At 45.5% G+C, this 202,727-nt stretch overlaps 3 protein-coding genes and 1 non-coding gene across 4 annotated transcripts; 3 read left to right on the forward strand and 1 right to left on the reverse strand.

Moving 5' to 3' along the window:
* Positions 1-480: 480 nt before the first annotated feature.
* On the forward strand, positions 481-13,726 carry LOC136591288 (polyadenylate-binding protein 1-A-like). Its single transcript, XM_066588507.1, has 16 exons — positions 481-695; positions 2,353-2,546; positions 2,622-2,737; positions 5,166-5,302; positions 5,405-5,499; positions 7,982-8,119; positions 8,195-8,290; positions 9,827-10,096; positions 10,383-10,462; positions 10,827-10,838; positions 11,432-11,556; positions 12,023-12,195; positions 12,348-12,357; positions 13,261-13,317; positions 13,400-13,530; positions 13,634-13,726. The coding sequence occupies exons 1-16, from the start codon at positions 503-505 to the stop codon at positions 13,724-13,726; spliced, it is 1,920 nt and encodes a 639-aa protein (XP_066444604.1). The 5' UTR covers positions 481-502.
* A 4,830-nt stretch (positions 13,727-18,556) lies between these two features.
* Positions 18,557-24,964, forward strand: LOC136591279 (large ribosomal subunit protein eL30). Its single transcript, XM_066588494.1, has 5 exons — positions 18,557-18,648; positions 18,775-18,819; positions 21,359-21,504; positions 22,586-22,716; positions 24,869-24,964. The coding sequence occupies exons 2-5, from the start codon at positions 18,799-18,801 to the stop codon at positions 24,919-24,921; spliced, it is 351 nt and encodes a 116-aa protein (XP_066444591.1). The 5' UTR covers positions 18,557-18,648; positions 18,775-18,798; the 3' UTR covers positions 24,922-24,964.
* Positions 22,746-22,878, forward strand: LOC136591289 (small nucleolar RNA SNORA72). Its single transcript, XR_010787954.1, has one exon. It is a non-coding gene; the product is annotated as a small nucleolar RNA SNORA72 (small nucleolar RNA).
* A 1,947-nt stretch (positions 24,965-26,911) lies between the features above and the next one.
* On the reverse strand, positions 26,912-128,345 carry LOC136591287 (matrilin-2-like). Its single transcript, XM_066588506.1, has 17 exons — positions 128,110-128,345; positions 110,208-110,324; positions 100,400-100,969; positions 94,458-94,580; positions 92,540-92,662; positions 89,314-89,436; positions 88,868-88,990; positions 86,097-86,219; positions 67,802-67,924; positions 55,189-55,311; positions 50,251-50,373; positions 43,382-43,795; positions 39,985-40,137; positions 34,645-34,686; positions 33,215-33,298; positions 30,574-30,663; positions 26,912-27,758 (listed from the first exon to the last, which is right to left on the reverse strand). The coding sequence occupies exons 2-17, from the start codon at positions 110,320-110,322 to the stop codon at positions 27,703-27,705; spliced, it is 2,508 nt and encodes an 835-aa protein (XP_066444603.1). The 5' UTR covers positions 110,323-110,324; positions 128,110-128,345; the 3' UTR covers positions 26,912-27,702.
* Between the last annotated feature and the right edge of the window lie 74,382 nt (positions 128,346-202,727).

A 202,727-nucleotide genomic window follows, 5' to 3' on the forward strand; every position in this document is an offset into this window, starting at 1 on the left:
GGGTAATAGCCGTGTGCCCCAGAAAAGCAACAGCCATGTTTCATGTGCTCAGACCAGTAGTAACTGCCATTGCGTCGCATGGGCATCAGTTGGCAGACTCACACAGGCCTGTGGCAACTGACAGTTTACCAGAGTTACCAGACGTGGTCTTCAATAGACTCCCCCAGCAACACAGAGACAAGGTAACTACAAACAAAATAATGACATTTCTTTCTTCTACAACCAGCGCCACTCCCTGGACTATGTACGGTATTGCAGCTTAGTCCCATCCAAGTGCACTGCAATACTGTACAACAGTGGTGCTGTTTCTAGAAGAAGGCAGCCATGTTTTTCTAATCTCATTTTACTTCTCACTCAGTACTTTTGTGGAGGTGATAAAAAGCCCCCATTGCTACAATCTACCAGATCTTAGAGTGTGAGTCCCACAGTGTTTAAAATGTTGGGAAGATGTACTTTTCAATGTGTTTTCTCTACAGCCTCCTTTATTTTAGCGACATCAATAATGCCTGAAAGCACTCTCGGCTGCAAAACAGCGTCTCTATACATCGGCGACCTTCAGTATGACGTCACTGAGGCAATGCTGTACGAAAAGTTCAACCCTGTCGGTAGCATATTGTCCATCAGAGTATGCAGAGATAGGATCACCCATCAATCCCTTGGCTATGGATACATTAACTTCCAGGAGCTGGTGGATGGTAAGAGCAGCTACATGTATGTTTAAGACCAGGTGAATAGGAAATCGTATGGCGCACTTTCTTTTAATACACTAGTTAGAATTCATAATATATAATAAATTAGTTTTACTTTACCATTAAATATATCTATATAAATCATAACGAATTCTAAATGAATAATGACATTTGCTAAATTACTATAGATGGAAGCAGAATTACCAGCATGTCATTCCTATTGCGTCCCCCTCGGTTACTTGTGATACATTGTATATAATTTGTGTTTTCTGCTAGTTTTCTGTTTCATGTTTTCAATGGGCACACAAGTTGTATCACGTTCAAAATGATCACCACTGTTGCTGCAGGCAGCCGTTTACACTGAGGGGCAATGGCGACTGGCCCCCATTCCCCATCAGGTCCTCCTTACATGTTAGCAGAGCACATGCATCTCCAGGCACTGCTGCATAAGGAGCAGCCATTAAAATAAATATGTATCCAACGCCGCCACTGAAATCTTCTAGTCCTCTAGGGCAAGGACATGGATCTTGGCTTTATCTAATGAATAGGGTTCCAAGGAGAATGCCATCTTTTAGGCCAGATTCATGCATTGCATCTCACAGCTTACGGACACTCATCATATGGTCTGATCTCCATGGACCTTCCATGCACATGTCTTATTTTCACCTGTGAAAATGAATGAAAATAGGAAATGCAGTCATTTTTTTTTCATGTGGACCCCATATTTTGGGGCCGGGTGCTGCATGTCCATTCCACATAGGGGTCACGGCCCAAAAATAACAGGCACTAAAGTGGGTGTTCACCCTTGAATATTATGTTGCTTTTTATAATATATCTAGCTCTGTCACGTAAAGTGCTATTGTCATTTATTATTATTTTTTTAATGCAATTTAGGCATTTTTAAGACCTTTTCCAAATATTTCATTACCAGATTTAGGATGCTTTTATTTGAAATTCCCTCTTGAAGGCCACCTCTATCCTCCTGAGTAATACAACTGCTGAACATTGCTACGTGAAATCCGGCTTCAGCTGCATAGACGTTAATTACAGCAGCTTGCTATGGCAGACCCTTGGCTTCGAGTGTTCTTAGATTCCAACACTATTACTGGCACGCATCTGGAGATACTACGTTTTGCCTTTGTTTCAGTAGCGAATTCATCCACCATAGCATGTAGCGTTCCTTCACAGTGAGCCCGCTCCTTGAGACCTAGTACATTAGGTTTTAGCTGGGTGCGCTGAAAAGAAGTTAAATGCAGCTAATTGCTAAAGGTACCCTTACATGGGACAACTGTTAGATGCATAAACGCCTAACAGTTGTCCCGATGACTATTGCTCATGTACATCGCCTTCCGCCTTCATTCACTGCAAACAGGCAATTGTTCATAGACTCAACTGATTCCTTTGCGCGTGCGCCGGAGCTTGGCTGCAAAAGATTTGGACTTGTCAATGGATGGGGCAGTACATTGGATCAGTGCTTAGTTCCATTGTCTTGCAGTGCTGGGGTCCTGGGTTCAAGTCCCACCAAGGACAACATCTGTAAGGAGTTTGTATGTTCTCCCTGTGTTTGTATGAGTTTCTTCTGGGTACTCTAGTTTCCTCCAGACAGACCCTTCTATTACATCTTACCAACTCTTTAAAAACCACACTTTTCCTTTTCCACCAGCTGAACGTGCTCTGGATACAATGAACTTTGAAGACATGAATGGCAAGCAGATGCGCATTATGTGGTGTCAGCGCGACCCATCCTTACGAAAGAGCGGGGTTGGAAATATATTTATCAAAAACCTGGATAAATGTATTGATAGTAAATTGCTGTATGACACATTCTCAGCCTTCGGCAATATCCTGTCTTGTAAGGTGAGGCCACCTAAATGTACACATCTACGCAGTCTGTATGGTGATAAGGCAATGTATTAATATGAGGTCTTACAGGTCGCTTGCGATGATAATGGATCGAAGGGATATGGGTTTGTACACTTTGAGACCCAAGAGTCTGCCCAGAAGGCCATTGATTCGTTGAATGGTATGATCCTAAATAACCAGAAGGTGTAAGTATAATTTCATCTAAGAATTCCCCTTGATGTCAACAATATAGCTACACAACTAGTTACTCAGTCACAGGATATGCCATCTGCGACCCCCACCTATCGGGATAACATGGGTCCTCTGAGCCCCGTTTTGACCAACACCTCTAGGGCTCCGGCTATCAGACATTTGTGACATATCCAGTGATAATCTCAGCCATATAACGGGCCAAAATTAAATCATTTTGTGTATCTGCAGCATTTTTTAACCAAAATCTACAACAAAAACACGTTTTTACCAATACTGACTGAGGGCTTAAACACTTAAACAGATGGGCACATGCGCTAATATGCTCGCCGCTACGGAGCGTATTAGTGCATGACCCTGTCAAAAATCTTTTATTTTTTTTGACAATTCAAACTCAGTGATATTGCGCCCGTGAGTTTAAAAAAAAAAACGGGAAGATAGACCTGCCCTCTCTTTCTTGTATGTAGAGATACTATAGGCGAGAAAGATAGGGCAACTCCCATCTTTTCTTGCATGTAGTATTAACGTGTGAGAATCCCGATAGTGAAAACAAAACCGTTGAAATCAGTGCTTGCGCTTCGTCCCGTTTTGTGACTGTGATGTTCTTGGACGCAAAATGGGACAAAAATACACCCATTTGTTTAAGCCCTTCCATCTTTTTGCAGATTTTTTGTCTTGTATGGCCGTATCCTTAGGCTGCATCCGCACGCGCTATAACATCATCGCTACGATGTGAAACCCATGGTTTCCAATGGGTTCTTTCACATGAGCGTCGTTCTGTAGCCATTATTTTGTAGCCCGTTTGAAAGAGTTTCATGCACTTTTTACAAGCTTTTTGGGAGCTTTTATTTCTTGTCATGCATTTTTTTCCTATATAAATAAATGCACCAAAATTGAGGAAAGACGCCACAAGAAAATGCACTCTTTGTAGTGCATTCCGTAACTCCCCACTAACCTACAGCTAACATCTGGCTGCGGCGCTTTTTGCCAAACAGAAAACATGGTAAAAATGCCAGGAAATACTGTTCCCCCCCCCCTTCCCCGCATAACGTTATGTGTAAGACCACCCTGGGGGCTTAAACAGATGGGCGTGTTTTATTCCAGTTATGCGGCCATGATACCTGAAAGAAAGCCATTGATTTCAATGGTTTAGTTTCCACTATTGGGATTCTCGCACGTTATTACTACGCACGAGTAAAGATAACGCAGAACCTATCTTCACACTTTTTATTTTAACCCTTTCAAATCCACTGTCTGACGTCTGAAGACATTCTGATTGAAGGCTGTACAGCTCCAAAGTCAGAAAACGTCCGGCAGGATATTCTTACTATATATTACTGGCCGCTCTGTTGTCAGGGGGCCTCTCCAGCATGTCCCATATCTCAGTACTGGCTCTAGCCAGCAGATGGTGCCATTGTATAAATACAGAAAGAGAAAACCCCCTAGGAAACCCTGAATTCAAAATTGGATTGCAAAGGGTTAAACTCACACACAGTAAAGCGGAGCTTGAATAGTCAAAAAAACCCAAAACGCAAAACCCAATTTATGCGCTAATACACTCCGTAACAGCAAGTGTGTTAGCACACGCTGCATGCGTTTTTGCCCTAAGGTCTCCTGCCCACTTGCGTTTTTCTTGCGCGTTTTTTTTTTCCACGCGATATCGCTGCATTTTTTTCACTCAATTGTCATTGGGACTTTCTAATGTTAAAAAAGCGCATCGCAAAGCACCAACTTGTGATGTGTTTTTTTTAACATTAGAAAGTCCCATTGACAATTGCGTGAAAAAACGCAGCGATATCGCGTGAAAAAATGTGCAAGAAAAATGCACGTGTGCAGGAGCCCTTAGGCTGAAATCCCAAATGCAGTACTCTGTTGATGTGTATGATGCCACTCCAACATCCATGGTCCAATACATTTTTTTTTCTTCTTGGGCCTATTGTCCAGGGGCAAATTTGAATTCCGGAATCTGGGTGGGGCACCCGCGCGGGCGATGCGCAGTTCAAGCTTCCCATAGGAAGACATGGGCGTCCGCAGCTGAATTAAAGCGTGTGGATTTGTTTTGCGGACCTTTTGGTCAGAAAAACAAATCGCAGCATGCTTCATTTTGCTGCGGTTCCCGCATGGACGTCTTCCCTTGAGGTCAAGGGAAGCCGTCCGACCTACGGCACATCCGCAATTGAATTGCGGATTCCGCAGGAAAGCAGAAGGTTAAAAAAGAAAAGATCTTTACTGCGCATGTGCGCTGGCCGTCACTTTCGCACACATACGCAGTGAAGACCCCGACAGGTATGGACGGTCCTCGGCCGTCAGCATTGTCAGATTCCGCTGCGGGCTACCGCATGCGGAATCTGATCCGCCCATGGACATGAGGCCTTAGTCTTCCTGTCCTTAATAGATAGACTATTTTTTGTATTTTCTGTAAAGGTTCATCGGACATTTCAAGTCCCGCACGGAACGAGAACCTGAACGTGTTGCCAGAGCTTTGTTCACTAATCTTTACATCAAGAACTTTGGGAAAAATATGGATGATGAACAGCTCAAGGAATTGTTCAGCAAATACGGTAAAGACTCTGTGTGTAGCTGCCATCATTATTAGTCTGACATAGTTATGCGGTATGTACTGAACTGACTCGTTCTAAATGTCTGCCATGATCTCACTTTAGGGCCTACACTCAGTGTTAAAGTTATGACTGATGCAATCGGGAAGTCCAAGGGATTCGGCTTTGTCAACTTTGAGAAACATGAGGATGCATTAAGAGTGAGATAGAGACTTACAAACTTATCTGTCAGAACTGTTATCTTTTCTGTTGCAGGTTGCCCAGTTGTAAAACATTTAAAGTTCGGTTATATTCCTCCATTTTTTTGGATTTAATGGGGCATGGGTAGGCACTAGAGATGAGCGAACGTACTCGTTTAGGGCGATTTCGCAATTGAGCACCGCTTTTTTTTGAGTAACTGACTACTCGGCCGAAAAGATTCGGGGGGCGCCGGGGGTGAGCGGGGGGGGTTGCAGAGGGGAGTGGGAGGGGAGAGAGCTCCTCCCTGTTCCCCACCTCTACCCCCCACTCACCCCCGGCGCCCCCTGCATCTTTTCGCCCGAGTAGTCAGTTACTCGAAAAAAGTGGTGCTCGATTGCGAAATCGCCCTAAACGAGTACATTCGCTCATCTGTAGTAGGCACCCATCCACTGGATGAGTGAAAACTGCTATATTAGTAGGGCTCTGGCTGCTGGCACCCTTTTCAATCTCAAGAATGAGAGTCCCATTTGCCCCACTTTTGGTCACAACAGTATCGCTGCTCTGAGCATAGTAAATGGTGAGCTGGCTGCGCATGTGTAGTGCCAACTTATTCATTTCAATGGGGCTGGCAGAAATAGCTTATTTTTATCAGCCCCATTCAAATGGATGGAGGAGCAATGCGCATCCGCGGACAGCTCACCATTCTAAGTTCAGTCACTCATGTCAGCACTGCAATGCAGCTGGGAGTGGGGCAAATGGAACTCCCCCATTCTCGTGATTGGTGGGGGTATCAGTGCTTGGAATACCCACCGATCGGCCAATGACTACTTTTCGTTACAGGAATACCCCTTTAAAGGAGTCTTCCTATTTGGAATATCTTCAGAAATATCTGATAAGTAGGGGTATCACCACTGGAACTCTCGCCTATATGAAGAATAAGGGTTGCAATTCTTTATTCAGCAAGCTGAGATGGTTGGCAGTGTCCATCTAGAGTAGATAACCAGAAGGAGAGGTGACCATGCATGTGAGCAGAGTCATTTATGGACAATCTATGGACAGATGATAAAAGTTGATTTAGGTACAACCCCTTTAAATGGAGTATTTACATTCTACAACCCCAATTCCAAAAAAAGTTGTGACTCCGTGTAAAATGTAAAGAAATGTAAAAAAAAGAGCCGGAGCCGCGGGAGAGGTGAGTGCGAGAATTCTTGCAGCGGGATCTGACCTGGCCGTCTGCAGGCAGCCTTACTTGTATTTGTGGATTGCATTGTTTACTGTGCTCACAGACAATGATTTTTGGAAGTATTCCTGAGCCCATATAGTGATTTACATTACAGAATCATTATTGTGTTTAATGTATTGACTCCTGAGCACTCATAGATCTCAAGCATCCAGTATTGATCGACGGCCTTGTCACTTGTGCACATGAATTTCTCCAGATTCTCTGAATCTTTTGATATTATGTATTGTAAAAGGTGGTATATTAAAAGTCTTCATAATTTTACATTGAAGAACATTTTTCTGAAATTGTTCCATAATTCTGAGATGCAGTTTTTCACAGACTGGTGAACCTCTGGCCTTCTTTGCTTCAGAGAGACTCTGCCTTTTTAACATGCTCTATGTATACAGTCATGTATCCTCATGATAGGTCATCAATAGATGATCGATGGGGGCCCACTGCTCGGGATCCCCTCCAATCAGTTGATCCTCTTGCTCACTATCAGTGCAGCGGAGCCAGGTGTCTGCATTGGAGGTCGAATATGGAACTTTAATAGAAAGGCTTTGCTAGCATGGAAATCAATAGTAAATGCCCAGAATGCCCCTTTAAGGCTACGCGACTTTTGGCCACAACAGAGGTCACGCAACTAAGGATCGTTGTGTAGTCCCGCAATTTCACACTCACATTGAGGTCAATGGGAACATAGTTAAATTTGCAGGTGACCACAATCCTCAGGTTGCAAAAAGTCCACCAAGGTTGGATTTTTTTTTGCAATCTGCGACTTGCTGCATGACTCCATTGGTCTCAATGTGGGTGCGAGGTTGCAGGGCTACATGTCACAGCCAAAGTCGCCGTGTAGCTCTAGCCCAAATTTATAGATTCTTTATAATTCGTTTTCATATAAAATAACCTAAACCTTATAAAATACATTGTGGAATAATATAGGCCAGAATAGGTATACAGGTATAAGAAAGAATACAAGAGTTAGAGCAGTTTAAATCCGGAAGACCTAAATAATCATTGAAATCAATCGTAGTTCCAGGCTTGGATACTGTCGATACCTTTTGCCTGCTTCACTTCAGGAGTTGTTCATCTTTCATTCATTTCTAGTGCAAATTGACTTTATGCACATGGCCCTTTTAAAAGCTCTATGCATGAACCATATATTTAGTACCAAGTATGGGATAGGATCCTCTCCTGATACAGGCTCTAACAAAGGCTGGTCTCCTTGGTAAGAGATCCTGTCCTTGGGAGTAAAATAACTATTCTCCTAATTCCATAAGGCTACAGATGAAATGAACGGTAAGGAGGTGAATGGTAAGCCCCTTTATGTTGGAAGAGCCCAGAAGAAGTCGGAAAGACAAGCTGAACTTAGGAGGAAGTTTGAACAATTAAAGCAAGCACGGATCGCCAGATGTCAGGTGAGCGGCTTCACTTCACTTGTGTAAGTATTTGAGAAAATGTCCAATTTTATAATGAGCATTTCGTTGTTTTAGGGCATCAATCTCTACATTAAAAACCTCGCAGATTGCATTGATGACAAACAACTGAAACAAGCATTTTCCCCCTATGGCACCATCACCAGTGCAAAGGTGAGCTTAGGTGGTATCTGCTCCAATTCTTTCCAAAGTCACATAAAAAAGGAGTCTGTTAGATGATTTACGCCTACCAAATTACATATGATGCTTGGTAAGGGACCTTCCCCAAAGGCCTCCCCCTTTGTGCTGATTGACAGCAATGGCGGTTTGTTATGTCATTGTGTCAGCAAAAAAAGAGAGTAGCAAGTTTGTATATAAAAACCTCCGCGCACCAACGGTAGCCAAAAGGGGGATTTATATACCGAACATTATTAAGCAAATAATATATAGAAACACAAATTCAAAAACAATTAAAAACGTGTTCAGACAACACTGATCAAACTTCAACGCAGCCATTATAAGGAACCTTTCACACGGGACGGAATCATGCCACCGGACACGCCAAATCTGCAGCTGTGGAACTCCACTCCAAAATCTGCAGGTCTAACTGTGGATTTCGGTGCAGAATATTCTGTGGTGCAGCCTATCCATCCCATGTGAAAAGTCCCAAATAAGCGATCTGAGCACCTCCAACAAACATACATACCACAAAACTGACAAGTCAAGAAATGAGAATCCACATATTTGTAAGGTTGGATTCAGACGGGCGTCAGCGTTTTTACGTTCGCCCGCTGGCAATGTAAAAATGTGTGAGCAAGCGCACAACTCTAACATTAATGCGCCTGTTCAGAAGGCCTGAGCCCAGTGCATATACGCCGAGCACGCAATGCCAGGCGGGGGGAGAACTGTGTTCCCCTTCCCTGCCCCTCGCCAGCTCTGAGCAAAGGGAGGAGGCACCTCTCCGCCCCTTGTCTGCAGCCAGCAATGGGAGGGGATTGGACGAGGCGGGACTTAGCAATTAGCTACGCCCCCATCCCTCCCCCTCCCATTGAAAACAACCGGCAAGGGGTGGAGAGGAGAAGAGAAGGGGAAGGAAGTGTAGCAGTCCCTCCCACCTCCCCTCTCCAGCAGCTGTCATAGGCTCCCATAGGAGTCTATGCAGTCGCTGATGTATTCCGGCCAGGACTAGCTTTTCTGGCTGGCATAAAAGCGCCCGGCGCTATATTGGCCGGCTGGGAGCTTTTACGCCCTGGGAATACGTCCATCTGATCAGCCGCTCAGCCAATCACAGCCAGCGCTGGATGCTCCAATCACAGCCATTCATCCATGAATGGCTGTGATTGGAGCAATCCATGAATGGCTGTGATTGCACAGTGAGGTCACGTGGGCCGGCGGCTGCTGGCGAAACTAGTAGCAGCCGACTAAAGTAGAGGAAAAATTCTGCCTGGAAAAATCGGCGAAACTGGAAACCGGCAAAAGAAGAAGGCAACAAAATTAGAGGTATGACTATGAACGACCACAAGGGTATATGTCCATGTGTTTCTAAGTCACCTACAAGCTGCTGTGGGTAGTAGGCATAAATGTTCTGCCAGATTCCCTTTAATGTCATCTACATAACCCAATGTGAATGCCCTTAGGTTGAGGGGATATTTTTTATTTACCTATACTTTGTAAGGATGGCAGAATGTTTACTGTGAACTAATATTTCAGGTCATGATGAATGGAAAACACAGCAAAGGCTTTGGCTTCGTCTGCTTCTCCTCCCCTGATGAAGCAGCCAAGGCCGTCACAGAAATGAATGGTAGGATTGTAGCCTCCAAACCCTTGTATGTGGCTTTGGCACAGCGCAAGAAGCAACGTCTAGCTCTTCTAGCCAACCAATTCACGCAGAGGAGGAATCATACCCAAATGGTACGGGACCCAGTCATCAATACTTACCAGCCATCACCACCCAGCTATTTAATGACACCTGCTCCCCAGGTATGCCCCCAGATCATAATCTGCAGAAACTTTACATGCATGGAAAGATTATTTTGTTAAATAGGTTGCCTAAAATTAGATAAACATGTCTGCTGTCTTCCAGAAATAGCACCACACCAGTCCACAGGTTGTACCTGGTATTGCAGCTCAGATCTATTGAAGAGAATAGGGCTGGATTGCAATACCACACAACACCTGTAGACAGGTGTGGTGCTGTTTCTGGAAGAAAGCAGACGTGTTTTTCTAATTCTATACAACCCCTTTAAATCCTTGTTTTTATTGTTAGGCCCCGAACCAAGCTATATACTACCCTGCTGGACAGATACCACAAGCCATGCCAAATCCTAGCTGGACAACACAAGGTGGGCTCACTGCATAGTGGGGTTAGAGTACGCATTACAGTTTTCATCGCTATTGTGCATAGATGGTCTACTATGTTCCTTGGCATTCTTCAAGATCTGGCCTTGCTGAAGGAATACACAGCTAAAAGCCCTTCAGAGATAATGCTTTCCATGGCTGCTTGCTACAACATACCGCAGACATATGCAAGTAGAATGCCTGTATTATTGCATGCGTCTGTCACTGACTCCCAATCAGGAATCCCCTTGCACTAAAAAGTGCAGTCAGGTTGATTGGGAGGGAATGGGGGGTGCGTGGGGGTAAGGGAATAAGAAACATAACAAGAAAAGTTTACAAATCCTCAATATGGCTGTATTTACACGGCCGATAGCAAGCCACATCCGTGCAAAACTCACTCGGAAATAGGACATGCTACGACTTTTCCATCTCGCAGCATCACCCATGTAACTTGACCCATTGCAAACAATGGGGTTTATTTTCGTGTGAGTTTTCTTTGTCTCGCAACGCACAAAACCTGCATGAGAATATCGGCTGTGTAAATATAGCCATCTGATTGATTTTTTTTTTAATGCTGAAACTTTGAAGAGTTAAAGGAGTTTTCTGGTGATAAACTATTAATGGCCTATTCTCAGATAGCCACTGATCTGCTACTGATGGCCTTTCTGCTATTCAACTTTTGGCTGGGCTCTATCGGTAGCAGACAGCTCCGTTCTTACTGCAGTGGCCCAGCTTGGTATTTCAGGCCAAGATCTTATTTATTTCAGTGGCAGCAGTGCCTGCCATACCATGCTTGGCCACTGCACAATGTATGGAGCTGTCTGCTTCCAATTCCGTATGTGGTGACAACAACCCAACAAACAGCTGATCAGCCAGGATTGTAGGCGGCAGCACAACCCCACCTGTTAGTTATTGATGATCTATTCTGTGGATAGGTCTTTAGTTTTTAAATCTTGTTTAATAAGCTGAATTATCCAGTTGCTTTTCTACAGCATTCCAGAATATGCCAAGAACCATTAGACTTGCTGCTCCCAGACTAGCAACCTACAGCCCAATGAAGCCAGCGGCTTTGGCCCCACAAATTGCATCAGTTCAACGTTTCAGTAAGTGATTGCAGATAATAGTCTAGAACTTTTGTACTTTTCTGATGCCAGGGTCTATATAGTAAAACTGAAATGAATGACACTACTGTATATCTGAAGAGCCGCATCGACTCATCCTAATTTCATTTTGTACTATCTCTTTATGACATATCTAAAGATTTCACCTGGATTCATGGACCTTGTACTTTATTGTACCCAGGTCCCACATCAAGGAGTAAGTCTGTGATAAAATCTGCATGTGGATCTTGTTGCGGCTTTTTAAGCAATGAATGAATTCTGCTGTGAAAATCTGCAAATTTCCATCTTCTGCTGTGGATTTTTTCCACTAAGTGAACAGGGTTTGTTAAAAGCCATTGACTTACATTGTACTGTACAATGCTGTGGATTTACGGCATCATTTTCTCTACTGTGGTATAATCAGTGCCATTGTTTGCATTTTTTGATGTGTTGTAATTTTTCTATGCAGCAAATATTGCACAACCAGCAATTGAATCCCATAGCACCAATGTTGCTGCGGCAGCCGGCTCAGCCCCCTCTGTGTGCTCCATTCCTCAGTATCAGTACTCGGCTCCAGTTCTCAACCAGCAACAGCTCATTATTCAGCCTCAAGTTGCCGTACAGCAGGTAAGCATTTTACTAGTGCTACCCTATGTAAATTATATCTACAGGTTCCTTCTCAACTAAGGTCCTACTGCTTTTTAGAACGACGAGAAGACACAAGGGACGAGAAGACACAAGGAGGGGCGAAAGCGGGCACAAGGAGCTAGGTAGTAGAGTTTGGGAGAGTGGAGTCAGGCAGAGGTAGTTACCTCCTTTCCCTTCTGCCCCTGGGCTGTCTGTTTCCCCTTTTTGCAGGGACACAGAGATAACCAAGATGGCGTAGAAGATGAGCTCACATGGTGGGGGCCAAATTATATAACCTGGAGGCCGGGTAGGGCCCAAGGAAATAAAAGGTAGAAGGTGCAAAAGAGAGCACAGCCCACCAGAGGCAGATAAAAGTATGGGCTAGGCAGGAAGGGGTACAATGGAGCAGAGCCAAGAAACCCACCCTGCCCTCTTGAGGAGCTGCACAAAGGGCATTTTGAAGGAAAGATTGTCTTTCTCGCAAATGTAATGTATAATACATTGTCGATTGTGCAACAAATCACGGCACTGTTCTCTGGTGAAGCTACCAAAAGGTCCCCACTAGGCAGGGCAATACTGCTGTCAGCAGCAGAGCCTGGCGTCAATGGGGGAGGCTGCGAAGATATTTAGGCAGGCCTTGGAGAAGCCAATGTTAAGCCAGGTCAAACTGGCAATGCGGCTGTGGAAGGCTGCGGTTGAGGTTGGTAGAAGCAGGCTAGGTAGCCGAGGGCTCTGCCCATTTGGTAAGGGCTAGGCCAGGATATAGGACAGTCCCAGCAGCCCGTAGGTAAGCCAGCTAACAACTGGTGAGGGCAGTCCCTTTATGACAGTGCATATTAAGTCAGGCGGCAAGCCAAGGCTTGACTCGATTAACCTTAAGATGACTGGGCTCTCCAATTGTAATTGGTTGTAAATAAATAAAAATGTGGTTCTGACCTCGGTCCTTGTTCTTCCAAGTAATGCAGTGGTGTGTTTCCATTCATCAGAGCTGGTTGGTCCTCAAGGGACGATGTGCGTAGCAAGTCCCTGCCTTATGCATTTTCTGTATTTTTTGCCAGCAACCCATTGTCCTTCCAGAAGAACCATCGTCTACTTCTACCCCTCCTCTTCCACCAATCGACCAGAAGCAGATACTGGGTATGTAAAGCTGTATAGTACTTCCATACCATGTGTACTGTGTAAGAACATAAGACATGACATCATGGTTTTTTAATTTTAGGTGAGCATCTCTTCTCTCTTATTCAAGCCATGCACCCAATGCTGGCCGCTAAAATTACAGGGATGTTGTTGGAACTTGATAATTCTGTAGTTCTCCACATGCTTGAGTCACCAGAATTTCTCCGCTCCAAGGTACAACCATACTCCCGTGTGCAGTGTAATGTATAGTTTCTTATACAGACTATCACAACCGTGGCGTAAACGTCTGGTGTTAACATGTGATCTCTTATTTCAGGTTGATGAAGCTTTTGCTGTGCTGCAAGTCCATCAGGCTCAGCAAGTGGTGCACCAAGTCGTAAACAATGCTGTTGTAGTGGCGGCCATGTGATATGCATCTGAGATGTAGCACGATTCTTTCGCGACTTAAAGGGCTTGTGCAGTGGGAAAAAAATTCTAAAAACAAGGACTACTTTTACTGTTTTAAACTAACAATGAGCTATATTTATCTAATAAATGTCCTTGGTGCTCCATTGCCCCGCCACTCCGGTCCCCTTCAGTCCCAATCTACATCCAGGCAGCTTGATCATGGGCTATTAAAGCATGTGACCACAAGCACGTGACTTCTGTGGCCAGTCACAAGCCTCAGCATTGATACTGCACACTGAGGAGGAGATTAAATAGAGTGATGCCGTTCCATTCAGCTTTAATTGAGCTGATGGAGATATAGCAGTCGAGAGCTTGTACTTGGCTTTATCCGCTAGCCCCATTGAAATAAATGGTGCAGTGCTGCGAATGCAAGACTGTCCCTCCATAGAGTATGACGTCAGTGTGGGTGGCTGCAGTGAGCCCCTAGTGACAAGTAGAGGGGGACGTGGGAGCCCCGTTCCCTGGATCGCTGGTGGCCTCAGCGGTGGTATTCCCCCCTTTTTTTTAATCACCTATCATATGTATAGTTGATAAAAGTCTACCTTGGGATAACCCCTTTAATCTTCGTTCTTCCTCTGTGATCCACAAAGAGAAATGTCAGATATTAGAGTGGATTTTCTCAGTGCATCCATTCTAAACTCAGGCGAAAGGGCTATGAACTCAATATATATCTGCTAAAAAACTCTGTGCCATTGATTGGAAGAGAGATGCTGATATACAGGGCTTCCCTCCAACGTCAAATCCCTGACAGTCTTTTCAGGGGGTTGAGCAAGTAGCTTACTACACCCAACTTTGGTTCAGGTGGGCCGTACAGCGGACACTTTGCACCTGTTATTTTAACTCCTCTTGGGGATCTTATATATGCCCGTGTCTAGAAAAAGCGCCACTGTCTCATGATAGTGCCAACTTTAAGGAAGAGTAGAACGGGGACTTCGATTTCAATAAGTTTAAAAAAAATCTACAGGGTGATGATAATTAAATTAGAGGTGTTCACTGTTCAGAGATGTTTGCCCCATAGTTTTTTCACTGGAGACCCCTGAACACCTCTATTTTCATTGTGATCACCTGTCTATAAACTCCTTCAGCTACTGACATCTCTTTGGGTTTGTTCGCATCATGTTTATGCCATATAGTGCAGGGATTAAAAAAGTATACTGCAAAAAAAAGGATGTGTCCATTTGTAGGTATTTACTAGAAATAAACATTTACTATTCTTCTTTTATATATGAACCCAGTTGATATGCTTCGATTATTTTACAGGGCGTGCCCAACGTTGAACACCATTTTACATGTAATCTAGTTGAAAATTTAAAGTTTTTTTGGCGTTTAATATAGGTTGCCTATCCTATGGGCCCATTTACATGGGACGAGTATTGCGTAAACGATGCCTGACACTAGTCCCCGTGTATACTCGCTCCCGTGCTGTTACACAGGAGCGAGTATTGTTGGAACGCTCAGAGCGTAGCCAGTATGGAGGCGGGGCGGTCGGAGAGTGCTAACCCCCACGCCCGCCTCCATTTACTCTACGCAGCAGTCGCTCAGTACTCAACGCAAAAAAATGGAGCATGCTGCAATTTGTTTTCCGGACCAAAAGGTCCGCAAATCAAATCTGCCTGCATCTCCATGGGCAGCTCGATTTGTGGATTTCCCGCACGGGTGCCGTGTGCGGATTCGGCAAATCAAATTTGCCCATGGACATTGGGCGTAAGTGTGAACAAAAAAAAGTAATGCTACAACAGAGTAAATGATGACACAGCTGCAATGCAATACAACTGGCCTGACTGATACAATGACCTCTTTAAAGCAACCCTCTGGCCCTGGACAAAAAAAATGGCCAAACTGCTTCTCTGACTACCTGATGCACACTGTGTATAAATATGCATGATTAGTTTAAGACTACACCCTGCTTTGATTGGCCATTGGCCATGGGCAGTCAGATCAGCATGTAGTGTCTTAGGCTACCGATGCATACCAATATACAATGTGCATTAGGTAATCAGAGAAGCAACTCAGCCAACTTTGTTGGTCCCGGACCAGAGGGTCACTTTAAGTAGTTTTGTAAATACATTGCATGAGCCCTGATACACATGGAAGAAAGGCGATACAACATACTATAGAGCCATGTGCCGTCATACAATGCTGTTGGGCGCTGTATGTTCTCGACTAGAAGTGATGCAAGAGTCCTGTACATACTGCATCTGATGGAGCATGCTACAGTCTATTCTCTGTATGATTTGTACAGAATGTAAAACAAACGAGACGTGTGGCGGTACAATACAGTAAAGCGTCCATCTACATTTACATGTGCCCTACTATGGCACTGAAAGAATGGCTGTGTGCATGAGGCCTAACGTATCTTGTACTCATCCCAACCTACAATACATGGACAATTCTGCTGGTTGCTCTGACAGCCCCTAGGCCTTACACTATCTTCATATCTGCGCTCGAGGCTCAGTTTGCAGATCTAGCAAGAACCTTAGGACCAAATAGCACAACATGATGCACAACTTTGTCCAGGAAATTTCCAAGCAACATGCCGAAAACCAGAGAGACCCCATTATAGTTGCATGGGACTTTGGGCATTTTTTTCTATTGAGGATCTATTGTTGCAGATGGTGGCAGTGTGTATGGCAAGGCGGTGACAGACGGGGGCAGTTTTCCTTTTTTTTTAACCAAACTTTACTAAGTATGGTCAGCCTTTTCTCTCCATAGGAGGGTACGTGTTAACCAATAATATTTGGGTACATAGCATTCTACCCTCGGCAGCAGGAAGTCACCTGACCAGCTGCGAATCTTCACTCAAAGGGCCCGATACTGGTGCTAACTGAACTTCACTATTGGTAGCCTGGCCTTCCGCCGCCTCGGCCTTACACCTGGAATGCACAATGTCGTAGACCTCACTCTTCCCCCAAACTCCAACTCGCTATGCAACCTGCTCTCTAATTCTCTCTCGTTCTGCGTCTGGTAGTTTGCTGCGCCATTCGACACAAATAGAAATATACTTAAATCCCATTAATCGACAGTGCCTAAACACGCTATGCAACACTTGCCCCAACTATTACTAATGAACCTGTGTCCCTCTCGAATTATCGCAGACCTGCGAATACTAAAGTCCTAATGGTGTGCACACCTCATTGAGGCCGGACCTCACTTACGAGTCCTCCTGTAGAGTGGGGTTTCCCCCACCGGCTCACAAAGGTGCGGGCGAACATCCTGCCATTGGGTCCACAGAGATGCTCGTCGTTCCTTCAGTCCCTGGAAATCAGGCCCTTTTGTTGCATGCCATTGGGCCCACTGGCAATCTCTCCACATTTGCCCTGCTGCCCAGTATGGGGACAGAGCTGCACATGCTGCATTCTATATGGTGGCTATCATGCAGATCAGAGCTTTTTATATTGCAGCTTAGATGCCAAAATCTATCTACAGCCTTTGGGCTTGTTCCCGGGCTGGGAACAGGGGCTTAGGCCATCCACGTTCCTCTATCACAGGGCCGAGTCCTCTGGGCAGTGACGTGCTGACCAAATTACTACCCACAACACCTATGGGTGGAGGCCCACTTCAATAGTGTTCCCAGCACTTTAAACATGGCACCCGACGTCTCTCTCTGCCTCCCCTGCCCGGCCATGTCTCTGACCAGCGGAGACAAGCATCACACATCGCTTACAATTCAGACAAGCGCCTTCTATTGCTCCCCATCCTCCCTCTTCCTGTAACATCTTGGGCTGGGAGAGGGTGAAGCTTAACCCGGCTCTCAGGCCGCCACAGCTCTCATTGAATTCAATGCCTGCAATACCAAGCGGGGCCGCTGCACTACAGACATAGGTGAACGGCTGTTTACACGGATCGATGGGCGTTTGATTTTTATGCCTGCATAAAGTGAACGATAAATGATAAGAGAACACATTTTTGTTCGTCGGTCAGTGGCCGGCAGCGTTTACACCTACCGATTATTGGTCAGTTTTGCACAACCCAGCAATAAACTGGATGATAATCATTCCATGTAAAAGGGCCCTCAGACATGAAATTACTGCATAGCTTCTGGTCCAAAAATGACATTTCTCAGAATACAAATCAGAGCAGCAGAAAGTGAAACCAGCAAAAATATGAAGCATTCGGATCTGCGGACCCAAATGTTGTCTTTTAGCTTTTTAATTCTCACAAGATCACTGCCCACAGGTGAAGCATTAAGGCCGGCGTCACACGGGCGGATTTACACATGCAATATGCAGAGAATAAAATCCATCGATTTCAATGGGTTCACTCCCACTTCCGTATTTTATGTGCGCATTCCTGTCGCAGAAAAAAAACACAGCGTGCTCTACTTTTCTGCACACCTGACATCAAAGGTCTCCATAGAAGTCAACGGGGCGTGCGCAAATGTGCATGCAATATGCAAGAGATGCGTAATACGCTGCGTAATTCCGCTGGAAAAGAACACGTCTGTAGCTCGTTAGACAAATTAGGCGTCTTTATTTGCTGCGTACAAATAAACGTACCCTGTGGGCAGAAAAACTCCAGTAAAGACTCCTTCAGTGTACAAATAAATCGCGCTAAGGCACGCAGACATATGCATCGTCACGTGACACTGCCCTAAAAAAGCACTTTTATTGATGTGCAATAAAAAACCCAATTGCTTAAATTATATATATGTAGATGCACAAACTAAACAGTTATTGTAAGCAGAGACATAAACTTATAAAACGCGTCCCGTTCGTTGCCTTTTTGTCCTCTCCTCCGTCCCGTAGCGTTGCGTTCCATCTGCCTCTGAGTCCCATCAGGCCCCGCCCCCTCGCGTGTTCCACGGGCGGTCCTCTCACCAAAAGCGATGCATTGTGGGAGCTCCTTCCTTTCTCGGTCCCCGGCCATCTTGGAGTGAGATCTCTGGTGAGTGGAGCTCCGGATATTTGGGGTTTTTTCTCTCCTTTCGGGCTCCGGGGGAGCTCGGCCTCCTCCGGGGACTGTGGCGCATGCTGCCCGCCGCCTCACTGTGTGTTTTCCTCTCCTCTACAGGTCCGGGATCCCCGCACAGCAATCATGGTGGCCGCCAAGAAGACGGTGAGTGCGGCCTCATGTCTCACGTGGAGCGGCGGCCGGCTTCCCGGCAGCAGCACAGGCCGGGGAGGGGTGACAGACGGGGCGGCGGAGACGACAGGCGTGTGTGGCGCGAGCCGCAGTGCTGGGGTGTCACCGCGAGGGGGCACACTGCTGGGGAGGCAGCAGCTACTGGACACACGTGCAGAGTAATGGAGTGGTTGCTACCCATTGACAGTTGTGGCTCATTGGGAGATGTATAAAGGCCGTCAGTGCGTGTGACCGCGCCGTGTGATCGCTACGGATGACGCTCCCAGCTGTGTACTAACCCGCTGTACTCCATTGTGTGGAGTTTATGCGCATGTTGCTAGGAGACAACATCAAAATCCGCTGCCGTGCGCAGACTTACACAGTTCTGCTAATAGCGGATCCACACGCCAGGGAAACGCTACGTTTCTCCATCCGCTTGTGCGAGCGCGGCCGTAGGAGTCTGTTTACACGCAGCAGAAGCGGCCGGCGGCAGAGCCTGCATCCAAGGGAGTCATTATCCGCGCCATCGGTGCTGATTACAGAAGATCCGGCGCTCACGTCAGAGGTCTTCACACTGCCGTCACCTGACCAACGGAAGTGGCATCAGCTGACCAGCGGCACTGGGTGCGCTTACCGCACTAAGACTTCAGCAGTGAGGGGGGCGCTGTATTTCCTGGAAACCGCAGTGGATTTTGACTCTCGTCACACTTGCGTGCCGTTTATCCAAGTATTAGTATGGGAACAATATGACCCCCCCCCGCTTCGCCCTCACCTGTGTAAATCCGCCCTTCGGCCGCTCTCATTCACAAAATGCTGTTCAGAATAGCTTTTGAACGCCTTGTACGGTGTAAATGCGCCCATCATAAGATTCGCTAACATGGGGCAGAAAGCGCTCGTAAAATCATAGCGTTCGAAACGCCGCGTTCAAGCGCAGGTCTGCGAAGCCCTATTGAAATCACTGGAGGTGTTCAGCGCAGCGTTTGAAATGCCGCCCTAATCGTGGTTAGAAGGCGGGATGTGAGCGTTTTCCACGCCATTTTTTTCTTACTTTTCTCTTAGGCCATGCATAGTTGATCACTGGGTCCGTCGCTCAGCACACGGACCAATACGCTACTCCAGTGCCCACTGTCACTGGCAAAACAAACGGTACAGAAGCAGACATCTGCCACCCCTGTGTAGTGGCCGTCGCTGGTAACTGCAGGCGCTGATTGACTTTAATGGCGGCTGTCCCTACAATTCCCAGCGCTGTGCACTGCCCAGGGGTCGGAGCCGTCTGCTATCGCTACGTACTTGCTGTGTTTTGCCGGTGACGACAGCTGATCAGTCGGGGTGCTGAGCGGCGGGCCCTGCTGATGAACTATGAAGGACTTGCCTTGGGGTAGGTCATCAATAATAGCCTGGAAACCCCCTTTTAAAGATCTGTTCGCATAAACTGCTACCATCGGCATACAACAGACTGTCGGGCGTTAGAGTGCCCCCTAGCTGTCCCAGCGATGATCGCTTTCAGCTGCCTGTCCACGGGCATTGCGTAATCGCGCGGTGGGAGCCGCCGCCTGGTAGCAGGTGCCGGCAGACAGATCTCCGCGGTGAGCCTATCGACAGATAGCTCACCATGGAGAATCGTGGCATGCTGCGGTTTGCTGACCGCGAGCGGAGAATCGCTACGATTCTCCACATGTGGACAGGGGGGGCTGCGCTTTCCATAGCAACTCTATGGGAAGCGTTCACCGCGTTCCCTGCGGCCGGATTATCACTGCAGGAAACTCAATGCAAAAACGCCTGTAGACAGGAGCCTTACTGTTGCAGGAGTGATCATCGCTCTGTGAATGGCGGTGGAGCGCCCTGGAGATCGCCTCCATGCTCTGCAGGTGGTAGGCCGAGGCTCGTAGAAGAGCGACTGCCTGTATAGACTGACCAACGATAATCGGGTCTGCATGGAAGATTGTTCCCTGGCTACATGTGGTTACATCTTAAGGCCCTTTTACACGGGATGATTATGGCTCTGGTTGTTCAGGCTCTCGCGCTTCTGCAGGGTTTTAAACGATAATCGTCCCGTGTAAAAGCCTGCAGAAACTAGATGAGAATCCTAAATGATGATCCTTTGGTGTAAACAGCAGCTGTTCAGTACTGAACGGCCGCTACTTAAAGAGAATGGAGAAGGGCGGGGGAGAGAAAGCTCCTCCAGCTACCTGCCTTCCTGCTGGCCGAGCTGTGAGCGATCCAGCGATACTGGCTCCTGTGTATCAGCATGGGAGCGAGCACACACAGACTAGTGTCCGGCCTCATTTGCCTGACACTCTATCCATGTAAAAGGGCCTTAACACATCCAACAAACTGATGGATCTGATGAGCGGTTTGCTCCATAATTGTGCTGTGTAAAGAGCCCCTCCCCAAGACGTTCCTTATTTTACTAGTAACACACTCGGCTCTGCTACATGGAGTCAGAAAGAATGGAACAGTTTCAGAACGAGGATTTGGCGCCAGTTCTCTGCTTGCGGTGACTTTAGTCTCACATCTTCTATTTCTCTTCTAGAAAAAGTCCCTGGAGTCCATCAACTCCAGGCTGCAACTTGTGATGAAAAGTGGCAAGTACGTCCTCGGGTACAAGCAGACGCTGAAGAGGATCCGCGAGGGCAAGGCCAAACTTGTCATTCTTGCCAACAACTGCCCAGCTCTGAGGTGAGGGGACAAGTGTGCGCACTCTTCTTAAAATTCATCTTAACCCCTTCAAGACCAGAGATCTTCTTCACTCAATGCCTTTTTACACATGACGTTTGTTGTTCTCCGGCTGGGTTTTGAACGGTAATCGTCCCGTCTAACAGCCTGCAGAAACTGAACGGGCATCGTCCATTCGTTCCCTTTTAAGCCGCTTAAAATCCAAGCGACACATCGGTGTAAACGGGAGCCGTTCAGTACTGAGCAGCCGCTGCTTACACTGGATGGAGAGGAGCGGGGAGAGAACTCTCCTCCAGCCGCTCGGTCAGCGATGCTGCTTCACAGCATAAAAAAAAAAGTAATTTTCAAAGTTGCCTGCTAAGCCCTGCTGCAGACAGGATTTAATAGACACCCATCCATCGCAGGCCTGGAAGCCTTCACTAGGCTCCAGGCTGTCATGTGAACCCATCGGCAGCCTGTGACCTGGAGGATGCCTTTTCCCTATGGTTGGCTGACCAGACGTATGGTCAGCTTTGACTCCAAACATCTAAATATCTAACTGATGAAGCAGTTGGCAATGTCCATCAGCTGATGCCTGCCGGCACCCCGCTGCATCAGCTCCAACAAGCTGCGCCGCTCATCAGTGCTGTTAATGCTTTTTAATGCTGCTGTCAGAATTAACGGCATTTGAAGCGTTAACAGCCGCCACCCAAAGTTCAGGGGTCCCATACTGTCTCCCGCAATAAGATCGCAGGATGCTGTGTGGTTGCCATGACAGCTGGGGGCCTTCTGAAAGGCCCCAAGGCTGCCTATGCAGAGTGCCTATGAAGCCTGTCCAATCGCTGCACAGTATGATGCAAGGCTATGGCATCACATCATACTACAGGACAGGCTTGTTCGTATCTAGCGAAGTCAAACATTCGCAAGTAGGAGAGTCTCTATTCTGTGACCTCACAATGAAAACTGATGCAGAAACAAGTCCCCTTTGGAGATTGAGGTCCAATAACAATTGTTGCTAACCACTAATTGTAAACTCTCCGTGTTCTGACGGTGTCGGGCATACAGCAAGACATCCTGGTTTAATCATGTCATATCTGTTCTACAGGAAATCAGAGATTGAATACTATGCAATGTTGGCCAAGACTGGGGTCCATCACTACAGCGGCAACAACATCGAGCTGGGCACAGCCTGCGGTAAATACTACAGGGTCTGCACGCTGGCTATTATTGATCCCGGTAAGTACTCTGATTTTACCTCGCTCTGCGTGCGAATATATTCTCGCCGGATTGATGTATTAATGATCAGTTCCGGGCTAGACGTTCGCTAGATCAACGCTGGTCCGTGTGATTGGTACGAGCGCATTATGCAGTACTGATTATTAAAGGCCAGTCACACTTCTTGCTCTGTGCACACAGTAGAAGCAGTGGGGATGCCGGAGGTTCTCGCTATCAGGTTGTACCTAGCTTCTTCTCTAGTGATCTCCCTGTCAATACTGACAGTGAATAAGGCGAGAAATTGGGCAAGCCGAAATCCTCTTTATAAAGCTTTTGTGTGGATATCGGAGAGGCGGGCCGGTTCTCTGCCGTCACACAGAAGAGTAGGTCTCCCACTACTGAGCTTGGTAGTTTTAAAGACTGCAAATCAAATGTTTTGAATATTAGGATTAATCTAAGGAAATTCCTCCATGTGACCAAAGTGCCAAAATGTAAAAACTTTAACAGTGACGTACCAGTCCAAAGTGAAGAAAAATGTGCCCATCGCCAGTGTGCAGTACACATAACTGGTGCCCTGCCTTTGTAAGCCACTGCTGTCACTCTTTTGTACTGGAGCCCCATTTGCTGCAAAATGGATGTTCCAGTCTTAACCCTTTCCAATCCAATTTGTATCCTGGCTTTCCTAGGAGGCTTACTCTTTTTCTGCTGTTATACAATGGTGCTATCTGCTGGCTAAAGCCAGTACTGCATGAGGTGACATGTTGGATAGGCTCCGACAGCAGAGAGGCTGGCAATATACAGAAAGAGAACCCCGACGCATGTCCCCCAACATCAGAGCTGTACAGTCTCAAATCATAATGTCTTTAGACATCAGACAGTGGATTGGAAAGGGGTTAACGGTCCTAAGCACATTGGGGCATATATACTTAGATTGCCATATGAAACGCTGGTCGACGTAAACAATGTGACCCGCTATGAGTAACAAATATTATGAGACCCAAGCCACCTAATACATTTGTCTCATCTGAGTTTCCCAGATAGACGAATGACCACTATCAGTTTTGCCATTTTTGTGGGGGTTTTAAATGTAAGCCATCCTCTGAAAATAAGCCCTAGCTACACTACATTAAAGGGGAAAAAAATGTAAAAAAATACTCACATCACGGGTGCCGTCCCTCTCACTGCTCCATGCGCAACGGCATTCTTCCTTGTCATCCTCAGCGCTGAAAGAGCATTCTCTTCCTGGTAACGTGAGTTGAATACCCCGCCTCCAGCAAGAGAATGCTATGATTGGCTCAGGCTGCATTCCTAAGACAATCACAGCCGGCCCTCGATGAACCAACCACAGCCATTCAATGTCATTCACTTAATGGCTGACACAGGAGACTGCTGGAGCGCCTGCAGAGCAGTGAGAGGGACTGGGACAGCACCTGCTAGGTAAGTATGACATCCTGTGCCCCACCCCCAATCCACAAAAATAAGACACTTCCTATTTGTGGCAAAAATTAATATAATACAGTGTCTTATTTTGGGGGCAGGGAAACACTAATGCTAAAGCCCATTTACACTTTAATGACCAAGTGATTTATTTTTTCCTCCCATCATCTCATTCCTAGAAACATAATTTCAACTTTCCATCGCCCATACGCATGAGGCTGCTTTTTTTTTTTCTTGTGGCACAAGTTGTTGTGTTTCATTTTTTCTTTATTTTTTAATGGTATAATTGGAACCAAAAGAAAGATGTAGTATAAGGCAAAGTGATGTTTTTGTATCCATCCCTGTGTTGGGATCCCTAACTGCATGTGTCATACCAGCCATCACAGGTCTTGGTGCAAAACGTCTTAAGTGTAACTGTAAATCTTTGTCTTGCAGTTAGGAACTGATGGATGGAAATTATTTTAGTTGTGGGCTCTTGGCCCAACATGTTTGCTTTCTGAGAAAAGTACAAAAATTGTAGTAAAAATTATACCTTTTTGTATCAAAGCTTCATACATAAAGGTTTCTATGGCATGGAGATGTTACAGTATAGATTGTGTGAGGGGGGGGGGGGGGGTTGATTTAAAAAAAAATATATATATAATCTGACTTCTCACTTCTACTAATTTCTGGTTAATGTGTCTTGATTATATGTGGCTTGGTAAGATTTATGATAAGTTGTACTTCTCTCTTGCAGGTGACTCTGATATCATTAGGAGTATGCCAGAACAGCAGCCCAGTGAGAAGTAACTTACTGCACCGCATTGTTAATAAATAACTGGTTTCCCAGGAACGTCTCCTGTCTTCTGATTCACGCAGCATTACACACTTTACAATTCTCTAAGATATTTAGACGTCTGATGGGTGGGGTCCCAGTGTAGAGACCACCACTTGTACTCATGGGGATCATGTGTTGCCCCTTGTGCTTTTGAGACTAAAGGGCCATTTACACATAACCATTGTCGCTTAAAACTTGTTTAAATAAATGAAAATGCGCGATAATCGTTGCATCTAAAGACAAAACCGTCCTGCAATAGTTGTTTACTTGTTTGTTGTTGCTCACTTGTTTGTTGTTGCTCACTTTCAACTAACATAAAAATCGTTGCTGGTTCGCTGATTTCTCGCTGCGTGTAAACGCTCCCCCCTCCGTGTTTCACATAGAAAGAAGTGCAGAACAAGATGCGAGAGATACTCAGTGCTAATCTGCATTTCTGAACGCTCTGCGCGAGCAACTAGGTGGCGTCACCCGCTCGTACAGTCGTTTAGCCAACAGTCAGCCTGTGTAAATGGGACATAAGAGAACTCTGCCATGAAAGAGGGGAGAGCCTGCCATACACGTGTGCAGGGCTCTATTATCGGAGTTGGATATCGCTCACTTTTTAATGAGCAGTTATCAGACTCCTGTTGCACACATGCCAAAATTGTGGCTTGAGGGGCTTTTTGAAAAACTGGACGGAGCCCAATGTTAGGGGGCAGTGCCATGTGCAGCGCCTCTTATTTACTATAATCTACGTCTGAAACTGGCATAGGTTCTAACAACCAACCTACTAGAGCTGATGCAGGTTTTCATCTGGCCTATGGGATGCTGTGAGATGAAGCAAATCTATTACGGGGCTTGCTCTTCTTAATCCATTTGTCACTTGTTGCTGGACATGGGCTTTACTTTGGCTGGCGGTTCACATGCTGGTCGAAGTAAATGAACCCTGGTATGTATGGCCACCTTTTAGCTGGCAGAGTGATAACCACCTGCTGTTGAATGTGGAAGGAGACATCTGCGGTACAGAGGGCAGAGCCTTAGGCCTCATGTCCACGGGCAAAATATGATTTTAAATCCGCATGCGGATCCGCACTCCAGAGGGATGCATTGACCACCCGCAGGTAGATCAATACCCGCGGATGGTCAAAAGTAAAAAAAAAAAAAAAAAAAAAATGGAGCATGAAAAAAAAGTGACATGCTCCATTTTCGTGCGGTTCTACCGCGGGGACGGCTCCCGTAGGCTTCTATGGAAGCCATCTGGATCCGCGGGAGACCTAAAATAAGAATAACTTACCCGCAGCGAACCGGACAGGTCTTCTCTTCTTCACGGCCAGATCTTCCTTCTTCGGCCTGGCAGATGTGCCCGGCGCATGCGCGCGGCACACTGCCGGCGTACTGAGTACATCTGCCAGCCAAAGAAAGAAGATCCGGCCGTGAAGAAAAGACCTGTCCGGTCCGCTGCAGGTAAGCTTATTCTTATTTTCAGCGCTCATGTCCGCGGGGCCCGAGGGACCCGCTACGGATTCTCCATGGAGAATCCGTAGCGGGCCTGATTTTCCCCGTGGACATGAGGCCTTAAAGGGAAAGGCTCAGCAAAGGTCCTGTAGGTGAAGATCTAAGAACGCTGAGGTTATGCTTTAACCAGTCTTGTCAGCCACGTATAGATGTAGCAATTACTCACAAGACTGCTACATTGTCATAACACTTTTCAGCATTGTAGCAGAGTTGAAGCTTTAAATATGAAGTAACATTTGCTACATCTGTATGTTGTCCGGTGTAATGGCAGCTTCTTAATACGCCATCTACTGCAGTGACTGGCTGTTGTGTACACCGAATGTGCATGCATACGTATCCGCTGGTCATTCATTCTGAGAGTGGAGGGGTACGCTCTCATGAATAAAATGAAGTAGCTTTTTCCCTGTATACTTTGCCAACAAAGTAGTGGACCTGAAGACGGACAGATGTAAATAGACACTTGTAACAAATAGTTTACAATTTAATATTTATATTGCATAAAACAATGACGTCATGAGTTCAAAATCCTAAAATTACAAAGTTAGACTTGGTTGGTCCTCTGTGTCTGTTTCCTTTTTGGTTTTGTTTCCAATAGAGGGTCACTCTTACGGCTCTGACATCTGTCAGAGGATCCAATAGGAGTCTCCATCCAGATGCAGCATGCAGCGCTGTTCTGCTGCTGAAGCGCTAGACTCCATGACACTATCCAGATCTGCTGAAATGCATAGGTAATTGGAGCCTAGAGGTCCTCTTTAAATGGGCTGGTAATTGTTCAGATTCCACTGCGAATCTGGATGTTTATGGTTCAGTGTAAAAAGCATGCATCAGCTGAACAACAAATGAGAAGCTGTTTGCTTCTCATTAGTCATTCAGTTTTTGCATGCAGAAAACCAAACTATGAATTGGCCCATGTAAACAGGTAATCGTTCACTTAACTGCCTGCTTACTGTAAATGGAGGCGAAACGATCCCCATCCCGCTCCAATCACTACTGATGCGATATCACAGGGACTACTTGTTGGGCATCTTGTGCCCTGCAGGTCGTCCCATGTAAAAGCACCTTAAAGTAAGAAGATAACTGACACAAGTACTCTATATACTGTGTTCAAACATGCGATTCTAGAACAATATAAATAAAACCCTTTTCTGCACTTTTATACATTTTGCTGATGGCCAGATGGTTGATCGCTTGGAATAGTTTGCGGCTTTCTGAAAAAGAACTAATGCTATATCCACTTTGTACAGTTCAGATCTGGTTTGCTATCGTTGTCCCACTCGATTCTCCAGTTCTTCCATCCGTCGTGTAATCTGCTCCAGTGGGTCTTTGTCAAGGAAACAATACTTACACTTGTTATCTCTAGTATCTTAAAATTGTAAAAGGGGTAGAAACTTCTCATTTGGAATGATACCACGGCTTGAAATACAAGCCCTACCCTGAAAATATACCCTAATTGCAGATAGAAATAAAAGCATACATCACCTAGAAGTGCAGCTACTTCCTGGTCCCCGCCACTTGTTTTCTTCATCTCTTGTGGCTGTGGATTAAAGAACCCCCTCCTTTTGGAAGCGCTGGCTGTGATTAGCTGATGCTTGGCCAATCACAGCCAGCACTCGATGAATGGCTGTGATTGGTTCATCGAGTTCTGGCTGTGATTGGCTAAGCATCAGCCAATTAAAGAAGGTGCTTCCAGGATGTGGGGACTTTTCAATCCCCAGCCAGAAGAGATGAAGGAGAATAGTGCTGAGGACCCAGGGAGAAGATGCGGCTGGGCTGACCACTTCAGAGAGGTGATGTATGGGTTTTGTTTTATGGTTGTTTAATATTTTTTCTTGCAGCCTGGACTTAATTTAGGACTTTGACAGTAGGATTTCCTACTATCACAGGTGCATCGCACGAAAGTCGCGTTTTCATGTGATACAACAGAGAGAGGCTCCATAGGGAAACGTGGGCTACAAAACCTCGCGTGTCGCGGGACCCACAAGATTTTTGTGTCGGGTTGTTGCATGCTCTAAAACATCGCATGTGTGAAGTAACCCTTAGGAAAGCATGGGCTTCACATACATGCGGTCCCAGCCCCCTCCTGTCAGATTCTGTATGTATCCAACCAAAAATAAAGTATGACATACTCCATTAGATTGTGTGCATACAGCCCCGTTCTTAGGGGAGGAAAACTCCATACCGGATAGAGCATTGGATGATGACACAGCTTTCCATATAACTCCATAGTTCATTGTGTATCTTAATCTACTTGGCTATCAATTTCTGGATTAATAAAATTGATTTTAATGGGAAACATTGCATGGCGATGCAATCAGAAGGACGTAAAAAAAAAAATTGCGCATGCGGCGATTTATAACCTTGCAGCATCACTGCTCATGTGTATCACTCCATTGAAGGGAATGGAGTTTGTGCAAAATTAACGTGTGTGCGCATGTAGTAGTAATCTTTATATAGCGCCAACGTGATCATGGAAGGTTACCATGATGAAAGCTGTTGCTGCCCCCTTAAAACTATATTGTGGCCCATTTCACATCTGCCTGAGAGCACCTATGTCTTCCACAATACTGCTGGGAAAATATTCTATGGACAGATGGAACAAAAGTGGATCTTATTTTAGCAGAAAGCTGTGTTTGTAAGAGAAAACAAATATTAGAATCTCATCCAAACTGTGAAGCATGGTAGAGGGAGCTTTATGATTTGAGTCTTGATTTGCTCCTTCAAGGTCTGGACACCGTGCATTCATTGAGGGAGTAATGAATTCTGAGTTGGATCAAGACATTTACTGGGAGAGCGTAAGGGCAGCAGTCTCAAAGCTTTAAGGAAAGCCCAATGCCCACAGGGGGATCTGACATGTGGAATCCGCATGGCTCACCGGCAAATGAAGTTGCCAATAGGGAAGCATGGTCGGCGGACATGAATTAAAAAATACTGATTTGTTTTGCGGACATTTTGGGTCCGTAAAACAAGTCACAGCATGCTCCATTTCAATGCGGTTCCCACAAGGACAGCTTTGAGTGAAGTCAATGGAAGCCGTCCGATCCACAGCCAATTGAATTGTGGATGGGCCATGGATTCCACGGGAAGCAGGAGTTTTATTTAAAAAGAAAAAACAAAAGGGGGGCAAACTCTACTGCACATGTGCAGCGGAGCGCCGGCCAGCGCTTCCGCACACATCCGCAGTGAAGAAAATAAAACACCTGGACAGGGTAAGCAGGGTCCTCAGCCGCGGCTCCCACATGGGGAATCCGATCCGCCCGTAGACAAGAGGCCTTAAATCAACAAAAAAAAAGTGTGGCATGACAAGGCATTCCAGAAATAATGATGAACTGAATAATATTTGGATTGAGAATGGTCTAAAATTCCTTCCCAATGTGCAAATTTTATTTGCAGCCACAAGAAACAATTAGTGGAGGTGATTTCTGCTAAAGGGGAAACTATAGTTTATTAATTTCAAGGGTTCACTTACTTTTACTCCTTGTACTCAATGAGAGACATGGTTTAGTTAGCTTGTGTTTGTCTATGTTTGTGACAAAGATAACAAATCAGACCACATTTTATTAGTAATCAATGTCATAATCCAGGTAATTCCACTGACTTTTTCGTGCAACTGTGCTTCTTAGTTTCTATAGATGTAATGACAGGAACAAGACTGATAAAGGCTGCACAACTCATTTATGACCCAGCTTGATGACCTATCATCAGGCTAGGTAATGAATAGTTGATCGGCTGGGGTCCGTAACTCAGGACGCCACGTGAGTAGCTGATCGCATGGTTGCTGACAGCACCACAATTATACAGGTCGAAGCGGAAGCAGCGGCAGTCTCGGCTCTGACCTCCATGAAGTGGCCGGCGCATGTAACTGCAAGCGCATCATTGAAATCAACACGAGTCGTAACTGCAGTTATAAGCGCCAGCCACTACACAGAGGTCGGAGCAGAGACTTCCGCTCTGACCTGGGTAATTGTGCGTCCGCTGACAGCGCCACAATCAGCTAATCGGTCGGGGTTCCAAGCGCCGGATACGAGCCAGCCAACTATTGACCTATCCTGAGGTCATCAATAGTATTCTTCCTGGGAAACCCCTTTTAATGAAATAGATGAAAAGGTTGAAATATTTACTGTAAAGGATATATTGATGAGTTAGGCGTTTGACTTCTTCATTGGCATTATTTTGAAACTCCATAATATTCTTACACTCGCATTGCTCCTCTTTGATTCTTTCTGGAATATTGAAGACACATTACAACTGTTAGGACCGCTGTTTCCCTTAATGTTGGCAGGTAATTGCATGAAATAAAGTAATAGTGTGACCTATTTGGGGACAATATGGTACCTTAGGCGAGGCGCTGTATGGGGACAGGGCATGCTGGATGCAGAGAGCCTGGCTGCTATGCCATGTACTGCTATATGATGCACCTACAGATCTGTATTCTTTCCTAAAAGCAACACTTCAGGAAGAAGATGGGGGTACATCTGTAGGCCACAGTATGAATACAATAGAATAGCCTGCCATGGGCACCGCATTTGGGAACAGTACAGTGGTTCCAGAAAGACTTCAGACCCCTTTAGGTTGTTTTTTTTACATTTAGTCATGTGGCAAGTTTTTCCCCATCATTCTGCACTCATTAATGACAAACTGAAAATAGATTAGAAATCTTTGTAAAGTTTTAAAAAATAATAAACTAACTTTTTGCACTGACATAAGTATTCAGACCCTGTACTCAGTACTTAGTTGAGCCACCTTTGGTAGCGATTACAGCCTACAGTCATATTAAGGCACATTTACACGGAATGAGTGTTGGGCAAACTATGCCCGACGCTCATCTCTGCACATGCTGACTCCCGTACTACTGCTCACAGCAGGGCGGCAGGAGATTTCTCTCCTCTCGCTCCCCCGCCCCTCTCCATTGACATAACATAACTGCTGTTCAGTGCTGAACGGCTGCTATTTACACCGAGCGATCAGCTCATCGTCCATCGTTTATGCAGCTTAAATGATGGATGATGAGCTCATCGTTCAGTGTAAATAGCAGCTGTTCAGTGCTGAACAGCCGCTATGTTATGTCAATGGAGAGGGGCGGGGGAGCACGAGGAGAGAAACCTCCTGCCGCCCCGCTGTGAATGAGCGACATTAGCTCCTGTGCAGCAGCATGAGAGTGAGTATGTGTGGGGACGAGTGTCGGGCATCGCTTGCCCAACACTCATCGCATCTAAATGGGCCTTAAGCCACTCCTATGTGCTTTTGGCTGTGTGCTTGGGGTCATTGCCTTGTTGGAAAGTAAACCTTCTGCCCAGTCTGATGTCCCTTGGCCTCTGGATCAGGTTTTTATTAAGAACATCTCTGTACTTTGCTCCATTCAACTTTTCATCTCCCTGACCAGTCACCCTATCCTAGCCACTGACCCCCCCCCCCCCTCAGCACGATACTGCCTCCACCATGCTTCCTTGTAGGGATGGTATTGGGCACAGGATGAGTAGTACCTGGTTTCCTCCAGACATAACTCCTAGAATTGAGGCTGAAAAGTTTAATCTTGGTTTCATCAGACCAGAGAATCTTGTTTTTGAGGGTCCTTTAGATGGTTTGTTTAGCAAATTCCAGGTGGGCTTTTATGTGTCATTTACAGAGGAGGCTTCTTTATGACCACTTTGCTATAAAGCCCGGATTAGTGGAATCCTGCAGTGATGGCTGACCTTCTGGAGTTTCTCCCATCAGCACACAGGGTCTTTAGAGCTCAGCCAGAAGCCAGAGTGACCATTGGATTCTCGGTCACCTCTATTGCCAAGGCAAAAAAAAAAAAACCCGTTTCGGCGCGGGACAACCCCTTTAATATTGTGCATGGGACAGGAATCGCAAGTTGCCAGGAGACCAGATAGAAAAGCTAGAATTAAGGCTGGGGAAGGAAGGAAGAAGAGAGAGAAGGAGAGAGAGCTTTCTTCCGTGCAAACGATAGGCTGTCCATAAGCAGAAAACACATATATGCAACAATTCGCAACTCCTTTCCGAGACCACTCGAGATAAACTTTTGGAATGATTGGCTATTGTTCTACTGTAACTATATTTTTCTTTATTCTACTTTGCACTATTACTAAAGATATCACTGAGCTGGTCCCACAGAAAGAGGACAATAGTGATTTCACACCGTTGTCTTTTTTTTCTTTCTCCGATGCTCATTGCTAACTAATTTTGACACATGAGAGGACTCAGATCCTGGTAGCCTTATTGCAGATTCTAAATTTAAAGGAGTACTCCAACAGTCCAATCAACTGTTGGGGTGCTCACAGGTGCCTCCAATGAAGGCGTAGAAACATCTCCAAGATGATCAAGAGAAATGGGAGGCCCCCAGAGCTAAATTCCAAGTGTCATACAAAGGGTCTGAATACTTATGTCAATTCAATGTTTTTCATTTTTTTTTAATTTAAAAGGATTTCAAGCATTTTGTTTTCGCTTGTTATTATGGGGTATTGAGTGCAGAATGATGGGGAAAAAGCTTGATTTTTTTTATTTCCACAAGGCTACAACACAACAAAATATAAAATAAAAGTGAAAGGGTCTGAAGAATTTCTGGACCCATTGTAATTAGGCCAGTCCCAGCAAAAACTGCATAGAGTTGATTGAGGTATAGTTGTTTCACTACTACACAATGTAAGAGGGGAGCACATGGACATCATAGGGTGGTCTTGTATGAGCCAGAACGAGGAGCTCACTCTGGTGGGCCGCTTGTGCATGCATTACATGGTTGGCCTGCATCTAATACTACATTTCAAATCTCACCTTCTGCTTGAGTTGTGAATTTGATAGCAGACATTGAACAAGATACTGTGATTTCACTGTTCTCTCTAAGTTCAGAGGAAAATTCTGAAAGACACAAAGTTTCAGGTAAAGTTAACTACTAGAATGAAGGCATTACTGAGGTTGGGTACTGATGTGGATCTGTACTGGCAATTTATAGGTTTGAAGAGCTAGGGCTCTGGGCAGAACACCAAACTTGGCAAACCATTGTATCAACGTGTCCAAAGGTTGTGATGTTGTACGGGCCTCCACAAATTTGTCACAAAGTTGGAAGTACCTGCATTTTTGTACTTGTGAAGTGGATCCGGTAACAACTAAGCCAATTTGCACAGAGGCTTGGTCTGTTTTACTTACCATCTTGCAACCCCACATTCAGGACTTTAGTGTGTATAGTGAGTGAAATCCAGGTCTGTCATTGGACTCGTATATTAGGCCGCTTTCACATCTGCGTCGGAAAAAGTATGCAGCACTTTTTCTGCAATCCAAAGGCCGGGACGAACTGGACTATAGGCAGTGGGGTCTGTGCAGCGCTGTTTGATTCCATCCAGAGACGGAGCCATTCAAATGGAGTAGGAAGGCGGAATCCCCAACGCAGATGTGAAACCACATTGTCCTATGTAAGGGCAACGAAGTATGAGAACAGCTCCGCTCTCCCACTAGCTAAAACAGCATAAAAAAATGTGTTTTTGGCCAATAGCAATGATCAGAGAAAATACTGCACACCTAGTATATGAATCCGGTGTATTCATGAGCAAAACACCCCCACACCTCTTAGCGGTGATTGACGGCTGAATCTGAATACAAAGCAGCCAGCCATCAATCATGGTGAGGAGGCACGGGTGCTTTCTTTAAAAATACACTGGATTTATAACCTAGATATATTTTCCCACGGCTCCTATTAGCCAAGCGGCACAAGATTGTTTTTGGTGCCATTTTGGCTAATAAGAGAGCTGACGGCTCCACTGCTAAATGCTCATATATTATGCCAGCATGGGACGACTGTTGTGCGCATAAACGCCCGAGAGTCGTTCCAAAGACTACCACTCTGGCGCGTTCACACAGGAACGATAACTGTTCATTGAATGTAGGAGAGTGTATCGAAGGTCTCTTCCGTCCGCCTACATTCACAGTAAACAGGCAGCCGTTCATAGAGGAGTTACTGCCTGTTTACACAGGGTGACTATTGCCAGGCTTTTATACCTACATAAAATGAAGGACAAACGATAAGCGAAGAAACTATTGTTAATCGTTCAATCGTTGACGGCATTTACACTGAGTGATTAATCGTTCATGTAAAAGGGCTTTAGGTACAGACTCATACCAAAGAGAACAAATCTATGCATCAACCCTTATTACTAGTAGTCTTATTTCCAACAATATAAAAGTGCAGTAAGCTATTGTCTACTTCTTACCTTGATTGGACAGGTCAGTAGTGGTTTTCCAATTGCTCCAACCTAAAAAAAAAGAGATTTTTTTTAAACTCTATATGCTTTTATCTCAGACGGTGGCATCCATTAAGATGGATAGAAATGATAAGTTGGCATTGCTTGTTGAAAGGAAGTATATGGACTATCATGTGGGTCTTCCTACCTCAGTATAGCAGTGCCTATCCCTAGTGCAAGCAGACACAGAAAGCTTCAGAACCTCAAAACAGGCCGTTCCGATTTACAGTAGGAAGCAGCTCTGAAGCATTAGCTGCTGCTCAAACAAGTAACATACTGAGCATTCGTGAATATGTGTAAGCAGTGCAGTGTCTGTATTGTCACAGATTAACAATATCAGAAAATGTTTCTTGTCCTGTGATATCATTGATCCTGTGAGTTATCGAACACAAAGGCAGGCGATGCAATTCCTATTCCGACCCATAGCGGACCGTCTGGCAGTGAACTACTTCTCCCGCTTCCACAGTCTTTAAGGGCTTGTCCCAAGTTATAAACATATCCCCTATCCACCGGATAAGGGGTAAGTGTCTGATCGATGGTGACTAGAGATGAGCGAACGTACTCGTCCGAGCTTGATACTCGTTCGAGTATTAGCGTGTTCGAGATGCTCGTTACTCGAGACGAGTACCACGCGATGTTCGGGTTACTTTCACTTTAATCTCTGAGACGTTAGCGCGCTTTTCTGGCCAATAGAAAGACAGGGAAGGCATTACAACTTCCCCCTGCGACGTTCAAGCCCTATACCACCCCCTGCAGTGAATGGCTGGCGAGATCAGGTGTCACCCGAGTATATAAATCGGCCCCTCCCGCGGCTCGCCACAGATGCATTTTGACATAGTTCAGGGACAGTGCTGCTGGTGCCAGAGCTGCTATAGGGAGAGCGTTAGGAGTTATTTTAGGCTTCAAGAACCCCAACGGTCCTTCTTAGGGCCACATCTAACCGTGTGCAGTAGTGTGGAGGCTGCTTTTTGCAGTGTTGCACATTTTTTTTTTTTGTATATCGGCCGTGCAGGGCATTGCATCCTGCAGTAATTTTACATTGTCCAGGGCCAGTAGTGGTGAGGCAGGGACAGAAGACATATTTAGTGTATATAGGCAGTGGGCCTTTCCAAAAACATTTGGGAAAAAAAATCTATTTGGGCTGCCTGTGACCGTCCTCAGTGTACTGGGTCTCTGCTGGGGGTAGTTGTCCTAATTCATACGCAGCCAGCTAAGTGTTACAGCAGGCTTGCGCAAAATTCTTTCCTGCCTCTGTGTTGTCTCTTACATCACCGCTGTATTCCTGTCCACAAGTGTACTGGGTCTCTGCTGGGGGTAGTTGTCCTAATTCATACGCAGCCAGCTAAGTGTTACAGCAGGCTTGCGCAAAATTCTTTCCTGCCTCTGTGTTGCCTCCTACATCACCGCTGTATTCCTGTCCAGAAGTGTACTGGGTCTCTGCTGGGGGTAGTTGTCCTAATTCATACGCAGCCAGCTAAGTGTTACAGCAGGCTTGCGCAAAATTCTTTCCTGCCTCTGTGTTGCCTCTTACATCACCGCTGTATTCCTGTCCACAAGTGTACTGGGTCTCTGCTGAGGGTAGTTGTCCTAATTCATACACAGCCAGCTAAGTGTTACAGCAGGCTTGCGCAAATTCTTTCCTGCCTCTGTGTTGCCTCTTACATCACCGCTGTATTCCTGTCCACAAGTGTACTGGGTCTCTGCTGGGGGTAGTTGTCCTAATTCATACGCAGCCAGCTAAGTGTTACAGCAGGCTTGCGCAAAATTCTTTCCTGCCTCTGTGTTGCCTCTTACATCACCGCTGTATTCCTGTCCAGAAGTGTACTGGGTCTCTGCTGGGGGTAGTTGTCCTAATTCATACACAGCCAGCTAAGTGTTACAGCAAGCTTGCGCAAATTCTTTCCTGCCTCTGTGTTGCCTCTTACATCACCGCTGTATTCCTGTCCAGAAGTGTACTGGGTCTCTGCTGGGGGTAGTTGTCCTATTTCATATGCAGCCAGCTAAGTGTTACAGCAGGCTTGCGCAAAATTCTTTCCTGCCTCTGTGTTGCCTCTTACATCACCGCTGTATTCCTGTCCACCGGCTCTGCGCACATTTCCGCAAGTCCCACACGGATGCTGCCACCCTGCAACATTGGTTTCATCTGCCAGTGCACCGACTGCTGTGCGACGTGCCCACACGGTGGAACTCTACGCTCCCCATGTTGGCCAGGCTCTATGAGCAGCGTAGAGTTATAGTGGAATACCAACTCCAACATGGGCGGCGCAGTGGGAGTCAGCCTCCTCAATTCTTTACAGAAGAGTGGGCCTGGTTGGCAGACATCTGCCAGGTCCTTGGAAACTTTGAGGAGTCTACCCAGATGGTGAGCGTCGATGCTGCAATCATTAGCCTCTTGCCTCTTGAGAAGTTCCCTGCAAAGCATAAAGGCAGACGCTTTGCGCTCGGAAACACAAGCAGGGGAAGACAGTATGTCGCTGGATAGTCAGAGCACCCTCCTGTCTATATCTCAGCGCGTTGAGGAGGAGGAGGAGCATGAGGAGGATGAGGAGGAGGGGGAAGAGACAGCTTGGCCCAATGCTGAGGGTACCCATGCTGCTTGCCTGTCATCCTTTCAGCGTGTATGGCCTGAGGAGGAGGAGGAGGATCCTGAAAGTGATCTTCCTAGTGTGGACAGCCATGTGTTGCGTACAGGTACCCTGGCACACATGGCTGACTTCATGTTAGGATGCCTTTCTCGTGACCCTCGCGTTACACGCATTCTGGCCACTACGGATTACTGGGTGTACACACTGCTCGACCCACGGTATAAGGAGAACCTTTCCACTCTCATACCCGAAGAGGAAAGGGGTTCGAGAGTGATGCTATACCACAGGACCCTGGCGGACAAGCTGATGGTAAAATTCCCATCCGACAGCGCTAGTGGCCGAAGGCGCAGTTCCGAGGGCCAGATAGCAGGGGAGGCGCAGAGATCAGGCAGCATGTACAGCACAGGCAGGGGAACACTCTCTAAGGCCTTTGACAGCTTTCTGGCTCCCCAGCAAGACTGTGTCACCGCTCCCCAGTCAAGGCTGAGTCGGCGGGAGCACTGTAAAAGGATGGTGAGGGAGTACGTAGCCGATCACATGACCGTCCTCCGTGACGCCTTTGCCCCCTACAATTACTGGGTGTCGAAGCTGGACATGTGGCCTGAACTCGCGCTGTATGCCCTGGAGGTGCTTGCTTGTCCTGCGGCTAGCGTCTTGTCAGAGAGGGTGTTTAGTGCGGCTGGGGGAATCATCACGGATAAACGTACCTGCCTGTCAACCGACAGTGCCGACAGGCTTACACTCATCAAGATGAACAAAGCCTGGATTTCCCCAGACTTCTCTTCTCCACCAGCGGACAGCAGCGATACCTAAACAATACGTAGGCTGCACCCGCGGATGGAAGCATTGTTCTCTATCAGCATCAAAAACCTGGACCTTTTAGCTTCATCAATCTGTGTATAATATTCATCCTCCTCCTCCTGCTCCTCCTCCTGAAACCTGACGTAATCACGCCGAACGGGCAATTTTTCTTAGGCCCACAAGGCTCAGTCATATAATTTTTGTAAACAATTTTTATACATTTCAATGCTCATTAAAACGTTGAAACTTTCACCTGAACCAATTTTTATTTTAACTGGGCTGCCTCCAGGCCTAGTTACAAATTAAGCCACATTAACCAAAGCGATTAATGGGTTTCACCTGCCCTCTTGGTTGGGCATGGGCAATTTTTCTGACGTACATTAGTACTGTTGGTACACCAATTTTTTGGGGCCCTCGCCTACAGTGTAATCCAATTAATTTTTTGCCCACCTGCATTACAGCTGACGTTACATCAGCTGTGCTGGGCACTGCAATGGGATATATTTATGTACCGCCGGTGGGTTCCAGGGAGCCACCCATGCTGTGAGTCCACAGGGAGTTGTAACTGCATGTGTCTACTTCTAAAGAACCCCAGTCTGACTGGGGCATGCAGTGTGGGCCGAAGCCCACCTGCATTAAACATGACATTACCTCAGGTGTGATGGGCAATGCAATGGGATATATTTATGTACCGCCGGTGGCTTCCTGGCACCCACCCATGCTGTGGGTCCACAGAGAGTTGTACCTGCCTGTGTCTATGAATTAAAAACACCGGTCAGGTTGGGGCATGCAGTGTGGGCCAAAGCCCACCTGCATTTAATCTGACGTTAGCTCTGCTGTCCAGGGCACTGCAATGGGATACATTTATGTACAGCCGGTGGGTTCCAGGGAGCCACCCATGCTGTGGGTGCACTCGGAATTCCCATTGCGGAGTTAAACCTGCCTGTGACTATTTATAAAAAAACGCGGTCTGACTGGGGCATGCAGACACCTTGACAGAATGAATAGTGTGTGGCACATAGGTTCCCCATTGCTATGCCCACGTGTACAGCTCCTGATGGCGGTGGCACAGGATTATATTTCTCATTGCTTCTGTACAGCATTGTGGGCTATTGCCCCGCCCCTTTTAAAGAGGGTCGCTGCCTAGCCGTGCCAACCCTCTGCAGTGTGTGCCTGCGGTTCCTCCTCATGGCAGACGCACTTATAAATAGACATGAGGGTGGTATGGCATGAGTGCAGCTGAAGGCTGCGCAGGGACACTTTGGTGTGCGCTGTGGACACTGGGTCGTGCGGGGGGGGGGGGGGGATTGGGCAGCATGTAACCCAGGAGAAGTGGCAGCGGAGTGTCATGCAGGCAGTGATTGTGCTTTGTTGGAGGTAGTGTGGTGCTTAGCTAAGGTATGTATTGCTAATGAGGGCTTTTCAGAAGTAAAAGTTGTTGGGAGGGGGGGGGGGCTCACTCTTGCCGCTATTGTGGCTTAATAGTGGGACCTGGGAACTTGAGATGCAGCCCAACATGTAGCCCCTCGCCTGTCCTATCCGTTGCTGTGTCGTTCCCATCACTTTCTTGAATTGCCCAGATTTTCACAAATTAAAACCTTAGCGAGCATCGGCGATATACAAAAATGCTCGGGTCGCCCATTGACTTCAATGGGGTTCGTTACTCGAAACGAACCCTCGAGCATCACGATAATTTCGTCCCGAGTAACGAGCACCCGAGCATTTTGGTGCTCGCTCATCTCTAATGGTGACGTAACTGATGGGCCCCCCAATCGATTGTGAGATTATACATTATTCATATATTACTTGGTTTAATAAGCTAATGGAACTAGAATCAAACAATGAAATAGGCGTGTTTGGTAGAGCGTATGATAGAGCTTTGTAATAGTTGAGCAATAAATCTACAGAATTTTAGACTCCGTACCGTCGCAGATGCTGGATTTTAATTTTTCAGTGATGTATCCCATGGAACTGAAGTCATCAGCATGAATAACGTGTTTCTCTTGTGGCGCTGAAGCAATTTCTTGTAACTCTTCATCAATGGCCTTGCCAACTCCAACAGCATACATGGTGATGCCTGAGAAGGAGACAGAAGGAATACTGCAAAATGACATCATGCCAATTAAATCTACAACAACCTCCAAGTGACCTGAGCTGACCACAACTGTCAATAACGGAAGAGACCTACAAGGTTGAGAAACGCCTACGTCTACGCTGTAGTGTGAGAGCTGGATAATGTGCAACTGCTGTAGAGTACAAGTAACAATACATTCACTGTAGCAACAATAGGATGCAACATAGAATTAGGTCCCACCGGCCGTGTGTCATTTATGAAACCTATGTTATAGCAAATCAACTACAAGCCAATGGTCGAACTTTCATATCCTCAAACCAATGTAAAACAGCGGTGGGTTTGTGACAAGTTGCGTTGTCTTGTTGGAAATACGGCTGACCATTCCCCGAGTATTGAAACATTGTCAGCAGCACATTATTGTCTAGAAGGTCAGGGTACACCTCCGTGTCCATGGTTCTTGCCACTACACCCAACAGACCGAGATCATGCCCTGTAAGACATCTCCAGAGCAAAAGGAACCTCTGGTGTACTTAAATGTTGGCACGACACACTCAGGCAAAAAGCATTCCCTGGGCATCCTCCGTGCCCGGGTACGTCCATCTGATTTGAAAATAGAATAACGTGATTCATCGCTCCATAGAACATTCTTCCATTGCTCAACTGTCCAATGATGAAGCTCCTTGCACCGCTGTAGACAGGCCATTGCATCTTCTTTGAGAGAACTTGCTAGGCAATTCCAGGATGAATGGAGAGAAATAGGAAAGTGTATTTTGTAGTGGGTGTCAATAGTAGATATATGCAGTTGTGAGGGCATACAGTTGCATAAGTTTGGGCAGAATATTTCAAATGGTCTTGTGATACAAAACGCCCGAAGGTCAACCTAGTCTAAAAAAGGCAGTGTTTTGTTTCAAGTCTTTTGGTAAGAAAGAAGTGATGTGTTGTGTTCTTGTGATTTACATGTTCTACTGTGGTTAGATGTATGTTTGAGCATTTAAAGAGGATCTGTTATGGGGTAAAGTCAGTGGGGCTGTATGCTTGGCTCTGCAGCTGCAGCCCTGCAGACTCCTTTTATTCATACTCACCTCCCTTCATCTGGACGGGCCCTTCATAGGTCTGGCCATTCGTAGGTCTGGCCCATAGCATTATCAATTGGAAGGTCCCTACTGCTCATTGTCAATCAAATCCAGCATTCCGTATTAACAGCCAGCAGTGGGGACCGCCCACTTGCCACATTAACAATGCCATAAGCTGAACCTAAGAAGAGCCCCTCCAAGCAAAAGGCGAGTATGAAAAAAAACTGGGATAGAGTCAGGAAGGCTCCGGCTGCAACCAGCCTGATTTCACCCCATAACAAGTCCTTGATAAAATAAAGGGGTTTTCTTGGTTTTAAATAAATAAACCTTAAAAAAGGGTTGTGCATGATTAGAAAAACATGGCTGACTTCTTCCAAAAATAGTGCCACACTTGTCAACAGGCTGTCTGTGGTATTGCAGCCCATTCCCATTCACTTCAATGCGATACCAGACATCCCATAAAAGGTGCTGTTTTTGGAAGACAGTAGCGATGTTTTTCTAATCCCGGACATCTTTAATGACTGTGTAGTGAAAAGTTAGGTGTTTTTTTTTTTTAGATACTTCACATTTTCTATCCGTCACCATGCTGATTTGTGGTGCTGCTTGTGTATGGTATGGGTATTGAATATTTGGGTACTGTATGGGGAGGAGCACCAAAGTGAACTGCAGGCTCGGTCAGCACTGGTGGATTTCTCTGACTCCATCCTTCTGAGTATCTGGGTAAAGCGATGATAAGCCTTATAATAATAGTGGGGAATTATTTTTCATTTTTATAATACACCTCTCACTTTTATGCTTTGGTGTCTTTCTGTATAGTGTGACAGCTGTTTCATTATCCCGGAGACGCGGCGCGCAGTGACTCATACACTTCATTGTCTCCTCCGACCGCTTGCAGCGAGCAAAATTGTGCTGTAAGAAAATCATGATACATTGTCTAGTTTCTGTAAATCTCCATTGCCTCCTGGGCCTCCTCCTTGACAAGGGTGCTTTCACACAGTACAGAATTATTCTGCAAGACGCACCCAAAGACGCAGATAAATCTGCACCAAAATCTGCATGCGTATGTGCGGGTTGTAGAGCAGAAGTCTGCGGGGCTGCGCTGGACTAGATCTGATGTTGCATCCCGTCAGAGCTCATAGATCAGAACGTCTTAAACTGAGCCTTCAGGGAACCCCCATATGTGACAGCAGTGTTCAGAAAATAGCAGGCCAACATCATTAACCTGATAAATAGCTGTTTTTGGCAGAAGTGATATTTCTACATTGCTAGTAATTTACTTGTAGGTGTAGTAGAGTAATAAAAAAAAACAACAGCCCCAACAATTAGGACGTGCCGCTCATTCTGAATAATTGAGTCATTCATTGAAAGGGGAGTTTTTAAAATAAGAGCAGCGAGGAGTTAAATTGGTGACGTCATTAATTCTGCAGAATAACAGGTGTTAATTTGGGCCATTAATTAATGTAGGAGGTTGGCAAATGCTGCACAGGTGGGTTATAGTGCATTCCCTTCTGAAATACTGGTGAAAATGGGTCATTCTGCCCCCTTCCCATTGCAAACAGCCGGAGGGGAGGACAGAGGAGGTGAGCCGGCGACGAGTAGATAGCTTAGTAGAGCATACACCCGACGGCATATACGCTAAGCCCGTGCATCACATGGTAGCGTACATCAGATGGCCGTGAAAACTCTCAACACACCCAGGGATCGTCTTCTTGCACCCTGAGACTCAGAAAAGCTCTTTTCATACATGAGCTCGTGTGAATAAGCTCTAAGGAAAGTGAAATCTTAAAACTTTTTTTTCGTTTATACATTTATGAGTTTTTATAGAAAAATGCTGCACTGGTATTTTTTTTTTGATCAGCCTGAAAAGTCCTTTTTTTTAAGTTCCTGTAGAGGATTAACACTCAGAGTGGATACATTTTGTTATTATTTTGATTTGGGATTGAATGTGTAGTATTTACAGGTATTTATGGAAATAAAAGTTATTATGATTTTGCACTTGATATTTGCCTTTCCAAACTCACTGCTATGTTTTGAACACTACTGTAAGTATTATAGATTCCACTGGCATTGCATAGGTGGTTAAATAAGCACCTAGTACTGGTAATTGGCACAGGTGGTTTCTCTCTGGGAAATCTTCAAATTAGCTGAGCTGAAAAAGAAGAGATCTAAAATACCACTTTGCTTTGCCCGGCTCGCCCAGTCTGAGACTTCATCTTGCGCCCGTCCATCGGTAAACACAATGGCCACTCTCGGCACACCCAGGGATCGTCTTCTTGCACCCTGAGACTCAGAAAAGCTCTTTTCATACATGAGCTTTAGGGCAAGCCCAGTCATGGAGCCTCTGCCCATATATTTCATTTGGGATACTGCTTTCTTCATGTCTTTGGCGGAGCTGTGCTGAGCCATGGTGAACTCTGTGCGGATGTGAGTGGAGTACTGTAGCAGTCCGACTCGTGCAGCTTTCTGTGAGATCTCTAATGAGTCTATGATCCCATTTACAAACTGCTTTACAAGCTCAAAATTCTCTTCTCCAAGACTTTTGGATCCATCAATGACAAACACCAAGTCCACCGGTCCTTCCTCACACTCTGAAAACAAGCACATGCATTAATGATCATTTAGGTAGATTCTAAGGTTATTTGGTTGGTACAATCATTAAAGTGACCCTCCAGGCCCAGACAAACAAGATGGCCGCACTGCTTCTCTGACTACCTGATGCACATGGTACAGTAGTACGCATCATTAGTCTAAGATATTACACCTGCTTTGATTGACCAGTGCTGTCCACATGAGCAGTTCTGGCCGGTCAGAGCAGCATATAGTCTCTTAGACTAATGATGCATACTAATGTACATCAGGTAGTCAGAGAAGTGGTGCAGCCATCTTGCTTGTCCAGGATCAGAGGGTCACTTTAAAGAAAACCTGTCACCACTCTTGACATGTTGGTTTCATATGAGTATTTCCCATGGAATAATACTGGAGCATCTTTTCCCATTACTCTGTGTGGTGCCGTTCTTCTGTTATTCCTTTTGAGTGTTTATGAATAAATTGACAAATGGGTGTTACCCACGTCAAAGGGGATGTGTTTTTACAGAGTCTAGTACTGTGAGCACAGATTGGACAGTGTCACGTTGTGTATGCAGACCTGTATTTGTCACTAGGAACTAGGGGGCCAGTGCCTAGGGCGGCTCATTGACAGGGGCGGACGCAGCACCTGCTAACACAATTTTAGTTTCGAATTTATGGATTCAGTGTGGTTCCCTGCCTCCCACCTGAGCAGCGACTTATTTCAGCAGCATACCCTTCCAGTGTCCCTATGGAGAGAGCAGTGCAGAACAGAGGAAACTATGAAGAGCAGCAGAACATCTTGACTGGAGCACACGCTGTCTGCGAGTGGCTCTCGTAAGTTCTCACAGTTAGGAGAGAGGGAAATGAAGAGGACCTGAGGAGAACACTGCGAGGGGCAGGGGATAACATGGCATGAGGACAGGGATGAGTGCAGGTGAGCATGAGAGAACGCTGCCTGTGATGTGTAGGGTAGGGGGACATGAGAGGACACTATGGTGTGGGTGAAGGGAAGACAATGAGAGGGATGTCTGATGAGCGGGGATGGCAGCAAACATGGAAAGTATATTAGTGGTGTAGGGGCAGAAAATAAGAACACTATGGTGTATATATACACTATGCATTTTCTGCAATGGGGGTTGCATAATTTTCACAGGCGCACGGTGCGCGGAATACATGACCAGGTGAATGCATACAGCTTGTCTCTTGGCCAGCGCTGTAGCTCTGCCCACAGCTCATCGGTCCTAAAACTTACCAGCACCAACCTCCCTCTTACTCAGAGTGCCAGAGAAAGCTGCTAAAGCAGACAGACCGGACCTTCCGGCACTGAACTACATATGAGCAATACAGAGCAGTGCTTCCGCTTCTGTCCTCCCATCATGCACTGCTCACAGGAAGTTGGAAAATATGGACGGGGAGAAAGTAGCAAATGTGGACAAGATGTCAGAGGAAGTGGAGATATTTTTCAGGTGGAGGGTGACATGACAGATAGAAAATGGAGAAAGTAGCCAGACCGGGTACAGTGAGCCTATTACACAATGACTTATTGTGATGATGTACATTAGATTTTAAATTTCAGTCTGTGCCCAGAATACCCCTTTAACCCCTTAGTATCCTGAGATGTATATGTACATCTTGGGTGCAAGGGGTTTGTATGGCATGGGATCAGGAGCGAAGTCCACTCTATACATGGTCAGCTATCTTTCACAGCTGACACCTGGCTGTAACGGCTGCATCCACTGTTAAATGCTTTGATCCGCATTCGGAGGTCCCGAACAGCCTCCTGCAATAAGATAGCACGTTGCCGTCCAGGTGTTACGGTAGCCCAGTGCCTTCTGAAGGCCTCCAGTGCTGCCATGTATTTCTGCCTATTAAAATTGGCCTGTGCATTCAGAAATACCCTATACTGAAATACTGAAGTATTGCAGTATATGGTATAAGTGATCAAATAATCGCAAGTTCATGTCCCCTATGGGAACTAAAAAAAAAGCTAAATTTAAGAATATTAAATGTTTTTAAAAAGTTGTGTGTACTCCAAAATGGTACCAATAGAAACCACCGGTTGTCCTTAAAAAAAAAAAAAGAGCTTTCACATAACCCCATTGAGAGAAAGATAATGGCAGTTATGGCAGTCAGATGATGCTGTCAGAAAGTTTTTTCTTTAAAGATATTTTATTTTTTAAAAGTAGTACAGCAAGAAAAAGCTGTATGAATTTGGTATTGTCGTAATTGTACCGACTCACACAATAAAGTTAACACGACATTTTTGATACACCATCTACATGGCAAAAACTAGACCCCCCCCCAGATGGTGAAATTGCATTATTTCTGAATTTCACTCAATTTTTTAAAAGTTTTTCAATACATTACATGGTATAAGAAGTAGGATCATTGAAAAGTACAACTTGTCCCTCAAAAAACAAGCCCTCAGAGAGCTAAGTGAACAGAAAAATAAAAGGTTATGATTTTTTGAAAGTGAGGAGGAGAAAACAAAAATGGCAAAAAAAGTGTCATCCCCAAGGGGTTATACTTTTATTCAATAGCAACACATTTTGGATGCTAACTGGCCCCTTCATAAACTCATGTGACCTGAGCAGCTAATGAGGTTACAGACATTTTCCCTAGATTGACCTACATGTTTTTTTATAGTGATTTAACACTGAATCGCCAGGTAAAGTTTTTTTCCTTTTCAATATGTTATGAAATGTTTTCTAAATGTCATCCTTGCTGAGGAGTGCAGTAGTCCAGTGCTTACAGTTTATACTGTAGCACCAGCTATTACCACCAGATAGCGCTGCTATGACACCAAAACACAACATTTCCTGTATTTTCTAATACATTTGGATTTGTATAGAATGTTCCACAATTCTGCACTAGGAAACCCTAAAATAGAAAGTATCCATGCAACTAGAACTGATCGAATATTGTAGCGTTTGGGGTTACTTTAGTTTAGTTTACATTAAGATTAATTTTTAGACAACATAAGTGCTATAAGTAGTCAAAAAGCGCTAGAAAGCAACGTGTGCAGCCATCCTCATGTTGTATATTACTTATTATACAATAAAAACAGTGAGATATCTCCATTACTGTGAAAAAACTCATATTGCACAATCGCAATCATGTACCCTCTATATACCACCTGATTGGGTGATTGCCAGAGCGCCATTTGCATTGCACGGATTTGGTAACCAACATTGTAAGGCTGCCCTTAACAAACAAGGCAATTGCAGGCCAAATATAATCCAACAGTCACGTTTACTAAACAGAACTGCAAGTATAAGGGCCTTCAATGTGTTTGGTTGCTGTCACTTGAAAAAGCACAATAAGCTTGGTGGTTTCAGTACACATAAGGTGGTGCTATTACAGCAGCATGTGCATCCTGAATCCTACTCCCCTGGTTTCCTCTACTCAGGAGACAGGGAAGTGTTTTGCAGCACATTAAAGAAGAAAAAGTTTAGTCAGGCTGCAGACCCCTGTTGTTACTTTTTGGAGCTCAGAGAGACCGCTATTGCTTTGGGGGCAACAAAGAGACCAGTTTAACATTGAGGAAGAACTGGGGGCACTATTACCTTTTGGGGGGTACAATGGGAGATTATTATAATGGGGGTGGCATAAAGGGAGTATTAATACTGTGTGGTTGCACAACGGAGGGCACTGTTGCTAGACATTATATTGTCGTGGGCACAATGGGACATTTATTACTGTGTCTGTAACTTAATGGGACACAAAAAGGCGGACTAGAACTGTGTGAGGTACAAAAGGGAACACTTACTGTGCAGTGGGTACTGAGAGGTATATTAGTGTTTGCAGCAGGGTGGGAAATTTGTGTGCTGAGACAAATGCAGTCTGGAAGAAGTTGCCATGGTGATCTGGGCCCAGATCGAGAAGTAAAGGGTAAATGAATGACTCTAAATCAGTGAAGACCTCACCTGTGATTAGCGTTTGTAACTGCACTGTAGTCACTTTTCACTGTGTAGAACCGGTATCTGACGATTATTTGTTAACATACAGATGAGCCGCCGCTGTATCTAAGCTGCCATGTTATAAGTGTTGTCTTTATAGATATGTATGCTCTGAAGTTTTTCTTCTTTTTTGGAGGGGTGGAACAAAATGGGGCATATATATGTGTTGAGGTTTGTGTCACTGATGCCCGTGGTTGCAACTGTGGAGTGAAGTTGTGTGGAAGTGACCACGGCCCTTTAACTGCAGGCGCCTTTAATAAAGCCTTGAAACTATATTTTTGTATTAATGAGCAAAGCAGAACAGATAAGCACATTGTGTCTTGGGATTCTGAGAAGGAGCGTTGCCTTTCCGGAGTATTTGTCCAGTGGGCTCTGTAGGCCGATCTCCTTACAAGTCATGCTCATCGGCGATGTCTATACTGGCAATGCCGGCACAGTTTTATTTAATCATTTCGATGCCTTGATGCTGCAGAGCGTTAAGCTGGACACAAAGACAGATTATGCATCTAACATTTCTCACCAACTGTTCCCGTCTGATTTGTATTCTTCGCTGCAGCAGATTTGCTTGTACAGACAAATCCTATTGTGCAATTTGTGGTTAATCAGTTTTCCTGATTTAACTCCTTCTGTTTTATGGGGAGAGACGCCGATGACACAATATAGCAGGAACCTTAAAAGCAGGAGACTATTTGTTACCCTCCTATGGCGTCTTCTATCTGCAGACTATCTCACCTACACAATAGTATCCCTTCTTACACAGTCGTGTCATAGATTTAAAGGGGCATTCCATCTTTCATAGGGGCCAAAAATCTAAAGTGGAGCTGTCCCCTCTGCTGACATGGTAAATACTTCTATTCTTCATGAACTTACGATGCTAAAGCATCTTTTCCTAGAGCTCAGTGTTGTGATGTTCCTCCGCTATTCCTCCTGGAAAGTTAAGAATAAGTTGACAGCTGGGTGTGACCAGTTTGGGGTGTGTCCTTACACAGTCTGACATGGTCCAATCAGAGCTGACAACAGCACTATATATTCAGGACTAGTGTTGAGCACACTGAAACAGTAGAACCCGGTTTGGGGTCGAACTTTTGTAAAAGTTCAGTTTAGGTTCTTTTAGCAAAGTTCGACCCAAAACAGGGTTCTATTGACTCGGTTCACTGATCACTGGTGTATAACAGTGTCTAAGACCTAGAAAAGTCCCGTATAACTCTGAAAGGGTGTTTATGGCTCTGAGGCTAGTTTCACACAGCCAAGCACGATATTGGGCGTGAAACTTGGCCTGACATTGGACTCGTACACGTGCGATGTCAAAAACGCCTCCCAACCATTCAGTACAGTTGCATCGGCAAGTGTTTCCCATTGTTTTCAATGGGAAACCTCGCATTGCACTCGCATGCACTGTGTTCCAGCCCCATTGAAAACAATGGGTGATGCATTCCAAGGGAACGCCAAAGATAGGTCATGTTACGATTTTTCCGACATTGCTCATGTATTTGACCCCATTCAAAAGGATAGGATTCATATCTGTGCGAGATTTGTGCGACTCGCAAAGCAGAAATCTACCGCGATTTTCTCGGCCGTGTGAAAGCAGCCATAGTGTTATATACTAGTTTCAGGGGTTTCAGTGAACTTCTGGTTTCACTCAAACTAATTTAGGCCTCTTTCACACGGGCGTGGCGATTATCGGCCTGCTCGCATCACGGATGAAAAATGCACAAACGAGAGAAAGCTGCGACCAAGTCACGGATAAATCTTGTGTTTTCTCGCCCATTCAGTCCGCCTGGGGGAAAGAGTGTAGCAATGCTTAACTCCCTCCCCATCACTCCCCCTCCTTTTGCCGGCTGACGGCAGCAATAGAAGCTCCCATAGATAGAGGACAAAAGATAGGGCAAGACCTATCAGCCGCCAGCTCCCCTAGAAGCCTATGGGAGCTGCTGGCAAAGGGAGGGGGAAGGAGGTGGGAGGGAGTTTAGCAGCACGAGGTGCTGCTAAAGTCCTTCCTCCCCCCTCCCTCCCACTCCCCTTGCTGGCAGTTCCCGTAGGCTTCTAGGGGGGCTGCCGGCTGATCGCGGCCAAAAGATAGGGCAGGACCTATCTATACCAGCCGCACGTAAAAGCAGACGGTCGGAATCCGTAGCGTATGTGCTATCTTTTCCCACACTGAGTTTGTGCAACAAGTGAAAAAATATCGTGCGATTTTCTTTCCCGTGTGAAACCACCTTTAACCCCTTTAGTGGCACGCCTGGAATATCTCCAGGACTTGCTCCTCTGACCATGCAATCAAACTCTGGAAGATTTCTGTGGACAGCTCTGCTGCTGAAATGTGCAGAGCACTGAGCTGTCCTCTGAAATCTTACTGCATACTCAGCGCAGCAAGCCCTGGAGATTTCCCTGGCATGACATGGTAATAATAAACCTGCCACTGAAAGGGTTAAGCAGACATGTCATGATCAGTAATAGGTCCTTTTTAAGCATTTTTGCAGTCTGTAAAAACCTAAAACACCACTACTATTACTTACTTTTGCATCTCTTCCCATCATCTGCTAAGATGTAGCCTTCAAAGCATTTGCAAATATAGGACTCCTCATTATTTACACACAGATGCTCACATCCGTGCTCAGTGGATTTGCAGACATCTTTACCTGGGAATGAAAGGATATGTGGTTACCTAAATAGGCAGCGGTAAATAGTACTAGAGGTATTATTTTAGTGAGGACTGTGCAATGCTTCATTTCTCCTGTGGTGGCGCTGTAGGAAAATCGAACAGCTGCTGTCAGGTTACTCCACAAATTCCAGCTACTTACTGGGGCTCACAGCAGTGGAGCAACCTGCCATCAGCCTATCATTAATGACCTTCCAACAAACAAGGATTGTACAAAGTGGAGAGCATCTCAAGTGACACTCCAAGCACATTGTAACTAATAAAGTGAAGCTACTACAGTTATAAGTAAAATACCTGGACTGTTTGTCATGTTACTATAGGTATTTAACCCCTTAGTCAAGAAAGGTGTCATGTCTCCCTAAGGAGAGCACCCAAAAAGTGTGTGGAGACACGCAGGGGGTGAGTGGGTCAGGGGATGGTATAGTTTCTTCCCAAGGAGAGCACCCAAAAGGGGTGTGGGGACACCTAGAAAGTGAGTGAGGAGACTTATAAGCCCATGCTAGCTTCTCTGGGTAATTTATGCAAATAAGGAAGATGGAAAAAAACCTCTGCAGCACCACCTATTGGATGGCAGAATTCCTTTGAATCAGGGTGCGGGCAGACGAGCGCATAAACGGCGCGTTTTTGCGACCAAACGTATATACGTGACCATCTGAGGCAATGGTTTCGAATGTATTCGTTCACATGGGCGATTTTACGGCGCGTAAAAACGGCAACCCGAAAAAAAAACGGAACATATGCGACCGAAATACGCGCCAACGCATATTCGATCGCCGAAAAGACCGTTTGCAAAGTAGGAACAAACGAAAATACGCTTTCTAGCTCTGGTCGTGATCGGTGAAAAACGATCGCTCGGGCGATTATACGTTGCGCTCGTGCGAACGTAAATACACCTACGCTCGTCTGCCCGCACCCTCAATGTGACTTTCTAACAAGTCTTAACAGTGATTGGGAATAGGAAACCAAGCCAGGAAACCATGATTATTGCTCAAAATTCGTTCAAACGACCGGGCACTTTTCATTTGAACGATGATTTTAAGGTAAACTTTAAATCCATTGTTCAGCTACTGGAGATAAAGCAGTTTACAGGCTGTTTTCTCCGCGGGGAGTTGGCAGTTAACATTATATTCCACCGCACCTGCGCCGAGAACAATGCAGCTGTGCGCACAGTTTGGTGTGTGATTACTCACGTGCTGGGCTCTGCAAACAGCATGTTGAGGCCCATTTACATGCAAATGAAGAGCATGAAGTGGCAATGGTCATCAGTGGCCATTAACACTTTATGCAAAAAGATCGCTAAAACTTTCATCCGTTTGAAAGATTAGCTTTGCGTGTAAATGGGCCTTTAGGCAGGTTTGTGGCACAATTTGTGCCAGAAAACCATTGAATGTTGCTGGTAAATCTGCTCTATTCAGTTAAAATGTTGAAACTGAAAGCAAATAATGAATAGACGGAGCATTGATTGCAGCTGGAGGCACATTGGAACTCACTGTTCCCAGATTCTTTGAAACTTATTTATGTCCTTAACCCCGAGCAGGGCTTGGTTGACACTTGATTGAGTGCATCTACCAATTGACACCTATGCAGAGAGAGGTAATTAAGACAAACTGTAAAAGTCCCTTTACACGGGATGACTGCCAGGCACATCAGTGCCCGACAGCCATCCCACGGACCGCCGCCTGATAATTGCTTCTGTGCTTATGCAGCAGCGATAGTTGTTTAAGTGAATAGAAGCAGAGCGGCTGGGGATCATTCCGCTTGGTTGCCCGCCTCCATTCACAGTAAACGGTAGTTGCTCAAACATTACGTTCTGACTAGAGATGAGCGAGTATACTCGCTAAGCACATTACTCGAGCGAGTAGTGCCTTAGCCGAGTATCTCCCCGCTCGTCTCTAAAGATTCGGGGGCCGGCGGGGGGCGGGGAGCGGCAGGGGGGAGGAACGGAGGGGAGATCTCTCTCTCCCTCTCCCCCCCCCCGCTCCTCCCCACTCCCTGCCACAACTCACCTGTCACCCGCGCCGGCCCCCGAATCTTTAGAGATGAGCGGGGAGATACTTGGCTAAGGCACTACTTGCTTGAATAATGTGCCTTAGCGAGTATACTCGCTCATATCTAGTCCCTACAGTTGCTTGGTCTTTAACTTTGCTAAAAACTAAGCAACTCCGACAAGTGAGCGATTTCTCACTCAGTGCCCTGTTGGCGGGCGCTTGTACATTGGACAACTATCGCCCGAATTTGCTGTTTCTAGCGAGAATTCGGCCAATAATCACCTAGTGTAAAGTACCCTTAACAGTGAACACAGCTTTTCCAAAATACACTTCTGCTACACGTACGACCAATGCCTGATGAGCTTTTCTTTAGTGTTTCTTTGTTCTACCGGATGACTAAGCTCCTTGTACACTTTTAATGGGCTTTATACACATCAAAATGCCACTGCCTGCACTGAAGTCCCCTCATTACCATGCACACTCTAAGATACCAGTAATGTTGAACTGAGCTGAAAAATGGAAAAAAAACATACTAATGAATGGGCGTTGAAAGTTCTGCAAATTAAGTTGCACATCAAACTAGAAAGAAAATGTAATGGACCTTGAAATCTGCTTTGTGTGTCTGAAACAGAAGTGATCTCCTAGGCTCGCTCTCTGCAGATTGTAATGGGCTTTCTACATTTCTATAGTTTAACTCTGTATTTAATCAACAGTAATACTAAAATTTAATGATCAGTGGCGAATGAAGAAGAGAGGGACGCCAGAGCAAAGGCAGGTCCACGATTATGCTGCCATATTTTACCACCCATAAGGGTCTAGTGCTTGTTTACCCCCCCCCCCCCCATGCCCGTTCTCTGACACTTGGGGCAATGGGTAGTGGGGGCTACACAAGCACCAGTTTGGAAACTCAGTCTTCTAGGATGGGCAAGAGAGATGACTGGAGTGTCTGAGGTGCTCACCTTGAGTATCTTCATCGTCTGGTGAAAGCATCTCAAGAATTCCTGGTTACACAAGTGCTTAGGCAATAAGGCAATAACCAATGTGCTGGCAAATGAGCGGAGGACAGCCACATGTTTGCAGGAAACTTTAATCAACTCGACAGCCGTCTGTTAGTCACAAATTTTGCGGGTCACATGATACATGGCAGTTAGCAACCGGTGGTGGCGACCAACTCTCACAGAGACGGTTTCTTGAGACTTTCCGTATCTACGCAGGTTCTCCAATGCCAAACCGTGGCCACCCTACATAATGGCTCTAAATCTGTGATATGCCACTCTCTCACTTTCTACGTCGCACTCTACACTTCCGTTCCTACGTGGAGTTTTTATATCCATCTCTGAATGCCCTTTTTAGCAGTAACACCCAATGCTGCACCCTTTTGAGGTGGCATGCCACCACCACCATTAATGTGGCCGTAAATTGTGTCATTACCCATAAAGGCTATAATGCAACATAACTAAGTACTTTTATAATCTAGGGGCTGTTCACACTAGCATTTAGGGCTCCTACTCATGAGCGTATGAGTTTTTGTACACCCCTTAGCGCAACGTATTTGTGCTATGAATGGGAGCTTTTTTTAACGTTTTATAGTACTTTTTCTGCTCGCAGAGCAGGTTTTTTGCACAATCATGCCTCGATTTAAATGACTATTTAGCCTAATGAGTTCCAGATGTGTTCTTCTTCCTGTAGAATAGTGCATATTGTGCATACATCTGCGCACCCCCATAGACTTCTGCGCAAATGTGCACAGAAGTAGAGCATGCTGCATGCAAAAAAGGAACGAACTCATTGAAATCAATGGCTTCTATTTCCTCTGTATTGTGTGCGCAAATTTTGTGCACGTAAATACGCCTTAAGCATCTGTGAATTGCATACGTTTTTATACAAAAAAAGTGGAAAAATGCATAACTTCTTGTACCCACAGGCTAGTTCAAAAATACATACTGTTGACTGTGCTTAACCTCCTATATATTTGCCAACTTTTCTGTGGGATGGAAAAGCATAGTCTACTACACTTTCCTGTAAACACAAATGTGTGTGGAAACATACTTTTTTTTAATATTACAGTCAACGGAAAACGTATGGAAACTCATGGCAGTATGTTTCCATATGTTTAACGAATATGTTTTTTTGATATCAAATGCCTTCAGGAAAAAAAGAATGTTAAACTACAAAACTTTATTAAGAAAAAAGTTTACAGTAAAAAACATAGTTTTTTTTAATGTAGAAATAGACACAAACGTATGGAAATGTATGGCTATCAGTAACCAGTAAATACATTTTAAAACCCTACCGGTGTTTATAAAATGCCATATCCTTGTATACATTTTTTCATGTACGTTTAACATATATATTAAATGTACATGAAAATCCGAATGTGAACAGCCCTAACACAAGTAGCCCTGTATACAGTTCCTGTGGATGGGGGGTCCTGTACAATGTCCAAATAACAGTAGCAAAGGCAATGGGACCACCCAGGCCTGCGCCCACATGGTCTAGCTCTATGGTATGCACGCCTACTACAGCCGCAACACCAGGAATTCTATACTAACCACCATGAAGAACACGGACAAAGGAGCATATCAGTTCTATCATCTAGGATTACGCCACAACTTGCCTCCGTCTACGTGAATACTTGTGGTCCAGTTTTACGCTTCAGAGCCTCCTGCCAAGAGCCTACAAATAATGATGTTAACAGCTCATCTGCTACGAGGGTCCGTGCGTGTAAAGACTCAACGAAGAGCAAACACTTAGTAATTATTTATCGGTCTATGTACTACAGTATGTCAAGAATAGCAGACTCTTACTCTGGCAGGATGTCTTGTCATCCCGAAGAAAATATCCTTCGAAGCACTGACACATGTAAGACCCTTCCGCATTAACACACAAGTGCTCACAGCCATGCTGATTCAAAGCACAGTGGTCCACAGCTGCAATGAGAAAGAACAAGGATAGATTAGACAAACCAAGGCAGAACACAGTTTACTATATAACGTAAGGCAGTGTTCCCAACTCCAAGGCACCCCAACAGATCATGTTTTCAGGATATCCTATAATAACAACACCTGTGACTCAGAGGTGTAACTTAAAGCTTCTGGGCTCCAATGGAAAATCTGTAACAGGGACCCCAACTATAATGCTTTATTACTAGAGATGAGCGAACGTGTTCTTCCGAGCTTGATATTCGTGCGAATATTAGGGTGTTCGGGATGTTCGTTATTCGTAACGAACACCATGCGGTGTTCTGGTTATTTTCACTTCCTTCCCTGAGACGTTAGCGCGCTTTTCTGGCCAATTGAAAGACAGGGAAGGCATTACAACTTCCCCCTGTGACGTTCAAGCCCTATACCACCCCCCTGCTGTGAGTGGCTGGGAAGATCAGGTGTCACCCGAACATAAAAGTCGGCCCCTCCCGCGGTTCGCCTCAGATGCGGTGTGAGTTAGATGAGGGACAGTGCTGTTTGTACCGGAGCTGCTGTAGGGAAAGAATTGGTAGTTAGTGTAGGCTTCAAGACCCCCCAAAGTTCCTTATTAGGGCCACTGATAGCTGTGTGTTGGCTGCTGTTAGCAGTGGCAATTTTTTTTCTTCTCAAAATCGGCTCTGCAGAGCGTTGCACCCGGCATTAGGGACAGAAGTGTTGCATAGGCAGGGAGAGTGTTAGGAGTGAGTGTAGCCTTCAAGAACCTCAACGGTCCTTTCTAGGGCCATATTTATCCGTGTGCAGTACTGTCCAGGCTGCTGTTAGCTGTGCTGCATTTTTTTTTGCTTCTCAAAATCGCCTCTGCAGACCATTGCACCCTCCATTGATACTGCAGGGAAAGAATTGTATAGGCAGGGCGACAACACAGTTGTTATTCATTGAATATACGCAGTGCTGCCTTTTGGTGCCAAAAAACTGAAAACAAATCTATTTGTCCAGCCTCTGTCCGTCCTAAGGGTGGTGGACACGTGTGAGCTGCGTGAACAACATTGCTAAATCAGACGCACCCAGCTACGCTTTACTGCTGGCTTCGCCATTTGCTTTCCTTAATTGGGAAAAAAATACCTGCTCTCCAAGAGTTATAATAACTCTGCTACCCTCACGTTCTGTGACACATAAGCAGGGACACAGCACAGTTATTAAACTTCTCATGTTCATTGAATATACGCAGTGCTGCCTTTTGGTGGAAAAAAACTGAAAACAAATCTATTTGTCCAGCCTCTGTCCGTCCTAAGGGCGGTGGACACGTGTGAGCTGCGTGAACAACATTGCTAAATCAGACGCACCCAGCTACGCTTTACTGCTGGCTTCGCCATTTGCTTTCCTTAATTGGGAAAAAAATACCTGCTCTCCAAGAGTTATAATAACTCTGCTACCCTCACGTTCTGTGACACATAAGCAGGGACACAGCACAGTTATTAAACTTCTCATGTTCATTGAATATACGCAGTGCTGCCTTTTGGTGGAAAAAAAACTGAAAACAAATCTATTTGTCCAGCCTCTGTCCGTCCTAAGGGCGGTGGAGACGTGTGAGCTGCGTGAACAACATTGCTAAATCAGACGCACCCAGCTACGCTTTACTGCTGGCTTCGCCATTTGCTTTCCTTAATTGGGAAAAAAATACCTGCTCTCCAAGAGTTATAATAACTCTGCTACCCTCACGTTCTGTGACACATAAGCAGGGACACAGCACAGTTATTAAACTTCTCATGTTCATTGAATATACGCAGTGCTGCCTTTTGGTGGAAAAAAACTGAAAACAAATCTATTTGTCCAGCCTCTGTCCGTCCTAAGGGCGGTGGACACGTGTGAGCTGCGTGAACAACATTGCTAAATCAGACGCACCCAGCTACGCTTTACTGCTGGCTTCGCCATTTGCTTTCCTTAATTGGGAAAAAAATACCTGCTCTCCAAGGGTTATAATAACTCTGCTACCCTCACGTTCTGTGACACATAAGCAGGGACACAGCACAGTTATTAAACTTCTCATGTTCATTGAATATACGCAGTGCTGCCTTTTGGTGGAAAAAAACTGAAAACAAATCTATTTGTCCAGCCTCTGTCCGTCCTAAGGGCGGTGGACACGTGTGAGCTGCGTGAACAACATTGCTAAATCAGACGCACCCAGCTACGCTTTACTGCTGGCTTCGCCATTTGCTTTCCTTAATTGGGAAAAAAATACCTGCTCTCCAAGAGTTATAATAACTCTGCTACCCTCACGTTCTGTGACACATAAGCAGGGACACAGCACAGTTATTAAACTTCTCATGTTCATTGAATATACGCAGTGCTGCCTTTTGGTGGAAAAAAACTGAAAACAAATCTATTTGTCCAGCCTCTGTCCGTCCTAAGGGCGGTGGAGACGTGTGAGCTGCGTGAACAACATTGCTAAATCAGACGCACCCAGCTACGCTTTACTGCTGGCTTCGCCATTTGCTTTCCTTAATTGGGAAAAAAATACCTGCTCTCCAAGAGTTATAATAACTCTGCTACCTTCACGTTCTGTGACACATTAGCAGGGACACAGCACAGTTATTAAACTTAGATAATTCATTCACTAGAGGCAGTGGGGCCTTTTGTTTTCCAAAAAGGGCAAAAATTATATTTGGCCTGCAGTCTTGCGCCAATTTATTTCCTGCCTGTGAAATCAAATCACTGGTAATACAGCATGCTGAGGGGTAGGGGTAGGCCTAGAGGACGTGGACGCGGCCGAGGACGCGGAGGGCCAAGTCAGGGTGTGGGCACAGCCCGAGCTCCTGATCCCGGTGTGTCGCAGCCGACTGCTGCGCGATTAGGAGAGAGGCACGTTTCTGGCGTCCCCACATTCATCGCCCAATTAATGGGTCCACGCGGGAGACGGTTATTAGAAAATGAGCAGTGTGAGCAGGTCCTGTCCTGGATGGCAGAAAGTGCTTCGAGCAACCTATCGTCTACCCGCAGTTCTGCGCCGTCCACTGCTGCCAATCCGAATCCTCTGTCTGGTGCTCCTCCTTCCTCCCAGCCTCCTCACTCCACTACAATAACACCTGCTCAGGAGCGGGAACACTCCCAGGAACTGTTCTCGGGCCCCTGCTTAGATTGGGCAGCAGCGGTTCCTCTCCCACCAGAGGAGTTTATCGTCACTGATGCCCAACCATTCGAAAGTTCCCGGGGTCCGGGGGAAGAGGCTGGGGACTTCCGCCAACTGTCTCAACAACTTTCTGTGGGTGAGGAGGACGATGACGATCAGACACAGTTGTCTTGCAGTGAGGTAGTAGTAAGGGCAGTAAGTCCGAGGGAGCAGCGCACAGAGGATTCGGAGGAAGAGCAGCAGGACGATGAGGTGACTGACCCCACCTGGTGTGCAACGCTTACTCAGGAGGACAGGTCTTCAGAGGGGGAGTCAAGGGCATCAGCAGGGCAGGTTGCAAGAGGCAGTGCGGTGGCCAGGGGTAGAGGCAGGGCCAGACCGAATAATCCACCAAGTGTTTCCCAAAGCGCCCCCTCGCGCCATGCCACCCTGCAGAGGCCGAGGTGCTCTAAGGTCTGGCAGTTTTTCACAGAGACGCCTGACGACCGACGAACAGTGGTGTGCAACCTTTGTCGCGCAAAGCTCAGCCGGGGAGCCAACACCAACAGCCTCACCACCACCACCATGCGCAGACATATGATGGCCAAGCACCCCGCAAGGTGGGACGAAGGCCGTTCAGCGCCTCCGGTTTGCACCCCTGCCTCTCCCCCTGTGCCCCAACCTGCCACTGAGATGCAACCCCCCTCTCAGGACACAGGCACTACCGTCTCCTGGCCTGCACCCACACCCTCACCTCCGCTGTCCTCGGCCCCATCCAGCAGTGTAGTTCAGCGCACCGTCCAGCCGTCGCTTGCGCAACTGTTGGAGCGCAAGCGCAAGTACGCCGCCACGCACCCGCACGCTCAAACGTTAACCGTCCGCATAGCAAAATTCATCAGCCTTGAGATGCTGCCGTATAGGGTTGTGGAAACGGAGTCCTTCAAAAGTATCATGGAGGCGGCGGCCCCGCGCTACTCAGTTCCCAGTCGCCACTACTTTTCCCGATGTGCCGTCCCAGCCCTGCACGACCACGTCTCCCGCAACATTGTGCGCGCCCTCACCAACGCGGTTACTGCCACGGTCCACTTAACTACGGACACGTGGACAAGCACAGGCGGGCAGGGCCACTACATCTCCCTGACGGCACATTGGGTGAATTTAGTGGAGGCTGGGACAGAGTCAGAGCCTGGGACCGCTCACGTCCTACCCACCCCCAGAATTGCGGGCCCCAGCTCGGTGCTGGTATCTGCGGAGGTGTATGCTTCCTCCACTAAAGCACCCTCCTCCTCCTCCTCCTCCTCTGTCTCGCAATCAAGATGTGTTAGCAGCAGCATGTCGCCAGCAGTCGGTGTCGCGCGGTGTGGCAGCACAGCGGTGGGCAAGCGTCAGCAAGCCGTGCTGAAACTACTCAGCTTAGGCGATAAGAGGCACACGGCCCACGAACTGCTGCAGGGTCTGACACATCAGACCGACCGCTGGCTTGCGCCGCTGAGCCTCCAACCGGGCATGGTCGTGTGTGACAACGGGCGTAACCTGGTGGCGGCTCTGCAGCTCGGCAGCCTCACGCACGTGCCATGCCTGGCCTACGTCTTTAATTTGGTGGTTCAGCGGTTTCTGAAAAGCTACCCACGCTTGTCAGACCTGCTCGTAAAGGCGCGCCGGCTCTGCGCACATTTCCGCAAGTCCCACACGGACGCTGCCACCCTGCGCACCCTGCAACATCACTTTAAGCTGCCAGTGCACCGACTGCTGTGCGACGTGCCCACACGGTGGAACTCTACGCTCCACATGTTGGCCAGGCTCTATGAACAACGTAGAGCTATAGTCGAATACCAACTCCAACATGGGCGGCGCAGTGGGAGTCAGCCTCCTCAATTCCTTTCAGAAGAGTGGGCCTGGTTGGCAGACATCTGCCATGTCCTTGGTAATTTTGAGGAGTCTACCCAGGTGGTGAGCGGCGATGCTACAATCATTAGCGTCACCATTCCTCTGCTATGCATCTTGAGAAATTCCCTGCAAACCATAAAGGCAGCTGCTTTGCGCTCGGAAACGGGGGCGGGGGAAGACAGTATGCCGCTGGATAGTCAGGGCACCCTCCTGTCTATTTCTCAGCGCGTACAGGAGGAGGAGCATGAGGAGGATGAGGAGGAGGGGGAAGAGGCAGCTTGGGCCGCTGCTGACGGTACACCGGCTGATTGCCTGTCATCCTTTCAGCGTGTATGGCCTGAGGAGGAGGAGGAGGAGGAGGGGGAGGATCCTGAAAGTGATCTTCCTAGTGACGACAGCCATGTGTTGCGTACAGGTACCCTGGCACACATGGCTGACTTCATGTTAGGATGCCTTTCTCGTGACCCTCGCGTTGCACGCATTCTGGCCACGACGGATTACTGGGTGTACACACTGCTCGATCCACGGTATAAGGAGAACCTGCCCACTCTGATTCCCGAAGAGGAAAGGGGTTCGAGAGTGTTGCTATACCACAGGACCCTTGCGGACAAGCTGATGGTAAAATTCCCAGCCGACAGCGCTAGTGGCAGAAGGCGCAGTACCGAGGGCAAGGTAGCAGGGGATGTGCGTAGATCGAGCAGCATGTACATCCCAGGCAGTGCAACAGTCTTTAAGGGCCTGGCCAGCTTTATGGCTCCCCACCAAGACTGTGTCACCGCTCCCCAGTCACGGCTGAGTCGGCGGGAGCACTGTAAAAGGATGGTGAGGGAGTACGTAGCGGATCGCACGACCATCCTTGGTGACGCCTCTGCCCCCTACAACTACTGGGTGTCGAAGCTGGACACGTGGCCTGAACTAGCGCTGTATGCCCTGTAGGTGCTTGCTTGTCCTGCGGCTAGCGTCTTGTCGGAGAGGGTGTTTAGTGCCGCTGGGGGAATCATCACAGATAAGCGTAGCCGCTTGTCAACCGACAGTGCCGACAGGCTTACACTCATCAAGATGAACAAAGCCTGGATTTCCCCAGACTTCTGTTCTCCACCAGCGGACAGCAGCGATACGTAAGCAATACGTAGGCTGCACCCGCGGATGGAAGCTACGTTCTCTCTCACCATCCAAAACGGGGACATTTCTGTTTCATCAATCTGTGTCTAATATTCCTCCTCCTCCTCCTCCTGCTCCTCCTCCTGAAACCTCACGTAATCACGCTGAACGGGCAATTTTTCTTAGGGCCACAAGGCTCACTCAAATAATTTTTCAGAACAATTTTTATAAGTTTCAATGCGCTTAAAAGCGTTGGAACTTTAACTTGAACCAATTTTTCGTTACACTGGGCTGCCTCCAGGCCTAGTTACCACTTAAGCCACATTAACCAAAGCGATTCACCTGCCATCTTGGTTGGGCATGGCCAATTTTTACTGAGGTACATTAGTACTGTTGGTACACCAATTTTTTGGGGCCCTCACCTACAGTGTAATCATAGTAATTTCTATGTTCTTCGCCTGCACTCATGGTACAGAAAGGTGTGTGGGGTTGGCCTACAGTTTAGCTACATAAATGTAACTTGTGCCTTGGCTATACTAAGGCTACTGAAATGGAACGAAGACTGCGCTCCCGCTATACTGCTGCTTCAGAATTGTTAATGGGGCCTGTCCTGAGTGCTACTATTGCTTACATGGAACGAAGACTGCGCTCCCGCTATACTGCTGCTTCAGAATTGTTAATGGGGCCTGTCCTGAGTGCTACTATTGCTTACATGGAACGAAGACTGCGCTCCCGCTATACTGCTGCTTCAGAATTGTTAATGGGGCCTGTCCTGAGTGCTACTATTGCTTACATGGAACGAAGACTGCGCTCCCGCTATACTGCTGCTTCAGAATTGTTAATGGGGCCTGTCCTGAGTGCTACTATTGCTGACATGGAACGGACACGTGGAGAGGACACGTAGTGCCTCAAAAACATCCCCCTCCTCCTCCAACAGGGAAAACATTGTTGGCAAATGCCTTTGCATTGGTTCGTCTGGTGGCAGTCCAAGAATTTCACCTTTACCGACACAACAAGAGAGCCCCCACACCATCCCCCCGCCACGGCCCACTTAATCCTGGCCACATTCCGAAAACCAACAAAATACAACCGCGCTACTAGGTCCGCAGTCACCACCACATTACCACCAACGCGGTTACTGTTAAGGTGCATATAACCACGGACACGTGGAGAGGACACGTAGTGCCTCAAAAACATCCCCCTCCAACAGGGAAAACATTGTTGGCAAATGCCTTTGCATTGGTTCGTCTGGTGGCAGTCCAAGAATTTCACCTTTACCGACACAACAAGAGAGCCCCCACACCATCCCCCCGCCACGGCCCACTTAATCCTGGCCACATTCCGAAAACCAACAAAATACAACCGCGCTACTAGGTCCACAGTCACCACCACATTACCACCAACGCGGTTACTGTTAAGGTGCATATAACCAGTCTGACTGGGGCATGCAGACACCTTGACAGAATGAATAGTGTGTGGCACATAGCTTCCCCATTGCTATGCCCACGTGTGCAGCTCCTGATGGCGGTGGCACAGGATTCTATTTCTCATTGCTTCTGTACAGCATTGTGGGCTATCGCCCCGCCCCTATTAAAGAGGGTCGCTGCCTAGCCGTGCCAACCCTCTGCAGTGTGTGCCTGCGGTTTCTCCTCATGGCAGACGCACTTCTAAATAGACATGAGTGTGGCGTGGCATGAGGGCAGCTGAAGGCTGCGCAGGGACACTTTGGTGTGCGCTGTGGGGGGGAGGGGGGGCGGTTGGGCAGCATGTAACCCAGGAGAAGTGGCAGCGGAGTGTCATCCAGGCAGTGATTGTGCTTTGTTGTAGCTAGTGTGGTGCTTAGCAAAGGTATGCCATGCTAATGAGGGCTTTTCAGAAGTAAAAGTTGTTGGGGGGGGGGGGGGGGCACTCTTGCCGGTATTGTGGCTTAATAGTGGGACCTGTGAACTTGAGATGCAGCCCAACATGTAGCCCCTTGCCTGCCCTATCCGTTTCTGTGTCATTCCCATCACTTTGTTGAATTGCCCAGATTTTCACACATGAAAACCTTAGTGAGCATCGGCGAAATACAAAAATGCTCTGGTCACCCATTGACTTCAATGGGGTTCGTTGTTCGAAACGAACCCTCGAGCATCGCGGGAAGTTCGTTCCGAATAACGAACACCCGAACATTTTGGTGTTCGCTCATCTCTATTTATTAATAGTACTGGGCTCCCTATATGGAGAAGACAGGACTAATAAGCCCTATAGGACTCCTGGGCTCGGGTGCAATCCTCTGCATTCCCTATAGTTACACCCCTACCTATGGCAATGTCTGAGGCACTGGCAATAATTACATCACCTGTGTAATACTGAAGAAATCCAGAAAACATGACCTGTTGGGGTGCCTTGAGGACTGGAATTTATTAATAAATGGTTGTTTTCTATTTCATTAATTTTTAACTCTTTGGTGTCCCCTGTCCCCCGCACTAGTGTTCTACTTCTCCACTGGTCTTGGCTGCTCTGTCCCCAGCGGCATGTAGTGGAGGAGAAGCTTGGTGTGTATGTTACCATCCAACGAACACAACTGAGTGCATTGGGTCCGGTGGAGAGTAAACATTTGTGAAGGGGAAAAGCTGTCTGCAACATAAAACAGCTTCTTCTTAATAGCGCCGGGGACAAAGCCACCGAAACTGGCAGAGAAGAATAACACCAGTGCGAGGGGACAAAGCAGGGGGCATGGGAGGTCAAAGGGTTAAAAATGAATAAAATAGAAGACAAAAACTTATTAATAAAGTGTTATAATGAGAACAGCTGTGTCTGCAGCTGCACTATAGGGAACAGTGCAGGCACAGCTGGAGCGCCCTCTACTGCCTCTACTACCAAGCCGGTAGGTAAATATAGATTTCCTTAGCAACGTATTCTCCTAGCTGCATAGCACAAGAAAGGCTTTGAACAAAAAAATGTACTGAAAAGGCTAATAAAACGTACAGAAAAAATGCTTAATTCACCTATTCTGTATATTAATAAAAATGTAAATGACAGTTACACTCTAAGGCAGTGGTGGCGAACCTATGGCAGGCGTGCCAGAGGCGGCACGCAGAGCCCTCCCTACTGGCATGCTTCGCCATCGCCGCTCACCACTAGTGAATACTGGCAGGGGCCACGGCTCCCCTGCTGGTATTCACTCACTGCGCAGCTAGCCGTGCTGATCCCGGCGCACACTGTGATGTCAGTGTGCAGCCGGGATCCTCCTCCCCCTCCCCCGACGTCTCCTCTTAGGTTCCATGAGAGCAGGGGAAGGAAGCGTCCAGCAGCACACTGACGTCACAGTGTGTCCTGGGATCATCGCCGAGCAGCAGAGGAGCTGAGCTTCCAGGAGGAGGGGGTAAGTATGTCGGTCTTGGGGGGGGGGGGGCGCTGTGGGATGTCACTAACATACTGGGGGCCACTTTGGTATCTCACTATTACATTTGGGGGCCGCTGTGGGGTGTCACTATTACATTGGGGGCCGCTGTGGGTTCTCACTATTACACTGGGGGCCACTGTGGGGTCTCACTATTACATTGGGGGCCGCTGTGGGGTCTCACTATTACATTGGGGGCTGCTGTGGGTCTCACTATTACACTGGCGGCCGCTGTGGGGTCTCACTATTATACTGGGGGCTGCTGTGGGTCTCACTATTATACTGGGGGCCGCTGTGGGGTCTCACTAATATACTGAGGGCCACTGTGGGGTCTCACTAATAAACTGGGGGCCGCTGTAGGGGGGGTTTACTCTACTATCGCTGGGGTGGGGGGTCACTATTATCGCTAGGGTATGTTTACATGTGGTGGAAATGGGCAGGGCTGTTTCAAAATAGACAGGGTGCAGATTCTGACTGCTTTTTGGATGCGGAAATGCTGCAGAATTTTCCACATAAATTTCCGCTGAAGACATTCTGCAGTATTTCCACATCCAAACAGCAGTCAAAATCTGCAAGCTGTCTATTTTGAAGCGGCCCTGACCTTTTTAGAACGATGTGGGTAAAATCATCCATCGTGATAAGCCCCACCCTCTGACATCACGTTGTGATATATAATTGGGTTTTGGGTTGCAGTTTGGGCACTCGGTCTCTAAAAGGTTCGCCATCACTGCTCTAAGGAGATATATACCGTAAAGGGAGCAAATGAACTTGTTGTGCACCTACGAGGTTAAAACATTTGTTTCTGAAGACTAAAGACAATGGCGCATCCCGTTGGCCAGTAGAGCAAAGTGTGATTGTTGTCAGTAAGAGAAACCACGTAATCTTGTAGATATGATACCTTTAATGGCTAACAAAAATACATGATGTTACAGCAAGCTTCCGAACCTACGCTATGACATCATGTATTTTTGTTAGCTATTAAAAGGTATCCTAGCTACAAGATGACTTGGTTTCTCTTACTGACAACAATCAGATTGTGATATTGTTTGGAACTGTGGAGACGGGCTCCACTGACCAACATAAAGCTTGAGGCGCACCCCGTTTTGTGACTGGATTTATATGGGTTCTCCCACTTCTAGCTATTGATGACACATTGAGTAGAATGGTTCTATTCCCGGGCATTGCAAATACACACAAAAATACGCCTTTGTAAAACCGCTCCTATGCGAGAGAAATTAAATGCAGCATGTCCTATTTTGGTGCATATTTCATGCGTAATACCCCAATTATGGGCTATGGGGGTATAAATACGCAGCAAATGCGCATGATACATGCATATATAAACTTAGGGCTTCGACAGACAAGTGTGTAACGTAACAGTCCCAAATACATACGTGGTGTAGAGCAGCAACTGAGGTGCAAGTAAAAGAGGATTGGCGGTACTCACATCCAATCCTTCTATTCTCTGCATTATGCGCATTGCGAAGTTTCTGTGCGCGTAATCACGGCGTATCACGCTCATCTGTTTAAGCCCCTATACTGCGTATAAGCGCATAATACGCAGCCGCTATGTGCCTTTATGAGTGAGCTCCAAGGTTTACTACTGGTGGGATGACTGGAGGGCGCAGAAGCAGTTGTCCCAACAACTATCCCTCCTGTTGTTCAGTGACTGCAGGCGGAGCGCGTTAGAGATCTCTTCCAGCCGCCTCCATTCACTGTGGGCAGGCAGTCGCTCATAGGTGAGCAACTGCCTGTTTACACAGAGCAAGAAGTCGCCCGCTAGTCACTTTGTCTCAATGAGTTCAAACAAAGTGACTAATGAGTGATTTCTCGCTCAATATCCTGTCGGGTCGCATGTTTACACAGGACAACTATTGCTGAAAACCACTTGTTTGAGTGATTTTTCGTCCAATACTTGCTGTGTAAAGCCACCATATTGGGCTCGTTCACACAAGCGTAAATACGCGTGCAATTTTTGTGCCCATAACACACAGTGAATAGAACCCATTGATGTCAAGGGGTTCGTTCACTTGAGCGTATATTTTCACGTGATGTGCCATCTCATGAAACAATACAAAGCGTGTCCTATCTTGATGCGAACTGCACACAGTAGAAGCCCATAGAAATTAATAGATATGCGCAAATCCGCACGAAATATGCAGGAAACCTACGTATTCTCTACGTATTTACGTATAAAATCAAAGCGATTTCATGTGTTTGTATTTATATGAGCAAAAGAACTGCCCATGGCAGAAATACGCAAGGCAACTGCGTATTTTGGCTCGTGAATATGCTGCGTATTCGTTCAAACAAGCGAAAGTGAACGATAAACTTCAGTTTACACATGAAGCAACGACTGAACGGCGAATGAGAATCATTCGCTCTTTCTCGTCGCTCAGTTTATGCAGACGTAAAAATCATCATTGGCTCGTTTAGTTATCGTTTCGCTTAAACATCGTCCGTTCAGTCCCTATCATTCACTAATACAGCGAAGGTGAAAGAATGAATGATTCTGGGCAATGTCTCGTTTAAACGTCTTCGAGCGCACAAGCGAACTCTGATGTCATTCACTCATTCAAACGATAAATCAGCTCATCTAAAAAACCTTAAAAAACAATATTAGTGCAGTTATAGGGTGGCAAACTGTATTTTTGGCGCTAGGCCCCATGAGCCTTTTGGTACGCCTCTTCCCGGACTCCTGGAATGGATGGTGCCAGGGGCGTAACTATAGAGGATGCAGGGGATGCAGTTGCACCCGGGCCCAGGAGCCTTAGGGGGCCCATAAGGCCTCTCTTCTCCATATAGGGAGCCCTGTACTATGAATAAAGCATTATAGTTGGGGGCCCTGTTACAGGTTTTGCATTGGGGCCCAGGAGCTTCAAGTTACGCCTCTGGATGGTGCATAAATGCTACCCGAATGTCTCCTTTCCTTCAGCTTGGATTTTCTGCAGTAAATGTCATTGTGTCACAAAAGTAACAGGATAATATGCTTGGAGTATAATAGGAGATTTTCTTACGTCTACAAGTCTTCTTATCTTCACTCAAGACAAACCCTTCATAGCACTGGCACGTATAGGACTCGTCTGTGTTGGTGCAGACATGCTGGCAGCCGTGGTTAGATTCAGAGCAATGATCCACTTCTATAAATACATGAAAGGACCGGCTGTATTATAGCATTTTCACAGTTTGATACTCAGAAATAATTATCATCATTACTTTGACCAAATGATCAATTGATAAAAAACACAAATGGCGAAAACAGCTCCTGTGAGGCTATAGAAATAAACCCCTAATCACTTACAAGCATACTATCAGGGCTGTACATGCCCCCTCACTGTGTGCAGTCTATAGAACACCCATATACATTGCAGGGAGAATGTGTCCGTGCAGCGACTATGTCAATATGTGACATCACCGCAGCTGTGACACCCTTTCTATGCAATTGTATAGACAGCCAGAATAGTGGGCCATGGAAAGAGCAGAGAGCCACTGCAATGTTTACTGGTAATGGAGCTCAGGACAGTAGGCTCCACGTGGAGGGAGGGAATATTTAGACTAGATAAAAAAAATGAAAAAAAAACACGAAAAAACACCTTTAAAAGGAACCTGTGCCCTGTCTAAGGCACAATAAACCAAAGGCCCTTTTATACGCAAAGATAATCTTTCAAACGACTGAAAGATTGAATGATTTAGTGACTTTTTTTTGGATAAAGTGTTAATGGCCATAGAAAAGGGTCTCTAGGAACTGCTTGCAGAGCCCAGCCTGTGATTAATCACACGCCCAGTTGTGCACACAGCTGCATTGTTCTCCTTGTGGCTACCAGTAGGCTACAATGTTATCTGCCGACTCCCTGTGGAAATAACAGCCTCAGATGTTGTTCAAAGTCGCCAGTCCAGCCATTACAAATTATTTGCAGGCCTTAAGCAGCTATCAGTGAGGTGTGGGGATTCCTTCACACTGTGCCAGACAGGGAGTGTGCACAAATATACAAGCTATTCTCTGTGGCTTTCTGTTCTCAAATACCGTGCTTTCCAGGGATTGCAGCCTATTTAATTGATGGTGCTTTTTTGTTAATGTAAGACAAAAAGAAACCCAAACAGGGAAACAGCAAATACACACAGTGCATCTCAGTGAACTCAGATGTCCTTCAAAACCGACCACTACAAATTATTTGCAGTCTTACGCAGCTAGCAGTGGTTTTCTTCAAATTACAAAGTTAGCTGATAAGTTGCATAAAACTACACTAAAAAGTAAACAAAAAAACATAAAATTAAATAAATAAAAAAGGAAACCTGAAGAAAGCAAGGGGTAGGGGACAAGCCAAGTTGGCACTTCAAGTGGCTCCCACTGAAGCAACAGCTTCGTATTCTGCAGAAGCCCAAGTAGTCCTTGGATGTGGTTCTATCTGTGTATTACATCTGCAGAACAGGTCATAGAGAGGATGACATAGCATGCTTCAAGTACCGCCACCTCCTGTTCCTCGCAGTCACAGGCACATAGTAGTCAGTCTGCACCAGTCGGCCATGAGCATTCCCCCTCTACTTCACCCCATGCTAAATCCCCCACATCCTCCAAAGCAGTCCACATGGATCAGTCTGAGGAGCTGTTTGATCATTCCGTGTCATAGATCTCAATGGGACAGTCCAAACAATCAGATGGGGAAGACATTAAACACACTGCTGCCCAACCATTTTTTCTTCCGAGTAGGTCTTCTTGAGGGTGGGTCAGTTCGCGTGGTCCGTCCTCCATAGACAATGTGCATTCAGGGGGATGTGAAAACAGAGGTGCCAGCTCCTGATGCTCACTGTGACATGAAGTTCACTTATGTAATATGCATATTGACTGCGCATTTGTGCAGTCCCATTACTTTTATTGGGCTATTTCAGACATGTAGCGTGTTTTTATATGCATGTAAATATGCACTAAAAAATACAGCTCTGAATGCTCCAGTGCAAATCAATATGGTTTTAGTGCTCCGTATAATGTGCGCAAAAAATATGTGTGACAGAGCCCTTAGTGGCAGCGCTTAAACACGTGAGCGCGTTTTTCTTCCCTTATACAGCTGGGATAATCATGGCCGTATAAGGGGACAAAACCACTGATCTCAGTAGGAGTTCACAGGTTTCGTTTTCACAACTGGGATTTCTCAGCCATGAACACATGGTGCGGGAAAAAACAGGCAGCCACTATCGGTATTATTATATGTTGACGCCACAGAAAGCTAGGGGTTTGACAGGAGGAATGCCCCTCTCACACCCCTAGCTCCCGATTGGCAGAAATATTAAAGGTCCTGGAAGGTGGTAATAGTGTCGGTAGTGATGTAAATCATAAATGCGACACAGGAAAAAGTAGCATAACCCAGCATAGCCCTCCTGGGTAACCTACAGTCAGTACTGACGGTGTCCTCCCACATTATATACTGCTGATAATGAGCGCTGGATGACTGATGGAAGCGGAGATGCTGAGCTCTTCAGCGGGGTGAAGATGAGCTGCTCGGAACCTTGGACCGGAGGACCGCTACAACACATCGCCTATTGCTGAGTGGATGACTGTGAGCAGCAGGGTGAAGTGCAGCAGCCTGCTGGGACCGGAGGAAGGGAGAGAGGGAGATAGGCAGGGCCGTCGGTGCTTACTGTGAGCAGCGGAGGTTGGTGTCAGGAACATCAGCATGCTCCTAGGACCAGAGGAACACTGCAACAGGTGGCCGATTGCTGGGTGGGTGATTGTGATCAGCAGTGTGAACTGCAGCATGCTGCTGGGACTAGAAGGGGGGTTGCCGGGAGATGCTTACTCTGAGCAGCGGAGGTCAGCGTCTGGAATTTCAGCATCCTCCTAGGACAGGAGGAGTGCTGCACACAGAGTGGGGGAATGCTGCAGGAGATGGCCGATTGCTGGGTGGGTGAATGTGAGCAGCACCCTGAACTGCAGCATGCTGCTGGGAGCAGAGGAACGCAGCTACGCTATCCACTCCTAGGACCACGAGCAGGGAGCTTAGATCTGGGACGACAGCATTCTCATGATCTGGCAGGACCTGCAGGGAAGACATGTCTGCAGCCAATCAGATACAGGGGGCGTCACCCCTCCTGTCAGTCTTCACTCCACCAGTACTTCCTAGTGGCGTCAAGATACAATACCGCCACTGTCTTCCTGCCTCTTTTTTCAAACTCCTCTTGTGCAGAGTTTGAACTGCCAGCTGTGGTATAATGATATTGATAAAGTGTCACCCAACTGTCCATAACAACTTCCTGCTCTGGATACTGAGAAAGTTGGGTTCCTTGATATTTGTTAATTCCCCCTTCCTTCCTCACATCTGCAGAGGTCTCTGATTTGCATTTGGCCTCTGGATGTCCTTTGTCTAGATGGCAATAAAATTAGCTAGTGACAGGGGAATGCTAATTACCCCCCTGCGAGCAAGGATTGGCACCTCTGGTATTTCTCACAAACACCCTGACTCCGAGAGTCAAATTAATAGGAAAATCTCTTAATAAAGATTATTGGTCATGTGACGGTCCTAGCCTAATATAAGTTATACTTTTGGAATTGGGCGGGCAGCTGATTAAAACACATCCAAACCTATGGAGTTGCGGGTCACAGAAAATACTCAAATGGCGTATCCACATACCTGGGTATAATCTTGGTATCACTGAGTAGATAAAATCATGACTAAAAATATGCCAGGTATATATTCCTGATCAGAGGATCTCCTGCGGAGATATAACCAAGATGGGGAATTATGGTTTTTCCACAGGTATGAACGCATTCACCCCATCCCTCTCAGAATGACCTCAGAGGGGGATGGGGAGAGGTGTGTTCTGGGGAAACCTTAAAAAATTGGGGTCAGACAGACCCAATTGTCAGACCTTTGGAGATACACTATGGTGTAAGGACTTTCCTGTTTCTTCCCGTGACTCCGCACAATTCAGTACCTTGGGCCAAACATCTTTCTGTTATATTTGTACATATCAATATTTAGCACTGCTAGTCTTTTTTAGAATAAATACGCAATTTATTAGTCAAGCCTCGTCTGTTTTAAAACCAACCATAACTCCGAAAATTGTGTTCATAATTCATAGTTTGGGTTCCAGCTTACCTGTGATATAAAAGCTGGTGGTGGCAGCAAGTATGTGCGGGTATTGTAGAGTGCTGGATGTGTTTAGACCGGGTAAGGGGTGATTTGAGCTTTCATTCTGCATGCGTGCAGAAGCCTGGGAAAGCTGGGTACAAATCCACCTGTATTCTAATGACTCTACGCTTGCAACCCTGCTAGACTGATTGATCGAAACTCCGCCGTGACAAGCGGTCAAAGCGGCAAGGGTGCTCGGAGTACTCAAACTGTGACAAATCAGCCATAGAGGCGGGATCGGTCAGGGTCCCCCCTCTCTCTCCCTGACACTGGCGAGGGAGAAAAAATCTTCCTCATTAAGATACAACTACGCTCCGTACTGCTGAGCGTATTTGCGCATACGGCAGTGTGTTTTCAGCCTCAGATACTACAGGCCACCTTCAGAGGTCATGTGGTTATAATGTTATGACTGGTCAGTGTATATAGAAGAGAGGCCATTTATATCCACTTCTATAGTATTTAGCTTTGTCCATTATATTATTGTGAAGTTATCATAAACTACTATCACACCGCTTACTATTCACCATGTAGCAGAGCGGAGATACAACTTCTACACCCGCTGCCCCACCACCACCTTTGCTTCACCTCTGCGGATATGTATATAGTAAAATATCCGTCCTTGGTCTGCATAACGTCAAGTACCCGTGGAATAACAACCTTTTTCCATGCAGGTTTCCTTTGTTCCTATTCCAAGTGGAAGATCAAACCCAACCGTATGCTTTTCCACATAAATAGTAGCGAGCGCGAACTCTCTGTGGGACGTAACTGCAAAGGTCGCATCTAGTACACTGGGAAGAAGCTGCTACAAAGAAGGCAAGTTACTTATATAGGACATTATTAGGGCGGCTTACACATGCATTATTCAAAGAATCGAACCCATTGATGGTTCCTTCTTATTTTCTCTTTTGCATGCGCAAAAAAATAGGACCTGCTCTATTTTTCAGCGCATTTGCACACCGAGTGTCCCTATGGAAATCTATGGGAGATGCACAAATGCGTGCTCAATGTGCGCACAAATGCGCAATTCCATTGAAAAGATAACACATCTGGACCTCATTTAGCTAAATAGCCTTTTAAATCAGGGCATGTTCATCTGCCGTGCGCAAATATACATGCCCTGCATGCGCAAAATGTACATTAAAATGCGCTAATACACACAGAAATCTACCTTCATAGTGCAAATACGTTGCGCTGAAGTGTGCGTATTTGCACATAGGATCGTGTGAAGCGTCCTTCAGGCTTCCTCACATGTCTGTTTGTGCAGGTGTCTGTGCAGGTAACTATGCGCATGCTAAACAGAGAATAGAACCCATTGTTTTAAACTGGTTCGTTCTGAAAAGCGCATTTTGTGCACGCATTTCTTATGCGCACAGAAAAAAATTGGTCACTTTGCTGCGTTTTGCATATGGTATGTGCGAAAATACGCAAGGGGAAGGGTGTGACACTGTGCAAAACACAGAAAAAAGAACACGTTTGGACCTTATTAGGCTTTAAATAGCCAAGAAATTCACAGAAATCATGTGTCATGCATGCGTGTGACTGCACGTGCACAAAAAGTACCGTAATATGCAGAGACATGCATGCAATGTGCAGATTATTCACCTCAAACCTCGTTCATGTGCAAATACTCTGTGGCATGTGTTTTTGCGCATACACCCGTGTGACTCTGCCCTTAGTGTAGTGTGGGCTGTCCATCACTGTTGTGTAAGGGCTCATTCACATCAGCTTTAGGGGAACCGAATGGCGCCAAACGGCCCCCATGGACCATAATGGGGGTCTATCTGATTTCTGTCCAGCAGTCTGGTATTTTGCCGGAATATACAGGACAAAATAATGCTGTTTGAAGTGCTATTTTGTCCTGTTTTACAGCGGAAATCAGCAACAGATGTGGATGAACCCTAGACGAAATCTTTACGGGGTTCGTGATTTCCCTGCGTCTGCCTGAGGATGGATGACACAATTTTTATAGCACTGATAGGCAGGCACCCTGTATTCTGCTTGTGCAAAAAGTAGCAAGACAGTAGCGTACCCACACAAGAACAGTTCAGTGAATAAATACTGCACCAGAACCAAGCTCATAGCGTAAATACAGCACCATGCTTAATAATGCACCAAAACTCAGTACATACATAAGTACATAAATACAGCACCAGAACCAAGCTCATAACAGCACCAAAACCAAGCATAGTACATAAATTTAGAACCAGAGCCAAAAATTATTACATAAATACAGTAGCAGAACTAAATGATTGTCTTGTGGGGGTGCAGATGGGCTGACAGCAGTGGCTCAGAGCAACAGATTGGAGGAGACAGAGCCAGGAGGAAGATGATTGATGTAGCTTCACAAGACCATTTGACCTGGTGGACCTAAGGAGGGAGATCGTCCCCAGTCTACATCTGCTGTTTAACAAGGGGTTGTCTCTGTCATGGGTGGTGGTATCGAAACACAGATTCAGGATATGATGCAGCAGAAGGAGTTACAAAAATATGCTATATTTATAAACAAAGGAAGTAAGTGAGTAAAGTTATAATAACAAGCAAACAGTTTACCTTTTACCATAGATTTACCTGAAGCTAACTATGGCTAACTAAATCCTAGGATCACAATACATGCACAATACAAAATAACAGTAATGCAGAAAACAGTATCAGTAAGGCCTCTGACACACTTGTTGTGTGCATGAGTTTGTGCATGAGCTTCACATCGGACAACCAGCACATTGACATGTGTTTGCATATCCTAATTCTTGTCCATAATATGAACCAGACTGGCAGTGTGCTTAGCATCATAGGCTATAATGGGGCCGTGTGCTACCCATGATTAACAAGGATAGCACACAGGCCCAAATACACGAGTCTACCAGCGGCCTAATGCTGTAGATAGATTAGTCCTGTTAAACAGAAATATAAATCACACAGTCCATACTTTAAGGAGTTATTATTTTACTACCAGCAACACAGTGCACTTGAGGCACAGCATTCAAACCCCCAGCTGATATATCTCTATTGCTTAGGATCATATAGCCCTATCTTACTTAGCACCCACGAGCCCTAGTACAGTCCAAATCCCACACAACAGGTCTGTTGTTTAACTGTTTTGAGTCCCTAATGGTGTGCACAATTATTTTCAGTTTGAGGCTGACCTCACTTACAGTAACTTGTGTGGGAGTACTCACTTACACAGAGCCAGGCTAGTCCAGAGCCGGAAGCACTCCTCTACCACAGTTTCTGTAAATCCTTATCTCTGTCCCAAATGCTTGTTCCATCCAGCCTTCGATTTCCCAGTTCAGCTGACCCATGGTCTTTCTCTCGCAGTAGCGGCACCTCAACAGACTGTAGCAGCTCCCTAGCAGAATCTCTGCTCTCCTCTCGGGTTCTATATGCTCCTCAGTCTGCAGCCTTTTTCTCCTGGTGCTCCAACAGTACTTTCGGCACATTATTACAGTTCCTGTGCTCTGCACCGCTGTGGCACAATAACAAATGCATTTATATGGTACCTGTTCAGCCAAGAACATTAAGAGCTCGCCCTCTAAGCAGCATGGGGTTTACCCTATTTAGTGCCTGAATATGTCTTTCATCTTTCTTTCCCTTTCTGTCTGATAGGAGGTGCTTATCAGAATGGCTGAAGGACGCTTTCAGCAGTAAGAGGGGAGCGGGTACCGCTCTCCCCTCTTACATCCCCATGACACATCATTTAATGGATTTTTTGTGAATAAACCCCTAAAAATATTGTTCTTAACAAGAAGAGATTGTCTCCATAACAAGCAACGTGTCATTTCATTGGGACAGTGCTGCATTGTACAAATAGTACAATAAGTACAGCTTTCTGAGTACAAACAGGATTGGACTTACATATGACAATGAAGAGGCCGCAGCGCTCACATGAGTACCGTGGCTCCCTCGATCAGCTGATCAGTGGGGGTCCCAGGTGCATACAATTATGTAGGGACAATGACAACTGCCTATGACATGAAAACAGTACATTTCTTACAATACAATGTGCTCCTCTTGCTGCAATATATGACAGCTTTCTGGAACAGCACTTCAAGTGCTTCCTACACAACCGCTATATGCACTTTACTACCTGTGGATTGCTCTTAGTGAAAAACAATATTCTTTCATTTGTTGCAGTGCGGGTGGCCTTATTTTTTCCTCTGGTTTTGATAACTTTTTGATGATCCCTCAAGGATAAACACTATAAATTGAAAATATTATAATCTGAGACCATAAACTCTGTGGAAAGCTGCTGATTGGTTCCAGAAAACCCCAAAATGTCAACTCAACATAGAAAAATCATGAAAGATAAGTAAGTGAGTAACTGATACAAATAAAGCAAGTTCTCATATACAGGTGAGGCCCCTCTCACACAGGCATTTTATACAACGTTTTACTGAGCCTCCATTGATTTCAATGTGGTTTCTCAGGCAAGTGTTTTAGCACAGCTTTTCTATTATGCTGCCTGTTCTATTTTAGTGCGTTGCATGTAGTACAGGTAGATAGCTGTACAATACATGTAGTACATGCAGTTAGCAGTGTAGTACATATAGTACAAGTAGATAGCAGTACAATACATGTAGTAGAGGTAGAGAGTAGTACAGAACAGGTAGAGAGCAGTACAGTACATGAATAGAGGTAGATAGCAGTACAGTACATGTAGAACAGGTAGAGAGCAGTACAGTACATGAATAGAGGTAGATAGCAGTACAGTACGTGTCGTACAGGTAGACAGCAGTACAGGTAGTGCAGGTAGATAGCTGTACAATACATGTAGTAGAGGTAGAGAGTAGTACAGAACAGGTAGAGAGCAGTACAGTACATGATTAGAGATAGATAGCAGTACAGTACGTGCCGTACAGGTAGACAGCAGTACAGTACAGGTAGTGCAGGTAGAGAGCAGTACATTACATGTAGTACAGGTAGAGAGTAGTACAGTACAGGTAGCGCAGGTAGAGAGCAGTACATTACATGTAGTACAGGTGGAGAGCAGTACAGTACATGAATAGAGGCAGAGAGCAGTATAGTACATGTAGTACAGGTAGAGAGCAGTACAGTACAGGTAGCGCAGGTAGAGAGCAGTACATTACATGTAGTACAGGTGGAGAGCAGTACAGTACATGAATAGAGGTAGAGAGCAGTACAGTACATGTAGAACAGGTAGAGAGCAATACAGTACATGTAGTACAGGTAGAGGCAGTACAGTACGTGTAGTACAGTAGAGAGCTGTACAGTACATATCGTACTGGTAGAGAGCAAAACAGCACATGTCGGACAGGTAGAGAGCAGTACAGTAAGTGTATAGAGGTAGAGAGCAGTACAGTATATGTAGTTCAGGTAGAAAGCAGTACAGTACATGTATAGAAGTAGAGAGCAGTACACGTAGGGTGGGTAGAGAGCATTACAGTACATGTATAGTGGTAGAGAGAAGTACAGTACATGTATAGAGGTAGAGGGCGGTACAGTACATGTAGCACAGTAGAGAGCAGTACAGTACATATATAGTGGTAGAGAGCAGTACAGTACATGTACAAAGATAGAGGGCAGTACATGTAGTACAGTAGAGAGCAGTACAGCACATGTATAAAGGTAATAAACAGTACAGGTAGAGGATAGTACAATCCAGGACTCGCTGAACTTCAGGCATGCTCTAAAACGCACCTCTTCAGGGAGGCATACCGCATTCCCTAAACAAACCCCTCTGTACGTCGCCTGATAACATGCTCCCTGACCTACTGACTGCAATCCCTGCTAGCCATCATAAACCGCTCCTGCAGTCATAACGATTCTGCGGTCACATGGCTAAATGTCTGACCATTGTCTGTGTGTATAACATCGCTCACTCTTCCACTTCGCCATACCGTGCACATCTCCAGCCCCTTTACCTTCTGTATCACCCCATTACTTGTAGTATGTAAGCTCGTTGGAGCAGGACCCTCACCCCTACTGATTCCATCAACTGATTACTATGTAACCGTGGTTCTGTAATGTTTGTATTTTGTCTTTCTGTATTCCCCCTGTCTATGTAAGTGCTGCGGAATATGTTGGCGCTATACAAATAAAGTTTATTATTATTACATGTAGTACAGGTAGAGAGTAATATAAGACATGTAGTACAGGTAGAGAGCGGTACTCTACATGTAGTACAGGTGGAGAGTAATATAGTACATGTAGTATAGGGAAAGAGCGGTGCAGTACATGTAGTACAGGTAGAGAGTAATATGTTACATATAGTACAGATAGAGAGTGGTACTCTACATGTAGTACAAGTAGAGAGTAATATAGTACATGCAGTACAGGGAGAGAGTGGTACTGTACATGTAGTACAGGTAGAGAGTAATATGTTACATGTAGTACAGCTAGAGAGCGGTACTCTACATGTAGTACAGGTAGAGAGTAATATAGTACATGCAGTACAGGGAGAGAGCAGTACACTACATGTAGTACAGGTAGAGAGTAATATAATACATGTAGTAGAGGTAGAGATCGGTACTCTACATGCAGTACAGGTAGAGAGTAATATAGTACATCTAGTACAGGTAGAGAGCGATACTCTACATGTAGTGCAGGTAGAGAGTAATATAGTACATGTAGTACAGGTAGAGAGCGGTACTCTACATGTAGTGCAGGTAGAGAGTAATATAGTACATATAGTACAGATCTGTAGGAGGAGCTGGAGCATGCAGCGGGGCTCCTGAGTGCAGCAGAGACCCAGCTCTGTGAACATCCCAATATTTCGGCATGCTGCACGAACCCCACGGGGCCGCCTGCAATAGTCCCATATAGAAGATAAATCTGCTATATAACCATATAGAGGAGCTAACAGCGATTGGGTTGCCTTCATTTGTTCAAATTTTTTTATCAAATTAAATGGGACAAAAGGAAAGCAACTGTTCCTGTAAGACAACTCATGTCCCTGCGCCTTGGGCCGTACTTACAGGGGCGTAGGTGATGTTGGTCAGTAAAAATCTGAGCATTTTTACAGGAATTTCCCTTGAGTTTGATGTCTGTCATATTTCTGCAGCGTTAAAGCGCCCGCCGGTGGCGGCAGTTGCATAGGTTCCTATGGGAGCCTATGCTAGCTGCCGGAGAAGGGAGGTGGGAGGGAGTTTAGCAGCGTGACTGCTAAACTCCCTTCCCCTTCTCTTCTCCTCTCCGTCCCTTGCTGCTGTTTTCAATGGGAGGGGCGGAGCTAAGCTCACCCACTCCACCCCCAGCCATTGCTGGCTGCGGACAAGGAGCGGTAGCTTAGCTTTGCCCCCACCCCGCCCCCTCGTATTGAAAACGGCCGGAGGGGAGGAGGTGAGCTGGCGAAGGGGAGAGAAGAGCCCATGGCATTCCGGCCTTGGCGTATATGCGACGGGCCCTTTGCTGTTCAGGCATTTTTACGGCACCCGGTGGGTGCATGTAAAAGGCTTATGGTCGTGTAAATGGGCCCTTAAGGATATGTTCACATGTAGCAGAAATGCTGCGAATTTTCCACAGCTGAAAATCTACAACATTTCCGCATCAAGAAAAGAGTCAACATTCACATCACTGGTGTGGTTTTGACTCGAAATCAGCTGTGGCTTCTCAGTTTATTTTGGCCTGCCTAAAGGATGGTGTCTAATAATCACAGCACTTGATAGGATGCACAGAATGCTATAAGGGTCTGGTCATCGGGCCTCAGTGAGCGGGCAAGATCAAATGGCTAAAGTGGCAGAAGCATAGCTAGGATGAACTTCTATTCACAGCTTGATTTTCTCCAATGATACAGAAAGAATGTGTCCTTTCGAATACAGAAAAACATCTGAAAGTATATAAAGTAAAATAAGTTGATCTCCTGCAAAAGTTTGGAAACACCCCATGTTTCAAACAGCAAATAACTAGTCAGTAACGTATCTGGCAGGTTTTCCACCAAGAATGAAAACGTATCCCGACTTAAACTAAAAATGTGATCCAACATATGCTGAGATTATACAAGACTATCATATAGGGAAAGGGTGGATACTTGGGGGAGTCCAAAAGTTTAACTCATTTTCAGATTCCAAAAGTTGTTCGTAAGATTGAGCTTTTTTCTTTAGTTTTTTTTTAGTTTTAAAAATATACATTCCAAAGAATAGAGATTTTTGACTATTTCTTTCAAAATTTCAATTTTGAATGTAGCCCTCTGGTCCCAGGACAAGAGTACTCCGGGTTTGGGAGGGGGGAAGTAGTTCACCTGCTGCCATCCTTTTCCCAGTTTGGAGCCCATCCCTATATTCTTCTATAATGCCCGCAGCGCTCTTGTCACTATTTGATGCAATGTGGGCAGGAACATTGGATACAATGCCAAGTAAGGAGATGTGTTTACAAAAATACGATTTTACTGTATTATAGGGTTTACGGCTAGTGGTAAGAAAGAAAACCCCATAACACCAGAAAAAAACAATATTATTAAAGGAGTTATCCACTTATAAACTGATGTTTACAAAACCTGATGTTTTATATACTGATGGCCAATCCTTAGGGTAGGCCACCAATAGTAGATCAGCAAGAGTCTGATCGCCACTGATCAGCTGTTCTCCGAAAAGGGACGCTCAAGCACTAAGCTGATTTTTGCAGGAAGCAGAGAACTCTGTTACCACTGCAGTGGTCACACTTGGTATTAGACACAAAGATGCCACTCACTCCAATAGTAACTTTATGTGTAATACCAAGCCTCACCACTGCAGAGGGAGCAGAGCTGTTTGCATGAACGCACCACCCAGTGAACAGCTTATCAGCAGGGATCCTGGGTGGCAGACCCCCACCAATCTGCTACTGATGATCTACCCCACGGATAAACCATCAATGGTTTATAACTGGACAACCCATTTAATAGCCAGCTATCGGCTACAACATGTTGCAGCGCTATACTGACTGCAATCCTGCCACCACTCTATGCTAACAGCAGAGAGCTATAGTATTTCTCAAATACATTCTTCAGAAACAATATCAGATTTTCAGTATTACGTGTCACAAGGTAATTACAAAATCACACAAGGTATACTACTACCCTTCACACACCATTTGAATAGTCCCCACATGGATAGATTAAACCTGATGCCCTTGCATAGTCCACAATTCTGCTGCTCCTCTTATAGTTTGTGTGCACACAAAAATTGCTGAAGACCGGTCTCCCTTGGCTACAAAAGCTGGCATCATTGGCAAAGGGACATTTGCACAAAGCCCCTGTGAACTCAAGCTGGTTGGAGAGTTCATCCCATTTCCTACCCTTCAAGGTGGTCACTGGAAGCTCTCAGATTTGTAGAAGACGCCTCCTGTATGTAGAGGCAATAAAGTTTCCAGCCGCAGTCCTTGAGTAGGTACTATTTCACAGCATTGGGCAGAAGTCCCAGAACAGCACCTCAACTTGTCCTACAAGTCAGCAGCACACAGAATTCTCTAGAACCACAACCAGACCTCTTTTATATCTTCCCACAGAGTCTACCAGAACCTCCCAGCATGTTTCTTAGATTTAAGGAGTTTTGTTTCCCATCTGGGTCCTGCCTAAAATAATAAATAAGGTTTTACTTCCCTTTCCTGGGGCCTCAGCATCACATCCCCAAGCTTCTGGCATCATTACGCCCGGGATATGAAGCTTATGTTGGGAGTGTGACATTGACGCTGCAGCCTCTCATTTGCCGCAGCGGTCACATGTTTCTGCCCACTACGTCTATCGGAAGTCACCGCTGATGCCAGGGACAGTTGTTAGCCCCAGGAGAGGTGAACATTTAAATGCTCCCCACTCTGTCTTGAGATTGCGAGGTGCAGTCCAGGCGTAATGGCTGCCCAGAGCCTTCTGAAGGCCCTCTTGCTACCATTCATGAGTGCCTATTAAGACGAGACATTCTGGTGAGCACACAGTTTAATGCAATACTATATTATTGCATTATAGTGTATAAGCAATCAGGGACTAAAAAAAATATTGTATAAGTAAATGAAAAGAAAGTTTCATTGATTTTTAGAAAAAAATAGCAATAAAAGTTTTAAATAAACCCTTTTCCCAGTCATCACATATAAAAATAAAAAAATAAAGCAAAATCAAAATTGGTATCTCCGCATATGTAAAACTCCAATTTTGTAAAATATCACATTATCACTTCTACGTTGAGAACGCCGTCAGAAAAAAACAATACGCAATGCCAGGATTACTCTTTTTTTGGTTCCCCTGTATTTAAGAAAAAAATTGAATAAAAAGTAATTAGAGATGAGCGAACGTGTTCGGCCCCGCCCCTTTTCGCCCGAACACTGAACTTTGCGAGGACTTCCGTGCTCGGGCGAAAAAAGTTCGTGGGTCGCCGTGGCAGCGCGGGGGGGGGGTGCGGCGGGGAGTGGGGGGGAGAGGGAGAGAGAGAGGGCTCCCCCCTGTTCCCCGCTGCTGCCGCCCGCGCCGCCGCGCCTCTCCCCGCCCCCCGGCGCCCCCCGAATCTTTACGCGCGAACACTGAAGTCCTCGGAAAAGCCGGTGTCCGGGTGCGTAAGTCCTCGTTAAGAACACGTTCGCTCATCTCTAAAAGTAATCAAAAAGTTGTTCAAACCCCAAAATAATATCAATAAAAACTACAGGTCACCTCGCGAAAAATGAGCCCTCACAGAAGCGATTGATAGAAAAATAAACTTATGGGGGTCAAAAGATGGCAAAGGAAAGCAACTTGTTTAGTTTTTTTTAAGTTCTTTTAAGTAGTGCTGCAAAAAAAAGTGTAAAAATTCGGTATTTCCGTAATTGTACTGAACGACAGAGTAAAGATAAGACGCCATTTGTACTGTACTGTGAAGGTTATAAAAACAAACTCCCCCAAAAATGCTGAAATTTTATTTTTTTCCATTTCTCCTAACTTCAAATTTTTAAACAGTTTTTCAATATGTTTTATGGTATGTTAAATTGTACCAGTTAAAAATAGAACTAAACCCACAAAACACAAGCTCTCATGTGGTTGTGTCATCAGAAAAATCAAAAAGGTGTGATTTTTTTGCAAGTGGGGAGGAAAAATAAAACAAAAAAGATCTGGGCTGCACCAGGAAGGGGTTGAATGAACCAGAATTTTGTTCCCTAACCCCTTAACGCCACATGACATAGGGTTACACGCTGGCAGGACGGTAGCTAACACAACAGAACGTAAACTTATGTCCTGTGCATGGCATGGGCTTAGAAAAGACTTACAGCTGGCCTCCCGCTGCAACAGCGGGGTTCGATGAGAACAATGATTCCTGCTCTGAATACCTTACATGCTGCGATCAATGTACATCCCAGCATGTAAAGTATTCACAGAGGGGATGCACTCCCTCTGTGACGTCATCAACCCTCTCCGATTTAATTACGGATGGCCGATCGGTTGCCATGGTGCTTGGACGCCAAACACTGGTGTCCAGTTCTGCCATGGCCTATGATCAATATTGTGAGCGATAATGCATTGCAGAACAGAAGTACTGCAATGCATTATCATAACACTCAGAGCTTTTATGGTTCAAGTCCACTACATGGACATAAAAAATGCAAAAAAATGCAAAAAATGAATTAAATAAAAGTACCATAATGTTGAATAAACCTTCTTGCGTGCTTTCCCTTTTGTATAAAAAAAATATTTAAAAAAACCAAAACACATATTTGGTTTCATCGTATTCTTAATGAACTAATTGAACACAAAATTTATCCTGCACGGCAAAAACTGTAAAAAAAAATCCCTAAAAAACAAAGGCAAAAACGCTTATTTTGTTCATTTTGCCTCCCAAAAAAACGGAATAAAAGTGATCAAAAAGCTTATGTACCCCAAACCACTAAAACCTACAGTTCATCATGCAAAAAACAAACCCTCACAGACCTCTGTCAATGGAAAAATAAAAAAGTTATGGGACTTTGAATGCAACGATGTAAAAAAAATTAATCATTTCTAAAAAAAAAGGTTCTTATTGTACGAAAATGGAAAAACCAAAAAAGAAGAAATACCAATTTTGGCATCGTCGTAATTGTTCCAGCCTGCAGAAAAAAATGTACCATGTCATTTATGCTGCATAATTTAACTCTGAAAAAAAACAGACAATGGCCCAATTAAGGCATTTTTCTCGATGCCCTCCAAACAAACTAATAAAAGTTTTCCAATACATTATATGTAGAGATGAGCGAGTATACTCGCTAAGGCACATTACTCGAGCGAGTAGTGCCTTAGCCGAGTATCGCTAGTCTCTAAAGATTTGGGGGCCGGCGGGGAGCGGCGGGGGAGAGCGGGGAGGAACGGAGGGGAGATCTCTCTCTCCCTCTCTCCCCCCCGCCCCCCGCCGCAACTCACCTGTCACCAGCGCCGGCCCCCGAATCTTTAGAGACAAGCGAGGAGATACTCGGCTAAGACACTACGCGCTTGAGTAATGTGCCTTAGCGAGTATACTCGCTCATCTCTAATTATATGCATCCAGAAATTGGATACAATAAAAACTACAATTCGTCACGCAAAAAACAAGCCCTCATACGGCCATGTCAACGGAAAAATACAAAAAGTTATGACTTTTGAAAAGTGAAGATGAAAATCCCCCCCAAAAATTGTCTTGTCCTTATGGCCAAAATAGGCCAAGTCCTTAAGGGGTTAAAACCTCATGGTATGAAAAACTGTAGTGGTATTTTAAAGTGGACTGGAGTCCTTGTCACATTCAAGGCCCTTGAATATAGTGAAAGTAATATAATCCATGCAGACGAGGGACCCGGTCGTGTTGGCAGATGCTTACAATTAGAGCTGACTTTGTAGAAAATGTGCACTGGCTCACTTACAATGCTCTTAACAAGGTTTCTCCTTTTTGCATATGAATCGTGCGGTAGTTGAGGGACCACATTAAACAATGAATCACGTATCCTTCAATACTAAGTGCCTGCAGGTACAGTCTCGTGCTAGGATTGCTGGGAAGTGTGCTACGAGGCGTAACACCAGACCCAACAGCTGTCACTCGGTGCAGAACTTTTTGCAAGAAAACTCCACATCTGTTTATCTTGGTAGAAGGTTTTAGGATTTTTCTTCAGCGTTGGCTCGGAATAATGTCTGGTCTCATGAAGCTGACTGGGGATTAAACAACTAAAGGCAAACACGGCCAGGGTAACGTCATTTTATTGAGTGCCATAAGTTATGAGAGGCCTGGTTATGTTTAGGATTGTCACCAAGAATCAAACCGTATCTTCGGTTAGCTGCAGATGATATGGCTCTCTCCTCCAGCTCCAAGAAATAACATCAGCTTTGGAACAAGAAGCGACAATGGTTGCTTTACGGATTAACTACCAGAAGACATAGATCATGCGAGTTGGATACGCCATATCCATAAATGCCTCAATAACAGTCAACCAACATTAGCGGTTGTGAGAGGTCGATCGGTTTGTCTACTTGGGTAGTACAATCAGCAATGACAGGGATGCTGAACATGATGTCCATTATGTCTCGGAAGGCATGGGCAACTTTACAACATCTACTCCCTATATGGGCTACCATCTCACTCCCATTACAAACGAAGATACAACTTCTGAACAGTATTGTGATTCTGACCGCATGACATGCATGGAAAGGAACCACACAAATTACCCGATGACTTGATGTTTTCTGACAACGATGCCTTCGTCGCCTGCTCAAGGTCACTTACCCTAATTGGGTTAAAGGGGTTTTCCAGGGAAATATTATTGATGACCTATTCTCAGGATAGGTCATCAATAGTTGATTGGCAGGGGTCCGTCGCTCATGACCCTGACCAATCAGCTGAGCAGGCGCGTGCTGTCAGCGCCGCAATAACACAGAGGTCAAAGTGAAAGTTTCCGCGCCGTTTCTCTCCCGTATGACCTACCTACGCTAATGATTTTCTTTGCTGTATTGTACATTAGCAATGAACCTACTCATTAGAAGGGGGTTCACATATTTTTGGCCATGCAGTAAATAGGGCTACAATTTCACTTATGGAGAAGTAATTTATGTAACAGCAATAACCATTTAGTAGAAATAAAGAGATTATCTACGAGGGTCGCTGTGCTCCATCGCTTGTGCCTCACCCTCCGGCTATCACATTGCAGAGGCAGCTGCAACATATCAGTATCACAATGTTTACATATATGTTGGAACAGAAGTGTACTGACTTCATCTGTGTTTTCCTGCTTTGTATAATTGCAGTAATCAGTTTTGTTGGCCCGCATTGCCTGTTTCAGGAAATATGACATCTCTATAGCAACTTACTTCTGCAGGTTTTCCCATTGCGATTCAGAGCAAAGCCTTTATGACATTTACATACAAATGAGGTTTCGGTGCTGACACATTCATGTTCACATCCATGATTGCCCTGCGAGCAGTAGTTAATCTCTGAAAAAGGATTAAAAAAGGAGAACTAGTAAATTAAGTGTGAGAAGGAAACGTACACGATTTGAGGCTAAAGGCACACGCCATATTTCCGGGCCGTGTCCTGTCTTTGCAATTCCCCAGACAGCACACGGCCCCATTAATTAAGAAATAAATCTTGTTTTTTGTATAGCGCCAACTTATTCCACAACGCTTTCAGGTAATTTATTTATTACCCCCCACCCAGCTGGGTACTCATTTTACCGACCTCGGAAGGATGGAAGTCAACTTTAAGCCGGCTACCTTAACCATGCACGATAGAACTTGCAACCCTCAGGTCGTGAGCGAGAGCTTAGAACTGCAATACTGCTACCTCAGCACTCTGTGCCACACGAGGCTAAGAGGATATCTATGTGGCGTGTCATACTCCTGTGTGTTTTGTGTATGAGAAATAAGACATGCAATGCCCCAGAATGTGCTTCATCCACTTATATTGGACAGCACATGGTCGGGTGTCTGTATGCTCTCCGAAGTGAGTTGCGCCCGAGTCCCTTCAGCACAACGTGCAGACACGGCCATGGGCGTAAGTGAGCATAAATAGCCAACTCTGATGTACTGATGGGAGCTTAAACAAATGGGCTTGTTTTAGTCCCATTATGCGGATGTGAAAATCACAGCTGCATAATGGGACAAAACAAAACTATCGATTGTGCGTTAATAGTATGCGCAAGAAAAGATAGGACTTGCCCTATCTTTCTTGCACAGGGTTAAAACTACGTGCGAGAAAGATAGGGCAGGACCTATCTTCCCACATTTTATTTCAAACCTGCGCGCATAAGTGCAAAGTTTGAATAGTCAAAAAAAAAACCGGTTCATGCGCTAATACGCTTAATCAGAGAGGACAGAGTATTGCAGTGCAGACAAATCCATAGTCATAGTCCAATCCCAGAAGTCAAACTCCATAATAAGCAGTAATAGTGATTCATATTTGACATTTTTTTGTGCGTTTTTTAGAAGTGTTTCTGAAATGCAGCAAAAAAAGGTATTAAAAATACACAAGCTGTTTCCAAAATTTGCATGCGCTTTCTTTTTGCTGCATTCGTTTTTCTTACAATTCAGAAACGCGCTGAAAATGCCACAAAATGCCAATTGTGAATGAAACATAAATCCTTCAGAGAAAAATCAGGGTAGACGAGAGCTTCACGCTGTAATTAGGCTCAATTCACACATGGCAGCTTTTTTTCCTGCTGACCGTTTTATATCAGTAAATACTGGGAGCACTATTACTATATGGGGGCACACAGTGGGCACCATTATTGTGCGGAGATATGATTACTGCAGGGGACACAAAGGGGGCACTAATCCTATGTGGAACACTAAGGAACCAATATTACTTTGTGGTGCACTATCACTGTGTGGGGCACTAAGGAGGGCACTACTACTGTATGCTGCACTTAGAAGGATGGAGAATATGAGTCATTGGATTTAATTGTTCAATTGCCACCTCTCCAATCACTCTTCATCCAGGTAAGGTGGCTAACCAAGTGGCACGGTGAAGAGCAGCATAATCAAAAACCAGCATTAGTAAAAGTCTTAATTTTAAAGTATATCCACAATAAAAGTCAAATGACTGGTATAACAGAAAATTCCAAAAATGTCAATTAGCCTTTGACAAGTGCAAGCCTACTGATCCGGTTCAGACCTAGATGGTATTAGGTTATTAAGGCTATGACTAAAGAGCATGTAGGTGAGTTATGCACATAACATTGTCTAAAGATTCATTGTTTCTTGCTTTTAACCCATTATCCACTTTACCTTTTTTGAGCACAGCTCCCTATTTTATATATGCATGCAATGCATGGAAGTGAGGACACATTGAAAACTCTTTATGTACAATGTGCTTCATCACTGCAAGCGGCAAACTGAGACAGACAAATAGGGGTAGGTCTAAGCGGCATAGCTGTGAAATGCAATTCTAGCATATAGAAGTAAGGAAAAATACTGTTAGGGAGTGCTACTCAGATCTGTTGTTCTACATGGGTTTCCAGCAGCGCAGCCCCACAGGTGGGGTTGATTGAGCTGGCTGGGTGTGGATTTCTCCAGCTAGCCATTTGCCACCGGTCTGCTGCTCATATATACCAGCTCCTCTGCTAGAGGCTGCTGGGCTTTCCTCTGTTTGTTCAGCGTAAACAGTGTCATGTTCCTGCGCTTTTGTGCAAGGTGCCGGACATGAGGTGTTAACAGTCCTGTTCAGGGTGCATGTTCGGTGTATACAAATCCCTGGCATGTTGGTGTGAGCTGTGTTCAGTCCTTGTCAGTGATTTGTCATCTAGGTCTAGGTAGCTCCCTAGGTTCCAGCGCGGGGCCATCCCTGTTGGGACAATCGCCCCACATGCAGGAAGGTTTCATGTGATAGTTGTTTCGTTAAAGTAGGGACCCGCGAGACAACGAGGATCCGTGAAGTGGGCTTGCATGCTTAAGTATCTTGGCCAAAATACGAACCAATATCTTGCATCGTATCTACTTGAATCTGTTTATGCGTGCGGGTATGCTTGTTCGTGCTTTGGGCGTTAGTCAGTGTGCTATGTCTGTCCGTGAGTTATGTCTGCTGTTTCAGAGTTCTGTTGGAGTTTTGCTAGTTCATGAGTGTGAAAAATATAGCAGATACTTACTTGTGCAAGTTTTTTTGTCCACATTAAGTGAATATCCTGACCGACATTTACAGTTATAGGAATCATCAGTATTAACGCATTCATGTTGACAGCCATGATTAGACAATGAACAGTAATCTGGCCCTAGGGGGAAAAAAAGCAAGCATCAATAGTGAATTGTACATATATAGATATACATATTAGTAATGACATGGACAATAGAAATGTCTTGCAGGTGAAGCATTTATTTCTCTAAACCCTAATTCATGAAACGTTCCTGATGTCGACTATCAATACTCTTGTTTATAGAGTAAAGTTTGGCCAAACAAATCAAAAGTCGTGCCTGAGACTGGGTGACTTTCATTAAAATATGGCAGAGTCAGCAAAATCACAGAGTGATTGTCATTTCTGCTTCTAATCTAACTTGACATTGATATCCACAGAAGAAGGACAAAGAGTTTGCTTACTCCGACACGTTTTCTTATCAGGATTCAGAATAAAGCCAGGCCGACACTGACAGACGTAGGAGCTGTTAACGTTAAGACACTCGTGCTGACAGCCGTGGGTACCCAAGGCACAATAATCCACAACTAGAAGAGAATAAAACAAAATAAGCATCTAGTAGCAAATATATGATTTGGGCAAACAAATAACAATCTAATCAGTATATGTGAGTATCACAGAGGGTTCCTACTAATAGTCATCCTACACTACATCATGTCTATTAGCTTAGCTGAAACCTCTTGTCTGTTATCATCTGAACTATCACTGTGTACAGTGTTTTTCCTATATCAGCTAGTTCTGCTCTTCTTTATCTCTTCTTCTTCTTGTTTCTGGGTCCAAGAAGTAGCTAACAGCCATTTTTAACAACTAGTGAGCGATTAATTATTCTGCAGTGTCACCCGGGCATCATAGCAGTGCATAGTCTCTGCTCTCTCATCCATTCTCTTTCTGTTCAGGGTTACACTCAGATAAATATAGTGTCTGATCTATAGGAGCCTGTGAATGTAGCACCTAAAGGCTATGGACACTTTGGGGGACGACGACACATTTTTTTCACTTAAAAGCATGTATTTTGGGCTGATAATCATTTTTGCAATAAGATTTAAGTAAAAATTTTGCACTGTTTGACTTCTGCAGCTTCTACATATCACAGTATATAGACACTGCAGTCTAAGTATGAGATCCGTCAGTGAGGCTAGACTTACAGCTCAGTTTCCCTCTGCTCTCCTCTCCTGAACATTGCTATCAGCTAATTTATGACCACAACAAAGTTTATTTCTATTGTGATCATAAAACAGCTGATAGCACTTTTGTGCAGGAGAATAAAGTTAAGGGCTTAAAATTAAGCTGTCAGTCCAGCCTCACTGACGGATCTCCTATTGGGACTGCAGTGTCTATATACAGTGACAGAAGCTGCAGAAAGCAAACGGTGCAAAATTTTTTATTAAAGGGGTTGTCCCGCGGCAGCAAGTGGGTCTATACACTTCTGTATGGCCATATTAATGCACTTTGTAATGTACATTGTGCATTAATTATGAGCCATACAGAAGTTATAAGAAGTTTTTCACTTACCTGCTCCGTTGCTGGCGTCCTCGTTTCCATGGAGCCGACTAATTTTCGCCGTCTAATGGCCAAATTAGCCGCGCTTGCGCAGTCCCGGTCTTCTTCTTTTTTCAATGGGGCTGCTCGTGCTGGATGCCGGCTCCGTGTAGCTCCGCCCCGTCACGTGCCGATTCCAGCCAATCAGGAGGCTGGAATCGGCAATGGACCGCACAGAAGCCCTGCGGTCCACCGAGTGAGAAGATCCCCGCGGCCATCTTCATCAGGTAAGTAAGAAGTCACCGGAGCGCGGGGATTCAGGTAAGCGCTCTCTGGTGTTCTTTTTTAATCCCTGCATCGGGGTTGTCTCGCGGCGAACGGGGGGGGGGGGTTGAAAAAAAAAAAAACCCGTTTCGGCGCGGGACAACCCCTTTAAACCTTATTGGGGTTACAAATGGACAACCCCTTCCTTTAAGTGAAAAAAAAAATTGCCCTCCAAAAGGTGTCCATAGCCTGTAAAGGGATATTCCGGTTTCTGCAAATATATTATTTTTTTGCTTGGTGAAAAGTTATAAATTTTTCCAATATCCTTTTTGTATCATTACCTTCAAGATCCCTGCTTCATTGGTCATGTGATGGACATATAGGTGCATAGCTCATTAGAGAGATAACTGTAAATGTAACAAATCTGCACTGTGAGTAACACTGCTGGTTGAGTTGAATTACAGAAATCTTGAAAACTATAAGGGATTTTAAAAAAGTGTTTGAGAATAGTGTAACTTTCCACTATATAAAGGATAACATTTATTTGATGAAATTAGAATATCTATTTAAAAACAGGTAACATTGGTTCCCTCAAATTACCAAAACTATAGTTTAATGCGGTGTCCTAGTGGACGTGAAGTTTTATATTAAAAGCCGGAGATCTGCTTTTACGGATAACACCCCTAAGCGGTACCTCTATTTTTTGGATCCCATTATTGGAAATCATCAAAAGAGAGGATTTAGAGCAGCAGAATGTAATATCTGGTTATATTACTTCAATCCTTCCAGTACACTTCATAGCCATTATTTCATTTTTGAGTACGTAGACTTTGGGGGAATTTTTCTGGATATCTTTTAGGACAAGAAATGTACACTTAATGGCCAATTTATTACAGATACTGTTAATTTCCCGATTGGAGATTCCTTCTATGGAAATTAGATGTGCATGCATAGCATAAACTCAAGTGACAAGTTTTACTTGAATCATCTTCAGTATGAATTCACATAAAATGGGAAGACCCAACAATATGAGCAGGCCTGGTCATCGGTGTTAGGGGGCAGAATTTCAAAAAATGTCAACTTTGTGGGGTTTTCTCACGCAACGATGTGGAGAGTATATCAAGAATGGTGTGATCAAGGAAAAACATTCACTGAATGGAGATCTTGTGGATGTATACAACTCATCATTGAAAGGGATCAGAGTAGGATGTCAAGAATCATTCTGACCTACAGCCAAATACAATGCTGCTGCTCCAACTAACCTATCCGAATGCAAAACTCATCGTTCCTATAAGAGCAGTTGACCAGTTCAAGTATTACTATGGTCTACAAGAAACACAAAAGAAAAAGTTCCATGGTGAAAAAAAGACTAAAAATTGGATCACTGAGCAGTGGAAAAACATGATCCGGTCAGATGACTTCAAATTTCTGTTGCACCGTGCTGATGGAAGGGTAAGAACTTGGCACAATCAGTATGAGTCAATAAAACCTTCATGTTAGGTGTCATTACTTCAGGCTGGTGGAGAAGTAATGGTGTCTGGTATGTTTTCTTGGCACACCCTAAGTCCTCTGATGACAAATTACTGGAGTTCTGAAGGCCGAATGAGGTCCATTGTGTTACTGGATGGATGTCTCTAATGCAGTGGTCATTCAGTGTAGCTTTCCCTTATATTGTCCGTTTGAACCACTACATGATTGCATTGCCAAATACACGGTAGATTACCACAATGACCTATAATGTATTGTTTCACATTTTTGAGCCAAATAAGTGCTGTGTATAACCATTGTAGTTGGTTTACCTATAACTGTTATACCACTAACACGTTTTCTGTGTCTGACACAATTTCCAGTTAAAATGCTAATGGCGATGCGTATACTAATACTTACTGGTGCAAGACTTGCCATCTCTTGCCAGCTCATAGGCATCATGGCACTGGCATAGGTACGATCCTAGAGTATTCACGCAGATCTGTTCACATCCATGTTTCTCTGTAGCACACAAGTCCTCGGCTGCACAACACAAATGTATAATATTAGAATTTGCATTATTCAATGACGAACACAATAACAACAACAAACAAGTGATTGTTAAACTTTGAATTTTTTTTGTCTTCTTCAAATTCCCACATCAAATAAGAGGGTTAATTAACACTTACAAATGAAAAGGTTTCAGACAGTTCATTAAAGGGGTCCAGTTGTAAACTGCTTATGGTCTGTCCTATGGATAAGCCATCAATAGTAGATAATCAGGGTCTGCAGCAAAAGACCCCTGCCAATCAGCTGTTTGTCAGGCCAGTGTGTTCATGCACTGAGCTGATTTTTACAGGAAGCAGACATCTCCATTCCCACTGCAGTGGCTAAGCTTGTATTACAGGCGATGTTCAATAGGAGCTTGGTCCGCAATACCAAACCTGGCCACTGCAGTGGAAACAGAGCTGTCTACTTTCTGTAGAAATCAGCTCGACGCTTGAGCACACCAACCTGGAAAACAGCTGATCATCGGGGGTTCCTGGTGGCAAACCCTGGCCTATGCTGAACATAGGCCACCAACAGTTTACAACTGGACAACCCCCTTAAGTTTCATAAGGCTAAGGCTACATATGGTGACTTTTACTCAATTTGACACCACTTATAGCAAAGAATCCGTGCAAGATTTAATCTTGTAACTTTTCTTCATCTTTATTTCATGTAATTTCTTCTTTTTCCAGTAGAAAGTATCACATTTTCCTTTATATAAATGGATAAAAGTTCCATGTATAAATAAATGTATATGTGCCCGTCATGTTCCTTTATGTCGGTAAACACAATGCCATAACACTCTACTTCCTTTTCGTATACGGGCTGAAACTACTTCCCTGACAGTCTTGACTAGCGCTCTTTGCTGTGAGATATGGGTACGCTCAATTCAGATGCTGCAGCAGTGTCTTTGTATGTTACATTATGTGACTGCATTGTCTAATGGCTACTGCAATACACTGCGTACTTTGGAAGAAAAAAAACTCCACCTACAACCAGTCCAGGGCTTAGACATGCAACGTTGCAACACTATGAAGGATGAATCACCATTAGACAGAGGGATCTCAGCGGTGGGGGACGGAAGAAGAATTCTATCAAAACCTGGACATTCCCTTTAAGAAGGCCATACATTAGACAAGACCAATGACAATGGTCTTCCAAAAAACAAGACAGCGTTTGGGGTGAGAGACTGGTATCACTGGAAGATAAAAAGCATATCCAATAAATGATAACGTTTTAGACCAGGGTTACCATCAACTTTTGGCCACAATGGGGGTTGTGGCCAAAAGTTGGTCAACCCTGCATCCACATTGAGGTGGATAGGTTTGCAGTGCAATGTCACAACAGCCGGTCACAGATTGCAAAAATTCATTAGGGTTGAATTCTTGAGACTTCTGACCCACAGTTGCAAGTCTTAGTGTGACTGTGAGGTATCAGGTCTACACAGCTACGGTATCTGTAGTCGTGAGACCCCTGTCAAGGCCGAAGTTGATGTAGATTCTTGACCTTATATTACTCAGGGCTTCCATCATTTTGTAAATTTTCAATGCTTTCATGAATGTGATGGATGAAGTCAAGGATCTGTTTTGGGTTTTTTACCTTTTTCCACCCAAACTGAAATAGAATTCACAGACATCTCCTGAACCAAATAGATAAAAAGTTACTGAGAAAGTGGAGCAGAAGACTTCCAAAGCTGATGACCTGATCCTTGGTCTAGACCAGAGTATTAATTCTGCTTGGCGTTTTTCAAGTTATAGCATGTATAATATACTAAATAAACCTGACTTACTTCTACAGGTCTTCTCATCTGGATTTAAGACATATCCTTGCTTACACATACATAAGTAGGAGCCTGGGGTATTGATACAGAAGTGATCACAGCCATGTGGGGCACTAGAACAGAGATGAGGAGCTGTAAGAAAAAAATACACTTCATATCATTATAAGCATTATAGATGTAATACACGTAATGACAGATGTAATATAGGATTTCCATCATGTTGAGTGTTTATTGTCTTCGAATGTTAATTGATTACCAATTTCCCTGATCTCCCACTTCTGGCATATTGATGGTTGCATAGTTCATATAAAGGCACCAGCCAGAGGCGTAGCTTGATGCTCCTGGGCCCCAATGCAAAACTTGCAACAGGGCCCCAACTATAATGCTTTATTCATAGTACTGGGCTCCCTATATGGAGAAGAGAGGCCTTATGGACCCCCTAAGGCTCCTGGGCCGGGGTGCAACTGCATCCCCTATAGTTACGCCTGTGCCACCAGCATAACATTGATCTCCAGAGGGTAGTCAGCTCTAATAAATGTCTTAATTAAAGGGGTTGTCCCGCGGCAGCAAGTGGGTCTATACACTTCTGTATGGCCATATTAATGCACTTTGTAATGTACATTGTGCATTAATTATGAGCCATACAGAAGTTATCAAAAGTTTTATACTTACCTGCTCCGTTGCTGGCGTCCTCGTCTCCATGGTGCCGACTAATTTTCGGCCTCCGATGGCCAAATTAGCCGTGCTTGGGCAGTCCGGGTCTTCTTCTTTTATGAATGGGATCGCTCGTGCAGGATGCCGGCTCCGTGTAGCTCCGCCCCGTCACGTGCCGATTCCAGCCAATCAGGAGGCTGGAATCGGCAATGGACCGCACAGAAGAGCTGCGGTCCACGGAGGGAGCAGACCCCGGCGGCCATCTTCAGCAGGTGAGTATGAAGACGCCGGACCGCCGGGATTCAGGTAAGCGCTGTGCTGTTTGTTTTTTTAACCCCTGCATCGGGGTTGTCTCGCGCCGAACGGGGGGGGGGGTTAAAAAAAAAAAAAAAAAAACGTTTCGGCGCGGGACAACCCCTTTAAATACGAAATATTTATTGGGAAATCCAACCATTTTTGGTCGGATCTGCAGAAAATCTGAGGGTCCTTTTGAAGGGATGGACTGGGGTGAAGGCTGGGGTATTCCCCTGTCCCCTGAAGATGATCAAGCCCACCACAGTCATCTAGGAAGACTCATCACTGCTGCTTGTATGCATTTATTAACCAGATAATGGTATAAACAGAGAAGACCGAATCGGGCCAGTAAATGCCTTTCAAACTCCAGTATATCAAGATTCTCAAAGAGTTTGTTTTACAGTCCCCGTTTCCGGGGGGTTATCAAGCAAACAATTAGAGTCTCGAAACGTGTAGAACAAAATCTTTCCCATTTACGCCTGTTGGGTAAACATAAAGTCTGTGGATATCCCGTTTGCCAGGGGTTATTCGTTAGTAAGTCTCTTTCTTGCTACCTGTTTCTGCGGTTGGTATCACTGCAGTTTCCTCCACTGAGGTAAATATCTGATAGGCTTGCTTGAGAGAGGGGAGCGCTGCAAAACAGGTCTTTGCACGGTTGTACTTTCTTTGATGCCTTCTGCTGTGATCACTGAAGGCTTAGCTTTCTTTTGTAGGAGCTCTATGCCCGTAGGGCTGCAGCCTTCCACATAGGAGTGCTCTGGGAAGTATCCCCTGCACCAGGACCAACAGCGTTGCTGTCCTTCCTCCTCCTTGCCCACACACACTCTGCCTCACTTCTGGTTCATGCTACGAGACCAGCTTACTGTGCACCCTCCTCCTTTTAAGTCAAGAGTAGAGATGAGCGAGCGTACTCGCTAAGGCAAACTACTCGAGCGAGTAGTGCCTTATGCGAGTACCTGCCCGCTCGTCTCTAAAGATTCGGGTGTCTTTAGAGACGAGCGGGCAGGTACTCGCATAAGGCACTACTGGCTCGAGTAGTTTGCCTTAGCGAGTACGCTCGCTCATCTCTAGTCAAGAGACATTAACAAATCAGCTCAATTGTTAAACTTAACAAAACAAGAAATAAGTGAATAATTGGCAACAGCAGAACAACAGTACTCCTCTTACAATTTTACACTATAAGATGTAGCACCAATGATGAGTGCCAATCAATGAAACTGGCACTTGTCTACCTGGACTTTACATGGGTATATTCAGACTCTAATAAGTAATTAATGATCATTCATACAACCAATTGACCCCACAGAGTATCGTCATTGTCAGCTGCACATACCCCATTTACATTTGTCGGCAACAATGATTTTTTGTGCTGCAAAATTAATGCGATCAAACAACAGATGAATATTTGCTTATTTGCCGGGTGATCAGTGGCACATTGAGATGGGTTGATTTGTGCCTGATAATCAACCTATGTAAAAGACCCTTACCTCTATGGCGGACCACAGACTGCAGGTAGATTCTATTAACACTGGCTAAATCAGGCAATAAATATCTTATATAAATAAATCTTGTTATTTGTATCGCACCGATTTATTCCGCATTTATTACCCTCCACCAAGCAGGGTACTCATTTTACCAACCTCAGAAGGATGAGTTGACCTTGAGCTGGCTACCTGAACCATGTGGGGATTGAACTCGCAACCTTCGTGAGTTCTGCATTTCTGCTGCCTTAGCACAATGCAAAATCCGCCTTTTATACTACTGGTATCATCTTATGTAGCAAAGGGACTTTGGGTCTCCTCACACAGCAGGATTTGGGAGCAACTGTGACCTCTGCACCTCCTAAAGCCATGATCCTGATCTATGGCCAGCTTCACCCGCTAAACATCCAATCAAGAAAAACACCTTCAGAATATTTTGGAAGCGCTAAATGTCTTGAAAGGCTTCTCAGTACTGTGCCCGTTCCCTGAATGTCTGTGTTTAGGGTGTTTATCACTGTATGTTACAGTAGCCGCACTTCTACCTTTGCTGCTTATTTTTGTTGATGTCCATATCTTCACTTGAGTGTTTGGATCATTGCCAAGAGAGGAGTTCACTGTAAATCATTGTGCAAATCAACCACAAATCCCTCGGGCCCAATTCTCATCTATTGATTTAAACAGCTGTATTTGCAGCAACACAAAGGGGATTCTTGTGGTTTTCTTCTGTTATGAATGCCTTTCAAAAGACCGGTCTCTTATTACGGTATGGTCCCTGGGGTGTGTACTGAACCACAGGTTTCTGGTAGACCTCCCATACTCCGTTAGAGGTTAGTCAATGTCATGGACTCATAACATTTAGCTGAAACGTTACTATTGAAGAGGCACAATAAGCATTATGAAACAATTGGAGCATAGCTAGTTGGGCCAAGAGACATTTTTTCCTAACAATCAACCAGCAAAAGGAAGTTTAAATGGTTGAACAGATGTTTCTAACTAAGAACCAAGCAAGTTGGATTGGATTGTAGAATATGATGAGGATGAAAGAACACTCCGCTTCATATTTATTGAAACACCAATATAATGCATTGATTATGCAACAGAGCAGAAGCAGGCTTCACGAACTTACAGTATTTTACTAGGAGCTAGAGACGTTGGTGACATTTCCTAAGGCACAGGATTTCGCATGGCAGACTACATTCCTATGAGCAGGGTCACAAGTGTACACTATACACGATAGATTTTACTGGAATCATCTGGCAATTTCATTTAGTAGAGCTGTTATTGTGGTTAGAACATTCACACATTCCTGTACAATACTCCAACACACCGATACTGGCTACAGCGCTGATATTGGTCTTAAAATCAAAAATATCATTTTAATATAAGAAGAAAACTAAAATAGCCAGATCGCTGTAGGCAAAAATAAATAAGCCTATTTATTGGTCATCTGGCATGAATGAAACCATATGAGGGTCTCGAGGATTTGTTAACAAATATGAAAACCATTACTTCTAAAAATAAAAAATGAAGCAATTAATAAGGCTATGTATACCTTAGCACTCCTTTTTTTCTTTAATCAATCTATCTTTGGAAAGGACGAATTTTTGTAATTGGTTTTCATTAAAAATTTCTGGTTGTTTGGTTTTTATGCTTGCATTCTCTCCAAAGGCACTGCGGACTGGAGGACTGACTGATTTGCAAAATCCATCAGTGAGAGTCAATTGACAGCTGCTTCTCAGCCCTTCCTCTAGGGGCTGCATTCATGTATAGCGTATTTGTTGCGGTTTGTAATTGTGCTTCTACCATAATTAAAAGCCGCATCAAAAATACGCATGCCGTTTTTACTAATAAATGTGTTTTTTAAAAAAAAAACGCAATTTAGATTGGATTGACGTGAGGCCCCTGCCCCCTTCAAACTCTTCTTGGAGAAGCTCTCCTTTATTATGCGTACGGATTGGGTGGAAGCCACTTTCCAAAAGTAGACACAGGTAGAGGGGTTTTTCAAGAACGACTGCATGGTACATGACTAGGTCTATGACTGAAGACCCCCAATTGGTGGAGTGTAACTGACACGGGGGGTGCACTGGGGGTCCGCGTTCGGAATTATATAGAGGAGGAGAGATGCAGAAGATAAATGAAAAAAAAATAATAATAATGGCATCAACTTGGTCCATTGTTGGTTAGGATGTTAAAATATGTTGAAGGTTTGTGTTTTTTTTTGACCCATAATGTGACCCAATATTCCCCCCCCCCTTTTTTTTCTCCTTTTCCCTCTACCCTCCATACGAAGTAAAAATGCAGGAAAAGTACATACCAGTATTAATGTTTAAATTCTATTGACAAGGATAGAGGAAATGTTTTCCTAGCAGTTGAGGATATACATGTTTCCACACATATATATGTTTTGATAAACATGCTGGATATACGGATATATATGTTTTGTAAAAGTATGGAAACCCTGTTTAATGCAAAAATGTTTAAAACCGCAACAAAAACATCAAGTGTAAACACAGCCTGAGCGAGCAGGAGCAGCTGTGATGAGAGATATTTTACACAGCAAGGGATTTGAGAGACATGACCACTCACAGGCTTTCTGCAGTAACAGGAAGAAATCAACAAGTTAGTCATTTGCAAATTCATGTGAGTCTCTTACACTAGTAAGTGCAGTCTATGGAAAGCTTATATGTAATTGTTTATTACAGTCACTCCAAGTTATAAGTAATAAAAGAGGATAAAAGCCTGTGATATGTCTGGAGGGAGAAACCTTATTACAGAAGGTTGTATGAAAGTTTGGGAGATGCTAATTATCTTACCAACCCCAAGGCTACTGTTGCGGATCGATTGCATATTTTACTGTAGATTATCAGTGTATTTTCCATGTGGAAAATCTGGTGCAGAAACCTGCTCTTTAAATCCACAGCTACATCTGCATTTTAAACTCTCCATTGAAGTCTATGATAGAACTCTGCAAGTTTTCTGCACCAAAATCCGAAGCTATAATTGACATGCCAAGGATTTACATCTTGTTCCGCAGGTCAATTTCCACACTGATTTAGAACATTTAAACACTGATTTAGCAGTTTTCCTGCAGCATGTAGTCAAGATTACGTAAATCTCATCTACCTTGCTGCTACTGTAAATGTTGTGTCCGCACCAGCCTGTCGGCAACGTGGGAACAAAATTTTTGCAAATCTCGTCCACTTTGCTGCTTAGTCTCAGTTTTAAAAATGCATGCAGAATTTCTGTGCAGGAGGGTCCACATGAAAATTCTGCAGCATTTCTGCCCTGTGTTAACCCAGTCTACCTGATGCATGGGTCTGAGACACAGTGCACCAAGTACTTGGAAAGTGGAGATGGTGCACTGCAGAAGAAGACAGAATACATAAGGGGCAAAAAAAGGAAAGGACTTTGATTTGAGACTCAAATCAGCCTTCTTTCCTTTCTGATAAATAAACAAGCCCCGTCATCTTCTAGATCCATGTACACTTATCTGTACCATAAAAAAATATGATATATTCTTACCGCAAAGTTTATTCTGGAACACAGACGTCAGTGTTTCAATCTGACTGAAATTGGCCACCAAGAAGACATGTTCATCGTGAGGTTCACTTCCAATAGATTTCAAGGTTTGCATGTCCACTTTGCCCACTCCAATTGCAAATATCAAAATTCCAGAATTCCTGGCCTTTGCAGAAATTTCCGCTACAGGATCCTGAGGTCTGCCATCAGTCACTATCATGGCAATCCTTGGCACATACATGTGTGCAGGATGTGCACCTTCAGACTCAGAAAATGCAATGTTCATGGCATACTGAATCGCCAACCCAGTCATAGTGCCCGTGGAAAGGTGCATTATTCTTTTAACAGCGCGTTCAATGTCAGACTTTTTCTTGTATGTTTTCAGAGAAAATTCGTTCTTTACTGTGCTGCCATATTGTAGTAAGCCCACCCTAGTTGTATCTTGGCCAATGTCAAGAAATTTTAACATATGGATGAGAAATTCTTTTACTTTTTCAAAATCATATGGACGAACACTTCTGGAACTGTCAATGATAAAGACGAGATCCAGTGGCTTGTTGTGGCAGGCTTCTCCTGTAGAGCAAAATAAATGGAATACAATAAGATGTTATAATCCAGGTACAAGGAACATTTATTCAATACAACTACTTGCTTAATAGTTATACCGGAGACACAAGAAGGCTGGGATTTTCAGTTTTGGTTATATATTTTTGAAGGTGGACTAGGTGGCAGGGGCGCCATCATGACCGCAGTCGCCAGACCTGGCTCACGCACCCTGGACAACAGGAGAATCATAATTACTCACTCCTGTTGTCTGATGTCACACTCTGTGTACAACCTGACACCCCCTACCCCAGCTCCTGCACAATGTATTATGAGAGCAGAAGCCAAGGATAGCTGTTAAGTTGTACAAGAAGCACAATGTCAAACAGCAAGAGTTAGTAATTATGATTTAATTGCTGGTCAGGATTTAGGGGCCACAGAAGAAGCATAGGTGGCACTATTACTAAATGTGATCACATAGGGGGCACAATTACAAAATAGAGCTCAGAGGGCACTTTTACTAATTAGGGCGTAGAGGGAGCACTATTATTAACCAGGGCACAGAGAGCACTACTAGTAATTAAGGCATAGAGGGGGCAATATTACTTCTTGGTGCCACATTGATAAGGAGGAGGCAAAGAGACTGATTGCCAAAGAGAGCCAAAATAACCCTAAACTATTCTTCAATTATATAAACAGTAAAATGATTTGCACTGAACGCACTGGCTCTTTAACAAATAATGCAGGAGAAGCCATAGAAAATGATGGGGGGGAAGGCAAATCTATGAAATAGTTTTTTTTCAAGTGTATTCACGAATGAAAAAGAAATGTCGAGATACAGGGGAATAAAATTAAGCTCTCGCTAAATATTGCATGCCTAACACAGGAGGAAGTGCAGAGCTAGTTAAAGAGGATTAAAATCGATAAATCGCCGGCCCCAAATGGAATACACCCAAGGGTTCTAAGGGAACTAAGTTAAATGATAGCCAGACCATTATTTCTTATATTTGTGGACAATATTGAGACCGGGGTTATACCAATGGATTGGCGTATTGCCAATGAGGTTCGAATATACAAAAAGGTTTCAAGAAGAGAGCCTGGTAACTACAGGCTGGTAAGTCTCACTTCAATAATTGGAAAAATATTCAAGGGGTTTCTGAGAAACGCCATCCTAGAATACCTCAACGAAAACAAAGCATAACTTCTCATCAGCACGGGTTCATGAGGGGGTGATCATGTCAGACCAATTTGATCAGCTTCTACAATGAAGTAAGTTCTAGGCTGGACCTGGGAGAGTCTATTGATCTTGTATATCTGGAATTCTCTAAATCATTACACAGTGCTGCATAATAGGCTGATATATAAAATGAGACAGCTCGGTCTGTGCGAAAACGTGTATCTGGGTAAGGAACTGGCTCAGAGATAGAAAGAAGAGGCCGGTGATCAATGGTTTGTACTCTGGTTGGGCCACCGATGCTAGTGGGGTGCCACAGGGTTCAGTATTGGGCCCCATTCTGTTCAATATATTTATCAATGACCTGATAGAGGGGCTGCACAGTAAAATATCAATATTTGCAGACGATACAAAATTATACAAGATAATTAATACAAAGGAGGATAATGTACTGTAGCAAATGGACCTAGATAAATGGGGGCTTGGGTAGAAAAATGGCAAATGAAGTTGAATATTGATACATATAGGGTTATGCACATGAGTAGGAGAAACGGATGTCACCAATAAACACTAAATGGCAATCAATGCCAATCAGCTGCTGCACAAGCAAATAAAGTGTTGAGGTGCATTAAAAGAGGTATAGGGGTGAGGGACGAGAACATTATCCTCCCATTATATAAGGCACTTGTCAGGCCTCACATGGAATACTGCGTACAGTTCTGGACACCGGTGCTCAGGAAAGATGTTACAGTTCTTGAGGGGGTTCAAAGAAGGGCAACTAAACTAATACATGGAATGAAGGGACTGGAATACCCAGAGAGGCTATCAAAACTGGGATTATTCACCCTGGAAAAAAGATGTTTATGGGGTGACCACATAACTACGTATAAATACATCAGGGCCAGGGACAATACAAGGATCTCTCCCATGATTTGTTTATACCCAGGACTGTGACGGTAACAAAATGGAATCCGTTACGTCTAGAGGAAAGGAGATTTCATCACCAACACAGAAGGGGTTCTTTACTGTAAGAGCAGTGAGACTGTGAAACTCTATGCCTGAGGACGTGGCGATGGCAAAATCAATAGAAGAGTGTAAGAGAAGACTACATTTTTTTTTAGAGTGCTATCATATTACAGGATATAGACATTAGGTGACCAGTGGGGTTGTTGATCCGCGTCATGGAGTTAGGTAGGAACTCAAACGTTGATCCAGTGAATATTCTGACTGCCATATGGAGTTGAGAAGGAATGTTTTTCCTCCAAATGAGCTAAATTGGCTCGTTGTTTTCTTTTTTGTCCTTCCTCTCGACCAACAAGGTGGGAGCTTGAAACACGCTTTACTAGATGGACATTGTCTTCATTCTATAGTAATAGTGCCCTCTATGTGACACAGAGGGCACTATTACTATATGGAGCTCAGAGGGCACTATTACTAATTAGGAAAAAGAGGGGGCACTATTGCTAAGTAGATTAGAGGGTTCTTTTACTAATTAGGGCATATAGCGGGGCAGTATTACTAATTGGCAGCACTATTACTAATTGGAGCAACAGAGGGGCTGTTATTACTAACTGGGGCCACTATTAGTTTGTAGGGGCACAGAAGGCGCACTATTATTTTGTGAGGACACAGAGATTGCACTGTTACTTTGAAAGGCCACAGAGGGGGCACTAGTACTATGAAAGTGTGGCACTGAGAGGGTTTAAGATGGGGAGAGTGTGCAGAGACAAGTTGTGCCTGAAGGAAATATTCATGGCGGTCTGGGACCAGATTGAGTACAAAAATGAAAACAGATGACACCAGAGAAGGCATTAACTGTGATCACTGGAGACAACTGTACTGTAATCACTATCACTGTGTAGAACTGGTGTTTGACTACATACCCCTTTTTTGAGTGAGGGAAATCACAATTCTGAGTTTTGTCATGCAGTGATGTGAGTTCTATGCAAGCTCATTTGAACGGACTGTGTGAAATTGGAAAAACTAGACTTTATATTTTCATAACCAGCGCTACTCTCATCCAGTGGCCCCCAATCTTCTATTACAGCTCAACCCCCTACAAGTGAATGCTTGACCCATAGCATGCAATGGCAGCGCAGCTTTCATTTCTCAAGGGCAATATAAGCAATGAAAGCTGTGCTGTGGCTGGTCGCTCTGGCCCAAAATGACAGTCTTTCTATTTAGCCATTAATAAGTTCTAAAATAAATGATTTGTTTGTATACAAGCGATTACGACCAATTATAAAGGGTTGTGGGCGCCGGTTGTACGGAGGCTTGGCTGGAGATTTTATGGAACAGAGTCTCTGGGGTAAAATAAAATGAAAAGTTCTTGTGGGAAAAAGACTGAGCTATACAGAGACATGAATGTGCTGCACAAAAGCCAGGCCACATGCGTAGTATATGTGTGTGTCCAGGCTGTCGGGGCATGCTGGGAGTTGTAGTTTCCCAACAAGTTGTAGGCTGCAGAACTTTTCTGCATGCATTTGCACAGTTTTAATATTGTATATCTCCATAGAAATTCACAGCAGAGCATTTAGACACTGCAAAAGGAATACTATTATGACGACCGGGGTAATAAGAACCTCCTGTGAAACGCAGATCATTTAGTGTTTTTTAGAATATTGAAATTGTACGCCAAATCGCCAGGAAATAGATGAGGCTTCTCTTGGCTTCTTCAAGTCAGCTCAGTTTATCCAACCTCTCAACGCCCCTCTCTGCTTCTCAACACAATAAATCATATAAGGGTGAACTCTCTGTTGTTGCTTACAAGACTCGAGTCCAAATTCTAGGGGCCAGCAAATAAAATCAGCCAAATGTCATAGTAACAGAATAGTAATCATAACAAAGCTACATGGACGGTCCGTATCAATGCAGTAATGGAAGCACCGGCATGACAATGGTATTATAAATGCCACATGGTGGTGGTGGGGTGTTACAAATTCTGAACTGTTGCCCAGGAGCTTCAGGTTATGCTTCTGAATCTAGAGGTAGTGCAGAGGTGCCGTCCTCAGGGGCATGGCTGTGGGTGATGTAGAGGCAGCTATCGCACTCGGGCGCTGGTGTATTGAGCGCTTCTAATGGCTCCTCTACCACATAGGAAGACACTAGTGTTATAAATGGCGCACGCCCTTGTTACAAATTTTGCATTAGAGCTTCAAGACTCACCTCTGGTCGTCCTATTGTCTATGTAAGCACACATATACCAGCATAAGGCTCTCTATTCACATTTACATCAGAAGCTACATTCAGAGCCTCCGGCGTAGATCCGGCATTAAATGCTGGATGAAACAGTTGTGCATGTAGCACTCTTTAATCAGATAGGTGCAGGAACCGAGCGGACCGCATTATAGTCAATGGGGTCCGTTGGGCACAGTTTTGTTCAGTTATGAGATGCATCCGTTCATCCAGGGGGTTCCGTTTTCCTGCTCCCATAACGGAAGTGCAATTCCATGACAAAAAAACACACCTATAACTCATTAGGCTAAGTAGCCATTTAACCCTTTTCAATCCAATTTGTATCCTGGTTTTCCTAGGGGGCTTACTCTTTTTCTGCCGTTATACAATGGTGCTATCTGCTGGCTAAAGCCAGTACTGCATGAGGTGACACGTTGGATAGGCTCCGACAGCAGAGAGGCTGGCAATATACAATAAGAGAACCCCAACGGACGTCTTCCAACATCGGAGCTGTACAGCCTTAAATCATAATGTCTTTAGACGTCAGACAGTGGATTGGAAAGAGTTAAATCGAGGTGTGTTTGTCTGCTGTGTGTAAATGAACATGGCCTGCATGTGTAAAAAGTACATTTAAATGTGCCAATATGCGCACAAATCAACTTTGTTCATAGTGCAAAGACATTGCGCTAAAGCATGTGCCAAATGTGTCTGTATTGCATGCAGCAGCATCTTATGGATCTAGATGAATTATCCTCCTCTAGATTCTGTCTCATCTTTTCTGATGTTCTGAGTCGCCGCAGTCAGACCATCAGCGCCCATGCAACATGATTGCTTAGTTCTGTGACTGCATTTATGTTATAAGCTTGTTCTTGGGACTCAATTTTTGTTATGAGCTTGGTTCTGGTATTGTATCTGTGTACTGAGGTTGGTTTATGCTGTGTTTTTGCTAGGAGTTTGATTTTGGTGCTGTATTTATGTTATGAGCTTGGTTCTGGTACCATATTATGTTACAAGCTTGCTTCTGGTACCATATTTGTGTTTCAAGCTTGCTTGTACTACCATATTTATGTTACAAGCTTGGTTCTGGTACCATATTTACGTAATAAGCTTGGTTCTGGTACCATATTTATTCACCAAGCTGTTATGAGGTGGCTGTGCTGCTATCTTGCTGCTTACTGAACAATCAGAATGCAGGCAGACTGCCAATCAGGAAAATACTCATATATATATATATTTTTTTTTCCTGATTCCATACAGGGTGCCATCTGACCTAATGACAGCACTGATTTCCATGCCTAACTACTCCACTTTTCCTTTGTGCCAGTTTTGCTACATTTTATTTGGTATATATTGGCGGTGAGTCTTTCGCACTATTATTCTAAGCCCCTTAGCAGTTCTCTGAGAGTAAAATGTACATATTTGTGGGATGTCTTCTAACAAGCCTTTCTTGGAAAGTACATGTGCAATTCGCCCGCTGCATGATCCAATAAAGAACCCAGTATTAAGGTTTCAGTGATATAATGATACAAGGGCTCACCGTCAGCCAAGTCCTTTGGAATCGTACAGGGTCTGCTTATCACAATGTGTCCAGTGCGTTTCCTTTCTCATTGAATTGCTGGAACATGGTCATCCCTCAGCAAGAAGAAAGGAAAGGCCTTGATCCAGGACAGACACTTCCGCAAGATAATTGTTCCAGGCCCGCATGTAATCCCTCACGAATGTGACATATAAACCTTATCTCTCTTTTCTGAAAAAGTTTTGTATTGCAGAAAGAATCCATAACGAGTTGCCAAAGCTGCACAAGATCTCTGCATCTTCTCAAGGTAACATGACTTGGGAAGCTTAAGTGAATCGTCCACCCTGGAATACTATGCAAATTCATTTCTCCATATATCATTATGGGGATCCGAGCTCCATTTGTCTGATACAAAGCTGGAAATCCTCGGCATAGATTTAGGCTAAATCCAACCCGGTGCCCCCTGCGTACCTGTCCGGATTTGATCCAGTGCACATGCGCAGTACAGGTAATGCCGCGCCATCACTAAGCGATGATGCCGATACCATGGCCTTTTCTGAAATTATGATGGCGGAATGGCCGCTGGTCGGATGGCTTCCATTGACTTCAATGGGAGCCATCCACATGGAAACCAGCTCAAAATGGAGCATGCTGCGTCCCCCCCTTCCCCTTGCGCGAGCGGAAAATCGCAATTGATTTCCACTCATGGGCATGAAAACCCACTTTTATATTGCATGCTTATGGAGGATTATCGTGCGGAATCCGGAGGCGGATGGCTGCTCCGGATTCCACAGCAAAAATCCGCCCATATACATTGGGGCTTATAAACATAACATGATGTCAGCCTTCGATCACCACTAGAGGGAGCTCTGGAGCTTACTGCCTATTGTTATACACTGAACTCCCTCTAGTGGTAACAGCAGGCAGCCAGTATACTATCTTTTGCATTTATGTAGTGAATTTGGAATTCCAACCCCTATAAAGAGATCTAAGGAAATAAATTAGCATAGTAATTTTGGATCTATAAATAATATGAAGATAAACTTCGGGGGTTCAATTCAAGAAAAAAATATTCCTAGATATCCAGCAGGAGTGGATATGCCATATGCACAACATGCAGAGTGCACAGGTGCTCAGTTGGCAAAGGAGCCCACTAGTACTTTTAGGGTATTGTCACGTCATTGCCAGCACACCTTTACTGCAGTTGGTTCTATCCTGACTAGATAGGGTTAATATCGCCTGTCCTAACTAGTTAAGGTTAATTACAAAAGGAGAATCATTTTATGATTTTTTTGTAATTGAAGAATAAAGAAGTGTTTTTAAGGAGCTTCTCTCCTTTTGTTGTTGCTATTCAATCAGTTTGACTCACAATCACCCTGAGCACCTGAAAACCTTCAAGCCAAACCGCGTTAAATATTACCTACTAACCAGATAAAGTTAATGTTGTGTTAAGGCCCATTTAGACACAACGATTATCACTCAAAATTTGCTCAAAAGCCATCTTTTGAGCAATAATCGTTCTGTCTAAATGCACTGTCATCATGCACTGTCCATGCACTATTTTCTCAGCAGGCGGCACTGATAGAATTCTTTCAGCTAGTATTGTGCTGGGACTTCCCAGGGGGATACCAGCTAAAAGCTCTGAGAACAAAGGAGCTGTCAGCACTCCTGCTGTTTCTCGGAGCTAGCAGCTCAGCGGGACACTGCAAGAACAAAGCAGCTGTTTGCATATACAAAACAGCTGCATTGTTCTCTGAGCTATCGCAGTGGTATCCCGCTCAGCCTGCAAAATTCTTAAGTAGCTAATTAGCTACTTAGAGTTATGCAAAGATGATCGCTCAAAAGTGTTGATTGAGCGAATTTGGAGTGATCATCGTTTTGTGTAAATGGGCCATTATATGTTAAGGCTAAATAGTCCTGCTGCTGTTAGCTGAGGTAGTGGCTGGCGATTGACAGCTCTGTCGGCCAATCAGCTCCTCCCATTTCCCTATATAATCCAGCTCTTTCTGGCTGGAAGAGTCAGTTATATTTCAGTATTTTTGGTCAAGTTAACCTGTCTGTTGTCTGGCTTCTGTCTTCTGGTTAGTTCCCTATGTTCCTGTTTGTTTTGTATTCTGTTTATTCTAGTCTTTAATTCGTTGTCAGTTACTGTTTGTCCTTGGTTTCTGTACTTTGGTTCCCCTCTGACTCTGGACCTGGCTTCGTGCAAGTAGTGGGGAGGTCCCTTTCGGGACGGTTGCTCCGCTTTGAGGTGGGTCTTGTTGGAAGGTTTTAGAGTGCTCAGCTCTGATCATTACCCCTTGGTTCTGTCTGCTTCTGTGTCTAGCCATCTGAGTAGCATGCATACACGCCTGTCCTGGTGTTGCTTGGTTGTCATGGCAACCTGGGGTATTCTGAAGGTCCTCAGAGCGACTGATTGCCTATTAAGACCTGCCTGTCAGAACACGGCATAATGCAATACTATGTTATTGCATTTTACTGTATGAGGCGTCAAACGATCACAACCAAAAACATATTTAATATCACTGCCTCCATAAAAGACCCATCTATCAAAGTAATACATTATTTATGCCCCATAGTGAACGTCATCATTAAAAAAAACAATGCCAGGAATTATGCCATTTTTAGTCACTCTGTCTCCCCCCAAATTTTTTAACAAAAAGTAATAAAAATGTTATATGAACTCCCAAAAGGTACCAATAGAAACTACAGGATGACCTGCAAGCAATGAGCCCTCACAGAACTATGTAAACGGGAAAATAAAGCGCTGCATCCAGATGTGTCAAAACCTGTTCTCTGTAGCACAGCAATAGCATATAAAGAGGACTCTAAGGCCTCATGTCCACCAGCTAAATGGAATTGCGGATTCCGCAGCGGATTTTGCCCATAGGGAATCATTGGCCATCCGCGGGTCCATTAAATTGATTTTTGCACCCGCGGATGAAATTTTAAAAGAATTGCGTTTTTCACGCAAGGGAGAGAAAACGCGGCAGGCTCCATTCTGCCGCGAATTCCGCAACATTGCTATCACATTGATAGCAATGTGTGCGGATATCTGCATGCAAAAAAAATACCATTTAAAGCAAATCCGCCCGGAATCTGCCGCAGAAATCCGCTGCAGATTCTGCGCGGATTGTATTTTTCAAGTGGACATGAGGCCTAATATATATAAATATTTTTTCTAACACTGTGCCACTTGTGTCCCACCACCCCCACATGCTTTACTGTCATCCGTGCTCTTTCATATAGTTTTCTGAAGCCACTTTAAATCACTGTTTTTTTTACTTCCTTTATTTTAATCCCAACCTAACACATTAGACACCTGCATAAAATAGGCCTGTTTACTGATATTCATAGCAGAGATGTTTCTGTGATAAGTGCTAAGATACCATGCAATTACTTACTTAAAATGTTAGCGTAACTTTCCGCTTCGGTTTGTCCGCTTGACTGTCGTTTTTGTATGGCTTCGGCAGCCAGGAAGAGTAGTGAGAACACGATGCATACTCCTGGGAGGCCCATATCTAAGACAGATACAAAGTAAAAACTATTTACAGCAATATATAAACACCACAATGTCCAGAAATGTTATTATACCATCGCCAGATACAGTATGGACGGAATCCGTCCGTGTAAGGGCTGCAGCGTGGGATGATCATGATCAGCTCCCAAGAGCTCATGCTTAAGGCTACATTATAGCTCTGTTCTAAACACAGTTTGTTCCTGTGATTTCATTTTTGTCTTTACACTAGACCCGGTGCAATAATGAGAAGCAGGAAACACTAACTACAGTATCCTTCTGCATTGTGGGATATCACTTAAAGGGGTTTGTCATTAGAAAAAAAATCAATACTTACCTATTCCTCCCCAGGCAGTCTTCTTACCCAATCTTCACTTCGCCGCTCTTTTCCTGGTGCCTCCAGTCCCCCACGCCACATCACCTCCAGCCATCCACATCCTCTTCTACCTGTTTTGGAGCATCCATTAGCTGCAGTTCACTTGCGGTGAGACATCGTGCATGCGCACTAAAGCTGGTTGCCGTGGATTCAGCATTCCCTGCTAGGCAGTAAACGCTACATCACTCGTGATGTAGTGCACACTGACCTGCAGGAGGCAGAATCTCGGCAATGTACGCTTCATCAAAGGAAGAAGAGGATCCAGCCGGCTTGAGGTGAGGTAACCTGGGAGACTGGAGGAGCCAGGGGAAGATCGGTGAGGAGAAGATCCGGTAAGAAGACTGTCTGGGGAGGAATAGGTAAGTATAGACTTTTTTTTTAATGACAGAACCCCTTTAAGACTGTGTTCACATGCGCATTGTAGCCTCTAGTGCAGATCCAGACTGAATAGCGCTGCTTGCTTTGCTATTTTACTCAATAAAATGCCAAGCGGTATAATGGAAACTCAACGTTACAGAAGATAGAGTTGGATTTGTTTAAACAAATAGCACAGGTAAAGGATACCTATCAGCAATTTCATCTATTTTTAAAGGAATTATAGATGGAAGTATTTGCCTTACCAGTTACAGCATCAAAATGCCCAGTGGCTCCTTCCCCAGAAACCGTGCTTCTAACTTTAAAGAGCCGTAGTGGTAATCAGATGACCGGTTGTTCCATCATAACAACGCACCAGCCAGCACAGTGCACGACACCCTTGCCTCACCGATCTCGCTCGGTGTGATTTAAAAAAAAAAAACTCTCGGGTTAAAAGAGACCTCAAAGGAAAACCTTTTTTATTGATGTTGAAGAGGTGATACAAAGAACAGGACAAATGTATTGCTTCAGCCGGAGAGAACTCTGAAGGAGACTGATGTTTCAAAATGTACAAATAAATAGATTTTTAATAAATGAATTCCTGTTACTTTTGGGTCTGTCTATGTTAGGAATGCCCCTTCAGTTCTCAACTAGCATAGAGATTAAAGTCTATACCTTTGAAAACTTTATGAATATTTACTTGGTGTAGAACAATATCTCAAAGGCACTAAGTTTCAATCCAGACATTAACCATGTCCCAATGTAGTGGCTCAGAGTTAGTGGGGCCCCTCCAGAATGTTCTATGTCTGTCTCGTGTCAATGTCTTGTCAGTGTCTTGTTTGTGGACTGCATTTGAGAAACCTGCAGATAACTTGGACTGTGAATTGTACAAATACCCTGTGAGCCCCGCCGAGATGTTATACTCGTAAGCTGTTGTTATTGACTTTATTTAAACATTTAAGCAAATGGACAAGATCGACTGTTCCCAGTTTTATTCCAAAATGTACTCTTCTGGTGTTGGACTATTTTATTCAACTGCCAGATCCATCCGTGAAGAAGGAACGGTGGCGTCACGAGTGACAATCAGACTACAGGTAACCCCTGGTTACTATCCCTGTGATCTCCCCCAGCAGTAACATGGTTGGGTTTGGAGCTACCCTTAGCAGGAGGAGAAAGTAGAGCTGCGTGACAAGGTCTTTCTTTACCCCGTTGTCTCCTTGGATGTGGGCCTGCTCCTCGGACGCTGCACCAACAAATTTTTATCCAAAGGTTATAGATTTACTAATTAACATGGAATTATTAAAGTGACCCTCTGGTTTCGAAACACAATTCTTGTATATTGCCTGCAGTTCGTTCTGACGTCTCTCTCCGATCCACTGGTTCTGGGTCCCGTTTTCAACCATTCAAGATGGTTGACACAGTCTTCAGGCTACCTAATCTGCATAAAGCACTAGTAGTGTAAAAGGTCATAATTTGTTCGAACGAAAATTAGTGATAATCGTGCAGTATAAATGCAAAAAAATTGTTTACTATTCGTTATCCCTTTCAGTCAGCATAAAAATGATCACTAGATTGCTGGCTTTCCACTTAATGTAAACGCTCCCTACTCAGCGCTTCACATAGAAGGTGAAGCGCTGAGTGAGAAGCCCACGATCGAGCGGTGAAGTCTTCCTGTCTAAATTCTCGAACGAACTTAGTGGTGACATTAGTGTTTGTGCAGTCGTTTAGACAACTCTCGTCCCATCCAAATGGAACATTAGACTACCAATGCACTATATATGACCTCTGATTTGACCATTGCCACTTATATGATCAGCACTGGCCAATAGCAGTGCACGGTGTGCATTAGGTAGTTAGAAAATGGCTGCAAGTCAAAAATGGGTCCCAGAATCAGCGGACTGGAGGAGTGGTGGAGAAGAATAATTGCAATTAAACTAACCCCCTCCCCATCTTGAATCAGGACAGAATTTGTCCTGAAATCAGAGAGTCACTTAAAGTGACTTAAAGTGACTCTCCAGTCCTGGGAAAAAATTTGTCTCAGGGGTTGAGTAATATTACGTGGCCCTCTTCCTTTGCGCCTTTCCTGCTGATGTCACCACCCGATGCACACTGTGTATCAGTAACTCATGCACTCCATGCTCCTTTTGATTTGTCAGCATTGCTCACATGAGCAACGTTGGCCAATCAGAGTAGCATGTAATGCTTTAGACTTCCAATGTACCACCAGAGCTCAGTGTGTGTTGGGTAGTCTAAGAAGTCCAGCAACCATCTTGGAAGATGGAAGTGAGGCCATGGGAACCAGCATATCCAGGAGACAATGGCACAAAGAAAAGGTGCCAGATAATATTACTCCCTCCTCTGATGGCAGGACAAATTTTGTCCCAAGACCTGAGGATCGCTTTAATGGTCTATAGCAGCTAGGCATAGACTCAAATGTGTCAAAAGGAATTCATAATCTCCAATAGACTATTGTTGTATAGCTCACAGGAAAACTGCAACATGTGAATGCTGACTTAGTGGAAAGAAGAACAGAAGAAGGAGCTTCTGTACAATCTTCTACAACACAGGACTCTCTGTACTAACAGCTGTTGGAGCTATTACCTCTAGGAGAGTCTACCAGACGTCCGTATACTGAAGATATGATGAGAAGTTAGCAGAAGTACTTGCCACGGGTATAGTATAAATAAAAAAAATCTTCCTGTATTTTACGGTTAACTAAGTTTACACGTCAAAATATTTACGAGAAGGCTTTCCAGACTCTGATGACTTAAAGGAGATGTCCCGAGGCAGCAAGTGGGTCTATACACTTCTGTATGGCCATAATAATGCACTTTGTAATGTACATTGTGCATTAATTATGAGCCATACAGAAGTTATCAAAAGTTTTATACTTACCTGCTCCGTTGCTGGCGTCCTCGTCTCCATGGAGCCGACTAATTTTTGGCCTCCGATGGCCAAATTAGCCGCGCTTGCGCAGTCCGGGTCTTCTGCAGTCTTCTATGGGGCTCCGTGTAGCTCCGTGTAGCTCCGCCCCGTCACGTGCCGATTCCAGCCAATCAGGAGGCTGGAATCGGCAGTGGACCGCACAGAAGAGCTGCGGTCCACGGAGGAAGAGGCCATCTTCAGCGGTGAGTAGAGAAGTCACCGGAGCGCGGGGATTAAGGTAAGCGCTCCGGTGAGCTTTCTTTACCTCCCTGCATCGGGGTTGTCTCGCGCCGAACGGGGGGGGGGGTTGAAAAAAAAAAAAACCCGTTTCGGCGCGGGACAACCCCTTTAAATAAATGTTTTGCCTTGGAACGACTTGAAGTAAAAGCGTTCTGAGATTACAGGCCATATAAAGAGTTCAGCATTTGTCTATGTTAATGGCCCCATTAAAACAGAAGTTCTCTGCATTTTGGACACTTTAACTTGAACGTGGAAGTTTTCCTAAATTATTTGGCAAGATCATTTTTCCAAGTACATAGCATTGCAATAAATTCACAAGGAATGGGAACAAAATTGCACTTTCAGTACAGTGTCTGAAGTCATTAAACTTTCAAGGCCACTGATGAAGGTGTGGCTGATGTTTGTGAGGATTATGAACACCAGGTTAGTTCCAACGCCTCGTCCAATCCTTCTATATAGTAAACTGGCACAACGCTTCACTTCTCAGCTGGGTTCTCCATTAGGCTCGGGTACCTGGATACGATTTCCTTCTGTGTTTCATAAATGAAAAATGAGATCTACACATGTCCATTTATGACTGCCTTCAAAGAGTCAAGTCAGCACCCTCTGTACCTGCGGGGCCTGGATATTTGGAGGATGTCTAATTAATATACCCCATGTTAGGATGTAAGGTTTCCGTCAGGCAGAGGCGATGATAACTTCCTATTAAAACTTTTACGGTTGAGTTACACAGACAGCTGAGTCATTGCTTCAGTCCAAGAAAACATTGTCTAGGAAGGATGTATCATGGAGGGCATGCGGGATGTAATGCTGTCATATATTTGTAAGGAAGAACTGGACATTATTCCTGAAAGATCATTTTCCAACTGGAAAAAAACTTGGTTGAGGATTAAATACTTAAAGGGGTTGTTTAGGAATTTTAGTATTGATGACCTACTTTCAGGATAGGTCAACAATAGTTAGTCAGCAGGGGTCCATTGCTCAGGATCCCTTTCGTTCAACTGATCGCAAGGCTAAGCATTTTTCCAGTTGGAAAGTGATCTTTCTGCGTCCAGTTTCTTACTGCAAATATGCAGCATCCCATAGAGAGACCCCAAACACCTGACATACGTAGGGAGCTGGGAGGGTAAAGTGATGGCTTGTCATGGCGGCACTTACCAAACTCATTTTCCAAGAGGTATACACGCAGCCAAGGCCAGAGTATCACTGCAGGCCACCAAAGACACCCCTGGGATAGGGAATGCCAATAAACAGGAGAATGGGGATTGTAGTTGTCACAGGTGACACCACCGTTCCAACACACAGGAATGATCGTCAACGGAGAATAAATGCAGACAAAGACAGTCTTTGAGTACTATGGGTCCCTAGGAATGGTTAGGGCCTGGCATAAACTTTTACTTGTAAACTTGAAACAGTTGATACAAGGCAATTCAATCAGAGACTTTACAGTACAGGCAATGGATTTTAAAATGTAGTAAGAATTATTCCCCGACTTGAAGACCAGTGGGTGTGACAATTACCAGGTGTACCTCTATGCGGTGGTCGTAGCTCTGGACGGCCACGTAGGAAAATTAGACAATCTGAGAGTACCTCTGCTCTGGCCTTGAGAAGAAGTAGTTACTTACAATGCATTGCTCTCTCTTACTCTTGGGGGTTCACTCCACTCACATCCAGAACACAATCAGCACAGGAAATCTCTCCTCTGCTTCCATCTTCACCACAAGGAGGCTGAAGGTGCCTCCATGTGGCTCTGTGCTTTAGATTCTCTCAACTTTAGAAAATGGAACTCCTTTCCCGCTCTCAATCACTCCTATTTATAGCTTCTCTCATACCACATGACATGAAAAACTTGATACATTCACATGCAGACTTGGATTTATTAAAGTTAATCTCTCAAGCGCTGCAGCTGTGCAACACACACACTGGAAATGACAAGACAGATTTTGCACAGTGCATCCATATAAGACAAACTTGTATGACATTTATGGAGGGGACTAAGATGATGTACTGGGCCACTACAAATATATGACAGTATTACAGCCGGCATGCTGTCCATGACACATCCTTCCTAGACAATGTGTTCTTCAACTGAAGCAATGACTTAGCTGTCTTTATAACTCAACCGTTAGGGTCTTAATGGGACGTAATCATCGCCCTTGCCTCGTCATCAATAGTAAAACTCCTGAACAACCCCTCTAAAGTGAAGATTTGATTTGGAGCTATGTATTACCATTTATGACCCAGCCAACTTTGACTTTACAAAAGGGCCTGTCTCGTCCTCTGACAAGTGGAACCGGCTGCATACCTTTTCACAGATGAGTCTTTACTGATTCCGCCGCTGTTTTTACATTTCTTCTAGCTCCACTTGCCCATTCGTCTACAATGATTTCCATTAATCTTGGTGTCTAACAATAGTCAATCATCAAATGGCTCACGTGATGTTTGATTGACATTGGACATGAAGACAGAGAGCACCCACTTGACAATCGACTAGTATCAGCTCTTAAAGTAATGGGAGTCATTGCAAGTGACCAAATCACTAAAATCAAAAGAATATGTTAGTAGCATAGGAAGCAGCAAGGACCTGACAGTAAAGATATGCAGTCCATTATGTACCTGACAGGCCCTCTTTCAAGGGCATGTCCCATGACAACCCCTTTTTTACTTTCAGATATATCACTTTGGCAGGTTATAATAAGAGTAAGATAAGTGTTGTCTGACCTTTGGGACCTCCAACATTACTGAGAATGATGGGCCCTTAGTCTCCGTTCTCATCTGGAGACCAGGATGAGCTTGTGCTATACCTCTCAATAGACTTGAATAGTGGCATTGGAAATATCAGAACATGCTCATTTGGCTGTATCTGGCCAAATGAGCATATTCAGCAGAGTTTATCTCTTGGGCAGTGACACTCTAAATAAAAAATGAATTCAGCTTGACTCAATGGGTGTCTATTTGGAGAAGAGAAATCAGACTCAAACATCACAGGAAGAATTTTTGAACCCCACGTCAGTCATTACTAGCATTCTGTCCATGTGTTCAGCTGAGCAAAGGCAAGGTGAGGTGATTGGTTGATGTTTGATTATATGTGTTTACTATGTCAATAAGTCAAACAAATATTATGTTATAGCAGGGTGGTCTGAGAGTGGTCTTGGCCAAAGGTCAAGGGCTTAAGGCCCATTTACACCCACAGATAATCTTTAATTTAAAGATCAGCGATCGTTTTACATACAGTACTCATAGGCACTAATTGCTATTAGTACTTTATCAGCTTCATTTGTATGCAAATGAGCTTCTGGGAGCTGTTACAGAACTCAGCAAGGCTTCTGAGCTCTGGAATTAGCTCTATTGTTCAGCCAGGGGCTGCTAAAGAGAAAACAATGTAATCTCTAGCTCCCCAAGGAGAATTCAGCACCATGGATAGCAGACACAGCGTGTGGTCCTGCTTATCAGCTGTTCTGTGGAATGATGATTTTCAAGCAGAACTGAAAACAATCGTTTGGCAGAAAACTGAAAGATGGGCACATTTAGACACAACAATTATCGCTCAAAAGATGGCTTTTGAGCGAATTTTGAGTGATAATCGTTGTATCTAAATGGGCCTTTACACTGTGCCTATAATAGCATGGGTAGATTGCGAACTCTATGGGCCTTATGAAAAAAATCTAACAGCCTCATGTTGTAGGTGGAGTCCAAATTACCCAGAACGGGGCAATACAAGTATTAATTGATGCTGATTCTGACCTTTGAGATGTCATCTGTTTGTTGCTTGTTTCTCGGGCCTGAATGAGTGCAGTGCACAAATGCACCAGTTCTTTATTGCTTCAAAAAGAAAGAAGAGGGGCAAGCACCACCTCCCCGCTACACAGCCTTCTGTAATAAATCGTCCCCCAAGGCAATAATTCTGCAGCTGCTCCTTAAAGGGGTTGTCTCGCGCCGAAACGTTTTTGTTTTTTTTCCATAGGCCCCCCGTTTGGCGCAGGACAACCCCAATGGATGTGTTAAAAAAAAACAACATATTACTTACCCGAATCCCCGCTCTGCGACGTCTTCCTTCTTCCTACTTCTTCCTTCACCAAGATGGCCGCCGGGATCTTCACCCACGATGCACCGCGGGTCCTTTCCCATGGTGCACCGTGGGCACTGTGCGGTCCATTGCTGATTCCAGCCTCCTGATTGGCTGGAATCGGCACATGTGACGGGGCGGAGCTACGATGATCTGCTCTCCGGCACGAGCGGCCCCATTCACCAGGAAGAAGACCGCACAGTGCAAGCGCGTCTAAAAACGCAAGAAGAAAGCAAAATTAGACGGATCCATGGCGACGGGGACGCTAGCAACGGAGCAGGTAAGTGAATAACTTCTGTATGGCTCATAATTAATGCACGATGTACATTACAACCCCTTTAAGCCATCGGGAGTAGTGGGGTCTATACATGGGTGTACGTATAGGAGGTGCGATTATATCTGGGCCCAGGAGCCCTAGGGGGTCCATAAAGTCTCTCTTCCCCATATAGCGAACCAATACTATCAATTAAGCTTTATAGTTGGGGGCCCAGTTCCAGATTTAGCACTGGGGCCCAGCAGCTTCAAGTTACGCTTCTGGGTCTGTAGCAAATGCTTCATCTTGCATCAACCCTAATTCAGCTACATTGAGCCCACTGGAAAGCAATTGGTCCGGCCATCTGCCCAAGTGCTGACGCCAGCCCTGCTTGACCAAACTAGCCCATGACCTGACTAGCCTCTCAGGCCTATGGCCACCTCTGCACACCAGTGTCCCGACTATAACAGTGCCTATCGCAGAACCACATTGCTACTGTAACAGTGCAGCTAATATACCAGCAACAGTGCCAATAACACAAATTTTGGTTGCTTGGACTTTATCTATCAGGCTGTTTTCCTCTGCTGGTTTATAAGCCTCGAGCACTGCCCGAATTGGTTCATATAAACAGGAAATATGGGGTTTGGTGCAGTTCACATCTGCATTAGACGTTCTGTCATGGGAGAAGAAAATTGGAAAATGGAAGCGACGATGGATCTTTCAAGGTATAGAAACTAATGTCCAACGAACCCTACGGACCTATAGTGGGTAATCTGTTGGGTTCTGTCATGGTGTCTATAATTTTGCTGGACAAAAAACAGTGTTGCTTTAATGTGATGGAACCTCAACATAGGCGTGAACACAGATGTGTACACTTACAGAGATCAGTTCCAGATATCAGACATGCATCCCAGTCATTGTTACAAGGCTTGTATAAGGAGTCTAACATTGACTTGCAGGAATGCTGCCTTCCAGTAGGTGGCGCTGCAGAGGTATTGTTCCATCTCCTTTATTTGAATAATATTATCAGGACATTAGCTTGAGCTACACATTTAGGGTGGCTCCACACTCAGCGTATCTGCTACAGGCAATCAGAAGCAGAAAACCCACAGCCAATATGCTGGAAATTCATAGATTTCACTAAATGGTGCAGATTTGGTTGCTATTTTCATTGCGAATCTGCTGCAGATTTTAACCCTTGTATTAGAAATCCGGAACATAAAACCGCAGTATAAATAGGCATGATGTGGAATTAGAATCTGCAACGTTTTTCTAAAATGCTACGGATTCGTTGCGCAAAATTTCTACTCCATGTGCGGATTTTTAGAATTCTTCTTTACATGGCTTGTACAGTAAAAGGTGCTGAATTTTTGCAGCAAAAGCATTCATTTGTGCTTGGGTGGGGGCAGAAAGACAGAATCCTGCACAAGGGGCTTTTTTTATCCTAAAAGCCGCCTTCCCACAGTAATACAAAATTGCCACAGCACTTACAGTACGAGCCACGTGGATGTGATGTCAAAAAGCGTTGTCCACATGGAGATGAAAATTTTGTAAATCCACAGCATGTCTATAAATTCTGCAGGTTTTCACTTTGGATTTCAACCTTTGAAATGCAAAAACGCAAACCTGCAGCAAGTCTGCAACAAAATCTGGAGCAAAATCCACAGCTTAGCTCCACCCCCTCCCATTGGAATCAGCCGGAATGGAGGAGAGAGAGAGGGAGGGAGGGAGTTTAGCAGTTACGCTGCTAAACTCCCTCCCACCTTCCTTCTCCGGCCGCTGTCATTGGCTCCCATAGGAGCCCATGCAGCGGCCGACGTATTCCGGCCCAAACGATAGTTCCAGGACTATCTTTTGGGCCCAACATAAAAATGTCTGGCGCTGTATTGGCTGGCCGGCTGCTTTTACATCGCGAGAATACGGCCATGTAATCTGATGCATTGGAATCCAATGCCTCAGATCACAGCGTATATCGGCCGACCGTGGAAATGGCAAACTGATATATGCTCGTGGGAAACAGCCCTAAGGCTGTTTTCACACAGCCGAGACAATCTAACACAAATATGAACAACATTCTTTTTAATGGGGTCATACACATAAGCTAATACAACAAATTGCAGTACGTCCTATCTTTGGGTGTGCCCTTGTATCGCACCGCCCATTGTCCTCAGTAGTGCTGGGGCAGCATTGCACCATGTGCGAGGTCTTACCATTGAAAACAATAGAAAACCATCCACAATCATGGTTTTGACATAAAAACACCTCACATCCGCAGGGAAATTCACGGCCCGATATCGCACTCTTCTGTGTGAAGTTAGCCTAAAGAATCCCCTGCCACAGCTGTGAGGATCGCAGTGTTCTCCCATTGCTTTCAATGGGGCCACTGCTGCTGCCGGCGGCCCCATTGAAAGCAATGGGCTGCAGGCAACCACTACAGTGATTTTCGGGGAAGGGCTTTAAATATAAGCCGTTCCCTGAAAATCATCCCTAGCATGTGTAAAAAATTAAAAAAAATACTGTATATACTCACCTCTCCCCTGCTATCGGGGGTCGGCGCATCTTGCAGCTTGGCTCCCTGTCACTGCACTAAAGCTCTTTCCCCGCCTCCTGAAAGGGCTGTGTCTGATTGGCTGATCACTTAGCCAATCACAGGAAGCGCTCAGCCATTCATCAAATACATTGTAAGCAATGGGAGAACATCGTGATCCTCACAGCTGTGGCAGGGGATTCTTTACTGCCCGCGGGCAGGCCCCTAATCACTGAACACTGTGACAGTGCTATCAAAGTGTTCAGTGATGAGGGGACTCCCCGCTGGGAATATTTACGTGCAGCACAGACCTTCCCAGTATGCGGCTGTCCTATCTTTTGCAGGTGCGCAAATTTGCACGCCTGCAAAAGACGGACATGTGAACACACCATTGGGAACCAATGGCTCTAATAGACGCACTGTTTAGTGTGCATGTAGGTGCCTGCAAAACAACGCTCATGTAAACGAGGCCTAAGGGTGGCTTCTGAGTTAGGGCGGCTTCGGAACGTATATGCGCATGAACAATGTTTAAAGAGCCAGGTAAGCAGCTTCTTTTGCACGTTTCTGCGCGTGTTACAGTATTTTTTGCGCACGCAGGTACAGTTCACACAAGACACTCCCTTTCTGTGTAATTATTGGGCTATTACAGTCTTATGAGGTCCAGAGGTGTTCTTTCCTGCGTTTTGTTCAGTGTTTCACGCATCCATTCACGCCAAAATTCCTTTATCTGAACGTTTCCATTGGAAACCATTGGTTTTAATAGTCTCCTTTTTCTGCACGTGTAACTTAGCTGCGCAAATTCCCTTGTGTGAATGAGCCCCTAGGCATGAATGTACGTGTATTTGTGGAACAAACATTCCTTTTTTGCACACACATCGGCATATCAGTTATTTTTTTGCAGATGCAAAACGTGCATTTGCGCAAGTGAAAATAAAACAACAGACGCTCCCCGCCATTGAAATAGCTAATTAGTCTAATGAGTTCAAGATGTCTTCTTTTCCTGTGCAATCATGCTGTGTATGATGCATCTCCTTGTGCATTTGCGCATCCCCATTGACACCTGGGGAGTTTTGGTACAAAAATCCGCAGGAAATTAGAGTATGCTGCACTTTTTTTGTGTAACTGAAATGCACAGGAGATTTTTTCATCCATATGCATTTCTGTACGGCCTCCATATTTGGTCCATGTGTCCGTTTTTCACATTTGCAAAAAAGAACTCAAACGGGCTCACTGTTTTTTTTAATGCATTTCTCGAAAGCAAAAAAAAGATGGCAGACAGACAGATGGCATCTGGGTACTGTCCGTTTTTTTCTATCCCCATAGATTTGAATGGGCGAGCCTCAACTGGAAAAGAACTGCTTTACAATAGTGTAAGCAATAAGTTATTTTACGCAGTCTGTGTTGGCGTGAAAGAACTGGGGCATGTTTTGCCAGACTGGGTAATATGGGTCCATATGCTGTCAGTGTCTAGTCCTTTTATTCGGACTCCACCTGGAGTGCGCTGGAGGCCGTAAGAAACAGTTCTGGAAAATCTTTCCTAAAGAAACACATTTGCCACATCACACATTAAAACAAATTTTAGAAGGCAACGGGAAAAATCTGCACACCTAGTGAACGCTCCAATTTCAATAAGGCAAAGCGTATTCTAAATGCAGAAATCCCTACTTCCATCCGGACACGGCACACTGGTAAAACAAGGCAAACACCTGATGTGAACTTGGTCTAGTACTAAAATCAATGTGAGAGCAGCGGACTGAATATATCCTCCATAGGACTCAGTATATAGTATATTCGTTACTGCAGCGTCGCTTACAACACGAGCGTGAACTAAACCTCCAGATCATTTCTGCTTGCAAGCCAGATGGTAAATCCTTCATAGAAGCAGGTCCAAATTAAACAATTGTTCGGACCAGGGGGACTTATTCTTCCAATGGTGACTGCTTACATGATGACCCTAGCTGGGAAGTTGTGGTTACACGATGCTGCGCACAACCAGCGTTCGCCGCATTATACAGTAATGGAAAGATTTTTGTTCCTGTAGGCGGATTCAGGTGGAGAAATGCCAAAGCTTGTCCCATCCCTCCGCAATACACCCCTATCCACTCGCTCGGAGTGAAACACAGACTCTGAAAGTAACTTGGGGATATCGGTAGGTCTTACAAGGATCGTCTCAAGCCAAGAAATACATATATGAGGAATCTGACACAGTTGTGTGCAGCATGTAAACTATGCGCTAATGTAGAAGTGTTTCCAACTGTAACCTCAGCCTGGAGGAGCTGTTCTTGACTAAATCTATATGCAGTACATCTGCTTGATGTCAAATTGTGTCTCATTTAAAGGGAGGCCAATTGTACAAATGTTTCACTTTAAGCATAAGGCCAGCATTGACTAAATGCTGTTATGTCACTAATGCGATCAGGTTACATCCTAGTGCAATATTGTGGCTAAACATTCCAAAAATCCCCAATGATATCACGCAATACTGCAACGCAATGACATATTTTTTAAACCTTCGAAAAGAAGGTTCTTCTCCCCAGGGCTCACTCAGCGGGCGTATGGGGGCTGCATATTACACACATATTTACTACGTATTTTAACCCCCCATAGCCTATAAGGTGCATAATATGTACTCAAAGAAGGCATGCTGTTTTTTTTTACACACGTGAAAAAAACGCATGTCTGAATGGCCTAAAGTAAATCAATGGGCGAGAAAAACATGTGCGTAATCGCAGCTCCATACACCTGTGCACGTGAACCCTTAATTGCATCACATGGTATCGCATAAAATCGCAATGCACTTATCACATTTGATTTTGGGGTCTTATCTCAGTCTGATAATTTGGAACCCCAGATTTAATTGTAAACGATTAAGTGTAAGGCCGTCTTCACACTGGCCATAAATGTTGAAGATAATCCACAGTATTTGTAGGGGGGTAGTGCTGTCCCCCCTACACAGTGCAGAGAAAGGTCCTGGAACATACTAGGCACTGCAGAGGAAGGTTTCTCCCACCAGCAAGGTCCTGAAAACTTACTAGGGACTGTGAGAGAACTCAGCAGGCAGAGGGGCTGATGGTGCCTGCAAGAGAAGGGGCAGCATAGAGACACTGTGTGTCAGGTGCTTCTGGATTGGAGCCAGCCACTCCCCTGAGTGCAGGGAGTCCATTGTACAGCAAAGGTGCTGCTTCTTGAGCTGCTGCTGGACCCTGGAAGCACTGCTAGAAGTGATAGTCTGAAGGAGGTCATGCTGCAGACCCAGAGGGCTACCATCTACAATAGGGTGCAGTACAGCAGCTGGAGCTGCTAGAGAGACCATTACAAAAACTGCTAGAGGAAGCAGCGCCCTGCGACAGAGCAAGTTGGCGCCATCCAACAGTTCTTTAGATCCAGAGTTACCAGCGAATTTGAGGGTTCCCTCAGCAACATATCGTAAGTGAGGCTGGCCTCCAAAAAAAGCCAAATGTGTTCACACATATAGTGACTGTTAGCGACTATACAGGCCTGTTAGTCACATAACACTGATCTGTGAGATACTCGTAAGTTCATGGCTCAAGTATGCAGTCGACTCACGTGTACTGAGTCTTTATTGGAAACTAGTCTAAGACTTTTGGGATTACTGCCTTAAAAATTTAAAACAAATCTGCTAGTTACAGCTAATTCTTTGGTTATACCCAGACTGTGTGTAGTAATCCACGATTAGTAGTTTACCGGTTGCTGTTGGAGTACTTCCAGTTCTATCGCTAGAGTGCATTGCTTATACCATAGCTTGTTATTCTGCAACTGCAAGGGGGTGTAGCCTAGAACGTGATGTGGCGATGTGAGCAGTGGAGACATCCAAGGAGAACTCCCATCTATCATGCTAGCTATGTTTCTACCTCTGCTGTGCCAAGTGTCTTCTTGGTCTTTGGGCCACTGGTTGTGCTGGATCATTGTTCCTGCTATGGGGGAGTAGAGGAGTGGAGAAGTGGAGGAGTGGTAATAGCTGAGGCTGGTTGCTGTGAAGTCTGTCTGATGTTCAATTTAGGTTGCGATGACGATCAGCGAAGCCTCTGGTGCATGTGTGCTTCAAGATGGCGCACAGGCACAGGCATCTGCGAAATGCTAAAGCAAATACTCTGCACTGTGAGGCTGCATGTCGTACACTGGGAGCAACATTGAGTATTGAGTGGGGTGAACGTGCGTAATGCATGGAATGTTCTGATTGCTTTGCCAAGACATCTCACAAAGCGGCAAACAGGTTAGCAGAGTTTGCTCATTCAACCCTTCCTGCAATCCTGATAAGAAATGCTCATGAGTTGACCACAACTATTCTTACGTCCTCTAGTAGAACTTTTATTATGTTATCTCACTCCTTAATTGAGAAGGGTAAGCATGGCCCTGTTTTATATACTTCACCTGCTTTACCTGCTTCTGCCAATACTATTATGCAGGCCATTTCAGCACAAGCTAGTGGTGTGGATATGCAAAACAATTGTATTTCAAGGGTTAAATTCCACAACAGAAATCCGCAGCATAAATAGACATTTTTTTAAAAATCCTCTCCACATGGCTTGCACTGCAAATGTTATGGAAATTATGCAGCATTTTCGGCCCACGTGAATGTGGCCTAAGGCATTATTCACATAGCCGTATTTTAATGGGTCCATGTGCTGTACGTATTCATTAAGCAAAAAATACATACAGCACACGGACCCATTAAGGGCGGCTTCAGATGAGCATATGTGCAATTGCACACGCTTCAGCGTAAACGTATTTGCGCAGTGAAGGAGTTTGATTTGCGCGTGTATTGGCGCATAGTACTGAACTTGCAGTCACATGCGCACGCAAAATGCACCCGTCCTGATTTTAAAAGTTTTTTTTAGCTTAATAAGGTCCATATGTGTTTTTTCATGGACTTGCGCATATTGCACATTTGCACACCTCCCATAGACTTCTATGGGGCCCTTGGTGCACCAATACGCAGGAAAATACAGCAGGTCCTATTTTTTTGCGTGAGCGAGAAATGCACATGCAAAAAAAGGAAATGGGAATGAATCCATTGAAATTAGACGGTTCTACTTTCTATGTATTTACAGACCAAAATTGTCCATCAAAGGCTTTGGTGGCGCAAAGAAACCAAAATGCAGCGAATGCGGCTGTTACATGAATGTGCGCTGTGTTTTTTTTACACATGTTGCCAGAAGACAGTGAAAACAGAAAAATTGACATCAATTGGTCCGTCTTGCTTTTTTTTGTGTGTAAGGACTTATTTACATGACCATATTTACGTAGGTATTTTACCGCGAAAGAAAAAAAATCGCCCAAAAAGCAGCGGCCCCTGTGAATGGCTGAAAATACGTGAATTACGATCGGGACTCGATCGCAGCAATTCTTCACCCATGCAATTATAAGGCGCGAATGAGCAAACATCTAAACGCATAAGGCTAACTTCCCACAGGCGAGTGTGATATTGGGTTGTGAATCACGGCCCGATATCGCACTCGCCAACATGTGAATTCCCCGCGGCGGCAGTGGAGGATCGTGGAGTTTCTCCCATTGTTTTCAATGGCAGACCTTGTATTGCGTACATCTAGCACGTGGTGCGCTGCTGTCGCCGGCCCCATTTAAAACAATGGTCGGTGCGATGCAAAAGCACGCTGAAAAATAGAACATGCTGCTATTTGTTTCCCGTTTCACATCACGGTAGGAAAACATCGCTCATGTGTATGACGCCATTCTAAAGAATGTGGTTCACATTTATGCAAGATTTGTGTGTTTTGTAATGCACAAATCTCGCGCGCTTTTCTCGCTCGTGTGAAGGCAGCTTTAGGACTCCTTTCAGATGAGCGTCTTTTAGCACCTTTTTGCGGTTATTCTTTTTTTCTTTATTTTGAGTGCGTGTTCTCGTGGGCGTAAAAAAAAAGGACCTGCTCTATCTCTTGCGTATTTGTGCAGCAGAGAGGCCTATAGAGCTCTATGGGAGGTGTGTAAATACGCACATATGTAACATGCAGGTATTCGTAAAATGCAGTGCCTACCCACACAGTGGCATCTCGTTTCGCTAAATAGCTATTTAAAACAGAGTAGGGGTATTCCCCTGCCCATGTGAACGCACAGTATTTGCGCAGGCATGCGTGTAAAAAACACTTGTTCTCTGCACAAAAATGTTGAGCAGAAGCGAGCGTATTTTGAAATATGCCGGTCTGAAGCCGCCCTAAAAGACGTATGATACACGGATGGCACACATATGTAAAAAGAATACACATACGCAACAAAAATGCGAGCAACACATATAGACACATGCAATGAAATTGTTCCGTTTTTCTCGGACTGAAAATGCATATGCCCATGTGAATAAGCCCCAATATTCAAAGACGAAATAGGACATTTTGCACCAATAACGCCATTTATACAGGACCCTTCTTGCCATTTTATATGTTTTTGCTGCAACCTGCATGGACCGATATAACTAGTATTGAGTGATATAACGCTGCATCGCATCTGGGAATACAGATGTAGCAGAGCTGAATTTACATTTTTATTCTTATACAGCAGGTTTAACTGCTATATGCAAAACCACTATAATGAATATGTAGTAGACTGTGCATATGACAAACTCAACTCTGCTGTATCTGTAATGGTCTGGGACAATATAAAACTTCTCTTCCATTAACTTTCTGGCACATCTTTTCTTCAGCCTGTAGTTCTTGTGATCCTGCAAGTCCCAGACATGAGGGTAGGCAGACAAGTCCTACAAGTCCGAGATATGAGGGTAGGCAGGGAGCTGTTGTGGAACTAGTAACAACTGCAGCCCCCCTGTATTATCTACAGTATATCCAGCTCCTGCTCCGTATTCTATATAACACACAATAGTTGTGCAATAAATCAGTTCTGGTACCATCTGCACAGTTTATTGCACCCATTGATCAAACTGCAGAGATTTGTCCAATGACACAATCCAAGTTATGGCTCCAAGGACAAACTGCGCAAATCTTACGAGGCGCACAGTGTAGAACTCAGCTACGCGTTCCATAATCCGCACGTGCGGCGCGCAGCGATCCACGGATCTTACCTGCGGTGCGGAAGAAGGAAGCTCAGCTCACCCCGCGGCTGCTCACACACACAGCCGTCCACATCCAGGACCACAAGAAGGAAGATTGCCGCTCTGGAGAACATACATCAGGCATGGAAAGACCCGCCCTCCTCTCCACCAGGGCAGGAACCGGGCACACAGCGCGCAGGGCATGCCAAGGCTGAGGGGAGATACATGGGGGCGGCTCAGTGAGGACGGGAGCAGAGATGTGGAAAGTCAAAGCAAACATCTGGAGGAGAAGGAACAGATGATCGCTACATTGTCTCCACCTTCTCACTATCTGCTGGAGAGGGAGAAGGAAGAGTTACATTGTAACTTGTGTTGTTGTAGGTTTAGTTACAATATTATTAGTATTGTGGCTGTTTGTGGCATGAAGAGGAGGGAGGAAGAAGAGTTCTAATTGCGGAATCTGCGATTTCCATCCGCGCAGAGCATCCGTTGCAAAATGCAGGCATTGAAAGGCATGTAATGTCAATTTTTCCTTCACATTCGCGCATCCGAATTATGTATTCTGCGAGCACACAGCCTCCATTGAAGTCAGCGTAGGCCTCCGACTCGCAGTCCATACACAATTAACATTGCGTATGGCATGCAGGTACCCGCATCATCGCTAATCAACCGCACGGAAAATACAAACAAAGAGACAAAAAACTGTACTGCACATGACCGCCAGCAAGCCATGGGGGCCTCTGCTGTGTAATATGCAGAAAGATAGAGCAGGTCCTAGTTTTTCATGCATGCACAAAACGCACGCATTAAGGCTTCTTTCACACAGGCAACAGCGATATTGTCGCAAGAAAATTGCAGCGATATCGCAACTGTGTTCTGTGTGAGTTTGCAGCATTTTCTCACGGCAATATAGCAATTTTGTGGAACTACAGTTGCGCGACTTTGTAGCATTCTTTTGCCAGGATTTTTCCTACCCCAAAAATAAGCCCTAGCTGCTTTAAAAAAAACAAACAATGGGTGCTGTCCGCTCCACCGCACTTCTCCTCCTACAGTTTCACGGCACTTGATTGTAGTCTTCAGCCACTGCCTGGTCAGGGGGCTCTTATTAGTTCTCAAGCGTCGCAGTTTAGCCAATCACTGCAGCACTTGATGAACCAAGCACAACCATCACATTGAATAGCACCATAGGAGTCTATGGGGGTGCGCACGAAATTGCACACTGAAATGCACAATTTTGCGGTGTTAATCGATAACACCGGGGACTACCTAGGCTGCCCAGCCGGTTCGATCATGGTGCGAGTGCTATCTACGGTATGCATACGCTCATCTACAGGAGCCCTAAACCTTGTATTTAAATGGTTAAAAGATGCAGCATAAATCGATCTTGCTGCAGTTTTAGAATCTGCAGTGTTGAAATTTTCTGCTGCTAGTGAAAGACATTTTTGAAATCTCTCCGTGGCTTGTACCGAAAATGCTGCAGAAATTCCAACACAAATTCCGCTATGGATATTCTGCAGCATTTACCAGATGTGTGAAGGTAGCCTAAAACTGTCACATAAGCTACATTCTTGGTTCTCTGAAACATGTTGCCAGTGTTCTGCCATTTTGTACAGTTAACCCATAATGGTCTAAATAGTGGTTTACAACCTTGTGGATTTGTGACATTATCCTTAACCGCTTAACGTTATATGACGTAAGTTTACGTCCTGGGTGGCGGGTACTTGCTGCACAAGGATGTAAACTTACGTCCTATGCAAATCACGGCTCAGAAGATGAGCCCATGCAATCTGCAGCGGGAGCCTGCTGTGACTGACAGCCAACCTCTCACTGCAACAGCGGGGATCGGTGAGAACACTGACCTCCCGCTGTAAACTGCGTACATGCCACAAACACGTTGTTGTAGAGGGCTGATGGGTTGCCATGGCAACCATATGCTATTGCCTAGCGTCTGGATCTCCCATGGTAAATGATCGCAAGCAATAGTGATAATGCATTGCAGTATAGGCATACTGCAATGTATTATCATAGAGATCATATAATGACAGGTTCAAGTCCCCGGCAGGGACATAAAAAGCATGTTAAAAAAACCTCTTTTTTGTCCACTTTCCGCTCTTTTTAAAATAAAAAACACATGTTTGATATTGGTGTGTCTGTGATAAGTCTGCAAAGCTGCTGTATCTAAGCAGATCCTGTGGAATACGTTTGCTGAACAGATGTTTTCAAGCCGATCATGTGTGATACGTCAGCTCAGCAGATGAGCAGCTGTATCTAAGCAGATCCTGTGTGATACGTCTGCTCAGCTGACGTATCACACAGGATTTGCTTAGATACGTCTGCTCAGCAGATGTATCACACAGGATCAGCTTAGATACATCAGTTTAGCAGACAGTATCACACATGATAGCTTCCCCAGTAGTAATAGTGACCCCCAATAGTTGCCCCAGTAGTAATAGTGACCCCCAATAGTTGCCCCAGTAGTAATAGTGACCCCCAATTGTTGCCCAGGTAGTAATAGTGACACCAAATATTGATTTGATTTAGATTTCTCTTTTGTTGATTCACTTTGAATTTCGTTGATAAAAACTAAATGCTATTTGTAAAGATGCAATGAGTAACCGGGGGCGGTAAGCAAATTGTGCAAGTGCGATAAAGCCAAGAATTGGGATAATTGACATCTGTGACGTCTAGGTTTTCAGTAGCAGAGACATTGCCCCTATGGCGGAAGGGGGAGGGGCGGTGCGGGGCGAGGAAGTAGATCTAAGCAAGAGTTAGCAGCATCAGTGATGGCCAATAGCCAGTACATGTTCTCCAGGTGACTCGTTGAGGCCCGCTTCGAGACAAGTTCTATTATACAACGTTTTACATTGTATTATACAACATTTAACTATTGTGTACTGTTCAATGGAGTAAAAACCCTATTTCACATTCTTTAAGTAAAGTTATATTGTAAAAAAGTATGTTCTGCCCCTGTCTCCATCTTGTCACTGTTGTGCCATACATCTACCATCCACCTGCTTCACCACTAAAATCAATGAATTATCCTTGTAACACACGGCCCCCCAGTGCGAGAGACGTATTATGTAGCCACTCTCTGCTCTAGCTAATAGGTGAGGGCCATGAAGGTAGGACTCCCATTAACTCAGAATTGCCTAATAGCCTTTATGGAAGCAAGGTCTGCAAAAGGACAACCCATTTAAAGGGACAGTCTACCACTGAAATATTGAGCCAGGAAAGGATGTTAGAAGATATCATCGCAAAAGAATGACAGTTTCAGCACATCACTAAACACGGCCTTATCATGGCTTATCATCTGCTAATAATTTCACCTCAGATGTTCTACAGAAGGTCACATACATCTGCAATGATTTCACTTGCAACAGCACGATCTAGTGGTAGATACTACAAATGCAATTGTGCTGGTGTTACATAACACAAAGGTATTAATATTTGTAAGCTAAGAAAAATATTTTCCAGTTTCTGTATTTGCACTTGTTGATTTGTCAAGTATGATCATGTGATGTTCTACCACCTTCCTACTTTATAGGAAAACATCCATCTGAACAAAGTTTAAATTCACATTGCTTTGGAAGAGAAGACTTACAAAAAAATCATCAGGAAGTCACATTCACTGGTGCATTGCAATGTGGTGTTCTTTATTATAATGCCGACTCAGCAGTTGTGGAATAAAGCCAGTAAGTGACTCATAAGGGCTTCACACACAATTTTGATTGTGGTTTTGACCCTCAAAAATGCATGTAAAAAAGCCAGTGATTTTTTTTAAAGCTGGTACATGCAACTACGTTATGGTCTGTGAGGATTATCCGTTCAGTCGCATCCGACCCTTGGTCAATCTATGGATCAATGTTCTCCATGCATTCCTGTCTTTCACCGCTTCTTTCAGTTCGGAAATTGACATGTTGGTGGTGCCCTTGATTGTATCTAGCCATCTTGTTCTTTGTCGTCCTGATCTTCTCTTTCCACTGACTTTGCCAAGCATCAGTACTGTTTCCAGTGAGTTAGCGCACATCACATGTCCAAAAAACGAGCCGCTGTTTGTGATTTTGCCCTCAGGTGATATTTTCAGGTTGGACGCGATCTAACGCTACCTGGTTCATTGTCATGGCAGTCCAAGGTATCCGTAGCATTCTCCTACAGCACCATCAATTCTCCTTCTGTCTGTTTTCCTGAACATCCATCTTTCACAACCATACGCCGTTATGGGAAAGACGATTGCATTGACCAGTCTGGTTTTTGTTGCAATGCTAAGATTCTTGGTTTTTCAGATCTTTTCCATTCCTTGCATTGCATTCCTACCAAGTGTAATCCATCTCTTGATCTCAGGTCCAGATTGCCAGTTAAAATTGATTTTGGATCCAAGGAAGATGAAATCTTGGACCGACTCGACTTCTTCGTTGTTAATCTTTATGTTCACTGTACTGTTGCCCACCGCGGCCATGACTTTCGTTTTCTTGCTGTTGAAGTACAGTCCCATGCATTTGCTTTCCTTTTGCACTCGTTTGATAAGGTATTCCAGGTCCCTTTCACTTTCCTCAAGCAGGGTGCTGTCATCTGCATACCGAAGGTTGTTGACATTTTTGCCACCAATTTTGACTCCGATTTCTGATTTGTCCAGATTACATTGCCTCCTGATCGTTTCTGCGTACAGATTGAAAAGGACTGGTGATAGAATGCTGCCTTGCCGTATGCCTTTCTCGATTCCGAACCAATCAGTGTTTCCATAAGCAGTCCTGACTGTTGCTTCTTGGTGGTCTAATACCCTTTATATTCTTTTTACCATCGGAGTAATATACTTTTTAGGAATGGAAGCAATAACTTGTCATAACAACACCGCATTTCTATACTATATTGCAATTGCTGTGATGCAGCACAATATTAACAAAGATATACATCTGCAAAGGCAAAAGAATTTTCATATTTGACTGTAGTGTTGGACTGGCCTACCAGGCTCTGAACAGTGCTACAGTGCTGATTTTGTTGCATCCTTTGGAGCCCCATTCGCTTGCCTAAACCCCTCCTTCTGTCTGGAAGACTATAATGTTGCAGAGCACAACTTCACGCACTGCTACTGTGTTTTTCCTGTAGTGTTTTTGGCAATAGGTTTGGAGCCACAGGTGTAGCAACTGTGCATGTCCAGAGAGTAGTCAGGGGAGAGCCAGAGGTCAGTATCAGGTGGTCTCAGGTTGCAGTACAAAGGAGGATGTGGGTATCATGGTCAGGAGGAAAGCCAGAGGTCGGTATTAGGTGGTCTCAGGTTGGAAGTACAAAGGAGGAGGTGGGTATCGTGGTCAGGAGGAAAGCCAGAGGTCGGTATCAGGTAGTCTCAGGTTGGCAGTACAAAGGAGAGGCGGGTATCGTGGTCTAGAGGAAAGACAGAGGTCAGTATGAGGTGGTTTTCAGGTTGATGGTACAAAGGAGAATGCGGGTATCGTGGTCAGGAGGAAAACTAGAGGTCAGTATCTGGTGGTCTCAGTTAGTTTGTGGAGGAGCAGGCAGAAGAGGAGCTTGACTAAGGCTGCATTCCCACGAACGTATATCGGCTCGGTTTTCACGCCGAGCCGATATACGTCGTCTGCAGGGGGGGGGGGGGATGGAAGAGCCAGGAGCAGGAACTGAGCTCCCACCCCCTCTCTGCCTCCTCTCCACCCCTCTGCACTATTTGCAATGAAAGGAGGCGGGGCGGGACTAAGTTCCGTGAATTACCCCTGCCCCCGTTCCACCTCTCCCCATTGCAAATAGTGCAGAGGGGCGGAGAGGAGGCAGAGAGGAGGCGGTAGCTCAGTTCCTACTCCTTGCTCTTCCATCCTCCCCCCCTGCAGATGAGGACGACGTATATCGGCTCGGCGTGAAAACCAAGCCGATATACGTTTGTGGGAATGCAGCCTAAGACTGTGAAACACAATAATCACACACTGGTGCAGTGGCAAGGTTGGGCTTTTATGGTGAGCCTAATTAGAAGCATGGAGGGGCCAGGACCAGGAGGCAGGAACTAGATAACTGGGACCATGGAACAAGGCTAAGTTCAGCACTGGAGTTTGTCCAGCAAGGACACCATCTGTAGCACAGGAGGTCCCAGGTTCGAGTCCTGACATTTCCACTTCAGCCGATAGTGATGCTTTCCTGTCTGTCATCTACTGAAGTACCAGCTGTGAACTAGCTTGAGACAGGCTTACTATTAGGGCACTAACAGGGTGCTCAGTTGCAAAGGCGACAGCTGCTAATACTATAGTGTGAGAGGTAGTTATAGCTACACACTGTACTTAGAGAATGAGCTGTTTCATATACTAAAGCCCTGATGCTGCAGGCTATTGTTCTTTGTGCCTGAATACATAAGATAGCCACATCCTCTCTCACAGCAATAATTTGCTTGAAGGTTTTGACAAGAAGGAGGCAACGTGTTCTGGGTTTAAAGACGCAAGCTGGACATTAAAGGGTAAAATAAGACTTGACCTTTAGCAGTCACCTTTCCTGAGTACTAACAGAATCTCCCAGTGTTTGCAGTTGTGTCCAAAAGTTTTGAGACTGACACAAATTTTGGTTTTCACAAAGTTTTCCACTTCAGTTTTTATAGTGGCAATTTGCATTAACTCTAGATTGTTATTAAGAGTGATTAGATGATTGCAATAAATTGAAAAGTCTTTCCTTGCCATGAAAATGAACTTAATCACAAAATCCCCATTTTCACTTAATTTTAACATTGCCACAAAATGACTTGCTTTCAGTGATCTTCTCATTAGCACAAGAGAAAATGTTAATCAAGACAAGGTAGTTGATATTCTGTCATGCTGATTGAGTTATAAGAGCAGACTGGTTGCTTTAAAAGGGGGATGGTGCTTGAAATCATTGTCTTCTTCTGTTAACCATAGTTACCTCCAAGGAAACACGTGTGGTCATTATTGCACCAAAAGGCCTTTGCAGGCAAGAATATTGCCACTTGTAAGATTGCCCTAAATCAATGTCTTATCGGATCATCAAGAACCTCAAGGAGAGAGAGAGGTTCAATTGCAGTATTGGAGGCTTCAGGGCGCCTAAGAAAGTCAAACAAGTGCCAAGTCCATCTGTTAGGGTGGCTTTAGATGAGCGTGTATTTCGTGCATGCATTCCCTATGGTGTGTGCACATGTCCATGCTTTACAGGCGTGTGCCTGCAAAGATAGCACATGCGTGCACTATAGGGAATGCACGCATTGTTTTCAATGAAGCCAAAAGAATAGTCTGCCGGCACCCCTGAATTGTTTTTCAGGGAAGGGCTTTACATATAAGCCCTTCCCTGAAAAACAAATATTTTAGTGTAAAAAAAAAACAAACGTACCCTCCGCCGCTGCCATGTCCCCGCGGGGATAAAGAACACATCTGCCGCATGCGGCAGATGTTTCCTTCATCCTCGCTAGTAAAAAGAATTCCCTGCTGCTACATCTGCCACATCTGTGACAGAAGCAGCAGAGGAATTCTTCAATTCTCTACTTCAGCTGTCACACATCACAGCTGCGGTAGAGGATTCTGCTGCTGGCACACTGTCAATTGCTTTCAGGGAAGGGCTTTAAATATAAGCCCTTCCCTGAAAATCCTGTAAAAATGCTGTAAAAAAACAAACAAAAAAAAAAGATACTCACCTCCCTTCAGCTGCCGGGGCTCAGCCATGTCTTCACCTGCTGTCCCCCGCTCTGTGGTGCTGGTCTATCAGCATGCGGGGATTTGAAAACAATGCATGGACCTGCATTCACGTGTGTTTTTGCATGTACATGGGTGCACACTTATGTATGCACCTATGCACGCAAAAAAACACGCTTGTGTGAAGCCACCCTTAAAGACTATTTAACTACAGGATCAGTTAAACCAATGCAGAGCTTGCATGGCAGCAGGTAGGCGTCAGAATGCAGTGAGGTGAAGGCTTTTGGAGGTTGGCCTAGTGTCAAGAAGGGCAGCAAAGTTGTCACTTCTATCCAAGAAACAAGGACAGACTGACATTCTGCAGGAAGTACCGGGATCGGACTGCAGAGGACTGGGGTAAAGTCAGACTGTTTGGAACATCTAAAAGAATGCTCAGAGAAGAAAATACGAGCGCTACCATAAGTCCCTGTGTCATGCCAATAGTAAGGCATGCTAAAACCATTCATGTGTGGGGTTGCTTTTCATCCAAGGGAGTGGGATGCAATTTTGCCAGTCATGAATAAAGAATGGTATCTAAATATCCTCCATATACACAATGCCAGGGCAAATTGCAGAAGATTGTTTTTTAAATAAAGGTCCCAACTCTATAACTATTGAGTATTTGTCTAAGGCCTTATTCACACTAACGTTTTATCGTGGCTATTTTGCGACTATAAAACGTCGGCCACAAATCGCGCCATCTGAAGCACTGGATTCCAATGCATTCATTCGGATGGGCGATTTTCCAACGTGTAAAAGTTAGCACATATGCTGCCGATTCTGGCCAGCCGCCTTTACATGTGACCGGAAAAGTTGGGTCTTGCCCTATCTTTTGGCCATGATCAGTCAGCAGCTCCAATATAAGCCTGTGGGAGCTGCCGACAAAGGGGCGGGGACGGAGTTTAGCAGCGGCTCACGCTGCTAAACAATGTCAGCTGTCTCTATTTAGTCTGTTGAAGGATTTCTTCTCGTCCGACGGAATTCCAGGCTGCGGCACATATATTCTGCATCCAAGAACGCGAGATTTTGCCACGACTTGGTCGCAGTTTCCCTTTACACATGCGATGTGACCGGACGAAAATAGCAACGCCCGTGTGAAAAACTTGATGTTTTTGTAAATAAAAGTTTTAAAACTTATGAAATGCTTATAATTGTACTGCAGTAACCATAGAAACATATGACTAAAAGATCTAAAAGCACTGAAACAGGAGACATGAAAAACAAAATTTGTGTCAGTCTCAAAACCTTTTGCCACAACTGTAGATCCCCCCAGGTCTTACGGTAAAGCTGAACAGTATAACAAGCAGACAGTGCAAGAAATATACAGTAGATATAAAGCGCGTAGCAACATAGTGAAAACACGAATGCAATAGAAAGTATGTGTATATATATATATATTGCACTGTTGATGGTTTTGCTGTCCTAATGTGCAATATAATCACAGGCTGTTGGCTGAGAAATGTAATTGTACACTGCAATAAAGATGATGATGGTATACTGCAACTTTATGATACTGAGTGAGCAACCAGGCTGAGTATGTGATAACTTGTGTGGACGCACTAAAATTGTACCGCACAGCCCTGTGGCATTGTGTGCAGCAGACAAACCATAATGTTTAGGTAGGCTGCAAGCAAAACAAAAAAACAGGTGTAGTGTGTAGTGACCCAGTACATCATTCTGGTCCCCTCCATAAATGTCATACATGTTTTGTCCTATGTAGATGCACTGTGCAAAACCTGTCTTGTCATTCCAGTATGTATGTTGCACAGCTGTGGCGCTTGAGAGGTTAACTTTCATAAAACCATTGCCTGCATGTAAATGTATCAGTCTGTCATGTCATGTGGTGTAAGTGAAGGTATAAATAGGAGTTTTTGAGAGCGGGAAAAGGGTCTTCTATCTTGTCTGCTACCTGGGTGCCACCAAACACAGAGCCACATGGAAGCACCTTTAGCTTCCTTGTAGTGAAGATGGAAGAGAAGGAGAGATTTCCCATAGTGACTGCATTTTGGATGTGAGTGGAGTGAGCCCCAATCATAAGAGAGAGCCTTTGTAAGTAATTCTGTAAGACAAGACCAGTGCAGAGGTACTAATTTAAGTTTACAAGCTTTCCTACGCAGCCGTCCAGATCTAGGATCACAGCGTAGAATTACGGTACTAAGTTACACCCACACGTCTCCAAGTGTGGAGCGCCAATACTAAAAGTCAATTAATTGTTGCCAGAGTGTCTGTGGAGTGACCCCTTCCTCCTCTGGAGTGCTCCCTGTCCAGGTGCGGTACCTGACAGATAACGTGGACTGCAGAACCGGTCATCCTGTGTATCGTCCCTGATCTCTGACCTCCCTTCCTATCTGCATTGTGAAGACTGTACCTGAATTACCATGTAATAATTGTTTTATTATAAGCTCTTTCAAGTAAAGTTAATTCCAGGCCCTAACCATTTCTATGGACCCGAGGTACTAGAAATCTGTGTCTGCGGTTATTCTCCGCCATGTAGTATACCGGTTTGTAGGAACGGTGGCGTCACCAGTGACAACTACTACCCCCATCATCCTCTTTATTGGCATTCCCTAACCTAGGGGTATCTTTGGTGGCCTGCAGATATACTCTGGCCTTGGCTGCGTGTCATCCCTATGGGAAAGAAGCCTGGTAAGTGCCACCGTTATAAGCCATCACTTAAACCTCCCAGCTTCCCACGTTTGTCAAGTGTCTGGGGTACCCCTCTGGTGTGCTGCATACTGCGCATGTCAGTGTGCGTAAGTACACGGTCACGCACAGTACAATTTTGCTGCCATACGCGGTAGTAAGGAGGGTCACAGCTGGCTCCACAACTGTAAAAACACTGTAAAATGCTGCGGTACCTCTGCAGCGTTTTACACTCACAGTCATGTGAGCCTGGCGTTAAGGTGCATTTACATGCAAAGAGGATCACTGAAAAGATAGCTTTTGAGCGATCATTTTGCAAAACTACTACTTAGTACCAATTAGTAGCCTGTGAGCCACCGAGAGCTGTATTCAGAGAACAGACCATCCGCTGTTCTCTGAATAAATTTCCTTTGTTCTGCGACGGGGCTAACAGCTGAGACAATGTAATCACCTGTAATCAGTGCTCCCCGGGCAGAACACAGCGTGCGGTCCTGCTTATCAGCTGTTCTGCCGAACGATGGATTTCATGCTGAACTAAAATTCATCGTTCGGCAGAAAAGTTAGAGATGGGCACATTTACACCCAACGATCATCGCTCAAAAGATGACTTCTAAGCGAATTGTTGTGTCTAAATGGGCCTTTAGACCTAAACCACTCAATCCAATGATTATTCACAAGAATATTGTGCTGTGTAAAAGGGCCTTTATAGTTATTCCACCCTAATAGCAAGACTACCCCCTTATCTGATTTCTAATTAAAAACATATCATCTCTCCAGTGTCAAGAACGCCTCAATTTCTCCAAGCATCTGAATTATTTAAGTTTTTGTTAGTAGCAATTTTCTCTAAAATCTGTATAACCGTTGCCATAAAGACTTCAGTACGTGACAGATCGCTTACTGGAGGCATATTGGTACTTTGAATTCATAAGCACTTGAGAGGTCGTTAACCTCTATGCCTTTCATTAGCTTCCATCAATTCAACTAATGTACATAAGTGTGCTAACTCATCCAAGGGAATCCCTCATTGTTGGCATCCCCTTAAATCTTCTTATCCTTAAAACATGTGCCACCTCAGTTTATGAATCGGTAGACTTTTGTCCACGTCTATAAATCAATGGTGTTCAAGGGACAGAAAGGAGAAACCTTCCTAATGAAGACATCAGCAGAGATAAGAGATTCACTATCTGCATCTCATCACTTATGGCGTCCTCAGACATTGGTTTTTGTTACTATATTTCAATTTTCTGTTTCTGTGAAAGTAGATGAAGAGGAGGACGCTGCCTCTGGGGCTGTTGAGGGGTGATTATACGATCTTCTGAAATGCCTTCTACCTCTGCCTTTCCTCCCAAGTGAAACCAAATTGGCGTAAAAACTGGGAATAAGGTGCGACCTAGTAATGAGCATGCAGTTATGCAGAGATGATTAGCTTGATTTCTCAGTTTAATTCAATACCAGTGTGTGTATATGTGTATATATATATATATATATATATATATATATATATATATATGTGTGTGTATATAAACGTGTTTACCTCTTCCTCCTTGACGCTTGGGACATACTGTACAGATAAATGAGCCGAATTGTATTAAAGGGATTTGCATGCAAAATCGAGGTGTAATAACACAAATCGAATGACAGGTTTTTACAGGTGCAGAAAAGGAGAAACCAAAACGACGCTGGCAGCCATTTTCCAGGACACTGTTTGGCTACCGTACTTGGCGTCCTGAGGAATGGACTGCGCATGCACTGCCCTCTCCCGCCAATATGAAACTTCCAAAAAACACTCCCTCATGGAATCATCTTGGCTTCCCCAAACACACGTTGAGATATCTTGCATTACCTCTGATGGCCCTTTTACATGGAATGACAAGCCCGCGGTCCAGCGATGGTTTTTATGCCAACTGAAAGTCAACAATAACGACCTGTGAACGAATTGTGAGCTATTTTTTTTTGCATCTACACTGCATGAATATCACTCAAATTTGTTTGTTTGAAGGAATTTTGAGCGATTATCGTCCCGTGTAAATGACCCATAAGGGCTCTTTCCCACAAGCGTATATCGGCTGGCCGTTTTCATGGTCGGCTGACATATGCTGTGATCTGATGCTTTGGATTCCCATGCATCAGATCACATGGTGGTATTCCTGAGACGTAAAAGTGCCCGGCCAGGCCAATATAGCGCTGGGCATCTTTACCTTGGGTCCAAAAGATAGTCCTGGAACTATCTTTTGGGCCAGAATATGTCAGCCCCTGCATGGGCTCCTATGGGACACCATGGTAGTGGCCGGAGGTGGAAGGAAGTTTAGCGTGGCTGCTAAACTCCCTTCCTCTGCTCTCCTCCCCTCTGGCGCTTTGCAGTGTCAGGAGGTGGGACGGGGTGGAGCTAAGTGCCATCCTGCCTCCTCCCATTGCTGGTTGTGGACAAGGGGTGGGACATGGGTGGAGCTAAACTCCCGCCTTCTCCCCGCCCCTTGTCCATAGCCATAGCCATCAATAGGAGGAGACAGGACAGTGCTTAGCTCTGCCCTTGCCCCTCCCATTGCAAAGAGCCAGCGGGGAGGAGAGCAGAGGTGAGCCTGCGATGAAGAGGGAGGGGAAAGGGGTGATGGCATGGTAGTCTCAGCGTATATTCACCAGTACCCGTGCTGTCTGAACGGGTGCACAAACGTCTGATTTGCATGCCCGTTTACCAGTTTTATCTCTCCCAACGTAGTGTATATCAGCCGGCCGTGAAAACGGCCGCCTATATACACTCATGGGAAAGAAGCCTATGACACCTTCTAATAGCCTTTTCTATCTGCACAAACATCACCACTACCATAAAGGCCCTTTTACATGCAACAATTATTGCTCAAAATTTGCTCAAAAGCCATCTTCTGAGCGATAATCGGTGTGCGTAAATGTGTGTCCATGGTGCACTTACCATGCACTTTCCGTCCATCGCTGAGTTCAGCTCAGCTTAAAATCCGTCGGGACTAATAAGACGGACCGCAAGGGTTTTTTCAGAAAGTAAAAAGCGGTTTATTCCTCAATGGTAAAACATAGCTGCAACGTTTCGATCCTTACAGACACTGGATCTTTGTCAAAAAAACAAAGATCCAGTGTCTGTAAGGATCGAAACGTTGCAGCTATGTTTTACCATTGAGGACTAAACCGCTTTTTACTTTCTGAAAAAACCCTTGGAGTGCTGATTCAACATAACCTATATAGATGTCCTGCTATTTCTGGTCTCTGGGTCCGGACTTTTGCTTTGGATCGTGCACCTTTGAAAGCCTGTAAGTGCATTTTTGGACTTATATCGGAAATGCTGTTCCCTATCTATATTCTTTAATAAGACGGACCGCACGCGAGTTCTCCTCAAGCAGCGCTGATGACATTCTTTCAGCTGCTGTCCTGCTGGAGAACAATAGCAATGCATTTAGAGAACAGACCACCTGCTGTTCTCTAAATACACACAAATTAAGCTAGTTAGCTACTAATGGGCTGATTAGTCCATTAGTAGCTAATGCAAAATGATTGCTCAAAACTGTCAGTTTCTGAGGAATTTTGAGCGATCATCTGTGTGTGTAAATGGGGCTTCAGTCTCACCCGCCCGCTGCTGTAGTCTCAGCTACCTGCCTGCATAACATTTTACCCATTTATCAAATGCTTTTCAGGCTCATTAATCATTAAACCAAACTATAAGCATATATCTATGGAAATGACACACAGTAATTTCTCAATATCCCCCTATAATAATTATTTAAGCTGACTCTTATACACTCAGAAGAACCTCATCCATCATGATTTTACTCGCTTATATGTGTCTGGAATAAATTTATACATTTTGAGATGTATATATTTTAGAACCTGAGCAATTTAATGGATGAATTAACTAGTTTCCAGTGTGTGTGTATATATATATATATGATATACAGCATTTACACACATTATTTTTATACATGAGGATATAAATGCAATATATCTTTTGTTATGTACTCACACTAGTGATGGATACATAATAATATGTTTACTGTTTTCATTTTTATTTATTTTTTCTATTAAATAAATAGCACTTATACTTTTAGATTAATTACAAAGACTCTCTGGACTGTGTAATTGGAAACATAACCTGTCTCCTACTTAACTCACTTTGTGCATTTCAATTTATGTATCTATTGATTAATCCATATATTTATTGTATCTGTTTATACCCAAGACTGTGACTGTAACAAGGGGGCGCCCTATACGTCTAGAGGAATGAAGGTTTCTACACCAACATAGAAGGGGGTTCTTTACTGTAAGAGCAGTGAGGCAGTGTAACTCTCTGCCTGAGGATGTGGTGATAGTGAATTCAATAAAAGAGTACAAGAGGGGCCTGGATGCCTTTCTTGTGCGATACAAGATTACATGTTGTATTCACTTATGACTTCAGAACGGTCGGTGATCCAGGGATTATTTCAATTGCTAGATTGGAGACAGAAAGGATTTTTTTTACTTAGATGGGAAAAATTGCCTTCTACCTCATTGTGTTTTTTTTTTTTTGCCTTCCTCTGGATCAACATTGGGTGAAATATGCTGAACTGGATGGACATAGGATGTTTTTTTTCAGCCTTACATTTTAGATTACTCAGTATTTTAATTTTTTTGTGCATTTATAGCCAGCAGCTCATGTACTATTTATTCCTTCAGCTTTTTTTTCTTTGTATTTTTTTATGTATTTATTATGGATTGTTTTAGATTACCTAATTGTCATTTTTCTTTGTCGTTTTTATTTCTCCTTTTCTGAACCAGTAAAAACATGTCATTCAATTCCATTATCTTATTACTAGAGATGAGCGAGCACCCAAATGCTCGGGTCCTCATTATTCGAGTCGAGCTTTTCGTAAAATTGGAGAGCTCTATTCGAGTAACGAACCCCATTGACTTCAGTGGGAGACTTGAGCATTTTTGTTTGTGATCCGTCGGTTGCCAAGCTTTTTTTTTCTCTCTCTCCTCCCCCCTACCTCCGCCAAGCCAGCCACAAACTAGAGTTGATGTGTGCAGCGTCACAGTGGGGAGGGGTCAAATCTGACATGTCAGCGGCGGGGAGGGGCCAAAACTGGGGCGGGGTCAAACATGGCGTGATGCTCGCTCGAGTATAGAGCACAATCGAGTATGCTAATACTCAAACGAGCATCAAGCTCGGAAGAGTACATTCGCTGTACTCTAGTTATTACACCTTGATTTTGCATATATATTCCATACATACAGCTTATGTATCTGAACAGTGTGTTCCAAGCATTACTGGGGGAAGAGGCATCTATTGCCACAACACGCATTTATATGCTGGTATTATTATATAAAACAGAGCAGTTGCACTTGTGTACTTGCATGTTCTTTACTGGGTCACGCCTTTTTGCCAGTTATTTCCTCAAACTGGTTTCATTGTTAGCACATCCACCCCTGCAGGTAATGTTATCTGGATTGGCTATACCGATTACTTCATGCATAAACTTGATTGACTCCAAGATTAAGGGATTATTCTCATTGCAAACCTTTTCCATAATTACCTACCTTTCACTAGGGTCATTCACTCCTCCCTCTTTTTTTCTGCACCTCAGAAAATACACTCATTTTAGAGGCTTTGAAAGTGGCAATACACAAGATACCTAGAACATATTTGAACCATTGAGACTTGTCTGAAGTGACAGAGTAATAGAGCCCGTAGAAGTGATCCCAATAGTAAGTGTCCTCCAGAGTGGTCTCAGTAGTAATAGTAACCCCCATAGTGGCTCCAGCAGTAATAGTGCCCTTGTTAGTGGACCCAGTAGTAATAGTGACCCACATAATGGCCCCAGTAGTAATGGTGAACCTTTCAGTGGCCTCAGTAGTAAAATTGACCCCATATTGGCTCCAGTAGCAATAGTACTTCACTTAGTAGCTGCAATAGTAATAGTATTGCCCTTAGTGGACCTCCAGCCAGGCAGCAACCCCACACCAGCAGGTATTTAACTCACTTTGCTGGCAGCTCCAGTCCAGCGATGCTGCGTACAGAACTCACACGCAGACACCGGCGGGATAGGTCAGGAGTCATAGACTGTTTGCCCCAGCGTTGGCCACTGGACGGGAGCCAAAAATGGAGTGAGTTAAATGCCTGATGGTGTCAGGTTGTGCCCAGCAGGCTTGCAGATGGCAATTATTTTTTACTGGTAAAACTGAATACTGACCTGCTGGATCAGTGACTTACGGGCCGGGTAGCATCCCTAGAACCTTTCCCCTGACATGCTGAAGACTGATGCCCCATGATAAGAACACCCAGTATCTTTCAATCGTATTGTGCAGTTTCCTTTCACCAAATCAGAAACATTTTTACATCTCAGAACAGTTTGTTTTTTCAGTCTTTTTTGGAGCACTAGCGCCAGTTTTGCTATTCTTTATTTATTTTGATGATTTCCTAGGCTGAGGGGATTGCACCTGGGATAGTTCCAAATATCTTTATTGGAGACTGAGTTGTCTAGGAGGTCTTTTCCTTCAGGTCATTCGGCATCCAAAATAATATTATAGCATATTAGCCTTATAGAGCATATTCTATCCAGCTGCTGGTTGGCTGCATAATAGGACTGAAGTAGCCTTCTTTAATAGATCTGAAGTTACATTACATACCAGAAGAATTTGGTTCCTGAAGAATTGTAGTATACAAGGAAACGCGTCGAACCCTGAAGAGAATCTATATATTTTGAAATATCGATTATAGAATTAGCAGATTGATCTATTGATCTATTTTGAAGAATAAATATCTAGAACTGCATTAATCTAGGGGGAGGATCTCTACCAACAAACATTGAGTATCAGGGTATCATATTGGACGAGGGGCTATCTAGTCTGTAAACCCTCCTCACCTTCATGAGCGAGATTATGCACTAAAAGCAAGACCTCAGGCAACATTCTAGTACGCTTCAAACTACTCATCTTTTTGTCTACCATGAGGTTTGACAAAGGTGTAGTGAAGGGGACTTTACAATTCTACAACCTGATGCAGAGGCGTAACTTGAAGCTTCTGGGCCCCAATGCAAAACCTGTAACAGGGCCCCCAACTATAATGCTTTATTCATAGTACTGGGCTCCATATATGGAAGGAGAGAGCTTATGGGCCCCCTAAGGCTCCTGGGCCCGGGTGCAACCGCATCCCCTATAGTTACACCCCTGACCTGATGTAGTCTTCTCAATAGATACTGCATGTGTATTGAGGGTGAGACCTGTTTTGAGAGGGCTTGTCACGAATCCCCCATCTTTGACCCGATCTCTCTCGCCTTACACTGCACATACCATTGGGGATGTTTGAGTGAGATCCCAATGGTTTTTGTTTTAGGGTTTGTCCTATTGTCCAGGTATCCTCCAAGGGGAAGACTACCCTATCCAATTAATTGGTCGGCCCATTGGGGATACCAACTCTATATGCGTGTGTCAGTCTTAGGCCCTGTATTTTAAAATGTTTTCAATTAAAGTTATTTGTAGATTGTCTAATCTGTGAAGGTTTTTTTTTTGGAGTCAAGTCCAACATGACCTCCTTGTGTGGTAAAATGTTCCTAGCGCCAAGTGCACTACCAGTGGCTTCCTACTCTCATCTACTTATCAGGTCCGAGGTTCTGTATCTATTCACTAGAACCAAATAGCAGCATAGTCCTCTCTGCACTATTCCATGTAGTGTAGCAGGACTGCACCGCCCATCATTAGATCATATATTCCTTATTGCAATTTGTTAGATCTTTCAGGGACGGAGTGTATTGTCTCTACAGATCTATTCTATCGTCTTTCATTTAGCCATGATTGTGTATTCAGAGAGTTATAGACCAATCCAGTCACATCTATTACATCAATCACGGCGAATGCGCTGACAATTGGAATTCTCAAGGCAGCATTTACAGTCTGAACATCAGAAACCAGATGTTTTTATATGCATAATACACAGTCCTAAAAGTCAATTGATTTATGTTGGACAATTCAGACATGCGTTTTTTTCATGTATGTATTACGTGCATCAAAAAAAGCTCAGCATGTACTATATTGGTGCATATTACGCGCATAATATGCCTATTTTTGAATATGGTGGTTTAAGATATGCAGTAAAGCCTCCTTCACACCAACGTATTTCTGTGCGCAATACACAGAGAATAGAACACATTGATTTCACTAACCCAATACTTTATATTGGTTCATGGGTTTGCTCATGAACTGCCTTCTCAGAAGGGAAACGCGTCGAACCGCAAATCACGAGACAAATACATGATAAATACTGTAAACCAACCCAGGCGTGAAGCAGTGTGTGAAATCAGGAATTGCATACTCATCATGCCTAATGCCATTGAGTGAATAAGGGAAACCGTATATAATACCCTACGATACAAGTAGTGGTCAGACCCCTACTGTCCGTCTTTTATCCAGGCTGTGGGAAAATATCAAAAAATCTGAACTCCAACAAGGAACTCAGTTACTAAATGTTCCTTTCTTTGTTCTTGTCTGTTAGTGTATGTGTGTGTCTGTCTCAATTACCCGCACCTACCTTCCCTTGTCATAGAAACTAGGTGTATGCAAGATTGTGCCTTGTTTTTAGACCGTTTCAATAAACTATACTGTGAAACCCTGCATACTGCTTTGGATAGTGCTGATATAATTTCCAAAGTTATGGGGAGTTTAGTATTCTGATGTACATATATGTGTAGCAGGTGTAGTAGATATAGCTGGGCTATACGTACTATATTACACACTGAACCCACATTACACACTGAGCCTACTGAAACCTTAGGGGCCTTCTGAAGAAAGAAGGTAGGGTTGCCACCCTACCAGTAATTCCCCAGCCTGGCCGGTATTTTACCCGCCAGGCCGGTATCATTTTTTTACCGGATATATTACAGGCCGGTAGTTTTGAATACCAGCCCCGACCGCCCATCTAACACAGAGGATGGTATTCTTAGTAGAGATGAGCGAACGTACTCGTCCGAGCTTGATACTCGTTCGAGTATTAGCGTGTTCGAGATGCTTGTTACTAGAGGCGAGCACCACGCGATGTTCGAGTTACTTTCAGAGTAACTCGATGTTCGAGTTACTCTGAGACGTTAGTGCGCTTTTCTGGCCAATAGAAAGACAGGGAAGGCATTACAACTTCCCCCTGCGACGTTCAAAACCTATACCACCCCCCTGCAGTGAGTGGCTGGCGAGATCAGGTGTCACCCCAGTATATAAATCGGCCCCTCCCGCGGCTCGCCACAGATGCATTCTGACAGAGATCAGGGAAAGTGCTGCTGATGCCGGAGCTACTATAGGGAGAGTGTTAGGATTGATTTTAGGCTTCAAGAACCCCAACGGTCCTTCTTAGGGCCACATCTGACCGTGTGCAGACTGTTGAGGCTGCTTTTTGCAGTGTTGCACCTTTTTTTTTGTATATCGGCCGTGCAGAGCATTGCGTCCTCAGTCTGCAGTAATTTTACATAGTATAGGGCCAGTAGTGCTGAGGCAGGGACAGTGAAAAACGCGAAAGACATATACTGTCTATATAGGCAGTGGGCTTTTCCCAAAAAATTTGGGACAAAAAAATCTATTTGGGCTGCCTGTGACCGTCCTGACTGTACTGCGTCTCTGCTGGGGGTAGTAGTCCTAACTAATACGCTGCCAGCTAAGTGTTACAGCAGGCTTGTGCAAAATTCTTTCCTGGCTCTGCGTTGCCCGTTACATCATTGCTGTCATCTTGCCCAGAGGGAAACAGTCTGCACTGCAGTAATTTTACATAGTATAGGGCCAGTAGTGCGGAGGCAGGGACAGTGAAAAAGGTGAAAGACATATACTGTCTATATAGGCAGTGGGCTTTTCCAAAAAAATTTGGGACAAAAAAATCTATTTGGGCTGCCTGTGACCGTCCTGACTGTACTGCGTCTCTGCTGGGGGTAGTAGTCCTAATTAATACGCAGCCAGCTAAGTGTTACAGCAGGCTTGCGCAAAATTCTTTCCTGGCTCTGCGTTGCCCGTTACATCATTGCTGTCATCCTGTCCAGAGGGAAACAGTCTGCAGTAATTTTACATAGTATAGGGCCAGTAGTGCTGAGGCAGGGACAGTTAAAAACGTGAAAGACATATACTGTCTATATAGGCAGTGGGCTTTTCCCAAAAAATTTGGGACAAAAAAATCTATTTGGGCTGCCTGTGACCGTCCTGACTGTACTGCGTCTCTGCTGGGGGTAGTAGTCCTAACTAATACGCTGTCAGCTAAGTGTTACAGCAGGCTTGCGCAAAATTCTTTCCTGGCTCTGCGTTGCCCATTACATCATTGCTGTCATCCTGCCCAGAGGGAAACAGTCTGCACTGCAGTAATTTTACATAGTATAGGGCCAGTAGTGCTGAGGCAGGGACAGTGAAAAAGGTGAAAGACATATACTGTCTATATAGGCAGTGGGCTTTTCCAAAAAAATTTGGGACAAAAAAATCTATTTGGGCTGCCTGTGACCGTCCTGACTGTACTGCGTCTCTGCTGGGGGTAGTAGTCCTAATTAATACGCAGCCAGCTAAGTGTTACAGCAGGCTTGCGCAAAATTCTTTCCTGGCTCTGCGTTGCCCGTTACATCATTGCTGTCATCCTGTCCAGAGGGAAACAGTCTGCAGTAATTTTACATAGTATAGGGCCAGTAGTGCTGAGGCAGGGACAGTGAAAAACGTGAAAGACATATACCATCTATATAGGCAGTAGGCTTTTCCAAAAAACTTTGGGACAAAAAAATCTATTTGGGCTGCCTGTGACCCTCCTGACTGTACTGCGTCTCTGCTGGGGGTAGTAGTCCTAATTAATACGCAGCCAGCTAAGTGTTACAGCAGGCTTGCGCAAAATTCTTTCCTGGCTCTGCTGTGTGTTCCGTAAGCGAAGTCAGCCTCCAACCACAGGCCAATAAACGGCACATTTAATTACAGCGTTCTGTTTCTGCACTACTGGTAATACACCATGCTGAGGGGTAGGGGTAGGCCTAGAGGACGTGGACGCAGGCGAGGACGCGGAGGCCCAAGTCAGGGTGTGGGCACAGGTCGAGCTCCTGATCCAGGTGTATCGCAGCCGACTGCTGCGGGATTAGGAGAGAGGCACGTTTCTGGCGTCCCCACATTTATCTCACAATTAATGGGTCCATGCGGTAGACCTTTATTAGAAAATGAGCAGCGTGAGCAGGTCCTGTCGTGGATGGCAGAAAGTGCATCCAGCAATTTATCGACCACCCAGAGTTCTGCGCCGTCCACTGCTGCAACTCTGAATCCTCTGGCTGCTGCTCCTCCTTCCTCTCAGCCTCCTCCCTCCATTACAATGACACATTCTGAGGAGCAGGTAGACTCCCAGGAACTGTTCCCGGGCCCCTGCCAGAATGGGCAGCAATGGTTCCTCTCCCACCGGAGGAGTTTGTCGTGACCGATGCCCAACCTTTGGAAAGTTCCCGGGGTCCGGGAGATGAGGCTGGGGACTTCCAGCAACTGTCTCAAGAGCTTTCAGTGGGTGAGGAGGACGATGACGATGAGACACAGTTGTCTATCACTCAGGTAGTAGTAATTGGAGTAAGTCCGAGGGAGGAGCGCACAGAGGATTCGGAGGAAGAGCAGCAGGACGATGAGGTGGCTGACCCCACCTGGTTTGCTAAGCCTACTGAGGACAGGTCTTTAGAGGGGGAGGCAAGTGCAGCAGCAGGGCAGGTTGGAAGAGCCAGTGCGGTGGCCAGGGGTAGAGGCAGGGCCAGACCGAATAATCCACCAACTGTTTCCCAAAGCGCTCCCTCGCGCCATGCCACCCTGCAGAGGCCGAGGTGCACAAAGGTCTGGCAGTTTTTCACTGAGAGTGCAGACGACCGACGAACAGTGGTGTGCAACCTTTGTCGCGCCAAGATCAGCCGGGGAGCCACCACCACCAGCCTCACCACCACCAGCATGCGCAGACATATGATGGCCAAGCACCCCACAAGGCCGTTCACCGCCTCCGGTTTGCACCACTGCCTCTCCCCCTGTGCCCCAACCTGCCACTGAGATCCAACCCCCCTCTCAGGACACAGGCACTACCGTCTCCTGGCCTGCACTCACACCCTTACCTCCGCTGTCCTCGGCCCCATCCACCAATATCACTCAGCGCAGCGTCCAGCCGTCGCTAGCGCAAGTGTTTGAGCGCAAGCGCAAGTACGCCGCCACGCACCCGCACGCTCAAGCATTAAACATGCACATAGCAAAATTGATCAGCCTGGAGATGCTACCGAATAGGCTTTTGGAAACGGAGGCTTTCAAAAGCATGATGGCGGCGGCGGCCCCGCGCTACTCGGTTCCCAGTCGCCACTACTTTTCCCGATGTGCCGTCCCAGCCCTGCACGACCATGTCTCCCGCAACACTGTACGTGCCCTTACCAACGCGGTTACTGCCAAGGTCCACTTAACATTGGACACGTGGACAAGCACAGGCGGGCAGGGCCACTATATTTCCCTGACGGCACATTGGGTGAATTTAGTGGAGGCTGGGATAGAGTCAGAGCCTGGGACCGCTCATGTCCTACCCACCCCCAGAAATGCGGGCCCCAGCTCGGTGGTGGTATCTGCGGCGGTGTATGCTTCCTCCACTAAACCACCCTCCTCCTCCTCCTCCTACGCAACCTCTGTCTCGCAATCAAGATGTGTCAGCAGCAGCACGTCGCCAGCAGTCGGTGTCGCGCGGCGTGGCAGCACAGCGGTGGGCAAGCGTCAGCAGGTCGTGCTGAAACTACTCAGCTTAGGAGAGAAGAGGCACATGGCCCACGAACTGCTGCAGGGTCTGACAGAGCAGACCGACCGCTGGCTTGCGCCGCTGAGCCTCCAACCGGGCATGGTCGTGTGTGACAACGGCCGTAACCTGGTGGCGGCTCTGCAGCTCGGCAGCCTCACGCATGTGCCATGCCTGGCCCACGTCTTTAATTTGGTGGTTCAGCGCTTTCTGAAAAGCTACCCACGCTTGTCAGACCTGCTCGGAAAGGTGCGCCGGCTCTGCGCACATTTCCGCAAGTCCCACACGGACGCTGCCACCCTGCGCACCCTGCAACATCGGTTTAATCTGCCAGTGCACCGACTGCTGTGCGACGTGCCCACACGGTGGAACTCTACGCTCCACATGTTGGCCAGGCTCTATGAGCAGTGTAGAGCTATAGTGGAATACCAACTCCAACATGGGCGGCGCAGTGGGAGTCAGCCTCAATTATTTACAGAAGAGTGGGCCTGGTTGGCAGACATCTGCCAGGTCCTTGGAAACTTTGGGGAGTCTACCCAGATGGTGAGCGGCGATGCTGCAATCATTAGCGTCACCATTCCTCTGCTATGCCTCTTGAGAAGTTCCCTGCAAAGCATAAAGGCAGATGCTTTGCGCTCGGAAACGGAGGTGGGGGAAGACAGTATGTCGCTGGATAGTTAGAGCACCCTCCTGTCTATATCTCAGCGCGTTGAGGAGGAGGGGGAGGAGGTGGAGGAGCATGAGGAGGAGGGGGAAGAGACAGCTTGGCCCACTGCTGAGGGTACACATGCTGCTTGCCTGTCATCCTTTCAGCGTGTATGGCCGGAGGAGGAGGATCCTGAAAGTGATCTTCCTAGTGAGGACAGCCATGTGTTGCATACAGGTACCCTGGCACACATGGCTGACTTCATGTTAGGGTGCCTTTCTCGTGACCCTCGCGTTACACGCATTCTGGCCACTACGGATTACTGGGTGTACATACTGCTCGACCCACGGTATAAGGAGAACCTTTCCACTCTCATACCTGAAGAGGAAAGGGGTTCGAGAGTGATGCTATACCACAGGACCCTGGCGGACAAGCTGATGGTAAAATTCCCATCCGACAGCGCTAGTGGCAGAAGGCGCAGTTCCGAGGGCCAGGTAGCAGGGGAGGCACGGAGATTAGGCAGCATGTACAGCACAGGCAGGGGAACACTCTCTAAGGCCTTTGACAGCTTTCTGGCTCCCCAGCAAGACTGTGTCACCGCTCCCCAGTCAAGGCTGAGTTGGCGGGAGCACTGTAAAAGGATGGTGAGGGAGTACGTAGCCGATCGCACGACCGTCCTCCGTGACGCCTCTGCCCCCTACAACTACTGGGTGTCGAAGCTGGACACGTGGCCTGAACTCGCGCTGTATGCCCTGGAGGTGCTTGCTTGTCCTGCGCCTAGCGTCTTGTCAGAGAGGGTGTTTAGTGCGGCTGGGGGAATCATCACGGATAAGCGTACCCGCCTGTCAACCGACAGTGCCGACAGGCTTACACTCATAAAGATGAACAAAACCTGGATTTCCCCAGACTTCTCTTCTCCACCAGTGGACAGCAGCGATACCTAAGCAATACGTAGGCTGCACCCGCGGATGGAATCATCGTTCTCTATCACCATCAAAAACGGGGACCTTTTAGCTTCATCAATCCGTGTATTATATTCATCCTCCTCCTCCTGCTCCTCCTCCTGAAACCTGACGTAATCACGCCGAACGGGCAATTTTTCTTAGGCCCACAAGGCTCAGTCATATAACTTTTGTAAACAATGTTTATACGTTTCAATTCTCAATTGAATAAAGTGTTGAAACTTGCACCTGAATCAATTTTTATTTTAACTGGGCTGCCTACAGGCCTAGTTACAAATTAAGCCACATTAACCAAAGCAATTAATGGGTTTCACCTGCCCTCTTGGTTGGGCATGGGCAATTTTTCTGAAGTACATTTGTACTGTTGGTACACCAATTTTTTGGGGCCCTCGCCTACATTGTAATCCTAGTCATTTTTAGCCCACATGCATTAAAGCTGACGTTACCTCAGCTGTGCTGAGCACTGCAATGGGATATATTTCTGTACCGCCGGTGGGTTCCAGGGAGCCACCCATGCTGTGTGTCCACAGGGACTTCACATTAGGGATTTGTACCTGCCAGTGTCTATGTATTAAAAACCCCGATCAGACTGGGGCATGCAGTGTGGGCCGAAGACCACCTGCATTTAATCGGACGTTACCTCAGCTGTGATGGGCAATGCAATGGGATATATTTATGTATCGCCGGTGGCTTCCATGGAGCCACCCATGCTGTGGGTGCACACGGAATTCCCATTGCGGAGTTGTACCTGCCTGTGACTATAAAAAACCGCGGTCTGACTGGGGCATGCAGACACCTTGACAGAATGAATAGTGTGTGGCACATAGGTTCCCCATTGCTATGCCCACGTGTGCAGCTCCAGATGGAGGTGGCACAGGATTGGATTTCTCATTGCTTCTGTACAGCATTGTGGGCTATCGCCCGGCCCCTTTTAAAGAGGGTCGCTGCCTAGCCGTGCCAACCCTCTGCAGTGTGTGCCTGCGGTTCCTCCTCATGGCAGACGCACTTATAAATAGACATGAGGGTGGTGTGGAATGAGGGCAGCTGAAGGCTGCGCAGGGACAATTTGGTGTGCGCTGTGGACACTGGGTCGTGGGGGGGGGGGGGGGGGTTGGGCAGCATGTAACCCAGGAGAAGTGGCAGCGGAGTGTCATGCAGGCAGTGATTGTGCTTTGTTGGAGGTAGTGTGGTGCTTAGCTAAGGTATGCATTGCTAATGAGGGCTTTTCAGAAGTAAAAATTGTTGGGCAGGGGGGGGGGCCCACTCTTGCCGCTATTGTGGCTTACTATTGGGACCTGGGAACTTGAGATGCAGCCCAACATGTAGCCCCTCGCCTGACCTACCGTTTCTGTGTCGTTCCCATCACTTTCTTGAATTGCCCAGATTTTCTCAAATGGAAATCTTAGCGAGCATCGGCGATATACAAAAATGCTCGGGTCGCCCATTGACTTCAATGGGGTTCGTTACTCTAAACGAACCCTCGAGCATCGCGAAAATTTCATCCCGAGTAACGAGCACCCGAGCAGTTTGGTGCTCGCTCATCTCTAATTCTTAGTGATTCCCAAACGGGATGCCGCAGCTCCCGGCTGGTAATCACACTGGGAGGGGGGGGGCCTAATGCTCACCTACCGCCGGCGTTCCAGTGCGCTTGCGGGTCCCCAGCACTCCTGCAGGCTGCCACGGTGTCCTCCGTGTCAGTAGAGCATTTCTTTCTGGAAGCGTGGCTTGAATTCCCCATTTCCAGCAAAGATAATGCTCTGATTCGCTAGCCACGGTGTCAGCCAATTAAAAGCCGATGCTGGGTTAACCAATTAAAGCCATTCAATGACGAATGAGGGGGGTTAATATTATTGTGGTGTTAATATTACTATGGGGGTCGCTATTTCTACTGGGGTCACTGTGGGGGGGTCACTATTTTTACTGGGGCCACTGTGGGGATCGCCATTTAATCTGGGGCCACTGTGTCAAGTGATGCAGCAGCCAATGAGGCTACGATCCCTAGAGGCCACCGGGTGCACAGAGGTCAAATAATATGCCATAATAAGCCACGCCCCAGCCTTGCCCCTTTTTTTACAATGGCCGGTATTTTTTCATGACAAAGGGGGCAACCCTAGAAGAAGGCAGCACAATGTCAGTCATTTCTAAATGCATCTTAGTGGTGAGGGGGTCCCATAGACCCTCATAGATTATGGTGCCTGCAATTGCAACTCCTTTTGCTATGTCACTGCTCAGGGAGGGTGCTGCAACCTGTCTGTACACTTGCACATTGACAAATCCAGTCACTGCCAAAGATTGCATAGGTGCCCCCCTGGGGATGAGGGTCTGGACAATTGGTCAGTTTTAGAGACGAGCGAGCACCAAAATGCTCGGGTGCTCGTTACTCGGGCCGAAATTATCGCGATGCTCGAGGGTTCGTTTCGAGTAACGAACCCCATTGAAGTCAATGGGGGACCCGAGCATTTTTGTATATCGCTGATGCTCGCTAAGGTTTTCATTATTGAAAATCTGGGCAATTCAAGAAAGTGATGGAAATTACACAGCAACGGATAAGGCAGGCGAGGGGCTACATGTTGGGCTGCATCTCAAGTTCCCAGGTCCCACTATTAAGCCACAATAGCGGCAAGAGTGGGCTCCCCCCCCTGCCCAACAATTTTTACTTCTGAAAAGCCCTCATTAGCAATGCATACCTTAGCTAAGCACCACACTACCTCCAACAAAGCACACTCACTGCCTGCATGACACTCCGCTGCCACTTCTCCTGGGTTACATGCTGACCAACCCCCCCCCCCCCCCGCACAACCCAGTGTCCACAGCGCATACCAAACTGTGCCTGCCCAGCCTTCAGCTGCCCTCATGCCACGCCACCCTCATGTCTATTTATAAGTGCGTCTGCCATGAGGAGGAACCGCAGGCACACACTGCAGAGGGTTGGCATGGCTAGGCAGCGACCCTCTTTAAAAGGGGCGGGGCGATAGTCCACAATGCTGTACAGAAGCAATGAGAAATCCAATCCTGTGCCACCTCCATCTGGAGCTGCACACGTGGGCATAGCAATGGGGAACCTATGTGCCACACACTATTCATTCTGTCAAGGTGTCTGCATGCCCCAGTCAGACCGTGTTTTTTTATAAATAGTCACAGGCAGGTACAACTCCGCAATGGGAATTCCGTGTGCACCCACAGCATGGGTGGCTCCCTGGAACCCACCGGCGGTATATAAATGTATCCCATTGCATTGCCCATCACAGCTGAGGTAATGTCGTGCTTAATGCAGGTGGGCTTCGGCCCACACTGCATGCCCCAGTCAGACTGGAGTTCTTTAGAAGTGGACACATGCAGTTACAACTCCGTGTGGACCGACAGCATGGGTGGGTGCCAGGAAGCCACCGGCGGTACATAAATATATCTCATTGCAGTGCCCAACACAGCTGATGTAACGTCAGCTGTAATGCAGGTGGGCTAAAAATTAATTTGATTACACTGTAGGCGAGGGCCCCCCAAAATTGGTGTACCCACAGTACTAATGTACCTCAGAAAAATTGGCCATGCCCAACCAAGAGGGCAGGTGAAACCCATTAATCGCTTTGGTTAATGTGGCTTAATTGGTAACTAGGCCTGGAGGCAGCCCAGTTAAAATAAAAATTGGTTCAGGTGAAAGTTTCAACGCTTTCATGAGCATTGAAACGTATAAAAATTGTTTAGAAAAATTATATGACTGAGCCTTGTGGCCCTAAGAAAAATTGCCCGTTCGGCGGGGTTATGTGAGGTTTCAGGAGGAGGAGCAGGAGGAGGAGGAGGAATATTATGCACAGATTGATGAAGGAAAAAGGTCCCCGTTTTTGATGGTGATAGAGAACGATGCTTCCATCCGCGGGTGCAGCCTACGTATTGCTTAGGTATCGCTGCTGTCCGCTGGTGAAGAAGAGAAGTCTGGGGAAATCCAGGCTTTGTTCATCTTGATGAGTGTAAGCCTGTCGGCACTGTCGGTTGACAGGCGGGTACGCTAATCCGTGATGATTCCCCCAGCCACACTAAACACCCTCTCTGACAAGACGCTAGCCGCAGGACAAGCAAGCACCTCCAGGGCATACAGCGCGAGTTCAGGCCACGTGTCCAGCTTCGACACCCAGTAGTTGTAGGGGGCAGAGGTGTCACCGAGGACGGTCGTGCGATCGGCTACGTACTCCCTCACCATCCTTTTACAGTGCTCCCGCCGACTCAGCCTTGACTGGGGAGCGGTGACACAGTCTTGCTGGGAAGCCATAAAGCTGTCAAAGGCCTTAGAGAGTGTTCCCCTGCCTGCGCTGTACATGCTGCCTGATCTCTGCGCCTCCCCTGCTACCTGGGCCGCGGAAATGCGCCTTCGGCCACTAGCGCTGTCGGATGGGAAGTTTACCATCAGTTTGTCCACCAGGGCCCTGTTGTATAGCATCATTCTCGAACCCCTTTCCTCTTCGGGAATGAGAGTGGAAAGGTTCTCCTTATAGCGTGGGTCGAGTAGTGTGTACACCCAGTAATCCGTAGTGGCCAGAATGCGTGTAACGCGAGGGTCACGAGAAAGGCATCCTAACATGAAGTCAGCCATGTGTGCCAGGGTACCTGTACGCAACACATGGCTGTCCTCACTAGGAAGATCACTTTCAGGATCCTCCTCCTCCTCCTCCTCCTCCTCTGGCCATACACGCTGAAAGGATGACAGGCAAGCAGCATGTGTACCCTCAGTAGTGGGCCAAGCTGTCTCTTCCCCCTCCTCCTCATGCTCCTCCCCCTCCTCCTCCTCTGGCCATACACGCTGAAATGATGGCAGGCAAGCAGCATGTGTACCCTCAGCAGTGGGCCAAGCTGTCTCTTCCCCCTCCTCCTCATGCTCCTCCCCCTCCTCCTCCTCCTCAACGCGCTGAGATATAGACATGAGGGTGCTCTGACTATCCAGTGACATACTGTCTTCCCCCGCCTCCGTTTCCGAGTGCAAAGCGTCTGCCTTTATGCTTTGCAGGGAACTTCTGAAGAGGCATAGCAGAGGAATGGTGACGCTAATGATTGCAGCATCCCCGCTCAGCATCTGGGTAGACTCCTCAAAGTTTCCAAGGACCTGGCAGATGTCTGCCAACCAGGCCCACTCTTCTGTAAATAATTGAGGAGGCTGACTCCCACTACGCCGCCCATGTTGGAGTTGGTATTCCGCAATAGCTCTACGCTGCTCATAGAGCCTGGCCAACATGTGGAGCGTAGAGTTCCACTGTGTGGGCACGTCGCACAGCAATCGGTGCACTGGCAGATTAAACCGATGTTGCAGGGTCCGCAGGGTGGCAGCGTCCGTCTTGGAGTTGCGGAAATGTGCGCTGACCCGGCGCACCTTTCCGAGCAGGTATGACAAGTGTGGGTAGCTTTTCAGAAAGCGCTGAACCACCAAATTAAAGACATGGGCCAGGCATAGCACGTGCGTGAGGCTTCCGAGCTGCAGAGCCGCCACCAGGTTACGGCCGTTGTCACACACGACCATGCCCGGTTGGAGGCTCAGCGGCGCAAGCCAGCGGTCGGTCTGCTCTGTCAGACCCTGCAGCAGTTCGTGGGCCGTGTGCCTCTTCTCTCCTAAGCTGAGTAGTTTCAGCACGGCCTGCTGATGCTTGCCCACCGCTGTGCTGCCACGCCGCGCGACACTGACTGCTGGCGACGTGCTGCTGCTGACACATCTTGATTGCGAGACAGAGGTTGCGTAGGAGGAGGGTGGTTTAGTGGAGGAAGCATACACCGCCGCAGATACCACCACCGAGCTGGGGCACGCAATTCGGGGGGTGGGTAGGACGTGAGCGGTCCCAGGCTCTGACTCTGTCCCAGCCTCCACTAAATTCACCCAATGTGCCGTCAGGGAGATATAGTGGCCCTGCCCGCCTGTGCTTGTCCACGTGTCTGTTGTTAAGTGGACCTTGGCAGTAACCGCGTTGGTGAGGGCGCGTACAATGTTGCGGGAGACGTGGTCGTGCAGGGCTGGGACGGCATATCGGGAAAAGTAGTGGCGACTGGGAACCGAGTAACGCGGGGCCGCCGCCGCCATCATGCTTTTGAAAGCCTCCGTTTCCACAAACGTATACGGCAGCATCTCCAGGCTGATCAATTTGGCAATGTGCACGTTTAACGCTTGAGCGTGCGGGTGCGTGGCGGCGTACTTGCGCTCGCGCTCAAACAGTCGCGCTAGCGACGTCTGGACGCTGCGCTGAGAGACATTGCTGGATGGGGCCGAGGACAGCGGAGGTGAGGGTGTGGGTGCAGGCCAGGAGACGGTAGTGCCTGTGTCCTCAGAGGGGGGTTGGATCTCAGTGGCAGGTTGGGGCACAGGGGGAGAGGCAGTGGTGCAAACCGGAGGCGGTGAACGGGCTTCGTCCCACCTTGTGGGGTGCTTGGCCATCATATGCCTGCGCATGCTGGTGGTAGTGGCTCCCCAGCTGATCTTGGCGCGACAAAGGTTGCACACCACTGTTCGTCGGTCGTCAGGCGTCTCTTTGAAAAACTGCCGCACCGTTGAGCACCTTGACCTCTGCAGGGTGGCATGGCGCGAGGGGGCGCTTTGGGAAACATTTGGTGGATTATTCGGTCTGGCCCTGCCTCTACCCCTGGCCACCGCACTGGCTCGGCCTGTGCCCACACCCTGACTTGGGCCTCCGCGTCCTCGCCCGCGTCCACGTCCTATAGGCCTACCCCTACCCCTCAGCATGGTGTATTACCAGTAGTGCAGAAACAGAACGCTGTAATTAAATGTGCCGCTTATTGGCCTGTGGTTGGAGGCTGACTTCGCTTACGGAACGCCTGGAAATAATTTTGCGCAAGCCTGCTGTAACACTTAGCTGGCTGCGTATGAATTAGGAGGACTACTACACCCAGCAGAGACCCAGAACACTGAGGACAGTCACAGGCAGCCCAAATAGATTTTTTTCCCCAAATGTTTTTGCAAAGGCCCACTGCCTATATTCAGTCAATATATGTCTTCTGTCCCTGCCTCACCGCTACTGGCCCTGGAGTATGTCAAATAACTGCAGAGTGTTGCACTGTGGACTGCAATACAGCGGTGATTTAACAGCCAACACAGAGCCAGGAAATAATTTTGCGCAAACCTGCTGTAACACTTAGCTGGCTGCGTATGAATTAGGAGGACTACTACACCCAGCAGAGACCCAGAACACTGAGGACAGTCACAGGCAGCCCAAATAGATTTTTTTCCCCAAATGTTTTTGCAAAGGCCCACTGCCTATATTCAATCAATATGTCTTCTGTCTCTGCCTCACAATATATGTGTTCTGTCCCTGCCTCACAATATATGTCTTCTGTCCCTGCCTCACCACTACTGGCCCTGCACTATGTCTAATTACTGCAGGGCGCAATGCTCTGCACGGCCGATATACAAAAAAAAAAAAAAAGTGCAACACTGCAAAAAGCAGCCTCCACAGTACTGCGCACGGTTAGATGTGGCCCTAAGAAGGACCGTTGGGGTTCTTGAAGCCTAAAATACTCCTAACGCTCTCCCTATAGCAGCTCCACCAAGACAGCACTTTCCCTCCTCTATGTCAGAACGCATCTGTGGCGAGCCGCGGGAGGGGCCGATTTTTATACGCGGGTGACACCTGATCTCGCCAGCCACTCACTGCAGGGGGGTGGTATAGGGCTTGAACGTCGCAGGGGGAAGTTGCAATGCCTTCCCTGTCTTTCTATTGGCCAGAAAAGCGCGCTAACGTCTCAGAGATGAAAGTGAAAGTAACCCGAACATCGCGTGGTACTCGTCACGAGTAACGAGCATCTCAAACACGCTAATACTCGAACGAGTATCAAGCTCGGACGAGTACGTTTGCTCATCTCTAGTCAGTTTCCCTGTCTCTAACGCCAACTCTGCTACTTACTGTGGTACCATGATTAAAAACAACTTTAGAATGTCTCCCTTTGCATTTCAATTACTTATTACAGCAACTTCATCAGGGGATCTGTCCCAATGGGATCCAGTAATCCGCTGATGTATGACCAGCAAGCTCAGGGCACATAAGACAGCACATTTATAGTGTTCATACCGAAGTGTCTTACATGCATTATAGCCTCACAGCTTTGTGTTCCTACAGCACAACCCTTATCTTCTAAATCTCTTATAGTTACAGGAACCCCTGCAATTAATAGTTATGAAGGGGTGAAGTTTCCTTGCAGTGGCAGCTACAGGAGAAATTTAGTATTGCATGGACATGACTAGGTTGGTTTGTTACCGTAGATCATGAGCCACTCTTGGCTATGGATCATAGAAAGGAGTCCTGAGTGGGGGCTATATGGACAAAGGTTGTCTTGATGAGGCAACCCCTTTAAGTTAGCTAGGACACCATTTATTATGAAAAGTGGGAAATGTTGCCTTCTGCATGTGTGGGAGTTACATGGTAGAAAATGAAAAAGTCTTTGGAGAACAATAAGCACACAGTTAAAAGTGTGAATAGATCCATTGAGATGTGCACCGAGCGCATCTTCTTTATCATTACTATGGAAAATATTCTCTTACATAGAGCTGTTTTCCTCGTCTCACATTGCATAGAGAGTTCATAACGAGATCTGTGAATTCGTCTTTCTACTGAAAAACACTGGTTAATATTTAGGCTCTGAGGGTATGCTTACGTGACTGGATCTGAACTAGAAATGCTTCCACTGCAGGCGCTGTCATATATGTATATTAGCATGTGCTTTCTGCTTCTTAAAGAAAAATAAGACTAGACAAATAGAACAAATACCAGAGTTCAAGTTATTACTGTATTTACTCAAAGCACAACAGGATCCAACATTCACACTACCTATATGGGAAAGTAACTGCCCCCTTAAAGGGTATTTTTGATTGGCAGTCTTACGGGGTGGCTGACGACAAGGGCAAAGTTCCACTCCGCAATGGATGCAATTGAATAGTATGTTACTATGGGCACAAGCTTATAGAACTGCGAATGTCTGATTGAATAACACAGTAGATCCATGTCCCTGACTAGCAGGCCTACTTGCTATCTAACACCAAATGTTCATGTGTGCACACTTGGTTTTAATAGAGGTCCATTCTTACAATCTCTGGCATCCTCTGTTCTGTTGTTGGGGTGATGTGGCCTCCGAAGTCCGTAGGTGGTCTCCAGTCCAGGTCACTGTTAAATGACATATCCTCCTCCGTGGTAGTTTCAGATGTGATCCCTCTTACTGTAAACTTTGGGACTCTGCAACACGAACTTCTGCAGCAGAGTTCTCTCTCCGTAGTCCTTCCTGACACAGGGTTAGTGAAGGCAGCAGTATACAGCCCCCTCAGTCATTCAACTGCCTCTCCACTCAGAAAGTCACACCAAAATCCTCAGCTGCACTCCACTCCTTGCCCTCGCACAGCCATCCTTCTCTCCTTCGCCTACCGGAACTTGCATCAATTCCGGGGGTGAAGTCTCAATGTTGCCAAAGCATTTACTAGTGTGAATATTCGTTTGCACGAGCACATGAATTTTCAGAAATGCTTTTGAATTTGCGTGGCTCCCCTTTACAGGACTGTTGGACAGTATTAGTAAATCTACCCCATTGTCTTCTAAGGTGCCAACTTGCATGATCTTTTGAACCAATATTAAACTGCACCTACAGGTATTTCTCCCAACTCTGGCATAAACATTCATACTTGTCTATATTAAGGCGGAGAGGGGAATGCCCTCTGGCATTAGCTCATCTCCAACATGAAGAGATGTACTTGGGATGTACTTTTAGTACATCCCAATACAATTGTTGGTTAATTCGGCCCAAATTGTATGATCCCTAAAATAAGAGGAATGGGGCAAATGGTTTTGCTAAATTATGGACTTACAGGTGAGGTGAGTCCTCTTGGCTTGTAACCCCATTGGCCTGGCTGCTTCAGTTATGATGACTGGCATACATATTGGAACAAAGGTAATCATTAGCAGTGATAACCGGGCCGATCTACTCAATATTACTTCATATCTATTTCAGACGGATCTTCTTTAGGTGGAAATAAAGGAGGAATAAAAAAGTCCCATCAATGAAAAGTAATATAAATCTGCCTTTTATTTCATACATCTATTAGAATAAAGGGAAATGTTAGTACAATCTTCTGCAGTTATAACGAGGGAGAAAAACAGGAGATACATACCAATAAAAACCAAACACTGCAGAAAATGATACACGTAGCTGGACAGATGGTGGCATCTATCTAGTAAAATGCTTTACAACTTCCTATATAGTTGTACATTATGGCCTCAATCTACAGAATTCAGTATGACTCATGTGTGAGCCTCAAAGTGTCACCATAACTTCCAGTACTGTTTCAATGCAAAAAACCTTCAACTCATAAAGATAATATTGTAGCTAATATTACCACAAATATTCCAACAATCTGGTACAATGGGGCTGTATTACCAAAATGGCTTGATCGCTAGTGGTTGCTCCGGGGCACCAGTGACTTGGGGCTCTTTTGTGTTGTTCCGTTTATTGCTGGATCATGTCAAACGGTAAGCACGGCCAATGATGAACTATAATTCATTTGCTTATTGTTTGTCATTAATTTTAGCCAGGCATTGAAATCAAACGACGATTGGCCTGTTTAAAAAGGTAGTTGTTCATCTATGAATGGCTGCCTGTTTGAATGGAGGCGGGCGGATGGGAAGATCTCCGGTGCGCTCCACCTCCATTCATTGAGCGATTATCGCGACTATGTGAAAGCATGGGAGAGATAATCTTTGGGACGACTCGGGAACTTAGATGCTCAACAGTCATCATGTGTAAACCACTCTTAGCAGAGGAGATGCTATATTTTAACCACAGCCAGTCTTGTAGACTCATGCAAGATCCTCTTCTGTATCTTTAGACTACATGGAGCATTAGAAGGAGATGTGTCAGCAAATGGTGGCTGACGAGTTTTCCAACCAAGTTACCACTGCAGGTTAATTTCTGGAACATTGGCTGATTTCCCTAAAAATCCAACATAGGGACTATTCTTGCACACAGCTTTGTGGTCAAGACTTCTAGACCAGCAGGATGTGAATTACAGTATTTTTTTTACTCTCCTTTACTTAAATAATGTATAAATAAATAAATATAGTACAATAAGTAAAATATTTGAAAATGAACAAAACAAATACAGTGACAGTGGTAGTGCTGTATATTAGTAAGTAAGTGGTTAAGAAATATTATACAGGGTCAGACAGGCCCTCCTGAGTACTAGAATATGTTCCAATGGGCCTAGACTCTGAATCAATAATGGGCTCCTAATTCAACAGAGACCCAAAGGTTCAGTAAAAGACCCTGTTTAAAGTTATAAACTAACAACCCCATGTGAACCAGTATAGTTGCATGAGAGATCCTCTAGAAGTGTCAATCAACAATTACTAATTGGCAAAAACTGCCGTCGAAGGAACCTGGCACAGATGGGTCACAATGTCTGTGAGAGCTGTAATGGGTTTTCAAGGAACAGAAGTAACTAAAAACCAGATAAGAACCTAAAGGGGTTGTCTGAGATGTTAAAACCCTATTCTCCTTGCATTAACATAACTCACCTTTCTCAGCCCCCTGCTGTATCCTGCCCCTTCCCTCTGATGTTTGTAGGCTGCCCCCAGGATGTCACAGGCTGCTGCAGCCAATGACAGAGCTCAACGATTGGTCATTGGCTGCAGCAGCCTGTGACATCCCATAAATAGGCGGGACTACAGCCTGTAAACATAGAACAAGAGTGGAGGACCGAGCAGTGTTGCAGGACACAACAAGGAGTGGGAATAGGTGAGTATATGCCAGTTAGTTAGGTTATTGCATGGCGAATAGGGGTTTAACATGAAATAACGAATCAGACAAACCCTTTAAAGGGCTTACCTGGTTGTTGAATAATTTTTTTTAAGTATAGCTTCAAATCTGTTAAAATAACAAAAGCAGGGGTACTTACCTGTCCTCTGTCCTGGAGATCCAGTGCTGCTTCCCCGCAGTCCTTTCGGTTTTTGTCACGGAATGGATCCTACCTGACTGCTACAGTCTATCAGAGGCCACAGTGGTCAGATACCGCTCTATTGGCATCATGACTTACAGCATTTGAGCAGTGATGCCAGGAGAATGGCACCTGACCACTACGGCCTCTATTTGCCTACAGTGGTCAGGGGGTATTCGCTTCACAACAATGACCGGATAGACCGTGGGGCTGCAGCACTGCATCTCTGCGGCAGAGGAAAGGTAAGTACCCCTGCTTCTGTTATTTTAACATATTTGAGACTATATTTAAAAGTCATTTGGACAACCCCTTCAAAGGGATTGTATACTTAACACTATTAGGTCGTATGGATGTCATGGAAAGGTTCTTGCTCTGGGGGACTCTAAAGACATGACTGGTAATATTGCATTTCCTCTCTAGTACTCCAGGACCCCTGCAACCAACTCATTGTCACTTTGGATGGACAACTCCTTTATACCAAAGACAGACATTCCCCAAGAAAGCTGCAAGTTGGCTGATTCTATACCTGTGCGTAGCCTCCACTTTAGGCTTCATTCCCACGAGCGCATAAACGGCAACGTTTTTACGTCCGACTGATCTACGCGACCACCTGAGGCATTGGTTTCCAATGCATTCGTTTACACGGGCAAATATACGGCGCGTAAATATGTCGGACCGTCAAAAATGGAACATACGGGACCGAAATACGGCCGGCGTATATACGGGGTCTAAAAAGATAGTTCTGTTACTATCTTTTGCCCGATATATGGCGGCGGTTCCCATAGACTCCTATAGGAGCTGGAAAAAAAAGGGAGGGGAGGCATTTTAGCAGCATCCAACGCTGCAAAAAGATTTACCGGTGCCTATATATAGGCACTGGAAGGGTGCACAGGGTTTTTGCAGAGTGATGGTTTTCCGGGTGCGACGTATTTTTTTCGCCAAAAATGTTGCCCCCTGTCATGGGAAGGGGCGAGAAAATGCTGTCCGTTATTGTGGAAAAACGGCTGTTCATGCAATTTTATGGCGCGGCCAAGAGTACGCAAAAACGCATACGCTCGTGTGAAAGAGCCCTTATGGCCAGGATACGCCTTTATGAATGTTGATGTATTTGGGCTCTAGCTGCCTATCTATCTATCTATCTATCTATCTATCTATCTATCTATCTATCTATCTATCTATCTATCTATCTATCTATCTATCTATCTATCTATCTATTATCTTAATTAGTGGTTTTCCCTGTCAAACCTAATTACATGGATGATTCGTCCTATAGACATGTATTTCTGTGAATCATCTTTTATGTCTATACGCTGTAAAAAACAATTTTAGAAACAATTTTATCAACACTTTCTCACTATAATGTAAACAGCATATGAACGGCCATGCAAAATCTGATTTTCCTTTAAATTGAACATGCAGGTTTCACTAATAGCTTAAAGTGGTTTTCTGGGTTTTCCGTAAGTAAGGCGAATTCATTGTATAATAAAGTACATTAGCACGATGCAGACCTTTCCGTTATACAACAAATTAGCTTTATTTGCCAAAAAACTGGAAACCGCCTTTAAATATGGCAGTCATATGTAGATAATGTTCCTATTTTATCTCACAAGATAGAACTCGTCATTTTTGTACAATAGAAAGCTCTACGTTACATCATGCACCCTGATTATGATTACTATTCTCTTGTATTAAACTATGTCATGTTCTAGCTCTATGCTATCTAGATGTTGCTAACTAGAACATGTGAATAGACAAAAATACAGTGGATGTAGAACAGTGTGTTGGATCCTATATACAATATCAACATTGATTCCATATGTCATTCCTCTATTAAAAAGCAAATGAGACCAGTAAGTGCTGATTTGGGCATAACCGGTAGGTAAGGATACAGAGGCTACAGTATACAGATTGCACAAATACACACGTCTCAAGAGGTTTCACAGTACAAAGCCAAGGTAAAATACTGGGTGAGATGTACTGGGCTCCTCTCTTACAAGTTGACCCAGTTCTTAAGACCTGGTTGTCTTGCTTATGAGTGGCGCCTAGTACAGCTACCTTATATTATGCTAACTGACAATATATTTGGTAGTGCTGCTGTTCAGTAGGGTATATCCTGTGAATGAAATGTACTATTGCCCCAGTGCCTCGGCCATGTAGTAAGCTGCTGCGTGAAGATTCATTCTGACGCTGGACGCCGTGTCTATCATCAGGCGGAAACATAAGGTGGAGGAGGTTCTTTAGCTGCTCCGGCCACGTTGTCATCATAGTGAGGTAGGAGAACCTGAACAAAAAAGAAAAAGGGTCTGGTTAAAAAAAAAGGGAAGATGCTGAAAGTCTTATTTGAGGATCGGCATATTGCCGAATGTCCTTCCTCAAGTTGAGATAGACTTGTTGCTACATCCAAATATACAAAGAGTAACAGTCGAGCAGTAGAAGAAGAAAATGTGTAGCTTTATTAGGTTATAAGGCAAATTAAACCATCTCCATGAAAACACTGGTTACTCATATTGAACTTAATCATAGTACTAAAAGTTGCACCCAGTTCCTGGCTGCAATCTTAGAATCATATTGTAGACTGGTAGAGTTGGAAGGGACCTCCAGAGTCATCTAGTCCAACCCCCTGCTCAGCGAAGGATCACTAAATCATCCTAGACAGATACTTGTCCAGTCTTTGTTTGAACACTTCCATTGAAGGAGAACTCACCACCTCCTGTGATAACCTGTTCCACTCATTCATCACCCTCACTGTCAGAAAGTTTTTCTCTAATATCTAATCTGTGTCTCCTCCCTTTCAGGTTCATCCCATTGCTTCTAGTCTTTCCTTGTACAGATGAGAATAGGGCTGATCCCTCTGCACTGTGACAGCCCTTCAGATATTTGTAGACAGCTATTAAGTCTTCTCTCAGCCTTCTTTTTTGCAAGCTAAACATTCCCAGATCCTTTAACCGTTCCTCAAAGGACATGATTTGCAGACCGCTCACCATCTTGGTAACTCTTCTCTGAACTTGCTCCAGTTTGTCTATGTCTTTTTTAAAGTGGGGTGCCCAGAACTGGACACAGTATTCCAGATGAGGTCTGACTAAGGAAGAGTAGAGGGGGATAATGACCTCACGTGATCTAGACTCTATGCTTCTCTTAATAGATCCCAGAATTGTGTTTGCCTTTTTAGCTGCTGCATCACATCATTGACTCATGTTCAGTCTGTGATCTATTAGTATACCCAAGTATTTTTCCCATGTGCTTCAATCCTTCATTTATTTTAAGACCTCACTCCCGATATGCAGTTTGCAACCTGCTCCTAGTTTCAGATTTTTCTCATGTGACGAGCATGTCCTTACTAGTAATATTTTGGGATGTTTGGTCTGTGTGTGCAGGATGCTGCTGTCTTCACTAGTACTCTTGTATCAGAACTGCTTTGTTCCTGGAATGATTTACCTTTCTAAAGCCCATCAGGGGTCTGCCTTAGGGCTTCTTCAGGCGAGTGTATTGCAAAACATGCTCGCTCCTGCTCAACTTTTTTGCACAGTGAATAAAGGTACTTTGCCTACGTGCCTGCGCACAATAATGTCTGTATTTGCACAGGCACCAGTATTTCACATGGGCGGGGGAATAACCCCTACCTTGATTTAAATGGCTATTAAACCAAAGGAGATGCCAGTGTGCATGGGTTTGAGCAGTTTATTGTGCATACCGGTGTGTATATACATGTACATTTTGGCACCTCCCATAGACCTCTACAGGGCTCTTTGGTGCGCAAATGCGCATAAAATAGACCTTGTTCAGGAAATGAGAATGAACCCATTGAAATCAGTAGGTTCTATTCTCCATGTATTGCGCATGTGATTTTTTTTTTTGCGTGCAAAAACGTGCGCAAATACGGTCATGTGAAGAAGCCCTGAGGCTATATCTACATGGGAAAAGTCAGACCTATGACTTAATCAGATTAAAAAAGCACCACTTGCATTGCTGTACATGTGTGCTTCCAATAGTCAAATCACATAGCAGGGAAGTGCAATGTGATTTTTTTATGCGCATACAAAAGGCACTTATGAGAACGAAACCATTAAAATCAATGGGTTCTATTATCTGTGTTCCGAGCATGCAGATTTTGATTGTGTGCAAACACGGCCGTGTAAAGGAGCTCTGAGGCTGGGTTCACACGGGCCGGAAATGCCACGGAATTTCCGTGCGGAAAGTCTGCCTGCAATCTTAAGCCTGAGACTAAACAGCAAAGTGGACAAAATTTGCAAAAATCTCGTCCACACTCTGCGGACAGTCCGCTGCGTCCAAGCCACGCTGAGACTGACATACCGCGTGGAATTCAAAGCTGTGGCATGCCAATTGTATTGATGTTTCCACTGCGGACTCTCTTTTTTTTATCGGCGAGATGGCCACAGCGGAATAACCCGCTTTCAAAACCCATGTCAAATGTCTCTGGACTTCAGCTGTGGGATTCTCAAGAAATTTCTGTGCGATCCCGCTGCAGACATTCCGCGGGATTTTGGCCCTGTGTGAACCCAGCCTTACTGAGAGAAAAGAGGTGTAGAGGATAGAGAGCTGATACAGCAGGGAGTAGTGTGCTGTCAAACTGCGTACATGCCACAAACACGTTGTTGTAGAGGGCTGATGGGTTGCCATGGCAACCATATGCTATTGCCTAGCGTCTGGATCTCCCATGGTAAATGATCGCAAGCAATAGTGATAATGCATTGCAGTATAGGCATACTGCAATGTATTATCATAGAGATCATATAATGACAGGTTCAAGTCCCCGGCAGGGACATAAAAAGCATGTTAAAAAAACCTCTTTTTTGTCCACTTTCCGCTCTTTTTAAAATAAAAAACACATGTTTGATATTGGTGTGTCTGTGATAAGTCTGCAAAGCTGCTGTATCTAAGCAGATCCTGTGGAATACGTTTGCTGAACAGATGTTTTCAAGCCGATCATGTGTGATACGTCAGCTCAGCAGATGAGCAGCTGTATCTAAGCAGATCCTGTGTGATACGTCTGCTCAGCTGACGTATCACACAGGATTTGCTTAGATACGTCTGCTCAGCAGATGTATCACACAGGATCAGCTTAGATACATCAGTTTAGCAGACAGTATCACACATGATAGCTTCCCCAGTAGTAATAGTGACCCCCAATAGTTGCCCCAGTAGTAATAGTGACCCCCAATAGTTGCCCCAGTAGTAATAGTGACCCCCAATTGTTGCCCAGGTAGTAATAGTGACACCAAATATTGATTTGATTTAGATTTCTCTTTTGTTGATTCACTTTGAATTTCGTTGATAAAAACTAAATGCTATTTGTAAAGATGCAATGAGTAACCGGGGGCGGTAAGCAAATTGTGCAAGTGCGATAAAGCCAAGAATTGGGATAATTGACATCTGTGACGTCTAGGTTTTCAGTAGCAGAGACATTGCCCCTATGGCGGAAGGGGGAGGGGCGGTGCGGGGCGAGGAAGTAGATCTAAGCAAGAGTTAGCAGCATCAGTGATGGCCAATAGCCAGTACATGTTCTCCAGGTGACTCGTTGAGGCCCGCTTCGAGACAAGTTCTATTATACAACGTTTTACATTGTATTATACAACATTTAACTATTGTGTACTGTTCAATGGAGTAAAAACCCTATTTCACATTCTTTAAGTAAAGTTATATTGTAAAAAAGTATGTTCTGCCCCTGTCTCCATCTTGTCACTGTTGTGCCATACATCTACCATCCACCTGCTTCACCACTAAAATCAATGAATTATCCTTGTAACACACGGCCCCCCAGTGCGAGAGACGTATTATGTAGCCACTCTCTGCTCTAGCTAATAGGTGAGGGCCATGAAGGTAGGACTCCCATTAACTCAGAATTGCCTAATAGCCTTTATGGAAGCAAGGTCTGCAAAAGGACAACCCATTTAAAGGGACAGTCTACCACTGAAATATTGAGCCAGGAAAGGATGTTAGAAGATATCATCGCAAAAGAATGACAGTTTCAGCACATCACTAAACACGGCCTTATCATGGCTTATCATCTGCTAATAATTTCACCTCAGATGTTCTACAGAAGGTCACATACATCTGCAATGATTTCACTTGCAACAGCACGATCTAGTGGTAGATACTACAAATGCAATTGTGCTGGTGTTACATAACACAAAGGTATTAATATTTGTAAGCTAAGAAAAATATTTTCCAGTTTCTGTATTTGCACTTGTTGATTTGTCAAGTATGATCATGTGATGTTCTACCACCTTCCTACTTTATAGGAAAACATCCATCTGAACAAAGTTTAAATTCACATTGCTTTGGAAGAGAAGACTTACAAAAAAATCATCAGGAAGTCACATTCACTGGTGCATTGCAATGTGGTGTTCTTTATTATAATGCCGACTCAGCAGTTGTGGAATAAAGCCAGTAAGTGACTCATAAGGGCTTCACACACAATTTTGATTGTGGTTTTGACCCTCAAAAATGCATGTAAAAAAGCCAGTGATTTTTTTTAAAGCTGGTACATGCAACTACGTTATGGTCTGTGAGGATTATCCGTTCAGTCGCATCCGACCCTTGGTCAATCTATGGATCAATGTTCTCCATGCATTCCTGTCTTTCACCGCTTCTTTCAGTTCGGAAATTGACATGTTGGTGGTGCCCTTGATTGTATCTAGCCATCTTGTTCTTTGTCGTCCTGATCTTCTCTTTCCACTGACTTTGCCAAGCATCAGTACTGTTTCCAGTGAGTTAGCGCACATCACATGTCCAAAAAACGAGCCGCTGTTTGTGATTTTGCCCTCAGGTGATATTTTCAGGTTGGACGCGATCTAACGCTACCTGGTTCATTGTCATGGCAGTCCAAGGTATCCGTAGCATTCTCCTACAGCACCATCAATTCTCCTTCTGTCTGTTTTCCTGAACATCCATCTTTCACAACCATACGCCGTTATGGGAAAGACGATTGCATTGACCAGTCTGGTTTTTGTTGCAATGCTAAGATTCTTGGTTTTTCAGATCTTTTCCATTCCTTGCATTGCATTCCTACCAAGTGTAATCCATCTCTTGATCTCAGGTCCAGATTGCCAGTTAAAATTGATTTTGGATCCAAGGAAGATGAAATCTTGGACCGACTCGACTTCTTCGTTGTTAATCTTTATGTTCACTGTACTGTTGCCCACCGCGGCCATGACTTTCGTTTTCTTGCTGTTGAAGTACAGTCCCATGCATTTGCTTTCCTTTTGCACTCGTTTGATAAGGTATTCCAGGTCCCTTTCACTTTCCTCAAGCAGGGTGCTGTCATCTGCATACCGAAGGTTGTTGACATTTTTGCCACCAATTTTGACTCCGATTTCTGATTTGTCCAGATTACATTGCCTCCTGATCGTTTCTGCGTACAGATTGAAAAGGACTGGTGATAGAATGCTGCCTTGCCGTATGCCTTTCTCGATTCCGAACCAATCAGTGTTTCCATAAGCAGTCCTGACTGTTGCTTCTTGGTGGTCTAATACCCTTTATATTCTTTTTACCATCGGAGTAATATACTTTTTAGGAATGGAAGCAATAACTTGTCATAACAACACCGCATTTCTATACTATATTGCAATTGCTGTGATGCAGCACAATATTAACAAAGATATACATCTGCAAAGGCAAAAGAATTTTCATATTTGACTGTAGTGTTGGACTGGCCTACCAGGCTCTGAACAGTGCTACAGTGCTGATTTTGTTGCATCCTTTGGAGCCCCATTCGCTTGCCTAAACCCCTCCTTCTGTCTGGAAGACTATAATGTTGCAGAGCACAACTTCACGCACTGCTACTGTGTTTTTCCTGTAGTGTTTTTGGCAATAGGTTTGGAGCCACAGGTGTAGCAACTGTGCATGTCCAGAGAGTAGTCAGGGGAGAGCCAGAGGTCAGTATCAGGTGGTCTCAGGTTGCAGTACAAAGGAGGATGTGGGTATCATGGTCAGGAGGAAAGCCAGAGGTCGGTATTAGGTGGTCTCAGGTTGGAAGTACAAAGGAGGAGGTGGGTATCGTGGTCAGGAGGAAAGCCAGAGGTCGGTATCAGGTAGTCTCAGGTTGGCAGTACAAAGGAGAGGCGGGTATCGTGGTCTAGAGGAAAGACAGAGGTCAGTATGAGGTGGTTTTCAGGTTGATGGTACAAAGGAGAATGCGGGTATCGTGGTCAGGAGGAAAACTAGAGGTCAGTATCTGGTGGTCTCAGTTAGTTTGTGGAGGAGCAGGCAGAAGAGGAGCTTGACTAAGGCTGCATTCCCACGAACGTATATCGGCTCGGTTTTCACGCCGAGCCGATATACGTCGTCTGCAGGGGGGGGGGGGGATGGAAGAGCCAGGAGCAGGAACTGAGCTCCCACCCCCTCTCTGCCTCCTCTCCACCCCTCTGCACTATTTGCAATGAAAGGAGGCGGGGCGGGACTAAGTTCCGTGAATTACCCCTGCCCCCGTTCCACCTCTCCCCATTGCAAATAGTGCAGAGGGGCGGAGAGGAGGCAGAGAGGAGGCGGTAGCTCAGTTCCTACTCCTTGCTCTTCCATCCTCCCCCCCTGCAGATGAGGACGACGTATATCGGCTCGGCGTGAAAACCAAGCCGATATACGTTTGTGGGAATGCAGCCTAAGACTGTGAAACACAATAATCACACACTGGTGCAGTGGCAAGGTTGGGCTTTTATGGTGAGCCTAATTAGAAGCATGGAGGGGCCAGGACCAGGAGGCAGGAACTAGATAACTGGGACCATGGAACAAGGCTAAGTTCAGCACTGGAGTTTGTCCAGCAAGGACACCATCTGTAGCACAGGAGGTCCCAGGTTCGAGTCCTGACATTTCCACTTCAGCCGATAGTGATGCTTTCCTGTCTGTCATCTACTGAAGTACCAGCTGTGAACTAGCTTGAGACAGGCTTACTATTAGGGCACTAACAGGGTGCTCAGTTGCAAAGGCGACAGCTGCTAATACTATAGTGTGAGAGGTAGTTATAGCTACACACTGTACTTAGAGAATGAGCTGTTTCATATACTAAAGCCCTGATGCTGCAGGCTATTGTTCTTTGTGCCTGAATACATAAGATAGCCACATCCTCTCTCACAGCAATAATTTGCTTGAAGGTTTTGACAAGAAGGAGGCAACGTGTTCTGGGTTTAAAGACGCAAGCTGGACATTAAAGGGTAAAATAAGACTTGACCTTTAGCAGTCACCTTTCCTGAGTACTAACAGAATCTCCCAGTGTTTGCAGTTGTGTCCAAAAGTTTTGAGACTGACACAAATTTTGGTTTTCACAAAGTTTTCCACTTCAGTTTTTATAGTGGCAATTTGCATTAACTCTAGATTGTTATTAAGAGTGATTAGATGATTGCAATAAATTGAAAAGTCTTTCCTTGCCATGAAAATGAACTTAATCACAAAATCCCCATTTTCACTTAATTTTAACATTGCCACAAAATGACTTGCTTTCAGTGATCTTCTCATTAGCACAAGAGAAAATGTTAATCAAGACAAGGTAGTTGATATTCTGTCATGCTGATTGAGTTATAAGAGCAGACTGGTTGCTTTAAAAGGGGGATGGTGCTTGAAATCATTGTCTTCTTCTGTTAACCATAGTTACCTCCAAGGAAACACGTGTGGTCATTATTGCACCAAAAGGCCTTTGCAGGCAAGAATATTGCCACTTGTAAGATTGCCCTAAATCAATGTCTTATCGGATCATCAAGAACCTCAAGGAGAGAGAGAGGTTCAATTGCAGTATTGGAGGCTTCAGGGCGCCTAAGAAAGTCAAACAAGTGCCAAGTCCATCTGTTAGGGTGGCTTTAGATGAGCGTGTATTTCGTGCATGCATTCCCTATGGTGTGTGCACATGTCCATGCTTTACAGGCGTGTGCCTGCAAAGATAGCACATGCGTGCACTATAGGGAATGCACGCATTGTTTTCAATGAAGCCAAAAGAATAGTCTGCCGGCACCCCTGAATTGTTTTTCAGGGAAGGGCTTTACATATAAGCCCTTCCCTGAAAAACAAATATTTTAGTGTAAAAAAAAAACAAACGTACCCTCCGCCGCTGCCATGTCCCCGCGGGGATAAAGAACACATCTGCCGCATGCGGCAGATGTTTCCTTCATCCTCGCTAGTAAAAAGAATTCCCTGCTGCTACATCTGCCACATCTGTGACAGAAGCAGCAGAGGAATTCTTCAATTCTCTACTTCAGCTGTCACACATCACAGCTGCGGTAGAGGATTCTGCTGCTGGCACACTGTCAATTGCTTTCAGGGAAGGGCTTTAAATATAAGCCCTTCCCTGAAAATCCTGTAAAAATGCTGTAAAAAAACAAACAAAAAAAAAAGATACTCACCTCCCTTCAGCTGCCGGGGCTCAGCCATGTCTTCACCTGCTGTCCCCCGCTCTGTGGTGCTGGTCTATCAGCATGCGGGGATTTGAAAACAATGCATGGACCTGCATTCACGTGTGTTTTTGCTTGTACATGGGTGCACACTTATGTATGCACCTATGCACGCAAAAAAACACGCTTGTGTGAAGCCACCCTTAAAGACTATTTAACTACAGGATCAGTTAAACCAATGCAGAGCTTGCATGGCAGCAGGTAGGCGTCAGAATGCAGTGAGGTGAAGGCTTTTGGAGGTTGGCCTAGTGTCAAGAAGGGCAGCAAAGTTGTCACTTCTATCCAAGAAACAAGGACAGACTGACATTCTGCAGGAAGTACCGGGATCGGACTGCAGAGGACTGGGGTAAAGTCAGACTGTTTGGAACATCTAAAAGAATGCTCAGAGAAGAAAATACGAGCGCTACCATAAGTCCCTGTGTCATGCCAATAGTAAGGCATGCTAAAACCATTCATGTGTGGGGTTGCTTTTCATCCAAGGGAGTGGGATGCAATTTTGCCAGTCATGAATAAAGAATGGTATCTAAATATCCTCCATATACACAATGCCAGGGCAAATTGCAGAAGATTGTTTTTTAAATAAAGGTCCCAACTCTATAACTATTGAGTATTTGTCTAAGGCCTTATTCACACTAACGTTTTATCGTGGCTATTTTGCGACTATAAAACGTCGGCCACAAATCGCGCCATCTGAAGCACTGGATTCCAATGCATTCATTCGGATGGGCGATTTTCCAACGTGTAAAAGTTAGCACATATGCTGCCGATTCTGGCCAGCCGCCTTTACATGTGACCGGAAAAGTTGGGTCTTGCCCTATCTTTTGGCCATGATCAGTCAGCAGCTCCAATATAAGCCTGTGGGAGCTGCCGACAAAGGGGCGGGGACGGAGTTTAGCAGCGGCTCACGCTGCTAAACAATGTCAGCTGTCTCTATTTAGTCTGTTGAAGGATTTCTTCTCGTCCGACGGAATTCCAGGCTGCGGCACATATATTCTGCATCCAAGAACGCGAGATTTTGCCACGACTTGGTCGCAGTTTCCCTTTACACATGCGATGTGACCGGACGAAAATAGCAACGCCCGTGTGAAAAACTTGATGTTTTTGTAAATAAAAGTTTTAAAACTTATGAAATGCTTATAATTGTACTGCAGTAACCATAGAAACATATGACTAAAAGATCTAAAAGCACTGAAACAGGAGACATGAAAAACAAAATTTGTGTCAGTCTCAAAACCTTTTGCCACAACTGTAGATCCCCCCAGGTCTTACGGTAAAGCTGAACAGTATAACAAGCAGACAGTGCAAGAAATATACAGTAGATATAAAGCGCGTAGCAACATAGTGAAAACACGAATGCAATAGAAAGTATGTGTATATATATATATATTGCACTGTTGATGGTTTTGCTGTCCTAATGTGCAATATAATCACAGGCTGTTGGCTGAGAAATGTAATTGTACACTGCAATAAAGATGATGATGGTATACTGCAACTTTATGATACTGAGTGAGCAACCAGGCTGAGTATGTGATAACTTGTGTGGACGCACTAAAATTGTACCGCACAGCCCTGTGGCATTGTGTGCAGCAGACAAACCATAATGTTTAGGTAGGCTGCAAGCAAAACAAAAAAACAGGTGTAGTGTGTAGTGACCCAGTACATCATTCTGGTCCCCTCCATAAATGTCATACATGTTTTGTCCTATGTAGATGCACTGTGCAAAACCTGTCTTGTCATTCCAGTATGTATGTTGCACAGCTGTGGCGCTTGAGAGGTTAACTTTCATAAAACCATTGCCTGCATGTAAATGTATCAGTCTGTCATGTCATGTGGTGTAAGTGAAGGTATAAATAGGAGTTTTTGAGAGCGGGAAAAGGGTCTTCTATCTTGTCTGCTACCTGGGTGCCACCAAACACAGAGCCACATGGAAGCACCTTTAGCTTCCTTGTAGTGAAGATGGAAGAGAAGGAGAGATTTCCCATAGTGACTGCATTTTGGATGTGAGTGGAGTGAGCCCCAATCATAAGAGAGAGCCTTTGTAAGTAATTCTGTAAGACAAGACCAGTGCAGAGGTACTAATTTAAGTTTACAAGCTTTCCTACGCAGCCGTCCAGATCTAGGATCACAGCGTAGAATTACGGTACTAAGTTACACCCACACGTCTCCAAGTGTGGAGCGCCAATACTAAAAGTCAATTAATTGTTGCCAGAGTGTCTGTGGAGTGACCCCTTCCTCCTCTGGAGTGCTCCCTGTCCAGGTGCGGTACCTGACAGATAACGTGGACTGCAGAACCGGTCATCCTGTGTATCGTCCCTGATCTCTGACCTCCCTTCCTATCTGCATTGTGAAGACTGTACCTGAATTACCATGTAATAATTGTTTTATTATAAGCTCTTTCAAGTAAAGTTAATTCCAGGCCCTAACCATTTCTATGGACCCGAGGTACTAGAAATCTGTGTCTGCGGTTATTCTCCGCCATGTAGTATACCGGTTTGTAGGAACGGTGGCGTCACCAGTGACAACTACTACCCCCATCATCCTCTTTATTGGCATTCCCTAACCTAGGGGTATCTTTGGTGGCCTGCAGATATACTCTGGCCTTGGCTGCGTGTCATCCCTATGGGAAAGAAGCCTGGTAAGTGCCACCGTTATAAGCCATCACTTAAACCTCCCAGCTTCCCACGTTTGTCAAGTGTCTGGGGTACCCCTCTGGTGTGCTGCATACTGCGCATGTCAGTGTGCGTAAGTACACGGTCACGCACAGTACAATTTTGCTGCCATACGCGGTAGTAAGGAGGGTCACAGCTGGCTCCACAACTGTAAAAACACTGTAAAATGCTGCGGTACCTCTGCAGCGTTTTACACTCACAGTCATGTGAGCCTGGCGTTAAGGTGCATTTACATGCAAAGAGGATCACTGAAAAGATAGCTTTTGAGCGATCATTTTGCAAAACTACTACTTAGTACCAATTAGTAGCCTGTGAGCCACCGAGAGCTGTATTCAGAGAACAGACCATCCGCTGTTCTCTGAATAAATTTCCTTTGTTCTGCGACGGGGCTAACAGCTGAGACAATGTAATCACCTGTAATCAGTGCTCCCCGGGCAGAACACAGCGTGCGGTCCTGCTTATCAGCTGTTCTGCCGAACGATGGATTTCATGCTGAACTAAAATTCATCGTTCGGCAGAAAAGTTAGAGATGGGCACATTTACACCCAACGATCATCGCTCAAAAGATGACTTCTAAGCGAATTGTTGTGTCTAAATGGGCCTTTAGACCTAAACCACTCAATCCAATGATTATTCACAAGAATATTGTGCTGTGTAAAAGGGCCTTTATAGTTATTCCACCCTAATAGCAAGACTACCCCCTTATCTGATTTCTAATTAAAAACATATCATCTCTCCAGTGTCAAGAACGCCTCAATTTCTCCAAGCATCTGAATTATTTAAGTTTTTGTTAGTAGCAATTTTCTCTAAAATCTGTATAACCGTTGCCATAAAGACTTCAGTACGTGACAGATCGCTTACTGGAGGCATATTGGTACTTTGAATTCATAAGCACTTGAGAGGTCGTTAACCTCTATGCCTTTCATTAGCTTCCATCAATTCAACTAATGTACATAAGTGTGCTAACTCATCCAAGGGAATCCCTCATTGTTGGCATCCCCTTAAATCTTCTTATCCTTAAAACATGTGCCACCTCAGTTTATGAATCGGTAGACTTTTGTCCACGTCTATAAATCAATGGTGTTCAAGGGACAGAAAGGAGAAACCTTCCTAATGAAGACATCAGCAGAGATAAGAGATTCACTATCTGCATCTCATCACTTATGGCGTCCTCAGACATTGGTTTTTGTTACTATATTTCAATTTTCTGTTTCTGTGAAAGTAGATGAAGAGGAGGACGCTGCCTCTGGGGCTGTTGAGGGGTGATTATACGATCTTCTGAAATGCCTTCTACCTCTGCCTTTCCTCCCAAGTGAAACCAAATTGGCGTAAAAACTGGGAATAAGGTGCGACCTAGTAATGAGCATGCAGTTATGCAGAGATGATTAGCTTGATTTCTCAGTTTAATTCAATACCAGTGTGTGTATATGTGTATATATATATATATATATATATATATATATATATATATATGTGTGTGTATATAAACGTGTTTACCTCTTCCTCCTTGACGCTTGGGACATACTGTACAGATAAATGAGCCGAATTGTATTAAAGGGATTTGCATGCAAAATCGAGGTGTAATAACACAAATCGAATGACAGGTTTTTACAGGTGCAGAAAAGGAGAAACCAAAACGACGCTGGCAGCCATTTTCCAGGACACTGTTTGGCTACCGTACTTGGCGTCCTGAGGAATGGACTGCGCATGCACTGCCCTCTCCCGCCAATATGAAACTTCCAAAAAACACTCCCTCATGGAATCATCTTGGCTTCCCCAAACACACGTTGAGATATCTTGCATTACCTCTGATGGCCCTTTTACATGGAATGACAAGCCCGCGGTCCAGCGATGGTTTTTATGCCAACTGAAAGTCAACAATAACGACCTGTGAACGAATTGTGAGCTATTTTTTTTTGCATCTACACTGCATGAATATCACTCAAATTTGTTTGTTTGAAGGAATTTTGAGCGATTATCGTCCCGTGTAAATGACCCATAAGGGCTCTTTCCCACAAGCGTATATCGGCTGGCCGTTTTCATGGTCGGCTGACATATGCTGTGATCTGATGCTTTGGATTCCCATGCATCAGATCACATGGTGGTATTCCTGAGACGTAAAAGTGCCCGGCCAGGCCAATATAGCGCTGGGCATCTTTACCTTGGGTCCAAAAGATAGTCCTGGAACTATCTTTTGGGCCAGAATATGTCAGCCCCTGCATGGGCTCCTATGGGACACCATGGTAGTGGCCGGAGGTGGAAGGAAGTTTAGCGTGGCTGCTAAACTCCCTTCCTCTGCTCTCCTCCCCTCTGGCGCTTTGCAGTGTCAGGAGGTGGGACGGGGTGGAGCTAAGTGCCATCCTGCCTCCTCCCATTGCTGGTTGTGGACAAGGGGTGGGACATGGGTGGAGCTAAACTCCCGCCTTCTCCCCGCCCCTTGTCCATAGCCATAGCCATCAATAGGAGGAGACAGGACAGTGCTTAGCTCTGCCCTTGCCCCTCCCATTGCAAAGAGCCAGCGGGGAGGAGAGCAGAGGTGAGCCTGCGATGAAGAGGGAGGGGAAAGGGGTGATGGCATGGTAGTCTCAGCGTATATTCACCAGTACCCGTGCTGTCTGAACGGGTGCACAAACGTCTGATTTGCATGCCCGTTTACCAGTTTTATCTCTCCCAACGTAGTGTATATCAGCCGGCCGTGAAAACGGCCGCCTATATACACTCATGGGAAAGAAGCCTATGACACCTTCTAATAGCCTTTTCTATCTGCACAAACATCACCACTACCATAAAGGCCCTTTTACATGCAACAATTATTGCTCAAAATTTGCTCAAAAGCCATCTTCTGAGCGATAATCGGTGTGCGTAAATGTGTGTCCATGGTGCACTTACCATGCACTTTCCGTCCATCGCTGAGTTCAGCTCAGCTTAAAATCCGTCGGGACTAATAAGACGGACCGCAAGGGTTTTTTCAGAAAGTAAAAAGCGGTTTATTCCTCAATGGTAAAACATAGCTGCAACGTTTCGATCCTTACAGACACTGGATCTTTGTCAAAAAAACAAAGATCCAGTGTCTGTAAGGATCGAAACGTTGCAGCTATGTTTTACCATTGAGGACTAAACCGCTTTTTACTTTCTGAAAAAACCCTTGGAGTGCTGATTCAACATAACCTATATAGATGTCCTGCTATTTCTGGTCTCTGGGTCCGGACTTTTGCTTTGGATCGTGCACCTTTGAAAGCCTGTAAGTGCATTTTTGGACTTATATCGGAAATGCTGTTCCCTATCTATATTCTTTAATAAGACGGACCGCACGCGAGTTCTCCTCAAGCAGCGCTGATGACATTCTTTCAGCTGCTGTCCTGCTGGAGAACAATAGCAATGCATTTAGAGAACAGACCACCTGCTGTTCTCTAAATACACACAAATTAAGCTAGTTAGCTACTAATGGGCTGATTAGTCCATTAGTAGCTAATGCAAAATGATTGCTCAAAACTGTCAGTTTCTGAGGAATTTTGAGCGATCATCTGTGTGTGTAAATGGGGCTTCAGTCTCACCCGCCCGCTGCTGTAGTCTCAGCTACCTGCCTGCATAACATTTTACCCATTTATCAAATGCTTTTCAGGCTCATTAATCATTAAACCAAACTATAAGCATATATCTATGGAAATGACACACAGTAATTTCTCAATATCCCCCTATAATAATTATTTAAGCTGACTCTTATACACTCAGAAGAACCTCATCCATCATGATTTTACTCGCTTATATGTGTCTGGAATAAATTTATACATTTTGAGATGTATATATTTTAGAACCTGAGCAATTTAATGGATGAATTAACTAGTTTCCAGTGTGTGTGTATATATATATATATGATATACAGCATTTACACACATTATTTTTATACATGAGGATATAAATGCAATATATCTTTTGTTATGTACTCACACTAGTGATGGATACATAATAATATGTTTACTGTTTTCATTTTTATTTATTTTTTCTATTAAATAAATAGCACTTATACTTTTAGATTAATTACAAAGACTCTCTGGACTGTGTAATTGGAAACATAACCTGTCTCCTACTTAACTCACTTTGTGCATTTCAATTTATGTATCTATTGATTAATCCATATATTTATTGTATCTGTTTATACCCAAGACTGTGACTGTAACAAGGGGGCGCCCTATACGTCTAGAGGAATGAAGGTTTCTACACCAACATAGAAGGGGGTTCTTTACTGTAAGAGCAGTGAGGCAGTGTAACTCTCTGCCTGAGGATGTGGTGATAGTGAATTCAATAAAAGAGTACAAGAGGGGCCTGGATGCCTTTCTTGTGCGATACAAGATTACATGTTGTATTCACTTATGACTTCAGAACGGTCGGTGATCCAGGGATTATTTCAATTGCTAGATTGGAGACAGAAAGGATTTTTTTTACTTAGATGGGAAAAATTGCCTTCTACCTCATTGTGTTTTTTTTTTTTTGCCTTCCTCTGGATCAACATTGGGTGAAATATGCTGAACTGGATGGACATAGGATGTTTTTTTTCAGCCTTACATTTTAGATTACTCAGTATTTTAATTTTTTTGTGCATTTATAGCCAGCAGCTCATGTACTATTTATTCCTTCAGCTTTTTTTTCTTTGTATTTTTTTATGTATTTATTATGGATTGTTTTAGATTACCTAATTGTCATTTTTCTTTGTCGTTTTTATTTCTCCTTTTCTGAACCAGTAAAAACATGTCATTCAATTCCATTATCTTATTACTAGAGATGAGCGAGCACCCAAATGCTCGGGTCCTCATTATTCGAGTCGAGCTTTTCGTAAAATTGGAGAGCTCTATTCGAGTAACGAACCCCATTGACTTCAGTGGGAGACTTGAGCATTTTTGTTTGTGATCCGTCGGTTGCCAAGCTTTTTTTTTCTCTCTCTCCTCCCCCCTACCTCCGCCAAGCCAGCCACAAACTAGAGTTGATGTGTGCAGCGTCACAGTGGGGAGGGGTCAAATCTGACATGTCAGCGGCGGGGAGGGGCCAAAACTGGGGCGGGGTCAAACATGGCGTGATGCTCGCTCGAGTATAGAGCACAATCGAGTATGCTAATACTCAAACGAGCATCAAGCTCGGAAGAGTACATTCGCTGTACTCTAGTTATTACACCTTGATTTTGCATATATATTCCATACATACAGCTTATGTATCTGAACAGTGTGTTCCAAGCATTACTGGGGGAAGAGGCATCTATTGCCACAACACGCATTTATATGCTGGTATTATTATATAAAACAGAGCAGTTGCACTTGTGTACTTGCATGTTCTTTACTGGGTCACGCCTTTTTGCCAGTTATTTCCTCAAACTGGTTTCATTGTTAGCACATCCACCCCTGCAGGTAATGTTATCTGGATTGGCTATACCGATTACTTCATGCATAAACTTGATTGACTCCAAGATTAAGGGATTATTCTCATTGCAAACCTTTTCCATAATTACCTACCTTTCACTAGGGTCATTCACTCCTCCCTCTTTTTTTCTGCACCTCAGAAAATACACTCATTTTAGAGGCTTTGAAAGTGGCAATACACAAGATACCTAGAACATATTTGAACCATTGAGACTTGTCTGAAGTGACAGAGTAATAGAGCCCGTAGAAGTGATCCCAATAGTAAGTGTCCTCCAGAGTGGTCTCAGTAGTAATAGTAACCCCCATAGTGGCTCCAGCAGTAATAGTGCCCTTGTTAGTGGACCCAGTAGTAATAGTGACCCACATAATGGCCCCAGTAGTAATGGTGAACCTTTCAGTGGCCTCAGTAGTAAAATTGACCCCATATTGGCTCCAGTAGCAATAGTACTTCACTTAGTAGCTGCAATAGTAATAGTATTGCCCTTAGTGGACCTCCAGCCAGGCAGCAACCCCACACCAGCAGGTATTTAACTCACTTTGCTGGCAGCTCCAGTCCAGCGATGCTGCGTACAGAACTCACACGCAGACACCGGCGGGATAGGTCAGGAGTCATAGACTGTTTGCCCCAGCGTTGGCCACTGGACGGGAGCCAAAAATGGAGTGAGTTAAATGCCTGATGGTGTCAGGTTGTGCCCAGCAGGCTTGCAGATGGCAATTATTTTTTACTGGTAAAACTGAATACTGACCTGCTGGATCAGTGACTTACGGGCCGGGTAGCATCCCTAGAACCTTTCCCCTGACATGCTGAAGACTGATGCCCCATGATAAGAACACCCAGTATCTTTCAATCGTATTGTGCAGTTTCCTTTCACCAAATCAGAAACATTTTTACATCTCAGAACAGTTTGTTTTTTCAGTCTTTTTTGGAGCACTAGCGCCAGTTTTGCTATTCTTTATTTATTTTGATGATTTCCTAGGCTGAGGGGATTGCACCTGGGATAGTTCCAAATATCTTTATTGGAGACTGAGTTGTCTAGGAGGTCTTTTCCTTCAGGTCATTCGGCATCCAAAATAATATTATAGCATATTAGCCTTATAGAGCATATTCTATCCAGCTGCTGGTTGGCTGCATAATAGGACTGAAGTAGCCTTCTTTAATAGATCTGAAGTTACATTACATACCAGAAGAATTTGGTTCCTGAAGAATTGTAGTATACAAGGAAACGCGTCGAACCCTGAAGAGAATCTATATATTTTGAAATATCGATTATAGAATTAGCAGATTGATCTATTGATCTATTTTGAAGAATAAATATCTAGAACTGCATTAATCTAGGGGGAGGATCTCTACCAACAAACATTGAGTATCAGGGTATCATATTGGACGAGGGGCTATCTAGTCTGTAAACCCTCCTCACCTTCATGAGCGAGATTATGCACTAAAAGCAAGACCTCAGGCAACATTCTAGTACGCTTCAAACTACTCATCTTTTTGTCTACCATGAGGTTTGACAAAGGTGTAGTGAAGGGGACTTTACAATTCTACAACCTGATGCAGAGGCGTAACTTGAAGCTTCTGGGCCCCAATGCAAAACCTGTAACAGGGCCCCCAACTATAATGCTTTATTCATAGTACTGGGCTCCATATATGGAAGGAGAGAGCTTATGGGCCCCCTAAGGCTCCTGGGCCCGGGTGCAACCGCATCCCCTATAGTTACACCCCTGACCTGATGTAGTCTTCTCAATAGATACTGCATGTGTATTGAGGGTGAGACCTGTTTTGAGAGGGCTTGTCACGAATCCCCCATCTTTGACCCGATCTCTCTCGCCTTACACTGCACATACCATTGGGGATGTTTGAGTGAGATCCCAATGGTTTTTGTTTTAGGGTTTGTCCTATTGTCCAGGTATCCTCCAAGGGGAAGACTACCCTATCCAATTAATTGGTCGGCCCATTGGGGATACCAACTCTATATGCGTGTGTCAGTCTTAGGCCCTGTATTTTAAAATGTTTTCAATTAAAGTTATTTGTAGATTGTCTAATCTGTGAAGGTTTTTTTTTTGGAGTCAAGTCCAACATGACCTCCTTGTGTGGTAAAATGTTCCTAGCGCCAAGTGCACTACCAGTGGCTTCCTACTCTCATCTACTTATCAGGTCCGAGGTTCTGTATCTATTCACTAGAACCAAATAGCAGCATAGTCCTCTCTGCACTATTCCATGTAGTGTAGCAGGACTGCACCGCCCATCATTAGATCATATATTCCTTATTGCAATTTGTTAGATCTTTCAGGGACGGAGTGTATTGTCTCTACAGATCTATTCTATCGTCTTTCATTTAGCCATGATTGTGTATTCAGAGAGTTATAGACCAATCCAGTCACATCTATTACATCAATCACGGCGAATGCGCTGACAATTGGAATTCTCAAGGCAGCATTTACAGTCTGAACATCAGAAACCAGATGTTTTTATATGCATAATACACAGTCCTAAAAGTCAATTGATTTATGTTGGACAATTCAGACATGCGTTTTTTTCATGTATGTATTACGTGCATCAAAAAAAGCTCAGCATGTACTATATTGGTGCATATTACGCGCATAATATGCCTATTTTTGAATATGGTGGTTTAAGATATGCAGTAAAGCCTCCTTCACACCAACGTATTTCTGTGCGCAATACACAGAGAATAGAACACATTGATTTCACTAACCCAATACTTTATATTGGTTCATGGGTTTGCTCATGAACTGCCTTCTCAGAAGGGAAACGCGTCGAACCGCAAATCACGAGACAAATACATGATAAATACTGTAAACCAACCCAGGCGTGAAGCAGTGTGTGAAATCAGGAATTGCATACTCATCATGCCTAATGCCATTGAGTGAATAAGGGAAACCGTATATAATACCCTACGATACAAGTAGTGGTCAGACCCCTACTGTCCGTCTTTTATCCAGGCTGTGGGAAAATATCAAAAAATCTGAACTCCAACAAGGAACTCAGTTACTAAATGTTCCTTTCTTTGTTCTTGTCTGTTAGTGTATGTGTGTGTCTGTCTCAATTACCCGCACCTACCTTCCCTTGTCATAGAAACTAGGTGTATGCAAGATTGTGCCTTGTTTTTAGACCGTTTCAATAAACTATACTGTGAAACCCTGCATACTGCTTTGGATAGTGCTGATATAATTTCCAAAGTTATGGGGAGTTTAGTATTCTGATGTACATATATGTGTAGCAGGTGTAGTAGATATAGCTGGGCTATACGTACTATATTACACACTGAACCCACATTACACACTGAGCCTACTGAAACCTTAGGGGCCTTCTGAAGAAAGAAGGTAGGGTTGCCACCCTACCAGTAATTCCCCAGCCTGGCCGGTATTTTACCCGCCAGGCCGGTATCATTTTTTTACCGGATATATTACAGGCCGGTAGTTTTGAATACCAGCCCCGACCGCCCATCTAACACAGAGGATGGTATTCTTAGTAGAGATGAGCGAACGTACTCGTCCGAGCTTGATACTCGTTCGAGTATTAGCGTGTTCGAGATGCTTGTTACTAGAGGCGAGCACCACGCGATGTTCGAGTTACTTTCAGAGTAACTCGATGTTCGAGTTACTCTGAGACGTTAGTGCGCTTTTCTGGCCAATAGAAAGACAGGGAAGGCATTACAACTTCCCCCTGCGACGTTCAAAACCTATACCACCCCCCTGCAGTGAGTGGCTGGCGAGATCAGGTGTCACCCCAGTATATAAATCGGCCCCTCCCGCGGCTCGCCACAGATGCATTCTGACAGAGATCAGGGAAAGTGCTGCTGATGCCGGAGCTACTATAGGGAGAGTGTTAGGATTGATTTTAGGCTTCAAGAACCCCAACGGTCCTTCTTAGGGCCACATCTGACCGTGTGCAGACTGTTGAGGCTGCTTTTTGCAGTGTTGCACCTTTTTTTTTGTATATCGGCCGTGCAGAGCATTGCGTCCTCAGTCTGCAGTAATTTTACATAGTATAGGGCCAGTAGTGCTGAGGCAGGGACAGTGAAAAACGCGAAAGACATATACTGTCTATATAGGCAGTGGGCTTTTCCCAAAAAATTTGGGACAAAAAAATCTATTTGGGCTGCCTGTGACCGTCCTGACTGTACTGCGTCTCTGCTGGGGGTAGTAGTCCTAACTAATACGCTGCCAGCTAAGTGTTACAGCAGGCTTGTGCAAAATTCTTTCCTGGCTCTGCGTTGCCCGTTACATCATTGCTGTCATCTTGCCCAGAGGGAAACAGTCTGCACTGCAGTAATTTTACATAGTATAGGGCCAGTAGTGCGGAGGCAGGGACAGTGAAAAAGGTGAAAGACATATACTGTCTATATAGGCAGTGGGCTTTTCCAAAAAAATTTGGGACAAAAAAATCTATTTGGGCTGCCTGTGACCGTCCTGACTGTACTGCGTCTCTGCTGGGGGTAGTAGTCCTAATTAATACGCAGCCAGCTAAGTGTTACAGCAGGCTTGCGCAAAATTCTTTCCTGGCTCTGCGTTGCCCGTTACATCATTGCTGTCATCCTGTCCAGAGGGAAACAGTCTGCAGTAATTTTACATAGTATAGGGCCAGTAGTGCTGAGGCAGGGACAGTTAAAAACGTGAAAGACATATACTGTCTATATAGGCAGTGGGCTTTTCCCAAAAAATTTGGGACAAAAAAATCTATTTGGGCTGCCTGTGACCGTCCTGACTGTACTGCGTCTCTGCTGGGGGTAGTAGTCCTAACTAATACGCTGTCAGCTAAGTGTTACAGCAGGCTTGCGCAAAATTCTTTCCTGGCTCTGCGTTGCCCATTACATCATTGCTGTCATCCTGCCCAGAGGGAAACAGTCTGCACTGCAGTAATTTTACATAGTATAGGGCCAGTAGTGCTGAGGCAGGGACAGTGAAAAAGGTGAAAGACATATACTGTCTATATAGGCAGTGGGCTTTTCCAAAAAAATTTGGGACAAAAAAATCTATTTGGGCTGCCTGTGACCGTCCTGACTGTACTGCGTCTCTGCTGGGGGTAGTAGTCCTAATTAATACGCAGCCAGCTAAGTGTTACAGCAGGCTTGCGCAAAATTCTTTCCTGGCTCTGCGTTGCCCGTTACATCATTGCTGTCATCCTGTCCAGAGGGAAACAGTCTGCAGTAATTTTACATAGTATAGGGCCAGTAGTGCTGAGGCAGGGACAGTGAAAAACGTGAAAGACATATACCATCTATATAGGCAGTAGGCTTTTCCAAAAAACTTTGGGACAAAAAAATCTATTTGGGCTGCCTGTGACCCTCCTGACTGTACTGCGTCTCTGCTGGGGGTAGTAGTCCTAATTAATACGCAGCCAGCTAAGTGTTACAGCAGGCTTGCGCAAAATTCTTTCCTGGCTCTGCTGTGTGTTCCGTAAGCGAAGTCAGCCTCCAACCACAGGCCAATAAACGGCACATTTAATTACAGCGTTCTGTTTCTGCACTACTGGTAATACACCATGCTGAGGGGTAGGGGTAGGCCTAGAGGACGTGGACGCAGGCGAGGACGCGGAGGCCCAAGTCAGGGTGTGGGCACAGGTCGAGCTCCTGATCCAGGTGTATCGCAGCCGACTGCTGCGGGATTAGGAGAGAGGCACGTTTCTGGCGTCCCCACATTTATCTCACAATTAATGGGTCCATGCGGTAGACCTTTATTAGAAAATGAGCAGCGTGAGCAGGTCCTGTCGTGGATGGCAGAAAGTGCATCCAGCAATTTATCGACCACCCAGAGTTCTGCGCCGTCCACTGCTGCAACTCTGAATCCTCTGGCTGCTGCTCCTCCTTCCTCTCAGCCTCCTCCCTCCATTACAATGACACATTCTGAGGAGCAGGTAGACTCCCAGGAACTGTTCCCGGGCCCCTGCCAGAATGGGCAGCAATGGTTCCTCTCCCACCGGAGGAGTTTGTCGTGACCGATGCCCAACCTTTGGAAAGTTCCCGGGGTCCGGGAGATGAGGCTGGGGACTTCCAGCAACTGTCTCAAGAGCTTTCAGTGGGTGAGGAGGACGATGACGATGAGACACAGTTGTCTATCACTCAGGTAGTAGTAATTGGAGTAAGTCCGAGGGAGGAGCGCACAGAGGATTCGGAGGAAGAGCAGCAGGACGATGAGGTGGCTGACCCCACCTGGTTTGCTAAGCCTACTGAGGACAGGTCTTTAGAGGGGGAGGCAAGTGCAGCAGCAGGGCAGGTTGGAAGAGCCAGTGCGGTGGCCAGGGGTAGAGGCAGGGCCAGACCGAATAATCCACCAACTGTTTCCCAAAGCGCTCCCTCGCGCCATGCCACCCTGCAGAGGCCGAGGTGCACAAAGGTCTGGCAGTTTTTCACTGAGAGTGCAGACGACCGACGAACAGTGGTGTGCAACCTTTGTCGCGCCAAGATCAGCCGGGGAGCCACCACCACCAGCCTCACCACCACCAGCATGCGCAGACATATGATGGCCAAGCACCCCACAAGGCCGTTCACCGCCTCCGGTTTGCACCACTGCCTCTCCCCCTGTGCCCCAACCTGCCACTGAGATCCAACCCCCCTCTCAGGACACAGGCACTACCGTCTCCTGGCCTGCACTCACACCCTTACCTCCGCTGTCCTCGGCCCCATCCACCAATATCACTCAGCGCAGCGTCCAGCCGTCGCTAGCGCAAGTGTTTGAGCGCAAGCGCAAGTACGCCGCCACGCACCCGCACGCTCAAGCATTAAACATGCACATAGCAAAATTGATCAGCCTGGAGATGCTACCGAATAGGCTTTTGGAAACGGAGGCTTTCAAAAGCATGATGGCGGCGGCGGCCCCGCGCTACTCGGTTCCCAGTCGCCACTACTTTTCCCGATGTGCCGTCCCAGCCCTGCACGACCATGTCTCCCGCAACACTGTACGTGCCCTTACCAACGCGGTTACTGCCAAGGTCCACTTAACATTGGACACGTGGACAAGCACAGGCGGGCAGGGCCACTATATTTCCCTGACGGCACATTGGGTGAATTTAGTGGAGGCTGGGATAGAGTCAGAGCCTGGGACCGCTCATGTCCTACCCACCCCCAGAAATGCGGGCCCCAGCTCGGTGGTGGTATCTGCGGCGGTGTATGCTTCCTCCACTAAACCACCCTCCTCCTCCTCCTCCTACGCAACCTCTGTCTCGCAATCAAGATGTGTCAGCAGCAGCACGTCGCCAGCAGTCGGTGTCGCGCGGCGTGGCAGCACAGCGGTGGGCAAGCGTCAGCAGGTCGTGCTGAAACTACTCAGCTTAGGAGAGAAGAGGCACATGGCCCACGAACTGCTGCAGGGTCTGACAGAGCAGACCGACCGCTGGCTTGCGCCGCTGAGCCTCCAACCGGGCATGGTCGTGTGTGACAACGGCCGTAACCTGGTGGCGGCTCTGCAGCTCGGCAGCCTCACGCATGTGCCATGCCTGGCCCACGTCTTTAATTTGGTGGTTCAGCGCTTTCTGAAAAGCTACCCACGCTTGTCAGACCTGCTCGGAAAGGTGCGCCGGCTCTGCGCACATTTCCGCAAGTCCCACACGGACGCTGCCACCCTGCGCACCCTGCAACATCGGTTTAATCTGCCAGTGCACCGACTGCTGTGCGACGTGCCCACACGGTGGAACTCTACGCTCCACATGTTGGCCAGGCTCTATGAGCAGTGTAGAGCTATAGTGGAATACCAACTCCAACATGGGCGGCGCAGTGGGAGTCAGCCTCAATTATTTACAGAAGAGTGGGCCTGGTTGGCAGACATCTGCCAGGTCCTTGGAAACTTTGGGGAGTCTACCCAGATGGTGAGCGGCGATGCTGCAATCATTAGCGTCACCATTCCTCTGCTATGCCTCTTGAGAAGTTCCCTGCAAAGCATAAAGGCAGATGCTTTGCGCTCGGAAACGGAGGTGGGGGAAGACAGTATGTCGCTGGATAGTTAGAGCACCCTCCTGTCTATATCTCAGCGCGTTGAGGAGGAGGGGGAGGAGGTGGAGGAGCATGAGGAGGAGGGGGAAGAGACAGCTTGGCCCACTGCTGAGGGTACACATGCTGCTTGCCTGTCATCCTTTCAGCGTGTATGGCCGGAGGAGGAGGATCCTGAAAGTGATCTTCCTAGTGAGGACAGCCATGTGTTGCATACAGGTACCCTGGCACACATGGCTGACTTCATGTTAGGGTGCCTTTCTCGTGACCCTCGCGTTACACGCATTCTGGCCACTACGGATTACTGGGTGTACATACTGCTCGACCCACGGTATAAGGAGAACCTTTCCACTCTCATACCTGAAGAGGAAAGGGGTTCGAGAGTGATGCTATACCACAGGACCCTGGCGGACAAGCTGATGGTAAAATTCCCATCCGACAGCGCTAGTGGCAGAAGGCGCAGTTCCGAGGGCCAGGTAGCAGGGGAGGCACGGAGATTAGGCAGCATGTACAGCACAGGCAGGGGAACACTCTCTAAGGCCTTTGACAGCTTTCTGGCTCCCCAGCAAGACTGTGTCACCGCTCCCCAGTCAAGGCTGAGTTGGCGGGAGCACTGTAAAAGGATGGTGAGGGAGTACGTAGCCGATCGCACGACCGTCCTCCGTGACGCCTCTGCCCCCTACAACTACTGGGTGTCGAAGCTGGACACGTGGCCTGAACTCGCGCTGTATGCCCTGGAGGTGCTTGCTTGTCCTGCGCCTAGCGTCTTGTCAGAGAGGGTGTTTAGTGCGGCTGGGGGAATCATCACGGATAAGCGTACCCGCCTGTCAACCGACAGTGCCGACAGGCTTACACTCATAAAGATGAACAAAACCTGGATTTCCCCAGACTTCTCTTCTCCACCAGTGGACAGCAGCGATACCTAAGCAATACGTAGGCTGCACCCGCGGATGGAATCATCGTTCTCTATCACCATCAAAAACGGGGACCTTTTAGCTTCATCAATCCGTGTATTATATTCATCCTCCTCCTCCTGCTCCTCCTCCTGAAACCTGACGTAATCACGCCGAACGGGCAATTTTTCTTAGGCCCACAAGGCTCAGTCATATAACTTTTGTAAACAATGTTTATACGTTTCAATTCTCAATTGAATAAAGTGTTGAAACTTGCACCTGAATCAATTTTTATTTTAACTGGGCTGCCTACAGGCCTAGTTACAAATTAAGCCACATTAACCAAAGCAATTAATGGGTTTCACCTGCCCTCTTGGTTGGGCATGGGCAATTTTTCTGAAGTACATTTGTACTGTTGGTACACCAATTTTTTGGGGCCCTCGCCTACATTGTAATCCTAGTCATTTTTAGCCCACATGCATTAAAGCTGACGTTACATCAGCTGTGCTGAGCACTGCAATGGGATATATTTCTGTACCGCCGGTGGGTTCCAGGGAGCCACCCATGCTGTGTGTCCACAGGGACTTCACATTAGGGATTTGTACCTGCCAGTGTCTATGTATTAAAAACCCCGATCAGACTGGGGCATGCAGTGTGGGCCGAAGACCACCTGCATTTAATCGGACGTTACCTCAGCTGTGATGGGCAATGCAATGGGATATATTTATGTATCGCCGGTGGCTTCCATGGAGCCACCCATGCTGTGGGTGCACACGGAATTCCCATTGCGGAGTTGTACCTGCCTGTGACTATAAAAAACCGCGGTCTGACTGGGGCATGCAGACACCTTGACAGAATGAATAGTGTGTGGCACATAGGTTCCCCATTGCTATGCCCACGTGTGCAGCTCCAGATGGAGGTGGCACAGGATTGGATTTCTCATTGCTTCTGTACAGCATTGTGGGCTATCGCCCGGCCCCTTTTAAAGAGGGTCGCTGCCTAGCCGTGCCAACCCTCTGCAGTGTGTGCCTGCGGTTCCTCCTCATGGCAGACGCACTTATAAATAGACATGAGGGTGGTGTGGAATGAGGGCAGCTGAAGGCTGCGCAGGGACAATTTGGTGTGCGCTGTGGACACTGGGTCGTGGGGGGGGGGGGGGGGGGGGGTTGGGCAGCATGTAACCCAGGAGAAGTGGCAGCGGAGTGTCATGCAGGCAGTGATTGTGCTTTGTTGGAGGTAGTGTGGTGCTTAGCTAAGGTATGCATTGCTAATGAGGGCTTTTCAGAAGTAAAAATTGTTGGGCAGGGGGGGGGGCCCACTCTTGCCGCTATTGTGGCTTACTATTGGGACCTGGGAACTTGAGATGCAGCCCAACATGTAGCCCCTCGCCTGACCTACCGTTTCTGTGTCGTTCCCATCACTTTCTTGAATTGCCCAGATTTTCTCAAATGGAAATCTTAGCGAGCATCGGCGATATACAAAAATGCTCGGGTCGCCCATTGACTTCAATGGGGTTCGTTACTCTAAACGAACCCTCGAGCATCGCGAAAATTTCATCCCGAGTAACGAGCACCCGAGCAGTTTGGTGCTCGCTCATCTCTAATTCTTAGTGATTCCCAAACGGGATGCCGCAGCTCCCGGCTGGTAATCACACTGGGAGGGGGGGGGCCTAATGCTCACCTACCGCCGGCGTTCCAGTGCGCTTGCGGGTCCCCAGCACTCCTGCAGGCTGCCACGGTGTCCTCCGTGTCAGTAGAGCATTTCTTTCTGGAAGCGTGGCTTGAATTCCCCATTTCCAGCAAAGATAATGCTCTGATTCGCTAGCCACGGTGTCAGCCAATTAAAAGCCGATGCTGGGTTAACCAATTAAAGCCATTCAATGACGAATGAGGGGGGTTAATATTATTGTGGTGTTAATATTACTATGGGGGTCGCTATTTCTACTGGGGTCACTGTGGGGGGGTCACTATTTTTACTGGGGCCACTGTGGGGATCGCCATTTAATCTGGGGCCACTGTGTCAAGTGATGCAGCAGCCAATGAGGCTACGATCCCTAGAGGCCACCGGGTGCACAGAGGTCAAATAATATGCCATAATAAGCCACGCCCCAGCCTTGCCCCTTTTTTTACAATGGCCGGTATTTTTTCATGACAAAGGGGGCAACCCTAGAAGAAGGCAGCACAATGTCAGTCATTTCTAAATGCATCTTAGTGGTGAGGGGGTCCCATAGACCCTCATAGATTATGGTGCCTGCAATTGCAACTCCTTTTGCTATGTCACTGCTCAGGGAGGGTGCTGCAACCTGTCTGTACACTTGCACATTGACAAATCCAGTCACTGCCAAAGATTGCATAGGTGCCCCCCTGGGGATGAGGGTCTGGACAATTGGTCAGTTTTAGAGACGAGCGAGCACCAAAATGCTCGGGTGCTCGTTACTCGGGCCGAAATTATCGCGATGCTCGAGGGTTCGTTTCGAGTAACGAACCCCATTGAAGTCAATGGGGGACCCGAGCATTTTTGTATATCGCTGATGCTCGCTAAGGTTTTCATTATTGAAAATCTGGGCAATTCAAGAAAGTGATGGAAATTACACAGCAACGGATAAGGCAGGCGAGGGGCTACATGTTGGGCTGCATCTCAAGTTCCCAGGTCCCACTATTAAGCCACAATAGCGGCAAGAGTGGGCTCCCCCCCCTGCCCAACAATTTTTACTTCTGAAAAGCCCTCATTAGCAATGCATACCTTAGCTAAGCACCACACTACCTCCAACAAAGCACACTCACTGCCTGCATGACACTCCGCTGCCACTTCTCCTGGGTTACATGCTGACCAACCCCCCCCCCCCCCCCGCACAACCCAGTGTCCACAGCGCATACCAAACTGTGCCTGCCCAGCCTTCAGCTGCCCTCATGCCACGCCACCCTCATGTCTATTTATAAGTGCGTCTGCCATGAGGAGGAACCGCAGGCACACACTGCAGAGGGTTGGCATGGCTAGGCAGCGACCCTCTTTAAAAGGGGCGGGGCGATAGTCCACAATGCTGTACAGAAGCAATGAGAAATCCAATCCTGTGCCACCTCCATCTGGAGCTGCACACGTGGGCATAGCAATGGGGAACCTATGTGCCACACACTATTCATTCTGTCAAGGTGTCTGCATGCCCCAGTCAGACCGTGTTTTTTTATAAATAGTCACAGGCAGGTACAACTCCGCAATGGGAATTCCGTGTGCACCCACAGCATGGGTGGCTCCCTGGAACCCACCGGCGGTATATAAATGTATCCCATTGCATTGCCCATCACAGCTGAGGTAATGTCGTGCTTAATGCAGGTGGGCTTCGGCCCACACTGCATGCCCCAGTCAGACTGGAGTTCTTTAGAAGTGGACACATGCAGTTACAACTCCGTGTGGACCGACAGCATGGGTGGGTGCCAGGAAGCCACCGGCGGTACATAAATATATCTCATTGCAGTGCCCAACACAGCTGATGTAACGTCAGCTGTAATGCAGGTGGGCTAAAAATTAATTTGATTACACTGTAGGCGAGGGCCCCCCAAAATTGGTGTACCCACAGTACTAATGTACCTCAGAAAAATTGGCCATGCCCAACCAAGAGGGCAGGTGAAACCCATTAATCGCTTTGGTTAATGTGGCTTAATTGGTAACTAGGCCTGGAGGCAGCCCAGTTAAAATAAAAATTGGTTCAGGTGAAAGTTTCAACGCTTTCATGAGCATTGAAACGTATAAAAATTGTTTAGAAAAATTATATGACTGAGCCTTGTGGCCCTAAGAAAAATTGCCCGTTCGGCGGGGTTATGTGAGGTTTCAGGAGGAGGAGCAGGAGGAGGAGGAGGAATATTATGCACAGATTGATGAAGGAAAAAGGTCCCCGTTTTTGATGGTGATAGAGAACGATGCTTCCATCCGCGGGTGCAGCCTACGTATTGCTTAGGTATCGCTGCTGTCCGCTGGTGAAGAAGAGAAGTCTGGGGAAATCCAGGCTTTGTTCATCTTGATGAGTGTAAGCCTGTCGGCACTGTCGGTTGACAGGCGGGTACGCTAATCCGTGATGATTCCCCCAGCCACACTAAACACCCTCTCTGACAAGACGCTAGCCGCAGGACAAGCAAGCACCTCCAGGGCATACAGCGCGAGTTCAGGCCACGTGTCCAGCTTCGACACCCAGTAGTTGTAGGGGGCAGAGGTGTCACCGAGGACGGTCGTGCGATCGGCTACGTACTCCCTCACCATCCTTTTACAGTGCTCCCGCCGACTCAGCCTTGACTGGGGAGCGGTGACACAGTCTTGCTGGGAAGCCATAAAGCTGTCAAAGGCCTTAGAGAGTGTTCCCCTGCCTGCGCTGTACATGCTGCCTGATCTCTGCGCCTCCCCTGCTACCTGGGCCGCGGAAATGCGCCTTCGGCCACTAGCGCTGTCGGATGGGAAGTTTACCATCAGTTTGTCCACCAGGGCCCTGTTGTATAGCATCATTCTCGAACCCCTTTCCTCTTCGGGAATGAGAGTGGAAAGGTTCTCCTTATAGCGTGGGTCGAGTAGTGTGTACACCCAGTAATCCGTAGTGGCCAGAATGCGTGTAACGCGAGGGTCACGAGAAAGGCATCCTAACATGAAGTCAGCCATGTGTGCCAGGGTACCTGTACGCAACACATGGCTGTCCTCACTAGGAAGATCACTTTCAGGATCCTCCTCCTCCTCCTCCTCCTCTGGCCATACACGCTGAAAGGATGACAGGCAAGCAGCATGTGTACCCTCAGTAGTGGGCCAAGCTGTCTCTTCCCCCTCCTCCTCATGCTCCTCCCCCTCCTCCTCCTCTGGCCATACACGCTGAAATGATGGCAGGCAAGCAGCATGTGTACCCTCAGCAGTGGGCCAAGCTGTCTCTTCCCCCTCCTCCTCATGCTCCTCCCCCTCCTCCTCCTCCTCAACGCGCTGAGATATAGACATGAGGGTGCTCTGACTATCCAGTGACATACTGTCTTCCCCCGCCTCCGTTTCCGAGTGCAAAGCGTCTGCCTTTATGCTTTGCAGGGAACTTCTGAAGAGGCATAGCAGAGGAATGGTGACGCTAATGATTGCAGCATCCCCGCTCAGCATCTGGGTAGACTCCTCAAAGTTTCCAAGGACCTGGCAGATGTCTGCCAACCAGGCCCACTCTTCTGTAAATAATTGAGGAGGCTGACTCCCACTACGCCGCCCATGTTGGAGTTGGTATTCCGCAATAGCTCTACGCTGCTCATAGAGCCTGGCCAACATGTGGAGCGTAGAGTTCCACTGTGTGGGCACGTCGCACAGCAATCGGTGCACTGGCAGATTAAACCGATGTTGCAGGGTCCGCAGGGTGGCAGCGTCCGTCTTGGAGTTGCGGAAATGTGCGCTGACCCGGCGCACCTTTCCGAGCAGGTATGACAAGTGTGGGTAGCTTTTCAGAAAGCGCTGAACCACCAAATTAAAGACATGGGCCAGGCATAGCACGTGCGTGAGGCTTCCGAGCTGCAGAGCCGCCACCAGGTTACGGCCGTTGTCACACACGACCATGCCCGGTTGGAGGCTCAGCGGCGCAAGCCAGCGGTCGGTCTGCTCTGTCAGACCCTGCAGCAGTTCGTGGGCCGTGTGCCTCTTCTCTCCTAAGCTGAGTAGTTTCAGCACGGCCTGCTGATGCTTGCCCACCGCTGTGCTGCCACGCCGCGCGACACTGACTGCTGGCGACGTGCTGCTGCTGACACATCTTGATTGCGAGACAGAGGTTGCGTAGGAGGAGGGTGGTTTAGTGGAGGAAGCATACACCGCCGCAGATACCACCACCGAGCTGGGGCACGCAATTCGGGGGGTGGGTAGGACGTGAGCGGTCCCAGGCTCTGACTCTGTCCCAGCCTCCACTAAATTCACCCAATGTGCCGTCAGGGAGATATAGTGGCCCTGCCCGCCTGTGCTTGTCCACGTGTCTGTTGTTAAGTGGACCTTGGCAGTAACCGCGTTGGTGAGGGCGCGTACAATGTTGCGGGAGACGTGGTCGTGCAGGGCTGGGACGGCATATCGGGAAAAGTAGTGGCGACTGGGAACCGAGTAACGCGGGGCCGCCGCCGCCATCATGCTTTTGAAAGCCTCCGTTTCCACAAACGTATACGGCAGCATCTCCAGGCTGATCAATTTGGCAATGTGCACGTTTAACGCTTGAGCGTGCGGGTGCGTGGCGGCGTACTTGCGCTCGCGCTCAAACAGTCGCGCTAGCGACGTCTGGACGCTGCGCTGAGAGACATTGCTGGATGGGGCCGAGGACAGCGGAGGTGAGGGTGTGGGTGCAGGCCAGGAGACGGTAGTGCCTGTGTCCTCAGAGGGGGGTTGGATCTCAGTGGCAGGTTGGGGCACAGGGGGAGAGGCAGTGGTGCAAACCGGAGGCGGTGAACGGGCTTCGTCCCACCTTGTGGGGTGCTTGGCCATCATATGCCTGCGCATGCTGGTGGTAGTGGCTCCCCAGCTGATCTTGGCGCGACAAAGGTTGCACACCACTGTTCGTCGGTCGTCAGGCGTCTCTTTGAAAAACTGCCGCACCGTTGAGCACCTTGACCTCTGCAGGGTGGCATGGCGCGAGGGGGCGCTTTGGGAAACATTTGGTGGATTATTCGGTCTGGCCCTGCCTCTACCCCTGGCCACCGCACTGGCTCGGCCTGTGCCCACACCCTGACTTGGGCCTCCGCGTCCTCGCCCGCGTCCACGTCCTATAGGCCTACCCCTACCCCTCAGCATGGTGTATTACCAGTAGTGCAGAAACAGAACGCTGTAATTAAATGTGCCGCTTATTGGCCTGTGGTTGGAGGCTGACTTCGCTTACGGAACGCCTGGAAATAATTTTGCGCAAGCCTGCTGTAACACTTAGCTGGCTGCGTATGAATTAGGAGGACTACTACACCCAGCAGAGACCCAGAACACTGAGGACAGTCACAGGCAGCCCAAATAGATTTTTTTCCCCAAATGTTTTTGCAAAGGCCCACTGCCTATATTCAATCAATATGTCTTCTGTCTCTGCCTCACAATATATGTGTTCTGTCCCTGCCTCACAATATATGTCTTCTGTCCCTGCCTCACCACTACTGGCCCTGCACTATGTCTAATTACTGCAGGGCGCAATGCTCTGCACGGCCGATATACAAAAAAAAAAAAAAAGTGCAACACTGCAAAAAGCAGCCTCCACAGTACTGCGCACGGTTAGATGTGGCCCTAAGAAGGACCGTTGGGGTTCTTGAAGCCTAAAATACTCCTAACGCTCTCCCTATAGCAGCTCCACCAAGACAGCACTTTCCCTCCTCTATGTCAGAACGCATCTGTGGCGAGCCGCGGGAGGGGCCGATTTTTATACGCGGGTGACACCTGATCTCGCCAGCCACTCACTGCAGGGGGGTGGTATAGGGCTTGAACGTCGCAGGGGGAAGTTGCAATGCCTTCCCTGTCTTTCTATTGGCCAGAAAAGCGCGCTAACGTCTCAGAGATGAAAGTGAAAGTAACCCGAACATCGCGTGGTACTCGTCACGAGTAACGAGCATCTCAAACACGCTAATACTCGAACGAGTATCAAGCTCGGACGAGTACGTTTGCTCATCTCTAGTCAGTTTCCCTGTCTCTAACGCCAACTCTGCTACTTACTGTGGTACCATGATTAAAAACAACTTTAGAATGTCTCCCTTTGCATTTCAATTACTTATTACAGCAACTTCATCAGGGGATCTGTCCCAATGGGATCCAGTAATCCGCTGATGTATGACCAGCAAGCTCAGGGCACATAAGACAGCACATTTATAGTGTTCATACCGAAGTGTCTTACATGCATTATAGCCTCACAGCTTTGTGTTCCTACAGCACAACCCTTATCTTCTAAATCTCTTATAGTTACAGGAACCCCTGCAATTAATAGTTATGAAGGGGTGAAGTTTCCTTGCAGTGGCAGCTACAGGAGAAATTTAGTATTGCATGGACATGACTAGGTTGGTTTGTTACCGTAGATCATGAGCCACTCTTGGCTATGGATCATAGAAAGGAGTCCTGAGTGGGGGCTATATGGACAAAGGTTGTCTTGATGAGGCAACCCCTTTAAGTTAGCTAGGACACCATTTATTATGAAAAGTGGGAAATGTTGCCTTCTGCATGTGTGGGAGTTACATGGTAGAAAATGAAAAAGTCTTTGGAGAACAATAAGCACACAGTTAAAAGTGTGAATAGATCCATTGAGATGTGCACCGAGCGCATCTTCTTTATCATTACTATGGAAAATATTCTCTTACATAGAGCTGTTTTCCTCGTCTCACAGTGCATAGAGAGTTCATAACGAGATCTGTGAATTCGTCTTTCTACTGAAAAACACTGGTTAATATTTAGGCTCTGAGGGTATGCTTACGTGACTGGATCTGAACTAGAAATGCTTCCACTGCAGGCGCTGTCATATATGTATATTAGCATGTGCTTTCTGCTTCTTAAAGAAAAATAAGACTAGACAAATAGAACAAATACCAGAGTTCAAGTTATTACTGTATTTACTCAAAGCACAACAGGATCCAACATTCACACTACCTATATGGGAAAGTAACTGCCCCCTTAAAGGGTATTTTTGATTGGCAGTCTTACGGGGTGGCTGACGACAAGGGCAAAGTTCCACTCCGCAATGGATGCAATTGAATAGTATGTTACTATGGGCACAAGCTTATAGAACTGCGAATGTCTGATTGAATAACACAGTAGATCCATGTCCCTGACTAGCAGGCCTACTTGCTATCTAACACCAAATGTTCATGTGTGCACACTTGGTTTTAATAGAGGTCCATTCTTACAATCTCTGGCATCCTCTGTTCTGTTGTTGGGGTGATGTGGCCTCCGAAGTCCGTAGGTGGTCTCCAGTCCAGGTCACTGTTAAATGACATATCCTCCTCCGTGGTAGTTTCAGATGTGATCCCTCTTACTGTAAACTTTGGGACTCTGCAACACGAACTTCTGCAGCAGAGTTCTCTCTCCGTAGTCCTTCCTGACACAGGGTTAGTGAAGGCAGCAGTATACAGCCCCCTCAGTCATTCAACTGCCTCTCCACTCAGAAAGTCACACCAAAATCCTCAGCTGCACTCCACTCCTTGCCCTCGCACAGCCATCCTTCTCTCCTTCGCCTACCGGAACTTGCATCAATTCCGGGGGTGAAGTCTCAATGTTGCCAAAGCATTTACTAGTGTGAATATTCGTTTGCACGAGCACATGAATTTTCAGAAATGCTTTTGAATTTGCGTGGCTCCCCTTTACAGGACTGTTGGACAGTATTAGTAAATCTACCCCATTGTCTTCTAAGGTGCCAACTTGCATGATCTTTTGAACCAATATTAAACTGCACCTACAGGTATTTCTCCCAACTCTGGCATAAACATTCATACTTGTCTATATTAAGGCGGAGAGGGGAATGCCCTCTGGCATTAGCTCATCTCCAACATGAAGAGATGTACTTGGGATGTACTTTTAGTACATCCCAATACAATTGTTGGTTAATTCGGCCCAAATTGTATGATCCCTAAAATAAGAGGAATGGGGCAAATGGTTTTGCTAAATTATGGACTTACAGGTGAGGTGAGTCCTCTTGGCTTGTAACCCCATTGGCCTGGCTGCTTCAGTTATGATGACTGGCATACATATTGGAACAAAGGTAATCATTAGCAGTGATAACCGGGCCGATCTACTCAATATTACTTCATATCTATTTCAGACGGATCTTCTTTAGGTGGAAATAAAGGAGGAATAAAAAAGTCCCATCAATGAAAAGTAATATAAATCTGCCTTTTATTTCATACATCTATTAGAATAAAGGGAAATGTTAGTACAATCTTCTGCAGTTATAACGAGGGAGAAAAACAGGAGATACATACCAATAAAAACCAAACACTGCAGAAAATGATACACGTAGCTGGACAGATGGTGGCATCTATCTAGTAAAATGCTTTACAACTTCCTATATAGTTGTACATTATGGCCTCAATCTACAGAATTCAGTATGACTCATGTGTGAGCCTCAAAGTGTCACCATAACTTCCAGTACTGTTTCAATGCAAAAAACCTTCAACTCATAAAGATAATATTGTAGCTAATATTACCACAAATATTCCAACAATCTGGTACAATGGGGCTGTATTACCAAAATGGCTTGATCGCTAGTGGTTGCTCCGGGGCACCAGTGACTTGGGGCTCTTTTGTGTTGTTCCGTTTATTGCTGGATCATGTCAAACGGTAAGCACGGCCAATGATGAACTATAATTCATTTGCTTATTGTTTGTCATTAATTTTAGCCAGGCATTGAAATCAAACGACGATTGGCCTGTTTAAAAAGGTAGTTGTTCATCTATGAATGGCTGCCTGTTTGAATGGAGGCGGGCGGATGGGAAGATCTCCGGTGCGCTCCACCTCCATTCATTGAGCGATTATCGCGACTATGTGAAAGCATGGGAGAGATAATCTTTGGGACGACTCGGGAACTTAGATGCTCAACAGTCATCATGTGTAAACCACTCTTAGCAGAGGAGATGCTATATTTTAACCACAGCCAGTCTTGTAGACTCATGCAAGATCCTCTTCTGTATCTTTAGACTACATGGAGCATTAGAAGGAGATGTGTCAGCAAATGGTGGCTGACGAGTTTTCCAACCAAGTTACCACTGCAGGTTAATTTCTGGAACATTGGCTGATTTCCCTAAAAATCCAACA

The sequence above is a fragment of the Eleutherodactylus coqui genome, unplaced genomic scaffold (genome assembly GCF_035609145.1).
Source record: "Eleutherodactylus coqui strain aEleCoq1 unplaced genomic scaffold, aEleCoq1.hap1 HAP1_SCAFFOLD_28, whole genome shotgun sequence".
Classification (NCBI taxonomy): Eukaryota; Metazoa; Chordata; class Amphibia; order Anura; family Eleutherodactylidae; genus Eleutherodactylus; species Eleutherodactylus coqui.

Excerpts from the sequence above, each read along its gene's own strand:
- LOC136591288 (XM_066588507.1), top strand. The coding sequence starts at position 503 with ATGCCTGAAAGCACTCTCGGCTGCAAAACAGCGTCTCTATACATCGGC. Across the intron at positions 8,291-9,826 it reads GCACCATCACCAGTGCAAAG|GTCATGATGAATGGAAAACA; the intron begins GTGAGCTTAGGT and ends CTAATATTTCAG. Across the intron at positions 13,531-13,633 it reads CAGAATTTCTCCGCTCCAAG|GTTGATGAAGCTTTTGCTGT; the intron begins GTACAACCATAC and ends CTCTTATTTCAG.
- LOC136591279 (XM_066588494.1), top strand. The coding sequence starts at position 18,799 with ATGGTGGCCGCCAAGAAGACG. Across the intron at positions 18,820-21,358 it reads TGGTGGCCGCCAAGAAGACG|AAAAAGTCCCTGGAGTCCAT; the intron begins GTGAGTGCGGCC and ends TTTCTCTTCTAG. Across the intron at positions 22,717-24,868 it reads GCTGGCTATTATTGATCCCG|GTGACTCTGATATCATTAGG; the intron begins GTAAGTACTCTG and ends TCTCTCTTGCAG.
- LOC136591287 (XM_066588506.1), bottom strand. The coding sequence starts at position 110,322 with ATGGGCCTCCCAGGAGTATGCATCGTGTTCTCACTACTCTTCCTGGCT. Across the intron at positions 50,374-55,188 it reads TGACAAGACATCCTGCCAGA|GTAAAGATGTCTGCAAATCC; the intron begins GTAAGAGTCTGC and ends TTTCATTCCCAG. Across the intron at positions 43,796-50,250 it reads TGATGGGAAGAGATGCAAAA|AGTGTGAGGAAGGACCGGTG; the intron begins GTAAGTAATAGT and ends GCTTGTTTTCAG.